The sequence below is a fragment of the Panthera leo genome, chromosome D4 (assembly GCF_018350215.1).
Source record: "Panthera leo isolate Ple1 chromosome D4, P.leo_Ple1_pat1.1, whole genome shotgun sequence".
Classification (NCBI taxonomy): domain Eukaryota; kingdom Metazoa; phylum Chordata; class Mammalia; order Carnivora; family Felidae; genus Panthera; species Panthera leo.
This window is the reverse complement of record NC_056691.1, coordinates 39,261,270-39,549,627: the sequence shown is the minus strand read 5'-3', so window position 1 is coordinate 39,549,627 and position 288,358 is coordinate 39,261,270. Positions and strand designations below refer to the sequence as shown.

General features: G+C 40.4%; 1 protein-coding gene, 1 long non-coding RNA gene and 1 other non-coding gene across 7 annotated transcripts; 1 reads left to right on the top strand and 2 right to left on the bottom strand.

Moving 5' to 3' along the window:
• Window positions 1–12,394: 12,394 nt before the first annotated feature.
• Window positions 12,395–18,914, bottom strand: LOC122204480. The gene is made up of 3 exons (XR_006195685.1): window positions 18,832–18,914; window positions 13,751–13,881; window positions 12,395–12,427 (listed from the first exon to the last, which is right to left on the bottom strand). It is a non-coding gene; the product is annotated as an uncharacterized LOC122204480 (long non-coding RNA).
• Window positions 18,915–50,665: 31,751 nt separating this feature from the next.
• NFIB (nuclear factor I B) lies at window positions 50,666–285,843 on the top strand. Of its 5 annotated transcripts, none has more exons than XM_042911994.1 (12): window positions 50,668–51,300; window positions 57,445–57,976; window positions 184,699–184,752; window positions 217,644–217,712; window positions 223,354–223,474; window positions 226,262–226,380; window positions 246,847–246,981; window positions 250,913–251,097; window positions 255,325–255,490; window positions 258,912–258,994; window positions 268,898–268,986; window positions 283,408–285,843. In XM_042911994.1, the coding sequence occupies exons 1-12, from the start codon at window positions 51,271–51,273 to the stop codon at window positions 283,535–283,537; spliced, it is 1,713 nt and encodes a 570-aa protein (XP_042767928.1). In that variant the 5' UTR covers window positions 50,668–51,270; the 3' UTR covers window positions 283,538–285,843. The 5 variants fall into 5 exon arrangements, with proteins under 5 accessions (XP_042767930.1, XP_042767928.1, XP_042767929.1 ...); XM_042911995.1 differs by having other exon boundaries at window positions 50,669–51,300; window positions 255,325–255,463; XM_042911996.1 differs by lacking the exon at window positions 268,898–268,986 and having other exon boundaries at window positions 50,666–51,300; window positions 283,408–283,508.
• Window positions 206,855–206,987, bottom strand: LOC122205736. The gene has a single exon (XR_006196237.1). It is a non-coding gene; the product is annotated as a small nucleolar RNA SNORA51 (small nucleolar RNA).
• Window positions 285,844–288,358: the final 2,515 nt, after the last annotated feature.

The following is a 288,358-nucleotide window of genomic DNA, read 5'->3' as shown; positions in this document are numbered from 1 at the left end:
GTGTATGTTTGTTGTGTGAATTCTTCCTTTTGAAAGTGTCTGGCCAAGAATAGAAAATTCAGCTCGTTGTAGAAGGCTGAAGTGTCCACTTCTGAACTCCTTTCAGTTGTCCTCATAATCACAGAAGACACAGCACCTAGGTAATGTTTCTAGCATTTTCCAACTTTCATGTTTGGTTCTCGGGGTGAACCCGTGGGCAGCTTCTCCCACAGGGCAAGGGACACTTTTCTTCCCAAGGTCATGTTTCTTCCCTAAATCAAGAGCAAGGCAGATAGACAAGCCGTGGTCTTGGCCAGCTGGATGGCAGGTGGCGCCACCTGGTGTGTGGGAGGCCAGTTACGCTGAGAGCCCCCCAGCATTCTCCATCAAAGTGCACTGGAATCTGTGAGTAAGACCACTGGATTGGAAAGCAGGAAATAAATAAAATCTAAAGCCACTCCATCCGGAATAATCACCTTGTTTTATAGATGTAAAAGTAAATGGGTGGTTTTGAAATGTATCTTTAAGCAACAAAATCCTTTGTCAAAGGACAACCTTAAATAATAAATTAGCAAGCACTTTTTGGTTCCTTGGCATGTTTAGGGCACAAAGCTAAGCACTGTAAGTGTATAGTATTACTTAATTTAACCGTCACTGCTCTTGGGGCACCTGGGTGGCTCAGTCGGTTAAACGTCCAGCTCTGGATCTCAGCTCAGGTCTTGATCTCAGGGCCCTCAGTTTCAGCCCCATGTCGGGCTCCACATGGGGCCTGAGGCTCACTTAAAAAGAAAGAAAAAACAAACCTTCTCGACTCTTCTTTTTTTAATTAATTAATTATTATTACTATTATTTATTTATTTTTTTTTTTTGAGAGAAAGAGAGAGACAGAGCATGAGAGCAGGGGAGGAGCAGAAAGAGAGGGAGATACAGAATCTGAAGCAGGCTCCAGGCCCTGAGCTCAGCACAGAGCCCCACACGGGGCTGGAACTCACAAACCAGGAGATTGTGACTTGAGCCAAAGGTGGACGCTTAACCAACTGAGCCCCAAAACTCCACTACTCTTCAATAAGCCCTGTCATCGTGTCTGTCTTAACAGGAGAGGAAAATAAGAGATCAACTGGCTCCATATAACATAATATATAACCCACCATAGGAAGCAGATCAGAGCAGCGCTCTTGTGGTGGAATTAGGATTGCAATACCATGAACCTTTAAAGGCCGGGCTGACTTCCTCTTCCACCAACGTCTTCTGTCTCCCTGAAGCAGCCCCAAGGCTTTGTGGAATAGAGTTTCAGTCTTTTGACTAGATAACCCCTAAAGTTTTTTCCCATCTAACACCCAGCGATCCTAATTCTGGAGATGTAAACTGTAGTAAGCCTCAAAATGAATTCTTGAAGACTGGATGTTGGCAAACCTTGCTCCTCTTTAATAGGCTGACTCAAAGCCACGTTTTGCATGTCTTTAAAGAATAGGTTTTTCCAAATTACTGCGCACCAATCAACGAAAAGGTGAAATCAAGGCATTTTGCAGATGGAAACATACTGATGCTCTAACATTAAATGTGTCGTTCCCATTAAGACAGCAGTGCGAAAGTCAAGACCAATTTATATTTCTCTAATAATTAGGTTACTAAGTATTTTATAGCTAGCACATTTGCTTATACATTCAGCGACAAATTATCCCCCCCAAAAATCAGCTAGATACAAGCATTAGGTGTTAGAATTTGAACCTCTCATGTTAACTAGATGTCTGGGTACTGGCTCACTCAAAGCCGGGGGTTCATCAAGGAAAGGGGGAGACTTTTGATGTCTTTGTTAGCTTTTCACAAAGGCAAAACACTCCGCAGACTGAACCTCTTAACTCCTAACTCACATCAGACATCCCTAAATTGCATGGTTTTTGTGTTGCTAAGGGCGGGGGGTGGGGGTGGGGAGGGGAACAGCCTCCTTCTTACAGTGTGGTTGAAGGCGTAAATCGGTATAAAATTATTGGAGGGCAATTTGGCAATAGCTATTAAAAATGAAATGCTCATAACCTTTGACCCCATAATAATTCACCTTCTGGGAATTCATCATAGAGAAACACCCCTACAACTGCTCAAAGATGTAAGTGTAAAATGATGTTTGCAAGAATATTTGTTACAGGGAAACCTGGAAAGAACCGAAATGTCGTTAACAGGCAATTGGTTAAGGATTGCATGGTCTGGCCATAGAGTACAAAACCATGGAGCCATCAAAAAAGAAGATTAAAAAGATCACTTTTTTACAGAGTGGCATGGAAGGATGTCTAAGACATAGTGCTAGGTGGAAAATAGCATGCTTCAAAGTTGAAGTATAATCCCATTTTTTGGTAAAATAATAAATGAAATTTTAATATATGCCTTCAAAAAAAATGTTAACGGGTTTTCTCAGCTGTGTGGGATTATGGAAGATTTTCACTTTCAAAGCTATGCATTATTATAATGTTTCAAGTTACTTATGTATGTGTGTATATATATTTATATAGATACGCCATTACTTTTGTGATCAGAAAAAATAAATGTTTCTGTAGCTTGGTCCCTTGAGAGCCCTGTTACCAAAGTATAGAAGCCTAGTCCAAATCCATTAACTTTACTGGAAAACATAACTTAGCTGAAATTGGAACAGGGATGCCGCGTAACCAAAGGGAGGCCACTCGTGGAAATTCTTTTGGCCTTTAGAGTCTACACGCTATTGTAATAATTAGCCCACAATGGCGTGTTCTTTTAATGAGGAGCTAAGGAGAATAAATTTAAAACGCAGCCAGTTTTTGAGCCAACGCTGTAGTTGAGAGGACAGCTGAGGACCGGAGACTCTAAGAGGTCTCCTCTTTAACCATGACTTGCCAGAAGGGGGGTGGGGGGGGGACATCATAAAACGTGAAGGGGAGTTTGTGTTTAATTTTTACACTTTTATCAAACTAAGATTTGGTGCAATTTACCTAGCTCAAGGGTAGATCCCTATCGCCTGGGATGGGGCCGGAGGGCTATAGTTTATACAATGAAGGGGACTTTTTATTAAAAAGAATGCAAAGTGACCAGGGTGCCTGAGTGGCGCAGTTGGTTAAGCCTCTGACTTCCGCTCAGGTCATGATCTCGAGGTTGGTGGGTTCCAGGCCCAAGTCCAGGTCTGCACTGGCATCGCAGAACCTGCTTGGGATTCTCTCTCTCTTTCTCTCTCTCTCTGCCCCTCCCCCACTTGCGCTCTCTCTCAAAAATAAATAAAGAAATACCTTTAAAAAGAATGCAAAATTACAAATACAAAATTAGGTACAGCCCTTTGGAAGGGCCCCTGAAAAAGAGAGGCCCTTAAGCTAAGCTTAATTAGTTTCTCAGAGATCTGCTCTGACTCAGAGTTCTTAAACCAAGATAACAGGGGAGAGTAACGGACACACTTCCTTTATTTAAGAATTAATCCTGCCAAAGAGGAGTTTCTGTGTCACACGTGAAAGCTAGAGGCAGCACGCAGAGCCCTGGGAGACTGGGCGATCTGTGCTTTTCGGGGGGGAGGGGGGTACTTGAGTTTCTGTGGATGTTCAAGCTCTGGAGAGGCCTTACTTGTTGACAATGGCAGACGCCCAGTCCTTGATGCTCATAAAACCATGGCAGTCAGAGTTGGAAAAGATGTATTAGGTCATCGATCTAGATTCAGGTCCAAGGCAGGATGGTTCACTATTGTAGTCATTCCAAGCCTTTGTCCAGGCGGCTTGGAAGCGTCTTGAGGGCTTCACTCTTAGAAGGCTGTTCCTCTCGTCTGGTTACTGGGCAAACGCTGAGGTGTTTGATGGAAAAAAAAAAAAAAAAAAAAGCATTTTAGAGTTGGAGCCACACAATTACTTAATTATATCCATTCACCTAGATTTCTATCAGTGTTTTCCACATGAAGAAAACAAGTTCGTGTAAAGAAACTCTTGTGTCTCTGGCATAAAGTTGCCATCAGGGAAAAAATCACTGATTTTTCCGGTGCCTTGTATTTCCATTTTGGTGGTGAGTTTCTTTTTGGCCTTAGGGATAAAAGCTAACTTGCTTGGGTTCTTCTCAGCCAGAATTATCAAGAAAAAGTAATATTTAAAAGCTGCTTTTGTTAATAGAAAGTGACTTCCTAAACTTTTATTTTGAGTCTGTTGTTGACCTTTCTTTGATAAACTGGATGTGCTCCCAATTTTTATTTTAGGTTTTATGGGGCTATAAAAATGGGGAATCTGAAAGCTAAGTTTTTATGTTGTTCACGTTTTCCTTGAAATCCGTATTGATAATGATGCTAATCTCCCAAAAGATTTTGGTGGCTACTTTTTCATAGCAAACAGGATTGTTCCAGACTGGAAGGAGAGTAGACTTGAATTATTGTTGCTTCATTAATGTCTGCTGTATGTCCTAGTGACATCTCTTATTCCCTATGCCTCACGTGTGTGTGCTTGTGTGTGTGTTTGCTTGCTTGTTCCTTATGTGTTTGTTTATGGATTTGTTTGTTTGTTGTTATTGTTGTTGTTACTTTTGCCTTGAAAATACTCAGGACAATTCTTTCTTTGATAAGCAAAGCTATAAGCAAATATAAAGTGTAAAAGAATAATATAATATTTGGATATTTGCATTTTTTTAATGTTTGCTTATTTTTGAGAGAGAGAAAGAGAGAGAGAGAGAGAGACAGAGTGAGCTGGGGAGGGGCAAAGAAAAAGAGGGAGACATAGAATGCAAAGTAGTCTCCAGGCTCCGAGCTGTCAGCACTGAGCCCAACATGGGGCTCCAACCCACAAACTGTGAGATCATGAACTGAGCTGAAGTCTGAAGTCTGAGCCACCCAGGTGTCCCTGGATATTTGCATTTGAAAGTTTATTCTATTTTAAGTCCAGACAAATGGGCATTAGTTTATTGATGTTTGTGACATCATTATTAGCAACGGGCTCTTTTAGCAATAAGCAACCTTCAGGAACCTCTTTTTTTTTTTTTAATAAGTCCCAAAGATGGGTTTCCAGTTTATCAACCATTAAGAAATTAACCGCAAATGCTATCTGAGTTAAACTTAGGTGAGTTTAATTAGATTTAAAAAGTTGGCTGGGAATTCATCCAACATGAAGAATGTGCTCATAAAAAAAAAAAAAGCTATTTGAAAGGTATGAGAAAAAAATAGAATTATGGGGGCAGAATTAATTTTAAATCTCCTGAACTAAAAAAAATAAAGGTAGACATTCTGGGTGTAAAAAGATTTTCCTTTTATTTTAAAAACATTCAATACAGTATGTCTATCTCTGGGATTTCCTGTGACACCCTCCGTTCAGAAATGTGCCTATCCATGCTAACAAATTACTAAGATAATGGAGAATAAAAATTCTGGAGAAGTACAAAATTAGCAAAGGCACAGTGTCATTGAAAATCACCAGAAGAATAATTCCCAACTTAAAATATTCAATTTGCCAAAAGTTTTGTTTTTTTTTTTTTATGATTTGTGAATGTACTTAAATGGAATCTCATAAAGAAGTTAGAATATTTTCATTGTACATTAAACAAATTCTCTTTAGGAAAAATAAGGAAATTATATGAATTTAGTACTGTCCAGAAAAATATGGGCTATGTCATGAAAAGTTAATACTGCTGGTGACCTCAGTAATGTGAGCTATCCTAAACTCCTTACTGGCAAATAAGTTGTAAGCTGTTAAATGTATGGATATGTGCCCTGAGTAGAACACTTTAAACATGGTTGGGCTCAGTAAGTGTTTGTGGAACAAACGAACACGATCGAATTCAGGTAGATCTCAGGTTGTTCACTGTTTGTTATATGTTTCCCTGATTGTTAGTTATGCCTGATTTCAGTAATAACTGATCAAACGATAGCAACCTTGTGTATTTACAACCCTGTCTGTGCAAAAGAACACTTTCAAATGTTCCCTAAAATTCACGTGTGTATATCGGTTAGGAACTTGGTTTAAAAAGAAAAGAAATTAATTCGTTCATGCAATAGAGAATTCCAGTAGTAGACTAGGTCCAGCTTCTCAAACAACATTGTTCTGGGATCTCTCTCTCTCTCTCTCTCTCTCCAGAGGTCTACTTGACAACTTTCTGTGCTGTTTTCATTCTTAGGCAAATATGGTGGCAAAAATAGCACCATTTGGCAACCCCTAGTAGAAGGAGATGGTTTCTTTCACGGAGCTGACCTCCCATTGTCCTAACTGGGGTAACATGCCCATCCCTGGTCGTACGATAGTACCCCAGTGGATGCCAGTAGGTTAGTTTTCTGTGGCTGCCATCACAAATTATCACAAACTGGGTGGCTTCAAAACAGAAATTTATTCTTGCATATTTCTGGAGGCTAACCATCCAAAGTCAAGGTGTCAGCAAGGCTGTGCTCCCTCTAGAGGCTCCAGGGGAGATTCTGTTTCATGCCTCTTCCAGATTCTAGCAGCTCCAGGCATCCCTTGGCTTATGGCTGCACTCCTTCAGTCAATCTCTCTGGTCTCATTGCCTCCTTCTATTATCTGTGTGTGTGTGTCGAACTCCCCTGCCTCTTCTTATAAGGACCCGTGTGATTGTATTTAGAGATCCTGGGATAATCCAGGATGCTCTCAGCTCAAGATGCTTATCTTAAACAGTTGCAAAGATCCCTTTCCCAAACAAAGTTATATTCACAACTACCCCGATTTGGACACAAACATCTTTTTGGGGCGGGGGGGGGGGGCACTATTTAAGCCGCTACAGCTGGCAGATGATTGACACTCTCCTTGACAGGAAAGAAGAAGCCCTGATATGCAGCATTTACATAGTTGTGATGTATAAACACTGCCCATGGCCAAGGCCAAGCTGCTGACAGGAAGTCACTGAACATGGGGTTGAAAAGAGACACACAGGGGTGCACTTAAATCATGAAGATCTGATAGATGTAAGTAACCTCAGGAGAACAGGTATAGTAGAATGTATTCAAATAATTAGGAGGCCATGAGTTTTGAGTGCCTAATAACTCCATTTTAAGTATAACGTATTTAATTATAAATTTATGTACTTAAAATTTTAATAGTGATCATATTTAACAACTGGCTCACAAAGTTCCTAAAAATTTACCAGTTGGTTCGAATAAGCTGGGATGAGCCAGCTCTGACACACCACTGGATGAAATGTGCTGATTGGTCAGGCCTGACTCATAGAGCCTAAGGCGTAGGGTCAGCAATATTCAAACCACATGAACTGAAAATGAGGTGGGTGGTTCCTTAAGAGGGTATTGGGGTGCTATTACTTAAAGGGAGGGAAAGGAATAGATAACAACAATGAAGCCACTTCAGTGCCGTTTAAACATATTTTAATGATTTCAAGCTAAGAAAAATCTTTTCAGCAAAGTTCAAAGCAGCTGCAGGCACAAGCATTGTGGGTATGCACAGATCTGCAAATCAGATCTCTGCCTAAGGGAAAATCGCCATTTCTCACATTGTCATCTTACTCAGCTCATAAAATCCGGTTTTCCGCCCGGATACCTGCGTCCCAAGGGAATCAGCTTCAGAAAAAGAGACATAAACCAATGGTCTTTTTAAAAGTATCATTTCTTTTAAACAATTTTAACAATTTTATTGAGATATAATTTGCACATGATGGAATTCATCCATTCAAAATGCAAAATTCAGTGTTTTTCTTTTTTCTTTTTAATGTTTATTTTTGAGAGAGAGAGAGAGAGCACGAGCAAAGGAGGGGCAGAAAGAGGGAGACTGAGAATCCGAAGCAGGCTCCAGGCTCTGAGCTGTCAGCTCAGAGCCCGACACGACGCTCAACCCACGAACTGTGAGATCATGACCTGAGTCGAAGTCAGACGCTTAACCGACTGAGCCACCCAGGCGCCCCAGAATTCAGTGTTTTTTGATACATCTTCGGAGTTGTTCATTCTCCACCACAATGAATTGTGGAACATTTTCATAGCCTCAAAAAGAAACCCTGTCCTATTGTGCTGTCATCTTTCAATGCCTGGACTCTGACCCCCAGCCCTCGGCAATCACTAATCTATTTTCCGTGTCTGTAGATTTGTCTACTCTAGGAATTTCACACAAATGAAATCATACAATATGTGTGCCTTTGTGACTGGCTTCTTCCACTTAGCATGTTTTAAGGTTCATCAGTGTAGCATGTAACAATACTCCATGTCTTTTTATTGCCAAATAGTATTCCATTGTGTGAATGTACCACATTTTTGTTTACCCATTCATTAGTTGATGGACATTCGGATTGTCTCCCCTTTTTGGCCATTGTGAATAATGCTGTTGTCAACATTTATTTAAAACTTGTTTTAAAACACAAGCTTTTATGTGGACATAGTTTCATTTCTCCGAATCGAATGGTCTTTTAGATTAAAATTTTTAGTGAGGTTTCTTATTTCCCACATGTTTAAGGGAACTGTCATTCAGGAATTAAATCAGAAACACCACACATAGAATTTCAATCATCTTAAATATTGGGCCACTCACCCAACCCCTTGAGAATCCAGGGTCTGGCTCAGCTCTGAGGGGGAGTCCTGTTCATACACTTCAGGGAGAAGGAGGGCACTGTATGTCAGGAGAAAGGAGGAGCTGGCTTGGGGTGCACTGTGTAGGTGTGTCTGAATTCCCCCTGGGGTACCTAAGTCTGGCCTGCCCCATTGTGGGACTCTCCTCCATATGCCAAGTATAAAGAATAATAAAAATAAAACCTTACTCTTTGGTCTGGAAATCAGAGTCATGAGGTTTGGGAAACTTGCCGGAAAGAGAGACATTTAGCTTCCCTAATAGACGCTAGTAGAGAGTTTCATTTTCTCCCTTCCATGATGGGAGGGTTCTTCAGAGGGTCCTGCAAACCTGCCATGGAAAAAAAAAAAAAAAAGCTCTACACTAATTTATGTAGCAACTTTCTTCCAAGAAAACCAGTGTCTCAAACAGTCTTTCACTGATTCCCCTTAGGGAGTTTGCACAAATGTGCATAAGAAATTACTTCTTTTAAAATTTACACTCACCCGTTCGCCAATACTGGGCAGAAATAGAACCAAAAAAGCAGACCTCCTGACCAAACATTCCACTATAATATTTTCAGTGAGCTTCTATAAATCAGTGCATATCCTTAAACACAGGATCTCCCCGTAATATCCCCATAATATCCCCATGACTCTAGCCCTGATGACTACATTCCTTTCATCAGGGGCACAGCTTGCCCCTTCCAAATTAGAATCAACTACTATGGCACGCACCATGAAATGGAAGTCTATTATTTACTTCCAATTAAGTGCTCGGGTCGGCCTTAAAACAGGCCAGGGTTCTCTCTTGCAGCTCGGCCCAACAGAGAACCCCTCAAGAATCCTGGGGCTGACTGGCTCCAAAGTGAGAATCCTGGTCACACACCGCAGGCAAGAAGCTGGAGTCTAGCCAGTCCTCTCTCACCACTGTTCCTCTCTCACCGCCGGGTCTCCATGCTGCCTTGACATTGGGCTGCACTGCCCCTCAGAGTCCTACTGTTCATACTGGGGAACAAACATACGCGGTTTCCAAAGCCCAACTCCAGTGCCTGGATGGATGACTCTGGAAAAGCTTCCGGCATCAGCCATACGCAGGGCCCAACCCAGCCCCCTCCCCCAAACCAAACATTTAGCTCCTTATGTTGGGCCTTTCCTCAAAGTATTCCTATTGTGAAGTTCTCACTGCCCATCCCTGGGGCGGGGGTGGGGGGGCTGCGGAATCTTAGGGCCACACTAGCTCATGCAGAATCCCAGGGAATCAAACCTGCAGAATATCTGTGCCTTTCCTCCCACCCCCAGAAAATCTCTGGGTCCCATAAATTCTTCCCCAGGGGTTCTCAGAGAAACGGGAGGACTTTTTTTGTGGTCATTTATTAAATTTTTAAAAATATTTATTTATTTTTGAGAGAGAGAGAGAGAGCACAATCGGGGGGAGGGGCAGAGAGCAGAGATCTTAGCACAGAGCCCGACGTGGGGCTCGAACTCACAAACCGTGAGATCATGACCTGAGCCAAAGTCAGATGCTTAACCCACTGAGCCACCCAGGCGCCCCTAATGTTTATTTATTTTAGAGAGAAAGAGAGCACATAAGCGGGGGAGGGGAAGGGCAGAGAGAGAGAGGGAGAGAGAGAATCCCACGAAGGCTCCACATTGTCGGCACAGAGCCCGACATGGGGCTCGATCCCACGAATCATGACTTGAGCCAACATCAAGGGTCAGACACTTAACCGAGTGAGCCACCCAGGTGCCCCAGAGACTGGAAGGATTCTCTGTATCCAACTGGCGACACAAAGTTCTTACCAGTGTCCCACGCTACACCCAGCCTCGGACCTATTTTGTTTTGGCCCTCATACTCTTAACCAGCACTGTATTTTAAGTTTGTGTTAGCTGTCAACAAGGACTAACTACGTGGTTTGTTGCGCCCCGTGCAACCCAAAAGTGCAGGCCCTTCTTCAAATTCACGAATTTCCACATGGCCATAGCAGAACATTCAGCCAGAGCACCCGGCCCTTCCTGGGCCAAGCGTGGGGTGCCATGTGACCGCACCGCTTGTGTGTTTGTGAAATGTACCCTGCTCCCAACGTTTCAAAAGCAAAAGATTCTTAACCTCTCTTAAACACTAAAAACATCGGTGACTCCGGGCTGCATCCCTGAATGGATCCACAAGATTGGCGGGCGCCAAGTTACGACCTAGAGTCATTTGCTAGGGCCACCGTGACAAAGTACCATAGACTGAGTGGCGTAGAAGACAGGAACTTATTTCCTCCCAAGTCTGGGGGCCAGAAGTCTGAGAACAAGGTGTCGGTAGAGTCCCTTTTTTCTAAGGCGCCGTCCCTTGGAGTGTCTTCGTGTGGTCTTCCCACAGTACCTGGCTGTTGTCCTAATCTCCTCTTCTTACGAGGACTTCCCCAGTCACACCGGTTAGAGTTGCCCTAACGGCCTCCTTTTCACTTAAGAGCATCTTTAAAGGCCTTATGTCCACATGCAGTCGTAGCCCGCAGTCCCGGCGGCTAGGCCTTCAACCTATGAACTTTGGAGGTCGACGCGGCCCACAATGCAGCTGTTCACTTCAGAGAAGCACCGTGCTCTGAGTCTCTGGCCCCCAATCCTTGCCATGGCTCATCTGGTTGTACTGCTTCTCTTCCTCCTGATCCCCTCTCCCGTACGGGGGAACCGGTCCTCTCATGTAGTGTATGGAGTAGTGACCCTGCAGGGTACAGGACAATGGCCTCTCGCACCCTCCACATCTGCAAGACTACCCAAGTGATCCTCCCCGAGGGCCTGCAATCCGTGGCTTAAAACCAAAAAGCAAAGGTAGCCACTAGGTAGAGGTAAGAGTTCAAGTGCGGTGTAGGAGGAAGAAGTCAGTCGCCGTGAGGTACAAATGACCGCTCATCGCAGTGATTCGACTTGCGGGTTTTAGGAGAGCGGACTCTGAGCCCCTACCGCAGTTTTCCTGGGGCTGATCCCGCTAAAATCACCTGCCCGTCCAAGGGATGGCCTTAAATTCCAGTGGAATCCCAACCAGACAGCCCCTTAGAGAGAACATACTCTCAAATCGGTCTTTGTACCTATTCGTAGAAATGTTAGCCAGATTATAGCTGAAAACTCTGCTAATTCTGGGGACGTTTTTGGTCTCATGCCTGGAACTGTTGAAGCATATATTCACACCTACCACATGTAACACTCAGTGGCATAATTTCCAGCACGACACTTTCCTACTTTAGTTTTAAAAGAACCAGAGCAGAGACTGAAGACCTCACTCTGTTGCTTTTTGCAGGAGGCTCCATAAAGGGTGAAGGGATGGCTTCCGTGCTGAAAAGAGGCATATTTTGCCGTTTTAAAAGAAAAGGGGACACAAACACCTTTGCTCAGAATCAGGGAGCTCATGCTGAAACATTTGTACCTGCATGCTCATAAGAAAAATAAAAATAATAAGGTCCAATTTTCGAGGTTCTCAGAGAATAATAGGGTGGCGATGAATAAATCCCAATATTGGATAGAGCTTGAGAAAAACTTTAAAAGCCATCTTAGTCTAACCCCTTTGGTTCTAAGCCGAGGAAAGGGAGGCTCTGAAATATTTAATGACTCGCCCCAGACCAACACTCTTCCTCAAATGCATGTCTTTTCTCTCAAGTCAGTGGACTTCCTACCCCACCAGGCTACTTTGAAACAGGTACTGTCCTGTTGACTTAACTTGCATGTAAAACAACAAAAATCCTCCTTCTCTGAAACAGTCTCGATTTAGACCCCAGATCTGAGAAAGCAAAGGCTATTTCAACTTCCACTCCCTTAGCAAACAGAAGAAAAGGCATCTGACTGACCCGTGGACTTTTCTGGCTGGACCCTGGTTTCCCCACCCTCAGGTTTCTGCGGCAGCGAGCGGTGCTGACTGCCAGTCTGACACCAGGGGGCGCAGCCTCCTTTGTCCTGACACAGGCATTGAAGGCAGGCTCTCTGAAGTCTGAAGTCTGGCTGGGCCTCAAAAAAAAAAAAAAAAAAAAAATCTGACTTTCCCTCCTTTCACGGTTTCTCTCTGGAACCAGCCCACTCCCCAACCCCCCTCATTCATCTTAAAACCGTTTATTTTCCTTCCTCCTGGACGCTCACACTCTCCCTCTGCACCATCTCAGATCTGTGCATGCTGCAGGGTCTTGTGCATGTTTCTAGAAGTGCTTTTCAGAGACACCAGCCCCTCCCCAGCTGCTCCTCTTCTGGAGGAGCCCATGGCCAGGGGCCGTCACTTGCTCTCACTTGGAACCCCCTCCCCGCTGCCCTCTGCCACCAATTCAGGATTTTCTAGCAATTCTTCCAGAATGAGGAACTCTCGAGGACAGGACTAGCTTTTCCTGAAAGAATTATCACACGCATCCTCTAAAATCCCTCTCCTTTCCACTCACAAAAATAGTTGCAAACAATGAAATGATCGGTTCTGGGAAGCTTATCCCAGCGTTCACCCTCTCTGCTCCCGAATGTCTAACATCAGCCTTTGGTGGGGGACATCTACCCAAAGGGACAGGCTGAATCATCCCTTCGGCCATGCTTCTTACCCACCCACTGTGCACCCCCAAGCCGGGAAGTGCCTCCTTCTGCCCTCACCAACTTGGCTCTCTGTGTTCTCCCGCAGAAGGAAATCTACTTCATATTCACCGCAGCCCCTGATCCCAAAGACTCAGTGTTCCCATGTTTCACGGAAAAATGAACAACCCCTCCACTTTAAGATGTACTTCTATACCTGCTCCTATATCCACAACACCCAAAGGCAAATCCCCATATCCCCCAAGCACACCCTTTTGCAAACAACCCTGAACATTCACCATCTTGAACTGAAGGGCCACAGGGTCCTAACCAGACCTTTGAAAAGCAGCGACTCTATTTACATAAAGAGATTTCAAGTTTACAGTCCACCCCCACCCCCGTCCTCACCCCCTCCCACCCCCTGTCACCCTGTCTCTCATTTGAGCCTCCCAACAACCCCCAGCAACAGGCAGGGAAATCTGAAGCTGAAGAAGCTTGTCCCAGCCCCAGACAGAGCTAGTACAGGCTGCAGCAGCACTGGGGTGACAGCAGCTAGGTGACAAGGACACAAGGAAAGCTGTTTGTCCATTTACACTGAGGCCTGGAAGGAATGCAGCCCTCACAAATGGCCATCAGGTTACCTGCACCGAGAGAGCTTATGGTCTCAGCTCCCGGGAAACTGTAGCATTAGCAGGTGCAGGTGGAGAGGAGAGGAAGGGGTGACATGAACTCTGACTTGAGCCTTCTTATCTGTGGCCTCGCTCCTTGTTTCTCCCCACTCCTCACCTTCCCTGAGGTAGACAGTCATGGTGGTGCTGGGTCTGAGACAGGCAGCCACAGCTGGTTATCCTGATTGGGACACTCCCCCTCCTCACTCGGAAGGTAATGGTGACATCTATTAGATATGGACAGAGCCACTAAAGGAATGAAAAATATCAGCATTATTCTGGAAGAAGGGGCAGAGGAAGAGACTTACTTTCAGTTTATGCCCTTTTGGATTATTTGAAATATTTTGATTTATGCATATGTTACTCTTATAATTTTTACAAATTTTTATTGGGGCTAATAATGCTCTTTAGGGTTACTGTAATGACAACCTATGTAAAGCGTCTGGCACAATAAGTGGTCTGGCACACAGTGGATGTTTCCTGAACAGTAGTGTCTTGTTAGCTACACCAGCCTCAAAACTGGGGCAAACGGACTTCAAATCAGGAAACCTGGGGTCTGGTGCAGACTCTGCTCTCAGTTCACCGTATGCCCTTGGTAAGCCCAGTCCCTTCTCTGTGCCTCAGTTTCCTTCTCTATGGAGTTACTAGGCACCGTCCAATTGAATTGGAAAACAGTGGGAAGAAGTCCAGCACCCAAAATGCCTGAGGCACTCTCTAAAATGCAGCCACAGTTGTGCAGAGGCCAGCCTCTCAAGCTTGAACTCATCGGGCACAAACCCTTCCCTTCCTAGGAGAAGCTGGCCTCTAGGGTAGACAGCTCAAGAGTTCTGAAGATCATTCAGAATTGAAGTTAGGAAACAAAAATTCATGAACACTACGTAAAGCCATCAACTTAGGTAGGAGCTAGGGAGGGAAGGTTTGGGCTATTCCTTGAGTGCAGTTGGCCCCATGATCATTTCCGAGGAGATGCCCTTGCTTGGCAGAGGGGTGCATTTCAAAAGAGAGGCCCCAGACCCAGCCAGAACCAGCCCCAGGCAGGTCCAGAGGCTGAGAGTTCTGTGTGGGGCGCGGGGCTAGCTGTGGTGAGACCAGACCCACCCCTGGCACCGCCAGAAGCACAGCCACACTGTGGATAAAGTCAAAAGGAACTTGCTGCCCAGGCGGACTGAACTGAAGCACCGCTGAAGCTCTCCCAGCGTTACCTTTATCTGAACAACAACAATGGAAAAGTGGAGAGACAGGGTCATAGGAAGTGCAGGCGCTCAGGCACTAAAACAGGGGAGACCCGTTCTGGGGCACCCCAGTCCCTGAGAATCAAAGAGAGATTTTGTTCCTGGAACACACAGCTGATTCATTTCCCATCCTGCTCCGAAATCGGAGGTTTTCCTTGTAAGTCTCTTTTGCCAGCGCTTGGCCTTTGGGGACCGGAGGCAGGTAGTCTGGTGGGTAGGAAGGTTGTGACTTTCTTTTCGCCCCGCGGTCTTCTTCCTATTTAAAGCAGCACCGCCTGTCAGTAGCAGCGAAGTGCCAATATTTGCAGGCAGGAAGGTTTTCTGACATTGGAAGGGGTGGAGGCGATCAGAGCAGATGGGAGGCCCTTTCCCAAGGCCATCAGGCAGGGCAGAAATCGGTTTCACCCGCACCTCAAGGAGGAATCACCAGCCTCCACTCTCAGGGTCAACACTCACAAGGTATCTGCGTTTATATATATACAAAAAAAAAAAAAAAAAATCCCCCGTCTCTCTGAATTATTTGACCACACCCGTTACGATGACATCTTCCCCCAAAGCCCGTGTTGTCACTGCCTAAAGGGGAGGCAGTGTTTTCAACCCTTGAGGGATCTGAAATAACGGTAGCCAAGGATGCCCACACCTGGAAGACCCCTCCCTTTTTTGTGTGTGAGGCCTAGCGATCTAAGAGGGGGATAAGGGAGGGGGAGGCGGCTTGTAGAGAAGCTTGGGCAGGTAGCAACAACTCCGCCTGATTTCCAGAGGCAAAACCAAATAAATAAAAATAGCTCCGGCCATCATCCTTTGACAAACCTACATTCTGAGAATTTCTGTAATTTTGGAGAGGCTCCCTCCCATTGTACATTACAAGTCACTTTCAAAGACAGTTCTGAATGCATGGCCACTTGTTAAAATGTCTCTGTGCTTGCTTTTCCGCGTGGTTCTTTTCTGCGCCCGTTTGTATCTCTAATAAGCAGCATTGTTTATTATCCTTGGGTCCGTGCCCCTGGGATTGAACTGAAATAAAACAGGAGCGCAGAAGCTGAGCGCTGGAAAATGCACCGGGTTTCCCAGGCCCCGGAGGGTCCGGGGCTGCGGCGCGGCGGCGCGGGGAGAGCCCACCCGCGCATACGCACTGGGCGAAGGACAAGTTTGCGAGAGTTTTTCCAGACTCGGAGAGGTCCTGGGCAACACGAAGCCCCAGACGAGTGGGCACAGGAAAGAGGCACACTGGGAAGGGAAATGCCACTTAAGACTGGGAATAGGGGTGTGACTTAGGGGCAGAACAGACTAATGCGGCAGGATCATAAAAGACTGCCGCGCGGGAAGCGTCCTGAGCCGTCTTTTAGCTCGAAGTCTCAACTCTCGTTCCTGTGCAATAAATTCTCATTAATAAATTCTCGCTCTTCGGCGCAGCCCGGCAGTTTTCGCTGTCAGAACGAGTATCCTAAGCAAGATGAGGCTTACCCCCCTCCTTCCCTGCAGTGGCCTCATATTTGTCCCCATTTCGTTTTAAGCCGAGTGCGTTGTGACCGTGGAAAATGTGAGCGCATGCCCCGAGAAATAAAGCGCCGCCGTACCCCCAATCACGGAGAAAGAGTTTCCGTACCCTCGGACCCCAAACGGGCCCGTCGGTAGGGCCTCTCCCAAGTCCCACTGCTCCCCAAATTGAGTGCAGTTCGCTATCAAAGAGCAGAAACCCGCATCGGAGACACAATGCGGAGTGGTTTCCGAGTCTGGGGAGGGGGGGATTTCCCGGTTTAGTCCAGCCTGTGCCTCCACATCCCCCCAGAAGTAATGTCGGCGCAGGCTGTGCGGGAGAGTTTGCCCTAAAGAACGTAATTAAACGCGCGCGCCAAACCCGGGCTGTGCGCTCCCCAAATGAGACTTCCAGCCCCAGGGCCCGGCCGGAACCGTCCTTCCCACCGGTTCCAGCGAGACAAGCCCCCTGTCCCCCAGGCTCCGAAAATTCCCCCAACGGGCTGCAAAGACTACTCAGATTGTCACCGCTAACTCTGCTTCCTCGTCGGGTTAGGCTGTTTTAAGATACAGAGATTCTGTGTGCTCGCAAGAGCAGAGTGATCTCCCTCAAGCAACTCGTGCAAGAGCTTTAAGCAGCCTCTGGATTGCCGCGCGTCCAAGCGGCGGCGGAGTTTTCCGAATTTTAAGTAGTAAAGTGAATTTCGGTGCAGGGAAAAGTGTGGGCTGTTGGAGTGCGGGGTGGGGGTGCGCGCCGAGGAAGCCGCCAGGAGGCTTTTTGTGTGTGTGTGTGTGTGTGTGTTGTTTTTTCTTTTTAAGTTAGACTTGCACCAAGCCGGCACGAACCGCACCGCTTCGTGGTTTCCGAATTTCGAGAATCGTGAGAGTTTGGGGGCATCCCTGCGGCCAAGGGCCCCGCACCGCGTTCTAGGGACTGCTTCCACTTTCCAAAGAGCCCCTGCAGCACGCTGGGTAGAGCCAGGAGCTGCTGACTTTGTCCGCTGCTCCCGGCTCTTCTGTCCTCTCCCCAGTCCTGCCAAACCCAGAACCATCCCGGCGCTGCGGGGATTGCGCGGGAGAAAAGAGGGCCGAAAGTCTAGATTGCGCATTCTCCCAACAGGTAGTTTCAGCCGGGGGTTGACCCGGTTTAAACATCCGAGGCTGGGTTGCCCGGGCCGCGCTAAGCTGGAGCCCTGAAGCAGACACCTAAGGAGTTTTGGAAGGGAAGTCGCGTTCCGGGAGTCACTTTAAATAACCTTGTTTTGTCTCCATTCTCCAGCTTCTCCCCGAATAGGGTGAGCTGCGCGGTCTGGAATGGAGTTCAATGGGCCCAAATAAGCCGCTTCAGGCTGTAAACTCACAACTGATTGGGTTTTTCCCCCTTTCCTCTCCTTTCCTTTCTTCTTTTCTTTTTTTCTTTTTTCTTTTTTCTTTTCTTTTCTTTCCTTTTCTTTTCTTCCCTTTTCTTTTTTCTTTTCTTTCTTTCTTTGTGTGTGTGTGGTCATTTTCGCCTCAATGGTTACTACAGAACCCAGCCAGGCTTTAGAGGGAAAGACATTTATTTGAGAATTGGGAGATACCCCTTCGAAATACACTAGGCTCCAGAGGAAAAGAGGAAAAGACTGCGTGACACTTAGATGATATCATTGAATTCTGCCTTTCCCTGGTGCGCAGTGAGGAAAAGCAGAAAGCCAGGCCGCGTGTGGAACGGGCGGCGGCGGCCTCGCGCTCCAGCGGGCGCGCCACGCTTCCTTCCCAGGGCGCAGGGAAAAGTTAGGTTGGGCCATTTTATCCTGCCCCCAGCAAGGGTCGCGGGCCGAACGTGGCCGAAGCCTGGTCTTGGCTGTGTGGCCCCCTCTCTTTCAGGGGCACTGGCCCAAACATCCCCGCCTGAGGCCGTGGGCGCACGTGGTGCGCGGAGAGCCGAAGCGCGACTCGAGACGGCGCGCGTCGCCCCAAAGATCCCTGGCGCGCGCGGCCCTCGCTGGGCGGGGGAAGATGGGGGACGGGGCCCCTGGGCGGGAGGATCTAATCCCGCCTTGGCAGACGAGCCTTTCCCGCTGTTGCTCCGAGCCGTCGCCCTGCAGTGCTTTCGGCACTGGCAGAGACCGCCGAACCCGCGGTCTTGTCTTGTCCATCTCTTAAGGAAACGTCCCGCAGTCAGCGCCTCGAAGCCTCTGCGGCCGGGGGCGGACCTGACCCAGGATGCTTGGATCTTTAACCACCCCAGGACCTGGCCTCCCAGGAGCACCCCGTCCGCTCCCCAGCGCCCACCCCAGCATTGCCCCCAGCATTGCTTCCTTGCCCTGCGCCTCCACCACTAACCGCGCTCCCGAAACTTTCCAAAGTTTTCTCGAGCTCCGCCACCGCAAGTTCGCCTCGGCTGGCGCTGGCTGGAGGAGAAAAAGAACCACCACCTCCCTTCTCCCCCTCCACCTATCCTTCTTCTCTCCTCTCCCTCCCATCCTCCCCCTCCCCCGTGAGTCCAAACCTTGCCGGCGGGAGCGCGCGGTGCTGGAGCCCCCGAAGGCACCGACTCTGCAGGGGACGGAGTTCGTTTCGCATCCCCCACTCTCTGCGCCTCGGCCGTTCCCGCCCCCTCCTCCCCCACCTCGCTTTCGGCGGGGACCAGCGGGCTTGTAGTTTAGTTTTGTTCAAATTTATTTATTTTTTTCTTTTCAGATTTTTTTTGTCTCTAGGATTCCACCCTGCTGGAGCCTTGAGCGTCCTCCCGCCTTGCAGTTCCCCGGCGTGGGGATCGGGGGACGCACTTTTCGCGCTGGGCGGGTTGGCTCCCGAGTGGGGGCCAGGGGCTCCCAGGCCGCGATTTCTCCGGCCGGGTTCCGTCTCCCTGGGAGACCCTGCGTCTCGGTGGGAGGCAAATTCGTGCCAAAGCTCGGGCTCCAGGCAAGCTTCCGGCGCCCCTTGCCCCCCACCCCGCGGAGCTTTGGATGCGGCCGGTTTGGGGGGTTGTTTTCATTCTTCTTTAGAAGACGGGAGCATGCGGTGGACGGGGGACCCGGCTGTAACTCCATCCTGAGGTCTTCCCACACGACACTGGGCATTAGAAGTAGAAAGGTTCACTCCCTCCAGGTTGCACTGTTCCATGTGCCCAGCCAGGAGACCACCACAGAATGTGCCCCAAGTTGGTTGGTTTGTGGCCTATTGTGTTTTTATTTTGTCTAGGATTAGCGGGGTTTGAAATTTTTGTGGCCAGCCTTACCACCCCGGGGCTTCAACTTTCAAACCAACAAGTCAACGGGAACGTTCCTGCGAAACTGGATCTCCTGGTGCGCCGCTGGGACACGTGCGGGGAATAGAAACGAAATCCCCCTCGGATGGCGCGGGGCGGACTCACGGGCCTGGGGTTGCAGGGCCCTTCCTGAACCCCGCTGGACTGGTTCTGGAATCGGACTTGACCCCGCCAGGGTCGTGGCCAGCACTTTGCTTTGATCCTTCCACGTGCCGGGTGTGCTCCTCAGATCGTTGGCCACCGAGGATGCCTGCCCCTAAGCGATGTCCGTGGGAGCTAACGGGTTGAGCGGGGCTGCGCCTGCGTGCCCAGATCCGAATCGAGTTCTACGCTCAAGGTTAGCAGGATTTCGGTTACCTCGTGCGACCTGGGACGTCAGACGTCCACCCAAATCGAAGCTGCCTACCAATGCCCCCTCCCCCAGGAGTCTCGGGAGACCCGCGCCCCACAACATTCTCCCTTTCCAAACCCTGGGCAAACACGTGTCCCACGTGCTGCCTCGCTCCCTCTGGCCGCACCTCCCACAGGCCTCTCTCGGACTGGGCCCGCCGGGAACCAAGGTCCCATCTCCTCGCCCCCCAGCATCCCCTCCTCCTTTCCCCTGGAAAGGCGGGACTTCCCTGGCCCCTTCAAATGGCACCTGAGCAGAAGCAAAAACTTCGCAATGACGAAGGGCCGGGACACCTATGGCAGCTTTGAAAAAAGGAGGGGGACGGTGGCCGAGAGGAGAGAAGTTATGGTGGGGGGGGGGGGGTGGCGGTGGATAAGTTGTAGGTGTAAGCAGCTTACTTTTTAACTCCTCACCCTGCCACCCCTAAACCCCAGCGGCTGACAGAATTGTGTACCTCTTAAGTACCAAACTCCCAGAGGGTGGGGCGGAGGTGACAGCCCGCTTTGCCCCCAGAGCCAACCTGCACCCTCCAACTGTGGCAGCCGCACTTTCCAGGGCAGAAGAGTCCACTGCGGATCTGTTTGCTTGTAATATAAAAGATCCTGCTCCCAAAGGAGCACCCACTTCCCTCTCGCACCTCCACCCCCTCTGAACCCTTCCTAGGGCCTCAAGCCCTCGGATTGTGTGTAATGATTTTTAATCTCCAGCATCCTAGATTTTAAAGCAAGCAAGGGAAAAGCGTAGTTAGGATGAAGAAAAAGGACTGGGCATTATTTTGGAGGGAGGCCTAGAGATGGATTCAAACTCAAACGTGGATGAATTTGGGAGTGCTTTGAAATTTCATTTCCTTCAGAAGCTGTCTGCTTTAGACCAAAGCTGATTTAAATTACTAGGAAGGACACGAAGCTAGGAGTCTCTGGGGAAACAAAAAAGTCAGAGGCTTGCGGGATACCCCTTTCCTCTACCCCTCCTCAAACAAATAAGCAGTGGCTCTCAGGTCAGCTGAGTGACTCTCTACCCTCCTACACCGGCATAGGGCAGCCTGAGTTCTGAGTTGTGTTAACAGTCCCTTCCTTCGGGAAGGCCAAGCCCCAAGGGGTGACCCAAAACAGGTTCCCCAAGCCCCCAGCCCAGTGTCTGTCCTCTGGGATGGAGCCTGGGAAGGGCCTACAGGAAACAGGTCTGGTTGTGAGGCCAGGGGGGCCTTCGGTGCCTGCCTGGTGAGCGTCAGAGGACTTGTGGCCCAGTCACCCCTATCCCTTCAAAGCCCTTCTTCTGGTGGTTATTTAAAGCCTTGAGTTTATATTTCTCATCTTGATGCCTAGGTTAAAAAAAGAGGGGCAGAACATGTACCAATGTTTGGAGCTATTTATGTATGGTTTCCATTTACTTTGGTTTGTAGGGGTTTCTTCTTTTTGTCCTTCCCTCCTTCTTCCCCTGGCAGTGTTGGCAACCCTGGAGGAGGACGCTTGGGGGGGGGGGGAGGGGAGGGTGAACTTGACCCGTTTATTCTTGTTAACCAGTCACAAAAACAGCAAAAATACTAACTCTCCATCCTTACTCTGATCTTTTAAAATAGTACAGATATATATATAGCCTGTTAGGTAGAAACTGGTTAGGACTGAGGCATCACTAATGCTACACTGGTAAACTAGCTAATCCTGTCCCTTTAAGAAAAATCCATAAAGCTCTTCCATCAGCCCAGTGTCTGGGAAAGGAGCAAACTAACTGCTTGGAACAAAAGAGACAAAGAGGCCAAACAACAAAACAAACAAACAACTCCCTCTCCCCCCCTCCAGACAATAGACTAGACGCAGCAAGTGCAGTGACTGCCTGGCCGGCTGCTGCTGTCCACCTGCCAAATCTCCCGCATTTGGCTGGAGACTTTCCCTCTCGCCCCACTCCCATCGCCCCCCCCACCCCCACCCCCAGCCCTGTCTGTCTTTCTCTGTGTGTGACTCTCTCCGTGTCCCTCTCTTGGGGTCTGGCTATGCGTGTGTGTTTTGTCCCTGTCTCTGCTCTGCTTCGGCTTTCACTTGATGTCGCTCTGTGTCTCAGACCTCCATTCTCTCTCTCTCTTTCTCTCCCTCTCTTTAAAGGCCCTCCGCATATTAGCATTCTCTGGCATTTATTTCTTTCTTTGCTAGGCCATTTCTGTGGCCTCTCCAAACTGCCTCCTCGGGACTTGTGTTACTCTGAGGTGTCCCGGCATCCTGTCTTGTATTTTGTTTGTAGCCCTCTTCCCAGGGAGGATCCCAAGGTCCATTTGCACTTCGGTTTTTTAACCGTTCCTCCTGTTCGGATCTTTGCTCTTTTTCTATAAGGCTTTTGGCACACCACCCCCCTCCTTGTCCCCAGCAGCCCTTTCTCTGCTTCTTGGCTGCTGCTTGAGACTCTCATGCATGCCTGCCCTCCCTTTCTCTCCCTCTCTCTTCCTCGCTCTCAGGCAGACATTATCACCCCCCTCACCCCCACCCCGTGCCCCCTAGTCCAGCCTTTTCCTTCCTCTTCCCTCCTCTCTACCAAACTTTAATAAAATACTGTAACCATTTTTGCCTGGAGATTGCTTTTCTCTGTGGAGTGAATATGAACCCTTGGAAAGTGGGGAGTGGAGAAAGAAAAGAATCAATAAATGGAGACTACAGACAGCAGAGGCTGAGCTTGGAGCAAGCCTGCTTGCCAACACCCCATCCCCTTTCACATGTTTTTGGTTTTTTTTTTTTTCTTCCTAATAAACCCTTTTGTGATAGCGTCTCTCCTCCTGAAGCATCTGTGTCTGCTCCAGGGAGACACGGGGAAAACCTGGCCATGGCTCTCCTCCCCTGGGCAGCAGGTGACCCACGGGAGGCAGGCTGCAGCCTCATCCGGCACATTCCCACCTCCAGCCCCTCCCCATCTCCCCAGGGGGAAAAAACCAAAAAGGTAGAGGCCCCTGGCAATGGGGGCGAGGTCTGCAATCCCTCCTTCAGAGGACTGTACAATGGCTGCTTGAAAAGAAGCTTCTCCAAGGATGGTTGTCTTCTCCGTGAAGGAGGAGACTTCAACTCTCGAGAAGTTGTGGGCAAAACAGGGCCGGACTGTTTATCTAAAGCAGACGAGAGAATTCCCACAGCTGCATGGTATGGGGTTGGCAAAATGGGGGCATCCCCCCCTACCCCACCCCCACCCCCCCAAAATAGTCTATGCCCAGTAATAAGCCAAAGAGCCAGGACAAATGATCTCCCTCGGCCCCACCCTCCTCTTCTCCTTTTTTCAATAAGATACAGGCAACGACAGATGAAAACGACATTAGTGGTAACTCTGGAGAGAGGAAAACCATTTAGAGTCTGAGAAGAGCATAAAAAACAGACATAGGAAATTTACTCTCATTGTTTGGTTGCTTGGTGATAGGGCAAGATTAAGAAGCACTTAAGGAATAAAACACACGTGTGCACATGCATAAACACAGGTGTACATGTATGTGTGTCTAGTTGGCGGAGACTAGTCGTTAAAAGGAAAAGGGAAGGATTTTGAAGTCACGTACACCTGGATGGGATACAACCTGGCCACTTATTAACTAAGCAACTATACCTACCCCACAGTGGTGTTCTAGAGATTACGTGGAATCACATATATGGAAAAGCCAAGCGATGTCTGGGCAAGCTGTCTGTGCTCAGTAAATGAGACCTTCTTTTCTCCCTCATTTCCTCCCTCCTTTCCTCCCTCATTTCTTTCTTCTTTCTTTCTTACTCTTTCTTTCTTTCTTTCTTTCTTTTTTCTTTCTTCCTTCCTTTCTTTCTTCCTTTCTTTCTTCCTTCCTTTCTTTCTTCCTTCCTTTCTTTCTTTCTTTCTTCTTTCCTTCCTTCCTTTCTTTCTTTCTTCCTTTCTTTCTCTTCCTTCCTTCCTTCCTTCCTTTCTTTCTCTTTCTTTCTTTCTTCCTTGCCTCCTTCCTTCCTTCCTTCCTTTCTTTCCTTCCTTCCTTCCTTCCTTCCTTCCTTCCTTCCTTCTTTCCTTCCTTCCCTCCTTCTCTCCTTCTCACTCCACTGGCTTCCTCCCTGGTTACCTTTCCAAGGTACAAGCAAAGAGGAAATCATCCAAATTGCCCCAATTTTCAGATCCCAAGGGAAACTTCCCTTCCCTCGGAGTCCCTCTGAGCAGTGCAGACAACACTACAACCCACTAATTCTGTGCCCAAGTAGCACCTGGGACCATTTGTTCTCAGATGGGATTATTTAGCTCCATTATTTGACCGCTTCCTCTTTCTTTTTGTCATGGGCAAGGGGAGAGAACCCTTACCCCAAACCCAACCACTGACATGTTTTTAGTTGAGAGCTTGTGCCCAGAGAGTTGCTGTTTGGGAGGACTTATTAAAAATCATGTCAGAGCCAAAATGTCTGAGGGAGAAGCAGAAAAGAGCATTTTCTAATGGAGTGTGGTCCTGACCCGTAACTTCTCAATTGGGAATGCTGTTTTCTTGGTATTTTGACCTTGTCAAAATGACTGATTTTTTTTTTTTTTTTTTCCTCCAGAGGAGTCACTCTCTACCTAAGCTGTTTCTTGAGCCGTGTTTTGGGACAACACTTCGGTGCATCTGGAAGCATTCACTGGTGGAGGCGCCCGTCCTGGCCCTCTACCAGTGACTGTTGCCGGGATCCCCGCTCTTTCTTTCTCTTTCCCAGAAGCCGAACCAGGTTGTCACAGCCGTGGGCAAGCCCGTGAGCCATGGCCGGGGCCCCAACTTGAGTTGAGGAGAGAATGAGCACATAAAAAAATGTTCCCACCTTAGACTTCCTTTTTCCTTGGGTCTTATTGTCTGTTCTACAGATATTCCATTTCCACATTTCACCAGCTTCCTGTACATTTTCCTGTTTTAGCCCAGCCTTAACGACCATCGAGAGGCACTGATATTGGAGCACTGGAGCACCAGGGAGGGTGGACGATCCCTGGGAACCCTGACACTTTCGGTCATCTCTTTGCTCCTCTCTCTTCTTCCCTGTTTTCATCACGAGGCCTCTGCTGCTTATGACAGGGACGTGGAAAACTGTTGTGTCTTTATCCCTCTTCGGGGATCCCACTTTCCGGGCAGCATCTTTCTGTGAACTACAAATAGAGTCCTCTTGTCCTTCCTGGAAGCACTGCTTTTCACTGCACATTTCAGCCCCCGTGTCCCAGGCACCTTTGGGCAGTGAACAACCTGCACAAGTGAACATGAGCACCGTGAATCCCCCAATTCTGATAGGTGTGAGTGTTGCTGGCAATTCGTCACGTAGAGATGTTCCCTTATAACGGAAGAGGCCACAGAGTGAGATGCCAGAAGACTAGCAGCCTCTGAGGTCTTCCAAAGTCGTCTTTTATTCTTCTTGGGCTCTTGTCCGGGCAGAAGCCTGAGATTACGTTTCCTTATTTTGTCTTTGACCTACATTCTTCATCCACCAAGGCTCCATTGCCATACCAGCGGCAGGAAGGCATTTGTTGCTGCATCGGGTATGACGGGTATTAATGTCTAAAGAGCAAACCCTTCAAAAGCTGGTAAGTCCTCTGTCCTTTGCTCGACTTTGCTTCCAGTGGGCCAGCTTTCACACTAAACCAGTAGCTCACTTTGGGACTGCCTGAGAGCTTTTAGGTAGGCAGTACGACCTACAAAGTTAAAGTCTGGAAAAATTGCCAGGTGTAGGTAACCACTACCGGATTACGCGATTCCAAATTACGTCATTCTGAGTCGGTAATGCAATTTGCATTCTTCACAAGGAAAACGTTCGAAGAGCAGTCAGTTTCCTGTTTAAGAGAAAGGTTTGTTCCCATTCGCTAAGGTACAGCAGGTCCATACTGACCCTCTTCTATAGAACAAGAAGCCTCCCAACTTAGGACTCTTTGGAGGAACACTTTATCCTCTGGGGTGGCTCTCAACTAGGGCTGCACATTAGAATCACCTGGGGAGCTTTAAAAAAAAAAATTACCAGTGCCTGGGTCTCTCCTCAATCCAATTAAATCTGAATTTCTAGGGATGTGGTGTGGGCATTGGTATTTTTTAAAAGCTCCCCTGGGTGATTCTAATGTTTAGCCAGGGTCGAGAACCACTCATTTATAGGTTGAGAGAACAGAGCATCATGGTGAATAATGCTCTTGCCTTGAACAAAATACGTAAAGAACTCCTTCCCGACGTGGTTTGCTGAAGCCAAATGGATGAAGTTGACGGCCACTGTGTTCCACTCCACAAGTTTAGGATTTAGTGGCCAAATGCTGATGCGCAGGTGTCTGAGCAGACCGTCTGTGAAGTGAGATCAACTTCGCTTCTACCCGGAGTGTGGGACTGGAAGTGAGAGCCCCAAGTTCCAATGTGGGTTCTATTACTAACGAGGGAAGTGATCTTGGAGAAGTCTTTGGGCCTTAGTCTGATCATCTTTACATGGAGGTGGCTGAAACGAAATCTCAGAAACCCATAAGCTGAGCCAGGCAATTACCAAATTCTTTGGGATGCTGGCTCACTTCACTCATGCATATACTACAGACAACCATCCTTCTGACGTTCCACCAAATCCTTTTCCAAAAACCCTAAGTATCAGAGTGTTAATTTTTAAATAATACTGGGCTCCCTTAATTCTCTCCCCTGGTCTCTTACAAATTAGCAGATGAAGGGAATGGAGGAGTGGTAATGTCTATGAGCGGTGGGTAATGACTAACAGAAGTTTATCCAGTTGGATAAATGTCTAGTGGATTGCTGCTGGGGTCAGTGTTAGTTCTGGTCTTAATTAACATCTTCATTAATAGTGTGGGAGAGGGAATAAACAATAGCTAATGATATTTGCAGATGGTAGTAAATTCAGAGGTGTTGCTACTACCAGTGAGAGCAGCAAGAGCCATGGGGATAGCAGAGATGTGAACAAGAAGTGATTATAATGATGTTTGTTCTGGAAAAGGCAGAATGAAATGTTTCGGGGAGGGAAATGACAGGGGAGACTGAGAAATGCTGAAAGAAACAACAGTCGTACCTTGGGTGTGCGTGTGGCAAACGAGGCAGCTGATGGCCTCACAACTCCTGTCGCGCATACTGAGATGCTGTCCTGAAGAGCAATAATAATCGTACCACCAACAATCGCAGTAATACCCAAAACTTACTCAGCACAGACAATACGCCAGACAGGTTCTACGTGATTTATTTGAAGGCAATTTTTATTCCTGAAATCATGGTAGAGTTCTCTTAGGCTCTATAAAGATTCTGACAACAGCCTTACCAGGCTCTTGGATTTCTAGGGGTCCAGAGACCCATGACTTCACGGACAAATGAGGGGTATGAAGAGCGATGGGCAAGTAAAATAGAGATATAATGCGAGCTCTTTTCCTATGCTCTAGAGTAGAATCTTTCTTTCCACCTTTGTTTATTTTCCTGTCCCCAACCCACACACTACCATCCTTTTCTCTCATTAGGCAATTGCTGGATTAACGTGGTTGGTAAGGGCAGACAGAAAAATCTTGCAAAATAGAAAAAGAAGGGAAGGAAGGAAGGAAGGAAGGAAGGAAGGAAGGAAGGAAGGGAACTGAAATTTATTGCACCCTATCACAAGTCATAAAGTGGCTGTAGTGCAAGGTGTTGAACTGTGTCCATTTCACAGGTTTTCTTGCCTGACCTTTACATATCTAATTCTTGCAATGACTCTCTCTCATAGTTCCATTAGTGAAAGAAAAGACCCAGAGAGGTTAGATCACTGGCTGTGAGCACACAGCCAATAGATTGAGTTGAGGTTCAAACTGCCGTAGGTTTACTCCTAAACTCGTGTCCTTTCCAACCATGAATACATATTTTCTTTTCTTTCATTTCAGCCCTGCCTGGTTAATGACAACATACAGCCACACATAGAGAGCCAGAAGGTAGAAATATTAAGAAGAGAATAAACACTGAGGAGCAGAGGGATAAAGGGAAAGTAGCCAGTATACACATCCACTGCCCAATTCAATGTGATTGAATTATTTATAATTATATTTTGAAATTAGGAAAAATGGAATTTGCAAACAAGAAAGGCTTCAAGACAATGGAACCCATAATAATGTGGATTTGACCTTGAGGGAATTTGGCAGAGAGCATTATTATCTGAGACAAAAGTAAACTGAGAAGAAAAACATTTGAATGCTATAAAAGCCAAGACTCTTCTTGGCAAATGTGAAGCCCAGGGCCAGATGGATGCCAAAGGTCTTCAAAATTATATCAAAGGAGCTTTAGGAAGTTGGAAACATGTGGCCTGGGCATGCGATTCCCCCCTCCCCCAACCTCACTCTGAAATGGGACTCCAAATGCCAACTCCCGGTTAGAATTAGGAACTGAAAATTTAAAAATGATGAGATATACATTTCAGAGTAGACACATAAAAGGTGTAGTTCAAAGAATAAATATAAAGCAAACACCAATGCAAACATGACCCAGGTCAAGAAACGCAACATTGCTAAGGCCTCAGAAGTCCCCTCCCCATCACCTTCCCCTCCAGAGAGGTAACCATCATCCTGATTTTTCCTGTGATCATTTCCTTGCTTTATTATTTTTTTTATATTTTAGTTTTAGCACTTATGCAGGTCTGTTTTTGAACTTTATATAAATAAAATCATACTGTATGTATTCTTTTAAGACCTGCTTCTTTCTTTCAACCATATGTTATATATAAATAAACTACGATATATTTAGCCATTCTACCTTTGCAGGGACTTTCGGTTGTTTCTAGTTTGGAGCATTCAAGAGCAATTTTGATGTGAACTTCCTGTGCATGTCACTTGATGCACATGTGTGGAGTTTCTCTAGGGAAGGGCTAGGGACCTAACACCCACGGGCCAGATAGAACTCACTGCTTGTTTGTGTATGACTTGGGACCTGAGGACGGTGTCAATGTTTCCAAATGAGAAAAAAACAAGAGGACAGATATCTTATGATATGTAAAAATAATATTAAATTCAAATTTCAGTGTCCATAAATAAAGGTTTATTGAAGCACAGCCAGGCTCAGTGTTTAAATATCATCGATGGCTGTTTTTGTGTAGCATGGAAAGAGTTGGGTAGAGGCATCAGAGACTACCTGTATGGCCCGCAAAGCCAAAAATATGAATGATTTTACATGCTGTGTGAATGTACAGTTTCACCCCCATGTCAAGTTGGCCCCACCTAAAACATTTAGTCCTTTATAGAAAAGGACCCTGATCTACAGCGTATTCCTAGAAGGGAAATTACAATGATCTTGGGTAAAATAAGATGCTAAATGCACAACAGCCAGTACAATACCTGGTAACTTATAGGAATTACTATAAACCTGAAGCTCCTTTCTCTCCCACCTTCCACCTGGTCTTCCCCAGCCCCAAGAGGTCTGCCGGGCTGTAGAGTCTTTTTCCAAAACAGTCAGATTGTCAGTTGGCTGTCGGTTACCATAATGGCTGATGACTTTTGGAGTAATACCACCACAACCCCACTCTCTTTGGGGTACATGCATTTTAATAAAAGATCTTTGAATAAAAATAAACTTTAAGCCCAAAGGAACGATGGACTTAAAATCTACAGATATCCAAGCTGGAAAAGTGTCTGAGTAGATTCAAGATTTCTTAGAGAAAACTTGTTAGAAAACAAACCAAGCACCGGAAGAGTTTGCCCAGAGAACAATACAACAGAAGAGTTCATTAAAAGACAATATTTAAAAGAACAAATTCAGAGAGCTAATACTACTTGATTCAAACATTATTATGTTATAGTAACTAAGATAGTGTGTTATTGGCCTCCAGATAGGCAAACCAATCAAAGAAATAGAATAGACCCATGCATATATGGACAAATGACTTTCCACAAAGGTATAAAGGCAATTCAGTGGAGAAAAAAAAAAGTCTTTTCAATAAATGGTATCAGAACAATTGGATATCCATATGAAAACAATGAATTTCAATCTATACCTTACACTTGATGTATGAAATTTATCTCAAAATGGATTATAGACCTCAATGGAAAGCATAAAATTAGGAAAATTCCAAAAGAAATAGGGGGACAACTCTTTGTGCTGTCGGATTAGGCAAAATGTCTTAGATATAAAACCAAAAGCACGATCCTTAATTTTGACTTAATTAAATTTAAAAATTCTACTCTTCAAAAGATGTGGTCAGGAGACTGAAAAGAAAAGTCACAGTCTGGGAGAAAATATTGTGAGTCGAATGTCTGAGAAAGGACTTGTTTCCACACTATACCAAAGCAAAGCAAAACAAAACAAAACAAAACAACAACAACAAAAAAAACCAACTATAAGAACAGTAAGAATGCAAACACCTCAGTTTTTAAAACGAACAAAAGATCTCAACATCTAGATGCTTTACCTAAGCAGATACAAGAATGTTAAACACACATGTAAAAAGATGCTTAACACCATAAGCCATGAAGGAAACAAGTATTAGGGAAACATTAAAATGATAATGGAACATACTACATAGCTATTAGAATGGCTAAAATTAAATGACTTGATCATATTAAGTTGGTGAGGATTTGGAGGAACTCGACTTCTCATACACTGCTGATGGAATTGTGAGATGATAGTCACTCTGGGTAACCGTTTGACAGCTCCTTAAGAAGTTAAACCTTAACGAGATACCTACCATATGCCCAGAAATGTCATTCTTAGGTATTTACCTGAGAGAATCGAAAGCTTATGTCTATGTCGAGTCCTGTATATGAAATGTTCACATCAGCTTTATTTGTAATAGCCCCAAATTGTAAACAGTCCAATTGCTCATCAGCAGGTGATGAATAAATTACGATATACCGCACGATGAAATACTACTCGGTAGTAAAAATAAATGAACTATTGATACAAGTAAGGACATGAATAAATGTCAAAATATGCTGAATGAAAGAAGCCAGACAAAAGAGAGTACCTGTTGTGTGATTCCATTTACATAAAATTCTAAACTATGCAAACCAAGTTTTAATGAGAGAAAGCAGATCTGTTGGGAGGGATTGCCAAGAGGCACAGAAAACCTCCCGGAGGCGACTGAATTATTTCTTATCTTGACTGTGGTGATAGTTTCATTAATGTACATGTATTTTAAAACTTATCAAATCATACACCTTAAATATGTACAGTGTATTGTGTGGCAATTATTCTTTTAAAAATGTGCTTTTAAAGCTCACAAAGACATTGCGACATCAAATGAGTGAAATTGCAAGCTACAAAGTGGGAGAGAAATCAGCACCAGACAGAACTGACAAAGGTCTCATGTCCCAAATATATAAAGAGCACCTACAAATCAATGAAGAAAAACAAAACACAACAAAACCAAAACCAGAAAAGCCCAACTAAAAATGGGCAAAATATCTGAACAAGCATTTCACAAGAGGCTATCCAAATGGCCAATAAACAGATGAAAAGCAGCTAACCTCATCAGTCAACTGGAATTGCAAATGAAAACCAAATTGAGATATCATTATACTCCAGAATAGAAAAAGACCAAACAGCGTTGATGAAAATGTAAAACAACTAGAACTCTCATATGCTCCCATACACACTCGTACAATCACTTTAGGAATCTATTTGTCATTATCTACTAAAAGTTCTCATAGGCTACTTAAACACCTGAAAATTCTACTCCTAGGTTTATGCCCAAGAGAATGCATACATATGGATGCTGGACCACACGTAGGAGACCGCTCATTTTTCCATTATTTGTATTGGCTTCAAAGTGGAAACAACCCAGTGACTGTCAAGTATAGAGTAGATAAGTTGTGTTGCGTTCACACAATAGAATCCATATTGCAATGTGGGAAAAAAGAACTTTGTCATCTGCGACTGCAAGAAGGAATATTGCATGAAATGTTGAACAAAGTACTTCAGACATAAAAAGGCAAATCATATGTTTCCCTTTATATAAAGTTCAAAACAAACAACATAACTTTGTATTGTTAGGAATCGGGGCAGTGCGTACCTTTGGGAAGGACGGTGGGGTAGCTTCTGAATTTCTGGAGTGCCAGTAATTTTCCATTTCTAAATGTGGATGGTGGTGACATGGGAAAATTGTTTAGCTATACACTTAAGATGTGCACTTTTCTACACGCATGCTATAGAGAAGTGTGTTCTTTTTGTTGCTATATAATGTTCCATTGTACGAATGGACAATAATTTTTTGATTTTTTTTTTTAAAGCACAGGAAGAGAGGTAGGGGTAGTCACTGGATCTCACCTTTGGTGGATCTAAAGAATCAGGCCAAGGCTTTGGAAGTACTTCCTTTCTCCTTAGTGACTAAGTTATGCTAAGGTTGCCCACATTTATGGCTTCCTGATAGGGAGATGTGGGGCCTAGAATGAGCCCTACAGGAAGGAGGAGAGATTTCACGGTTGGGCCAAGCTACTTTATTGGGGATGGGCATGCAGAGGAGAAGAGAAAGTTTGCATGAAGGTGGTTAAGAGCCAAGAGTCTGGAGCCACACTTCCTAGGTTCAAATCCTGCTGCTGACACTTGGGAGCTATTGACCTTGGGTAAGTTATTTAGTTCCCTGTACTCTAGTTTTCTCATCTGTAAAATGGAAACAATATTGTACCTGTACTTTAGGGCGCTGCAGAAGATAGAGTAGAAGAGCTCTAGATCAGTTGACCAAAGCTCTACAGAGTTCCTCAGAGGCTGCTCCCTTCCCCTATTTTCATTTTTTTAAAGTTTATTCATTTATTTTTGAGAGAGAGAGAGAGAGAGAGAGAGAGAGAACATGCACTCACACATACAAGCAGGGGGGGACCAAGGAGAGAGTGGGAGAGAGAAAATTCCAAGCAAGCCCTGTGGTTATCAGGAAGCCTGATGCAGAGCTTGAACCCACAAACCACAAGATCATGACCTGAGCTGAAACCAAGAGTTGGACGCTTAGCCAACTGAGCCACTGAGGCCGCCCCCCCCATCCCCTATTTTCAATAGATAGCTATCCCTGATTTACTGTATGTTGCAAAAAGCTTGGGCACTCCTCTTTTCCATCTTTTGATAAACACCTCTCTGCGAATTTTCTAGAATTCTCAAATCATCCTTCTGACCTCACAAAGAAGCCTGGCAGGCCTATGAATTCAGAACAACACTACACAAGGCTTCTATTTCTGTCAGCTATTCCAGTCTTTTCTTCTCCCTGTCTCTCTTTCCTCTATGCTAGACTGTTGTTTGTTTTGTTCACTGGGCACCTCCTGGACATAGCAGGCTTATTTGTTGCCTGAAGAGTTACAACATCTCAGTCAATAGATGAATAACACTGTTTGTGTCAATGGGTTCTGAGGTGTTCCCAGTTCTTATAATTTGAGTAGCATCATCCCATGCCTGTCACTAAAGCAGCCCTTTGGATACTGTTCTGGAGGACAGGAGCGGTATCCCATGTCCCACCTTGAGCCAGAACCTGCCATGGGGCAGGCAGTTCCTAAGGGGCCCTTGCTGAAGCTGCTCTCAGGTTTCCTACTGTTTTAGAGAGAGTCTGGGAGTAAGCTTGAGATAGAAACTGCCTCCCGCAAACTGCAAACTACACCCCATCCTCCTTCAAATCCATGTCCCTTAGCATCGGGAAACTAGGGACCTCCCTTCTGGTTTTTCATCTGTAATGGTAAATATACCTGCTCTATGCCAGGACCAGTGGCACTGAGAGGGGTCCTGAGGTCTGGTCATTGTCGCAGACCACATTAAGTCTTGCTTACCACCTCTCATCACATTTGAAGGACAAGGACAGAGACAAGTAACCTGATAATCCGATTCAGGAAATAGTTCTTGAGAAAGGCTGCATTTCAGACACATTCCGACATATTTTGACGTGAGGTTAATTTTTGATCCCCAAACAACACTGAAGCAAGTATTCTAGATTGGTATGCTCTTTTTGGAGGTAAGGCTACCGTGGCTAAGAATCGTTACGTGCCTTTCCCAGAATCACATAGCTCCCGGGTGATTAAGTCAGGATTTGTACCCCGAACCGTGGTGCCTCTAAATCCAAGTCTCTTCCCTTCCACTCCTCTATTCCATTCCTTCAGAAATGCTGGAGATTGCAAATAATCTTGTTACATTCTGTCATGCCTTGTTTGCGACCCAAACTGGTTTACCCAGCTTGATAAGGTCTTTAATCACCACAGGGTGCTGAATGAATCATAGCTATATCCAAAACTCAAATCCACATTCAAAGGAAGAAGATCTATCCCATCGATAATATTTCAAAGAATGTTGCCTGAAGTTCTAAAGGGAATTTCAAAAGAAGAGTAATAAAAACGCTTTAAGGAATACTCTCAAAGCTTTCCAAGGCAACTCCTATAAAGGGGCCACACTCACCTGGGTGATTACAACCTTGCACTATGTCTTTGCCGCAGGTACTGGTCAGCTTTGGCCATGGGCTTTGGAATTAGAAAGACCCGGATTAGGAGCACCGTGACCTTTCACGGCTACTTAACCTCTCTGAGCCTCAGGCTCCTCATCTTTAAAAGGGCTGAGACAATATATGACATACTGAGCACAGAGCAGAGCCATAGGTAGACCTACGTATGTAGTAATTATTGTCATTTGTTATGACACTCATTTTAACCTAAGGTTGGGGAAAACCATTGTCCTAGGGAGACCTTGCTGAATTAAGGTGCTGCTGTTGGTCACAGCAAAGGAGAAGATCCAACGTGTAGGGAGCCATTTAAAATACTGTAGAAGAAGACTGTATATCTGGACCACAAGGAAACCTAGCATACAGAGTCTGGCCCCCTAAATGGACAGTAGTGTGCCCACCCTGCTCGGTTAAGATGGTGCTTTGGCCAGAAGAAGGGTCAAATAAGATCACTTCTGTGAATGAGTCTTGAGCCTGATTGGATATGGGCCTCTCCTGTGCCTGCCAAGAAAGTAACTATAGACTCAACACGTACATAATGTATGAACTTCTCAATTATTTACCAGTTTGACTCTGTGACGTTGTACGTGGGAGACATGCATTGATGTCCATTTGAGAGAAGAACCTAGAGAGTGGATGTCTTGTCTGAAGAACAAAGCACTACAAGCAAGTGCCAAGTGCACAGGACACAAACAGCAATGACCACATGGCAGTCACTGTAATCCAATCCTATTTCTGAGTGAATTTCTAAGAACTGCCCTCATGGGCATAGACATCATGAATTCTTACATGGTATACCTTTTTATTATTTCCCACAAAGCCCACTCATTAAACCATAGCTAACAATGATTCATTTTTAAAAACTTTTGTAGGGGCGCCTGGGTGGCTCAGTCGGTTAAGCATCCGACTTCAGCTCAGGTCACGATCTTGCGGTCCGTGAGTTCGAGCCCCGCGTCGGGCTCTGGGCTGATGGCTCAGAGCCTGGAGCCTGCTTCCGATTCTGTGTCTCCCTCTCTCTCTCTGCCCCTCCCCCGTTCATGCTGTGTCTCTCTCTGTCTCAAAAATAAATAAACGTTAAAAAAAAATTTAAAAAAAACAAAAAACAAACTTTTGTAAAACTTGCCCAAACCTTAAATTCATTAAAAAAAAAAAAAAAAAGTTTTTAGTTATACCTCGTGTCCTGATTTAACATTCAGAAAATACAGTCTCTGTACAGATATGGGGTTTTTATATTTTCTAGAAGAGTGGTTATCTACTAGGGTATTGGTACAACATCACACCTTTGTGAGATACGTCTGATAGGCATATTATGAGGTATTTTACTTTTTAATCTTACGTTATCAATGAGAGCAGATCTGACGTTATCTCTATAAAGTGATCAGCTTCCCTCACTTGCATTCTGATATTTTCTTTTCAACGAGAAAAAGAACCCTGTGAGTACGGCCAAGATTTATGGGGGTTCAGGCTTGTGGACATCAAATGGTAATTGTGACCCAGAGCATAAAAGGTGGCGAGTGGCTAACCTGGGACATTTCTCTAAAGTCTATAAAGGCGCTTGTGGTCACAGTAGTTCCGGTGAGGTTATCTTGCTGATGCTCAGAACCCTGCTGGCCCACATGCTCTGAAATAAACATTAATAAAAGAGCACTTGTTTAGAGTTCAGGGGCCTCTTCTACAATGCCAGCGTGGCTGCTGATTAGCTTAGTAGCCTTAACCAAGCCCCTTTATCTCTCCGAACCTCATTTTGATTTTCTCATCTGTAAGAAGAGCATTCGGTTTAGATCAAGGCTTGTGAAGCCAGGGGTATAAGAGGCAAGCCGGTGAAGCTACAAGAGGAAAGAGGGCCGGTGGAATGAAACAAGGAACCCAGGAGACTGAGCCCCATCTTAAAGGGGGCAGTGACTCTGCCCCAACCTTTTAAATGAATCCCAGCGTTGAAAAGATCAGAGGGCAAACCACAGGATGCTGTCAGTTTTGTTTCTTTGTCTCTTGTCTAAAAATCCCCAAAGTCTCTCCTAGTTTTAGCATTTTACAAGTTTGCACCCTTTCGCTAATATCAATGATATCAATGGAAGGTTAAGTGGAAGAATTATAAAATTCTATCTACCTTAAAACCTTATGACTGTGCAAGTAGTGTAGAAGCACAGAGGCACATGCTGGGTTGGAATATGCGCAAATGAAACAGGTTTTTTAGGCGATGGGACTGTGGGGGGATGTCATTTGTATTTTGTTCCTTGTTCACTTAAAGTGTACTCTTTAAAAAATTAAAAAAAAAATAAAGTGTCTCTACTCTGTTCGCATCACCACCCAAAAAATTACAAAGATAATGGTCAAAGAAATATTGAGGGCAGCTCAGAATGGGGCCAGACATGAAGAGAAAAAGGGAGAGGCAGTGATATTAAGTATGTTCTTGAAACTTGTATTTCTACCCTGCCTGTGTATTTGATTGTTAACCATCGCTAAACAGTAAGTTGCTAAAAGAGGGTGGTGTTAATTGCACATAGGTAAACCCTACGTGCCTGAATTCTCCCACCTAACATAGTTCCTCCTTTCTTTCCCCTGTCGGTTATAAAAATACTTCCCATATCATGAAGAATAGTGATATCAAAAGTTTCCTGACTTTGTTAGTCTGGCTTCTGAATACATTATACAGGGGGAGGGGGGTTGTTTTGTTTTTAGTGGGTGGGTGGGGTGGGAAGGGCACCTGACTTATCGTCCCTAATTACATTTTTCTTTGGTTTCCATCAACACTGTTTTCATTCTACAAACCCACATCAACTACCTGTTATGTGAGCAAAAAACCAAAGATCGTTGTTTAGTGTGTTTGTCTGAAGCCTTTCAAGATATCCCACAGGAAGTTTACTCTTTTCTCAACAAATTTAGAAGAGAATATTACGACAAATGGATGGAAGGCCTTTGTATCATAAATGCAGACATCCTTAAAAATATATTCATCTTTGGATGGTAGCACCCAGCCCCGGGTCGAGACCCACACTAAGCACGTGGTGCACGTTTATAGAAGAATTCTTCCTCTAGCCCCTAGGCTGCATCTAGGCTTTCTCAGTCATGGAAGAAAGGCACAAAATGTGATCATTGATCTTTAGTAGGGGGCAACTTGAAATGATATCACGATGTTCTAGATATGCCAAGAAGAATCTTTGACACTGAGGACAAGTGGCCATGGGGTGTGGATGCAGGGGACTTGAAATTCGTTTTCTTGTTGAAAATGGCCCACTGAGCAAAAGACAGGATGGTCCTTTGCCAGGACTATATTGAAGGATCAGTAGACTGTCTAGCGCTTTCTTGCATCCTGTTGCCTCACTGATTTCTGGATTGCCAGATGCTTCTGTTTTTTGAAAATGGTTAAAAAAAAATACCTTAGCGATTCTGTTGTTTCAGAAACCTTACATATGGCACAAAATATCCCGAACATTTTTTGCGAAAACACTTGTGTTTCCTTTGCTCAATTTAATCATCATTACAGCCTAAATTCATTCAAGTTTATTGTTTTCTTTTTATGGGCATTTTGATGGTTGAAACTAAAGTTGTATAAAAGTGTGGGTAAGCAAGATATGAAGAATGTAATTGTCATGGCTTTTCTTTCCTAAAGTAAGTCTTCAAAACATAAGTGGGCTAGGAAAGGTTGACACTTTGAATTGAGAATTCAGAACAATTGAGATAAAAATGGTTTTTTTTCAAAGGTGGGAGTCATCCTTGATTTACCACCATTGAATCAGAGAGCAAATTTTTCACCCTGAGTCATATCTAGAGGCTTTTTTTTTTTTTTTTTTTTTTTTTGCCTTGGTAAACCACCTTAACCCGCTCTTGAAAACCCCTGGTTCATGTAGAGAATGAGTCTAAGTCTGTCTCTGTTTAGCCTGTGAAATTTAACAAGACCATAGCCTGGGGTTGGGGAGGCTGTGAGCCATACCACCATCTCAGGTTTTGATGACACCACAAACCACTTGAGATTTATTATGTTAGCAGATGTCATCAGATATATGTGTGCACAGGTGCAGCATGCAGTTAGTGGAAGAAGGAACACTGTGTGTATATATTTATTTTTGTACCCATACTCTCAATGGTTAGAAAATGACCTGTGCGTCTCTCCTGGGCGGTGTGGAGTTTTGACTCTATTGCAAGGGCTTATCTGGAAATCTCTTGAAGTCTTTTCCACAGATATAATTCCTTAGGATGAGCAAGTACGTCTTGTGGGAAAGATGCCGTGTTTATTTCTTATGATCAATATCTAACAAAGAGGCACGCTGGATTATAGCTGAAGACCGCTAATACCAATGGAAAATAGAAATAGTTACCAAAGGTTGTGGTTTATACTTGGGTTTTCCTCTCACACAGCAATGTACTAGATATGCATTCTCCTTCCCTCAGTAAAAGTTGTACAAAGACAGCTCCCATCTATAGAACCGCAACAAAATGCCAAAACTTGGCACTTTATAAATGTCCTATTTTAAGACTCTCTAAATATTTTTAAATAATTAAGAAATATTTTAAACTACGTCCTAGACGCAATATGCAATATGAATGTTTACACAGGTTTATACCTTATGCAGTTTTTAAATTCTAAAAATATTATCCAATTGTTTTCAAAGGTAGTGTGTTTTATTTAGTATTGTGTCTTAAATATTCCACTGTCTTTATTATATAAAATAAATTTGCGCAGAGGCTAGCATAATAATAGACTAACTACAATAATCTAATAAATAAGTGTGTGTCTTTAAAAATAAGAAAACAGAAATAAAAGCACACTTCTTACGTATTTGAGAAATAGAGAAGTAAGATAAAATAAACACCTTTGGGGTAATGACTGGAAATTACTGGTTTAGATAGGGTAGAAGAATTACTTCAATTATGACATAAAGCATTGTAATAATGCATGCTTTTAGAAATAATTATATAGTGATTATTCTCAAAGATAAACACATGCAGATGTTGTAGTACATTAAAAAAAATTCTTAATTTGAAGAACACATACAGAAACTGAATTACCAGTTAATTGGCTTTAAGAAGAACCAGAAAATCTAAAGTGTCAGTGTGCTTGCGAATCTTCTAGTAAGTTCTAAGGAATGGATTGTGCCTGCAACCGAAGGCACAAAAAAATTAGCTTCTCTACTGGAACCACTTCAGTTAGGAGCGTCAAAAGGCCAAAATGCCTATGTAACTTTGGACAGTCCTTATTTTTAAAACGTGCGTAGTTATAATTTCCAAAAAAAATGAATATAAAAAGATATTCAACCTCAATGACATTCTAGGCAAGGTTTTTAACCAAGATAATTTTAATTTTACAAAAGCACTCCCTAACTTCTCTAGATCTGTTTGTAATGCAAAATATGAAAACTGGAAATTCAACCAATATTGCAGGTTAGAAGACCATTATCATTAGCCAAATAAGAAACTCAGGAGCAACAAACTGTTGAGGTGATTACAAATTAGTGAGTCCGATTTCTCTTAAGACATGATTGAAAATCAGTATCCTTATTTCATAAGCACTGGATATCATTTAATTATGATATGTGTACATATTTGACAAACAGGGGTAATGAGTAGAGGAGTAAATACTGTAAACTTCACAGGTCAGAAGAAACAAATGACACGCAAATAAAAAAAGATAATCTATGAAAGACTGAACATGACATACAATGGTACACTCTATTACTAAATATAAATAATACGCTTAGGCAAAAAGCCTCTGACAGGTGACACTAACTTCAGATTCATTCAAATCATCACTAGAAGCATGTGGAATCCTTCTCTTTCCCCTTTTCTAGTCCTTTCTCCATTTCTTATCTTCGCATATTTCCTAAACAAAATTGGATTCTTCCTGCAATGTAATTTCTTCCTTGCGTGAAATAGATGATGGGAAGGATTGGTTAACTCTGCTATGGACTTCAAATAATTGCAAAAGACTTTCTAAGGCACACTTACAGAAGTTTTAGAATTTGGTAACACTGCCCATTTAAACACTCCCTTTGCACTCTCAATGATTTTTTAAAGTTTAGCTGCACTGAATTTTCATACTTCATATTTGGCTACTTAGTGCTAAACGTGACTTACTTAACCATGAAACTACTATTAGGAAATGCTAGAATGCAAACAGATCTGTTTGTTACACACTTGAATTGACTGCCTGAGTAGACTGAGTTATAGCTACACTAGCCGAGTGGTTAAAATTACCTATCTTGGAAAAAGATGTTAACAATTAATTTTCCTTGGGAAGTTATAGCTGAGTGTAGAGATACATACATGCACATGTGTATGTGTACATACGTGTATCCCCAACCTCAACTCCCTTCCCAAAGCTGTTTAGATACATACTGTGTTAGTTTTTTTCAGAGGAGAAATTGGGAACCATTAAACCAATAACCTATTTTTATATTTGGCATTTCCTGAAGTCCAAATGGGTCAAAATAGTTTCTAGTTTTCCACTTACTATCATTGAAAATAGCCAAACATTTATATAGTGTGTCTGTATATCCACATGCAGATATTAAAAAAAAAAAATCTGTTTTTTTTTTTAACGAGGTCAAAATATCTTTCTTGTTTCATACTGTGTATTGTAGAAACTAAGAACCTGCACAATGTTGTTTAAGTTCTCTTGGACTTTGAGGGTAAACACAACTGGGATTAAAATACTGCCATGCTCACATTTAGTGGAAAGATAAGAACAATTCATCGGGAGCTATTCCGGTCCCACTGGTAATCACATAATTGAACAGGGATTTTAGAGGATATTTGAAGCTATTGTCTGTTGTGCAATTACATAATTAGTCAAAATCTCTGTAATAAAATCTTTTCTAAACACACGTGGGTTAGTACCATGTAAATTTAGGGCTAATGTTATATTTTTACTTCTAATACTTCGATTTTAAATCAGGATTACATAATAATTTAATCTCACCGTTAAGCATTATTTTACCACACCACAGATGCCTAAAATGAAAATAACCGGATTACTTAAAAACTAAACAGAAACACTACGTACCTTTAACCTTAAAAATACTGATCAAAACCACTTTGTTTATGAACATGAACTGTCTACCGAACCTCACCAAGAGCGTTTACTCCCAGGGACCCAAGGGTTGTGTATTTCTTTGGTGCTGATTATTTCTCCCACCCACCCCTAGATTATTGACATTCACATGGATGCATATAAATAGAAGTCAAGAGTGCTCTCCTTCTGGTGGTTTTGCTGTAACGATAACGCTTGACCGGGAGGAACATTTCAGAACTCCTCTCACACGGAAACAAACGCGGCCTTGCGAAGTTGACCGAGCAACGTGGCGGGAAATAGGGGAGTAACACCGATTCCGTAATCATCACTGTTATTTGGTGGAGACTCTCGCGCGGCAGCTCGGCCCCGCTCTCCCCTCCCGCAAGCCGGCGGGGAGGCCCCGTGACCCCGGGAGCACAAAGGCGCGCGGAGCGGCGCGGCCCCGCAGACAGGCGGCGCCGCCCTCCTCGCCCGCCCTCCCCGCGCTCCTGCCCCTCCCGGGCCGCACAAAGAGCAGAGCCGCCACTCGCGAAGGGCGCCCGCGCCGCGCAGGCCGCCACACCCACTCGGGCCCGCTCCCGCCTCCGCCGCCGCGGGCGCCCTGATGAATATGCATCGCCGCGCGCCCGCCCCCGGCTCCTCCTTTCGGCCTCCTTCCCGCCGCCAGGCGGAAGCGAAGAGCCGCGCTTCCCGCGCGCCGGGGCGGCCGGGGCGGGGCGGGGCCGGGCGGCCAGAGAGCCGGAGAAAGAAAAAGGCTGGGAGGCGGCGGCGGCGGCGGGACGAGCGCGGCCCGGGCGCGGAAAGGGTGCGCGGGTGGGTGGCGGTTCCGGGGCAGCTCCGCCGCTGGCCAGGCCAATCCAAGGGCGGGGAAGGGGCGAGCGCGCGACCCCGCGGCCGCGCCCGCTGCCCCTGCGGAGCGCGCCCGAAGCCGGGGAGGGGAGGTTGCCCCCACCTCTAGAGCAGCCCTGCTAAAACAACAATAAAACCCACCAAACACACACACACACACACACACACACACACACACACACACACACACCCACACACCACTCTCTCTCTCTCTCTCTCTCTCTCTCTCTCTCTCTCTCTGGACGGCGTTCAAGTCAACCACGAGAAACAGTCTTCCGCAAGTGAGAGGAAGGAAAACTGGATATCCAGACTGAGGGGGCTGCTTGCTTTTAGACTTGACTTTTACCGCCTTTTCTTCTCAGGCCAAGAATTGGGGCATTGCAGAAACAATAATTTAAAAAAATAAAAGACTACTCCAGGATTGCCTTTTTTTTTTTTTTTTTTAAGCAAATACAAAAAGCGACACCCAAACAACCCTTGAGAAAATCCACAAATTTGTACCTGAGACACGTGAAGTCAGCGGCCCAGGGTTCTGTTGCAGACTCAAGATCCATTTTATTTAATGCAAAACAGTGCAATGGTATGTGGCTTTGAAATGATGGGTTTTATTTGCTCGTCTTGTTCGTCCCTTGCACCCCCTTCCACTCCAGACACAATTTGTTTTTCCTGTATGTGCATTGTGAAGTGACTGTTTTATCTAAATGTCATTTCTGCTTTACAGGTTGAGCCCAGACCAAAGCAATTGTGTGTGTGTGTGTGTGTATGTGTGTGTAATGATACATATAGTATATATGTATATAGTACATATATAGTGTATAGTACATATAGTGTATAGTACATTTGTATATCATATATATACTATATGTATCATTACACATACATGTATATAATATATATTATAGCTTTAGTAACTTTAGTATATGTGTCACACTTTGATGGTGGGAATCCCTGGATAACATTGTCAGCCCAAATAGTGTAAAATGTAGCCTTTTCCCTGCTTCATTTCTTATTTCCTCCTCTTTCTCCTCCTCCTCCTAATGCTGGAAAAATTACTGTAAGTGATACTTTAGTTGTACCCCGTAGCCCATTCTTTTCGTAGTCCTTTTCCTTCGCTTTAAGGTGAATATGCAGAGCTTTGTAACATATTCTCATTTGAAAGTGCATTTTTAAAAAATAAGTGAGGGTAGTAGTATTTATTTAGCTCTGATTGGTGTGTTGTTTTTAAAATCAATATTTGTTCCCAAGCTTAGTATCCCCCACCTGGTCCCTGAAGTGGCAGGATCGAATTGTTAGCCCTCCTTCTTCACCTCCCTCCCCGTTTAAAAAAGATTATGATGGATTTCTTCCCGCTCCTAGTACTTTTTTTTTTAAGCCCCGCTGTTTTTGCTCTAGGATTTTTTACCCCTTTGCCTAAGTGTGTGTGTGTGTGTGTGTGTGTGTGTGTGTGTGTGTGTGTGTGTGTGAGTGTGTGCGCGCGCCTCCCTTTTCCCTTGTGCTCTCTTCGCCAGTACGTCTGGGACACATTTTAATGCACAATATCCCATCCATTAAGTTGTGGTTGAATGCGGAGTGTGTGAGGACTTGGCAGCTTTCAGGTTGAAGGGGGCGGGGAAGCCAGTTTCGACTTTGACACAAGATGCCGAAGTGGTGTGATTGGAATTATTATTAGGGCTGTGAACATGGCCATCTTCTCCTCCGGTTAGAAGAACTGCCATTGAACTTGAGACGGGACAGACAAGATCTCCAAGTCCCGCCCCTCCCTTCCTTCCCCCCCCCCCCCCACCTCCAGTACAGTAGCTGGCAGGGAAAAGGCGCCAAAATACACAAGATTAACTCTAACTTTCTTTGAATGAATCTTATAGCACCATCTTTTGTAATTTTAATTTTCCAACAGGCGGGAAAAAGTTAACATTTGAACCCAGACTTGAACAGACATTTAAATCAGCTCTAAAATGGAATAAATCCAGCAAACCATACACGCACGCTTGTGTGGTTAGAAAAAGAATGCACGTGTAAATAAGCAGAGTGCATGTGTGTATCTGACTGGGGAGTTCAAGATTTAATCAAAATCAGAATTAGTGTGACTTTTCAGTACCTTTACTCTATGGGGGAGAGAACTGTGAGGCTAAGAAGCTGACCTTTAAGCAGCCTAAGTAAAAACTGCAAAGAGTTGTGAAACACAAAACGTTGTGGTTTCCAGTTTTACATTTGAGGTTTGATGTTTTCATTTAATGATATGAGAGATGGAGAAAGCTCCAGCGCTGAAAAGTCCCTATTAAATCATATGTGCGCAAAGGTCAAGCACTCCAACTCACTGATACAATATACTGCAGATTCTTGCCTAACTGATGGGGAGCACAGGAAAAAGTGCTTGGGCAATAAAAGTATTAGAAGGGTAATTATCGTCGTGGTTGGGACTGCATTCTTGTGCACTGGGAAAAGGTTTTTACTGGCCCCGATGAATTTTAAAGCTGAGTATTGTTGAAAGCTGTTTTAATAGGAAATTGATTAGCTGAGTGTTTCATACAATAAATGGTGACAGTTTCATTGTTTGATGTCCAAAATAAATTCCTTTTATTCTTGAGCAGACGTAGACATCTATTTAACTTTAATATGATCAGACTGAGCAGCAGCATAATTATGAGTGAATATGATGTCATGAGCATCTGTAACTTTGTTTTTAGAGTTTGTGACATCACACAATTTGACAATATTATTGCTTTGAAATTTGTTAACATGCTGTGTTGTTAAAATATTTCAGAGATAAGGTTTACTGGACATATATTTTGTGTAGGCCAAATTGTTTTGTCTTTTTGTAATTACACAATTGTTTGTCAAATTTTAATTTGAAAGTTAAAATGCACACAGTTCTGTTGTTATGCATTATTTTGATTTTGAAACAGGATGGGGGTTTCAAAGGACGAATTAGAGAAAGGGGTGCAGAAAGTTTGAGTTTGTTTGAATACACCTTCTATACTTCTTAATACAGACTATAAAGACTACTTGGCTATTTTGGATAAAGCTTTTTAAACCTCTCCTTAAAACTGATCTGTTTCTATGTCAAAAAAGTGTATGTAGACCCATCTACATATTTTTTTTGTTGTTGTAGACAACAAAAAAAGTCTATACATAGAAATAAAATGATAGTATAGTTTTACTTTAAAAGTCAGCTATTTTGAAAAAGGACAATAACTGTAGCCCTCTCAGTATCACAGAGGAGACGCTCTGTGTTGAGAGCGTACGTAACTTTTGAAGTGTTGTGAGTGAAGCAAAGCAATCATTGACGTGATTTGCGAGGTTTAAAATAAACCACGCAAAAGTTACAGGCACCTGCTGACTTTGTAATCCGGGAGCAAATGTCTTCAGAAGTTGGGAACCTCTGTTGATGAACTGGCCCCATCTCTGTAGAGAAGTGGAAACCGGCTAACCTTAATAGAGGAATCTGGCCCAGTCGCTGCTCAGATTCAGTCGTAGCTTGTAAATGTGCCCGAAATGTAAGCACACTTAGTGGGATGGTATTTTTTTTTTTTTTTTAACAGTCGAGTACAGGCATTTCAGCAGCGACATTATTAACAGCGTCATTTTTCTCATTTAGTTTTGTCCTCAGGGGACACCAAACAGCTCCCAGAGGAGGGAAGAAAAGTCCATGGTTATTTATTCGTTTCAGTGCAAGGCAAAGCGGCAAAGGGGGTGGGGGAGCTGACCAGTTGTGAATTTTCTAGGAGGGAAAAATTGCTACCCTAATTTGACAGTAGTAGTTTCAGGGCTGAGAGAGCTGGGCATGATTTTGCAATCCCCATCAAGTGCAGGCAATCTCAGTACTTGTTGGTTGTTTATAGATGCGTTTTTGCGTGGATTTTTGGTGTTCCTGCTTGTGGACATAAAATTGTGTTTTCCGGGCTACACATGTATGATTTTTGTGGTTCATTTGGAAGCAGGAAAGGTCCCTGGGCATGGTGTGGTGGATACTTGCAGTTCTGCAGGCCTGTTTCCTGGGGTCAGGAGGTCATCTGTCTCTTTTGTATTTAGTTTTAAAATATTGATATTGGCGATGCAGCCAGGGTGTGTGGTTGCTGAGCCTCCCCTCAAATCACATGCAAGAGCTAAAAAAAAAAAAAAAAAGTCATCGGGTGTATTGAAAATGACAGCTTTGTTAAGCTCCAAGAAACCTTTCCCTAAACTGCCCAGGATTTGCAACCTGTCACTGAGTTTCTTTAGAAGGGAGGAGGTTAAAAGAAAATCAATATTGATAGATACTTGAGATGTCAAGTCCTCTGTGGAGGTCAGTGAAAGGCTCCAACTGGGTAATTTGTTTAATTTTTCAAATATACAGCTAGGTTTTGAAAATTTCAGTCTCCTGAAGTACTGACATACCTTCTTGAAATCAACAAACTATCTGTCAGAAAAGAAACTACCCCCCTCCCCCCCCCCCCCCAGAAGATGGCAGGGAATAAATGATCTGGGGAGGAGATCTTTAGTAATTCTGAAATATCAAATAGTCCTGTTGATGCAGGAGGCTTTCACTTCTTTCTAGTTCTTCAAACCAGATTTTGGGGTGAATGCAATTGGCCTGTCATTTACCTTTCAGTGTGGGAGAGAGAGAAGAAAGAGAGTTTAGGGAGAGGTAAGTACCAAAGTCTAAGAAGTGTTTGGCCCATTTTGATAGTATCAGAAACTTCTCAGGAGACTTTAAAGCCCCTCTCAATACCATGGCACAGACTGGCTGGGAAAAGGGAAAGTGAATAAAATGCATGTATCTTTCTCACTTCCTCCCTCTACTCTTCTACCTGAGATTTAAAAGATTGGTACTTCTAAAATCAAAGATAGTGGATGAGTGTGCTGAGAGAAGCCAGATGTCCCATACACCCAGATCTACCAGTCTCTTTTTCTAAAAGGCTCCCTTAAAGTTCACCCAGGGAAGGTGTGCGGTGACTTCGACACAAGCTGGACAAGAAGCAGTGTTTCAGGGAGTGTCAGCCATCCTGCCCAGGGCTCAAAGGCCTGGGAGCACAGTCAAAGCCACATACACTGAGCACCCAGTAAGCCCTTCCAGGATGTCTCTGTTGCTCATTCTTTCTTTTCTTTTGGTTTACCCCACCCCACCATTACTCCTTTCTCAATTTCCTTTTACTTGGAAACAAATCAGAACCCAAAACTACCAAGCATCCTCCACACTCATCAGACTGTACCCAACCACAAGCGCCCTACAAACATGGAGCACCTGAAAGAGATTTGAACCCCTAAGTGATAGGCCTGGGAGCCCCCAGACATCCTCACTTCTCTGGGGTCTTACCTGGGTCTGTCGCTGCTTCTTCACCCCCTGGTGCTGCTGCGGATTTGTGGGCTCTTCTGTGTAACAGTTGTCAATTTTTCATTTTTCTCTTTAAAGCTTGTGAGAAACTTTTGGATGCAACCTAGTTTTGGTGGCAAAGGGAAATGATTTCTGTTGGTAAGGGAAACTAATAGGGGAGGAGGAGGACGATGTCTGCAGACACTTGCCCAGGGCTCAGCACTGGGCCTCTTTTGCCAGGGGACAGCGGCTGGTTCTGGGATCTCTGGCTGAAAGGAGCGCTCTCTGGGTGCCAGGATTTCACTGGGGGTGGTGTGGGGTGGAGGGAGGGAAGAAGGGAGGGAGGGAGAGAAAGAGAGAGAGATGGGCTCTGGATTTTTAAAGAGACCCCGAAATAATGGCTTCTGTAAGAGTCCAGGCTTTCAAAGAGGTGTGTTCAAGGACATGAGTGCATTCGTGCCAGGGGGAATGTCTTTTATGGTAAATTAACTCCGGTTAAATTGAATATTTGTTCAAAGAGAAACTCCAGTAGTTAAAGCTGGTATTATCAGTAGCGCTTCCCCGCCCCCTCCCCGCAGACTGGTGCTATGAGGGCGAGAAAAGGGATGCAGCGTAATGTGCAATACAAAGTGATGCTTTGGGGGGTTTTATTTTAATCTAAGATGAGATTGCCTAAAAATTTCTGAGAGAGAAATGAGTATTTATATGGATTAACCCCGTCTGTCACCTCATTCCTTTCATCTTTAAAGACTGTCAACTTTATCTTGGCTTTTCAAAAGGAAGAAATGACCCACACAAAGGAAATTAACGTTGTCAGAACGCTGAGTAGAGGATTTGCCTCGGGGTGGGGGGGTGGGGGTGGGGGAGCTGGGAGGCTGCTCCCAGTGGTGTGTGCCCTCAAGGGTTAACTCGGGGGAGTTCTCGAAATTTCCCCGACTTTACCTGTCTTCCCAGATCCACTGCTCCCCCTCTCCGCGGCCTCCTCAAATCCCCCCCCCCCCCCCAGCGCTTTTCTTCTTTGGGCTCTCGGTTTGCGGGGGCTGCAGCTGGTAGAGGTAGACTTGGCAAGCTCGCCTCATTAAGAGAGCTCTTTGAAAACGGACTGTGTTTGAGCATTTCCCTAATGAGGACAGGACGGGGTTAAAAAGTGACCATTTCATGGTTGACTTGAACCTGCCTACTTTTCTTGATGTGTCGTTGTGAAATGCTTGATGTGGATAACTCCCACTTGGTGAAGGAAAAAGTCACTGGTTCCTTCAGGTCCTCTGGGGGGACAGAAGGGGGGGGGGCGGTGGGCAGAAGCGAGAGAGAGCGAGAGAAAGGAGAAAGTTGAGGAAGAAAACCGAGAGGCGACGAAGAGGGGGAGAGGAAAGGAGAATCAGAGGGGAGCCCCCCAAGACCTCCACAGCACAGTTGGGAGTAGGGGCGGCCCCGCCCTGGGGCGGTCGAGTCCCCTTCTTGGCCCCAACCGCCCCTGGCAGCCCCCAGCTAGGCAGACGCGGAGTCCCTGGCACTCACTTTTCCTCTCTCCATTGTCTGGATAGCCTTTGCTTCCACCTCTTCTCCACCCAACCCTTGCCGAAAGCCGGAATTTGGGGGGCGGGGAGTGTGTGTGTGTGTGTGTGTGTGTGTGTGTGTGTGTGTGCGCGCGCGTGCAGAGAGGGTGCAAGGCAAATCGCTTTCCTCCAAATACCCGAAATCAAGTTCATTCACTCGCGACCCGCGGCTCGCGGCCGGGGTGGGGGCGGGGCCCTCCCCGCGGGAGCGAGGCCGGCGCGACCGCCTCTGCAGGGCCGTAGCGGCACACGCACCCAGCTCGCGCGCGCGCCCGCCCGCCCCGCAGCTTCGGGCGCGCCACCGCCCCGCCCTGCCTGCACCCCGGCGGGGAGGGAGACGCTTTCCGCCGGCGCCCCGGGCCCCGGGGGGTGGGGATTGGGAGAGAGCCAGCGGGGCTGCAGGAGGAGGAGAGCCGAGCGGGCCGCGGGAGGAGGAGGAGACGGAGGAGAAGGAGGAGGGAGCAGGAGGCGGCGGCGGCAGCTCGGCCCGATCCTCCCGCTCCGAGCGAGGCCACGTGCACGGGGCACCCCCGGGAGGGCGGCGAAGCGCGGCGCGCTGTTCCTGCGGAGCGGCCCCGGGGCGCGGGCCCGCGCAGGGGAGACCCCACAGGACCCCGCCCCCCGCCCCCAGTCCGCGCCGGCGCTCCCCAACTACTTGAGCCGAAGTTCGCTCGGGCCCCCGCCTCCTCGGCCTGCCCCTCCTCCCTTCAGCCGGAGGCTTTGGCGGACCGCGCCCGCCCCGGGTGCGAGAGTCGGCGCCCCAGCCTGGGCCCCGGGGCGGCCTGGGTGTGAGGGAATTTTCCATTCGTTCCTTTCTCGGGCCCAGACCGGCTCAGTGCTTCTCCCACTCGGATGTTCCCGCGGCTTAAAGAGTCCGCAGCGGGCACAGAAATACCTCTCCCAGGGCGGGTTTTCGGGGGTGTGGATGTGTATGTGGTGGTGTGGGGAGAGTGCGGGACTTGCCCAAAGGGCGGAAAGAAGATCTAGTTTGGAGGAAAAAAAAAAAAAAAAGTCATGGTTCAGTTGCACGGATATGAGACCTTTAACAAATGAGGGAGAGAGAGAGAGGAGAAGAGAAAGAGAGAAGCAAGAGGAGGAGGAGGAAGGTGGGGGGCGGGGGGTGTGGAGAGGCTGGTGCAAAAGGAATGCGCGTTTGCAGGAGGAGGAGTAAAGCGATGATTGTGTAATTAAATAATAAAACAATCCTTAAGTCTGATTTGGAGAGAGCTCGAGCGGGGTCCAGAGGGTGGAACCGGTGAAATTTTCAACTTCCAAGTTTTGCAACGAAAGAAAGCGAGAGAGGGAGGGGAAAAAAAAAGAGCCCAGAGCAGAAAAGAGAGGAGTTTGGAGCCGAGCGGGAGAGCGGGATTTATCGTTTGGGATTTTTCAGGAGCTCGTTCCGATCCCCCTGGGCTCTGGGCAGCGGCGGCAGCAGCAGCAGCCTCCTCGCTCGGCCGGGTCAGACGCGGGGCGAGGCGGGCGGTCGGGCGGCCGGGCGTGGAGGAGCCGGCGCGGGCGGCGGCGGCTGCAGCCGGGGACCGCGCCGCGAGCCTCTTCCGCCCGGGAGACCTGCGCCCGAGCCCCCTCCCTCACCCCAGCCTCTCCCTTCTCCCTCACCCACCCCGCCCCCACCCAGCCCTCTCCCGCGCGCGCCCCGCCACCCGCGCGCACTCGCTCACGCTCCCCCTCGCGCACACACATGGTCGGCTCGCGGCAAAGTTTCGCCTGCGATCGCCACTCCGGAATCCTGCCGCAGTGCTCGGGGCTGTAACCTTGAACTTTCCCAGCGCGGTGACACATTCTCTTCGCTCTCCCTCCCGCGCTCTCTCCTGCGCCCCCCTCCCCGCCTTTTTTAAAAAAGCATTTCACCACCAACCACCACCCCAATCCAACCCACACCGAACCTTCGCGCACCCCCTAGCCCCCAACAACAACAACAACTGCAAAACAGAAAATAAATCCCCAAACCCAGGCGAAAAGCAGCCAACACCGGCGGCGGCGGCGGCGGCCTCGGCGAGCAGGGCCAGCGCGCTCGGACTGCAAGAGGGTTAAAAGTGTAGATTGGATTTCACCCCGGGAAATCTAGCACGCCGAGTGAACTTGAATCTTTGGCTATTTAAGGAGGACTGGGTTTGTTGTGAAGTTGCGGTGATCCAGCGCAGAGCCCCGTCCTGATTGATCGCATCGCGGGGCTCAGATGACTGTAAAATGAATAGATGAAATTCTTGCTTCTCGAAGATTTTCTTGGGCATCTCCGGGAAAGTGCGTTTTAAGGCGAAGTCATGATGTATTCTCCCATCTGTCTCACTCAGGTACATGTCTCGGTCGCTCTCTCGAGCTTTCTCTCTAGTCCGAAATGCCTTTGTTTTGTTTTGTTGCTCTCGTCTGCCGACAATTAACGGCTTTAGTAAACCTCGGTACGCCCCTGCCCCTCGCAGAAGTGGCCCGGAGTTGCGGCGGGATTTGCGGGGCGGCGTGGGAGCCGGCGCGCGGCCGGCCGCTCGCCCGAGGCCATCCCGCGCGCCCAGCCCCGCGCCCCGGGCTCGGGAGCCGGAGCCCGCGCGCTGCCAGGGCAGCTGGGCCGGGCGAGGCCGCCGGGGGTGGGCAGGGCCCGGGCCCGGGAGCGCTAGCCCCTGCGCGGCCCCCCGAGTGCCTGCTGCTACGCGGCGCCCCTGCCCAGGGTGCCCGTCGCCCCGGTCGGTCGCTGGAGCGCTGAGACTGATTCGGGCTTTAGAGGAGCTTTAGGGGGGACTGAGCCCTTATAAACAAGCAGTGAACTTGGGCGAGGGGACTCCAGCACGAGTCCTTGTGGGCGCCTCTGGACTCCGCTGCAGGCAGTGGGCGGGCGACCGAGCGAGTCGGAGGTTGTGGTCCGGGGACCCATTCCTTTGCTTAATTTGGGGATCTGAAACTCTGGTCCATCGTGATCCGCACTTTGAGGTTTCCCGTGACCACACCACAAAGGCAGTCTTTACGTTGACACGAGTTAGTTGGTCGTGGTGAAAGTTAAGGACTTTAGAACATGTTCATTTTGTGGAGACCTGTTCCTTTGACGATATTTGGGCGTAGCTCAGAAGGCAGAAAGTAATGCTGGAAAAGTAAGGTCATTTACATTTTTTTCACTTTGAAAATTGCCCTCCTAAGTCCTTAGGAACAACGTTATGACATAAAATACTGGCTTTACACATTTTTGAGAACACGATTTATATAATTTTAAACCAGACGGTCAAATGGAAAAGCAGAGAGACCGAACAGACTTACCTGGGGGCAGTTTTCATCGCCGCCCAGCCAACTAACCGCTGGCGAACTCACTAAATACCTTAGCCCAGAGTTGTTATTTGAAGCAGTATTTTAAACCTCCGAAGGTGTCGGACAGTTGACTTCAGCTTTTTGGAGGCAGTGTCACCATTGGTAATTGATAACCATTTTCTTTGACATTGGCAAAAAAAAAAAAAAAAAAAAAAAAAAACCACAACAAAAAAACTAAACAGTTAAAGAAGTGTCGCCAGGTCTTAGGTGGGTTACACTTATTTTAAAAAATCCAATATCACGGTGATGCATTTTTATAATGGACAAATGATTAAGATTTCAATTGTATGACAATTAGAAGCCATTGTGATTGGAAAGGACTAAGGCATTCATAAATTGTGAATGAAGATGAAAACAATGATAAGGCTTATTCAGTGATTGGATACAGTCCTGTAGCTTTTTGGCTGACACATTTTTTATTGTTTATATTTTGTTTGGCATCTGAGTATGATTAACTTAGATATGGCTATTTTCAGCAAGTAACGTGCACTTTAATTTCACAAAACTGGAAAAATGAGTTGCTGAGCTATTTGTATTTTAAAGCTATGAATAAAAGCTAATAAATATGATGATGAAACTGTTTCAGGTATAGCGAATTGCCTTCAGTTGTAAAAGTTACCTTTCATATTACCCATCAGCAGGATTTTTTTTTCTCCTAGTAAACCATGTTCATTTGATATTATTTTTACATTATTGAAGCATAGCTCCATTGAAACAAATTGAGGTAAGCTTTTTCGCTTACAAAGTACCACATCCCTTATTCTCACCTGTAAAAGATTGCTTTTCTATATAAATTTAGATTTCTAGCATCAGTTGCTCAGAAACATTGCTAGCGATTACATTGCATTTTTGATTTCCTCTAAATATCATTGTAAAGTCACTAGCTTTAACTTAATTCCTGTACATTGGAGATAACATTGCAGCTTCGTGACATATGGAATATTAGGAGCATATATAGCATAATCATTCAGCTCTCACATTAGTATTCAAGAACACATACTTACCAACGCTAATTCATGATGACTAATATTCTCTACTGTTTTAGTAATGTAAATCTAGGTTGACGTATTAAAACTGTTTTTGGGATTGAAGGCCTATACTACAGAAGGGATTGTAGCTTTCACATTCTCACTTAATTAATATCTCTGTGACTTTATAGGTAATGTGGGGTGTTACAAAAGTAAGAGCACATTAACAGTGCAACTTTTATATCAGACCAGTAGTTTAGTTTTGTATGATAGGAATCTAATGGCTAGAGCAAAATGTTTTTTAGGATGTATAAATACAGAATAGAGAAACATTCTTAACTGGTTGAAAACTTTACAAAGTGTCTCAGTTGTTGCAATAAAGTGTCTAGGTTTTAGAAAGAATTTTAATTCAAAAGGAGCTACAGTTAAAGTTGCTATTTAGCAACGTGTGATGTAAAAGTGTCAGTAGATTGATATAAATCAGTATTTCTACCTCAGTTAAATCAGACATAAAAGGAAAATTAAGAACCATCATGTATGATTTAATATTTTGCTTTTTCTAAAAATAATGTAAACCCTTAATAAAACTTTCACCTGCCATGATTGCATTGACTTTTAAAATTTCATTGTCGGTCAAGTTCTTCAGGTACATAGCTTTAATGGTTTATTATTATATAGCAATGCTCCAAGAAGATCTAGTATTTATTCTTCCACCTCTATATTGATCTAATTTTCCATCCGTTTCATGGAAACCATTGTTTCTGTGAAGAAGAATAAATATTTCTGGTGGAATTAAGATTGTTTACTTTTATATTTGAAATTTGTAACTTGGTTATTTTATCAATTTAGATCAATTAAAAGAAGTTTTAGAAGAGAAATGTCAGTGAATTTTGATAAAAATTCTGAAAGGGCAGGGTGGCATATTACCTTAGTATAGAGCCATTCGATCTTAAACCACTCAGATGCTCAGCTGAAGAAAAAACTTTCATAATTGTTTAGTAAAGTGTTATTGTGATAAACTATTCATTAGGGCATTTGAATGCCTTAATCACTTCTTTTTTTTTTTTTTTTTTTTCTTTTTTGGATGAAGACAGTTACTATGTTCCATATTCACGTCACTCAAAATGACTAAAAATATATTGCAACTCATTGTTAGAAAACAGTCACACTTGAGAGATGACATTTTAGGTATGTTAATACAGAAATATATGTGACTTATAACAAACCTCTACTTACCATTTTTTTTTGGTTTTTTTGGAGGTTATGTCTCCATGTTAAGTGTTTCACTTGAAAGGAGTCCACAGAATGCTAAAGGCCCTGAAAGATGTTTATAAGGCAAGTTTGTGGAGGGAGGAAGTTTACTATTTCTAGTTATCAATAAGAAAAAAAGTGTGTTTTAAAAACATTACTTGGCAACATTGGCAACAAACTCAAGACAAACTTAAAAAAACCAGCATTGTTTTGCGTGCATTTGCTAAGAAAGTCCAAATTCAGTCCTCAGATGTGCATTTTGATTGTGTAAAATAATTTATTAACATTTTGAGATTTGTGACATGACAGATGATTTGAAACTCAAACAGATTTAGTAAAAACTATGTTTGATGTCTCTATAAGAAAATGAAATGTCACTGAACATAGTACTTAAGGATGTAAGCACTTAAGAGTTACCCCACCGCTTAATAATATCTGTTAAAATAATACAGCTTTTTAAAAAGTGGGGCAAGGGTAAAACACCGGGACAGAGCTCCCTCCCAGCCCCATGTACCCTTTACATTCTCAACTCTTTGGCTGATGAGTACATATGTATGTTTTTTAATCATATCCATAAATCATAGTAGAAGTCAGATTATAGGAAGTGAGTTCCCAAAGCATGTTTAAGTCCACATTTCCTTGAACAGGGCTTCCTTTGCATTATGTCTAAGGGGGATAAGCAAAGTTTTTGTAGTTACAGTGAAGACTGAAAGCATGGCCTCAGAAAGTATATGGAGATAGGGAGGTCTTATCATGGGCTGTGGTTGCTGTTAGCAGGACTGTTCCCACACAAAGAACAGATTGTGGTTTAACTCTTTCCATGGCCTAGTTTAATGTGCTCGCATAGTAACCGAATTGTTCAAATCTCTGCTGGAAACTACTGATCAGTTTAATGATTTCCTCCATGGCATTTGGTTATGCCTCACGCTGTGATGTAATCATCTGCCTTCTGTATTGTTATAGAATTTTGATTTATACTCATTCTGCCGTAGGAACGCTTTACAGCAATATGTTACAGCCCTTGATAACTGCATTATTGATTGGATGGGACATACATACACCTTTTCCGTATGGGAAGTGCAGGCTGTGAACATACCGCGGTCTTTAGCATTGGAAACCTGAATTTCATCTTCAAAATGGATTCAAAACTATATGGGATTTTTGGGGGGACACCTTCTTTGTTAGGGTGGCATCAGTGGCACTTTCTTCATCTTTAACCCTCCTGCAATTCATCCGTCTGCTGGTTAGATAGAGAATTTATTTCACATAGTTCAGGGTGACTAGCACCAGCACATACTACGTTGGGATATGATAGGGTAGAGAAAGTTATTTTCTGGTTGGGGTGACATACAGTCAGTGTGACCAGAAAAGTGGCCGCAGCGGAAGTTCTTATTTGCTTCAGATCTTGGTTTATTGCATTCATGCAGAATGTGTGCACAGGGGGTTAGCTCTTTCTCTGAGCAGTAAATAGGCCTAAGCTTATGAGACAGGTTTTACCTATGGCAGGAAGTAATGAAACGCTAACTGCTTTGGGAAGTCACTTGAAATATCTGTAGGTGAAGATTATCTGCCATTCCTCACTGCCTCCCTCCCTTAAAAAAGGCTTAGATGGAACAGGCAGGAAAAATGCAGAACCCTAAGGTAGACCACTTAATTCAAAAGGCAGGATACTGTACAGTCGATACACGTGCAGCTTCCCAAGCCACGCATACACGCACCCACAGTCCTGCCGGAGAATTCACATGCGTAGCAAATGCATTGTATTGATTCCACAAAAGCAGTAAGTGACCAGCGGTGCACTCCCGGTGTCACCCTGCCACCGCATGCAGAGACACAAAGCATGTAAAGTTGGTGCCAAGTTGCCATTTTTCATTGTTCACCTCAGATGGATTTTTAAGGGGTTTAGAATAATTGCCATACTCCTGTGATCGGTTAACAAATTAACCGACTCTGTGGGGCTTCGGATTCTGTAGGAAAGCTGCCGGAAGAACCTTCATATAATTTTTGTTTGCAACTTTAGAAACTTTTGCTGAAAAGCGAAAGAGCGTGTCTCTGTGTCTATGAGAGAATAGAGTGAGAATGCGTGTGTGTGTGTGTGTGTGTGTGTGTGTGTGTGTGTGTGTTGGAGGTTAGTGTTGGTGGTGGAGGGGAGAGAACGCACTGCTCAAAGTATGGAAACCTTCTGTTCAGGACACTGATACGACAAGCTGTGTCCTTTGCCCACTTTCCCTCACTGTATACCGGTTTCTCTAGTTACCACTCTTGGAATGGTGCTGTTTCAGTGTTGGAATGTTGGACGTTTGATAAGAAAATGGATCAAGTTTAATGGCGCATGCTCTTTGAGCCACCAGCAGCCTCTTGCTGAGAGCATGCTCCAAAAGCGGGAACTGTGTGGCATTACACTGAGCATCTATATGCTTTGTGTTTCTGTGCCACAGAGAAGAGAAATGAACTGTGGCATCGCTCCTGCCTTCTGAACAGCTCTGCTCCGATTAAAAAAAAAAAAAAAATCTCACTGTGTTCTTTGTAAAATGGTACTGCTTAGCGTTAGTTGGTCAATCAAATATTTAGATATTAAATTAGGTGCCAAGCACCTTGGTTTACTTACGTTTTAAAGAATGTAGGATGCATGGTGGGAATGAGGGGGATGGGCCAGAGTGGAAATACAAATATAAATCTTATTTTCTTTTTAGGAGGCAGAATCAACCTGTAAGTTTTGGTGGAAAAGGGGTTGCTTGTCATACTTTATTTTCTTCTTGTCTTGCTATTTTGATAATTTTAAATAAGAAAAAAATGTTATTTTTATGCCTAACTTTTTGTAGTGCTTGGGAATGGATTGTAGTTTTTTTTTTTTTTTTTGAGCCTTTGCAATGAAACTGACTGTGTATGTATTCTCCCCTGACCCCCCCCCACCCCCATCTTCCACAGGATGAATTTCACCCATTCATCGAGGCACTACTCCCACACGTCCGTGCAATCGCCTACACTTGGTTCAACCTGCAGGCTCGGAAACGCAAGTACTTTAAAAAGCATGAGAAGCGAATGTCAAAGGATGAAGAAAGAGCAGTCAAAGATGAGCTTCTCAGTGAAAAGCCTGAAATCAAACAGAAGTGGGCATCCAGGCTCCTGGCCAAACTGCGCAAAGACATCCGCCAGGAGTACCGAGAGGACTTTGTGCTCACCGTGACTGGCAAGAAGCACCCGTGCTGTGTCTTATCCAATCCCGACCAGAAGGGTAAGATCAGGAGAATCGACTGCCTGCGACAGGCAGACAAAGTCTGGCGTCTGGATCTAGTCATGGTGATCCTGTTCAAAGGCATCCCCTTGGAAAGTACCGATGGAGAGCGGCTCATGAAATCCCCACATTGCACAAACCCAGCACTTTGTGTCCAGCCACATCATATCACAGTATCAGTTAAGGAGCTTGATTTGTTTTTGGCATACTACGTGCAGGAGCAAGGTAGGAGCAGATCGTTCTTTCTTGTAGCTCGGCAAACACTGCTCACAAACCCCATATGCGGAGTATCTGGCTTGGGTTAGATGGTCCTCGAGGCCCCTAGACCTCCTTCACCCACTCTGGCTACTCCCATGCCCACGGCCACGTGCAAGCCGTGGAAATAGACATGGAGCTTTCGTACCTGGATAGGCGTGGATGTCTTACAAAAGACCACAAAGAGATGCATTTTCAAATGTCTTTGAAAGCATATACCTTTTCAAAGACGCAGACTAGTCTGCAAAAGATAGTTAATTACGATTCACTTTTTGTCCTCGGCAACATTCCTTGCATGCAGTCATCTTTTCTCAGTTGGAAAATGTAAATTTATTTATGAAGAGTCAAACCTGCTTTTTAAAAATCTCAGTATAGCCTCCTAACTAGCGTGGTAGACGAACTTTATTTACGAATCTAGTCCTATTGCACCGAAAATAGAATTAACATTTCCTATTACAAAATGCCCAAGGTAGCATTTGTCTATCAGAAAGTGTATCTTACGTAGAGCTAGATTTATTTAATTTAAATATTTCTATCAACACCTACTTCTGATTGTGTAATAATAGTCGCTGTCGATGGAATGGATTGTAGTTCTTGTTTAAATAATTTACATTATAATATTTCCCCAGCGTGACTTGGGAAGACTTAGTATCATTAGTTTACTTGAATGTGAATTTATCAAACTTACCGAGGAGGAAAGGTGTAGCCCTCCTGACAGAACAAAAACAGAAAGTGGACTGGTTACACTGGTTTAAAATAAATCTCAAAAAGAATGTGGAAACCACATACCATACCTATTAAAAAAATACTTGGTAAAGAGGGTGGTGTAAATGTTGCCCGGATGAGTCAAAAATAGGTGAGATTTTTGCTGAACGTATTTTTGAGTTCATGAAATGTGTCTTTATTATTTTTTATTTTTCTTAGTATGCCTTTCCTTAAATAGTGAGAGTTGCTCTTCTTCAAATACATGTGTCAAGATACAGATTTCCACGTATTAGCAACAGTCCGTAGTAAAACATCATTTTAAAAAGCAGCATACCAAAAGTGGACTGAGGTTGGATTTGTCACAGATGGTGGGTCATTTCCTACCTCGGCCTGGTGGGAGGGAGGCGGATAGCGGTGGCTGACGGGTATCTGATGTTCGTCATACAAATGTGGGATTCAAGAAATCGGTCTGAACTTTATTACTGTCCAAGAAAATAAAATATCAGGGTTATAGTCGTTTGGCTCAGAAATCTAGATACTTATCATGTGCTTTTTGTCTTTATAATTCCTTGATACAGTTTTAGAGATAATGCTTAAACGTCATTGAAGAATGTCTAGTTTGATTTTAAATAATATGCTGGACAACACATATTTGGAACGTTTGCTATTTTTCTCTTGGAAACACCGCATTTACCATTTCCGTGCATTTAAGGATTAAAGTCCAAGCACTGATGGTTTAGGGAAAACTCTGTTTTCACCCTGTGTGTCCTAAAATCCAAGGCCATTAACACACGACACTTAATTTGACTGACAGCTGTCTAGGAGGTGACCTCGGAAGGTGGGCTACGTATGTGCGTTGGACTGTAGAGTGTGTTGTACGTGAATTGTGAAAGTCAAGGCTGGAAGTAAAGTTTTAAAAAGTGGGTCATGCAACTTTGTAGTGCAGGGAGGGAAGATTCACTGCTGCTCATACTCTGACTTGCTGGAAGGCTAGTCCTGGAGGTGTGCACGTATGTACATTCCCTCCCGGGGCAGGCAGCCAACTCTCTTGGTTGATGAACTGACAATAAAGAACACATCCTTTGGATTTGTGAAGATAGATTGAAGAAAGAAAACCGCAGAAATGCCTTCTGCTTTGCACCATGGGTCCTAATAATCACGAAGTTTTAAAAACAACTCTCGGAGACCATGTTTTCAGATAAGACACTGATTTTGTTGTTGTTCTAAGTATCTAACATAGAAAGCTTTCGTTATTTTACCCCGTACGTCTATTCTGTATCCTCTCCTATCTGCCAGCGCAGCATCTCTTCTTAACATCTGTTGGCTCTTTCTTTGAAAAAGTCACATCAGGATGCTTTTGCGTTTTCCTTTTTTTCCAAATTTGCATCTTTTTATTTTCTTGGTTTATTTTTTGGTCAAATGTAGGTTAATTGTGTTGGGTCGCAGTACAATTGATTGAAGAAGGCATTTACAAAGATAAGTCTGCAGTCAATCAAAGTGCTGCGTATCTCCCATCATGACTCTTTATTCCTCCTTTAAGTACATGAAAACCCACTTAAGTCTGTTTTATAAATCAGGCAAAGAAGTATGAAGAAAGACATGAAAGAAAAATAGGAAAAGAAAACTGTAATGTTTACAGTAGAATGAGCAATGAAATTACCTTTCTCTCCCCCCCCCCCCTTTTTTCTCTGTCTCCCCACTTCTAAGCGACTGGGAGGAAAACACGAGAAAGAACAGAGAGAATGCCAAAGATGGTTGCCACTGGCACCAGGATTGGCATCAGACCCTCTTTGTTTAGCTCAGGATGCCTGTGATTTGTTAGTTGGCATCCGCATTGCAGTGTGGAGTGATGTTACAATATATTGACAATTTCCAGATCTAGAAATGTCAATAGTCCTCTTGGTTATTTATACAAGATCACAAGCTGCATCTCTTTTGGAGGATGAAATAAAGACCAACATATAATAAAGTTCCATTGTTGGCCAACTTCCTATGCTTTTCTTTTTCCCTCTTTCTCTTTTGGTTCAACCCACACTTCTTTTTTTTCCCCCCCTCATGCCCAGCAGCCTCATGTTTTTTGAAATGTGGAAAGTTCCTAGAGCTTTGACACAAGCCATAGTACTACATCTGCATCTGATATGGTTTTGGGAAAACTTGATGCATTTTGAAATCATTTTTGATGTGTAGTGCATTAGACCTTCGCATCACATGGCCACAAGGCAGTATTTTCTTTAAGGCTAAATCTCTTTGTTATTCAGCCTGTTCTACGCATATAGCCCGGTTGACCGCAATTTAGTCCATTTGTTCTATTTCTCTACATTAGTAAAGGGTCGTGTTCGATCCAGTCGTTTGTAAAATTGTATAAGCCCCTCACTTTACCTAAAATGTACACATCATGGGGGAGTAACTGCGTTTAAATCCATAAAATCATTTGACGCTATTGATTCAGAGAGCTGCGCTTCGGCTGTTTCGTTGCTACAAGAACCGCCATTTTGTTTGTGAAGTGCCAGGCGAGGGGGAAAAAAAAGGCAGACACTGTGCTTGATGCCAATAATGGTTGCCAGTGGCACCGAGGTTGGCATCAGACCCTCTTTGTCTAGTTGCTGAATGCCTTTGATTCGTTGGTTGGCATCCGCATTGCAGTGGGCACACTGGAAAGTTTTTGACAATCCCTGAATGAAAGCTGCTTGCTTGTTTGCTGCAGCAAACCTTAGCTAATATAAAACCCTTCCTTTTTATTTTTTAGGTGTTTTTTTTTTTTTTTAAAGCCTGGGAGAGATTAAAGGGAAAAATAGCTCTAAAGTGGCCTCCATTTTCCCAAAGATGTTAAAGATGTCCAGTGATTCTGGGGCAGGTGGTAACTATTCCCCATCTTGTCTTTGTGATTGCATCCGTGAAAGCAAAACAAAACAAAACAAAAACCAGGCAAGCCTTGCACAGGACACCTTACTGGGACAGAAGTGGGCTGTACGATGCGGGGTGTGCAGTGAGGGTGTGGAGGGCCAGCTGAATGGAGTGATATATAATGCATTCATTATGACTGAGTATTGCTTTCAGTCACATCACTGCTTATTTCTTATGCAAGTTTTAGTTCCTTCAGTTTCTGCCCTTCCAAATTTTGTAGTAACATGTTGAGAGGATCTAACTTTTCTTTCTAGTTAGCAGTGTGTAACAGTGTAAATGTTAAAAAAAAAAATAAGCAAATCTTAATGAGGAAACCTATGTGCTAAGGTCTGATACAAATCGTTCATGGCTGAATTTCCCAATTCTGCCTCAAAAGGTTGCCAGATTCTCAGTGCACAATTCTGCACACCAGGAAAAGCAACCAAAGGGCTGAAATAATTTTGGTTGAAGTTTCCTAGATAGTTAGCATTACTGCCACTTTCCCGTTAACCACCGTTATCTCGTTAATTAATAAGAAGGATTAGCAGTTCTACCCAAAGGGCTGCAGGGAAGGAAGTCTGGCCTATGGGAGGCCTTGGGTCCAGGCTGTGTCCCGGATGAAGGGGGAACAGGCTGGGTTGGGTGGGGGAACTGGGCTTTCTCTGAGGCAGGAAGAGGTCAGAACATACTAAGAAGTTTAGAGATCTCAAGAGATAGTAACTGTTGTCCTGAGTTTAACAGGTTAGAGTTTAAACTAAGTCAGCCTAACTGATTTTTGGACTCTCCTTTGCACTCTTATTAAACCTGTTTCGGATACTGAAGAGAGGCCAGGAACTTCATGGCTCTCATCAAAGCGGGGTTTCCTTTAGCCTCGTGGAGCCCTTAAAATCATGGTCCGTTGCAGGATGGCAACTTTTGTTGTGTTATTGTTAAGTGTTGTGATCATTAAAGTACGTTTGGAAGTTGTGAAAAATGTGACTTGTTTACATCATTATTATTGTTTTTGAAATAGAATCCTTCCCGGTTGTCACATATCATTAGCGAGGAAGCAAATGCGAAGAATTATTTTCCTCCCTCAGTTACTGACTTTTAGAATCCTTTTGGGTAACAATTATTTCTTTATGAAAAGCTTAAGTAGATAATGGTTTGCAAGTTGACAGCGTGTTTTAACATTTTAATAAATTTCACTTCATTTGCAGGTATTTCCCATTATGGGGAAAACTAAGCTTTTATACTGTGTTACGAGTAGGCTGCTCTCTAGGATGATTTGGCGTGCTTGCATTGCGAAGTGCTCAGAGAGCGTAAAGTTGGTGTGCATGTTTGACTTAGGGGAACACTGCTAAGTTTTCCCATCTAGCATCCTGTCCTTGACTGAACTCATGAACTGCAGTGCACATTTGTTTGCATTCTGGCTCACACACAATTCACCAGATAAAGAATGGCTCTTACTGGCATGCCTAGCTCCTAGGCTTAATGAGACCTTTGTGGGAACATATATTGTAAGATAAGATACTTAGCAATTTTCTCACTGATAAGAAGAAAACACAGTCTAAGGGGCCAGAAGTTCACCCTCCATGCCATGATGTCCCCGCCATAAGAGAGCTCTGCTAGACAATTCAAGAGTTAAACTCAGAGGCCCCAGTTGCCAGCTGGGAAAGCTTGGCATCTGTGTTCTGATATGGCAAACTAAGCTCTTGCATTGCTGTTAATATGATTTCACTTTTCAAAGGGAAAGGGGAGGGGGAGAGAGAGACAGTGAGAGAGAGAGAGAGAGAGAGAGAGGGGAGAGGCTCGTTTGTTACATCCATTATGATTTTCAAATATTAAAAAAAAAATAACAGTGACCCACTTTCTGGAGGCAGCGAAGGTAGGGAAAATATCCTACCGACAGCATTAGACATCCCACACACCTTCTGCCCTCCCCGCCCTCCCCCATATGCACAGCAGTACACATTTTATAATAAAAAATATTCATCTAGATTATGGGTTTGGATCTGCAAATTCAGTGCACTATGCCTCTTGAGTGGTAAAATGACTCTGTATGTAAAAGAACCGAAATGCTGTTCATTATTCAGGAATAACGGTAATTTGGGGGGAGATGTGACTCCTTCCCAAGGGTGACTCCTCGACAGATTCAGTGTGTGCCTTGGAGCTTGGGCGGGAGCCATTTAGGGAGGACACCTATGGCCACTGCTTTAAGTTCTTTAAAGTTGCTGTTTTCTAGCGTGGTGTGGGGGAGTGTTTCCACACGTCGAGGTAACATAGATTGGGTAGGATTTCTTATTTACTAAGTTGTTTTTCCTTAAAGTTGGAACTTGGGAGGGAATTGCCAAAAGGAAATTAAAGTTTTAATCCTTCCATTAACTTTTTCCTTTCACATGTGGCATTTCAGTCTGAAACGCTCCAAGATATCTGACTTAGTAAAGCCTTTCTCCTCATAAACGTCCACTGTGCCTGACTGGACTGAAACACTGGATCAGTGGGGTTAAAAAACCTCTGTCACGACACTCTTTTACCCTTGCCATCTCTGCCGACCTGTTAGGATTTCAGCACCTGAAGAGGGAGGGGCCCAGCGCACGGCTGAGTCAGAATTCTCTGGAATTCGTAAAAGTGGAGATAAGTAAGTTTTCCTTTCTGTCATCCCAGTGGCTTGTATGATAACTGACTTTACAGTGAAGGGAATAATTACCGCTTTGTTGGAAGCTTAGGGCTGCAGAGAGTGGAGATAGCGGAGGAAAACCTTATTGAAATGGGAGATTGTTCAATATCAGAAATCGTGGGCAGAGGCAAGGGTGATGCCCAGCTTCTCGGTAGGGATTTCTGCTTGGGGAAGGATAGCATTTTCTATGTGCCGTGGCGGAGCAAGTGACCAGCCACACGTAATGTTCTAAGCAAAGTTTCCAGCTTTTTCCCCCTCCATCCTTGTGGGGGAGGAATAATTTTAGAAGCCTCAAGGACTGGTGGTTATGTGATGGGAAACTGGGGTTCTTAACAGCAGCGTGCCTCAGCGCCAAGCACAGCAAGAGGGGAACTTCCTCTGAATCATGCATGCTTTCCTGTGGCCACACGGTACGTCGTCCCGTTGTAGAGAGCGTTCTTGGGCCCTTGAACTCTAATTATGTGATGTGGTTAATTTAACTGAATTCGGTTGTGAGGATTTGGCATCGAGCATAAATCATCAGACGGCGAGGACCTTGTGAAGTCCGTGTAGTGAGGAGTGAGTCTGTGGGATTAGCTTGTGTTAGACTGAACGGTACAGGATGTGAGGCTAATGGGACTTGAATGGTTGGGCTTTTGGTTGTTATATTATTCAGAAAATTGGAAGAAATGGCTAGCAATTAACCAATGAGGTGGAAAGACCTTGAGGCTGAATTGAAGGCCACACATCGAAAAAAAAAAAAGTCCTCAAAATTTACATCAAGCAGTGTTCTAAGATAGGAATGCAAACTATTCCTGTGCATAAATATATTGTTTATAATAAAACACTTAGGAACACATATTCTCTCTTTTATGATGATAGTTTAAACAGGACAGCGTTGATGAATCACAGACAAATTAAAGAACTCTGAATAAGGACTATATAATTGAAAATATGGGGTGATGGATGAAGTAATTTTACTAGCTGAGAGTTGCCTGGAGGTTGTATATTTTCAGAATCCCATTTTAAGGCAGTTCGGAGCATGTAGTAAGTTCTGGATGAGGCACAAATCATTTGAAAATGGGATTTGTTTAAACAAGTGCAAAAAAGAAAGTAAGAATTGCCTTTGGAAAAAAAAAGTCTTTATTCTAAGTCTGTGCAGTTTAAAATTTGGGGTTGGATTTAACTCCGTTTCTCAAAATAGAAAATCTAATACATAGGATTCAGTTGAATTTTAAGATACACATATCTCCCACGAAACTACACAAAAGCCTTTAATAGGAATCAGTTAATACGAAGTGACACTAATTTATATTCTGATGCTGAATGAGGCTGAAGATTTCTTTAAAAACTTGGGTTTTCCAAAGCACACTTTGAAAAAAAAATGCGTGGAAAAAATGTGTCGCTGTTAACAGGGAATGGCAGAGCTCAGGACAAAAATCTAATCATGAGCACAGATGTTAAGAAAGTTATTTGAAATAGGGTGCATTCTGTAATTCACGTGAGGAGGGGATTACATTTATGCCTATGTTAATAACACGAGTATGTCAATACCCAGTCTATACCCCTCTATTAGTGAAATCTAAAGTGTGAAAAATGTTCCTGCTTAGGACAACTTGTATTTTATTATTCTGACATCTGCAGTTTCTGGATGGATTACCTTAAATTTGCTATGCTATGTTAAAAGCCTTGTTTTATGAGGTCGGTCTCAGCTTCTGGCCTTGGTGTCAGGAACCCTGCTACGTGATGCAACTTGCCTTGTTAGGTTTAATTGACCAAAGCTGATGTGTTAAAACAATTCATTTGTGCTGTAACTTATGCCCTGGCTAAGTTGCTACCTGAATCCTTTGACCTTGACTTGTCTGGGTCACGAAATGGCTGCAAGCTGTTTGACCTTTCTATTGTGCAGTAATGTCACTGTTTCCTCTTATTCTTTTATGGTAATAGCTGACAAAAAGCCCCAGCCCTGACTTTACACCCCAGTGGATTCGAGGCGTCCCTCTGCAGTAGCCATGTCTTCTGTTTGACATGGTCTGGCTGTAGAAGTGACTTTCTTTTGTTTGCTGACAGTGATGGGGACAAATTTGCAGCCCTCCTTGCTGCAAGAGTTGGGGGATAGTATTCTGGCATTTGGAGGGATTTGAATTCCTTCTGCTTAGATTTTCAGTTTCCGTGTTTTATGATGATGCACATCACAGTTTCCTTTCCCCCACTCTTCTGGGGTCGACTTTTCAGCTTTTTATATTTATGATTTCCTTAATAATCGCTTTTCAACATTTTCAGCTGTTACAATAAAAATATTTTATTGTCATTGCATAGGGTAAAAGTGATAGATTTATTTATGCTTTTGGGTACCAATATATAAGTCCTAAAACAACTGACTTCTAAACTTCCCCATGTAAATCTTTGTCCAGCATTGGAAAAAGCCTCCTACTAACCATGCAGGACAAGCCACAATTTTCCGGAAATCAGAGTGATGTTGTAACTTTACGTATTCCATCTTATAACTCAGAGTGTATGGTTTTAGGGGAAGCCTATTCTTTGTGACTTAAATAGCTTAAGTTCCAATACATGGTAGCGAACCATTAGTCGATGGGAAGTTTTTATTTCTGTGGGGACTTTTGCCAGCATGTGAAATTGAATATTTATTTTAATGAACATAAAAATTGTCTTTGTATTCTTCACGAAGATCCGTAGGCAAAAATGGAGTTTTACCTCTGTTCTCTTCTGAAGCAGTGAAATAATTTTATTTTTAAAATATTGGAAATGCCTTCTAAAATGCTAAAACACAGATATTTTTATCCTACCAAATTTTTCTTTGCCAAATATGACACTGTAGTTCATGATTTTTCCTATATTTGCCAGATTAAATATTTAAAATCCAAGCTGTTACATTTTATTTTTAAATTATTAGAGGAAAAAAGGAAGTTTAAGTTAGAATGTGCATTTCCTTACTTGCACGCCGCATGCTGTTTATACATGTGTGTGGATACGCTGACAGATGAGAGACAATGTGGTACAGACACTAGAACCTTGGGAAAAAGCACTAGATTTTTCTATTCCCATTTAAAAAAATAACTGAAATGGCAGGTGAGAGGATGTTACTTTTTCTTTTCTTTTCTTTTCTTTTTTGTTAGGTGACTGTTGTTTGAAACTATTTTTCCCCCAGGAATGTTCACAAGATCAAGGAATTTAAATGCTTCTCAGCATTAATTGTGTTGATAATCCAGCATCCCAGGGGTTCGAGGAAGAAGGGTGAACGAAATACACTGAATCTGATTTTACTCAGTAGCGTTAGTTTTTCTCTGTTCTGTAAAACCCAGTCTAGACTCAAAGACATGTCTCTTGGCTTTCTTTTCACTCGTTGGCTTCCTCAGTGGTAGAGCCACCATAGAGTTGGGTTTGGATATGGCTAGTGGGTTAATGGGTCGGATGCAGTGGGACAGTGGCTGGAAAACATTGACCAGCTCTTGAGGATTATGAATGTTTATGACTTCTTCCTGAAGTCAGTCTCAGTTCCTCCAGCGAAAGAACTTACAATGGATCTCAACTGTTGAGTTACAGAGGTTAAGTTCCTGGACCATGGGTAGTTGGTGGATGCTGGGGTGTGTGTGTGTGTGGGGGGGGGGTGTGGGTGTGGGTGTGGGTGTGTATGTGTGTACCCAAGTGCGTGTTACAGAAGTGAAAGAGGAAAAGTGAAGGTGGAAAAAAAGAGAGAAGTAGGGCTTAGATCTTGTAGGAACTACTTAAGAGGGATAGCTCATTCATAGCTTGAAGAGCAACTAACTGCAATTTAAAATATTCTGTCATCCTTTGAATTTTGGGTTGCTTTTGGAGTTGAGTACATCTCCCTTCTTCCTGCCATTTTAGGTTTTTTCCAGCACCAAAAGTACATGCATGACTCTGACAATTAGGGGTCTAGTCTTGATTCTACCCTGTATCAGCTTTGTGACCTTGGTCAAGCCACGTAAGCTCCAGGTGCTTTGGTTTTCCGTTTTGTAAGATGGGGATTAAAATGTCTGCTTCACAGGACTGTTTTGGGATTAAATGAAATAATTCATGAAAGAAAAGCAGTAATGTTAGTAATAGCCATTATCGCTCTATGTAAAGGAACATCACATAACATGGACGTCCAGAGAAGCTACCATAATGTTGAAGAGAAGGAGTGATTGGGTGTTGAAGCAAAAGCTCATCAATTAGTTTGTACACATCAGGTGATAAGACATTCCCAAGAGAAAATGAAAGGCCTGATCAGTGATGTGAATAGATACTTGTTAGTAAGACCTCTAAATGTAGGAATACGAAGTTAGCTAGTTGTATATAGTTTTAAAATCTACTTAAACTAGGATAACTGTACAGCTTTAGCAGTCCTTCATATCACATTTACCAGAGAAGTAGTTTTGTGATCAATCTAGTGGTGTGTCAAAGGAAGGAGTAAAATAATTCTATTAGCACCTCTCTGAATACATAACTCAACTTTGGTATCAGATGAAGGGTGTCCTAGCAAGACTTGTAATTCATTGCATTCCAGTAAAAGCATAAGACTTTTATTTACCAAAAATTTAAATTGCCAGCATTTGGGAGAACTACACTTGTGTTTTAAATTTGGTTGGACAGAAGTGATGATGTGGCCAGCTCGGCTGGATTGTTCTTGAAGAAGACCATGCCGCTGGTTTTTAGACGCTAAGTCTGTAAGTGTCTTATTTAAAAGTCACCCCTGGTTGGGTCAACACTCAAAATGTTTAATTAGTTGCATGAATTGTTTTGACTTCATTACCACTTAGCTTTTCTCCTTTAAGTCAGTCTTCCCCATTTATCCTTTTTATGGTTTTAAGAAAATTAATTAAGTGATCTCCAGGGGAAAAAAAAAAAACTTGCTATTTCTTACTTAAAGTGATTTCAGTTTTATTGAGAACAACTGGAAGCCACATGGGAAAGGGTTAGAACATTTACTTCTTCTCAAGCTAGATTTGGGATGAGTGTTTGACTTTATGGCTCTAGTTGGCTGGATCCCGTGGTCAGCTTTTGTGGGCAGATCTACGGGGACCTGGTCATAACACTTGACGTCCGTGGCCGGGGGGGGGTGGCTCCCCTCGCTCTCTCTGCCCAACAGGTTTGGAAAGTGGACAGATTCACCCACACCCACGATCTCTACCGGAGAATGTCACGTTGGTGCCGTTCCAAAAAAAGTCATATTCTCATATGAAGCATTTTATAATAATAATAATAATACCTGGGGGTTCTGGCCAGGAATGACAGGAAAAGCTATGTCACTGTTTGTTCATCTGTTAAAGGATAACTGGGATGTGCAGCAGGCCGAATCAGAACATTGATTAGTTTGTTTCGATTCTGGCACATAACTGTGAATAATCTGTGTCACGCGTTTTCTCTTTGAGGACATACCTGGTGTTCAGTTGCTATTCTTCTGTTTGTGGGATACGCAAAAATTAAAAAGTGCGTATTTTAGTCCATGAAGCAAATTTTATCCAAAATTGTTTAACATACGTAAAACGGATTGCTGTTGATGGCAGAAGGCTTTGGTATTTTATCTTTCCAATACATTGGAAAAGCTTTGTTTACACTTATGATTTAAAGATGAGGTTGACCTAAAATAGGAGTGCATATATGGTTCATGGTTCTTAAATACTGGTTGCCTTTCATAGCCTCCTGGAGATGCTAACATGTTTCTTTAAATTTCCTGACGGTAAAGTATTAATATTTTTGGATAAGACTTAGAGTTATCATGTAACAATATCTGTTCTATTTACAGTCTCCAAATAAGGGAAAAGCTGCTTATAGTAATATGAGGATCACTGGTCTTATAATAATTAAATAGACTTGTTATACTACATTAATCCCTTTTGGAACATTTGGAATGACTTCTTAGTACTAACAAACATAGCATTAGGGCCTAAAATTAATCTGCTTTTTGTATCCAACATTTTATAATATAAAACATGTGTATAGAGAAACATATTTTGGGTTTAAGATGAGTTCATAGGAGGACAAAATGAAATTATATTGCAGTATGATTCCTGGTACTGATAAAATATGGAATTCATTTAGAATCAGCCTAGGTAGACAAATTGTTTTTGGTAAGGTTTGGTTTTCTGGTGAGCACCATGTTTGGGCTCTCGGAATTACTTTCCCCCTGAGATCCAGGTTTTGTAAATGCCCACCGGATATATGCGATATGAAATGGGAACATTTCAATCCAGTATCCGGGAGGCTGTGTTAACACCTTGTGAGCTAGTGTTTCTTGGTGCGGCTATGTATTAATCCCAGAGAAAATGAACAGGACTCAGTTTTAAAGTCTGGGCCAGTCTTATTCTACGTTTCGTAGAAATGGTTTGAGTTAATGACGGACTCTGAACTCACACAGCATTATTGCAGATTTGTTGAAGGGACTTCTGAAATAGGGTGACATTTATATCTTCTGCTGTAGAAGCCCCACAAGGCATAATTTCCTCCTCAGTGTGGGCTATTTTTATTGTGGAGTTTTTCACACCCAGGATGTGAATTCCACCTGGGGTGTTCCAGTTCCAGGGAAAATACTTCGTGCAAGATGAAGTATTAGTTCCCATCTAGGACAGATTGCATGCGTCTGTGCAGAGTGGGTTGGATGCGCTGAGATTATCCAGTGGTTTGCAGCCATTTTAGACCGTGTGCCTGGGACCAGCTAACACATTGTCAGGGAAAAACATGATGTAGCAACAATATTAGATCATGCAAATGAGACTACTGAATAGTAATAGTTATGGGCAATATTTTGGAAAACACTGATTAGTGACAGTTTTATTACAGCAAATGTATGTATCAAGTCCCCAGATTTCATTGTAATGCACTGAAAACAGATGTCAAAGTGTCCCAAACAGAATTTCATGGTTAATCTACATATTGCATGGAAAGTACAAACAAACCATTTAGAATTCTGTTATTTAATCCTTTTAGAAGGAATGAAAATATACAATTTAGATTTACTCCATTCTTTCTTTTAATTTCAGTTTTTGTTTTCTAGGGGCTGATGATAAGTTATTTTTTTTGTTGTTGTTATTTGCTGTTTTCTTAAGATGCGTATGGGAGAAGACATATCTTCACATAGACATGGTTTTACTTCGTGTACTTTGAACTGTAAGTTTCTGAACATAAGGTCTTTGCATTAAAAAAAAAAAAAAAAGGAAAAATTAGGCTCTAAATTATTTAGTGACCTGGCAATGGAATTACTTCCTTCCAGTCCTTTGTTTACTGATGTAGAGTTTCTTCTCTGCCACATAGTGATTGAAGAAGCTTGCTGGAGACGAGGAGAGGAAAATTGGTAGTCCAAGTACCCAGGAGACCTTGAGCCTCTCAGGGTCTCTGTCAAGTGAGGATATTGGCCAGAAGACTTCTACTATCCCTCTTAGCTCTGGCATCTTAGGAATTTAGCTCCTGGTTACCTTGGCAGAGGGACTATCCCCTTCATGTTAAGCAATATTTAATAAAGTTTAGCATAGTGTTGTTAAAGTTGAGGTTTTAATACATTTTATTTATTAAAAAGAAGTAGAAAATGTGTAACTTGCCTGTTGAGTAACACTTTCACGTTGCTCAATTCAAAGTCCAATAGTCAAATTGGTTCAAGCTAGATTAAAAAGCTTGCTTTTTTCAAAAAAGAGAGCTGCGAGAATCTCTAGGGACCTTCTCACTTCGCGGCTGTAGGTACTGAGTCTAAGACAGGCCCAAAGCCACTTTGGGTGTTTGTGTTAGTTTTACTGCTACAAGGACATAAATAAGCATAAATAATGAAAAGTATTATTTTGTGAACATAGCAGCAGTTTTTTTTTTTTTTTTTTTTTAAAGGAACATAGAGGGAAATTGTGATTACAAGTCTTAGTATTTTTATTTGTAGCATTTGTACAAGTCTTAGTATTTGTAACATTGAGATCAGCTGATTCAGGAGGCCGGTGTTTTCTTTCGTACCTTTTTGTAGGATATATTCTAATGAAGTCATTTTGCAGCCATGGTCTTCATGAGAATGGCTGCCTTTCTTTTTTTCAGTGCATGGAAAATCCTGCTTAAGTTATGGTCCACTAATAGGGATTTGATACTGGTTGGAAAACAGAGAGGATCCGTTAAAAATGTATTGCCAGATTTCTAGTAATATCGTAGGTCATGTTTGAGACTGGTTGTTAAGAAAAACTAGTTTTTGGAAGTTAAATATTGGAAGGAGAAGTGGGAGCGGGTTATGAGGAGTTGTTTTAAGCTCTGCTTCCTGGATGTCTACAATTTTCAGATTAGCTTAATAATTGCTATACCTCCATTTTCCTTTGTGTGGTATATGTCTCTCATCGTAGTTTTAAAAAAGTGTTTTTTTTCCCCCAAGTTTAAAACAAACATCCATATACCTCCTTTTATTGAAGACCTGTTTCTAAGGATTTTTTCTTAGTTTAGTTTTTAGAAACCAAAACATGTTAAATTTGCAAGGTGGGGTGCCAGGGTGACTCATTTGGTTAAGCGCCTGACTCTTGGTTTCTGCTCAGGTCATGATCTCACAGTTTGTGGGGTTGAGCCCCACTTTGGGCTTTGTGCTGATAGCATGGAGCCTGCTTGGGGTTCTCTCTCTCCTTTCTTCCCCTCCCCTGCTCTCTCTCTCTCTTAAAAATAAATAAACGTTAAGAAAATAATTTCAGAAGGGGAATTCAATTTCAAAAGGCAACTTTCAATGATTCTTTTTGCTAAGGTAAGAATTCTTTTATAGCATAAAAGATTTATCTATAAATGAAATTGCTTTAGGAGTGTCCTGTAATGGGCTTATGTATATCAGGTTACCCCTGAATACAGCGGAGATTAATAAATAAAAGCAGAGACATTAGTAGTATTAGAAAAAATTTAATATCATCTACTTTCGGTAGCCAGTTTCTAGTTTGATGCTTTATGGGGAAAGCTTGAAAGCATGTTTTAAAGGCACAGTTATAGTTGGAAAAATAGGTGAATAAAAGGTACTGTGTAAGAGCATGACCCCAAATCAATGGAAATTTTACAGGAGCACACTTTGAAATACATAATATGTATTTGTTCAGTGAATGAATATAGATTATTTAAATTGAAGGTAGAACATTATGGGCAAATAAAATGAGTGTTACTAAAGTAATTCAAAGGAAGTTCCTCAATCTGGGGAAATCTTTTTATCGAGGCTTGGTTTCTTTTGTGTCTCCACTGGTGATTGGCCCCTGTGTAAGTACTGTCTTCCCCACCTCCTCTGTCCTTTAAATGTCAAGACGGGTTAAGATAACAACAGAGGACATATAGCGTCCCTATTAGCAATAGAGCATATTCTAGAACCAAGTTGCGGGTTTCAGTGTTTGTTTTACTACCGTTCACTACATGACTGGGCAAATTAGTTATGTTCTCTGAGATTCAACTTCCTGAGCCTCTGGGGTGGGCACTTACTTTATTTGGCAATTGCGAGGGTGAACCAGGAAGGTGCTCGTGACGTGCTTAACACCATGCCTGTCATATCGCGGCTACTCTGTAAGAGGCTCGCAGTGACTGCTGCGGTTTAATCAGCAGCCAGTACGGTGCCTACACATAGTAGGTCCTGAGTACTTCTTTATTCAGTCACTGAATGCTCACCGCCTCTGCTGAGGCTTCTGGAAGACTTGATCTCCCTTCTGTGGAGCAGAGCCTTAAGTTAGGCACCATGCTGTGCCACAAGCGGGAAGAAAAAATATTCATGTGGCAAAAATTGAAATATCGTACCTGCTCTGTGATGTCTCCTAAAGACTCCTAAACTGACCCCTAAAGAAGTGAACAGTATAGAACCACAGCAGAGCATTATGTTCAGCTCAGTATTTGCCGGTGATTTAAGGAAATACCATTACTAGGAGCGTAAAGACACAGTAGGTTCCAATGTAAATGTCTTCTTAGAATCCAGGATACTCTCCCACTACGCATTTTTCAGAAGGCCTTTCATTTGGGTTATAAGGAAATCCCAGACATAAACATAATCAGAAACAAACGGCAACATACCCATAACTGTTGCCTAGCAGGGAATACTGAAGGCAAGATCGTGTTTATGTAGTAAACCAACACTTTAAAATCCTAAACCTTTTGTTGGGCTTGAATGGTGATATGTAGTTTTTCCTCCTTTATGTTTCCAATAGTGCTGAGTTACTGTCCCACAAAAAGTTCGGAAGGAGTATCTCTGTATTTTCTGTAAGATTTTCCTGGGAAGAGTAACTTTGATTGTTTTGTCATGTTCGTTAAAAACATTACATAATTGAAAAAGTCATTTCATTGACAATATATTTTCAGTGCCTAAATATTTTTTGTGTTGGCAATTTTTTTTCGGTAGCCTCTGGATAATGATCTTTATCTTGTTATTGTTCATTTTATCTGTCATTAAGTTTTTCCAAAGTGTGTGTATATACACATATATATGGCATATTATTTATTTTTATTTTGGTAGGTCATTAATATGATTCCACATGCATCATATAGTCAGGGAAGTAGACCTATGTGAATTTATCAAGATTTATCTTTCAAAGGAAATACAAAACACTTGGTAGAACAGAAGGTGGAAAATGGTTGAGAAATGCCTATTGAGTAGAAGCTCCGGGCTGAGCACGTCCAGTATTTTTTAAGGAGTTAGGAAAAAAATACTGAAAATATAGATGGCCTCTCCCAAGTAATTTACAAGTAGAAAGGAAAGGATAATGGTCACTTACAGTGTTTCTGGGAAAGGAAAATGCCAGATCTTGCAATAAGCATATACCTAACTGACAGTCTAACCAGCTACTGTATACAGTTAGATTTGCTGAGCTCTCTGGGAGAAGAGCCTGTGGGACTATAAAGGAAAGGTTACAGAGAGGAGGTGATTCTTTTTTTCAACGTTTTTTTTTTTTTTTTAATTTTATTTTTGGGACAGAGAGAGACAGAGCATGAACGGGGGAGGGGCAGAGAGAGAGGGAGACACAGAATCGGAAACAGGCTCCAGGCTCCGAGCCATCAGCCCAGAGCCTGACGCGGGGCTCGAACTCACGGACCGCGAGATCGTGACCTGGCTGAAGTCGGACGCTTAACCGACTGCGCCACCCAGGCACCCCGAGAGGAGGTGATTCTTAAGCAGGGTTTTCTTAGGGGTTATGTAACAAAAATAAAACAAAATGAAACAGATAACCGAGAATCTTCCTCTTCCATAAATGAACTCTATTTGGCAATGATTGAGATGATCTACTGTACTGAGATTGATATATTTTGGGGCTTGGGGGACTGCAACTTTGGTGTTTTGTTTAAAAAATTATTAATAAAAGAAAAATCTAATAGAGAGCTTTAGCCGCGATGCGGAGAGTCTTATTACTGAATGGCTTTGATTGGTTAACCTCTCTGTTTCTTTATTTTAGCTTGGGTAGTAAACTGAATTCTACTGTTGAAATGATTTTTATGTATAGCTTAGCGCTTAGATTTCAATGTAATCCTATATACACTGTTTAAAATGTTTTATGTAATATATTTTAAAGTTAATTTTAGTGTTTTTATAGTTTGTAATTATAATCTCGAAAGGAAAATGGTAATATATGCCATCTATATCTCATAATTCATTTTTGATATTTTAGAATTGAGAAGATAATTCTATAGGCAGTTACAAATCTGGAAAGAAGAATATTCTGCAAAAAATATTTTATTTAAAATTATTCTGAAGTAATAATTATTATTGTTATTATTTTAAAAATCAAGTGTGGGTCCCCAGCTCGGTAGAAAAAAATAATTGTTTCATTGGGATAATACATGTTTTAGGTTGAGCTAAGGCATCTGTTCGGATGCAAATTTATACTTTTGTTACAAAAGCAATGGGCTGATACAGTGACACATCCAACAATAAAATAACCCCCAGCTTTATATATTGAATTTTCCTAATATATTTTACTCTCTATAGATGATACCTATTCCAGAGGAGAGTGTTTCCTCATAGAGAAAAAAGTAAGAGGGAAACTATGGTAATTCTTTGACTATGCTATATTTAGCTCTTTTAAAGTAGCTTGCAAACTTTAAAGGTTATCAGGCTTACCTCCTAAAGATAGAATTGAATCCAGTGTGTGAGATTCAGTTTCTCTGTGCTTTGCCCCACCCCCTCGGACAAATACAAAGTGAATGTAAGTTCTTAGAGGGCGGCCGTCAGGTTTTCTCTTTTTTCATACTTCTCCTGATTCTCCATAAGGGGATCCACAATGTTGATTGTTTAGTTGAATGCTGATTATGATGCACAGATGTAACAAGATTATGACCAACGATATGTAAGAAGTGACGTGTCTCACCGTGCCATTTTATGATGGCATTTCAGAGCCATTCTATCTACACATAAGTTGCTTGGTCATTCAACGAACATTCACTGAGTGCTTACGATGTATCAGGCACCGTGTACCAGGTACTGGAATTCCGATATAGAGAAGACAGGCATTTTACCACCTTTCCAGTAACGATTTAAGAATTATCTGAGATGTTTTTGTTCTTTTTTCTTCACTGAAAAGCACTGCTGTGGGATGCTTAATAAATACTTCGTGCAAAGAGTCATGGCAGCGACTGTATAAACACCATCTGAAGGAAATGATGTACGAAAACTTGTGACAGTTTCTGGGGAAATAGCGAGACCGTGAGAACGCGTTATTCTGATGAACGAATATTTTTCTTCATCTATTTTGGTAGGGTATATATGGTAATAACAGGCATGCTCTATGACATCTTGTAGCGCGTAGCTGTTCTTGCAGGAAACTGGAAATGTGTCAGGATGCCTTTCTGAACTCTGGCCTAGCTCCTGACTGGAGCCATCGCCCTGGGCTCTGAGCGGCATTAACACCATGCCATTCAGAAGTGAGAAAATGGAGAACTAGAGGGAAGCCTGAAGGAGTAGTGAGTGCACGTTGGGCTTTGTGATGACGATTGCAGTTAATGGAACAGACAGAAGAACAGAACGTGGCATTGGGGGTACACACCCAATAATCTCTCCAACTCTTCAGATGTCAGCACATCTATTGCCGGTTTTGCAATTAACATGTCAGTCTGAGCAGGGACTATCCCTGGAGGAAGTTAACCAGGAACGCAGGGAGTTGGAACTTGCTGGAGGGAGCCATGAAAACAGTATCAAGTTTGAATCACGAGTCCTGGGTCTGAAACCCAGTTTTTATAATGTTTAGCTGTATGACTTTCAGCAAGTGTTTTATTTATTTCTGTTTTTATTTTCGAGAGAGAGGGCAAGCAGGGGATAGGGGCAGAGGGAGATAGAGGGAGAGAGGGAGAGGAAGAGGGAGAGAGAGAGAGAGAGAGAGAGAGAGAGAGAGACAGAGAGAGAATTTTAAGCAGACTCCATGCTCAGCGTGGAGCCCGCCTGAGGGCTCGAGCCCATGACCCTTGGATCATGACCTGAGCTGAAATCAAGACTTGGATGCTTAACCAGCTAAGCCACCCAGGCACCCCTCAGAAAGTGTTTTAAAGTCTCCATGGCTCTATGTCTTCTGTTGAAAATGGAGATAATACCAATCTTAAGAGGTTTTTGTAGGGCTATTAAAATGAGTTCAGGACTTGGAAAAGGCCTCGTATAGTGACAATCGATAATGCCTTGTCAGGTGCTCAATCAATTTGAATAAAGGTGGGTAGGATTTTCTAGGCTGGGGTGATTTTTCACAACGCTTTTTATTATATAGTTGTCCAGCCAACATTCAGTGAACACTTACTGTGTATGAGGCATTGCTTTGGGAGTTTTAGCTACGTGACCTGCTCAATCCTCAATAACCATGTGAGGTAGATACTTTACTGTCCGTTGACAAATGAAAACTGTGCATTCAAGCTAGGTAAGTGACAGAGCCCAAATCTGAACTCCTGGAGTTTGCCTCTGGAGTTCTTTCTTAACCCTAATTCTGGTCAGTGAAGTGACTCTCTTCACTTGAGAGTAGATGAAATAACAGAAAATACCATATAGTGAGGTATAATCTCTGCATCCTAAAAAGATAAGCTCACTTTAACTTACATATTTTAAAAAGGAGTGACCGATCATGTGTTATCTGGGACTTGTAAGTTGCTTCTTTTAATTTTGGTTTATTAATTCTGATACACAGAGTAAAGTGATAGTGATTTCTAAGCTAATCTTTTCCCTGAAACGAAGCAGTCTTTCTCATTTGTCATTTCCCCTATTCTAGTGTGCTTTTGTATGAGACCCTGAAATTGGATGTGTTTATTGTGTAGCACACAAAGGATACATAGGGAAAATAAAACAGTCTTAAAGGGAGGATTAGAAAGTCAAGAGCCATACATAGTAATCCAGATCTTCAAGAATAGACATCTTGGTCCTTATGATTGCTCTATGATAAAACCCTCCCTATGCCACTCATATCATCCCAAATGAATGGTTTTTCTTAGAGGTCTTGGGAATTTCTTCTTTCTTATTTTTTAGAAAAGTTGGGATATTTTTCTCTGATTTATTCACATCTGCCTGCACCTGAGTAAATGTACTCCGGGGTCCTTCTGTGATGACATGAACAAAGGACATGCATTTTGACTTCCCTAATGATTTCTTTGTTGAATTTTTTTCAGAGCCAAGGCTCTGAGTTTTGGGCGCTTGCCCTGTGGATTATTTAGATGAGAGGTTCTGAGATTTTGTAAATCATTTGTAAGGTGTGCAGGACAGAAACTCTCCTTCTCCTGTAGTGTTTCATTCACTTTTTTGGTTCAGTGGGTTGATTGCCTTCTTAGATAAGACCGTGAATATTGGTGAGAAAGACGCTGATGGAAAGAACCAGCAGTGACTCCCCTTTCTCTTCAGAAAGACAGAAATCCCTCTTATTATTAGTGCTTTATTATTATGGCAGTGATAACTGACAGTCATAGTGGCACTAATAAAAATAACTACAGTATGTTGAGAAGGTCCTATGTGCCACCCGAATTATTTAATGCAATCATTGTAGATACCCAAAGAGGTAGGTATTATTATCAACATTTAATAGGTAAAGAAATCGAGGTGAAATGTGTTAAATGAATCTCCAGTCGGACGGCTAGTGGCAGAGCTAAAGGTTTATATCCATGGCCGCCCCCTTCCCATCTCATATTTCCAACTTCACTACGATCTCTATTTAAACACTTGTTCTCCAGTCTTCTTCAAGTAAAATAATGTCCTTTTAGGGGTATTTTCTTTATTTTCAAGGGATACAAGTTGCCTTTTATAATAAATGTGTGCTGCGGGAGATTGAAAGAGCTGTCACCGAATCTCAGTGGGGTCCTACCCGGAAGAGGAAATAACCATATGGTTTCTTTTTTCCGTCCGCTGTAAATATTTCCTCTTTCTGCCGGCCTGGATGTGCGTTGGTTTGTTCCACGGGCACTGCTCTTCTGACCCTCAGCGAGCAGCAAGTGAGAGAACTTTCTCTGGTGTTCCTGGGTGCCGGAACAAAACAATGAGACATATTGACTTGGTTTATTTGCCCCCGAACACGAATATAGATACTTTTCTCTTCTTCTTCCTTCCGTTTCCTTTCAGGGGTGCCTTATGAAAAGAACAGTGAAGGCCCAGGCTGAACTGACTTGAGTTTGTGCAGGCCTGAACACTCTTGCCCCGAATGAGGAGTTCATTGTCCTCGAAGACATTATGTTAAAGCCCTTAACTGTGAACTTTCAGTCAAGATGCTCGACTTGCCAGTTGGTTACACAGAAACTATTCTGTCCAGGCCAGAATGTAGCAGTTTAAACAGGGGAACTTTGAGCCCCAAGATAAAGTGGGTACAGACACTAGTGTGCTGTTACCATTCTACCACAGTTTTAATTTGTAGACTATTTTCTCAGTTTAATCTAAAAGTCTTCAACCTGTGCCCAGGGAGTGGTGGGTATGACATAAAGAAATGAGCGTTGTGTGAGAAAATCTTTAAGAAGAGCCAGTGTGGCTCATTTTCCAAGACCCCCTGGTTACGAATTACTGTGATGTTTAGGTACGTCAGTTAGGTTTCTTTGAGAATGTGTGCCAGACTTTAATCTCGGGATTTGATATTTATGCGGCTCTTTCTTTAATCTTTTACCCATGTCAAGATTCCCTTAGCCAACTCGAAGACGGCAGTGACAATAACAGCACGTAGTGTTCATTAAGCACTTACTATATGCCAGGCACTGCATTAGGTGTCTTGGATAGCATGTCACATTCAGTCTCTCGAGTACCTGACGTGGAAGCCATCATCGTCTCCATCTTCTTGTTAGAAGTCAAAGTCCTCAGGCAGAGAGCGCTTCGGTCATGTCCCAGGTCTACACGTGTCTCAGCGGGTGAGAGCAGAGACAACGGCTTGCCCCTGAGTATTCAGGCTCTGGAGCCCTGCACCTGGCTGCCTGGCTCCATTAGTCCCTTGGTTTGGGGTAAGTCAACCCCCCTTCAGGAACCTGTTTCCTGATGTATTAAAAGAGCAAATTCTCTTACCTACTGAATCAGATTATTAAGAAGACCAGAATAAGAAAAGCATGTGAGAAAAACTGTTAAGAAATACTTTTAAGAAATATGTAAATAATTGAGATTATTTTAATGACGTCAACACATTCTAAAGATCATGTTTCTATGGATAATCTCCTCAAAACCCACATCACTTACCAGTTGGACCTCTGCAAAGTGGGCCACCACATGTCGCATGACAGTGTTGTGATTTTCACATTTATATTGTTGCTGATGGCACAGATAATTTTGTACGTGAGAGAAAAGCTATTGAAAAGAATATTGCATTTCATTCCAGAGCAGAGTGCTTAAATAATATTTATTGACTATTTATTGCCCTCTCGATGCCCTTTGGTACCACTTTGTGGGGAGGGAGACGACTGACAATTATAAAAAGAAAAGAAATGGATATAATAGTTCTGTCTGCAGCCAATAAAGTGAGGCCAATAGTTGGATAATTATTGCAGAAATGTTGTCAGCGTAAGTAGATTGTTTAAGCATTTAAGAATAACCCTCCAAATACTGTAACCTAAACCCAGTTGTACAGTAGCAGAAGTTTTAATACTGAATCCAATCTCCTCAATTCTTCTTTTCCCCAGAGTAGATACAGCTGCAAAATAGAATATTTTTAGAATGAGCACTTACTACAAAACGTTTCTTCTAAAATTTACATTTGGCTTTTTAAAATATAATACTAAGATTTTTTTAATAGTACAGTTATCTGACCCATACGATACATGGCTTGTATCCCTTTGAGTATTTAGGAATATATAATCATGATTGTTTTTATGTTCACTAAATTCATTTCCCTAAAAAGACAGGTGTGGACTGTTTGCATGCATGCATGTACATCTGAACGTGTGAAACGCAGCTTAGGGATTACAACAGTTTAGTCAAGGTCATAAGTGACCTGACGTGCCCTTGAGCATGCTGTTTATAATTGCTGTGGTTAGTTTTCCTTTTCACTGTTTTTACCTATAATGTCAAAACACAATTATATGGAGTTGGTATGTTCACTAATAGCACTTTATCTCTGCATGGTTTATAGACAGAGTCGAAAGCCAACAACTATAATTACATCCATGTTTCTAACTTAGCAGTGAGCTAGAAAAGTGTGGTTGAAGTATGCCGTGGGTAGAGTGCAGCCAGTAGGAATTACAGGGTAAAGTCATTGCTTTGCATTCTTTTGGTTTTACAATAATTGTTACTTTAATTTTGTTTTCTGGATTTTACCACTGTCTGTTGTGTTTATATGACCACATAAAGAGTGGTTGAGTTACGTGTCTCTCCACTCTATTTTTCTTCTGCTCGCCTTCCTCTATAAATGTACTGCTTCTTTCACTTTTCTTCTGACTCAGCAGACAGTACATTACAGTTAATAGTTTTCTGAAGCGGCCTGATATTCATGCTCTATGGAACCCATAAGACTTATACTATTTGCATTATATGTTTAATTGGATAATTACGGGAACCATGTTGAACTGTTAACAACTGTCAAGCCTTTGATTAATCTTTTGAATGTTCATTGGCGTGGTTCGAGTTAGCAACCACAGTACAGAATTGTTGTTGTTTTGTTTTTGTTCCTGTTCTCGTGATTATTGGAGAGGGTGAAAATGATTTCTCTAGAACGATACATACGATCTCTCGTTTGGGTTCACTTGACCTATTGTGGCAAAGAAATACAGAGCGATTTGCGGATCACCATAATTTGTTTTGCATATGAGATGTTGCAGTTTAATAAATCTCAAGAAAAATATAAGAAAGCCTTCTTATATTTTAAAGGAAATAGTATAAGGAAAGTATATTTTCAATGATCTCGGTGATATAAAATAGAATCTTTTGAAATACTTTTGATTTGAGCCCACGTTTGGAAGAGGTAACGGAAAGGGAACTACCATATACCTGAAGAATATTTGGTATTGAACCAGGGAACTAGGAATGAATTACGTAGAAAATTGTTCTTTTTCTGCTTATGTTTAGTTCATACGGGTCTTACAGGACATGAAATGAACACCGGAAGTAAGATTGCAGACAATTCTATTTAAACGTAAATAACTCTCGGGCACCCTCACGATTTCATGTCTGTTTTGCTTTAAGTGCACGTCGGTATGCTTGTGGAACAATAACATGCTTTTCCTTTGGTAATTGGTATATATTTATCATATTTGACCTGACGAGTACAATTTTGGGTTTTCGTGTGCTTGCATTTTGGTATTGGATAGGGAAAACAGGTCAGGTGCATAGTGGAAAAGTTAGAATGAATAAATGAATATTTGCAAACAAATCTTCAAGAGCTTATATGAATGTGATAAAGACAGGGACGTGATACTATATTTGAGTGGTCTTCGTATTTTCCCTATAGATGCTGCCGCTCAATTTTATACGGATGGTTGATGAGAAATATCAGACTTCTTTCTACATCATAAATTCAAGAGTAGGACTTTGATAATACTATGTCTTTGAGATCCAGGCTTTTAAATACTTAAGTAATATTTAAATATTATTTCTTGGTTACACAAGTGACACTTGGTTTCTTCTTGTAAAAGCTAAAATAAAGCTAAAATTCCTCCTGGCCGGTTTCTGCTCCTCCTCTGAGGAAACCCCTACCTCTGATGCGCCTGCCCCAAGCTGGCTTCTGCATCCCCCCCTTTCTTAACACTGTCTGGTGGAGAAATGGCATTCTCCGCCAACCGGTTGGCCATGGGAGGTGACTAGGCAGTGAGGTGCCTCATGCCTTGAAGGCCTGTCGTGAAGTGAGATCCGGGCACGGGAGCGCTGATGTCGTGGGAAACGCTGCCTCACATCTAGTTTTAAAATAAATACAGTGGGGGTGCAAGCGTAGGGAAGATTGAAGTATTGAAATCAGTTGAAATCGGTAGGTCTGACCGAGGAGGCGGCCTCTGAGAAATGACGTGAAGGAGGCGGGTGACCAGCGGCATCTGTTAAGCACCAGTGCGCGCGCATGCGCGTGCGCATGGCTGCATAGTCAGCCCGTCTAGACGTCAGCTCCGTGAGGCAAGCTCTGTCATCGTCTCCTTTTCACGTGTGAGAGAACCAAGGAACAGAAAGGTTAAATAACCTGCCCAAGGCCACAAAACTGGCGAGTGGTGGAATCAGAGTTTGGACATAGGCAGTTTTGTTCAACTCTGGTTTCAGGTCAGCTCTTAAACGGGCTTAGTGAAGCTGATCCAGGATGGGAATAACCTCTTTAGCAGACTTTGTACTAAACTTACGGATACAGGACTCAGATTAATTTGTCTTCCTGGGCAATAGAATATTGGATTCTACCTGTCATTTCCGAAGCGTGTTGTTTTGAAGTACCATTTTAGATCACGTTAATAGGGTCGGAATGGGTACTTCAGCTGCTAGCAAAGCAGTCCTACTTACGTCGACAGTGTATTTTGGTGCTTTAATCAAAGGCACAAAAGATGTGGGGGAAGGAGGATTGTTTCCGATGAGGAATATGCAAAAGGAATCTGCACGCCGTTCTCACCTCTTGAGTTTGCATTATTTTTATAAGGCCATTGTTTACAGTTGGGAGCTTTATGGTAATTGTACCTTCCATTGAGGTTCAAGATGGCTCTTCAGCCAGCTCATAATAGGATAATGAACTGGAGAGGAAGAGTATGAAAGGAGTGTGTAGAAGGAGCAAATTCACATTGCAGTCCATTGCAGTCCATGGCCCATAAATATTCATCTAAGAAAATGTCTTAGGTACATTGAGTTGTAGATGAGCAACTTACGTCAAACCGCATTTACATTTTGTTCACCAAGGAAGTTATTTCAATCCCTACTGCCTCACACACTCTTTCCTTGAAGTGTCCTTGAAGCCCTTTGACCTGCCTTCTCTATGGAGGCAGTCCGATCACTGTTAGCCTTAACATCCCTTTATTTGGGTTTTCAATAAGCTTCCAAATCTTGGCAATCGAGTCTTAGGTAAAATGGTTGTGTGAAAGGCAACAGTGAAGGTGATACAATTTTGAGAATATATTTATTAATATTGAAAATAGGAATCACAGTTTTCAGGCCTGATATGCTTTTTTTCATCATGGGGATCAGCAGATTCTTCTGTTATCCTAGAAGTAAGGGCCGTGAGGGGCAGACCTGGCTTCCATTTTTGGTTCCATTATAAGTCACTGAGACTTAGTTTCAGTTTCACCATCTGTAAAATGGTGCTAGTATTAAAAAAAAAAAAATCTTTATTTACTTATTTTGAGAGAAAGAAAGAGAGTGAGCAAGGGAGGGGTGGAAAGAGAGGAGAGAGAGAGAATCCCAAGCAGGCTTTGTGCGGTGCTGTGGGGCTCAAACTCACCAACTGTGAGATCATGACCTGAGCTGAAGTCAAGAGTCAGATGCCTAACCGACCGAACCACCCAGGTGCCCCCAAACGCTGCCAGTGTTAACACTTACTCTAGAGGATTAATTCCAATAATGTGTGTGAAAGAACTTTGTAACTGTGAACTGCTCCCCTCTCTCTCTGTCTCTCTCACGTATACCTGTGTGTGTATGTGTAAATATATAGAAATGTTGATCATGGTTTTTCTCTATCCTACTTTTGCACTCAAGTGAAAAATTCCTGAGAACATGAAATGTGACTTATTCTTAACACTTTGCTTAATACATAATAATGATAATATTTTTGTATTGAGCCTACTTTGGATTTTTAGCTCATCGTAGATGTTTTACTGAAAATCTCCTCAAGTTGGTTAATCCATGTTTTGTTTTGCTTTGTTTTGTTTTTTTTCCCTTATTGTATCTACAGTTTTAAGCAGACCAGACTTCCACTGCTGGAAAATACAAGGGAGAGATGACATGGTTCGCCTCATGCCCTGACCAGAAATAGTTTCTCTCAGTGCTCGTTTGTTACTTTCTTTAGAGAAAGTCACCACTTATGAAGCGCGCTGGGGTTAAAGGTCTAAATTCCCTACTACACAGAACAAACATGACACTTCGGTAATGCTCCTGTGAGGGTCCTGCCCCAGTCCCTAGCTCTCCTTTGTTGTTCCTGTTTTGCTCACGTTTCAGGTTGTACTCAGTCAGAAGTTCCCATCGTTTCTCTCCTTGGCCACTGAGACAGCCAGAGGGGACACACCGGTCCTCCTTCCCTAGAGTGTTTCAGACCACATGTGTTCATTTTTCACATATGTTTCAGACCATTGGACTGTCCAGTTTCAGAGACCCAAAAGAAGACTTCGATTGAACATATGTATCTTGTTAGCAGTGTTATGACAAATCACAGCAGCTGTATAAACTAGTCTTTCTGTAGTTTCACACAGGGGACTCCATTAACAATGGACCGCTCTGTCAGCATTTAATCCTTTTTACCTTTTGGTTCCTGTGAACTCTTCTACTGGACATCAGGATTATCCTTACCCACAAACAGAAGAACATGTCCAATGCTACGTGTCCGTTGAACTCCCCTTGGTGCCGTCTAACGTGATCTGGAGAAGGGCCGGCAATGATCACGATTACTTTTTTGGTCCTAATTAGAAAGATATACCGGTCGTGAGGATGGCTGTGACAGAATTTGGGATTAACTTGGCTTTGGAATTGTTTCTGAATTTAGCACCAGAGTTCATGGTCCTAAGAAGCTGACCTCTGAAAAGTTTGCAGTGACTGTGGTATGGGCAGGGGCAACAAAGACATAGCTTCTCCCAGAAACAGTCCCAGCAGACAGACTCATCTGTCTGAGCACTTTGTCATGTACAAGTCAACTTTTGTGTGTGATAATTTCAAGACATGAGAAACACAGAAATCTCTTTACCTTTTACCTCTTTAGATAATTTCTATCTTTATTTTTTTGTCAGGAAAAAAGAGGGCACACTGGATGTTCCAGTACAGTGGGGAACTTGGAAAAAGCAGAGTTATAGCCTTAGAAAAACAATGAACAAAAGTTCAGGGTCCAGTTTAAATATACTTGACATTTGAACCCCTCGTTTGAAGCCCTTGCTTTAGGTCTGTCTTCAGAGGACATCTGAAATTCCTCTGGCTTCCAATCTATGGCCAATGAACAAGAATGGAAGACAAAGGGATATAAAGATAGAGCTCAAACAAGTTGTTGTTAATTCTCCTTTCACCTAAGAGGGCTAATGAAAAGCTTCAATTACTAAATTCAGACTAGACCATTGTCGCTACTTGCCAAACAGTACGTGCTTGTGCGTCTGTTTAATCCATATTTGAAAGCCACAAACAGAAGCACATAATTTGGCAAAACACCAAAAACATGCCTCGGCACACTTCTGGAGATTCTTCCAAATGACTTATTGATTCAAAAATTTTAGAGAGAGAGAATGTGTGTGCGTATATGTGTGTGTGTGTGTGCGCGTGCTCGCGTGCACACATGTGTGCACGCTCATATTGCCTGGAAACGCTTAAAATAAACTCTGCCGGCTAACCATGCATATTACACTTGCTTTAGGAGGGTTTGAGGACTTTCTTTTAAGATTCGGAATGGTGGAAAGCAAAAAATACAGCTGTTTATTGGGCAGTTACTTTCTCTTTTATTTTCAAGTGCAGACTCGTTACTTAAAAAATACTCCTCCCAATGCAACATATCTTCACAACAGTCTTTGCTTTAGGAAAGTTAAACTATCCTGTTTGTTTTTAAAATGTATTTTGAGGTTTTGATTTTTTTTTTCTCATTGGTGAGTCACAAAGAGAAACTCATTACAAGGAAGAATTCTTCATAGCACCGTAAAGAAATTTCCCAAGTTGATGAATTATTCTTTTCTAAGGTTTTTACAAAAGTATTTTTCCTTTGCCAGGTTTCTGCTTGATATCGAATATATGCATTTTAAAAAAAGATATAATTTGAATTCAATACAGAATACTTGAAGATATTTAGAAGGTAACTACGTGACATTATAATAACGAGACAGATGTGGACTAACAGTCCATAAGAAATCATTGGTGTGGTCCCCTTTCCCTTGCATGAGTATTATTTTTAAAAGTCAGTTGCTTGTACGTGTAGTATTTTGTTTAAACATCCCAGCTTCCGTATCAGATAGGTACTATTATTCCTCATTTAAAGATGAGGAAATCAGAGCTCCAAGAGAGTTTAAGTAAGCTGCTCAAGGTCATACAGCTAGGAAGTGGCAAAGGCAGGATTAATCCAAAGCCTGTCTGACTCCACAGATAATGCCCTGGTCACAGTACCTTCCAGCTTTCTCCAAGGGTGGTAAATATTACGAATCCACACCTTTCAGTCATTCGTCTCCCTTCCATCCCTTGAAATGCAAGCCATACTGCTCTGAAGGTAATTGCATGTAGGTTATGTTAATATATTCCCTTATTAAAGGGTTTAAATTATATGTTATATTTGTAAATTACTTAGCACTTACCAGTTACATCTTTTGTTTCCAGTATCGTATTTAGTATTTATCCTATTTGGGCAAGATAGATATTGTTCCCATTTTACAGCTGAGAACCATTAAGTAATTCACCCAAGAGCTGGGGGTTGGGGGTCTTCAGTATAGGATTCTTCCCCAACTGTTTTTTTCCATTGCATTTCAAATGCCCCAGATCCAAAGAAAAGCTATGCTTGGCTTCCATCTCATACTTAAAAATTGAATATGAGAAACCTAGAACTTTCTGGATTAATTAAAAAAAAGAAGGACCTGCACTATGTAACCATGTATGTCTCTGTGAGCATCTTCTCACAATACAGTGCAGGTTCATAATTGGTTGAGCTGTTGTACCTACGTTTGAGAGATGCTTCATTTTTCGTTTTGAGTGAGAAGTTCTTTTTTTTTTTTTCCTTCCTAGTTTCAAGGAAGTTTGTGGTATACTAGCAGGGATTTGAACATCAGCAACTTGTGCTCCTTTGGTTTCATTAGGCATAATAGGATTGCATAGATTAGGATGACGGAATTCACAGACATGTCAAAAACAAGAAAGAGGGTGGGGAAAGGAGGGCAAGAAGAAGTTAGTTCTCGCTGCTTTATTTATCTGTTTGTGCTGCTATTTGAAAACTGTCCCAGCAATGTAGTGACTTTTCCCTCCTACCACAGGCTTAGTTTTGCATCAGTTCCTTGATAGGTAATGTAGGATAGTGTCACATTTATGCCCCTTCGGATAAGTATGCACAAAGAAGAAATAAGATGGTAAGGACTTACCCTCCCCCGCCCCCCAGCTGCCCCCACTGTGTGTAGTAGGGTTTTCACTTGTATAGGCACGTGTTATTCTTCAAGGTGTCAATTCTGGTGAATGGAGTGACTCAGGAGGTAGTCATGAGAGTCTCCCTGGCCTGGCAGTGTTTCCTCACCATGGCTCCTTGTACTTTTCCCTCACTGTTTCCTCCAACTGCGCTAATATCCCTCTATTATTTCTCTTGCTATGACTTTGAGATTGACAGTTGCCAAAACCCCAAAACCGTTATGAATAATTCAAGTGTGCTCAGTGATTGGAGGAGGTAAATGTTGGCTGGTGAAGAAGAAGTTGACATGAGGAAACCAGAGAAGTCATGAACTCTGGATCTCGCAGTTAAATATGTGACACAGATGAAGAATTTGCAGAGTCTGATACAGGCAGAGAGGCAGTGTTGGCCCAGCCCATGTAGAACTCCCATCAGAATGATCAACAGCAAGGTCCACCTTGCAAACAGAGACCCATTGGATAGATTGAGGCATGGGCGAATTAAGAACTTCTAGTGATGGTTCATCCTCTGGATTTTGTCATGGATTTGTATCAGATTAATGGTCTGGGACAGTTAATTTGGCTCTCTCATGGAATCAATCGACTAAACACCAAACTCCCCTATTTATTTGTTGCCGAAATGATGTTTCTGAGAGTTAACTGCCTTACAGTTGGTTTGACTTTCTCAAGAAATCAGTTAATTTAGTTAAAAAGCGAATATAACTCCACCCCCTCTTGTCTGGTGCTTGAACAATGTTTCCAGAAGATTACTGTCCTTCAGCATGCTATCAGAATGGAGGAGGCCCCATTTTTTTTTTAAAAGATAATACTCCGTTTTTATTTTGTGAATTTTAGCCTATTTAGACTTAATTCTTGGGCCTCATATTGAATACTTGTTCTAGGGAAATGTGATCCCAGGAATGCTGGTGATTTGCTGTTTTAAAATGGTGCTATGCTTTAGGTTTCTGTTCAAATCTAAGATTTCAGAAGAGTCAGTAACTGCAAATAATCTAAAAGGGGAAGGGTAAAGAATGCTTCTAACTTCCCTTTGAAATGAATAGCTCTGCCAGAGCAGCAGCTATTAGAAAAACAAAAACGACCAAGAAAAGCTGCTCAGCTCAGCACACAGAGGTAAATTTACTTACATCAGACTGAAAAATGAGGGCTGGGCTTTGAAAAGACATCCCTTCAGACTAGAGGAAAGCTTGTAATTTTGGCATGGCTGCAGTCCTCCTAAGCCCCTGAGAAATTCTGAAAAACATTACAGAGGACTGTCCTTAATATTAATGGATGTCTTCCTCTGTGTGTGTGTGTGTGTGTGTGTGTGTGTGTGTGTGTGTGTAAGAAAACCACCGGAGGGAGAAGGGGGAGACAATGAGGGGGAAGGGATTACTTAGGATGAAGAACTACCGGTGAAAATGTCGAATTGTCTAATTTCTGGACAGTAATTTGTCTGTTCTTTTCTAGTCTCCGACCCACAGAGTATTTGTCAAGATGAGATTCGGAGGAACACTAACCATGTAGATACTTTAAGGTAGCCTTGCAATACCATGGCCCTCTTCACAAACTCTTCCTAAAATACTTTGTTCGTAGATAATATGGCTCACTGATAGAATCTCAGATCATGGCCTTATCTATTCTGTGACATCAGAGGTGAAAAAAAAGACTTGTTTCCCTGGGGCTAATTGTGGTGAGTGTCACATTATGTTGTACTATGGTGAACAATTTCAGGGGCACCAAAAGCACACGGCTCTGCCTCTTGGGAGGGGACTTTTCCTTTGCAGCTCAGCTTCAGGAAACGTGAACATTTGTGTTTTCAAGACCACATACCATTGGGAAGGAAGTAGGGGTGGAGATTCGTGCTGAGATTAAGTGGAAACGAGAATCTCTGTACTGCGTATGATCTGGGAACTGCTGCATTTTATGTAGCTCTCTTTCTGCTGTGCCTTTAGATTTTGAAAGTCAGGCCGACAATAATACTGCTACTTGCTCAAGATATTGTTCACAGAATAATGTGTTGACTTTTCAGGCTTGGACAGACAGACTTCTGTACAGCATGCCTGACTAGCATGGCTTTAACGTGTGTGCATGTGTGTGTGTGTGTGTGTGTGTGTCTCAGGAGACTCAGGCAGGAACATGCTGCCAGATAACCCACGGTTGTACTTGGGGATGTATAACTGTTACCTACCCGGGTAGAGGAATTTAATAATTGTGGGAACCGGCTGTTCAAAAACAACCTCAAAGTCGTTTTCAGAAGGGAGGCATTAACTCCTCAGAGCTGGGCTGTCACTCCACCTTGGGCACCGGTTCCCTCTACCTTAAAATTAGATGCAAGGACCTATTCCAGTTAGACATATGGAGACTTATGCGGATAATAAACAGAGAACCCGACTTTCTTCTCAGGACCGACGACGTGGAAAAAGACAGAAAATTCACCCATTTTAAAAGATTGCCTGGATTTGCTGTGGCGTTTAAAACTGGGAACATGTTTTCCCAGACGTGCAAAAGCTCTGCAGCATTGTTGGCTAGTTAATGAGTGATCTCCCTGGTCTGCTCTGGCTGTGCGTGTTTTCTTGACTTAGGACTGACACTCTCAATATAATCTTAATTCATTTTTGGTCTAGGTTGACTAAATTGTCTGATTTGGCAAAGTAGAGTGTCAGGATTGCCATGGTTATGTTTGCTCTGGATTTATATCTTAAGTTGAGGTTAAGTAACACATTTACATAAATCAACTCAGCCCTAGACTTCTGAAACAAAGTTGTTCTACTGAGAGACAAAGTAATTGTATTGCTTCTGAGATTTGCTTTCATTTTGTATGAAGGATTTGTGACATGTCCTGTGTTAAACATGAACTCTTCTGTGGGTCTTGCCTCCGTCAAACGGAATGAAGAAAACTGTATTTGCGAGAACCGGTGATTAGCTGTTGCCACAATGGGAAGACTTTTCTGGAGGTAGAATATAAAATATAGTAGGCTAATGTCATTTGGCAAAATAGCAATATGTTTTAAAAGGCAGATTTGTGTTTTCTGATTGGTAGCACAAGGACTCCAGAAAAATAAAGATTTTTCAACAATAAAGATATTGCAGCAATGTGCAGAAGGTTTACATTTATAGGTGCTGATATTTAACTAGGAGTGTTCTTGAAATAACAGTGATTTATTGTAATTCATGTGAATATCTTTTCAGAGATTTATTTTTCTTAAAATAACAGCAGGGAAAACTGTCACGGCTATATTGATTAGGTCATCATCTAGCCATTCATGTTCTTTTTTTTTTTTTTTAAGAATTAGTTTTATTAAGATTTACCTGCATTTATTCCTAAACACAACAACGAGAATATTTTGTCCCCCCAAGTTTGAGGATAAGCTATTGTAAAATATGCATTATAGTTGCAAATGCCAAAAATGTATGGAAAGAGTAAGAGATGGGCAGCTATTTTAAGTTTATTGAAAATACATAATGAAAACTTGCTACTTTCAATACTCTGAAATATTAGCAACACAGTATTGACTATGCAATATAATATCAAATGTCTGATGTTTAAATGTAGTATTTTTTTGGGCTACTGAACAGAATTTACCTTTTAATAATGCTAGTTTTAAATGCTAAATAACTTTATGACAAGTTTTTATTTTTCATCTTTAATGTATTTTCTTCCTAGACTGTTACTGGCATTGCTAAAGTATCCTTCTGTATGTTGGGGCGACAGCCCTCTATCCCGGGTCTTTGTGAGTATATTTAAGATGGGCCAAAGGACAGGGGGTCACATTCGTTACGAACAGCATTTTTTCCTCAGCAGGATGGCTTTGTATGGCGTTTTGGTTTGCTTAAAGAAATTATTACTGACTCCTTAAGTGTTTTCCGTGAGGTTCCATATTCCCTGACTTTATCTCATTTTGCTCCACTTAGCAATGGTGTGGCTGGCCAACCACTCATCCTTCTTCGTCAGTTCACTTGGAAACCTAGGATCCATATTTCCAGTCTCTGAAAGGTGGAAACGTGCGTTTTGTCCAGCTGAGTCTCTTGGTCTGATTTTTTTTTTTTTTCTGGTCCTAATACATGTTTATTCCTACATGTGACAAATCTGCAGTCGTGTTTTCTTTCTGAGTTATAATGACTCAGATGTCATAATTAATTTGATGAGCAGGTGGGGGTTATTAGCCTTGTGCTTCACTTGCTAATAGCTGCACAGTTTTTCTAAAGTACTCTTTCAACTAAGGAGGCATTTCTTCACATAGAATAAACAGTACAGCACAAAAGCCTCAGTTAGATAACTATCCGTGGGCTTGAAAAGCTGCCAAGCAGATGTTGTTATTGGAGCTGGCCCAGGCGAGATTGGGCAAAGGCAGATGCTCGTGGGGAGGGGAGGGGGGAGGAGATGTAAGAGAGCAGAGGTTGTGGGGCGAGGGGGAGGTTCCACACGGCTGTGATGCTTTCTTTGCAGGGGCTGGGCCAGATTTTTGGGGGTGGGAGTTGTCTTCTCATGAGCCACCTCCACGGTCAAGGCCTCTGGTTGGTCCCTTGAAATGTACATAAACGAGGATGGGGTGGGGTGGAGGGGACCCTCTCTAAATATCCACAAGGGAATGAATCTGAGTGTTCATCCAGCAGTCTGAGACTTCTGGTTTGCATTAGGGCGGCTGTGTGCAATTTCTGAAGGGCCTTCGGAGACTCTGCCTCATACCTACCCACATATGTAATGGACATGACGGCCTGACATTTACCAGAACTCATAGGTTCTGCTTTATTGCTATAAATTAGGTTGTGCAAATTTAAGACAAAATGCTGTTTTGTTTCCTGTCACCTTACTATATAATTTTTTTTTCTGAGCATTTTCTACCCTTTATTAAAATGTTGCAAAGTCACAGCATACGTTTAAAGATTACAGTCGATCTTGGAACATGTCAGGTTTGTATGAGGTAAACGTGTGGAAGGTTTATCTAAACTGATCTTGTTTCTGTCCTCTGCCTTTTTTTTCTTTGCTTTGCTTTTTTTTTTTTTTTTTTTTGTGATCTAAGGCTTTTTAGAACTCGTCTCTCACTCCCCTTCACTAGATTAAATTCTGTAATCTCATTTTTCTTTGAGCTGATCTCAAGCCAATGGTCTGGGGATTTTATAGCCAAGGGATAATTTTTGATAATGGGCTATTAAAACACTTGCAGCTCCTACCCTGTCTTTCAAATTAGTGTGTGCACAGATTGTCTTTCTGGGGAAAAAGTCTTTCCCTTGGCAATAAGCAACTGATTATGGGCCACAAGCAGCGTAAAAGCTTCCTGTAACGCTTATACGAAAAACATAGGTAAATAATAAATGGTACATAACAATGGTAACTAACTGTATAGCGGGAGCAGCAAGTGTGCCCAGGATTTTTTGTTTTATCCTTGGGAGAAAAAGTCTTGTTTTCCCTTATTCAGACAGATTTAATGTGTTCTGACAACAGGGTCATCTAACAGTTTCCTTAACGATGGAAGTACAGTGGCTTGAGACAGCTGTGCAAGGTCACGTAACTTTCATTGTTGTTTATAGTGTAGCTTATTAATAGGTTAAAATGAATAACTCGCTGGACAGAGGTCAGGTAGCACCTGTAAAAATAATGAATCTGCCCTTCCAAAATATGTAATGCAAAATTAATATACATAGCTTGCCACTTTGTTTTCTTATTCAGTTCAACTTCCTTTCTTTTCTGTAGTTGGGAGGCGTGATTAAAGTAAAAATGATGGGTTCTGAGAAGGCAAACAAATTTGTTTCCTAATACTCTGTTTTAGTGTGACTGAGGTTTTGTTAGCGTAATTAAAGCCAATATCCTCTGACTAGAGAAGATGTCTGATTTTATGTCTAAATGATCTCTCACAAGAAAAAACTTTGGACATACAGGCATATGTAACATAAAGTACCATAAAGCCACCAACTGTGAATCCGATGTGACGTGAATTGTGCCGAGGGTTGGCATGAATGCTTTTCTTCTTCATGTGTAAAATTAGGCTTCAGACGTATCATATGTGTGAAATGCATTGCTGCAACGTGTGCAGATGGTAAGAACACATATGTCTCAATACTGTTCTCCTAGCCTGTATGCTTTATCGCTCAATAGCCTGACAGATGCATATGGGCGAATTCATTCATTGCCGACTCTGCTGATTGGTAGTGCTTTTGGAAATGATGTTGTAATTTGGCAAACTGAATCTTGTTGGGGAGCAGTATGGAAAGTAATGAAGAAATGACACGATTATAGTTCTGAACCCCGTACTTGGAGTTATAAGGCTTCTTCAAATATAAGGTTTTTGGCATTCCATAATGTTAAAAAAGAGGGGGGGGGGAACCCCCTAGTGTCACATCTGATGCAGAATTTGAAAAATGCTTTTCTTTTTATCAGCAGAAGTGGATGGAAAAGCCCCTGAATCGTTTTAGATAGGCGCAGAATCAGATATGATGTCATATGTGATGTCAGGTTAAAAAATAACAGGTCAGCCTATGGACATAGTCTGTACAAATATTTTTAATGTAGCAGAGCACCTCGTAACATGAGTCGTTGTTAGGAAAAAATGAGCGTTTCTATGCTGGGACTTAAATAATTTTCCTATGATGGGAGAACTAGATGTGACAATTACTAATATAACACTGTTAGCTGGTAAAGTGGGCACCAGTGCAGCCTCTCTTCCCGTAAATGGTTGTGCTGTACCTGGGGTTTCAACTATATAAAACTGAAGTCCAGACCAACCACCATCAGTGCCTCTTTAGTTCTTCAAATTATGCGAATGTTTAATTCAGTGCACATATGTTTAGCACCTCCCGTATACCCAGCAGTGTGCTAAAGGTTGTAGAAATACAAAGACCAACCACCCCGATGATCCCTGTTCTCAGGAAGTTGATAATCTAATTTGGCAATGGAAACAGAAAGCGAACCACCTATATCATATAACATAGGTTCTAGCTGGTGCCACCCAGATCGCTAAAAACTGCGATTGGCATGCACGAGAGGGGGTTTAGTAATTCACGAGAAGTCAGTGAGGGCTCTTGTGACTCAAGAAGAGTGCTTGAAAAAAGAGTACGGTTTCCTCAGACAGGAATGTGAGGAATGGGGGTCCCGGAGGCTGGGGATAGCACAAGAAAAGGTGTCATTGGGAATGGGTAGGGCATGTGGGTGGTTGGGGGTCATAAGCAATCAGGGGGAGGGGAAGTGGACTCCAGCTAGTGTCAGGGTAGTGAGGAGAGTTGTAAGAGCCTAGGCTGATGTTCAGGTTGCAGAGGGTTTCAGTTGCCTCGATGAAGAGTTTCCAGTGGGTAGCTCTTCAAGTGTTTGAGCAGTTTTGATCAGATAGTCTTTGAGAAGACAACTCTGACAGCAAAATGGAGGATGGTGGGAGACGAAAGAAAATGGACTCAGAGGAGGAAGGAACTTTAAGCTGAGCTTTTAAGTTTTCATATGAAAACTTTGTCTCCTCCATATGTATGGGGTACAGCACATAAAGATTTAGAGCAAAAACCATGGAAGACATGCTTATTCATGTCGGCGTTTTAAAAAAAAAAAAATTAACTGAACACCTACTATATGCCAGTGACATTTCTAAGGGCTGTGGATACAGAGTCAACAAGACAGGCATGACCTCTGCCCTCTGGGAGCTTACCTTCTATCAGGAGGAATGATCAAATCAACAAATTAATAAGTAAGCGATTTCAGATTGGGGTACCTGCTGTGAGGAAGCAAATAGAATGACACGATACAAATGCGTAGGTTAAATTGGAGGTTGGGTATGGGATCTTTGTTAGTTAAATTTATCTGGGAAAGCCTTTCTGATGGAATGAAATATGAAAAAAAAATAGCCTAATATCCTCATATTTTTGGTACTAGTTTGTGACCTCTTTTATGAATACAGCCTTGGTTAAAAGTCCCTTTGAGGCATTTGTACTTACAGAGATATCCTCAGGGATAGTTAACCTTTCAGAATTGTCAACAAGGTACCTATAAGAAGCACTTCATTATATTTCTGTATAGCCTGCATTTGCAGAGTCATGATTTAAATTTTTTAAATGTTTATTTACTTATTTTGAGAGATTGCACAAGCAAGCATGGGAGGGGGGAGAGAAAGAGAGAGGGAGAGAGAGAGAGAGAGAGAGAGGGAGGGAGAGAGAGAATCCCAAGCAGGCTCTGCAGTGTCAGTGCAGAGCCCAATATGAGGCTTGATCTCCCGAACCATGAGATCATGGCCTGAGCCAAAATCAAGAGTCAGATGCTTAACCACTGAATGGACTGAGCCACCCACGTGCCCCTGTAGAATCACGACTTAATCTTAGGTGAGATTCACTGTAAATGAAATATTTAGGAAACATTTTGTGTGTAAAAGATCCATATACAGAAGACCTTTGCTCCTTTTACAGAAAAACTACTTTTTCCTATTATGTTTTTCCATGTCCCTTATTCAACTCCCAGTAATCTATTTTTTTGAGAAATCCCTCCTAGGCCACAGATTTGTTGGCAGTCTTCTTTTTATCTGATGACGAGAATTGTATAATCAATCTCATTTTCTCCTTTTCCCTGTGTGCTAGGAAGCTCAAAGCTCAACATTTGTGTTCATTTGTCTGTTTCTCTCTCATTGGATTCTATGACAGTGTCGTCTATTTTGTGTCTGCCTTCATCATTTGGACTTTATTATTCGCGGATTGTTATTATTAGCGGATTATTATCATTAGCGGATTGTTGCAGCTTTCAACTAAGTGAGGTGTGAAGTCATTATTTGTAATAGGAAATTAAAAAAAATAAGTCTTCAAATTTGATGGTTAGGGCCTGACTGAGAGTAGAAACAATGGTAATTGACAGATTCCGGAAGTACTAAGAGAGGGGGCCCTGCGGATGGATGGATATGAAGAGTAGAAAGAGGATGGGGGAAAAGAAGTGGGTGAATCCTGAGGCTGTGCGCAAAGACGGGCAGTACACAAGGAAGAGCCGATCTGAGGAAGGATGAAGACTTGGCTTTTAGATGAGCTGCTGGTCACATGCCCTGCTGAAATGATGAACGGCCAACTAAAAGAGTGCTGAGAGCACAGAGGAAGGTGACGATGAGGAATACAGATTCCAGTGTAACTGAGGACTTGGAAGTCAGTGGGGCTGTCAGGGGAGGGATTGTTTCTGAAGAAGGGCTGCAGATAATCCTTGAGGGATGTTTCCAGTGAGTGACTGGGGGGAGAGGAACCCACATCTTGCAGCCCTCAGGACCTTTGTACAGTGTCATCCAGCCAAGATCCCCATCCTTCATCCTCCAGCTGACGAGTTTTGGTTCTTCCTTCTGGGCCCATCTGCAACATTTTCCAGTGCAGTAAGTTGGTCCCCCCACCCACCTTGTCTGAGATGGTTGCCTCTCGTATGGACTCTTAGAGCACTTTGTACCTCCTTGCCATAGGGCTCACCACATACCGGGGTTGCTTATTTAGTTCTTCTCATGACATTGTAAACTCATTAACAAATATATCTCCAGCTCGGGGCTTGCCACGTAGCTCCTGCTCAGTACACATGTGTTAAGTGAATAAATAAACTGGAACGAGTGAGTCATCCCAAAAGTGACAGGAATGGTGTCTCAGAGATGTTAGGAGAAGACACATGAGTGTCTCAAGAGAGGGACACATAGTCAACACCATGGCGTTCATGATGTGTCTCCTGTCTTAGTCTGCTTGGGCTGCCAAAACCAAACTCTGCAGACTGAGTGGCTCAAACAACAGAAATTAATTTCTCACAGTTCTGGAGGCTGAGAGGTCCAAGATCAAGGTATCAGCAAAGAAGTTTCATTCTGAGGCCTCTTCTACTGGCTTATAGGCTGCCTTCTCACCTGTCCTCACTGTGGCAGAGAAAGAGCAAGAAATATCTCTAGTGTTTCTTCTTAGAAGAGCACTAATCCTATCAGATTAGGGCCCCACCCTTATCACCTCATTTAATCCTAATTAGCTCCATAAAGACCCTATCTCCAAATATGGGCTTCACCATGTGAATATCAGCGTGTGTTGTGTGTGTGTGTGGGGGGGGGGGGAGGCTGTTTCACAGACATTAAGTCCATAACATCTTTCTTTCTTTTTTTTTTTTTTTTTTTTAATTTATTTTTGGGACAGAGAGAGACAGAGCATGAACGGGGGAGGGGCAGAGAGAGAGAGGGAGACACAGAATCGGAAACAGGCTCCAGGCTCCGAGCCATCAGCCCAGAGAATGACTCGGGGCTCGAACTCACGGACCGCGAGATCGTGACCTGGCTGAAGTCAGACGCTTAACCGACTGCGCCACCCAGGCGCCCCCATAACATCTTTCTTGTAGCTGGATGCCATTTATTGTTTGTAGACAGACAGACGGACAAACGGGTGATTGATATTCTTGGTTGCAGGTATGATATATCATGTCCAATCCACCACCGGAAGTGTCTACCTTTGCTCTGGATCCTGATCCAAAGGGCGTTGCTGGGACGCAGATATACCTAGCCAAAACCAATCACTTTGATCCAGTAATCCTTAAGACTGATCTTCTGGACCTGCTTGTGTTGTCCACTAAATCTGCCTTTGTACTCACTTAACACGATTGATAACGACTGAAAGTGCTTAGGCTGCAGCTTGAAAAGGAATTTCATGAGGGGAAGGTGTCAGGCACAGGAATGCAGTAGGGAGGGAATTTATGGAACCTGATTTATTTTAAAATTAGATTAGATGATTATCTTCTTAGGTTGCTATAGGTGTGGCTTTGCCTTAGGCGGAGGGATAGCCCAGATTTCCTTTCAAGTTTCTTCTTGGCTCTAACATTCTCTGACTGGAATTTTCAAATTCATATTTTCCGGATTGTTTGAAATTATTCCCTTCTCTATCTCCCACAAATACAGTCTGTTGGAAATAAGACAGATCTGGGAAAGAGTATCTATATAATGTTGTAGGAGGAGATGTTGGATGATCAATGAAAATATTTCTCCTATAACGAACGGGATAATCCTCATATACATAAAAAGTCATCGCTGATTGTTTTTACTTTCCTGAAGAAAGCATAGCCATATTTTTTCTTTTCTTTTCTTTTCTTTTCTTTTCTTTTCTTTTCTTTTCTTTTCTTTTCTTTCTTTTCTTTTCTTTTTTCTTTTCTTTTCTTTTCTTTTTCTCTTCTTTCTCTTCTTTTCTTTCTTTTCTTTTCTTTTCTCTCTTCTCTTCTCTTCTCTTCTCTTCTCTTCTCTTCTCTTCTCCTTTCTTTTCTTGTCTTTCTTTTTCTTTTCTTTTCTTTTCTTTTCTTTTCTTTTCCTAAATCCTCTTAGATGCATAGACAGTAGGGGTTCCTCTGGTCTCTTTATTTTGATAATATTACTTAACCTCTTTCAGTCACTTTGTTTATTCCAACATAATAAAGAATAATGTTATTATGTTATAACATAATAATGTTATTTTATTTATTGGGCATACACTTTGAATTGTAAAAAAAAAAAAAAAAATGACCTAAGTATAGAAACAGCCTTCCCTGGCTGTAAGAGTGGTTGTTGATGGGACTGGCAGAAAAGGCAGGGGTGTGTAATGGGACTCCTCTCCTAGTAGCAGAGAGGGAGGAAAAAATCATTTGACTTTTTGAAATACAGCCCATATCTGGTGTTAGTGGGAATAGCTACTTGTGTTTCTTTTCCGGTCAGTTTTAAGTGGGCACCTCTATATCTCTATAATGTTCTCCGGGACATTTGTTCCCATGAGCTGGCAGTCTGGGGCTCGAGGCAAGGCTGTTGGAGTTTGTCTCCTTTCTAACTCTGTACATGAACATAAATCAAAACCAAACTCTACTCCCTTTACCATATTCGACAGCCACAAAGCATTGTTCCACCCAAGTGAGCAAAATCACTCCTTCTCACTTGAACTAAGAGATTTCTAGGATTGCCTCTTAGCCTCCAGCATATTTTGGGGGGCATAGACCTGACGCAGGAGCATAGTGTCAGGGGGTGCGCGGGGTGGGGAATGATTATCAAAGCCTGAGCACAGACCCTGGTATTTGGGTTTGTAGATTGCACCTTTTTCACTTTTATTGAACAGGCTACTCCGTTTACCTGGGGCTCCCCTTACCTCTTGTGTGTTCCAAGCTCTTCAGTCGTGAACGTGATAGTGTAGGTCCATAATTGTTCTTCACAACGAGTACGTAACACGAGTTCTTTGGGCTGCGGACATGAGAAAACTGGGCAGCAAACCTGTGCTGCCCGGTCACTTAAATCTGTTTGCGGTCGCCAGTGTTGAGTTCCACATGTAGTAGATACTGAACCAGGCTGTTAGGGAGGCTGCAGCCCCTTCGCCTTATTTTTTGGGGATGAGTTTATGTTTTCATATTTTGAACACGGTCTTGCTTGCATAGACAAACGCAGGTACAGAAAATGACTTAGAATGAGGGCACGTGCTTTATTCTTTCGGAGCAATGAAGGAGAATGCTGAAAGTGGACATTCTGGCAGAGTTTTTCTTCCCAGGGAAGCACTGGTGGCAACCATTTCTTCAGGAACATCCCTGAGCTTTGTGGCTTTTGCGAAACGAAGCCCCCTCGTGCCATTCAAGCCGCCGTTGGAACGCGCACCTTTGAATAATACATTAAAGAGAAAAAAAAAAAAAAACACCTTGTTTAACAGTTTATTTAGAGGCGGTGCAAGTAACGAAATCATGTTATAGGTTAAAACAAAAAGCCGCCCCATCCCGCCCTATCAGCCCTTTTCTTTTGGGGGAAGCGGGCCAGATGTTGAAACAATATCGCGGGCCCTGTGTGCGCCACGGTACTTGGAGACCTTGGGAAAGAAATCATGTCTGCACCCCTAGTGTGTCACCGTTGGAGACCCCTGACCCAGAAACCGTTTAAACAGATGTTTAGTTCAAGGGATTTCTGTCGACATGGAACTTTCTTTGCTTTTGGAAATGGCTGCCTCTAACATCGCAACTCTTTACTAGAAAAAAGGCCCAGAGAAACAACCACATCATCGCGTACAACTTTCTAGTTTTGTGCAGAACAAAACAAAGAAACAGCCCCTGCCTCCTTAGCCACTACTGTTCCCGTGGAGGAACATCTTGTTTCCCTCTCGGTTCTGTGTGTGGCGAGTGCAGACTCTGACTCCTACGTGCTCCAAAGAGGAGACAGACCCCCAGAAAACCCCCGGACATTAGGAACCAGCATCAGTCATGGCTTCCCTTCCTTGTCTCGTCTCCAGCCTGCAGATCCCATGCTGCTCCTTCTCCCAGGAAGGATTCCTCCCAACTTTGATCCTGGTGTGTGGAGTTCATTCTATAGCTTGGGTCAGTCGCAAACGAAGCATTGCTTCATAGCTCCCTTTATGAAGGTGTTTATTTCATATCTGAAATGTTTTCATGTGCATTCGCTCTGCTTTGACTTGCAGAAGGAGAAAGAAAGTAGTTTTACTGGAGGCAAAACAGCCACCTGTGAAAACTAATTGCGTAGGTAGAGGTTTGTTGGTATCTCTGGGAGGGATCCAGCAGGAAGAAAGTAAATGTTCTAAATCTACAAGGAAATCACCCGTGTGCCAAGCTGACCCTCTTCATCAAAGCCAGGATTGAAATATCCCATCAGATCGGTGGCCCGTGCTTAGGAGGCCGGGGTGGGGAAGGCAGCAGGAGGGAGGAGTCCCGTGAAAGAAAAACCGTGCTGTTCGTCTCAGCCGACTGTGGAGGTACGAGAAAGATGATAAATGTGATAGGTTCGACCAAACGTCCTCATTAAAGGCTGACATGTGATATGAATGGTCTTTAGTGACTTTCAAACAAAAGTTGGACGTGTGGCTGCTTTTGAGGTCCTTTTTTCCTCCACCCCCATCAAGTTTTCCTTTTTAAGTCTCAAATTCTGCGGTCTTGACCTTTTTTTTTCCCCCTTTTCCTTGATTCCACCGGTCTATTTTACCCAAGTGTTCCTCGCCATGAAAAGGCCAAGATGTCCTGTGATGGAGAGGCAGGAGTCAATGATGCAGGCTACCTTTTGTCACCACCCGTGTAGCTCTCTGAACCGGTTGCCCACAAGCTGAGAGAGAGCAGGCCCGCTGGGGCCATGCTGTGTCCCCACCAGTAAGCATGTTGCCTCTGTCTGAACCTGACGCGGAAGGCGGATCTGTGATTGGTCTTTCAGATGGGGGGATCTGATCCATGCCGCAAACCTCTCCGTTTTGCCAGTCACTCTGGGTAGAAATCAGTTGTAGTCTCAGTACTGGATGTACTTGACTAACACACCTACATGTTGCCTTAGTTGAGCAGCCGGAAAGGTTTCGGAGTGTGCGTCTGCATGCAAGCGAGTTTTCTAACTGGCTGTCTTCCATGGCTGTCTTCAAAACTCTGGAGAGAAGGGGAAAGCTCCCAGTATGTGAAGCAACATGAGATTTTAGGAGATTTGGGGAAAAGTTAGATGATCCTTCCAGGAGCCCAGTAAAAATGAATCTTTAGAAAGCGACGAAAGGGGTTTTAGCTCCATAAACTAAATGAGAACGCAGATTAAAAGGACACTTAACGTGGTTTTAAAAGGAAGCATTTTTTGTGTGGAAGACTTTGGACACATTTCTTGATGTCCACGGTGATCTGAGGCCAGTGCTCAGGCGGGTCTGTGGTGCATCATACGGTGCTGAACCACCCCAAGGAGCTGTGCATTAGGAGACCAGAGGGCTTTCTCGGAGGCCCCGTTGCATTACGTTTTCACTGTCTGGAAGGCAACTAGATCCCTATCTCCGAAGTCCACGAGGCCTCACTTATCTCAATACACTTGGGCTCCTCCTTACCTGTTCTCTTTACTGCAGTGTCTCATAGGTTCTCTCAGGACTGGTGGTTCTGCCATGCACCTGTTAATGAGAGCACTCCCTCCAGAACTTCCCACTTTACATTGCCTTCCGAGGCCGTTCTCCGGAAGCGAATCTCGGACCATTGTGACTCTATCTGGTTGCTATACTGGAGGCCCACTTCTTCCATTCAACCCCAGCTGACGAAAATATCTGGTTTTCCTCGGTACCATTCAGACAGAAGACCTTTCCAATAGTGTCCCTTGGTGTCCCTGGGCCCCAGAGCTTAAGCTGATGGGTCCCTGCTCGTGTGAGAAATTTCTTGTCCATCGTACATAATCCGAATCTTGCTCAAGCACCACCCACAGTCACTTCTTGTGTATTTCCAAGTTGCCTAGGCGCTTAGGCATTGTGGTGTATATATATGCACATACTATATATTATATATATGATATCTGTGATATTTATGAGAGATTTATCCAAGGATGATCATGAGCTTCTAAACTCACAGGTAGCCCTTAGGAATATAATTTCTTCCCCAGGTACCTGTATTTGGTCAAGAACCACCATTTCCATAGGCTTCCTCACATTCTCTTTACTTCTGTCACCGGCACAGGCAATTGGCTTTTCTTCCAGTGACCTTTTAATTTTTTTTTTTAAACAAAGAAACAATGTTATCGCTTGATAAGCTTTGTAACAATGAATAAAGAGAGAACAATAAAATCACTCTGAGACGTGGCTATGGAATCGTTAGCCAGGTTCAAGAAATATCAGAGTGATTCTCTCCAGCCTTGGGTGCTTGTGACTCGAATTTGTTTGCAGCAAAACTGCAATCTGATTATAGAACTCCCTCTCCACCTCTAGCGAATATTATTAATATTTCGTGGACCTGAGAACATGGTCTAGGGAAATGCTGGTGTCCCGTATGAGCTCCCAAATGAAGGCAAATCCCAGGAAGAAGGTGCAGTGAGAAGCGCCATCCACGACTCTTTGTTAGTCCTGGGGCTCAATGTCAGGTTGAGCAAGTGTGTGTGTTTGTGTGAATGCGTATGTGTACGTGTGCATTTACATCTATTATTTTTTATAATGTTTTCACGTGACCTGCTTTAAAATGGACTTGTAGCCATACTAACCCGACTTACGAAGCCATGGTATACACTTTTTTTTTAAAGGTATTTTGAAAACGGAGATGTAATAGGAAAGCAAAATATCCGGTGGCATTCTTTCTCATAGTAGCTTCCTGGTTCATCCCGAACATTCAGTAAAGTCTCCTTTGCAATGGTTTCTGTCATAAGATACCCAGCGTCAAAATGAAACATACTGCTGGGAGCAGTAGCAGAAAGAGAATTCACAAGGCATCATATGCCATGACACCTCAGCAGTCTTTATCCAAGAAGTATGGGCTAGTTTTATGCCACCTCCGTGTTCTGCGGCAGAAGAGAGACCTGGCTAGGAGAACAGATCTGGAAAGGCAGCCCAGGGCCACGTGCCCCAGATGTGCAGAAATGGTCTTAGATACGTAGACAACATCCTGTTCTCACCCACCAGCAAAACTCTTTGGCTGGAAGGGCTGAGTTATTCAGCATAATCCTGAAAGCATTGTTCCCTTACTAATAAGCATCCAAGGTTAAACAGCCTGTTGGCTAAATTGCATGTTGGAATCAATTGCCCTGCTAGATCAGAGCAGTTATAAAAGTCGTCGATCTGAATGGAAGTTCTCAGTAATGATAAGCAGTACCTTTGCTTCCATTGAATTTATATTCTAAAATGAGTCATCAAAGAGGTTCTTTTACAGCTTACCACATCCATAAAAGAACACTCAAGATGCTTGACAATAACAACGAGCTACCGACACTAAAAACATAAATGGGGGGGTGGGGGTGGGGTGGGGAAGAAAGCCCATGCTGTTCAGACAGTTTAGGAAATCGCATTATTTAAACAAAACCTAATTATGGGAGATAACTGATAAAATGCTCTTAAGAAACAAACAAAAACAAAAAAACTTGTCCCTTTTAAAAATCTTATCTTTCCCTAGCACGGCAACAAATAATTCTGCCTATGTGTATTAATAAATTCAAAGACAAAAGCACACCATAGAAAGTGGAATTGTCTCTTTATTCCACAAAGCGTTTTGAGGTTTTTATTTGTTCCTTCGGCACCAGACGAGGCACTGGGGTTGCTGGTTTTTGCCAGCCCCTGGGAATTCACGGTCCACATCCGGCTTGCCGCACAGCGACCTGCCTCCCGCAGACTTTTTCCGTAGCTGCGCAGTGGCTGGGGCAACTCGTGTTCACCACCTCCTGGGACGCACCTTATCTCATCTCCTAGTCCCAGGAACCTTGCTCTTATCCCCATTTTACCAGGCGAGGAGCCCGAGACTGTGTGTGGAACTGACTCGGCCAAGGCCGGACGACTAAGAGGGGTCCGAGTCAGGTTTAGAACCAGGGCCCTCAGTGCAAAACCAGGAGGCCCTACTGCCTCCTCTTGAAAAGTGTCCGAGTCCCTGTTTGGAGTTGGGCCCTTCTTCCAGGTGCTCGTGCTGCTGGGTCGCGTGAAGGCAGCTTGACCCTCTCCGCGGTGCTCAGTTCTGATGTGAGACCTGAGGTAGTGACAAAGCCAGGCAAAGACCATGCCGTGGGGGGCGCACTTCCTGGTGCTGTTGGGAAGGCGGTGGGTCCGGAGGCTAACCGCCTGAGCTGCCTCCTGGGGGGCGGGGGGGTTTGAAGTGGGCCTGTGGCGAAGTGTTGGCGCGGGTCACCCCCACTCAGGTCCCGCTCACCCTTCTCACCCAATTGGTCTTGTCACCTTGGGTCCAATTTCACGAGCTCATGGTGATTAAGTAACCATGATTCTCATGGTTGTGCAACCGGCTGCCAAACAGGCTAGAGTTTCTAAAATATTTTAATGGTATGAATATTCTCTTTCTTTTTGGAAGTTAGAGGCCTGGAGGCAGGGATAAGAATATTGTATTTCACAGCCCTTCCTTTCTTTCTCTCCCCCTGCTTCTATTAGTCTTTCCCCTTTTCCCAGTTTTTCTTCTATCTCGTTCTTTTTACATTGGTGGTGCGGACTACGTGGAAGAATTTTTTTTTTTTTAAAAGAGGGAAACTTAGTTAAAATTTTTAGGGAAATTAATTTCTTTCTTTAAATTTTTTTTTTTTTTTTTTTTTTTTTTTTTTGTTTAGCGTTTATTCATTTGTGAAAGGCAGAGAGAGACAGAGCACGAATGGGGCAGGGGCAGAGAGAGAGAGAGAGAGGGAGATGCAGAAACAGAAGCAGGTTCCCCGCTCTGAGCTGTCAGCACAGAGCCCGACACAGGGCTCGAACTCACCAACTGCGAGATCATGACCTGAGCCGCAGTCGGACGCTTAACGGACTGAGCCACCCAGGCGCCCCATGGGAAGTGAATTTATTTCTAAAACGCAGATGGGTATGCAGTTAATAAATTGTTTTCCTGGCCACATTTTCCCCTCTGTAACTGCGTTTGGATATGAGCTGAAAAATGAAAGCTGAGTTATTAAGGCAAAAAAAAAATCAGTAAGACCTTTATCACCTTGAAATTCACCCTCTCGAGTTCGATGGATACTTCTGTTGGTCTGAGGTCTCTGGAAAAAGTAGGTCAACATGTATGTTTTTGGTAAGAGAGAAGCTGCATAGAATGTTGCATTTTATCCACACAACAGCCGCATGGTAGGAGGAACCATTATTAGCCTCATTGAATGAAGGAGGGAGAAGTGAGGGGCCTTTTCACCACCGCACAGCCAGTCGGCGGTGGATTTAGATGAGGCGCTTTGATTCCGGAATCTGGACTTCACTGTTAGATTAGCATAACTGGGGGCCAGGGGAATAACACGCCCCTGGAATCTGGAGCTAAACCTGAATAGGATACAGTTGAACTAGAAATTTTGGAAATGCATTCAGGTTATCACTTGATCATTTCGCATATATGGGTAGCATCCTTATTGTCAGTTAAATGCTCTATAAACACACCAAGGCCTGTCAATCAACTAAATTGTTTAAAGGTCGTTTTTGATGACCTTGTACAACTTTCTCCACACTCCAGCTGTTTCATCAATAACAATGAATCATAATTTATAAAAAAAATCTTAAAAAAATTTTTTTTTCACGTTTATTTATTTTTTGAGAGACAGAGCATGAGCTGGGGAGGGGACAGAGAGAGAGGGGGAGTCCCAGATTCCGAAGCAGGCTCCAGGCTCCGAGCCGTCAGCACAGAGCCGGATGCGGGGCTCAAACCCACGAACCCTAAGATCGTGACCTGAGCCGAAGTCGGCCGCCTGACCAACTGAGCCACCCAGGTGCCCCTAAAAAATCTTTTTAAAGGATGTTAGGAGGGTTAATCTGTTACTACCTATAAAATACTTTATATCAATTGAGGTGCATGTCCGCAGTAGTTATGTTAGATCTGATTCTCACCACACTTACCGGGCCATCAGTACACCCTGCACTTTTACGTCTTGCTTGGTTAATATGAAGGTTATCGTCCTCCCGAGTCACTAACTGTATACCCATTTTTTTGTGACTAATAAAGCAAAGCCAGTTTCTCAAAGTCGTTGATAAGTTTACAGTTGGGATTGAGTCCCCGTGTGGTTTTATACTCAAGATATGCCATTAATGTGTTAGAAGCAGAATGTTCAACACATTCAGAAAGATTCCCTTGAAGTTGCAGAACAAAAAGTACCCAAGAGTTGACTCCTGATGGTTCAGCCAAGTTCATTTCATTTCGGAATTTGGAAGCAGGGTTCGTACTTTCATATGCTAATGTGTTGAGGCTTATAGCTTAAATGTTTTTGTCTGAAGTTCGCTGAAGAGGGGTAAAAGATCATGGTTATCACTTAGCCCTCTGGCCCCTGACTGTTAACACACATATACACACGTGTACACATGGACCTGCTTCTATACCTACCCCCACGGAATCCCAAGCAAGCAACACAAAGCAGAATAAATCTTCTTCCAGCAAAGGGATGCATGGTTCTGTTCTTGGCGAGATTAATAAGCATGTGATAATTCACTTATGTATTTCTGATACCTATGTGTTCTTATAAACAACACTGGCGTTACAGTAGATGAGCTTTTGCATCCGTGGAAGGCCTTTGAGCAGCTATTAGAGAACCAATGCACTGGAGGACTGTAAAATAAATTAGCCTCATCAGTTCACTTCAAATCAGCAAACAATTATTGAGTGCGAGTCCCCGAAGACGCACGTCTCCATGCTTATATGCTTATGTCTGGTGGAGGAGATAAGATCAGTAAGTAATGCAAAGCCGCGTCAGGTCAGTCTCTGAGACAAGTATAAATGTGGAGCCATTGAGAAGCAGTGGAGGGGTTCACATCTGGTCGTGGGGGAGGAAAGAGTGTCTTTGGAGAAGTGGTAGTTTTGGTTGACCTCAAGCAATGGCTTTTGAGAAGTGTGTGGGAGGCATGGAGACCGGAGGAACAACATGGGCAAAAGTGAAAAGGTAGGAAATTGCAGGATAAGTGATGCAGTGTGGCTGGAATACATAACTCATGGGTGGGAGGAGGGCACGGGGCAGCAGGGGGCCAAATGGGGAAAACAGATTGAGGCTCCCTCTTGGACAGCCTTGAATGTTGGATTGAGAGATTTGTACTTCTTGTACTAATTCCTAGAAGATATCTGGAGGCAGCCCCTGGGATCTTATTCTCAGCTGAATTTAAGACAACTCGACTTAACACATTTTATTAGGTTTTTTCTTTTCCTTTTTCTTTTTGGTCAAAAGCATCCAAATCTCCCTGGCTTTTTTGTTTCTGGGATTTTGGGGGGCTGTATTGTGTAAGTCAGAGAAAACCACGCACCTACAGGCTGTGCGCTTTCTGTACATTCCCAGCCTTCCTTGAAACAATCATCTTGAGAACTGTCAAATTATCCAGCTATAATCTAATTGGTGGTGACTGCTTAGTCCCTTAGCACCAAAGAACTTGTATCTAGCAAGCTTCTTTCTTTCAAACATTTGTTAGTTCATTAAAGATGTTATGTTAGAGGTAAGATATGATGATGCATCTGAGAAGGAAATAAAAGACCAGGACAAAAGACAAGTTGAATAGTCAAAGATGAGCTACAAGCATCAGGGAAAGCTAACTATAGCACCTGATTTTGATTGAATAACTGGTGATAGCATTGGCTTTGAAGTTGTTGCCAATCTGCTTAAACTTTCTTCATGGACAGAATGAATGAAAATTATGAAGCATTGATGTAAAAATAATTTTTTTTGCCTGCCTTCTTTCCTTCTTAAGAATCTTCTTTCCTTTCCCTTCCTATCTCCCTCCTGTCCATCCGTCCATTCCCCACACACCCCCCGCCCCCCCACCCCACCCCTTCTGAATCTTTTTCTCCCTGTTTCTCTGGTCTTTTCGTATTGCACAGTTTCCTCGACAGATTGACTTCTGCTTGTAAAAGGTTATCTGAATTTAATACAGACGATTGTCATAAGTGCAAACTTTTGCTGCAAGAAGATGGAAAGGCCATTTTCCCCCTTCAGCAAAACTGTAGCAGAGAAGGATGTCCGAAGCTACATCAGTAAACCTTAAGACACCTTGTTGTCATAATCTTGTTCTCAGTGACTTTGCTCCGATGTTTCCCCAAGGTCCTGTTTAGTAAGACTGTACCAGTAGTGAAGAGTAGAGAATTCATTCACTCCTTCATTCATCAAGTATGTACTGTCTTTTATGCTAATAGCACAGTTAATTGAACTATTACATTTCTTTATGTTTCTTTTGCATGTTGTGAGCGAGTCAATTTCTGTTTTCTTTTAAAAGAGGTAAATGCCTAAAAATCATGGTAGTACTTGTACTGCTGTGTATTTTGTCTCAGGAGTTAAGACTTTAGTACCTGATTTACTGATGGAACAAAGAAGAGATAAAACCAACTATAAATATCACGATATAATAGAAGATCTATGTATAATGCTTTTAAATTTAAAAATATTTTCAGATTTAATCTCTTTAAAAATGAGTTTTTATGATGAATTTATCGTAGGTGGGTTTCGTAGTGCCCCCCAAAAGTAATAATAAAGAGGAAAATTAGAAGTATTTCAAGGTCCTTAAGACATTGGGAAATGTGTTACAGGCTGAGCGTGGAGTTCACTGGCTACCCCAACCCTTTTGCTGTTCCTGACACATATTTCTTCCTAGAGGAAGAAGACTAAAAGTGGATCTCATTTTTAATTCTCTGCTTTGTGTTTCGGGGAGCAAAACGGTTTCTCCCACTGAGAGATAAGGGTAACCAAAGGTTGAAAACTGGCTACCCCTTGAATGCACCTGCCCTTGTAAATCCTGTAGCAACTGAAAAGTCTCCAGGTAGACGTAGAAATTAATTAATGTCTTGCTACAGTGCAAAGAATGTGGGCACATGTGGATAAAGCTGACTAAATCCCACAGAATTTGTGCAGCTTGCCTCTTAACCCTCCAGTAATGCAATAGAAGTGAAAGCCAAGGCCCATGTTCGGTTGTTTGCCTATCCAGCTGGTTCTTTATGAAAGTTGGGCCTGTTTGTTTTGTGCTCTGAGCGTGTCTCATCCACTGTGCCTGAGTAATTCCTGGTCATGGAGTGGACCAGAGAATGCGGGGCTCCGTACAGGATTTGGGTCATTGGAACTGCCCAGCTGGGATTAGCTGCCCTCCTAGAGGAGGCCCTGGAGGCCCCTGGGCCTGGGTGAGAAGGAGCAGTGCCTCAGTTGTGTATGTGACCTCTAACAGAAGTGCTGGGTAGCTCTCGGATACCATTCGCAGTAACCTGAATGACTGGTTATTCTGGTCAGGAGAAAATAGCACTGACATCATGTGATTCTGGCAAAGTAAACCACATTGGAACTTGGCCTTTGAATACCCAAGGGGCTGGCAGCAATCTCAGGGGTTGGCGGGGAGCCCCATTGAGTTCACTAGGAATCAGTTGACTGCTGAGCTGGACAAGCTGCCCTAGTTTTCCTGACAAGCTCGGTCTAAAAGAATGATGGGCAGTCTGCCATTAGGATTTTTGAGCAGAGTTGCTAAAGGTTAACTCTTTAGCTACTGTACAGATTCTCGTGTCCCTCCTCATGTCTTGGTAGGCAATTAGATAAAACTTTGGAGCGAAAGTTCCAATTCCTCATTCACTTATTGCACACAGAATTCCTCCCTGACACAACAGACACCCATAAGCAGGGAAGAGCCCCGTAAAGCCCTTTGTATGTGTGTTTCAAAGGAATGCCAGTAGGTGAGTTGTCCTTGAAACGTCTAGGTTTTTGTTTTTATTTTTTAAACAAAACGCTATAACTTTTAATGAGGCAAATGTCAGACATTGCATCCCAACCCTTCCTTGGGAATAGATACCACCTTAGAGAAACCTTTGAAAAAACTACGAGCATTTAATAATGATTTGTTATGATAGATGTATCCATGCTTATTCTTTCCAGAAAACTTGATAATCCAGAGTATTCTAGAAGAAAGGAGGTATAGTCATAGCCCAGAGAAACCAATTCTTTTGGATAAACCTGACTTCTCAATGTGCTTCTCTGCTTATCTTTTACTAGAAAAGGTAATGCCTTGGTAACTTTTATTGCTCCTCTCACGTAGTTAAAATAAAATACAATTGGTAGAGTTAAACATGTTGGTCAAAAAATTCTGTATGCTGTACTCCTGGCGGTAAATTTGTCAAGTTTAGTCTTGTTTTATACTGCAGTTCTTCTGAAGGCACCGTGTGCTTTCTAGAGGTAGCTATGGCCATCTCGATTGGACAGCCACCTTCTGTGACGGGGCTTCCATACTCCTGTATACAGCCACACTGAGGCAGTGACGATGCCACTGTGGCAGTCCCAGTGATGTCTTGGGACTCTTTGTCCACAGTTGGGCATCTTAATGGCAAAAGCTGAAGTTCCGGACTCCCTTCTTCCTACTGAGTCACGGCTCGACTTCTGACTCTCCTTTGCTCTTTTCTTCCGAAAAGCCATGTTTGAGGAATGGTACAGTTTCTCTCTCATGTTCAAGAGGCCTGTGACATTAGCAATCTGGGCACATGGTTGTCCTGCGGAGAATCGATATAAAGGGAACCGAAAGACAGCACATGCACAGGTAATTTTTGATAGACTGTTCCTGTTCCCCACACCCCTGTCTTCCTCCCCCCAGCACTATACTGCTTGATAGGCCATAGCCTCCAAAGAACCCTGCTCATGGCACAGCTAAGTGTCCAGAGTGATACCCCTTCGGGTGCGTAAAGGGAAATTTTCATGAGTTTTTAACTTGACCTGTCCCCCTGAGACTTACCAAGAGAAGATGAGGGGCGCCTGGGTGGCTCAGCCAGTTGAGCATCCGACTCTTGATTTCGGCTCAGGTCATGATCTGCCAGTCTGTGAGATCGAGCCCCATGTTGGGCTCCGTGTTGGCCGTGTGGAGCCTGCTTGGGATTCTCTCTCAACCTCTCTCTCTGCTCCTCCCCCACTCGTGCGTGCACTCTCTCTCTCTCTCAAAATAAATAAATAGTCTTTTAAAAAAGAGAAGATGAAGGCAACTCCAGGGGTTTGAATAAGGGTTTATAAGTAAGTGAAACTTTTTAACGTGTTTATTCCTACTGGGTATGGTTTAGGGGAAGGGCCAATGAAAAAATCACAAGGTTTTTGCATTCCCAGTGATATTTCTGCATGGTTCAAGCATTTGTCCCTCTGTCCCCTCTTGGTGAGGACAGTGTCACCAAGGTCCCCAGGCCCCATTTTTCCTAAGTAAGGGCTGGGGGTGGGGAGTGAAAGAGCAGGGCAGGGATTGTGGAGCCACCCAATCCCTTCTCCCTTTTCCCTTGTGCCTCCAACCTCCTCCCTCCTCACGGCTCCCTTCACGCTCTTCCCCCCTGCCCTCTCTTTTCCTTGTCCTTTCAACAATTTTTAAAAAAAAAAATTTTTTAACGTTCATTTATTTTTGAGACAGAGAGAGACAGAGCATGAAGGAGGAGGGGCAGAGAGAGAGGGAGACACAGAATCGGAAGCAGGCTCCAGGCTCTGAGCCATCAGCCCAGAGCCCGACGTGGGGCTCGAACTCACGGACCGCGAGATCGTGACCTGAGCTGAAGTCGGACGCTTAACCGACTGAGCCACCCAGGCGCCCCTTTTTAAATTTTTTAAAAAATGACTTCCTGAACATCTTCTCTCGCCAGGCAGTGCACAACGACGTGCACTCGGGGAGTTTATAATCTAGTGGGGTGCCAAAGTGTCTCAAACCCAATGATCACAAATATAAATGCGAAATGAACGATCATGTTAACCAGTTTGATGAGAAGGCAGGTGATGCTATCAGGACACAAAGCAAGAGGATCTTATGATATACCTAGGTAATGACATTTCTTGGTCGTCAGAACAGCAGGAAGTTAGACCTGAGGTTGGATCTCAGCTCCACAACTTAGTATTTAAACTTGAGTGATGGACTTAGGCTCTTTGAGCCTTAATTTCCTTATCAGTTAAATGAGGATAATAATATCTACTCCCCAGGGTTTATATGTGATTGGAAATACTAAATTTGAAACATTTAGTTGACACAGTAAGAATTTAACAAAGTTATCTCTTACTATTATTAATGCTATAACTCAGTGAGCTAAATTAGAGGTATCCTATTGGTTTTTTTTTTTTCTTTTTCTTTTTCCTGTTGTATTAAGATGCCACTGACAACCTAGTTTCATGCGTATCGATCGTTTCCGCAAACCAGCCTACTAAAATGCCATAAATGATACCGTGTCTCAAGCAACATCAACACTACCATGGACACCCAGTAGTTTTTAATCCGCTAATTAAACTCCAATTTTGAGGGGTATGGTAACCCATGGACCTTTCCTGAAAAATGCTGCCTGGAGCTTTGTCCGACTTTCCTAACTTTTCTTTCTGTTTACTTTCAGGGGTCCTTTTGGTCACTGAAAGGTGTCAAATTCTTGCCGCCATTCGGGTTGTATATTAACTGCAGGTGTCAGAGACTGAAGCCATACAGACAGAAGTGGGGGAGGGGGCGGTTATTGGCTGATATAATTAAAAAGTCCGGTTCATCCTCAGGCATCACTTGGTTCAAAGGCTCTGATGATGTACTCAGGAATGGCTCTCTGACTCCCCTCCTGTGCCCTTGCCTTTGTTACCTTCCTTTTTCTCCAGCAGGCTCTCCCTTGGCCTTGGCCAAGGCGAGCAGCAGGTTTACAGTCCCTCCCCCCCCCCCCCCCCCCCCCCCCCCCCCCCCGCCGAGCAACCCTGGTGTGGAGGAAGCAGAAGGTCCGGGGCTGGCTCTCCCCCGACCTCCCGGGGCCAGTCACTGAATTGGTGCTGGCTTCCCGTCTGTCTGCACGCCGGAGTCACCTGCCTGCTTCCTGGATCAAGGGGACGAGGGCAAAACCCCCAAACTACATGATCTCAGAAAGTGGGGAAGAGTGGCTCCCCAGAAAAGAAACATGAACACGTTATTACGACGAAGAAGCGCTAAGCGTGGGGCAGGCAGCATTCGAATAGGCAGACGTGCACTATACAGAAGAAATGAAAACTCCTCCCGTTCCTGCTTTTAGTTTAGGCAGGAGCGAAATTGGTGAGGTACCCTCCTGCTGACGGTGGAGGCTTGACCGGACGCCAGGCGGTGGTCTGTGTGCTTCGGTACGTTGTTTCTGATAACGCGCCACAGCCCTTTAAGGTAAGTTCTAAAGTTCTCCTTTGACAGAATAGCAAAGTGCCACTTAGGTGGCACGACTGGCACGCTTTCCTGTGGGAAGCACGGAGGAGGCTTCTTTTCCAGGACAGGGGTTGGAAAGCCAGGACTTTGGAGCCCCGTTGCAGGTATGGTCACACCGACTCTCCCCGGGTCATCGGGTGACGCGTGGAAAGCGTCGCCATCTTGGTTTTGTCTGTCTGTAAACTGGTGATGATGCTGTCATCCTGTTGGGAGATGAACTGGCCTGTCTCAGAAGTGATATGCCCCGAGCATCCGTCGCGCCACAGGTTTTAGAAACCAGTGCCCCGGCTTCCTTGTGGACGGCTCAAGCTCCATTGCACTGGGACCTGTGTCCTAGCGCCTGCCACCATAACAGAATACCCGGAGACTGAGTGGCTTGCACAACAGACATCTGTTTTCTCACAGTTTTGGAGGCTGGGTGTCGGAGGTCAGAGTGCCAGTGTGGTCGTGTTCTGAGGAGAGTTCTCTGCCTTGCCTTGCAGACAGCTGCCTTCTCCCTGTGTTCTCCTGTGTCAGTGTGAAAGCTAGCCCTTTGGAGTCTCTTCTTACAAGAGCACTAATCCTCTCCTTTCACGGCCTTTCATGGCCCCACCCTTACGACCTCCTCAAGCCTCCAGTACCTCCACGAGGGCCCTGTCTCCAAACACAGCCAGGCTGTGGGGGTAGGGCTATAACATGACGTGGGGGGAGGGAGGGGTGAGCGGAACACAGTTCAGTCCACGGCAGTAAGGTGTTCGTGGTTTTGGGAGAACCACGCACCTGCATTGCTATTCTACTCTAGCCCATCCGGTCTGGCAATGGCACCAGATAAGGGGGCTTGCTAGAAGGTATTTTCGTTTTGCGGAAGGTGATGTTAATGACTCACTGAAGCTCCCAATCCCAATTACAGCCCGGCACACGTTTTAGAAGATGATATGAGAAACATGTAGGCATTGGCTCTACAAATCCAGATGTGAGAGGTGTGGAAATAGAGGTATTATCAAAGGGTCTGAAAGTTCAGAGGAAGCACTAATCAAGAGTCAGTTGGAGAGGACTTCAGAAAAAGGAAATTAAAGTGGATATCACAGGGGCGCTTGGGTGGCTCAGTCGGTTAAGCGTCCGACTTCGGCTCAGGTCATGATCTCGCGGTTCGTGAGTTTGGGCCCCGCGTCGGGCTCTGTGCTGACAGCTCAGAACCTGGAGCCTGTTTCAGATTCTGTGTCTCTCTCTCTCTCTCTGACCTTCCCCTGTTCATGCTCTGTCTCTGTCTGTCTCAAAAATAAATAAACGTTTAAAAAAAAACTAAAAAAAAAAAAAAGTGGATATCACAGAATAAATGGGGTTTCACATGGAGGAGGGCAGGGAGGCATCCTGGTGGCCGAGAGACAGTCCTATGTGAAGGTGTACCTGAGGCAAAAGGACTATGGAGAGCCAGGGAAGCTACCTGCCAGCTAATTGCATCAGAATTTGAAGTCCCTCAAGTGCCTTGCCCATCCAGGGTATTTGGACTTTATTTGAGAGGCAGTGGAAAGTCCTTGAATGTCTTATGGAAAAGGGAGAATATCAGAGTTTGGTCTGGGTTTTGGGTGGGCAAAATTTTAAAAATATACAGGTTGACTCGGTGGGTAGGGAGCCCAGAGTTGGAGGCCTAGCACACGCTGTTCCTGCTATCTAGAATGCCTTTCCCTCCCTTCGTGCACTTCCCAAACCACTCTCATGCCCCAAGCACTGTTCTAGAGCAGTGCCCACAGCCAAGTGGTTCCTGACCTGTCCAGACAGAATAGTCACTGTCTCCTCTGTCCTACTTTGATAATTTATGCGTGCCTGTTATGGTTTGTACAACTTTATAGTATAATTGTGTTTATATAACTCTCCCACTACTTGACATGAAAACCTCGAAAGAAGGGGTTGTATGTTTGTTTGTTTGTTTTTTCTAGTTTGTTTTGTTCTGTCTTATTTTGCATTCACGGCATACAATGTTTGGTGCCTTTGTAGGTGCTCCGTTCTTTCTTGTTCAACACAACCAACTTGAACTAAGCCCACCATGAAAGGCCGGAGAGAAGTGAGAACGAGAAAGAGGTTGCACTGGTAGGATAGAAAGGGGAGGGCATGTTGTGGATGCAGGAAGAAGGAGCTGGGGATGATTCTGAGGTTCCTAACTTGGTCATCTGCATAAAGGTTAATTCACAGAGACCAGGATTGTGAAAGAACCTTGAGTTTGGAGGAGAGAGGATGCTTTTGGATTTCCGTTTTGATTGCTTGGGGACATTCAGAGGGGGGTGATGTCTAGCAGGCAAGGGGCAATTACAGGACTGAATTTAGCTTTGCTGTTCTCTCAAACCTTTGAAGCCAAAGCGATTGTGATTGCAGAGACAGAGAGAGGACCAAGGGTGTATCCTTGGGGAATTGCTGACTTTTAAGGAAGTGGCGGAAGAATTGGAATTAGGAAAGGAGAATGGAAGTGAGAAATCAGAGAAGTGGGAAGAGAATCCGGACAGCTCGATGAAGAGATGAGAAACGAGGCATGTGCTAGGTCAGGGTCCGGCCAGTGTTTTATCATAAAAATACTTCAATAATAACAAGACCAGTGGCATCAAGAAAAAAAAAATAAGAGTATTTACCATGGCCCAGGCATTTTGCTCAACGGTTTCCCCTCATATCTCATTTAATTTAGACGCCTAAGCCTGTCATCCTTGAACGGCCCTTTGCAAATTCAAACTCAGGGGTCAGGTCATTGTCCGAGGCCACACAGCTCTTACGCGTTGAGACTGGCCACGCTTTGTGAACTTTCAAATGTGGCGAAGAATACTCAGCAATTATTTTATTTTATGTTTTAGTGGGGGGAGGTCTGTGGAGATTACGGAAATTAAAGTTAACTCCGAAACGTACTGTCGTCATCCCCGTAAACCCAAGTGAAATAGAATTCTCTCTCCCTTAACATGGGGGAGAGAATAGGGGGGAGAGCTATATTCCCGTCCACCTCCTCTCGTTCAGATCAGCTAATTCAAAATATATTAGCGACTGCAATGTATCTGACCGCACTAGGGTGGGGGGGGTGTGTGTTTTAACTTTATTTTCTGTTGTAAGGTCATTTGAAAGCCATTCGTATCCACCGTCTCCTCTACATCCCGACTTTTGGTATAACAAAGGGAATTATTTAAATTGGAAGGAGAAATCTGAATACTCTTAGCGATCATTTTGGGTAGTGCCTCCATGTAGAATTGTAGGCTTACTAGATACACACAATAGCAGTTGCTGAAAATATTTGCTCATAATCGCTGCACCCTTATGGATGTGTTTTCATATATAATTCAGGAAAGAAAAATTATTGCGTATGATAGATTAGTATTACCACATAAAAGTACTGATTTGTGCGTCCTATTTTAGTGCTTTGCTAATTCTCAAGAGATAACTGTACAGTAATTTCTAAGCAACCAGACAGTTTAATTCTGCTGCTCGTGTCATCTTAAAGCATTGGTGCGTGTTTGCAGCCGTGGCTGCTTCTTCATCTGGCCCCTGGTGCAGGAAACCTTGGAGCAGCAAGGACTCTGGCCTGGGCTTCACCCAGACATTTTATTCCCACCCCAGTCTCACCGCCTCGTCACTTGGGGTTTCCTGGCCTTGAAGGGGGTGGATATCTCCACCCGTTAGGCCACCTCAGGTGAGGCGGAGATTTCTCAGAAAGAACGGTTGCAAAGAAAATGCTCAGGATAACGGAAGACAACGGGATGCCACGTAGAGAAATAGGTGAACACAGGTTCGTTTTGTTTTGGATCCTCGTGAGGCGCATTGAGCCATAGAGTAATCTTCTGGCTGGACTGGAAGGCTCGCTGCCTTCAGTTTATCTTCCCTCAAAGACACAAACAGAAACACAAACACAAAAACCTGCCCTTTTTTTTAGATTCCAGGAGGGCTTTGGAATTGGGGGAGAGAAGGAGGGCAGGACAAGCTGTGATCGCTGCTTTCTCCCACCTGGTGGTTTCTCTTACTGAGTTACATTTGCTTTGGAATCACAGGCCAGATTCTCCACTTTCAAACACCTTATAATGTAGAATATGATCTTTTCAGAAAAGGTAACGTAAATTGCCTTTACTTTCTCTCGCAAACTATTGCTTATCTCTTTCTCCGCTCTGTACGTGAGAAGCTAAAAAGCCTCTCGGGATTTCCATCAAGTGATTGGTTTCCTCGGTTTTTGTATCAATGAAGAGGGAAAGGATGACATATAAGTCTTTAGTTTTTATTTTTATTTTTACTTTTTTTTGAGATTCAGGTTTTCAACTGTAGCCTTCGTGACTAAATTACTCGCAAACTCGATTAAACCAGAGCACTCTTTACGCAACTATTGGATTTCTTTCAAGGTGCTGTCTCCTTACCAACACACTGTGCAAATAAGTACAGTTTAATATAGATATATCTTGATGTGGTTAGATTTGGTAAACCCTCTTATCTTCCAAACATGCATCATTTATTTAAAATGCATAGGCATATGTTCAGAACAAAGTTATTTTCAGTGCATATATATTCATTAGTCCGTGTGTGAAAGTACATTTCAAATAACAACCATTTCAATATTTGTTTTTCTTTCAAAACTTTCTTCTCTCTCCTTCGTGGTTTAATTGAACTCCAGGCTGAACTCTTTCAAGCATTCCCATGGAGCCGGGGTACATTTGAACATTTTTGACTGATATAAAATTGCTTTGTTGATCGTATACCCATGCACGATAAGATATGCATAAGAAGAAATCTGGTACAGAAGTATAAATAATACTTATCTTTAAGCCAGCATCTGTCATCCGCTTCAACAGACAGTGCTTGCTTGCTTCCTAGCACAAAAAGGGCTGAAAGATTAATGGAGCAGCTTTGTTTGTGCTCCGTGATGCCTAATCAATTTTTATTAAATTCTAAATTAAAACTTGGCTTTCACTCCAGTGACATCTCTGATGTATAGAACGAGGGGAGAGATCACGATGCCCTGAAAGGGTTGAGCATCGCTGATCTGAATCCCCGGTCTGTTTCTTCCTACAGGACTTCTCTTAATGATTGTTGTTAGGTCTGACCCAATCCTTGTAGGCTCGCGCAGGAAAAGATAAATACACCCCAAACTGCAGATGCTTCAGACTCCTGAAGTGGGTGTTTGTAGTTTGACTTTAATATTCTCATGCATGTTCCCATATCTGGGAAGAGAGTGTGCAGGTCATGGGCTCATTCTGCATTCAGAGTGATCTGGTAAATGAAGATTCACTTAGTTATGACTGTTGGCAGTCTCAAAAGTTTTTGGTAATCGAGGCTTAACGTATCAAAGATCTGATGGAGACCTGGGCGTTTTCCAACTAGTATACCTTGTAAGTTCTACATTTGGAATTCTCTGGCTTTCTCTTATAAATTCTTCTTTGTTGAATACCAACCAGTGGTAGGAGACCCACACAGAAAGGCCAGTTTGTAAGTGACCATCTTCTTATCTTTGTAACCCGATGTGTATAAGGAACATAGATTCATAAGTCAAATGGGAAGATTACTTTTCAGGTAAAAGGTTTTAAAATGCTACCTGTGATAGGTTTTCTTGGATTCTGTATCTATAAGGAAAAGGAGAATACGATTTAATTTAAAATATAGTTCTCCGTTGAATACTGATATTTCTGTTTTTGAATTTGCTTTTTCTTACATCTGGTACACACCAGACTAACCTGTATATATTATTCCTTTGGAAACATATGCCTGTGGGCCCCGATCCAAAAGTAGCTTATGTATCTACATTTCAAAGTATCAGATTTCTTGAAGGGGGGGGCAACTATGAGATTTGTTGTTAATTATTGTTTATTTTCTAGGAAATATGGCACGCTGTAAACTTAAGACCAGAATATCTGTGTTTTTGAATTAGGTAATACACTACTTAGGAGAAAAGTGAATTAAAGAAAAATTTGGAAGCCAGTTCTTACATTCCCAAAGAAAAGTGATAGTTCTTGAAGCTGGCCCTCTCCTATCACTCATCTTTTCATTGCCACATGTATACTTTTATCTTACATGTTGCCGTTTCTTTAGGTATAAATGCAAAGTGTCCAAGATGCCCATATTGACGTATTCTGTTTATCCACTTGTTACCTGAGTCTTGACTTTTCCCATTTTGGTAATGCCTGGTACGCTCCTGTATTCGAACCTAGGGAAGCAGTCTTTTGTGTTCCGGAATTCTTCGACAGCCCAGCCCAGAAAATGGCTAAATGGCAGGTTATTGCCCCTCATTTGCCTGGGATGTATTTGGTGCCTGTGGACCCTCTTTCTCAGCTGCTACTGCTTCAGGAAAACCTTTGGAAATTCCCGGGGAGTAGAGGGGAATGTTCGGATTACTGAAACGAAGAGAGCTGTGCTCAACTTGGTACACAAATGAGCTTTGAGCGTGCAGTGTAGTGGGGTCCCGGCTTCCTAACCCCGGAACTCTGCGTCACAACCGTCCCTTGCCATTGCTGCTTCATTGTGATACTTGGAGCCCGTGAGCTGCGGGGTTTGTCTGCTCTCTGCGTTTCTGCGGAGTAATTTTGAGAAGATGCATTGAGGCGTGGGAGGGATTGCCAAATGAGGTGGTGATGATGGCTAAGGAGACTTGGACTTCGGGAGCGCTTTCTGGCAGAAGTACAGCTCAGACAGTATCGCGTTTTTGACCATGGCACTTTAGACACTGCCAAGTGTTTGTGACGAGAGAGGGCTGTTGCTATACTTCGCTTTTAACTTGACTTTTGCATACAGTACGTCGTCCTTGTTTTATAAACTGTGTCGCATACTTTTTGTACCTCTATAAACAAGTGACGCTGTTGAGTCTTTGGATAAAGTTTGGAGCAGTCTTGTGTTGCTTCCTCTCTGCCGTGTGCTCCAAGTTGAGAGCTGAATAGTGAGATCTTTTTTCACACCATTTATAATGCGATGCACATTTTGAAGGCAATTTAAATTCTTTTGGCTCCCCAGCCATATGCTTCAAAATGGAAGCATTATGCATGTATGGATGGGGGAATAGGTAGGAAATTGGAGCATAAAGATATATGACCGGGTACATAGTGGAGCTCTATTATCCTTATGGAGAGAGGGAGAGAGGGAGAAGGAGAGGAAGAGAGAGAGCTGGTTGGGGGGGAGGGGTGGGTTCACTCTCTAGGAATTTTTCCAAACTTTAGGCCCAATTTTGCCGAAGAAAATAATATTGCAGAAGAAGTTTAAAACGTTTCCACAGGCTATACGGGAACCTTTATGTATGCAATTTATATCTCTAATGAGATTTTGGAACTGTACCAGTGTATTATTTGAGCAATTGGCAATATAGTCAAGAGGAATGAACTTTAAGGTATAATTTTTAATGGAAGAACAAAAACTAATATAAGTTAAAATTATATTCCTATTTTATTATTACATTTTCATTCTTTTTTTAATGATTTCATTCCTCTCCACTCTTGCCTTTGCCTCTCAATTTTTCTCAGTTTCTTTCTATGTTGGAAGAGTGAAGTGTAATATTCTCCTTAACACATAACTCTTTCACTCTGTCTCTCTGGAGGATATTTTTACTGTTTTCATCATCCATTCTGCCTGAGTAGAAAACACCAGATTTCTCCAATATTCTGAAAATAAGTTATACTTTGCTTTGATAGAAATATCCTGTTTCTGAACTTTTCTCATTATAATCGTGTAGATTTCCTGTGGTTATGCCACACCGATCACATGGGTATCATTATACATTAATTTGGCCGATGCTTGGGTTGATATGTTTACACAGATTTAAGTTAGAACAGGGGCCCCATTCTCATTTAAAGCTTACTTCCTTATCTTTTTCTCCCCCTTTTCCATCACAGATAATAAATGACTTCTAATATTAGATCAGATCCAGTAGGTACTTCCTTCTGTAACTTTCATCAGAAACGCAAGTGCTGTGTCAGTCTAGGTGGTGCTGTCCTTTTTCCTGAAGGAGACCAGTCGTAGCTTGAAGTATACCTCTGACGCATTTACATTTAGAGTGATACTCTTAGAACATATACACGTGCCCTTTTCTCCTGTGGCTCAGTGATCACTGTGTGTGCAGAGATGGTGAGAGCTTCTTGCAAAAAGACACCCGAATTTATGTACTCTTTTCTTTGTGGCCATTCTTTGAAAAACCAGGCTTCAAAGTTCACTTACTCTTCTAACATTTTGAAAATAAAACGCTGCAGATCTTTTTGGTTAGATTGTGGAGAATCATTTCGTTCCTTACAACAACGTTGTTAATTTTAGCTTCTTCAATCCCGAGGGATACAATATTGTCTGCTTTTGTAGAATACAGATTTCTTAGTGTGAACTACACTGCGTAGCACAATAGCTTTTGAATAATTATCATATGTTGCACTTTCACCATTAACTGACTTTATGTTGTTTTGGAGAGGCAAGGGAAAGCTGAGAAGTAAGAAACAAAGACTGAGGGAAAGAAAAAAAAAACAAGCAGGCGCTGAATTTCATTCATTCATTCATTCATTCATTTATTTTTCGAGGAGAAGGGTGGAAAAGCCCACAGATCTGTATCTCAGTAGGGTGAAACCGTGTTACTGTTTATCTGTACCTTTTTCCCCCTGTGGCAAGAGACGTGAAGAATAGACACTCACTCCCAAAGATACCAAGTTCCAAAGCACTGACTCATGAGTCCACAATGAAATACTAGGATGCAGCCATTTCCTACCTTTGTTTAGCAATGAACTGATTGGACCAGGCGGAAGTAAGCCCTCAGCTGCAGTGCTTTACAGAAGGAAATGCTTTTGGTCTCTCTTAGGTACTCGGTGCTGTTTAGCAACTTCTTTGTATTTGGCTGAATCAACCAATGTGAAAATGGTTCTTAGAGTATGTAAAATACAGCTCCTGAGCCTGTTTGTGTTTGTGTTTGTGCCCACGGAGTCCTTAGCTGATCGCATAAGGCATGCACTCCTTTGGATGCAGGCATTTTAAATATGAACTGATGGACTGAATTGATCACACCGCTTCCCTGTCTCTAGATTGGGCTCCTGTATGCTTGCAGCCTGCATGTGTAATGGTGACTGTCATGTCTCTCCTTGTTTCCCTCTCCCACCGGCTTACACTCCACCTGCTGTCTCAGTGCTGGGCATTGACCTTCTTGCCATTCCTCCAGCACAGCTGGGTCTCTGGCACTTGGCTGTACTTGTTCTTGCTACTGGGAGCCCTTTTCTCCCAGGTTGTCACAGGGCTTGCTCCCTCACTTCTTACAGAGGTCTGCCCAAAAGACATGTGCTCAAGAGGTCTCCTACCACTCTGTCTCTTGCTGCCCAACTCTCTTTCTTCTTTACTGCACTATACATTTGCCCCGTAGCTCCCTGACTCCGGATGTATTTTATATTTACTTGTTTCTTCGCTGACTTTTTCTCACCGCCCCTAGATTGTGAGCCTCATGTGGGTTGGGACTTTGATCATATTGCACTCTTTTCCCGGGGCTTAGACCATAATAGATCTGTCTATCTTTCTATCTATCTATCTATCTATCTATCTATCTATCATCTATCTATCTATCTATCTGTCTATCTATCACCTATCTATCTATCATCATCATCTGTCTGTCACTCTGCAGAACCTATTAGATTGACAATAAATGTCTGTTAAGTAAACAAACAATGTATACCTCCCAGAGATGGTGCTGACCTCTTCTGTTGGGCCATTTGGCATTATTTAATTTCTGGATGCCTTGGCTTTCCCGTTTGATGAGTGGTGACAACCTTTTGTACACCTCACAGACATCATGGCAAGTCTAATAATGGAGAGCGAACTTTAATCATGAGGAATAAAAGATCACTAGTTTGCTTTTATGGAAAGGAACCCAGAAATAATGAAAAGGGCAGGTGCTTGATGGGTAGTGGTATACCGTAGATGTTCAGGGTTCTCTGTGTGTGTGTTGTCTTTCAGAACTTTGTCGGTGAGGATGCTTGTCATGGGCCTCTGAAGATGGATGAGTGGAGAGCCAAGACTGGCTAAAGCTTGAAGGATAATTTTGGGGTCATAGTAAAGCAAGAGAATAAGATAAATGAAAGGAACTGGCTCCGTAGAGAGCGTTTGAAATCCCAGGTTTTTGTCATTTAATCACCTACAGTTCTTGGACATGTTCGATGTCAGTCAAGTAGCCTCCAGGATTTTCAGAAGTGTGATTTTACCTTGAATGTATCAGGGCCGAAAACAATTGTTTATGTTTATGTAGTTCATAATTTTGCAGTTTAGTTTGTGTGGGTTAGTGGCCCTACTGTTCAACTGGATGGCAAATCTGTGCTAGGAGGATACCATATGCACAAGTATTTTCTTAAATAATGTTGGCGTTTGCCACTGGTGTTAGGGGAAGAAGGAAAAAAAAAAAAAGAGAGTAATTCTGGAAGCCCTCCAGTAAGGGGTTAGGAAAGAACTTAGGGACAAATGCTCCTACTTGGAACACAACACCAAATAGTGGTTTTTTTGTGTTGTTTTTTTTTTTTTTTCAAGAGAAGCCAAAATTAAACACAGTAGAGTTTACTGTTTGCTAATCAGCATGTGTTTACTTTCTCTTCCAAAACTGAAGTTGCCAACCAATACATATCCTACCCAGTGCTATGAATCTGTCCAAATAAACATGGGAAGTAGTAAAACAATGACACCACATGAAAAATATATCCTCATTCATTAAATAGAATCCAAAAAATTCTCTGGAATTTAATTCTAGCGATGAAACGGGGACTGTTTGGTCAACTGAGAAAGGATGATACCTTGCTGCCTCAGTGGGTCTGGCATGGAAGAATGGGTTTTTAAGTGGCCATACAACTCTATGTGCATTGGCTGAAACCTATGGAGATAGAAATAGATTCCTCCATATCAGCCCCTCACCCACATTCCCTGTGGACAAGGGCATTTGGGGTATAACATCGTTTTGTGATAATTACAAGCATAAGCAGCTTGTAGAATCCAAATAATCAATTTTAATTTCTGTCTCCGTCACTAAGGATCACTGACAAGGAAGTTCTCAAGATGAAATTAGGGCGTACTTCCTCTGGAGATTGCACACTGGAGCAAACAGAAGTTGTAAAGAGAAGCTTTTACTCTGTGGTCGGTCCATCTGGGAAAATAAATTCAAAAGCAGGAGCTCTAATCAACGTTATGGAGAGCCCTGAATTCATAAGGATGCCAGTATGCTTCAGCTAGTGAGTGTTTTCATGTAAAATTGGGATCTGTAATGCAGGTACCTGTCTTTGTCAGGAGGCTTTGTCGTATGAATGCAAGACGGAGGTACAGTGATTATCACGTTATTGTTGTCATGGTGTAAATTTGCCTTTAAGAGATATGCAGTGTACTCTTTAGACAGGAGTCAACTCCTTCAGAGCCAGCTCTTGTCCTTCTATCAAAACCTGCTCTTAGGAAATAACGTACTATTAGTCATTTACACTTTCACGTGAGTTTAAATAAATGCATTGAGTTTTCAGTGGTAATTACACTGAAAACCCTTTGAGTACCGTAGAGTTAGGTAGTTAGTTGGAGGTCAAGCCTTGGGGAGACATAGTGCAGTCCAATAGGAACAGGAATTCTTTCTGGTGGAAGTCTTACTGCTGAGGTGATCCCTTCTTTCTCCTGGTACAAATAAAGCCAGCTCCTTGACCTTTCCTATTAGGCAGGTCCCAGGGATGCTTCTGGATGAGCAGCAAAACAAAAACTCGTTGTTTCTTTGAAGGAGACTTAGCACCTAATTGTAATTCAGCGTTACATTAAGATTAGAGTAGTTCTTTCTACAGCGGTACGACAGTGCTTCTTTTTTTTTTTAGTAAGAAATTAATTATCTGAACAAATTTACTTCTTGGGTTTAGTTAGGTAAATGGCATATAACCAAATAATAGTTTTCAATAAAACCAACATCGTAGCACATGAAAACCCATAGGGATCTTTTAGGACGAGATAGCGTACATCAGAGTCGTCAACCAAAAGCTGTATAAACATGGGCTGTTGGCCTTGTTATCTAATCTCATCATTTACAGATAAGAAACCTGAGGCCTTCAGCAGGAAAGGTCTCCCATAGCCTCCCAGAGCTGGTGAGGAGCAAGGATGAAGTCTAGAAGTATTGAATTCCTGAATACAGACCACATCCGACTCTGTCAAGGGGCCGCTGACATTTTAAATGATGTTCCTTGAACACAGGATTGTTCTTTAAAAAGTTTTCCAAGCCTGAATTTAAAGGAAAAAGTTAGAAAATTAACGATGATTTTTTGAAAAACCAGCATTAGCAGCTGCTTTCAACATTCAGCTCATACCTTCATATATTAGTCAAGCAGTAGGTCTAAGAAGTTGTTTGTTCTCTGTAACTTGTTCATCTGACAACCTTATATAAGGATACACATACACATTTACATATCTATACGCTTCCTGGTGTTAGAGAATGAGGATAGTGGGAGTTTCTGTGTATCCTTTAAATTAAGGAAGAGAGTAGAAAGATTTGAATAGTCGTGGAGTTCATTCAACCAGTCCCTTAACAGATAGTGGATATGAATAGTGGGGATGCAAAATGAGAGGGACCGCCACACTCCTTGGCTTTCTGCAAATTAATATCCCTAAAGTAGTTGTAGGGTATGGACAGGGAGACCATCAACCAAGTTTGATCAAAGTAAGGGAAAAGTTATAATGTCGACGTATAGACTCTGTGGGAACAAAAGGGAGAGAGATCCATACGCCAGATCAGTGAAGGCTTCCAGAATGAATCAGGGGAAAGAATGAAAGTTCATCTGGGAAGTGGGGACAGCGTGTATGAAGGCTCAGAGAGAGCCCAGGAATGAAAAGAAGGTTGGTAGAGGGAAACTTCAATGAGCAAATCTGCAAACAGGTTGTTCTTCCTCAGAAGCATCAGTCTGATGGTCTTTTTTCCGAGTTCCCATTGGAAGCTCTTAAACCGTACGTAAAGGTTTTTACTGGCCGTAGTGTTTGTTGTTTACATTGTTTTTCAATCACCTAACATACTCTGTAATGTCCGCCTTGAGTACAGTTATCATTGCCATCAACAGATGTATATTTATTAAGTACCTACCCGTTGTGAAGCCCTGAATGCTAGGAATGCCACATCTGAGCCATGATCATAGTAAAAGATTCAAAGCCTAAAAGATTAGGTTGTTCTGGATCTGTTCAAAGTGACCAAGTGTGCATCCTTGAAGTGATCTCTCTGTCTCTCTCTCTCTCCTTTTTTGGTTCCTTACAATTCTTTGATCTGGTGATATTACCTCATTATTTCTATTCTAAAGCCCTTGATCAGTTGTTTTCAAATGTATTTTGAAACATTTAAGATGTAAAAACGATAACTCTCTTAACAGACATATGCATCACCCAATTTAAGAAATAACCTTGTGTTTAAATTTATTTGAATGAAATGAAAAACAATGAAATAAAAATTCCAATGGATTAATAAATAACATTACTAAAAAGATGAGGAAAGTAACCGAGTCAAGGAGTCAAGGGACTCCAGGCCCCAGTCCTGGGTTTTCCAGGAGTCACAGAAGTTTTCCATGCATCCCTCCTTTGAACATGTAACATAATAATAAAACATTGCCCTTGACTCTTGCTTTGGTAATTATAATCCATACATGTTTTATATATGTACGATGGTATATAAATGACAGAGTTTTCCTTTTGAGTAGTGGAATTGGTGCTGGATTTTTAACTGAAATATTGCATCTCATAGTCCTGGTTAATTTATTCTGTCTTGCACACATGCTCACTTTGCGATGTATGCAGTTTACAAAAAGCCAAATATTTAATATTTAATATTTAAATATTCTTCAAAATATTAAAGAATAACAGCCAGACAGCTGAATGCCGAACCTCAACTGTACTAAACCTCTTTATGGTAGATTGTTAAGTGCTTTTCGTGAAAATTTTTGAGATCGCCTTCTGAGAAGTTCCTTCACATCTGGAAATTTCAGCTTCCAGTTACCCATGGAGGGATATAAACGGTTTAATTGTCATTTGCACTGGGAAGGGGAGTATTTTAAGCTACATTTGTGTGGATTTCACATTTGCAACATGATTTACTGTCTTTAGGGCTCATCCACGTGTCTGTAAAGGGTCTTTTGAAGAACAGTAGTAATACAGTTAGCTCAGGAAATGCCGCAGGTTAAGCTTCCTGTCATTTGCCTTGACTTTCTCAAAAAGTGGAGACCTTCTGCTCTGTCCCGTTGAGAGCAAGTGCAGCATGTGCGAATGGAAGGAAGGAACCAGAGGCGGGCCCTCCCTCCTGACCCGTCCCTGCTGTGTGTGTCGGTTTGCTGCATGAGACCTGGCACGATTGGTCTGTGCATCAGGGAACCCTGCAAGTAGGCGGTGGGCACTCCTGATTCCCGTGATGATAGACCCCTATGGTTGCAAAAGATGGTACAGAGGCAAAAAGAAAAAAAAATGATAGAAAGATTTAAATAAAACAACATGAATAATAGTTCAACTCATACTAGGAACTTGTCAAAACTTAGGATTCTGTGAGAGACATAGAAGACTCAGGATTCAGCTCCCTACATTTCTAATTTAAAATTCTCTAAGGTAATGTCCATCATAGATAATTTAACACTGAGGCTTGACCACTAGTGCTCTAAGACTTTAGATGGACCTCTAGACTTCACTGTTCACACCTGCCAGCCTTGTCTTCCAGTCTTTTCTTTTTTAATTGAGGTAGAGTCGACATACAATGTTCCATTAGTTTCAGGTGCACAACATAGGGATTTGGACAACCCCTATACGTTACGCTGTGCTCACCATGATAAGCTCAGTTACTGCTACCGGGTATTTACCTCCACTGCGAGAAGAAAACACTAATTCAAAAAGAGATACGCGCCCCTATGTTTATTATAGCGTTTTTTACAATAGCGAAGTTAGGGAAGCAATCTTCCTTGTCTTCATGATTTCCACGATGTGGAGTAAAGCCGGTGGCTTTTATTTATTCACTTCTTGCCTTGAGCAAACGAGGGGTGTGCCAGCAGCGGGGTGGCGTGTCTTCTTCCCTGGTGGCAAATGATTCAGAAAGTGTGTAGGACCACTGTGCGTTCGGTGTGTTTTGCAGTGGGGGGGACCAGGCACGCACAGAGTTAAGCCCAGGGCTGCTCTGTGTTAAGCGAACATTCCCAGTGAGGCGGAGTGGTAATCCCTAAGCAGATGCCGTACGGGGTCTTGTTATTGTCCAGAAGTGGCTCTTGTATGAGAAAACGCAGCCATGCAGAAATGGCACAAATACTGTTGACTCACCCACCATGGCTGGTGGGTGTTTTTTGTTTTTCGACACCCATGAGCCCATTCTGTCTTCACCTAGCTGTAGAGTGTGGTACTCCCTTCTCTCCACCTTTACCTCATTAGAAATAAAAAAAAAGTAAAAAATAAAACAACAACAACAGCAACAACAACAACGAACGAGAATCAAATTGTAATGTTCCCTCCTGATAAGAGGTTCTGATTTACCTTGAGACCTCTCAAGTTTGTTGTTGTTGGCCAAGGCCTTGTTTCTTTCTCAAGTCTCTCAGCCACATCGTGGCCTTTCAGAACCTTTAAGTCCTGTAATACTATATTTTGTGAAGAAGGGGGAAAAAAATGAGATTTTTTTTTCCTCCTTGCTTTTGTTAACCCGTTCTTGTTTCAGACTCCAACAAAAAGGGTTTTTGTTAACTGGAGCTTAAAATCGGCCAGCTTGCAAAGTATTCTCCCTTTTTATGCAAGGAGGATTAGCTTGGCATGTTATGCAGTTCTCTTGTGTGAGCCATTCACGTGTCCTGTCATAAGGTGTATAATTACTGCACTTCACCATCAGCAATCATTCTTAAGTTAAAACCTGTTTTAAACCTCTCATTAATATAAATCACACCGGGAAGGTAGAAAATACACCTTCAAAAAGAACCAAGTGTTAGGGAGTTAATCTGTTCTTTTCATAATAGACCCAGAGTAAATAATTTTTACTTAGCGCCTTTCTCTCTGTGCAATCAAAATAGTTTGTGATAAAAGATCTGGTACCAGCGATTGCATAAAATGTGCAGTGTTTTATTCACACAGGACTGGGCTTCCTGCTCGGTGCCAGCCTCGTTTTCTCTCTGTCACCCTTGAACAGTGAAGTGTGTAATCCTCCGCTCTTCTGAAGTCAGCCCCCTGACAAAATTCCCTCTCTCTTCCTCTCTCTGTGTCTCTCTGTCTCTCTCTCTGCCTGTTTCTCTCTCGCACGCATACACACACACGTGCACCTGCGTGCACGCACACACACACACACGCACACACTCATATACGTATATTCAAAAGCAAACTGTTTTCACGTCTCAGCCTTTCTTTCAGTGAACTATCCCAGCATGCTGAGCTAGCTAGCAATCTGAACTTGGAAACAGTGTCTCCAAGAATGGGTTTTCTCGCAGGGAAGACCGTAGGCGAAGGACTCAAATGTCCGTGGTATAGTTCGTCATTAGTGGCTCATTTCAGTATAGGTGCGGCAGCCCTAAAGGCATTAGCCCCCGTCACCCACCTTGCTAACGTGCAGAGGCCACGTCCACTCTCCCTCTTGTCCTGACACTACCAGAATCCACCTGCCACTGGCTGGCAGCTGTTGTGGATGGTTGTGGGCAGTTCAACCCAAGACGGACTTCTCGCTGCAGAGTTAGGCAGTGTCAGAAAAATGTCTCAAATCCTTACCCAGCCTGAAAAGCCCAGCATGATCCAGTCTTTCCCCGCCTCTCCAGACTCATTTCTCACTTTTCTCCCTTGAGTTTCTGGCTCATCATCTTCAGAATCTCCTTTCTCTTCATATGTGCCAACGAATCCTACTTTTTTTTTTTTTTTTTAACCAAAGGGCCTTCACTTGTACGGATTCTGTTTCACCCAGCTAAATTTTACTCTCTTTTAGGTCTAAGCTTAAGCCAGTCTTCCTTCTTTCCTCCACATATATTGTTTTAACTCAGTGTCTATGATGTGCCAGAAATCATTCTAGATGATTTCTTGAGATTCTAGATGAAATCTTGAGATTCAGGGTTGATTCACACTGACGGCATCCCTGCTTTCATGCAGATTACATTCTAGGAGAGATTTTCCACAAACAAGTCTTTCTTGACATTCCGTTTCATGTTTGATCCCTTTATGCTGCATTTCCACAGCACTCTATGGTTCTTCATAGCATTTCTCCACCCTGGTCAACAAATGTATTTAATGCTTCTTATGAAACATTAATCAAACTTGGGCAAGTTCTGTCTTCCCTGATGAAGTCTAAACTCTATGAGACATGGTCAGAATTCATCTCTCTGTCCTATGTCCATCCCAGAGGCACTCACTCAATCGATGCTGAATGAATGAAGAAATGGCTTTCTTCCTGTCTCCCAACATCTTTCAATTGTACTCTGCCTGAATTTTTAAAAAAATATTTATTTAAGTAATCTCTACACCCAACATGGGGTTTGAACTCGTGACTCTAAACTTCAGAGTCATACATTCCTTGGAGCGCCTGGGTGGCTCAGTAGGTTAAGTGCCCAGTTTAGGCTCAGGTCATGATCTCATGGTTCTTGAGTTTGAGCCCTGTGTCGGGCTCTATGCTGACATCTCAGAGCCTGGAGCCTGTTTCAGATTCTGGGTCTCCCTGTCTGTCTGCCCCTCCCCTGCTCACTTTCTGTCTCTGTCTCAAAAATAAATAAACATTAAAACAATTTTTAAAAAAAGCGTTGCACATTCCTCCAACTGAGCCCGCTGTGTGCCCCTCCCTGAATTCTTTTATGTCACTCTGTCATACTGTCTTAAACATTACACTAATTAGAAATTTATTCAGATCAACAGGCTTTCTCTCAAAAAAAGTCAGTTACTGAAAGTGATTATTTTATTATTTTTTAAAAATGTTTACTTTTGAGAGAGAGAGCGTGCGCGCGTGTGAATGGGGAAGGGCAGAGAGGGAGAGGGACAAAGGATCCAAATTGGGCTCTGTGCTGACAGCAGAGTGCTTGATGTGGGGCTTGAACTCACGAACCTGAGATCATGACCTGAGCCAAAGTCGGACGCTTAACTGATTGAGCCACCCAGGCACCCCTGAAAGTGATTAAATTCGTATCATCTGTTTTTCTTTTGGCACCTGGAAGATCTGAGTAGCTGCAGGAAGGGGGATAGAGGTTGGGTTGAGAGGTGCTATTTTTAGAGCCCAGAACAGTGAGAAGTGTAAGGTGTTTGGTCCAGGGAGAGCCTTGCACAAGATGATGGAATTGAGGAGATGGGTCCCAAAGAGATAGGAGAGGGATGGCAACACTGGTGGGAGAGGGTTTTGAGATTAGGTATCGTTTACTTCGGGAATTATAGAGAGAAAGGCAAGAACCCCTTTTCTTTTTTGTCCTTTGGGAACAAAGGACGGGCACTGAGATTAGTTAAGAATCTTTTATGTGCCAGGGACTTTGCATGTATTTTTTTTTTTCAGACCTTATTTTATCTCCAGTTTATATTTAGGAATCAGGTGTCTTTAATTCCAGAATTAGAGCATGTAAAGCTGACACTCTGTAGCGTCTTGGTACTCAATTAATGTCTGCTGAATGAATGAATTTACTGTATAAATGCTCGATCTCCATTTTGTCTTAACTCTTCAAGCCAGCTTCCCTAGACTAGGAATTATATTGGTACTATTGCTGGATAGTCGAGTTGTATTCGGGGTTGAATCGTACTTTGTGGACGGGTGTGAAAACCTAACCATCTTGCATGATGTTTCAATAGGAGAATTCAATGTGGGTTCCAGACTGTTGACTCATGTGTCATCTTTAGAGCTCTGTTCCTCAGTAAGTTGGGATTACCTGTATGTGAATGCAGAGATTATATGAAATTTATCGTGTGTATTCTATTTTCTTGTGATATTTAGGGCACTTCTTTTGTGATTCTGAGTTGAAGTGGCTCTTTCTGTTTCTTTTTGTTTGTTAGCGTAAAACTCCCCAGAGCCTTTTTACAAGTAGATGGTACATATAATAACAATAGTGATAAAAGTTAACAGTAAAAAGATTTAAAGAAGTGAGAGAATTTCTAAGATTCTAAAAACGTAAGATCTTTTGATATGTCCCCATGTCATATGGCATCACCAGGAATGTGATAGTGGGCTAATTGGAGTTGGATTGAATTGAAAGAGAAACCACATTAGCGATGAACGCTAATAAGAGTAACAAAAGCCACAAAAAGAGATCCCAGATGGGTTGAGAGAACCGAACCAGAAGACCCTTTCTTTTTTTTTTTTCTCAAATTTTTTTTAATGTTTATTTATTTTTGAGAGAGAGAGAGACAGAGCATGAGCAGGGGAGGAGCAGAGAGAGAGGGAGACGCAGAATCCGAAGCAGGCACCAGGCTCTGAGCTGTCAGCCCAGAGCCCGACACGGGGCTCGAACCCACAAACCTTGAGATTGTGACCTGAGCCGAAGTCGGACGCTTAACAGGCTGAGCCACCCAGGCGCCCCAAGACCCTTTCTTATATAATGGTAAAGCGTGGCCAGAGAGGAAGTTTTTTTTTACAAGGATATTTGCAAAACTAACTTTACGCTAATTTACAAGGAATTTGAATTTGTATGTAGTTAATATATCTCAAATATATTAAATGCACAATGAAATGTGTTTGCCATTTAGACCATTGACATTACGTGAGTGGTGGCAGTGAGTGGCCTCCTTGTATGTGGGTTCAAGTAGAAGCAGAACGTTATCTGGTTGAGACATGGGGATTACTATTAAGAAACATAAGGTTCATTCAAAAGTTCAATGTCTTTGGTGAGTGTGTTTCTCTTCCTAGAGAATTATTATTTTTTTTAATGTTTATTTATTTTTGACAGAGAAAGAGAGGGTGAGCACATGAGAGGGGGAGGGGCTGAGAGAGAGGGGGACACAGAATCTGAAGCAGGCTCTAGGCTCGGAGCTGTCAGCACAGAGCCCGACGTGGGGCTCGAACCCACGAACCATGAGATCATGACCGGAGCTGATGTCAGACGCTGAACCGACTGAGCCACCCAGGCGCCCCACCTATGTAATTATTTTTAGTCATCCTCAACGCGGGATCTTTATGGTTACTTCTACCGTTACTATACATGTAAAATAAGATGTATACAAATACAAAGTTGGACTAGAAAGCTGGTCAAAGGAAGAGTAAATGAACTATTCAAAATGAGTCAAAAATGAAAATTCAAACCTTTAAAAAGTATTATGGTAAAGTATATTTGTAGGAAGAAATGTAAAATGAAATTAATAGACACGGATTACTTGAAAATACTGAGAGGTGCTGCACGTCAGGGATGGAGCACAGTTCCAGAGATAGAGGCTCCTCTGTGCAGCTCGCCGGCAGCTTTCACCGGAGCAAGTTTATTTAACCTCTTGAGGCCTCTCTTTCTTCATCTCGAAGATGGGCTGATAATAAGAGTATTCACCTGGACAGGCTGTATTTGGGAATTAAAGCCAACTTTCGTGATGCTTCTTGTAAAATGCGGGCCTCTCCTTGACATCTACACATAGGGGTTATTATCAATCATTATACGGCATTGGGGAAAACAGGTATTTTTTAAATGATTGCAAAGAAGTCACGGTCATTAGCTTTCATGATGGTATTCATATTACTTAGGCCCCGGGGAAAATATCCAATTCATGAAAATCCAAGGCAGACCTTTTATTTTTTAAGACAGGTTATAATACACGTCAAGTCTGAAGAGACACATTCGAGAACAACGTTCTCTAATTCTTCATTCAGTTAAAAAAGTATTGCCAATTACTTGTTCACTCAACAAACAATTCCTAAGCACCTACTACTATTTCATACCACGTACTAACCTCTAGGAATAAAAAGCACAGGCAAGGATATCACAGTCTAAAAATAAAGTTTCACCCGTGAACTGGTGATCCATTTAGACACCGGTAAGTGGCAGAAACTTTTGAACTGATAAATAAGCTTTTAAAACTGTAGGTGTTTTCTGGGCACATTTAGGAAGGATTTCTCACACACACACACACACACACACACATCTTGAATTTATGATAAACTGGAAAACACTTGAAATCTGAACCAGAAAGTCATTTTTAGTTCATGGCAAAGACAGAATTATCCAAATAACTCTAATTGTTCACTTCCAGGGTTTCTTGGGCAGTATTAGTCTAATGTTTATTTTCAAGTGCAATTAGCAATTATCTAGAATAATTTTGTAAATATACTTATATTAATGAAGGTCTCATTAAGTTTTTTAAAAAAGAATCATAGGCATATATATTGATGGCTTTTCTTGATGGTGGTTTTACTGAGTAGATTTTGATCAAAAATATTCTTCAAATATTGCTTATTAGCTTATTAAAAGGGATGATTCATCTCTCAATGAATTCATATCTTCAGCTTTTGTTACAAAGCCAAATTGCCATCATTAAATGATTTTAGAAAAAAAATCATAGGCTCTTTAAAATGTATGGCCCATACCTGCTTAATTAATTATCTTGTTAGTGCTATATTGAACAATGAGGGGCAATGTAGGATTATAATAATTCAATCTTCTGAACTAGGGTTAAAAATTTGCCTGATCAGTGTTCCAAGTCATATTTTTGTCAACTTTACTGAAATCAGACCCATTCAAAAGAAAATGGCACATTTTTATCATAATGACCAAATGTTATATAATCAACAGGAAAGAAAAAATTCATTAGAAACAAATATTTTGGCCTGGACCCTTAAATATTTTGTTTTGTGTTTCTGAATACATTTTGACCTTTATCATGGAGAACTCCACAAATTTGAGAGTACATTTTGATACTTGGGTAAAGCTAGCTCTGCTCCAAAGCACAGGCAGGAAAACTTATTATTTTTTATATCATGCTTTAATGTCCTATTCAGTGATGGTCTTTTTCTGTTGTTTTCATAAGACAAATTAAAAAAATATACTTAAAACCATTGAATCACAAAACTCCAGACACAATCCATCACTCATTCCATCTCAAGTTCAATCACTGCTTGCTTTTTTTTTTTAAGTTTTTATTTGTTTTGAGAGAGAGAGAGAGAGAGAGAGAGAGAAAGCAAGCTCAAGTTGGGGAGGCACGGAGACGGAGTAAGGTCAAGAGAATCCCACACAGGCTCCACACCAATGCAGGGCTCGAACTCATGAACTGAACCACAAGATCATGACCTGAGCTGAAGTCAGATGCTTAACCAACTGAGCCACCCAGCCACCCCTCAATCATTGCTTTCAAATGCATCATATAAGATGCCCTGTTCTTGAGGAAGAATATAGTGTAAAGATGAGCCCAACACCAAATACTTACTGGCCCCTTACGAACAGCGTTTATATTTTCTTAATTTTATATAGTGTTTCTTAGGATTTGGATCCTCGCATATCCAAATCCAATGCATTCCAAAAAAGGTACAGTCCATGCTTTAAAAAATACTTTCAAAATAAAATTTATAAAATTGCAGAGATAACATCTTCAAAGGAAAAAAGAATGTATATCTACATTAGTGGTAAATAAATATAATAAAGAAAATATAATATAAATATAAAATGATATGATGTTTTATAACTATAAACATAGTAAAGGAAACATAATTCTGGAAGAGAACAAGACAGGCCAGGTCAATAAACTGGGATCATATATACCTTGGTTTTTGTTCAGAACACTTTTAATTCGAATTATTTTCTTTGATTCTTAACTGTTTATTTTTAGTGGTATTTTAATCACTGTGTTCCGTGATTAGGGAAGTAGGGTCTCCAGACAGAGCTATGATGGAGTAGCTAGAATATAAGTGGGATTGCATTGTGGTATCAGTGAACCAAAGTCTCAGCAAATGCTGCTGTAGTTTTTGTTTGTTTTTTTTTTTTTTTTGCAGCGCAAAAAAAAAGTGTTTTCCACGTGGTGTTTGTTTGAACGTGGCTTTCTGGGTAGGCCAGAAATATCTCAGAAGCTGTTCATTGTTCAGGGAAATACAATAAGGGGTGAGCTTGGAAGAAGTACTTTGAGGAGGGACTTTTTGTTTCTTTTGTTGTATTTTATTTTGAGCTTATTTCTTGCAATATTGATGTAGATTATTTGGGGGACGGGCAGGTAGAAGCTTGTTTGCCCGAGAGCCAAAAATCCTAGAAGGTACACGGAATACCCCTTGTGGCTTATTGGTCCACTGGAGTGTAGTCAAGGGGTTGACAGGATGCAGGGTGGCTGGGAAGGAAGCCACGGCCAGAAGCCGAGGTGGGTTCCTGCTACTATACTTCTCACACTTCTCTGCCAGGCACGGGCACTTCTGTGTCCTTACTAGACGTACGTGTAGAAGAATTGAATGACAGCTGATAGGAAGATTTTTCTAGTTTGCATTTCTCTGCAATTAGATTGGCCTCTCCTTTCTTCAACCCATCTTTCCCTTCTTCTTCTTCTTCTTCTTTTTTTTACATTTATTTATTTTTGATAGACAGAGACAGAGCACAAGTGGGGGAGGGACAGAGAGAGAAGGAGACACAGAATCCGAAGCTGGCTCCAGGCTCCGAGCTGTCAGCACAGAGCCTGACGTGGGGCTTGAACTCAAACCGTGAGATCATGACCTGAGCCGAAGTCAGACACTTAACCGACTGAGCCACCCAGGTGCCCCTTCTTCTTTTTTAAACGCTGTGGGAAGGGTGCCTGGGTGGCTCAGTCATTTAAGTGTCTGACTCTTGATTTTGGCTTAGGTCACGATTTCATGGTAGTTCATGAGTTTGAGCCCACCATCGGGCTCTGCGCTGGCAGTGTGGAGCCTGCTTGGGATTCTCTCTGTCCTCTCTCTCTGCCCCTCCCCTGCTTGTGCTCTCTTTCCCCCTCAAAAGAAATAGATTAACTTAAAAAAAAAAAAAACATTGAAGGAAAACATGATTTTTCAAAGCTTTCCCTCTGCACTTCTCCCTTCTGTTGCATTGTACAATAGGGAACGAAGTTAAAGTATGAAAGAAGCCAATGTAATTATTGAGTAGTTCATGGCTACCACATTTTCATAGATAAATGGCCTATAAGAAATTCTGGAATGCAAAATTTTAATAGTGTTCCCATCTATTTTCTAATGGGAAATGTTGGGGGGAATTAGACGTCCTAAAATTGTTGCAAATAGGTTGCAATCCAGAACAACAATGCAACATGGAAAGTTATTATCATGGGTTGGAACTAGAATTTTATACAGTCACTTATCAATAAGTGGGGGACTTGGTCAGGGCAGATCAGCTCAGTAATCTGCTCTGCCTCTCACCGGGCCCCGGAGTGCAGCCTGGCTTCTGTCATGATAAGATTTTTGTCATCAAGTGCCCGCTGTATGGTCTGGGCAGAGTACCTCACCTCTTGATGCTTCTGTTCAGCTGTGTAACTCACAAGAGTGAGGGCGCAGCAGAAAGGCACAGTGGATTAATTCTGAGTCCAAACAGTAGGAAAGGTTCTAGGAAAGAAGTGGCATTTAGTGTGGTCTGCATGGAATGAGGGTGTCTAAACTCACTTGGTACAGAGGACAGACTTGCAGGGCAAAGGCACAGTGGCACAGCTCCCCAGGGGAGGCGTATCAATTAGTGTCAGGGGAGCTGAGCCTGGAATTTGGGAAATAACTCCGGAGGATCCCGGATGCCATATGGAGTGACTTTATTCACTACGTGTATGTTTCTTATGCCTTGTAACAGATTAACAGTTTAAAGCAACACCTGTGTATTAGCATGCAGTTGTGTTGGTCAGAAGTCCAGCACATTCTCTGGCTTCATTCTCTGGGCTATTATAAGACTGAAGTCAAAGGTGTCGCCTGGGGTGAGTTCTCATTTGGTAGCTCTGGGTGAAAATTTCTTTTCAAGCTCATTCTTTTTTTTTTTTTAATTTTTATTTTTAATGTTTATTTATTTTTGAGAGAGAGAGAGAGAGAGAGAGAGAGAGAGGACACGAGCGAGTGAGCAGGGGAGGGGAAGAGAGAGAGGGAGACATAGAATCCGAAGCAGGCTCCGGGCTCCGAGCTGTCAGCACAGAGCCTGACTCGGGGCTTGAACTCACAAACCGCGAAATCATGACCTGAGCCAAGGTCGGACGCTTAACCGACTGTACCACCCAGGGGCCCCATCTTTTCAAGCTCATTCTTGTTGTTGGCAGACTATAGCTCCTTGTGGGTATAAGACTGAGGTCTCCATTTCTTTGCTGGCTGTCAGTAGCTGCCCCCATTCCTTACCATGTAGCTTCTATCGTCAAGCCAGTAATGGAACATCAATTCCTTCTTGTGCTTTGAGCCTCTCTGACTTATCTTCTGAAACCAGGCAGGGAAAATTCTCTGCTTTTAAAGAGCTCATGTGATTAGATCAGTCTTACCTGATTATTTTCTGGCTTAAGGTCAATTTTGCCATCTAATCTAACCTAATCTAATCTAATCTACCCACGGGATTAAAATCCATCATATTCACTGTCCTGGGGACTTCACAGAGCCCATCGTCCAAAGGGCAGGAAATTTTAGAGTCCGTCTTACAACTCTGCCTTCCACAGTAGGTAATGGGGAGCTACTGCAGGTGTCTGAGCAAGAGAGTTCCGGGATCTCTTTTTATCTAAAGCAGCGTTTTAGAAAATTACCATTAGTAGAATACATAAAGTGTTTTGAAAAAATAAAAGCCTGGAAGCAGTTGACAAGGGAAGAAATCTATGCAATATCAAAGGTCTTGGGTACTGATTGCATACCATATAGTATTGACTTAGTACAGTTTAGTTTAAGAAGGCCTTTGGGACATTGGAGCTAGAGGTCCAAAGACCCAAAGGAGGACTTGACTGCTTGCTAACTCCTAGTCCAAGCCAAGATTTTATCAATCTGTGTTTTATCGAGGGAAGGGTAATGAGTGGTGTTTTATCAATCTGTGTTTTATCGAGGGAAGGGTATCGAGGGAAGGGTAATAAGTCAATCTCTTGGTGTCTTCTCTTCTTCATCAAGATAGCTTTGATCTGTTTGATGTACTGGCATGTCAGTTTTAAATTGAACATATTCTTTCATTTTTGTTGTTTAATCTAAAAGTACGTTTGAGGACTGCTGGGCCTTTCGAACGCGGTCATTTTAGAAAGGAGAAAAGGGTGGCCCGGGGAGGGGCAATGACATCGCTGCTAGAGTTTCTTCGTTTTGCCAGGTGTGAGGTTTAGTCTGAGCATCAACAGCTCGCTGGTAAAGAAGGGGCGGACAGCGTGCAGGGCATCAGAAAGGACAGCTCACCAAATTCTGTCACGGACTCCAGAGAGACTGGGATTAGTTTGGCTTGGGTTATGGCCGAAAGCGGGTCTTCGCGTGGCTGTTAAAGGAAGTAATGGAAAGCAAACGAGAATTGCCTGAGTGAAGGTCTGCACGGTGCAAAGTGGGGGGTAGGAGAAGCTCAAGAAGCAGTGTGGTATAGCGGCTCTGAAGTTCGGGGATCTTAGGTAGGTGAGCTATGTGCCACTGGGGAAGTTACTTTGTCTTACGAGCGTCATTTTTTCCTACTGTAAAATAGGACTAATAATTATGCTCATAAAAATACATGATAACAGTTTCCTAGGTCAAAACCCATTGAGTATCTGAGATCTCCTGTTTCAACTGAATCTACTCATACCTTACAGTGCTGTTGTGGGCCCTGGATGAGGCCATGCATAATTAGCAGAGTACCTAGCCCGTAACGGTACTGAATGTATAATAACTATTCTAAATATTGCTCAGTATGTGATCTCATTCAACTCTTTAGGGCAAGAGAAGTCTTTCGCTTTGAGATACGGGACAGTAGACAGGTTACAGGCGAGAGGAGTTGGGATTTCAAGGGAAATGTCAGACTATCAACTGGAAGCTAGGGTCAGGCGGGCACAGAGACTCCTGACGTGTCTCCATTTGGCTTGACCTGGGGACACCAGGTGTAATTGGCTGCTGATTGTGGTCCTAGAGGAGCTCACAGACTTGGGTGGGAGTCGATGAGCTGGTAGACACGATAAAACCTAGTTTGGAGCGGAAAACTCTTCCTGGGAGGGAGAGAGGGGAACAGGAAAGGAATCAGGGGTAGGATACAAGTTTGGGGGGTGTGGGTGGGGGAGCAGAGAGGCTAGATCTCGCTGGATGAGGAGCAGAAACTCTGGGCGGTGGAAACTCATCCGGATAGGACTGATATTTCGTGATGTAAAGAGCAAGAAGTGGGTAAAGTTACACTTTGATGAAGGTTTTTTTTTTTTTTTTCCCCCAGAAGGGAAATGAAGATTCCTTAGGGAAGAGCAGAGAGCTGGGGGAGAGGCAGTGTGGGGAAGGGTGTCTGTTCCTGTGGAGGACGTGATGAGGACACAGAGGTGGGAGAGCTGTTGACTTTGACCCACAGGCAAGGACGCAGGGGGTCCAGCATCTAGAGAGACACCTCCAGGGAGGAAAGGAGGGCCCCTTGTGCAGAGCCATCCTGCCTCTTAATGCTCACCTTGAGATCTTGAAGAATGCCACGTCTTCCCCCTAGTGCGGGACATGGAAACAGAATGAAAGCATCTCTCTCTGGGCTTGTGAACCACAACAAGGGCCTTAAGGCAGCTTCAGAGAGGTGCGTTTACTTTGCAGTGGCTCTGCATCACCATTAATACCAATAGTAATTAATGAGATGAAAATTTAGAACAGGTGTCCGGCAGTCCTCGGTGGAGAGAATTCAGGTGATCTTGTTCCCCGACTTTGCCTTCTCTCCACCCGGAAAGGAAGCGAATGAGCCCATTAGACCACAGTCTGTTGAGAGGAAATTTCTTGACTCCAGGTGACGAAGGCACGGTATGCTGAGATTACTGTTTCCCCGGGACCAAGGCTGGCTGCTTTGATGCCCTCCCAAGACTCGAGATGGAGGCTTTGGCGTAGCTCCCTTCCCTCACAGCGAGGTTATTCCAGTTCTCGGGCATGGGACCTTTGCCTTCAGAGTCACAGGGCGGCTTCTCATGTAATGAATCAAGATATTGGCTTTCAGGAGAATGCTTGATGTATTGCTCTATTTACCACTGCTTTAATTCCGCCGTATAAACAAGAATATGCCATTTTCTCGTCATCTGAAGAACTCCGAATTTCCTAAATCTCATCAAGTGTAGTGTTATTTACTCAAGCTTTTATCTGAATTCTGCCCTGGAGTGCTTGTAGGCAGTTACATTTATCTCTGTAACATTACTCACCATTTAGTAAAAGAAACAAAACAAAACAAACCCCGGCGAAAATACCTCCTCCATAAAACACATATAAAACAGGAGTAACATGTGAATGAACAAAATCCTGGCTTGAGTCAGTTCTCTTGCAACAAATGTAGAGTTGTTTGTAATTTTGAGTAAATGAGTCTGCAAACCAAAATAGTCAGTAGGTTTAATTTTAGGTTTACAGTTTTGACATTGTAACCCTAAATTACATCTTATTTGGAAAAAATCCCTTCGACAGGGACTTTTTTTTTTAACCTAGCACCACATAATGACTCTATATTAAACTTTTCTGAAAATAATGGAGGTCTATCTGTCTATCTATCCACTAACCTAAATTAATAGATAATAAGTAGCAGTGTTTGTTGTCAAGATAATACATAATATTATTTGTTTGATCTTAGATTTGCTCTTCTTGTCGAAAATTGGGCAGTCTTAAAGACACCGAATTTTAAAAGAATAACAACAAAAAACTTCAAATATGGCAGAGAGAGGGCATAGTCAGAGGATGTACCAAACTCCATAGGATGCAACATTTTAGGGGAGAAAAAGGGCTAAAGCAATCAAAATCTCTACCAAATTGGGTCACCTACGCGACTTTCATTAGCCACCTTTTTTTTTTTTAATTTAAACAAAAATTTTTTTTTAATGCTTATTTTTGACAGAGAGAGAGAGAGAGAGAGAGAGAGAGACAGAGCATGAGCAGGGGAGGGGCAGAAAGAGAGGGAGACACAGAATCCGAAGCAGGCTCCAGGCTCTGAGCCATCAGCACAGAGCCTGACGCAGGGCTCGAACTCACAGACTTCGAGATCATGACCTGAGCTAAGTCGGACGCTCAACTGACTCAGCCACCCAGGTGCCCCTCATTAGCCACCTTTTAATGAAGAACTGGCACTTAAGAAACGTTCTTGTAGCTGGAGAATGAGGCAGTCATTTAATGGTGTCCAGTTAAAGCTAGCAGGAGGCTGAGAGAGGAGTGTTTCCTGGTTCCTTAGAGGCCAGGAAGTGTTTCTTTAAAACTCCTTCTATGTGGTGCCTCCAAGAGCAACAGAAACAAACAGGTACTTAATAAATGTCTTTTGATGATGGTCATGGCCGGATGGAGGACAGATCAATAACTGAAATTACCTGGATGTACAAAACTAAAAGCTAGTAGATACCTAGGCATCAGCTATGATCAAGGCCAAGGCACTTAAATAAATGCATTTCCACCTTGAGCTCATGTGAAAAAAGGGACAGCGCATTTCAGATGCCAAACCCCTGACCAAATCTGGGCAGTCGTAATAGCCTCTTTAGGCCTTTGGTAAAATCCCCAATAAACTAAATACCAAAATCAAATATAAAAAATGAAGGGAGCTCTTTGAACTGGCTGAGTGACATGTGTAGTCAGTGGTCTTTGAGGAGGCGAGGAGCCCAGGCTGGAGTTCTGTAACAGCCCATTCCTGCTGCCCAGAACCTTCGAAGTCTCCCATTAACAAATGAGAAGTCTTTTTCCAGCGCCTTATTAAAGCTACACTGGCTTGGACAGAATGCCACTGGGTGGAATCTGAGTTTTATCAGGTGCCACTTGAGGAGAGACACTTATGGGAGTTCAAGAAAGCACTGGAAACAGAAACAGCCTTTGGGGGTTATTGTTAGGAGTCCGACTGAAAGGATCATGGAAACAAAACAGCTTTAAAGTTTTAAAAAAATTATCAATTGATTTTATATTTGGCCTCAATATGGTTATGGTGATAGTGTTTGTCCCTATTTCCTGGACAACTGGCCTTTTCCTTCAGTATTTTTCCTTTGGGAAAATCTAAGCCTTTCAAATGCTGCCTTGTAGCTCACACCCCATTATTCTTATTCTCCTGTTAGGCTCAGCAACCTTGCCTTCTCCTTGAAAGTGCCCTTAGCTCTACACAGTAAGGCGGGACTCTCAGCAAACCCAGAAGACGGAGAGCCTACTGGCAAACTATCAGGACCCGGCGATTACGTTTTTGTATGCTGTTAATCCCCGTATTTATTTTATTTTCTTACCTTAACTTTCTCTTCACTCAGATGGACCCTCCTGTTTGTTTTATCTCCATGGTCTGTGTATTTTTGTAACTGTTCCCAAATGTTTTGGGAAATGAAATGGAGTGTAAACAAATAGATAAATATGGATATGGTGAAGTCCTATCTTCAATGACGTAATCAGCGCTATCAGCGTTTAGAGCAGGGTTTGATGAGTCTTCCAAAATAATAGACTGTTTGCTTGGTTTGTATCTTTTTTCTATCTCCTAGAATTATTAAATAATTAATTTATATCTTATCTTTTGGTTGTCCATGCTCACTCCAGAAATAATTTGTAAGACAATCTAATTTAGATTCTATCTGCTTTAAATAGGAATTAGTGTGGGTTGAATATAATGTATGTGAAAGATGCAACCTGGGAAAAAGTTATTGCCCGGAAGGTTTGGGAATTAATACTATTCTTCCTTTGAGCATCATAAGGCAATTGATCACAATGGTCAACCTAATACAAAGAATATGACTTTGGGGCATAACATACTTATGAATTTGAATATTAAATCATATCTTCCACTTTATTAAGTTCTGCCCAATAGCACTTTCCAAACATTACTCATAATTTACTTCTGCTGTTATGGCAATATTTCAGAAGATGGATGAGGATGGCTGTTCTAGTTTTCAACGTAAAACGCCGTGTCCTGTAGATTGTCCCGGGTATTCCTCATGAAATAAATGAGTTTCGGTTGTTGGTCTGTTTGATGGAGATTTTACTGGAAGAGTATGCTTATTTTCCTTTCTTGAGCATGACTCTGAAAGCAATTTTGGCAAATACAGCATAGTCCTTATTGTCACATGAAGATGATGGAATTGCGGTGACTGTCAGATAGTCCTGACCTGGGCATTGTGACCAGGGTGACGTGAGCCCTTTTGAAAATATAGCATCTTTTTTTCTGGGGCTCACCCCCTTCTCAGCTTTCTGCACACACACACACAGACACACACACACACACACACACACACACACCCTTCATTCTTACCAGTGGATACCGATGAACCACGGTAGGATTCACTTGAATCCTGCTTCGGGCATTTCTCATACCTGAATTTCTCAGTTTCTGCCCCATCATCACAGGGACTGTTGTGGTCAGCAGAGTGACTTGATAAACTATTATCTGCCACCGTGTTAGTGTGGATTTTCCTTGTGGGATAAGCCTGGCCTGCTTGTCAATTTTTATTTTAAATTTTTTTGTGAATCATTTTTACTTTAAAATGATTGTAGGCATTTTATTTTTCATTTAAGTTCATTTTAGAAAAATCCCAAAAAAATCTTGACCAGTGGCAATCAGTTTCTCAGCTAGCTGTTGCCACCCTGTGTTTTGTAAATAAGACAGTCTGTGTTATTTCTTAATGTTAAACATTATTTCTGACTAAATTTGAATTCTGCTGTGTCCAATAGAATCAAAATGTACCAGTTTTATTGTGATTACTAAGAGTGATGACAGTACCTACTATTTATTACACACTTGCTATGAACAAGGCACTGTGCTGGGAATTTACACAAAGTCTCTCAATTAATTCTCACTACAGTCCTGCTTCAAGAGATTACTATTTGCTTTTTAAAAGATGATAAGAGGAAGTCTGAGATCATGGGCTATTTATCCAAGTTATGGCAAATGAGTGGACAAGTAGGTTGAGAATTCTTTATTAAATTCGGCTTTGAGAAGAACAATGTTTGCTTTTTATAATAATTATTGGAGTACTTCAGAAATACTAACAGAGCAAGTTAGACTATTCTCAATACATCATTCAGAGAAAATCACTGTTAACAATGGTGCATCTTTATCTGACTGCTTGAGAGTAAGCCTTTTAGTTTATCCGGTAATGTTTAGAGTAATAGTTTCTAACACTTTTTCTTAAGACTTTTTGATGATGTACTTGTAACTTTCTTTACAATTGAATCAGGAGACATTTTAGATTTAGAGTAAGTGAGAATTCTCAGGGCAATGTAGCTTTACAGTTTGCTTTTTGACATTTTTTTACCCCCAAATACTCAAATCCTTCTTATTTATTAACTTTTATCAATTATTTATTGTTAAAATAGTCTTCATACAGGATGTGTGAGTATTTAATGTTGTCACTTCTGTGTTTCATTTAACACTATTAAATGTATAACTAGAGATTATATTTTCAAACTCCTTAAGTATGTGCTTTTTTCCCCCTGTTATATGAGGTCCATGAGAAATCTATGTGAAAATTGGTGTCTTTGGAGATCAAGTAAAGACTGCTTTAGCCATTGTTTTTCTATTTCTTGCTCTATTAAGCACCCAATTAATGAGCTTGACATAAATTATTTTTTACCCAGCTATTTACTTTGAAAAGTGAAAAGTAATACATTTATAGAAAATATTAAATACTACATACAAGTAAAAATGGGAAGTAGATGTCTTCTTTTCTCCTGTTTCTCTCCTGGCCCTATTCCCAATCCTAAATTTCTTCTGTTTCCAGATTTTCTTAATGGAATATGAGCATAGGTATGTATATGTGTATGTATATATTTTAAGTAGTGGGTGTTTTTAAGTTTAGATTAAATAAGATGACTGTCTTCGCAGTACATATCTCCCTCCTGTGCTCCCTGCTTTGGGGAACAAGCAGCTGTCAGCAGAACATTCATATTCAGTAAAATAAGAATAAGTTTTAAACGGGAAAGAAGAATCAAGACCAAGGTCATAGAAGTAGGGGATAAAAATATGGAAGAGGATACAACTTTGGATTATAAAATTCAGCGCTGTTGCCTGCTAGATTAACAAGCATCATATAAACAAAAATATTTGCAGTTAATATAAAAAAGAAAATAAAATCAGTAATATATTGTTTTTTTTTTTTTCATCTGGAAGAAGGAAGTATGAACAGGTTCTTAGTGGAAAGCTCTTAGTGTGGATTGCTAAATTTTTTTTTATAGACTATTAAAATTTTTTTAACATTTATTTATTGTTGACAAAGAGATGCAGAGAGTGTGGGGGAGAGGCAGAGAGAGAGAGAGGGAGACACAGAATCCAAAGCAGGCTCCAGGCTCTGAGCTGTTAGCACAGAGCCCGACACGGGGTTCGAACTCATGAACTATGAGAACATGACCTGAGCCAAAGTCAGATACTTAACCAACTGAGCCACCAAGGCACCTCTGGATTGCTCAAATTTTAACGGACACTGCTATTTAAGGTGCTGGGGTGATGCCTAGTGAAGTAAGGCAGGTCACGGTGGTAGACAGTAATGTCTACCGGTGTGCCTGCCAAAGGTGAAGTGTATCCAGCTCCGTAAGCCATGCAGCTTCTTTCTCAAAAAGTAAGAATTTCAGGACAGAGTCTTAAGCCACGTGGGGTGTATTCAGCCAAATGCACGCACCCTCTTTGGGTTTTCCTGATCCTTGCTACTTCTTTTTTTTTCTTTTTTTCTTTTTTAATTTATTTTTTATTTTTGAGAGAGAGACCGCAAGCAGGGGGAGGGGCCGAGAGGGAGGGAGCCAGAGAATCGGAAGCAGGCTCTGTGCTGTCACAGCAGAGCCCCATGTGGAGCTCATACTCGAACCATGAAATCATGACCGAGCTGAAGTCGGATGCCTAACCGACTGAGCCACCCATGTGCCCCTAATGCTTGAGACTTCTTAAGGGGGGGGGGGGTTGATGGTGGGCTAGTGTGTGGCTGACTTGGGGCAGGACGAATGGGGAATAACGTGGAAGGCATAGAGGAGGGTTCTGCTCTCCCCCGAGAGCGGATGCCTAGACAGAAGGCAGCATCTGGGAATTAAAGGGAAGGGTGTGAGGCAAGGGGAATGCTTCTCCCTAGGGTGTTGCCGGATGGGAGTGGGGGTGCATTTACAGACCACTTCCAGGGTGTGGAGAATAGAGACCAGTAGGCTCATGGTTGCAGTTCCTTAAGGTGTGAGGGCAGAGGGAACACAGGTCTTTACCAGACATCACAAAGGGCCACGAAACTCAGCATGCCATGTCAGGAGAGGCTTCCTGCAGGAGGTGGCCCTGACAGGGATCCTGAGGGATGAGTCCAGGTGGAGAGTCAGATGACCAGGTACTGCCCTCCACGAGGCACGCAGGACTTTATGCTCAGGGCAGTGGGGGAACAACTGAAGGTTTCAGGAGAGTAGCATGGCCAGATTCACATTTTTGGAAGTGTTTTCCTTGTTTGTGTAAAGCAGTCGTTCTCAGAGTGTGATCCCGGACCAGCAGCCCTGGCCCCATCCATTAGCTTCTTAGCAGTGCAGATTCATGGGCCCTATGCTGACCTATTAAATCGGATCTCTGAGGATGGGCCAGACCCTGAGTCAGAACAAGCTCTGCGGGTAATTCTTTCCCATGTGAAAGCTTGAGACCCACTGCTGTGGAGAATAGATGATAGAGGGGGCTTAGGAAGTCTTTATCAGGAATCCCTTATTTGACTACTGACGAACTGGAGGGCCCCGAGTGAGTAAGGAACTTATCAAAGATTAACTTTGTGGTGGATGATAATTAAGTCACAAATCCTGACTGGGCCTAGTCTTTCTGTCCTGCAAGCTTCTCAGGCAGCGAGGGGATTGTCACAGAATTTTGAAAAGGAAGATGCGATGGAATGTTATACTACCTTTTGAAAACAGCACCTACAAAAGTTCAAGTGGAAACAGACAAGTAATATAATGTATGAAATGACTGAAGTATGATTTTTGGTTGTATCATATTTCATGTATGATGCATATTACGTTTGTGAGTCTCTGAGCCTGGAATGGGGAAGAAGGAAGTGATTTATCTCAGCTTAAGCTAATTATTCTCTAAGCAGTGAATTTACTAGCTCTGACCTTGGGCAAACATTTAATCTCTCTGAACCTCAACTTCCTTCTCTATGAAATGGGGTTAATAACACCTACCTCACATGGTTGTTAGGATAAGGTAGTTCATGTGAAAGTGTTTCGCAAGTTGTAAAACATTATAAATGTGAGTGATGTAATTTTTATCACATTTTAGACATAAGTCCATCCACCTAGCAAACATTTATTTATTAAACACAGATTATGGACTCTACTCTAAGCATAGGCTTTTTAGAAATGTGTTTTTGTTCAGAGGAATTCTAAAACTTTTGAGATGGTTTCTTAAATTGTTCACATTACTACTCAGGAGGAAACCCGTTCAGACTTAATATGCAAAATTTGTATTTGAAATACCCCATCCTGTATTTTGGGTTGAATCTTACCTTAGGTAGCTAGTTCCCTTCGGATTCTCTCTTAATCCTTATTTCAGTAGAGATAATTAACCGAGACACTGTGAGGTACATTCTACTTTAATATTTTTAATTTTTTCCTTTAAGAGATGATTCAATTTAGTAATTAAATAGGTATATAAGTATTGATAGAGCCTTCCAGAATAGCAACAAAAGTATCTGAGTGATTTCTAAGTAAAATTAAGTCAACGAGTAGTTTATTTGACTCCTCAAACCTTAAAATGAATTGGAATAGTTTTGCTTTCCTCAGTTAAAAATAACTATCTGGTTATTAGTAGGAGTCTTTTGGTTTGCTCATTTAAGCAGGTCGGGAAGTTCCTCATAGACATAGGCTGGGTTCTCTCAGGGATTTTGTTAACTTGTGTCTCTACGGTGTGAGAACGGTTCATTTTAACTGACTTTTAAAAACGCTTCTAGAGTTAACACTTTTTTAATAAATGGAAGTTTATCTGCATTAACACTAAGGCAGTATTCCATCTAATACCAGCTAAATTGAAGTTACTAATAAAGCCCAGTGGTGCATTTGTTTGATGTGGATATTCTGGTGGAGAGATAATGATTTAAATGTTTTAATCTTCTAAATGTCAATTCTCGATGCTAAAGATCTTTCTAAAGTGTACGCTTCCTTTCTTTTAAGTATAATATCATTGTCGGAACATAATCCTATGGTACCATATGGTTCCACTCGGATTTCGTTGTTCCAGGAGAGGGCTGACCTGAGGGTGCTCCCCACCTGCGGAGGCATGGGAGGGGGAAAGAACATCGGGACAACTATTTGGGGTGGTTCAGTATCTCTGCGGTAAATGAACAGATCTCTGGCTCTCATCCTCATTATCGAGCCGTTTTACCTTGCTTTGCTCTTGCCTCTGGACTCTGTCTTTTGTACTCAAATTACAGTCTGTTGGGTCATTGCTTTGAATAGCTGTTCTAGTATTTTTTTATAAAGTTTTTTTTTTTAAGGTTTATTTATTTTTGAGAGAGAGAGAGAGATCATGTGCACCGTGTGTGCAGGTGATCTGGGGAGGAGCAGAGAGAGAGAGGGAGACAGAGAATCCAAGCAGGCTCCGCGCTGTCAGCCCAGAGCCTTATGGGGAGCTTGAATCCAGGAACCGTGAGATCGTGACCTGAGCAGAAATCAAGAGTTGGATGCTTCATCGACTGAGTCACCCAGGTGCCAATGTTCTAGTATTTATTTTTTATTTTTTTTAATGTTTATTTTATTTTTGAGACAGAGACAGAGCATGAGCAGGGGAGGGGCAGAGAGAGAGGGAGACATGGAATCCAAAGCAGGCTCCAGGCTCTGAGCTGTCAGCACAGAGCCTGACATGGGGCTCAAACTCACGGAGATCATGGCCCGAGCTGAAGTCAGATGCTTAACCGACTGAGCCACCCAGGCGCCCCGTCTAGTATTTTTAAAAGGTAGACTAGGGGCGCCTGAGTGGCTCAGTCGGTTAAGCATCCGACTTCGGCTCGGGTCATGATGTCACGGTTTGTGAATTTGAGCCCCGAGTCCGGCTCTGGGCTGACGGCTTAGAGCCTGGAACCCGCTTCAGATTCTGTGTGTCCCTCTGTCTGCCCCTCTGCTGCTTGCATTCTGTCTCTCGCATTGTCTCAAAAATAAATAAACATTAAAAAAAATTTTTTAAAAAAAGGTAGACTATAGGATGGTCAAATCTTCTATGTGTATCACTTTTTCTAGTAGTGTCATTTTAAGGTCATTAAGACTATTTTCTTTTCTTTTCTTTCTTTCTTAACTACTGTAGACCCACTTTATATATATATCCCCTATATATCCTCTCTGTTTCTGTACATTTCCATGCTGTTTCATAATATTGCTGTAGGACATGTAATGTATTTCTTTTAAGAAACATCCCTGATCCATTCATATCTGAATTCATGTTGTTTTTGAATATGGTTCTTGTAATTGAATTCCAATTCCAGATCAAAAAAAAGAGGGCAGGTTATGTTACCATTAAACACACACAATATGTATTTTTAAATTCAGTGTCATGGAACATCAAGGTAACAGCAATTTGTTTTCAAATGAAAGATTGCAAAATGAACTATTGGGACTTCATCAAGATAAAACCCTACTCCACAATGAAGGAAACAGTCAACAAAACTAAATGGCAGCCTACAGAGTGGGCGAAGATATTTGCAAATGACATGGCTGATAAAAGGTTAGCGTCCAGAATCTATAAAGAACTTATCAAACTCACCACTTCAAAACCAGATAATCCAGTTAAGAAATGGGCAGAAGACATGACTAGACATTTTTCCAAATAAGACCTCCAGATGGCTAAGAGACACATGTAAAGATAAAAGAAAGATTCCACTTTTATCTCAGGTCTTTTCCAGGTTGCGATGATACCTAACAGGGTAGAAATATAGGTATATAATTAACAGTCTAAATCTCTAGAGACTAATTGTTGAATATCTGGCTTCTAGTCTAAACAGACAATATAATCATTTACACACAGGTCCACAATTTCAATACAATTTCAACTTGTTAACTAGGCTTTCTTTTAGTTTCACTTAGTCAGGGGTGAGTTACATAATAAATTCCCAGACAATTTGCCGTATGTAAGAGATACAGCTATTTTGACTCATATTAAAACTGATTCTAATAAATGAAATTCGAAATGGGAAGTTTTTTTGTTTTTGTTTTTTTTTTAGGACTCATTCGAGAACATTTACATTTGAGAGTTAAAAATATTCTTTCTGGTTTTTTTCCTAGTAAAAATTGAAACAAAACAAAATTAAAATAATGAATGATCTTTTCTACTATACTTATTGTAATTACCTCCTCTGCTTGAAATTTTATTTTTTGGCCTCATATGAAGTGACAGATCATTACAGCCAATTTGTGGTTTTAACAATCAGAAGTAACTGACTAATGATGCTATTCATATTTGGTTGGGGATTAAAGGAGAGTCAGTGTGTGAATGTGTGTGCGTGCGCACCCATGCACGTGTGTTTATATTTTAGTGTGTTTTCTTCATAACCGAAAAGTCAAAAACAATTTGCAAAGCTATTCTGAAGTTCTGAATTTTCAAGCCCAAGGGTTTTAATCTCTTTTTTAAATCCTTTGCTCAATCGTTTAAAAATTTCAAGTTATTTTTTGAACAAAGCGTTTAAAACAACCCCACCGCCACCAACCAGGAACTTTTGTCTTTAAAGTAGAGCAGATGGACGGGTAGAGATCTTAACCATAAGAAACGTGTTTTAAGTGCCTTCTACATTTACTACTTTTCTTGTACAACTTGGATGCCTCTCTATATATTTAGTTTCATTCAAGTTTTCCGTTTTTTTTTTTTTTCATTCTGAAAAGGAAGCAAAATACTGAATCTTTTTTCCAAAGGAAAATGTTTGTAGTGTCATGAAAAATGAGAACAGATGGCCCTGCGAAGCGCTGGGGAGAAATGCTGTACTCCAATTCAAATTGTGAGGCAGAGTCAGAGACGGGCTATGAAGCTACCAATTGTTGCCGTTATTTCTACGTCTTAATCCAAGCGCGTAAAACAAGAAGCTGCAAGGTAGCATTTTGCCTTAACGTTAACTGAAAGACGTTTCCCTCGTTTACAGCCCAGACTTCGCTAAGCCAGGGCCCAAGTAGCCAGGTTTTAGTAGGAAAAAGACTACTCCGACAAAAGCCGTCCTGGTCACTTTACAATGCATTCTGTAGTTGTGGGTTTCACAGTGGGCAAGTTTACCCAGATGCAGTGTGACAGCCTATTAGCAAAATAAACAGGTCTTCTGAACTTGGAGTCCTCTGCTCTTTTCCCTCCACTTTTAACTAGATTAGCTTTGCAGTGCATCAGGGCTGGGGTTGTGGTAGGGTGCATTAACTTCTGCTCACACTGTTCTGATTGAGCAGCAAAGCATCCATTACCAATACCATATCCAAAGTGACGTTTCCATACAGGCTGCCTGCTGTTTCATTCATAACCACAAAACAGACTGAAATGACTTTACTTCTTTTTACAACTTGCAAAGAGTTAATGGACTGTGCTGGCCCCCTGCCAAAACCTTTAAGAAACTTTATTAATGTGTTATGAGGCTGGGACACCATAGTGTGGGATTTTATTGGTTATTCATCTTAATGAATAAAAATATGTATGCACAATTAAAGCCACGTTCTCTAGCAATTGCCTTCCAATAAATGTTGAGTCTTTGTCAGAGCTCATAATTGCATTTGCTGATCAATTTTGATCCTTTTCTGTCCAAAACCTAACGTTATCAGCAGTGCAATAACACGGGCTTTGTTTAAAGAAATACCAGCTTAGCATTTGAAATGAGTAATTATTTAATGATGAAAAGAAAATTCTTAAGCAAGTGGTAAAAGTGACTATGGTTTAAAAAAAAAAGTCTCTGTGTGAAAAACCTATTCATAATCTGCATCATTTTCTCATTATATACATATATATATATGTGTGTGGGTATATATATATATATATATATATATATATATATATATACAGTGTGTGTGGGTATATATATATATATATATATATATATATATACACACCTGACCTATGATGTATTGATTCTTCATTAGACAGAGACAAAGTAATTTTGTTGTAAATCACGTAAGGGATTGATATTAGATAAGAAGCATTAAATTTTTTCCCCCATGTGCTCTGTTCTAGCATTACAGTTACTAGATGGCATTTCCTTTTTATTTTCATACAATTTTATTGCCGTTTTACCTCTGATGTTTTCCCCCACCTCCTCCGGGGTAGAATGTTGCAAGGAGGGAATGAGGGTAGAAATTGTATTCTAGTGAAACTGAATTAAAGACATAGACCGAAGAATGGCTGGGTCTAGATAAATTTAATGCTGTAGTACTTGAGAAAAGATGAATATTTTTGCATCTTTTGAGATATCTATTTGCTTCCCCCAATAGAATATTATACACCTCTAAAAGATTATTGAAAGGTCCTTTTCAATTTGTGAAAATAACTCCAAACACCTAAAGGTGAAGAAAACTTCCAGGGCATTTTTTGGCAAAATGATTTTCACATTATGGTCACTGGAGTGGTGAAATGTTATATCACTTTATCAGACATACTTGTGAACAGTTATTAAAACAATACCTTCAGTAAGTAAAAATACAAAGAGAAGGAGTACCTTATTCTTTTAAAGCAGTACATTTTTATGAATTTGAATAAGAGTATCTTGATTCATGCTTAACATTTCTAAAGTCATCGGTCATGGTTTTGCCTTTAGTAGAAATGCAGATAATTCAATTGTCTTGAATTAACAGATTCAGAAATAAATGTAATTTTTTTTCTTTCTTCGACAATTTAACCTGTTGTTGAAATGGAAACCCAAATGGCCACCGAATTGAACACCTAGCAACGTATTCTCTTACCAGTGAACCAGAACTCGACTTGAATTTTAAACATGGCGTACCTTGAAGTCATTAAAATAAGGTTACAAACATGAGAATACAATTTGGAAGATGATTCAAAATGACTTGGGGCGGGGGTGGGGAATGAAGCTATTTTGGAAATGGGAAAGCTCTCAACTTAGATTTTGAACATCGTAGGCAGCTGGCCATTTTTTCAAGTTGGGTCCTCGTGCTGATGAGGCTTGTGGCTTCGTGAATTTGATAGTTCTATGCTCTTTGTTGTAACTAACCACCCCGTCTGAAGCAAAGGCATATTTCGATCTTGTGTCTTTCCTGGAGTCTCACTCAGCTGAGTAGGAGGAAGTGGTGAAAGCAGTGTTGGTGGATCTGTCTTTCAGGTGGTGATGGAAGCTGGCTTTTCTGTGCCTCCACGTTGTGTCGGTAGAAAAAAACATTCAGACCCTAAACCCTCGTTAAGTACGGCTAAGACTGTAGTAACATTCATGGGAAAAAATGGCACATGGGAAGAAATCAGACTGTCATTTGTGAGATGTGGCTTAGAAGGGAATTACTTGATCCTGTGGTGAAGTCTCAGGACTTTGGTGGGAGATTAGGAGGTTTGTGGGGAATGAAGAGGGTAGTGGCTTTGGAAAGGGTGTCTGTTGTTCACATGTTATCACGGCGCTGAGCTTCTCGGGCTGCACTGGCCCTTTGCCTTTCAACTGAGCGCACTTAGTCCTCAATTTGTGGCCTGCCATGGGCAAAAAGGGTTTTCTGGTTTCATCCTTCTCCCAGTTTGTGCACATTACCAAACCACAACTTAAACTCCCCACAATTAGCAGCCTCCACTCAAGGGAGGCTTCCGCTGAGAAAAATTGGGAAGCTATGTGTCAAAAATTAGGAAAGTTGCCCTAGGAACCTTATAATTGTGGAGGAATAACCTCTATCTGGTCTGCATTTCTGTTTCTACTGGGGATACCTCTCATTGGAGAGAACAGCAAATACAGGTAGGACTCTGGAGTCAGATTTGCTTGAGTTTGATTTCCAGGTGTTTTCATTTATTAGCAGAATAGCCTTGGACAAGTTTTCTCCTCTGAAAATTATAATAATAATATCTAACTCTTAGTGTGGTTTTGAGGAAGAAATCTATGTATCATATTGAGAATACCTTCGGACACGTAAACAAATGTCCAGTGACGGTGCGCCTTACTATCATTCTTAGTGCCATTTCACCCACAAGATATTTGCTCATGAAGAGAAGGATATGGTAAGACTTAAGCATATACAACGTATCAGGCACCAGTGCTTTATGTAACCGACTGCATTTATTCTTACTAGGATTTTGTCAAGTGTCAGAATCAATTGTATAGGTATCGCAGTTTCGTGCTCTCGGCAAGCGTATGACCTCTAGAAATTTGTATTTGAGGTGGGGATACAGAATATACTCACTTTGGGAATATGTACCCAAAATGACCAACATCAACAAGAAACCACAAAATCTGAAAGTGTTTTTCAGTTTTTTCTTATAAAGCAATGTCTTCATCCTATAGTTCTCTTTCTTTTTTTTTTTTTAATTTTTTTTTTTTTTTTTTTACGTTTTATTTATTTTTGAGACAGGGAGAGACAGAGCATGAACGGGGGAGGGTCAGAGAGAGGGAGACACAGAATCTGAAACAGGCTCCAGGCTCTGAGCTGTCAGCACAGAGCCCGAGGCGGGGCTCGAATTCACGGACCGCCAGATTGTGACCTGAGCCGAAGTCGGCCGCTTAACCAACTGAGCCACCCAGGTGTCCCATATAGTTCTCTTTCTAATAGCACAGTCTCTTTGTCTATAGTAGATGATCAGTCAACATTTATTGAACTCCTCTGTTTGTGGGACAGATTGTCATTTTAGAATTTGGGAACCCTCGAGGAAGAAAAGTTGACAAGTTACCAGTATCAAATCATAAAATCTTATGAAAGCAAAAAAAAAAAAAAAAAAAAAAAATCAAGTCTTAAAAGGATTAGTAAGTTAACAGAGAACTGGCGATATTTTCTGATCACAAACTTTGGTTCACTAGTGAGTCAAGAGTGGCTTGCTCTTTTACAACGATGTGACTTTGACCCTCCTGATAACTAATTAAACAAACACTAAAAGTCCCTAAATGTCTGTTGTGCAGAATTATAATAACGATGAGAAATTTTTTCGGCCTTTACTAAAAAGGTCCAAGAAGTATCTGTGTATATACACACGTCCTATGGTTACATACTTAAAGCTAGAAAGAAGCCGGGCATTTAGCGAACAAGTCTGTGAGTGTAATGAGTGCCCCTGGGCTGTGTCAGCATGGTGGAATTTATTCTTCACCTCTGAATTGTCTCTCGGCAGAGGCAATGTTGGATTCAGTTGAAGCTTAGAATTACGGAACGGTTCTCACTGCCAATAATGATTACAGGATAGTATAGCAGGACTAATGTGTCTTTCAGCCTGAGCTTGAACTTGTGGAATACCTAAAAGAGAAAAATCCTGTGACCTCATTATGCAATATTTGGCAGCTGTGGACACAGCTTTTTAGTTGGGACTTTATTATTATTATTTTTTTTAGGTTTATTTATTTAGAGAGAGAGAGAGAGAGAGAAGAGCGAGTGGGGGAAGGGGCAGAGAGGGAGAGAGGGACAGAGAGAAACCCAAGCAGGCTCCGAGCTGATGACACAGGGCTCCAACCCCTGAACCAAACGGTGTGATCATGACCTGAGAGGAAATCAAGAGTCAGATGCTCAACGGACTGAGCCACCCAGGTGACCCTAGCTGGGACTTTAAAAGAGGGGGGAAAAAAAAAAAGACAAAGGCAATGCACATCTTGTGGGATCTGGATGTACTTCTGAAGCATTTACTTTTATCTTTCAAGTCTCTTGTATATGCCACACACCCTGAGCAAACAGGTTAATCTGTAGTTTCACACAGTGTCTCCTGCCTTGTCCCCTCTCCTTTTGGTCAGCCCTCGGAACTTGCAGAGACTGTGAATTTGGTCTAAATTTCCACAGTTACGTGGGTTTTGTGCTAAGGGTGTTTGCCATAGGAGGGTAGAAAAAGTTTTTGTTTTTAAATACGTCATTTGTGTCGGAGATGCGTAGCCTCTTCAAGAAAGAGGAGGAACCAAATTTAAAGCGTTTTGTTTTCATTTTGTATACACATAGGCTTTGATCAAGACTATAAATCCATGTCAAAATTATGCCATCGCAAATGGGAAAATGTTGGCTTTGCTCGTGCTTTTTTGAAGGAGGTTTCCGTATGGTGGGGAAGTTTTTCCTTTTCCTCTTCTCCCACAAAAGTGACTGAGTTTCCTTTCATTAGCAGAAAGCATGGCGGGCATATGTGTAACTGAAAAGTTGAGGTGAATGAAACTGCGGAAGAGACCCCTCGTCACCACTTTCTCACTTGGACGATTCCAAAATTGCTTTGTGGTTAGTTTTTCAAGCAGCTTAAAAAAAGAGAGAGAGAGAGAGACGAAAAGTGGTAGTACCAGCTCGTATTTATGCGGGAAGGCCGCTCTCTGGCCTCCCTCGAGACAGCCTGGAGACCCCTCCCGGGCCGCAGGGCTGCCCTGGGCCCCGGCGAGGCGGCCGGCCGGCGACATTTCAGGAGGCCGCTTGGCAGCCATTTTAGATCCTGCCCGCGCGGAGAGCTCCTGGCTGCCAAAAACTGCAGCCGCTCCGTGCCAAGACACTCTTGGCAGTGGAGATAAACTTTGTAGAGATACACAGTCCAGAAATATCTTATAATTACAAAGCACAGGGGGCAGAATGTTTTTACAATACAGCTGTGCTAATGTAAACATTTAATTTGGCAGCCTTCTCCACCCACTTTTCAATTAACCGGGTTTATGCAGATACTTTAGGTCTGTAATAAACTTTATTGCTACCTCTCTTAGAGTACAGTTTATGAAACCCAGATTTGAGGGGCTTTTTTGGGGGGGTTTCCACCCATCTAGGAAAGCACAATGTGAATGTGATGTTGCCGTGAAGGGGGTGGGGGGCGGCTATAGCTCTGGGTCTCAAAAATGCCACAGGCCTGGCTTAACCGAGACAATTGCTTTGTGGGGGGGGGAAATGTGGGGGCTGTGTCCTTTGGCTTCTAAAGCATGCACGAGGATATTAATAGAAAGAGGTAAAATCACTTATACAGCTACAAAAAGACACTTATGTTGGTGATCATTAAAAAAGATAAATGTCCCCTGCAACGCAGGAGACTGTTTCAGAGATAAATTCCCGATAACAGTTCTTACAGTTATAATTATAATAATTGTGTGATCGCCGTGATAATTATTCTTATAGAGTGAAAGAAAGTATTTTCTATCTAGAGTAGCATTCAACTGTTCAGCTCACAAAGCTAGTCAGTGGATCCTTTTTAGCTAACCTAAAAAATGGTGGAGGTCATAGACTTTGAAAGCTAAATTTGGGTTTAATTGACATTGTGAAAAGGAATTTTTTCCATAAGGTGTATGACATCACATTTCATGATAGCTGTTTCCACGCGCATTGCCCACACGGCTTTCAGATAAATGAGGGAAACCATATAAATGCCATACGTATGGATAGTTTGGGGTTTTTTAGAGACAAGAAAAAGATTTTCGATGCATGTTTTCCCATGTTTCCGTTTAGAAATTTTGCCTTGGTTATGTTTTTTAAAAAATTAACCACTTCTAGAAAGCCATTCTTATGTTTTCCTTCAGGACTCCTTTTGAGTCCCTCATTTACTCTGGCTCTGTCAGCATTCAATCTATGGGGTGTGACCACAAAGTAATTTTTAATCTGAAGTTGTATTCGACCGTTCAGCTCCCACAGCTAGTCAATAGGTCCCTTTTGGCTGTCCTGAGGGATGGCAGAGGTCAAGGGGACTTTAGAGCTATGGTCTCAGTACTTCATACTCTTGTTATTTTGTGCTGCGATAGCTTTTTTTGCTGTCATACTGCCTTTAAGCGTTCTCCTTATCACCGCTAAACAATGCATTTGCTGTGGCTTTCGTTCTCTCAGATGTTTTACTCATTAAAAACAAAAACCAAACACAAAACATTTGACTGTCTCACTACTAAATCTGTGGTGTGTATGTGTCTATGTGTGTGTAACATGTCAATTTTATTTTCAAGATGTAATAATTGTGGGTACTGCTTGCCGGCACATTTTAACCAGAGCCCCCTTTTTACTGGTTAGCAAGTGAATGAAAGTCAGGGTAGGGCAAATTATACTGTAAGCTACGTGAAGACCGGAATAAGTCATGTTTTGTTCACCATTGTAGACTGAGTTCCAGGGACTGAGTTCCAGTGGGCTCTTGTAGGTACTCAATCCTGTTTTCTTTTTTAAATAAACAGACAAATGGCTAAATCATGTAAGTACAAGGTAGAATCGGGCTATTGAGTGTTAACTTTGTAAACTGGTAACTCATCATGAAGCTTTCTTTTAAAATTGTTTTGTCTTTCTTTGGGAAATGCATGCTCTCCTCATTTTCTTCATGGATGGAATATCCAATATGACGTTCTGTCTGCAGCTTAAATGAATTCCCAAAATTATTCAGGGTACAGTGTGATATAAGGAGGTCACAGTCTTATGTAGGGAAGCAGAGTAAAAGAAACCAACCGGCATGCAATGTTAAAGTTCTGTATTTGGAGGTATAAATGGGTGCTGTGGACCCGAGAGGTGGCCTTCTTGGGTGGGAGAAAGAAATTCAAGTGCCTTGAAGGTGAATTAGGAGTTTGTCTAGCATCAAAGAAGGAATATTCTAGGAGAAGAAACCATATGGGCAAAAGCATAGAGACCTGTAATTACACAGCATATTCTAGGAATTTTAAGCAGTGTGCTAGAGCTTAGGTGTTGGGCAGTTGGGTGTAGATGTAAGAAGGGGTAAAACATAATTGTTTGATGGAGATAGTGAGAGGCGAGACTAGACCGGGGCCAGATGACCCAGAGGCTTGAATTTTGTCCTAAGGAAGTTGTAGACTCTTCTGAGCAATAGGGAGCCATCAGTGTTTCCAGAAGGGAAGTGATGTGATTCGTGGAGGCAGTGCAGAGGACAGAGTCTGGCTTCACTGTGAAGAATGACTCCTAATGACCTGAGGAGGCTGAGGCCATAGTCAGATGAGACATGAAAGCTCCATTAGGGAGTGTGCAGCCGTTCAGGTGGAGATGAGGGAATGGAGTTGAATGGTAGAGTCTTTGCCAGCAACTGACTGTGAGACTTTAGGGAGACGAGGTTCCCAGATGCTTAGGAAACTGAGGGGATTTGGGTGCCATTGATTGGAATGTGGACAGGAAGAGGCTGAGCTTCTGTAGGGGTTGGGCACTAGCAATCTCAAGAGGGAGTTTGCAGTTAAAAAGACAGGTTAGGGCTATAAATAGAGATTTGGAGTCCGAAGCAAATGGGTGATTGTTCTTTTTTTTTTTTTTTTAAGTTTATTTATTTACTTTGAGAGAGAGAGAGAGAGGAAGAGGGCACATGTATGAGGCAGGGAGGGGCAGAGAGAGAAAGGGAGAGAATCCCAAGCAGGCTCCGCACCATCAGCGCAGGGCCTGACGCATCATCTGAGCCAAAATCAAGAGGCGGACGCTCAACCGACCGAGCCACCCAGACGTCCCCCTGCAAATGGGTAATAGTAAACATGGAGCTGGTTGGGTTCATTTGGGCAGGTAATGAAGATACGAAGGAAGGTCACTCGGGTGGACTGTCTTGGGGGTCCTCAGTAGGTAAGGTGCTGACAGATGAAAAGAAGCTTGTCGTGGAGATTGGAAAGAAAGACCAGAAAGAGAGGCCTAGAACCAGGAAGAGGTGGTGGCCTAAAGGATAAGAGAAGGAAAATTTTTTTAAAGTCAGGGATAATTAGTGTCAAGAGTCAATTCAGTGGGAGTCCGGGAAGATCAAGACATGCTGTGTTAGATAGAAATAGTAATTTTGGAGTTAGAACACATCTAGACTTCTTTACTTGGAGGGATGGTTTTGGACAGAAGGATTATCATGTATCCGTTTTAAATGGTGATCAGAGAGCTTTGAGTTTTGGACTTGTGTTTGATTCCCCAGCATAACTTTACCAGAATAGATTCAGTCATACTGAGGTCCTGGGCTCCTCAAAGGATGAATATTCTATACAGACCGTTAGAAACTTCTGGCAGAAAACAATAGATTGCATTTAGTTGTAATCTCTTCAGCCTCCTAATTCTGAGGAGGAAATTTGCATCTTTTTCTCCATCTAATTTCACCACTGGCTACTATAGTCAAAGGAGAACCACTTAGAAGTTTCAGTGTGAGTTTGGAGAAGGCATGAACAATTCCACAGAAAATAAAAGGAAATGTGGCCAACCAGCGCGCACACCCCTTTAATGGCTCTTACCAAGCCTTCAGACATGCCCCTGGGGGGAGAATTATGGTCCCCCTCCCTGGATTCACCCTGTTAGCAGCAGCAGTAAGGAGCGATTTATTTGCACAGTCCCCTCTGCTGCCTTTCTCCCTGTGTGACTCCCCAGTTTAGCAGTAAAAGACTCAGAAAGTGGTGATATTATGCCAGTGCACACAGATTCTATTAGAAAATATGATTGAGCCAACCAGCTTGTAAGTAAAAACAATAGCCGACCGTAAACGGGGTGCAGCTCTGTATCCTCCCGGGCTCTGTTAAAGGGTTTTAAAACACTTTCTAATGCCTGGAGCCTGCAAATGTGCTGAAACTCATACTCAATATGCAATGTTCACTTCGAAGTTTCCCCCGAACGAAAGTAAATGAGCAAGTGGGATACTTTTTAGTTAAAATCCAAAACACAGACGCACGTGGCCCTCTCAGAAAGCCGTGTCTGTGGGCATAATGGACTTGAGTGAATCTTCATTTTCTCTCCTCAGCCCTTGCCATCCTGAGAGGCTGCTTCACCCCTTTCTCAAGGAGGCACGAACAGGAGCAAATGACGTTTTCTGAAAGTAACGTTGGATCTTGTTTAAGTAGATTAGGGTCTGGCAAACGAGTTAACTTTATCAGGCATTTAAAGTCGAAGGACGTACGCTGTGGCCGACTGTGACGTGCCAATTAGCTGGGCTTTCCCCACTCTTTCTGGTTTGGCAGGGAGGAGGTTGTTCACCCTGCCACACTGCTGCCTGCCAAGGACACATGGCCAGCTCCCGGCTTCCTGTCTTCCTCTTTGTGTCCTGGCCTAGCCTTCCAGGGAACTGCCAAGACACCGTTGCCAAAAATCTTCCTTCGGAAAGGTCAAGTAACCTCACGTCACCTGTGCCAACATTTGTGTTTTCTTTTTAATCCTTCTGCGTTCAACTTGGAGACGAGCGTACAAGCGAACGTGCAGAGTGGAACCCCGGGTCGCTTTGGATCACTTGGAGAAAGCCGTAGAACCCAAAGAATCCCTTGGCCGGTCAGGGGAGGATGTTTCTAGTAGAGTTCTATTTAAAGCCCCGTGAAGTGTGATAGAGTTCAACACGGTTCAGTGTGGATTTGGATTTAGTTTGCTTTTTAGGATTCACTATACACATGTGATTTTTGGCTGAAGCCAACTCCTGGGCATCACATGGCGGGGAGAGAGAAAGAAAAGTAGAGTCTGGTCTTGGCTTAAGGACTGCATTTTTGTTTGTTTGTTATTTTAAGACTCTATAGTCACATATGACTTTGTGCTTTCCAGTTGGGTGTCTGTAGCGACACATCCTTGTAAGCTGTCTAAGGAAATGCAGAGACACCCCCTGGGGTGTCTGTTTACGGTGCCACTCTCTGGGCCCAGTACTGCTGTATGGCACAGCCATTAAGTGTGGGTGGAAGAATCTAAATTTTTACCAGGCGTCTTGAAGGATTCTGATGCTCACTAGATTTTGCGGACTGAATGTGTCACTGGGCGTGCGATGAAAATAAGGCAAGTGGCATTTATTGTGACCATACAGCGGATGGTCCCACGTGTCTCCTCTATTCGAAATCTTTTTGGGGACCTAGAGCTTAATTGGAATCGTCAGACTGTATGCACGTGAACAGCCACAACAACAAGCCCTTTTCAGAAGGTTGCAATTAAAAGATACTCGTAGTATAAGAAACTTCACCTAAATAATTATCCCTTCTCTGAAAAATCTTCCTTCAGAAAGGTCAAGTAACCTCACGTCACCTGTGCCAATATTTGTGTTTTCTTTTTAATCCTTCTGCGTTCAACTTGGAGACAAGCGTACAAGTGAACGTGCAGAGTGGAACCCCGGGTCGCTTTGGATCACTTGGATAAAGCAGTAGAACCCAAAGAATCCCTTGGCCGGTCAGAGGAGGATGTTTCTAGTAGAATTCTATTTGAAGCCCTGTAAAATCTCTAATTGTAAGGTTTTTCATAAGATTTTTCACTTTTCATCAGGCTTTTCCATGGCATATAGAGCCCCAGAAGTTGTGTACTAAGCAAGTCTGGAGGGCTCCTTCCCTGTAGCCCCCAACTGTGAATGTTGCTTCTTGGAGGTGTGCAGTGTGACAGGACCCGGTGATACCTCTCACTGAAGGAAAGTTCCGTGTCTCCAATACTTCATAATGCAAAGCAGCTTTCTTCTCTACCTGGACAAGAGGCCACGTGAGGAATATGGAGCTCTTAAAGTGCCTAACACTGAGCCCCTGCTAATGCTCAAGGCTGCTGGCTTTGAACAGAGAGGAGACTGTTATGTTCTGCCTATAGACTCATAGCCCTTTTGGGGAGAGAGAATGACCTCTTCCTTCAAGGTCCTTCTAGCAAGACTAAGAATCAAATTGACACGACACAGATTATCAGGAGAAAATCAAATTTAATAGCACACCTATGGGAATGAATGGATACAGAGATGGAAATTCCAAAGGCAGTTGGGCAACCTGGTGTTTGTAAGAGCTAAGGAGTGGGGTGGGGGGTCTGAAGATACAAAAGGGAGAAGGAAAATTCCCAGAAAGGTGAAAAGAGATGTTTGGAAAACGGGGTGGTCCTATTATGAAGATATGTTTCTTAGGTGATGAAGAATCTGTTAATAGCTTTCTTCCTGATACAAGCAGACAGTTGAGGGAGGGGTGAAGAGCTTTTCCTGAATCTGTTGAGCTTTGATTGTTTTTAACTCAAAATAATCTTCATGGCAACGGGGCCCATCTGGGGTGGCCTGCCTTTGGCCCCCACGGCCCCAATATTCCCTTTTGGCTTTTCATGTAAAATTGTCCATAGTGTTTACTTCCTAAGCTCTGTTTCCTTTTCCTATGTGTCTTTTGTATCTTGTGATACGTTATTTTTGCTGATAAGAATGGTGTAGGCTTGAACCTTTTTTTGTCTTTGGTTTCGTAGCATGCATAAGGATGGGCCCAGGTTACCTTCGTAATTTTGCCATTTTTTCCTAAATTATTTCCAAAATTTGCTGGAAAGTGCAGCCTCAGGACACCTCTGCCTTTCTGACACAACTAACAAACACTACACTAATTTGGAACACATGTTCTGTCTTTACCTATAGCCTTGGGTTCCAAAGTTGCAACTTCAGCATCTTTCATTGAAAAGAAACAGTGTATGTATATATATATATACACACACACACACATAAATATATGTATATACACATATATATGTGTGTATATATACATACATATATATGTGTATATATATATATATTTTTTTTTTTTTCCTTAAACTCCCCCTTTGCCTCCCCTTGAACCATCGTCTTTTATAACAGTAATAAGGAAATGTGGTTATGGGTATAATTGCCATGAGGCAATTGTACCCTTGAGAACTGGCAGAATTTTCTTTTCTGTAGTCTGAAGACTGGGCTCCGTCAAGAAGCTTCATTTGCAAATAACTCAATTAGAATAATAACAACAATGTCTTTATTTTTATGGCAACTTTCCCTATAGAGATCAAAGCACGTTAGAAACATCCTATCAGATCCTTTGTTCTAATACCCTGGTGGACTGGAATAAAAAAGTTTTATTATAGCTCGTTTGAGATAGGCGATTGAGGCAGGGAGAGGTTAAGTGACATCCCAGAGGTCACAGAGAAACTCAGTAGGGGAACTGCAACGAAAAATCAAGGTTTCCTGTTACTCTGCAAGTTATCAAGCCACATTCTTTCCTGGCCATTGTAAAGGATGAGAATAAAGCACAATAATGTAGGTGAAAGTGCTTTGAAAATTGTAAAGGTATTGCTGCTATCTTTATCACTTGGCACAAACGGAAGGTAAGAAAGAGCCTTATTGTCAATGTTTAGTTATTCTAATACATATGACATGGATTTGCAAGTTCAGGTTGATTGGGCCTGAACGATCAGTCTCCTGGATCATTAATGAAGGACTCATGAAAAATCACATTTATAACTCTAAACAAAATGACACGTTTAAGCATCTTAGGGCTGTTAGCAATTCTTAAGTGTAAAGAATTCTATGAGGTTGAAAACAAACTTTGAACAGATTGAGAAGCCAAAGATCATCGTTGCTCTGGTTCCATAAACTGCCAAACATGAAACTTCACCAAGTAGTCTGATTTTCTTTTTTGTTTCTTTATTTTTTTCTTTTTCTTTCTTTCTTTCTTTCTTTCTTTCTTTCTTTCTTTCTTTCTCTCTCTCTTTCTTTCTTTCTTTCTTTCATTCTTTCTTTCTTTCAAGGTTTTTACTTTTGACTCTATAGTTCTCGGGGTGGGTGTGATGAATGAAGGCTCTATTTTTTTTTAACGGGAATAAGAGAACTGGGAGTAAAATTGCTACTAATCTTCCAATCTGATTTCAGGAAGCCTGGGAGGACACATTCTCTGGGGAGGAGACACAATTAACTTGATGCTCTTAATTACTGTTGTTTGCTTGGTGGTTAAAGGTGGCGCATTTTGGTGGAGGGCTGTTGGCTCCCCAAGTGTCGGGTGTGCTAGTGTTGGGGGGGCGCAGGAATGGCAGCGTTCTCACCCTTGAAGAGGAACCCCCTTCCACTAACTAGCAGCTGAAAACTCAGAAATGTCCCCAATTTTATCAGACTTTGCCTTCTTACAGGAAAAATGAGAATTTAGACAGAATACAAGTACGTGGGGTTTTAAAGCTCTCTCTCTGATTTTCAAAGTTCTAGAGTGAGTTCATATTCCTTGCCTGTAACTCAAATAAATGAAGCGATCTCCCACTTCTCATCCATCCTCCCTGTCACTCCCCTGGGAAGAGTAATGGCCTTGAGAATTCATCTCACCATCGGTGCACCTCTTGTTGTGTCTTAATGCTTAATGAATGTTAAGCTGAGAACGAATCCAGGTAAACAGGTGAACAGAAAGTAAAAGTTCAACCAACATGAACCCGTGTGTAAATTAATACAGAAAGGAAACGTCCATCTTTTAGGAGCACTTTTAACATGGTGAATGGACTGAAGAGATACGTGTTGTTCCCTACCAATCGATTGAATTATATCAGCTAATTCCAGTTTTGATCATTGCTGGACGACATTAATAGAGAGCATTCAGTTATTGCTTTATTATGGTTAATGTAGTTTTTAAAGGAAGATTTAAAAACAATTTTCTCAAGCCCCCCTTCCTTTTTCTTTCAAATGGCCTCCCTGGATTCCAGGGCTCTCTTTTCTCCCCCTTTGTGCTGTCTATTGTATTTTGGTGTTCACAGCGTGACATACACATCCATAATGCCACAAAAGATTCCAGCCCAGTGAAAAGAAAACGGAGCGGTGTCGTCATTTTAAAAACACACGGGTCACGTTGAATGAGATCCTAATATGAGGAGGAAGCTTTGGCTGGAATCTAGATGGGGTACCCTAACTTTTGTACTCAAGTTGTGTGTGGAACCCTGACTTCATTGTACTCACAAATATTGACATTGGGTAAACAAACCTAAATGAAGAGAATGATGCAGCAGCCTGGTGAAAGTCTTCCCACTGGTAGTTTATATTTTCAAGCAAAAAATGGGAATTATCATTTTGGTGGGGACCTTATTTCTCTGTATCATATCCTTTCAAAATTAACTAGATTTTAATCCCATCTTCCCTTCCTTAAAGTATTCATATCCTAGATATAGATTATATATCCTTGAGTTCCTTAGATGCAGATTTTTTTGCTAAAAAAAAATCTAATATTTTGTCAACAAGATGTAGAATGACAAGCATAATTTTCTCGTAAAGAACTTTTGCTCTTCTCCTTTTTTTTTTTTAGTTTATTTTTTGAGAGAGAGAGAGAGAGAGAGAGCGGGGTGGAGGGGGGCAGAGAGAGAGAGGGAGAGAGAGATTCCCAAGTGCAGAGCCTGATGCAGGGCTCAAACTCACGAACTGTGAGATCATGACCTGAGCCAAAATCAAGAGTTGGACGCTGAACCGACTGAGCCACCCCAAAGAGCCCCAAAGAGCTTTTCCTCTTAATTTCATTTCTTAAACCAAAATCAAGAGTTGGACGCTGAACCGACTGAGCCACCCCAAAGAGCCCCAAAGAGCTTTTCCTCTTAATTTCATTTCTTAAACCGTGTCACAGGCAGAAGGGCCGTGACCCTCTGGCAGGTGACAGAGCTGTGTAAGTTGGCAAGGGACACAGTAACATCCAGCCTTGCCGTCTTTATTAGCTGACTTCGCTTCTGCCTGTGTCAGTCACACCCAAAGTCCTTCACCTCTTCCAGCAGTTGAATGGTCCTATGAAGTAAATTAATGGTTGCAGTCAGTTCTTGGGCAGAAAGACACCGTAATTCGTACTTTCTGTACCTGCCTTGGCACTCTCAGGCCAACATGCCAAGGCTTAAGTGGGCCAAGGAGAATATAATTTCCTTCTGGGCCAGGCATAGCACACGATGAGGAGGTCCAGGGATGTCACACTCCAAGATTTAACCTTTTGGGGCAGGGATGGGTGAAGAAAGCTGGGTTGAGGTAGTACAACCCACCTCCAATATTAAAAGCATTTGCTTATAAACTATTTCCATGGCATTTTGTAGCATTTAATCTGCTGTGCCATTTGCAAGCGGATGGAGGTTTTGTGTTTGTTGGCTTCCAACCAAATCTTCCAAATACATTGTTTGAAGGTGGAGATTAGTGATCGTTTGCTCTATCAGCTTGTTTTTAGAAGGGTGCCTCTTTAAACCAATTCCTGGGCCGGTTATATCTGTCATAATTTCAGTTATCTATTTAGTATGATGCAAACAATTCAATTGTATTTGTTTTATCTTGGCTTTAACTTAGTTATGTATTCCTATGTGATGGTTTGTAAATCACAGAAACTACACATAAAGTACATTGAAAGAACTGGTGGTATTTTCTTATGTCCTTTTTTGGGCTGTAACATAATTACAGTTTAAGTTTAGAATAACGTGTGCACAGGGGCGTCTGGGTGGGTCAGTCAATTGTGTCCAACTCTTGATCTCAGCTCGGGTCTTGATCTCGGGGTTGCTAGTTTGAGCCCCTGCATTGGGCTCCACATTGGATGTGAAGCCTACTTGAAAAAAATTGAATAATATGTGCACAGCAAAAAACAGGTGAAAATTTAGAATCACTTTGTATCTGGCATTATGCTTCCTGCCCATCACTCCCATTGCCAGAGACACTCAAGGGCCGTTTCTATCTTGTGGTGTCAGCATTATTACTATGGTTTTTAATGCCTGAGCAGCATGTCTTCCATCATATTCTGGAGGTTATCTTTTGGTTTAATCCATTGCACTATCATTTTCTCCTTGGACATAAAAGGCAAGGGAGGGAAAATGCCAAAAGTGGAAATTCTGGCCAGACTTGATTCATGATCACTTTATGCCTGTGTAGACTATGCCCCATGTTCTTTTTTCAATTAATATTTATTAAATTAAATTTACATAGACATAGATTTCAGGCTCAGGTATAAACATTTTAATGAACAGTGGTTTTTAGTTGGTATTACAAACTAAGACAATCATGTTTAGAAGACGTGAAAGTAAGAGCACCTGGGTGGCACAGTCGGTTAAGCATCCAACTCTTGGTTTTGGCTCAGGCCATGATCTCACAATTCACGGGATGGAGCCCCATGTTGGGCTCTGTGCTGACAGAGGAGAGCCTGTTTGGGATTCTTTCTCTCCCTCTCTCTGCCCGTCTTCCACACAACATGCACACCCCTGCGCTTTCTCCTTCGCTCTCTCAAAATGAAGAAATAAACATTTTTAAGACAAGACATGAAAATAAAACTTGGAGGCCTGGGTGGGAGAGTTCAAAATGATTGAAGAAAACACAGTGCAATGCTGATAGCTTTACCACCAGAGTCATCTGTTAAAGTTCATCAGAAAAAAAAAATGACATTGAATAGATGCCATATGTTTTCCTTGATGACACTTCTGTCTAATGGGGCTGTTATCTAAGACACGGTAAAACATCAAGTATGTTCAGTATTATTTGCATTTGTGATTATAAAGTTTGGTACTGGGAGTTCATATGCTTCCTTATGCATATGAACATCAATATTTTTATGCTGTCTCCAATTGTGGAGTATTCTAGTAAAGCATCGTAAATTATACGGTTCTGATAGAAGAAAATACTTTTGACTGTTCTTATTTAATGAATTTGCCTATGTGAAAATGCTGGATGTCAAGTGAGGTCTTGCGAATGATTTCCTAGAGAAAACAGTAATGTTGAAATTATTTTTCTTTTCAAGTATGTATGAGTCTTATGTTGATATATATTGGTGTATATTTAAGACAAGTTTTTGATTATCCCTACATGATATTGTTAGCTATTCAGACAACTGATAGGCAATTCAAAGTTGTTTGTGTCATGAGATGTAAATAAATGTATAATGTCCTATGAAAATAATCAGACTCAATTGGTCCAGCCAAGGAGCAGACATTCACGTTTGTAGAAAAATCATTTACACAAGAAAAAAACCCAGGTATCATATATATCGTTGGATGGAGAGACTCACTATGAGATGGTAAAAAGAAGAGACAGCAAACCTGGGTGGGTGGTGACATGTGTTTAGAGCTTGGTGTCGAAAATCTAAGTAATTTGTCTGTTTGTTTTTTTTTTTAACTTGATTATCTTTATATTTCAGTATCCTACATTGCAAAAGACTTTGAGATATAGGAGTTCATACTTGGTACTAAATGGTGGCAGTGCCTTCTCACCTTTTTTATGAGAATCATAACAACTACTTGAAATCTGTTAATACTCTAGATAGTATTATATTTAGTCTGCCTAATACTGTTAATTCTATTACCTGACATTTATTTTAGAGTGATGACTATGTGAAATTTCAACAAGCCCATATATCTGTCAAGGTCCAGAGAAATAGAATTCCTACCAGAGAGTCCAATAGAAAGATTTTTATGAGGGCAGAGCCAGGGGGCAGTTACAATATTGCTAGAACAGGTGAGACGCCACATGGGCAGTGAGGCAACCCAGACGTTAGCATAAGCAGGAGCTCACTACCTCAACCAGGGTGAGGGGTAAAAGCAGAAGGTGGTGGTACCAGAGTCCTTGAGCCACAGCTGTCCTAGGGGGGGAGTGGGGACCACAGACAGAGAGACCCATCCAGTGGAAACCAGAACAACAAAGGATTCCTAGCCACCACTTGGAGACACCTGTCAAGGCAGGGGGAAGAAATACTTTCCCTCTCCTTTCTTTTTGCCCTCCGATTTCCCAAACTCCCACCAGTGCTTCCCATTGGTTGAACCTAGGCCAAATCCAGTTGTTAGCAGAGCTGGGAAATGTAGTTTGAAGGAACAGAGGGAGGGATGGCTCTGAGCACAAGTTACCAGTACCCAGCAATTCTGGTTTTTGAGGTGGCGTGGAGAGATGGCATTGAGGTAAGGTTCAAAGCATTCATTTTATGGGAGAGATTGTGTTTGCATGACATTCTCCAAAGGCTCATCCTCCTAGTTTTTCTTACTGGCATTGAGTTACCAATTTATTTTTTTATCCTACTAGGAAATTTAGTTTATGATTTTTCACGATGGCATATTGTTAGATACCTTTGAAAATTTCCCATGAATAATTTTTTTTTTTTTTTTGGTTAATTTTCAAATGTTAACATACTTTAAATGTCAGGAAGAATTTATCTGCTCTGATTAGAACAAATCTTTAAAACCAAAAACAACAGGTGACAGGCTCAATCATTCTGTTGGCAGTTAGCTCTGTCAAGGAATTAGAGATGACCTTGCCTCCCCTTTTCCATGTTTTGGAGGTACTGAGAGAGTTCGACTGTCCTTGTAATCAAGCACGGTCTCCAGCTTGGAAACAATGCTTGTGGTTTCTTGGTTCTTTTGTGATTTCTTTGGAGGCTCGCTATGCAGCATAGTTTGTTTTTTTGATTGGAATGCAATGCCAGTTTTGAAATCGCATCATAATAATCAATTTGGAAAATTGAACATTAGCCATGGGTAATGTGTGTGCAGTAAAAATAATCTTTGTGAGCATAGGAGATGAGCTTGCAGTAAAAAACTTGAAGTTGGTCTGCGTTAAAGTTTTGTCACATCTGGAAGGCATTTGATGTATAAAATTACATAGGTTTGATACCATTCAGGGTTAAGACATATGGATGGAACATTATGCAGAAACTGGTTCTTTTTCATACTCTTTAGACTTAGCTTGGAGATTTTTTAATCATAAGGAGTCCATTTGAATCTCTATTAAAGATAAACGGAGCAAAATGACAAAATGGAAGGAATTTTGAGCACACGGTACATGGCTTTGCACCCCTGTAGTCTCTGTTCCCTTTCGTAAAATGGATACAGCAAGCGACATATGTCTCATCATTTTTTTTCTCATTTCCCGAATAACCATAGTAATGAACAGTGGATTCCATGGTAGGCGTCTATTATAGCAGGGTCTTTATTATTCTTGGTTAAAATTACCTGTATTTTTCACTTTCCTTTTACAATGGCATTTGAAAGAATAATGCCACGTAGGATTATAACAAATCTTCATATCTGTCTTGGGTTCTAAACTTCTCAGAGTTCTTTGAAACGTACTATTCCGCTTATTCGAATAATCTTGACCTTCCCTTAGAAAAAAGATAGAATCACGTTAGCTGGGGTTTTTCGGTTTGTTTGTATTTTTGTCAGTGAAATTGAGTTACACTCCTCTCAGGCACAATTTTAATTTGCAGGGGGAAGTTACTCTCTCCTCATTCGTTTCCTCATTGTATCCTTTTTCGAAAATGTTCATTCGCATGATGTATTGTTCAAGTAGTCTTATTCCTGGTAAATTAGCTTTTGTCCTGAAAACATGGGGACAGAACTTCTTTGAACCACTTATCAAGGAACTGTTAGGACATTTAATGCCAATCTCAGCCACATCAGCAAGCTTCCTGTTTCATCAAGTGACTTCTCTGACTTTTTTCCTTCCAATTTTATGATAAAGCTATTTTATAAACAAAAGCAGTACTGAATGTCTGACAAACAAATCTGCCTTATTATGGTAGGAAGTAAGTATATTATTTTTGTCTTACTCTATTGTCCTGCTAATGATTGTGCACCATTGGATTCAACACATACATTTATTTGTATATGAATATGGCATCATGTACTTAAAGAGCCATGATTTAATAATAAAGCAAAGGCTACTCATTCATCATAAATAACCAATACGGTATGTAAAAAGCTCCTTCAGTGTCTTTACTCTAAGCTTATATAATGATTTAAACATAAACATTTTAACGATTTGGTAAAGTATCTTTTCACCTGGCATAATGGAGAAATGTGTGCAAGGAAAAATTTCCTTTTTAGGAGCTCCCGCTTAGGATCAAATGAGCACCTTTCAAACAAGAATAATGACTTTTGGGTCATTGATTGAACCAATTGCTAAGTTTGTATTTGTGGAGCGGTTCTTTGAAAGTAGAATATGTTGGGACGCCCGGGTGGCTCAGCCGGTTAGGCGTCCGACTTCGCTTGGGTCATGATCTCGCGGTTCATGGGTTCGAGCCCCACGTCGGGCTCTGCGTTGACAGCATGGAGCCTGCTTGGGATTCTCTCTCCCTCTCTCTCCCTGCCCTGTCCCTATGTACGTTCCCTATCTCTCTCAAAAATAAATAAACATTAAAAAAATAAAAAATAAACAAAAGAATATGTGTAGACAGTCATCAGGCAAGTAATAGTTATGATTGGCATTACTGGCGATTAATTATAATTTGAGGAAGATGAAAAACATCTTAAGTTATAGCAGCCATCAAGGTCTTGTCCACTGTAAAATAATGGTTGTTTATTCAACAGATGTTGGTTGAGCATCTACTAACATACCAGGAATTATACTAAGCAGTGAATAAGATGTGCATGTATCTTGACCCCATGAATTTGATAACAGAACAGAAGGGTTGGACACTATTCTATTCCTTTAAAATTTCCTGTGATGTGAGTGTTTTTAAAGGGAAGTATAGAGTGAAAACAGAGGGGACCAATTAGGTGGGATGTTTTGGGGAGGAGTGAAAGTAAGAAATTAAACCTTAAAGTGTATTTAAAAAAATACGTTAGCCTTGCTCCACAAACACTTGTACATATTTTCACTGTTGCATGAAGTTATTTTTCCCCCCTCTTATTTCTGATGTAAATGACTAAGCCTAAAAAACTCTCTCCTTTTTTGTGCCCAGTTTTAAATGATTGGGCAGCGTGAAAACTGACTCAGGCGTGAGTGGTTTGCTCAGGGTCAGAGCACAAGTGGTTGGCAGTTACTGAATGGGACCCAGGATTTCTGACTCTCCAGACAGTTTTGAAAAAACACTTCCTGATCCCCAAAAAGAAAAATCGCCAATGAAATATCAGAAAGTCTTGTATCTGGTTTTAATCTAGATGTACTATATTATATTAAGTTTTGGAGAAATACATGAAATGACATAGCACAAAAGGGCCATGTGTCCACAGCACTATGGCATATGTAGGATTTAGACTAATCCATGAAGACCCCAGGACAAAATAAAACAGATAAGTAAGTCACTGTGTCAAGCAGTATAACAAGTGCTATTCAGGGCTTTGGAGGTATGAGAGCATTTATTTTTCTCTGCTTTCCTTTTAAGAGAAAAATCTAAGACTAATATGATCATAAACATTGCATTTGGTTTATATTGAAATTCTGCATTGATTTTTCAATTTGCCTCCATAATTATGTTCTTGAGTCTGATGACATTCTGGTTTTTATTTTCAGGTTCATATTTCACCAACATTCTCTTTGCACTACATACCTTACTATAAAATGCAGGTTTCTTGGTTTCCAAGAAAGAAAAAAAAAAAAAGTGTATTACATAGAATAGCTGAAATCTACAATGTCTCCCAGATGGGAAAGACAGAACATACATCTCATCTTTTCCTACTGGATCTGGCTGGGCTTTGGAAAGTACTTCATCGTTTTCATGTGGCAAAGCGTATTGGCCAATTGTTCCTTAAAGTACGCAGTGGCGAGTTCATCTAATATTATGAGATATGGGCAGCATTTATGAAAGATTATAAATCTTACAACTCTCTTCAGAAACTTAAAATACAGCTGGAGATGTTTTGCTTCCAACAAACATGCAATCTTCACAAAATTGGAAAAGAAATGTTTTGCATAAATAATATCTTGGTTTATTTCTCTCTAGTGCAAGAACTATTTTTTTTTTTTTTTTAGTCAAAATCATGCCATAAAACCCCTCCCTCCACTACACTAACACCCTTGCTCTGTATTTATATTTTCCTGGTGCATTAAAAAAATTTTTTTTTAGGTATGCCAGATTGCTTTGCCTTGTTTTTAAAGATAGAAAACTGGATTTGCTCCCAGGGACTCTTTCCCTAACTAGGCCAGTTTAAAAACTAAACAAGGATTGAGTCAGTTAATTAATTTAAATGAGATTACAAATCAAAAACATATTACGCAATCTTGATTTAATTACCACATTTTATTTACTTAATTGAAAACACACTGTAGAAACTTAGCAATCCTGACAATGATCAGTATGGTATCTTTGCATTCTATAGGCTGAAGGCTTCGAGGGCAAGAAGTGTAGACGATCCTGGTTGTGACCTTTGGTTCACTCAATCCCTGGATCAGTAAAGAGTCATTGAACTTAATCTTAGGCCAGAAAGGTCAGATACGATTATCCCTGCTTTCATTTGTGAGGTTTTGGTGCTAGTTAATGAAGCAGTGCAAACCTCTGGTCAGAGATATTGGCAGGTTTAACACTTTTTGTGCAGGGGTATTTGTATCCAAACTGGTCAATAGTCTCCTCCTGTGAACAGGTTTAACTTGCTCGCATCTGGTCATGTGATTTTTTTTTTTTTTTTTTTCTAACATTTCAGTGGCCTCTGTCTTTCGGCTAATTCCTTGTGGACAAATTTTGGTCCTGAGCCCAAATAAATCCTTAGTTTAATCCTTGAGATATGGTTCTTTAAACCTAATCACCCTGCTAAGCAAAAATGTGGCTCTTAAAAAGAAAGTTTAAAAATGGAGCTAGTGGAATGTGTAGGAATAAGGAATAGAGGATATATTACATATCTACTATCTTGTTTTGTATTTTCTTTGGTTAAGTTAATTTATCTGTAAGGACGTTCAGCATAGCAACCTCTTAAAACGATGAGCTTTGTTATATTGAACACATAGTTAAAAATCTGTGTTAACCAATAGAAAGGAAGGTCTGAAAGTATGGGCCTTTCGATGGGACATAATATAGATTACAAAGCATGATTTAAGAATATATAGAAAGCCATGTTTCCTGAATATTATTTTGATTCTGCCGAACGTATTCAGAGAGGTTTGATTTCTCTTCCCACTCAGGACTGGGTTTAGACCAGGGGGTACAGATTCAGCAAGAGCATATCAAGGACTCCATTAACAAAATCCCAGAATTCATGCTTTCCGTGGGTTAACCAAGTTTTGCAGTGAAGTGGATGCCATAAAATGGAATGTCCTATTGAGAAGAGAAGAGAGGCAGAAGCAGAAAGACAAGGGAGAGCAGGAGAGACAGAAAATGGGCAGGCATTTCCCTACACATTTACATGCTTATGAACTACAAGGAAAGCACTTAGTTTTCCTGTTTCTTTGTGTGTGTGTGTGTGTGTGTGTGTGTGTGTGTGTGTGTGTGTGTTATTCTAATAGACATTTAATAGAGGAAAAAGAAAATTTTATTAAACTATAGTTTTGTGTGTGTGTGTGTGTGTGTGTGTGTGTGTGTCATTCTAATAGACATTTAATAGAGGAAAAAGAAAATTTTATCAAATTATAGTTTTGTGTCACCCCAATCGATAAAACAGTCCTCCATTTAAACTGAAGCTGTATCGTGTTTTAACCGTGCTGGAGAAAAAGATGGTGAATTATGGCATCAGAATTGCAATTATATAAAGCAAAGTCACTGTAAATCCTGGGGAAACAGTCATTGCAGAAAGCAGAGTTGCAAGAGTGAGGCAGTGAGGCATAAGCCTTGAGGCAGAAGAAGCTAGAAGAGGGTGAAGGAGGTTTGCCCTACGAGAATAGTTTTCTCCTCCTCCTCTTTAAAAAGGTGCCTAGTTTTGTCTTATTTTCTTGTGTCCCTGTTATAAAATGCATGCATTTGTATCCCTCCCCTCAGGGTTTTGCTTGTTCCTTACATCTTGACTTTTCTCTTTCGTAAGTGATTTTTTTCTGGCATGCTGTGTATTTAATTTGTAAAAATATACTATTTTAGTGTGTTGGTAATTAATGTTTAGGAGAGAAAGAAGGGGACCATTCTAAGTCTTTTAAAAAAATCTCGTGGTATTCTTTAGTTGACAATGGGCTATTTCTTTACCTGCTTAAAGCAAAAAGAATATGACAAAGGGGCCTTTATCACATGATGACTAATTTTAGTTCTAGCAAGAGGCTATCTGTAGGTTAACAGGTTATGATGTGGGTTTCATTTACTCTTCTGATATCCCTTGATATAAAAGCCATATTGTTATAGAATCATAGAATTTTAGAGCTAGAAAGGACCTGACAAGTTACCTTGTTCCATCCATTCTTTGCACCAAAATGACTGTAAATTCAACTCCCGCCTCCCAAATTTGGTTTTCCTGTTGATAGTGCAGTCGTGGTGTCAGAGAGGAAAATGAATTCCTGAAATGCGTTTCATTTGGGAGTAGAAAGAGAGCTAATATATAAAGGTCATTAAAGGCTTCTGGGCTTGCTTCCTGGACCCTCACCAAACATTTCTTCCCTTTGTAGGGAAGCACCAAAAATTACTTTCTCACTCAAAATAGTGTCTCTTGCCTACCCCTCCCATTTCCAAATACTCCTTCAGAACTGAGCCTTAACATGGGGCCAGGAGACCTGGTCCCGGGGAATTGTATACCTAACCCTCCTCCGCCTTTTTTTTTTTTTTTTGCCACAAAGGTTATATCTATTTGACTTCTACTGTATGTTTCTGCCCTGAGGGATGTGCCTAGTCTTTCTTCTTTGCACACTTCATGGTTTACACGCCTGTTGTTTTTTGCTCATTTGGTTTACTCAGCCAAATGTCGGGCCCTACATCACTGTATCAAAGATTAGGGCTGTAGGGCTAAGTAGGTCAGCATCCGGGCCTTTATGTATTTTAGAATCTAAAAGGGATGTCCTCAATATGGAGGACTTGGGGGAGGAAAAAAAAGGGGGGGGTATGGAAGGTGAAGGCTTGGAGGCATCCAGTGTAAGTGACATATGGGGGGAGCAGAAGACCAAAAGAGGACCGAGGGGTTGGTAAGGACCAGAAGGTACCTGGAATGGCCTACTGAAACATTTGGAGAGTTTCCTGTGTGTATTTGGAGTACCTGTAAAGGTTTTAGTTGTGAAGTAGCTTAATCCGTTTGGGGTTTTAAAGAGATCACCTTGGTAGTAGAATAAGGTACTAGAAAGATATGAGATCCGATCTGTTCATCTTTGAAGACCCTGCCCCTGAGGTCCCTCCCCTCTGATATCTTCTATGACACACCCTCGCTCACCCTTCCTAGGAGGAACCAACTGTTTGCTGATCTTGATATATATTCATTAATAATACCTATCATGGTGTATTATATTTTATTTGCACATTGTTTCCTCTTTGGGAAGAGTCTGAGCTCTAGAAAGCGTACAATATATGTGCTTCTTGTTGGAACAGTATTTTAAAGGGCATTATTATACATTAAATGGAAATTTAATAAGCATGTATTGAGAACTTACTATGTCCCAGACATCAGCAGCTGGACTACCAAAGGTGTCGCATGAATCTTTCTGAATCACATCTAATTGATGCTTAAAGTAGTGACCTTCAAAAAATTTTCAGTTTTGATGATCTGCCCCCATCAGGTAATTGAGCTCATCGACCTCAGAAAGTTAATATTCAATAACAAACATGGAACAGGTTATTATTTGTTTATTATCTTATATATTTAACAAACCTTTTATTGGCCTTCCAATAGATTATTAGTAAAACTTGAGATTTAGAGTTGTCCAATCTTTTGAAAGCATCAATGAGTGTATAGATTTTAATTATGTCTAACTTAGAATAGCTAAGGGTTTTTTAAATTTATGAAAAAGATTTTGAATGTATTGGTAAATGGTGGGAAGGAGGAGGGCAGTTAGGGGTAAGGTAAAGTTCCCAGAAACATTTAATCTGCTGAAAGTTCCCTTGGCTGTGCATGATTTTAAGATTGTATAATACCCACTCAAGGGGTAGTATGTCTGAATGGGTGGCCCATGGAGAGAACATATGTTTCAAGAGTTGCCATGTAACTTTGGACAAATCATTTAGGTCACTTATATATCCCAGGATCTTCCTTAAAATTGGGCCATTAGGGAAACTGGCGCCTGTTTAGGTAAAGTTTAGATAGTAGAAGGACCATAAAAGGCTGACTGCTTTTTAAAAGGGAATGGAACAAAAGAATGGAAGAAAAGTTGGAAAAGGTCATTTGGAGATGTGAACCTTTTCTTGTTTCTGGGGGAGGAGGAATAGATTGAGTTTATAAAGTAATTTAGGGGATGCCTGTGTAGCTCAGTCACTTGGGAGTCCATCCGACTGTTGATTTCGGGCCGGGTCATGATCTCATTGTCCATGGGATCAAGCCCCGCATTGGGCTCTGCGCTGACAGTGTGGAGCCTGTTTGGGATTCTCTCTCCCTCTCTGCCTCTCCCCCCTCACAAATAATTAAATGAACTTAAAAAGAAAGTAGTGATCTAGAAATGGATTCATTAACTATTTTCTTCCAAGAAGAAGATATATGTTTATTTATACTTTTAAAACATAGAGAATGGGCTAAAAGAGATTTTTGTAAGTATGTAATACAAACTATTTCAGTTGTATGTTATGTCCGGTGAAGTCAGAAAGAGACAAAGAAACATAGAAGGTCTAGATTAAGATCAAGGAAGAGAAAATAAAATGTGGAGGGTATGATGGAGGACTGGTTTAGGTCTCCTGCCTGCAAGGTCCGTTCCCCTCTCTTGTTTTCCACTGCATCCAAATTGATCCTGGATTCAAGACCCAATGTGCTGGGCAACTTACAACCCCTATTCTTACCAGTCTTGCTCTCCAAAGACTTCAGTCTTCTGGAAGGTAGTCTTCATCAGGTGGCTGGTATTTACTGCCTTTTGAGTGTGACAGCTCCTGAGAGTTTTGTGATGGTAGTGCCTTCCTCTCTTGAGAAGAGAGGGGGGCTATAGCATTTACATGGGAATTCTCAGTGGGCACACACTCTTGTGGGATTGAGCCCCACATCAGGCTCTGTGCTGATGGTGTGGAGCCTGCTTGAGATTCTCTCTCTCGCTTTCTGTCTGTCTCCCCATCCCAGCTCATCCTCTCTTTCTCTCTCTCAAAATTAAAAAAAAAAAGGAATATTAATCATTTTTTTTAATGTGACCTCTGTGTTTACTATCTTTCATTTACTGATTGTATAGAATGTGCCTGGCCAGGGCTTGATGGTTTATATAATAAAAGCTTTGCAACAGCTCTATGAGGTAGATAGTACAACAGTTTTAAATATCAGGCCCACAGGGCTCCAAGAATGAAGTAATTTTGCACAAAAATGCCACTACTAGTGAGGAACAGAACTAGAATTCATAATAACATATTAAGAACACACACACACACACACACACACACACACACACACACACAGGACTTGATGATGGAGGTGGTTGAGTAAAACCTTTGGGTGTAGAGTAATGTGACCTGGGTGGTGAATTGGAAGGGTTTTAGATGTGGTCTGAATAATTCCTTCTCTGAAGCTAACCACAATAACAGTTCTTTTTGGTTTCTCTGCCAACTGTGACTTTCTGGTTATTTCCTTTTCCAGCAGTTGGAATTAAGTGACCAGTATAAGGTGCCGTGAGAGTTAAGAGTAGATTATAGCCTTAGAATTTACAGTCTGAAAAGTAAATGTTCACTGGCTCACTCCCTGAGGGGGCCCTCTTCTATGTTTTGGGATCCAGTATATGCTATTTTCCTTCATGAGAAGGCACAGACTTTGGAATATGAGGGAAAATCTTCCATTGTGTGCCAGTAAATGCCAGATCATTTTAGAAAGTGGAATTCTTATGAAAAGCAAGTGTGTGACTCAAATTTAGTGTCTTCTTCAGTTTTCCCTCAAATACTTGTGGTTTTTTTAGTAATAATATTATTTTCAAATGAAGTTGGTGTGCATTTGTTGGAAATGAGGGAAAGGGTAATTTGCAGCAGAAAAGAATAGGGTTTCCCAAGTGGGATGTTGTGGTAAAAGGGGTTGCCATTGTTCTAGCTGAATACTTTCTTGGGAGTAGAAGAGACCTTCATTCTTCAATTGACCTAAGTTTTAGTAGCCAGATGTTGGGAAAGAGTTTTGTGGTGCCATTTTGAAATTGATTTAAGGAAACATGCTAAGGCTCACAGAGAGTCGACAACTCCTGTTCCCTGAGGACAACCTCAACTGACCTCATGTTGTGTCATCAGGAAGGTGGCATTAGCCACCTTGAGGGATGCATGTTTAGACCTCCATAAACGTGAAGTCATTTTAGAAGGAAAAAGAAAATACGAAGAATCTCTGGTCAGTGGGTATGTTAATAATAAGTAGGAACTTCTCAAAATGTTAGAGTCACTTGAGAAATTAAACTGGAATGTACTATCCATATTGAAGGACATTTGTCAGAAGAACTCAAGGCAGAAATAGCTGAAGCCGTAGCAAAATAATGTCATTTATCATTTTTATGTAACTATCATACTCCATGCCTGGAAACTGGCCAATATTATACCATCTTTTATAGGAATGTAGAAAGAGAAAGATTGATCTTCTAAGTTATAAGTCACTGAGTCTTGCCTCCCTTCCAGAAAAAGCCATAGTATTCATGAGAGATTAGAGACAAGCATTGTAGAGAATACCCAACTCTGTGCCTGTCAGCAGGAGACACTAGCTGAAACTCAGACTGCAGGAGTAACCCTTACCAGTTTCTTTACTTCCATTTTGGGAAATCAGAAATGAATTGGAAGATAATGTGGGAATCCGTAAATATATTTGCTAAGATTTCATGAAAACTATCCTAGGGCAAAAAAAAAAAAAAAAAAAAAAAAAAGAGAGAGAGATGAAGGAAAATGGATGAAGAGGTAGACTTCTGATCTCAGCATTAAATCTGGTGAACAGGCATGAGGCAAAGCACAAAAATAAATCACCAAGTTTTATACGGTAAGAAGCTAACAGGATGCCCTTGCATTTAGTAAGAGAAGCAGCAATTGCTGTATGTTAATCGCTTACATGGAAGAGCAGAATAACCCTGCCGAAAAAAACCAAACAAAACAGTGTAAGATTTTTCTGCTTAAACGAGACTGGATTCCTATCTTGGCTTAGGTACCATGGCAGGATTTCAGGCAAGAGACTTATCTAGGGCCACCTATCAAATTTTGTTGGCATGCACTATCCAGTTCAAAACTGCCTTCTCTAGGCAGGCAAGCAAGGCGGCTGCATCTGAGCCTGTCATTCCTCTGGCATTTACCGAAAGCCCAGTGCATTCACAGCCACGAGCAGCACCCCCGCACCCTGAGGGAGACACAAAAGGAGTAGACAGAATCTCTGCTTCTGCCTTGGAGCATGCAATTTAGTTGGGGAGACAAAACTTAAACACTAGAACCAATAAAGGAAGATTACAAAGCAACCTGCAAGTAAGTGTATAATAACATGGGGCCAAATGACACAGATAAATGCAGAGGGGACACGGAGGAAAGAGGAGTGAGCAAAACACAACAGTGTTAGATTAGCTAGGAAGGGCGTGTTGCCTAACTGTAGTATTGCCTCCACGTTGCTTTCCCTACAGAAAGCATCAATGAAGAATAACGTGGGATAGGAAATTCAGATACACTACATTGATCTTTTTCTCCTTATCTGCAGAGTCTGTCTATCACAGATGGAAATTAAATTGATCCAACAATTTGCTCTCCACAAAGCTCTGTTAGTTTCTACCTAGTAATTTATGCTTTTCTTGGGTGTTTGCAAATCGATTGCTATTATGGGATGCAGGCAAATCTGGGCCTGGATCCAGTAGGTTGGGAGATTATGGGAGTGGATATGTGTGTATGCACATGAAATCCTGGAAAAACAGACTCTCGTTTCTATCTATTATACTCATGGAATAAAAACATTTTCAGGTTCTTAAAAGCATGTTTAATTACACTCAGGTTGCATTTTTAGGGAATGTATCTGCTTTATTTCATATTGCTACTGACAGGCCCAACCTTCAAACCACCTTCAGCGGCTTTGTGGCCAGACCTTTTGTTTCCAGAAAGCCTTGCTCCGTCCTGAGAAGATGATAGATCTCTACTCACCCCCCCCCCATTTGACATAGAAATATGTATGGACATTCATCTAGCTTGATAAATAAAATGTTACCGCCGAAAGGCTTGGGAAAGTATACTTTATTTCAACACTCAGCTTCATTGTTGGGCCTTAAATTTTTTCTTTAAAGTCCGTTTGAGGATTGTGAAATTCTTTCAAAACAAATTAAAAAGAAAACATTTTCTGTGATTTCTTTATAGATTCTGGACAATCAGGAAGTCCAAGCCACAATGATCCTGCCAAGAATCCTCCAGGTAAATATGTGTTCCAGGACGTTTGCAATCTAACATTGTTGGAGAACAAAGGTACCACTGTTTTGATAAACACCCCATCATTGGTCAGCTGCCTCTTTTGTTCTGGTAGGCAGGTATGATCAGGGTGCGAGGTGATTCTGTTTGGGCCCTTCACAGTGGCGGATACTTCTATGCGGGCGTCATCAGTCTTAACCGAATCACCGTTTTAATTTTTGTTGGTGTTTCTGGAAAAATGAACACGCACGGATTTTAGTGGTGCATTGTTCAGGTGCTAAACGTCATTGCTGCTTAAAAAGCCAAAAAACCCTCTTAGTCATCCTTTTAAAATGCACCAGAAAAAGTAAAAATTTCCATACTCTTATTATAGTTTATCAACCGTCATTACTTTAAAAGGAGGGGTGTGGTCGTGGTTGGGTATGTTTTCAGGGAAGGGTTTTTTTGCAAACGAGTTTTTCTTCCATAAGGTTTTTATTGGATTCCAAGAATCAGGGAATAATGAAAGTCGGACTTTTCCTTTAGTATAATACATGCCAAATACCCTCTTTATTTTCAGAAGTTGTTCCAGATCTGAAAATGGGCTTTTATAACTTGGCTCTCTTCATAGTTTTGTTGTTCCTAAATCTGAACATACAGAATTTGACATTGATTTGGGAGAGTTTTTTTATTTTTCCTCAGGACGTAAAACTTGTCAAAGCAGGGTTTCTAATATTTGTTACTGTAAGGATTTTGATTATATCTGTAACTTTGGTAAAAGAGTGCTCTAGGAATAACAAAAACAAAACAAAACAAACAAAACAATCCACACTCACCACACGTGCCCTCTACTTCCCAAAATAATCTGATCTGTTTTTTTTTTTCCATTGAAAATAAACCAAAACGTTTATGAAAGGTAATAATAAAAGTTTCCTCAGGGAGAGTTAGTGTCAGGTCCTTAATTATTTGATCTCCCTTGTCCTAATGCTTTGCTAATATGAGGTGGAAATACCTGAAGAACCCCCAACGTGTAAGAAAATATGTCAGGCCAGTCTTGTTTTAAAATGATGTTGAAAGATACAGGAAGTAAATACGCAAGGAAAAGTGTGAGGTCAAAACAATATATTTTTTTTATTTCTGAGTCTTGCCTGTACTTTGTTCTTTATTTTTATCTTAGAAAAACTATATTTTTTCCAACTACATCTTAACCTGTGTGGTATTATACAAAACCTTACTGTTGGACAGAAATGGCATATAATTCAAAGGTAAAAAGTCCTAATTAAATATAGGTTGAAAAATGTACCCTAAGTTGAATTTTCTCCACTTTTTAAAGTCAGAATCCTTCAAAATTCCTACAGATCAATAACAAAACAGGCAAAAATCACAACAGTTTTAAATGTAATTTCCAGTTAAATGTATTATTTTATTTTTTGTGTTGGTGGGAGATTAGAACCAAAAAGACAGACTATTTTGAATCTAATAAATTTTGTCAGACATTTTCTGAAGTTGAGAAAATTTCATTAGCTTATAATGTCTTTAACTTCCCTAAAATTTCTTCTTTTCAGCTGAGTAATATTTTCTCTGCATAGCATGATAACCCAAAGTGAATTGTGTCCAAATATTTTGTAAAACCTTCCTCACTCATTTTACAAAGAATGGGGTGGGGGAGGGTTAACAGAAGAAAAGTGGGTAAGTAATGTAAGTCAGTCAGACTAAACAAAGGATATGTTCTTTGCATTTGAAATTGATAAAGCTGTTATTGTTTGAAATTCATTTCTGAACATGTACAGAAAGAATTACCCTCACTTAAAAATGTTCTGTACTTAAGCTATGTTCTGTACTTAAGCTGAATAGTTGTTGAATTGTTATATAATGTCAGAATTTGATTTTTCAATATTTGTGAAGAAGCTCGGTTAAATTTTTCTTTTGCAACCTTCAGCGTAGCACATCTCTTAAATCATCTGTTTGCATATAATATGACAAACAGAAGTAATCAAGGTAGGACACCTCTAATTTTTTTCCCTGTTAAATTTTCTTTGGAAATCAAACCTTTTTGCGAACGATGTCTTAAAATTGGGATGTTGTAGATCATACTATGATTAGTTGGGTATTGTATATACTTAAATGGTACATCAATTACCGGTTTCTCAGGTAGAATATAATAAAACATATATGATACCCAAATAAAATAAAATAAAATTTGATTTTTCTTTAATGATTCAGAAACATCCCATCATTTTAACATACGTTGTGTATCATTGTATTATGCACCTGATCAAGGAGATTATTACAGAATCTGGTTTGAGGAAAGTAAGAGTTTGTTCTGGAATGCCTTGAAATAAATCAAGCCACTAGGAATATAGAATGGTTTCTAATCTGAAACGTGAAAAACCTGAACTTATTAAGGTTTTGTTTTCAGTCAATTAGGATAAACTATACATATTATTGAAAGCTCTTTTCATTAAGTATAAGCATGTTTGGTATTTTAGAGCCTAATTTATCTTTAGGAGGCTTTTTCTTTGGCTGAAATGTGAAATCTGCAAAGTTTCAGACGCAGCATCTCAAAAAGGCACAATGCATTCATGGGAAAATTCAGTCTACGACCGTAAACAATGAAACAATCACTTTGCTGCTTGTGTTGTTATAACAAAGAGAAGCTAGCTAAACTTTGGAAAAAGGTCTCTTTGAGGGCTAACACTTTTCCTACAACCGGTCGTTTTACTTGGGGGGTGTGTAAGCCATGCGGCGGCCACCATCTCCTTCTCAACAGCTTGGGAAGAGATGGCGAAAATTCAAGTCCTTTTGGAGGTGGAAGCTCTGTGAAATCTGTTCCCCACGGGAGACGTGAAGGTGGAATCCCAATCAGTCATGCATGTGTCTGCGCACAAATCGAACCCCCCTCTAGCTTGGCTTTTCTCCAGCATCAGACATGACTGTCTGACACGGAGACCACTTCCCTGCTGATTCAGAAGAACTTCTGAAGGGTGACCTTGAAGCTCTTCAAACTAGTCTGGATGTCTTCATATAGGCCTTTAATTTTTTAACTTGTGCTTCTTGTTGGGGTTTAGAACTTAGTGAGCAAACTGAGCATAAGCAAACAAAAGCAGCACATTTTTGAAAGGAGGGATATTTGGTATTTGTTATTTTTAAAAGCATATTTTCAGGGGCTTATTTTTATTACTTAAACATTAAATTTTTTTTAATGTTTATTTTTGAGAGAGAGAGAGAGACCGACAGAGTGTGAGTGGGGGAGGGGCAGAGAGACAGGGAGACACAGAATCTGCAGCAGGTTCCAGGCTCCCAGCTGTCAGCACAGAGCCCAACGCAGGGCTCGAACCCATGCACCATGAGATTGTGTCTTGAGCCAAGGACACTTAACCGACCGAGCCACTATTTTTTTTACTTTAAAAAGCCGTTAAGCAGTTTATTGCATTTCCTTATACTATCTGTGGTTTCGTATTTTGTTTTTATTCTTCGTTACATGGTGGGATGGGCACCATAATCTTTTCAGGGCTAAGGTGCTCTAAAATTCTGGTGGTGTCCAAGGATATGACATTGTTATTTTAGTCAAGAAGTACTAGACCACTTATTTATTTATTTATTTTTTTGTGATACACATTTTCTTTGTTTATGATGGGGTCGGAAGTAATATGTTTATATTTAGTTACTTCTTTTTGAACATTAAATTAATCCCTTCTAAGCCACGGAACTCTGCATCTTCTCTCAACTATAGCAAATAACTGTTTGGCCCAAAGGAGAGTAGACCACTAATTTAGGGACTTAGACGCTGTCCTAATTTTATTTGTGATAATTAAAATCTCCATTGTCACTTTCACGAAATATGTGATTGAATGGCTATCTTTTGAAATTAGCTTTGACTTAACCCTGTTGTTCTGTGTCTTAATATTCCCTGAGCTGCGATCTTTTAGACACCCCAATCTCAGTCACTTGCCTAATGCCCGAATAGTTAATAGCCAAGAAAAACAAGGCAATCTGGAAATTGGATTTTGCCTCTAAGTCAGCTAGTCGCTGACACCTCATTTTGGAATTTAGGAAGTCTGTAGTTATGTGGGGAGCTAGCTGTCTCTTGGCTGGAAATACAACAAAGAAATACTGGATCTTAGGGCCATTTTTGCAAATACTACGATGAAAACTTACGAAGCGCTCTAAGTATCATTAACCAGAGCCTTCTCAACTGGAATGACATGGCCTTGTCTTACTTTTCTTTTTTGAACATCTTATAGGGTGCTTGTGCTATTTTGTCTGTTGATTGTCTGCATGTACTCTGGCCAAACCTCTGGAAATCATTAGGATCATATATTGGGTGAATGTCAAATAAACTACTTTATATCCTCTCTGGAACAAGGATGGAACTAGATAAACAATGGAATACATTAAACAAGGAGTATCTATTAACTATAGCAATATTCTCATCTGACATTTAAGAAATTCTTTATTATGTATATAAATACAAATAAATATATAATATAATATAATATAAATTTAATTAATTTAAAATGTAGAAATAAATCTATATAATAAATATATTCCACATATCAGAGAGAGCATATGGTATCTTTTACTGTCTGATTTCTTTCACTTAGGACAATGCCCTTGAGATCCATGTTTTTGCAGTTGGCAAGATTACCTAGTTTTTTATGGTTGAATAATATTTCATATATATATTCCATATATATATATATATACACCACATATTCTTTATCCATTAATCCATAGATGGAAACTTAAGTTATTTTCACATTTTGGTTGTTGTAAGTAATGCTGCAGTGAACATGGGGATATATCTTTTTGAATTATTGTTTTCGTTTTTGAAAATAAAAACCCAGAAGTGGAATTGCTGATCATGTAGAGTTATATTTTTAGTTTTTTGAGGAGTGTCCATACTTTTTTTTTTTTTTTAATTTTTTTTCAACGTTTTTTTTTTTTTATTTATTTTTGGGACAGAGAGAGACAGAGCATGAACGGGGGAGGGGCAGAAAGAGAGGGAGACACAGAATCGGAAACAGGCTCCAGGCTCCGAGCCATCAGCCCAGAGCCTGACGCGGGGCTCGAACTCACGGACCGTGAGATCGTGACCTGGCTGAAGTCGGACGCTTAACCGACTGCGCCACCCAGGCGCCCCTCCATACTTTTTTCCATAGTGATTGCACCGATTTACATTCCCACTAACAGTGCAGTGGGCTCCCTTTTCTCCATAGTCTTGCCTACACTTGTTATTTCTAGTCTTTCGGGTAATATCCATTCTAACAGGTGTGAGGTAATGAATATCTCATTTATTGAGGTTTTGATTTGTATTGTCATGATTATTAATAATGTAGAGTGTAGAGTATTTATTCATGTACCTGTTGGCCATCTGTGGGTCTTTTTTGGAAAATGTCTATTTAGGTCCTCTGCTCATTTTTAAGTCAGAATTTTTTTTTTTTTTTTGCTCTTGAGTTGTGTGAATTCTTCATATGTTTTGGATATTAGCTGCTTATCACATATATGATTTGCAAATATTTCTCCCGATTAATAGGTTGCATTTTTTTTCTGTTAATGGTCTTTTTTCCTATACAGAAACTTTTTTGACTGATGTAATCCCTCTTGTCTATTTTTGCTTTTATTGGTTTTGCTTTTGGTGTCAGATTCAAAAAATCATTGCCAAGACTGATGTCAGAGAGCTTACTGCCTATGTTTTCTTCTAAAAGTTTTACAGTTTCAAGCATTACATTCAAGTCTTTATTTTGAGTTAGTTTTGTGTGTACAGAAGAAATAGTGGTCCAGTTTCATTCTTTTGCATGTGATGGTGCAATTGTCCCAACACTGTTTATTGAAAAGACTGTCCTTTCCCCATTGTGTATTCTTGGCTCCTTTGTCATAAATGAACTGGGTGTATATGTAGGAGTTTATTTCTAGGCTCTCTGCTCTGTTCCATTGATCAGTGCATGTGATTTTGTACCAATACCACACTTTTTTTTTTTTTAAGTTTATTTATTTTTGAGACAGAGAGAGGCAGAGCATGAACGGGGGGAGGGGCAGAGAGAGAGGGAGACACAGAATCGGAAGCAGGCTCCAGGCTCTGAGCCATCAGCCCAGAGCCTGACGCGGGGCTCGAACTCACGGACCGCGAGATCGTGACCTGAGCTGAAGTCAGATGCTTAACCGACTGAGCCACCCAGGTGCCCCTACTATAGCTTTAAATACAGTTTGAAGTCAAGGAGTGTGATGCCTCTAGCTTTGTTCTTTCTCACGATTGTTTTCGCTTTTTGGAATCTTTTATGGTTCCATACAACTCTTCGGACTGCTTGTTCTATTTCTGTGAAAATTGCCTTTGGAATTTTGATAGTGATTGCATTGAATCTGTAGATTCCTTTGGGTAGTATGAACATGTTAACAATATGAATTCTTCCAATCTGTGAGCATAGAATATTTTTCCATTTATTTTTACTTCATCTATGTCTTTCATTGATGTCTTTTAGTTTCCAATATACAGGTCTTTCACCTCCTTGGTTAAATATATTCCTAGGTATTTTAATTTTTTTGGATGCAATTGTAAATGGGATGTTTTCTTCATTTCTCTTTCTGATAGTTCACTATTAACATGTGGAAATGCAACAGACTTTGAGTATTTATGTTTTATCCTGCAACTTTACCAAATTTGTTTGTTCTAATAGTTTTTTTTTTTTTTTTAGGTTTATTTATTTATTTTTAGAGAGAGAGGCAGAGAGAGGGAGAGACAGAATCCCAAGTGGGGCTTGAACTCATGAACCGTGAGATCATGACCTGAGCCCAGATCATGAATTGGACACTTAACTGACTGAGCCACCCACGTGTCCCTGTCCTAACAGTTTTCTGATGGTCTTTAGGATTTTCAATATATAATATCAAGTTATCTGCAAATAGTGACAGTTTTATTTCTTTTTTTTTTTTTTTTTCCAATTTGGATACCTTTTATTTCTTTTACTTGCCTAATTGCTCTGGCGAGGACTTCCAGTGCTATGAGTACTATGTTAAATAAAAGTAGTAGAGTGGGCATCCTTGTCTAGCTCCTGATCTTAGAGGAAGAGCTTTCAATTTTTCACCATCAAGTATGATATTATCTGTGCACTTGTCATATATGGCCTTTATTATTTTGAGGTATTTTCCCTCTGTACCTATTTTGTTGAAAGTTTTTATCATAAACAGACATTGAATTTTGTCAAATGCTTTTTCTGCATCTGTTGAAGTGATTATATAATTTTTATCCTTCATTTTGTTAAAGTGGTGTATCACATTGATTTGCAGATGTTGAACCATCCCTGCATCGCTGGGATAAATCCCACTTGATCATGGTGATGATCTTTTTAATGTAGTGTTGAATTTGGTTTGCTAATATTTTGTTGAGGATTTTGCATCTATGTTCATAGAAATATTTCTTTTCTTCTGGCATCCTTTTCTGGTTTTGGTCTCAGGGTAAAGCTGGCCTCATAAAATGAGTTTGGAGGAGTTCCCTTGTCTTTTATTTGTTTGAGAAGGATTGTGTTAGTTTTTTTTTTTTTTTTTTTTTTTTTTGGGCGGGGGGACTGGCAGAATTCTTCTGTGAAGCTGTCTATATAGAAGTTTGTTTGTTGGGAGGTTTTTGATTACTTATTCTATCTCCTTACCAGTAATTGGTATGTTCAGATTTTCTGTTTCATCATGGTTCAGTCTTGGTAGGTTGTATGTTTCTAGGAATTTATCCATTGTTTCTAGGTTATTCAGTGTGTTAGCGTGTAATTTTTCGTAGTAGTCTCTTAAGATCCTTTCTATTTGCACCATCAGTTGCTTCATTTATTTCTGCTCTCATCTTTGTTATTTCCTTCCTTCTGCTAACTTTGGACTTTGTTCTTCTTTTTTTCTAGTTCTTAAGGTATAAAGTTAGCTTGTTCATTTGAGACATTTCTTGTTTCTTGAGGTGGGCATTTATCACTATGAACTTCCCTTACAGAACTGCTTTTGCTGCACCCCATAAATCTTGGTGTGTTTCATTTCCATTTCCATTTGCCTCAGCGTATTTTTTGATTTCTCTTTTCATTTCCTCTTTGATCCATTATAGTGTATATTAAGTGTATATAAGGATATGCTGATCTTGCGTTTAAGAAATTCTCTAAATAATAAAAATTTTGCAGTTGATCTCTCCCCAACTCCATTTTATAGGTACTGAGATTAAAGTCAACAGAGGGTTTTCTTGAAACTAATGAAAACCAACCAAATAATTATCGATAAAGCTAGCTCAGCATCTGTAGCTGTAGTTATCATCTGTTGGAATCAGTAGGGCCCATATCTGCTTGACTTCTCACTGATGTCTCCAGAACTTAGAATTTGGGACAAACGTTACTCTCTAATAGTTACAGAAGTAATATAACATTTTTCTTTTTGCATGCGAAGGCACATACATTTTTCATAGGCCCTGAAGGAGCTCATAAAGCATGTTTTGTCTTAGAATATGATGTTCAAAGTCAACGAAAAGAAAAATTACTCTGATTTTTTTAAAAAAAATCATAGCCTATTTACTCCTCAGTAAGTTCAGACCCACCCATTCTCATGTTCTCATTTATTGTATCCATAAGAATCAAGCATTTTTTTAATAGAGAAAAAGGCATGATTTCATGAAATTTAGAAGTAATTTTAAACTCTGGCATTAGACAATATACAACAGAATATAAACAGGCTTTCTATTCATGGAAGTATAAATAGAAATACAGTGGAAGGATGGTTAACTGTGGTAAGGCTTGACATCGTAGGTAAACCTTTAATGTAATTTTAGAATGAGGTCTTGTTACAAGTCAGTGCAAAAATAAAAAGACTTTTTTTGTAACAGATTTTGTTTCAGAGACGTTTTTCCTTTTTATCCTCTAATTTTTTTCAAGATATCACATTCAGTAAAGTTCTTAAATGTTCAAATTTAGAATAGAATTCAGATTATAGGAGTAGAAGATTAGGAATGCGTTTTCTTGGCAAATTCCTCTTTAAAAAAGTTTTAAAAATGTTTATTTATTTTTGAGAAAGAGAGAGACAGAGTGCGATGGCGGGGCGGGGGGGTGGGGTGGGGTGGGGAGGGGGGTCGCAGAGAGAGAGACACACACAGAACCCGAAGCAGGCTCCAGGCTCTGAGATGTCAGCACAGCTCGAACTCAATGAATGTGAGATCATGACCTGAGCTGAAGTCAGACACTTAACTGACTGAGCCACCCAGGCGTCCCTTGGCAAATTACTCTTAAAAAGCCAGAAGGGCACATCGCCCTCAGCTCCTTATTTTTATAGGCTGCATATGGGTGCTTGGGTACAACCCCTACTTTGCAAAAGTTGATCTGTTTAGAAGTAGCACCAGGCCCAGCCTCTACAATGGTTTTAGTCTGATCACCTAGTACTACTTTTGGGAGGAAAAGATAATTTAAGAATGTCTTATAAGGTCATGAAAGAAGGAGATATTTCCATGTCTCCCCAGTTACCTACCCTGTTGGGCAACAAATAAAATTAATTGAGTGCCCATGGGTTGCTGGATTCAGAATTAAATATTACATTCCAGTATACAGGGTGTGGGTTGAGTCGGCTTTAAATGGCTAAAGTCTGCCATTGGCCTTGGGGAAGTTGGAAATATACACCATGCTACACCAAGGACAATAAACATCTGTCTATAGGTGGATTTTTCTGTAATGGATGTTTAATGAGCATCTATTGTATGCATGGCTCTAGGCTAGATGCTGTGGAAGGTAAAATAGCGAATGGTTTTACCGTGGTTTTGCATTACAAATGGACCTTGCCCTCCCCACACTTTTGTTTTCATAAATACATAAAATTTTATAATTTTAATGCAGACTACTTGAGGAAGAGTCAGTGTGACAACTCCAGTGTCATGGGAGTTCAAAGTTGTGAAATACTGTTTCCAGCCATTGTAGGGAGCAAGGTGGAGTGGGAAGAACATGAACTTTGGAATTAAATTTGTCCCCCTGAATCGAGGCTCCATGTTTTACCATGATCATGAGGCCCATGAGGAGCATGAGCAAATCAGCCAACTTCTCTGGAATTCAGCGCAATTCTACCCCCGCCAGTTGTAAGCATCAGATGGGAGAGCCTACTTGGCAAGTAGCAGGTGTTTGGTACAAGCGAGGGCTTTTCCATCCTCCTTTCTCTTCTAGCTAGGTTCATCAAAAAGACTTCCTACAGGAAGTATCATGTGATGCGGATCCAAATAGAAATGTGTTGATTTGTTTTACATAGCATTCTTCTAAAAGCTTAAGATGACATAGACGAAGTTATAGCTCAAGATAGGATACATAAGAAGAGCATGTTAGAGATTATATAAAAGAGGCAAAGAAAGATATTTTCAAGTTTTATGTGGGGTAGAATTGTAGTTTTTAGGTAGTCACTTTTGTTCTAAGGCTTTTGACATCAAGGGAGATGTGGTGTGAAATTTTGTGACACAGTTTCTAGTAGTGATATGAGAAAGGATACAAATGTATCATTAGAGATTGCTTTTCCCTTGGCAACACTTTATATCTTAGTCCTTTGTATTCACATCCGGCAAATATTTTTCCCGCTTGCCTTTTTATAGTGGTCCTACTTTTGGAAGCCGCCAACTTTTCTGTCTCCATTGAAAATTTTCTGTGTCCCTTCTTTTTCCAGCTTTCCGCATATATCACCTTTATTCATTCCTGGCAACTTACTTCTTGTTTAAAAAAATGAGTCTTTTGCCCCTCGTTCAGACACTTGCTTCAAATTAGAGTCCCACATGTCCCTTCTTCCTCATGAAAAGGACTCTAAAATTCCTCCTTAACTTCTCCCACACCTGTGCTTCTGTCTCCACATAAAATGATGCTCATTTAAGCTCATAACTTTTTATGATCCTAGGCCAGTGGTTCTTTTCCGTTCTAGTCCAGCTCCAATGTTCTTGAGCTTTTATTTGATCCAGTTGACCATGTTCTACTTAAAACTCCCTTGCTTTTTTTAAAATTTTAGTTTATTATGATAAGAATACTTAATATGAGATTTGCCCTCTTAAGAACTTTTTAAGTGAATATAGTTACAGTGTTGCACAACAGATCTCTAGAGCTATTATTCATCTTGCTTGACTGAAACTTTAAGCCTGTTGATTAGCAACTCCCCATTTCCCCTTTACCCCAGCCCCTAACAACCACGAATTGACTCGGATTCCACCTATGTGAGATACCTCACATAGGTGGAATCGTGAAGCATTTGTTTGTCTGTGACTGGTTTATTTCACTCAGCATGTTATTGTCAAAGTTCATTCATGTTGTTGCATATTCCAAAATTTCTTTTCTTTTTAAAGGCTGAATAGTATCCCCTTGTATACATACACCATGCTTTCTTTGTACATTCATCTGTCAATGGACATTTAGGCTCTTTCCACATGTTGGCTATTGAGAATAGTGCCAATAGTGAACACGGGAAGGCAGATATCTCTTTAATATCTTGGTTTTAGTTCTTTTGGATAAATACCTAAGAGTGAGATTGCTGGATCATACGGTAGTATTACTTTTAGTTTTTTGAGGAACTGCCATACTTTTCTCCCATAGTGGCCGCACCATTTTGCATTCTCACCAACAGAGTGCAAGGACTTGGATTTGCCCACATTTTCCGAAACACTTGTTGCCGTTTGTTTACTTGACAATAGCCATCCTGATAGGTGTGACGTGATACCACGTTGTGATTTTTATTTGCATTTCCTGAGCCTTTTCTCCTATGCCAGCTGGCCATCCATTTGTGTATCTTCTCTGCAGAGACCCCACTCAAATCCTTAGCCCATTTTTAAGTCACGTTAGTAGTTGTTTTTGTTCTGCTTTGCTACTAAGTTGTAGGAATTTCTTTTCTAGCTCCTTCTCAGATACGTGGTTTGCAACTGTGTTCTCACATCCCATTGGTCACAGTAACACCCTGTTAAGTGTTTTCCTTTGCTGGGCAGAAGCTCTAGTTTGATATAATTTCACCTGCTTTCTGCTTTTGTTGCCTGTGCTTTTGAAAACAGGGCCTTTTCCTAGTAACCGGGGAACCATTATGTTTCCTTCCAGTTGCTTCTTCCCTTTACTTAACCAGACTTTTATCTTTAGTTCTCCATGTGTTTGCAGACCCGCGCCCCCCCCCCTCCCCCACCCCCACCCCCCCCCCCGCCGTGACTTCAAGGTCACTTACCTTTTGTTATTCTCAGATATGCACCTTTGGAACAGATCTCTCTCCTGATGTTTCATGTGCCCGACTACTTTTTGGACACAGTTCCCTATACGTCCCATGGGCAGCTCAAAATTTAACATTCCCAAAATTTGATTCACTGTCTTCTCTACCAGATTTGAGTTTTCCTCTGTGTGAGATAGCTTGGAGCTATCTCTTGGTTAGATAGCCCATGAGTCTTGTCTGGGGAGCCCTGTTCTGACAGCACAGAGCCCGACGCGGGGCTTGATCCCAGGAACCGTGAGATCATGACCTTATAAAAGACAAAGATTACCACAGTTGAGTTGGAGTGAGTGTCGGGGATGGTTGGTGGTGTGTGGCAGGGAAGTTTTTATTCAACTCTGAAAGACTTGGACATACAGAGATTGGGAAGTGAGGGAGAGAGGATGTTTGCGCTTCAGTCAGAGAATAGCGTGAGCAAACACCCTAAGCAAAGGAAGAGTAGGGTTTGTAGGAGAAACCGTGGGCTATTGAATTTTTCAGGAGTGAAGAATGTAAGTGGAGGAATCAGAGATAATTTATACTTGTTTCTGTCTCAGGAGATCTTTTCCGTGTCCCCAAGCTGTCAGGATGCCTTTGCTCTGCCTTGTCACAGTATCTTCGTGCTTATTTCCATGATGGCCGTACAACTAGAATAATGACTCAAAAGGCTGATGGGGCAAGAGTTTTCAAACTGGAGGTTATACTTTGAAATCATGCTATTTATTTTTTTTATAGTAAATATTCATTTAGATTCACCCATCTATTTATTCTTCCTTATGCTCTTCATTTCTTCTTGTACAATTAACCTTCCATCTGGGATCATTTTCCTTTTCCTTGAAGAATTCCATTAAATATCTCTATAGTAGCAACAAATTTCTCTCGGTTTTTGCTTGTCTAAAAGCATTTTCAGGGGCGCCTGAGTGGCTCAGTTGGTTGAGTGTCCAACTTCGGCTGGGGTCATGATCTCGAAGTTGACGAGTTCAAGCCCTGTGTCGGGCTCTGTGCTGACAGCTCAGAGCCTGGAGCCTGCTTCCGATTATGTGTCTCCCACTCTCTCTGCTCCTCCCCCGCTCGTGTTGTCTCTCTCTCTCTCTCAAAAATAAATAAACGTTAAAAACAATTTAAAAACTCCTGATATCTCACTGCTTATTACCCACATTCTATGTCATGAGTTTAAATGCTATTCAGTATCAGACACCAGGTCCTTTTCTGTCCCTTTCTTTCATGCAATACATTGCTCTTCCTCTGCCAGCCCTTCTGCATCCATCCTACAAAATCTTGTTTATCCTGTATGTCCAAACTCTTCTATGTGTCTTATCAGATTCTCCCAGGCAGAGTGGGACACCTCTGTTTTATGTTATGTTTATATTTGCTTACACATCCCCCCACCAAGGAAACGGTTAAAATTTTCAAATGAATAATTTACTACTATAATCCAACATCCTTTTTTTTTTTTTGCTTGACACACTCAAGAAAGCATAAGATGTCAGTGCTTATACACTGCTAGTTTAGTTTCTTCTCTTTACTTACAAAAATGGGGCAAAGACGGTAAGTGATTTGCCCGTGGTTCCGATTAGTTACTGGCGGATGGAGGTTAAAACTCACTTTTTTTCGTGGGTCCAAAAGCTTAAGTCAGTATAATCCCACTGCATCATTAGTACTTTTTTCCTTGCTCTCCTCCCCTGCACCTGATGAATAAGACCATTTACTGTGGTGCGATGCCTTGTGAAAAAACGAACGTTGGCCTCGTCTACGCTTGGCTAAGTGTTCACGAGCGTGCACTTCCACACAGAGAAAGAAAGGAGAAATCTTTGTGCTGAGCCCCTTTAACAGGACCGAGTCTGGGCCTCCTGGCACTCACAGTGGGTGTGCACTTGAATCCCCGGGGGCGGTTGTTACAGCCGTAGCTGCTGGGATGTGGGGGCGGTGGGTGGGGGTGAGCAGAAGATAGAGGTGAATCGTGAGTGACCCTTGCCTGAGTGGGGGTGAATTTGGGGCACGATGTCAGCTGAGAGCCTCTGAGGCTGTGGCGTCAGGGCACTGACCAAGCAGGGGGTGTCCTCTGTGACAAGTTATTGCACCTGCTAGAGCTCCGGAGCCCCCGTCTTGTCTTCTGTTCCATCTTTCCTCCAGGGTCGCGTGCTGTGCACGTGTACAGGTCGGGAGCCCACTTGGTGCACAGTCACACGCGTGATTTTAACCCGGCGGATGCTGTCCTTTCGCAAAGCTCTGAGAGAAAGGACTAGCTGTGGGAGAAATGACAGCCAAACTTTTGTTTCTCCTAGCTTTATAACTGTACTGCAGGCTCCTGTGGTATCTGAAACGATACCCAGTAACATAGAGTCCACGTGAAATCTCAGTATATTGATGTGGGCGCCTAGTTCCAGAAAAGTTTTAAGAGGCCGTGCACCGAAACAGGTTGCAATTTGTTAAATTGTAAAAGACCACTTTGCCTTACAGAGCAAATTTTCCTTCTTTGTTAAATACCTGGATGCCCGACAGTGAGGGTGAGGGTCCCCTTGTGAAAGAGGTGTCGCTCTTAACTAGCCCGGGTTGGGCTGTGACCGTACCCATAGCCCTAGGCAGTTGTTTTTACTCATTACTCAAGTATCTAAGGTTCTTTTAAAAAGGACTGCCCGCATCTGAAGTTTCCTCTCCATTTAAATTCTTGTCCCTCTCCATATTTACAAGGTCTGTTTTTGCAGCATATGGCTACAATTTAATAATGCAAAGCATTCCCCTCCTCACAGCTGGAAAGCTGGGGTTGTTCTGTATCACAGATAGAGTGGACTTACTCCAGGCCAGTTAAAATCATTCAACTCCCAGAAGCTAAGCTTGCTGGATGTTTTGTCCTGCACAAAGGCACCCAGGGGATATCCACTTGCATATTAGAGCATCATGCTTGGAAAGAGGGATCGATTCTATGGTGATACGTTGCAAGCAGAATAAAATGCCAAGGAGAGAGACAGACATATATCTACCTAAGTTTTCATCTGTTCCTACCTTACAGAAGAATGCAATTTAAAGTTTTTAGGCAAAAATCCTACTCAAGTTTCATTTCTTTCTTTTTCTGTAACTGTAAAAGAATATCAAGGTGTTGCATAATTTAAGCCAAGCACTCTAATTGCGTGGCAGTTAGAGTCCTGTTGGCTTTTGCATCATGTCATTGACGATAGAAGAATTTAAGGAAAAAATCAGGTTTTGGTTTTCAACGTTGTTATAAATCTTTTTGGGTCTTTTGACTTGTATGCTGCTCTTCAGGGACCATGCACTCTTTCATTTTATTTTTCATAATGGAACTAGGAACATACTCCTGTTCGCACTGAAATATTCCTAATTCTTGAACCCAATAAAGATATTTCCCTCCCCCCACCATCCCCGTTCTATCCCTTGAGCATATTCATGTCCCCAGGGCGTTCAGGAGGAAGAACTGAGAAAGACCACTTGACTTGCAGATTTGATCTTACCACCATTAAAATCATTACATGCACTTGTTAATGACAGGGGCATGCTGGGTTCCCCACCCCCCCCCCCCCATATATCGTATGGTTTTATTTATGTGAAATGTCTAGAATAGGCAAATCCATAAAGACAGAAATTAGATTAGTGGTTGCAAGGGGCCTGGAGTTGTGGGAAACAGGTACACATCACTAATGAGTGTGGAGTTGCTTTTTAAGGTGATGAAAATGTTCTGGAATTAGATGGCGGTGATGGTTGTACCCCTCTCTGAATATACCAAAAACCACTGGATTTTTACGCTTTTAACATCATATGTGAATTATATCTCAATAAGATGTAGTTTTTTGTTTGTTTGTTTGTTTAAAGTGTTTATGAGCCATTGGGAGAAAAGGGTTTGGAACTCACGGCGAGGATAGATATTTGGGGGCTCTTAACCCAGAGTCAGAGACCTCGGAGGATCAGGGAGGAGGCTCCAGGGAGCCCTGACACAGGTATAGATGTTATACGGGTGCATTGCTCTGGGCTGCATTATATCTTGGTGAGGTTCCTAATTCTGATAAAGTTCAGAGGCCACTGGCAGGTGTGGAGGACAAGTGACATGATGTCTTGTAAGATACTGGCTCCATTGTTTATTCTGTGGCACTTTGTTTTTAATGTGGGGATTTTTACTTTCAAAATTTGGTATTTTGGATTGTAGTCATTTCCTGAATTGACTACTTTCTAAGCAGAACAATGCTTTCTAAGTAAGTAAGCAAGGAATAGAAAAGGTGATTGTCTTCCTCAGGGCATAATAAAGCATTCGGCTGTTTTATACTTAATATGTCCTCGTTGGTATCCAGAAATAACCCACATAAATTACACTACTTTGCATAGTGTTGACAGGTGAAGAAAGGACTATCTATGAGTTTTTTGAGAGAACATGTAGAAAGATGAGCAAAGAGATTAGGAAAGGCCGTTGGTGGGGTTACTCTTAGCAGATGAGGAAGGCAAATATTTTAAAAAGAAGATAGTTGCTCCTGAATCTTAATGCATTATGATTCTCTTAAATATATTTACACTCTGTCCTTTTAACTAGAGCACTAGTTATTAGGAACTAGAGTTACTAGATTATTGTAGTAATTTTCCTACAAGAGATTACTATTGTAATCTATTACAATAGTTACTAGATTATTGTAATTCTCTCTGTAGCTCGTATTTCTTGCCTTGGGTCTTAATCCCTGTGAAAATCCACTGCAGGCCCACGGTGATTTCCATAATGTGCAAATCTAATTATTTTATTCTCTTCCTTGTAAGTTTCCAAAATTTCCCCTCTAGGCTAAGCCTGATCTTTAGCATGGCATCTAATACAGCCCTTCATGATATGGTTCCTACTTTTCCTCTCACTGCACACGAGGACCTTGCATTTAGCCTTCGCCTTAACCATGTGCCTCTCCATCGTGTCTCTGCCCATGTTGTTTTTCTGCCTAGAATGGTTGTTCCTGACACCTCATCAGTGACACTTCTCCAGGGCCTCTCTCTAGTACAGTTTGCAGTAAGAGCACTTACTGCATTTTTGCCACTATTTACTTCTCTGTTTCCCTTAGAGGATTCTGCACACCTTCAGGTGAGGATTATAATCTTCCATTTGTAAATTTAACATCTAAGACAAATACCTGGCCAGAGACCATATTTGGCAATGTTTGAAATTTATGAAATGGAGGCTTAGACCAGTAATAGGCTAAACAAACTGTAACCTGTTTGTGCAGTAATGGGACCGTACCCTTCCTTGGTACTTGACCTAAGCCAGGGAAAGCATGATGTTTCATGGAAATGGTTACAGCGGGCCTTTTCTGCCTTGTGGGTACACTACACCTTGGACATGACTATTTGGGGAACGTTATGAACTCATAACTTTGCGTAGCATAGCCTGATGAATTTTGTAGGGACGTATCAGACTGAGAAATGTAATGTTAGAATACAGTGACTGATTCAGAATACCAGTCTCAGACAGATCAAAGTTTTCTTCTTTCAATCTGATGAAGTGTGAAGAAGGCTTTTTTTCTGTTCTTATGTTTGTGTTTAGTGAATGTACATTAATGTTGTTAGAGTTTACATGATCATGAATGAAGGAACAGGTAAGATGTCTTTCTAGAAGTTGCATAAAACAAATACATGACTGATTAAACGGAATGTTTCGGATTCATCTGTGATTCTTTTTATGATGTGCAAATCTTACTACTTTGTAAAAATTCGGAGACCACTGTCTATAGATCACTTGCTCAAGAAGGTCGTTTTTCTCTTTATTGAGGTGTAACTGATATACAATATATTCTGTATATAGTGTATAGGCTATAGTGTGTATACCTAAACACAGACACACACACACACACACAGACACACACACACACACACACACACACACACACACACAAATATAAAGGGGAAAAAAGGGAAAAAATATATATGTATCACCAATATGTATCACCATAACCAAGATGATGAGCATTTCTGTCAATCTCAGAAGTTCCCTCTGACCACTTTAAAATCCATTCCTTTCTCTACCCCCATCCTCAGATGACCTCTGATCTGCTTTCTGTCTAGTTTACGTTTCTAGAATTTTATATAAGTGATATTCTGCAGCATGTATCCTTTTGTGTCTAGCTTCTTTAATCTAGCATGAAAACCATGGTTTACCCATGTGATTACATTTATCAATAGTTTATTGGTTTTTATTGCTGAGTAGTATGCCGTCATATGGATATACCACTTATGGTGTGAGGTGAACGTTGATATCCTTTTTAAAAAATATATATGGATATCTAGTTAATCCACACCATTTGTTTAAAGACATTTTTTATTTCTCCATTGAGTTACATAGCTACTTCTCAAATAGCAACAATCACATACTTATGTGTCCATTTATGGTTCATCTCATTGGACCTCATCCGGTCCTGATCTGGTCTATATGTCTTCTCTTTTCCCAACATCAAAGTTTTTTCTTATTTTCTCTATGTTTGTGATGTCTTTATAATAAGTTTTTTTAAAGTTATTTTCTTTTAGATCCTGTGTATTTTCATATAAGTAGGATCAGCTTGTCAAATTCTCAAAAAAAATTCAAAAAACAAAACAAGACAAAAAACCCTACTAGAATTTTGATTGAGAATGGTGAGATTTAAAGCTAGGCCTTCCTGGCACACAGCAAAATGACTGTCATTGGCGATCTAATATAAAGTCCACATGACCTGCTTAACCTTGATCCAGTTTCTCCTAGTTCTCCACTAAAATTTCCATTAGGATATGTAAACACTGAACTTTTTTTTTTAAGCACACTAAAACTGAGACGAAAGGATAACTTTTATTTAGCTAGAAGCTTAGAGACTTATCTCATAATTACGTGAACTGTAGAGTTAGACTGGATTTAAAATTGGTGGTTTTCCTCTCTTACATCTCACAAAAGATAGCAGTGTTGGTTCCTTGAGAAATTGTGGACATTTAAGTTTGATTCTCCCCTACTGTCATCCCCTAGGTTCCGAGATTTTCCTATATTAACTTAAAAGGCTAGAAACCCAGAGAACAACAAGGTGAGGAAATGTGGCACGAAGAGGGAGTGAGGAGGAAGTGTGTGGGAACACATCTAGCAATCTGCTTCCATTTCCTGATGCAAATCCTTAAAAAAATTGTCTACTCTGGGCCAGAGTCTAACTCCTTCGTAACATAGAGAAGACCCTTTGAAACTCAGTCTCATCTGCCCTTCTAGAGCTGCACATTATAGAAGGTGAGAGGGTTCATGTCCTACCTGGTAGGATCTTACACAGCTCCGTGATGGCGTGAGAAGAAGCTCATGAGATGAAAACCAGCAATCGTTGGGAATTGGCAAGGAGCTGTGCTTACCAACTTTCACCACCACTGCCGTTACTTCAATACTGCCATTCGCAATAAACGTTTATGGAACCCTAAGCACTTTATATGCGCTTTCTTATTTAATCTTCAAATCGTTGAGTTCAGGATTATTTTTATAATTCCTATTGTACAAATGGGAATGGAAGGGTAGAGACTTTAAGTATTTATTCAAAATCATTAATAAAAAGGAAGCACATCTGGAAAATGAGCTGAGATAGAGTTCACAGTGCTTAGCACACAGTCTTGCTTATAATAAACACCCAACAAATGATAGCAGCTATTATATTATCAACATCATCGTTATTATTTATTTATATTTGTTTATGTTATATTTATATTATTTATTTATATTTATATTATAATTAAAAAGTATTTATATTATATTATGTTTATTTATATATTATAAATAAATATACATTTATATTTATAATATTTATATATTATAAATAAATATTATACATTTATATTTATAATATTTATATATCACAAATATTATACATTTATATTTATAATATTTATATATTATAAATATTATATATTTATATTTATAATACTTATTTATATTATTTATTTATATTAAATATATAATATTATATTACTTATAATATATTATTTATATTTATATTAAAATATATTATTTATATGTATTACATTTATATATTATATTATATTTATTTATATATTATAAATATATATTTATATTTTATATTTATTTATATTATTTATGTATATTAAGTGTATATTATATTATATTAAACTAATATATTATTTATAATATAATATTGTTTATATTTATATTAAAATATATTTCTATTTATTTATATATAATTATATTAAATTTATATATAATATATTATATATTTATATTATATTTATTTATATTAATTATTTTTATATTATTTATATTTATATTATATTATTTATTTATATTAAAATTAAATTTATATTACTCAAATTTTATAGCTAATAAGTGATAAGACAGGAATTCAGATCCAATCATGTCAATTCTGGAGCCCTCAATCTCACCCCATATGGAAATCTTTACTTACCATAACCAAGGGGAAGCCACTTTTCTGAGGCAAACCCTGATTTGCTATAGACTATGCTCTAGGTAAAAGAAAAACAGTCACAAGAGTATGCCCTTGGTGAGAACAGGGGGAAAGGTACATCATCAAGAAGAACGCATCTTTGAAAATGAAGCCTTGAAGAAAATCTTAGGGAAAACAGTTTGCAGAACAGCTTCAGGGAACTAAGTGCCGTGTTAGATAAGCAGCAATAGCAAGAAAACTGAAGTCGTTTTCATAAAAATAAAGTCTGCATTATAGGAAATAAGAAACAGAATTGATATTGTGGAAATAATCACTGATACAGAGGGCAAACTCGAAATATTTGCTCCAAAACCAGAAGAAAAGAACAGAGAAGTTAAAATAATGACTAAAAAAGAAAAAAAGTTTATGGTGGGAGAATAGAAAATTTAATATTAGTTTAGGTATTCTTGGTGAGAAATCAGAGCATTTAGGAGAGAAATAGAATCAAAGACAAGTTGGGACGCAGGGTGGCTCAGTCAGCTAAGCGTCCGACTTCGGCTCAGGTCATGATCTCAAGGTTCATGAGTTCGAGCCCTGCATTGGGCTCTGTGCTGACAGCTCAGAGCCTGCTTGGGATTCTCCCTCTCTCTCTCTGCCCCTTCCCTGCTCACGCTCTGTCTCTCTCTCTCTCTCAAAAATAAATAAACATTAGGAAAAAAAAGACAAGTTAAGAAAATTTTAATGAGCTAAAAATGATCTAAGCATTTAGATCAAAAGGACTAACTCTATATAGCAAACAATAATAGTATCTACATGCATCTTATTGAAATTTTTGTATTTTGTGGATGAAAAAGAGAATCTTGTAATCATCCTGGAGGAAAAATAAGTTACCTGTACTTTTTTTTTTTTTCTGTTGGTCAACATTAAATAACAGAAGACTGGGGGAAAACTTAGAATTATGATGAATTTTTTTTTTTTTTTTTCAGAGGGAGAGAGAGTGCATGTGGATGAGCAGGGGAGGGGCAGAGAGAGAGAGAGAGATAGAGAGAGAGAGAGAGAGAGAGAGAGAGAGAGAGAGAGAGAGAGAATCCCAAGCAGGCTCCACACTCAGCATGGAACCCATTGCGGGGCTCAATCCCACAACCATGGGGTCATGACCTAACCTGAAATCAAGACTCGGATACTCAACTGACTAAGCCATCCAGGTGCCTCATGATGAAACTGTTTTTATGTTTAAGGAGTTTTATATGTAGTCAAAGACAATAGAAATATATTCCTTATTATTTGTCACCTTTTGTTTTATAGAATCTTTCATTTTCTTTGTAAAAATTTTCCTTGCAAACCTATACCAACTAATGAAGTGATACACCAAAATAAAACATTTTAGGAACAGGAAATTCTCAGATATATCCCTATAGATATAAATATAGCTATAGATGTAGACTAATAATGAGAATAGTAATCAACTGAACAGAATTATACCTAAGTAATTATTATTCTGAATAAGATTACAGACATAAATACCAAAGTAAGAAAGCAAGTTTTTTTTTTTTTTTAATTTTTTTAAATTTTATTTTCCATGTCTCCCCATTCACAATACAGACCAGGCACAAAGCACCTGGGCTGGGGTGTATATGGGTGGATTTACTCTGCCTCCTCTTTCTATACAGGCAGTGTAAGAATGCAGCCTGTGGTAAGCACCAGGAGGCTCAAAAAGTAATTCTTAAAAATATGTATATAAAGAGAATTTAGTAACAATTATCTGAGTTCCAAATTCCAGATCGTGATTTTTTTTTTTTTAACATTTTTTTTTTTTCAACGTTTTTTTTATTTATTTTTTTGGGACAGAGAGAGACAGAGCATGAACGGGGGAGGGTCAGAGAGAGAGGGAGACACAGAATCTGAAATGGGCTCCAGGCTCTGAGCAGTCAGCACAGAGCCTGACGCGGGGCTCGAACTCACGGACCGCGAGATCGTGACCTGGCTGAAGTCGGACGCTTAACCGACTGCGCCACCCAGGCGCCCCAGATCGTGATTTTTTTTTAACGGTAAAATAGTGGTATGTTAGTGGTAAAATACAAATAAAATTAGATTTACCATGTTCATCGTTTATAAACGTACAGTTTAGTAGTGTTAAATTCATCTGTATTGTCACACAGCCAATCTCCAGAACTTTCTCACCTTGCAAAACGGAAACTTTGTATTCTCCACCCCCCCTTCCCTCATCCTTTGAAATCTACCATTCTACTTTGTTTCTATGAGTTTAACTTCTCTAGATACCTGCCTCACCTAAGGGAAATCATAGAGTTGTGTGTTTTGTGTTGTTTTGTTTTACTGACTTATTTTTATTTATTTATTTTTTAACGTTTATTTATTTTTGAGACAGAGAGAGACAGAGCATGAACGGGGGAGGGGCAGAGAGAGAGGGAGACACAGAATCCGAAATAGGCTCCAGGCTCTGAGCCATCAGCCCAGAGCCCGACATGGGGCTCGAACTCACAGACCGCGAGATCGTGACCCGAGCCGAAGTCGGACGCTTAACCGACGGAGCCACCCAGGCACCCCTGTTTTCCTGATTTATTCACAGATTACATATTTAAGGGCTTGAGGGTGCTGAGTCTGAATGGCAGATTCGTTTTCTTTTAGGACAGCTTGTTATGTTTTGCTAAACAGTCAATTAATTGCTCTTATCTCTATTTTTACTTAGATCTGTCATTAGGAAAGCCTGCTTTTCTTTTCTTGTTGCTGCCAAGTGCCTTTTCAGCATCAATTGATAAGGTCGTGTGTTTTTCCTTTTTTTCGTTATCATATTGATAGATTTTGTAAGAGTGAATCTCACTCATACATGAAATAAAACCCTAATGAGAATGGTGTCCTGTTTTTTTGGAAAACATTGCTATATTCAATTTGAATATATGAATTTGAATATATCCCGTTTTCTTTAGGACCTTTGAAGTTGCATTTATATGCGTGGTTGGTTTTTGGTTGATTTGTTTGCTTGCTTTGGCTTGACAAGGGAGGTTGCACATTTAGTTATTTAAGTTTTGCTGGTCTGATAAAGGCTCATGAGAGAGCTTTCTTCATAAGGAACCTTGTCACCATTTGCTAAAGGCTGGGAGAGAATAAATATCCTTGGAATTTCAAGGCTACAGAAAAGATAAAATCCAGCTCGACACTGTTCCATACCTGGTGCCATTTTAAAGGTGGTTTTTAAATCACCTTTTGATTCTCTTCTAGGCTTTTCCAATTTTAAAGTGCATATGAATCACCTGTGCTGCAGACACTGATTCTGAGGGTCTGGGGTTGACCCTGAACTTCTGTGTGCCTACCAAGCTCCCCAGTTACGCCAGAGCTGTTGGTTGTGGGACCACATTTTGAATAGCAAGATGCTAACCCAGTGGTTCGCAGACTTCGCTGCCCATTTGAATCACCAGGGGAACTTTTAGAACATCCTTATGTCTAGGACACATCCATACCAATTAAATCAGAATTGCTGGGAGCCAAGCCTAAGTTGTTTTTCAAGAACCCCAGGTGGTTCCAATGATCAGCAAATTTTGGGAACCACTGCAGGAGGGGTAATTGGTCTATTCAGGTTTCCACTTTGCTCAATTTTGGTTACTTTTATTTTAGTAAGTAATTGCCCATTTAAGTTTTCAAAGCTGTGGTCAGTAAGTTTCATGTGTTATTCTCTTATAATTTTTTGTTAATGTATTTGGTTTCCATGGTTATGTTTCCCTTCTATTCTTTTTTTTTTTTTTTAATTTTTTAACCTTTATTTATTTTTTTTTGAGACAAAGAGCATGAACAGGGGAGGGTCAGAGAGAGGGAGGCACAGAATCCGAAACAGGCTCCAGGCTCTGAGCTGTCGGCACAGAGCACTCAGGCTCGAACTCACAAACCGTGAGATCATGACCTGAGCTGAAGTCGGTCGCACAACCGACTGAGCCACCCAGGTGCCCCATCCCTTCTATTCTTATATATTTTTACTTTTACTTTTTTCCCTTAATGAGGCTTGCAAATGATTTTTCTGTTTTGCTGGTCTTCTCAGAAAATCATCTTCCCTTGTTATTCTTTTATTTTAAATATTTCTCTTTTTGTAATTTATTAATTTCAGCTTTTATCTTTAATTCCCTTTTTAACTTTTCCTGGATTGTTTTGTTATTCTTTTGATCTTATGGCAAAGTGATTTTTCCTTTTGTCCTTTTCATTGCTTTCTATAGTTTATCATTTTTTCTTTTGGCATTCTGTTTGATCCATAGCTTATATTCTTAATTTTTAGGTACTTCAGAAAATTTGGTCACTTTTTATTTTTTTCCCTTTAATCTATTTACTAAAGACAAAACAGTATAACAGTTTTCTCCTTGGTCAATGACATGATCAACTCTTATAAAATGTCTGTGGGCATAGGAACAAAGTACAGTTTGTATTTTGAATGATTTGAAGTTAGCCATTGTCTAATAGTGGTGTTCAATTCTAAAAGAATCACCACTTACATCTCTAAAAGAGATGTACTCAAACTTCTCACTATAATTGTGTTTTTTTATCAAGTTTCTTGTGTTTTAATAGTTTTTGCATTACGCATTTCCCCACAATATTGTTTGGAGCATGCACGGTGTATGTTTAACTTTCTGTATTATGTATGCCTGGTATCCATTCATAATGTTAATTGACACTGCTTATTTTTGGTTTGAATTTGCCTGACTCCCCTCGCATCCCATTTGACTTTCGACTTTCTGTCCTTGTTATCATTTTGTCTTCAATGTGCTCCTTAAAAATAGATGAATTTTATTTGCTTCCGTTGCTCTAATGCTCTTTATGGGATAATTCTATCTACTTACCTTTGTGGTAAGGGTCGATATGCTTGATTGTACTCCTTCTGTTTTTCTTTGTATTATTTAGGTTTTTCATCTTATGTCCTTAGTTTTGTTGTCTTCCCGTGTTTTGGTTTTCCCTTTGTTAATTTGGGGAGTTCCACCTTCCTTTTCCCTGCTCTTAAAATGAAATACCTTTCTTTATTATAATTGGAAAACAACGACAGTTTTCATATTGACTCCAAGATACTCTGATTACCATCTGGATTTTAGAGAAGACAAACATCGGGTGTAGAAAAGTTGCTTAACTTGCCTTAGCTTTACATAGTAAGTGGTGGCGCTGATCTTTTAGTATAGTTTAACATAATGTAACATTAATTACAGTCTATTTTATGATAATATTATCGTAAAAGAATTTTAATTTAATGTAATTTACTCTGTATAAAAATACACAGAGTCTGCTTAGGAAACCATGAAATATGTGTGCTGATAAACTTTAAAATATGAAAGAATTGATGATTTTCTTGGAAGGTATATAATAATATTGCCTCAAGACCAGAAAACAAGAGTAAAGCAAATTCATGAAAGACTCAAAGTTTTATCTTCTTTGAACCAGATTATGAGAAGATATTTTACCAGTGAGTTTTTCCAAACTTTCATGAACTTTTCATGTTTTCTTTTTTGTGTGAAAATGACTGTCATCCAGACCATTTTATGAAGCATGCATATAACCTTGGTGTGAAAAGTTCACAAATAAAACAACCCCCCCCCCCCAACAAAAGTATACCAGCTACATACTGGTATATGAGAATCTGGAAGAAACTGTTAGCAAAACAATTTAGCAATAAATTAAAAGAGCTACCTTCCGTGGATAAGCAAAGACAGTTTAATCTAAGAACTCAGTAATATATAACACTTTAAGGAAAAAAAAGGGGATAATCTCTACTAATGCCAAAACAACATCTAATAATATTCAGTAACCATTCTGATCAGTACACTTTTAAAAACTCTGTGAAAACTAGGAATAAGTGAATGTATAAAATGATGAGAAACAAAATCACTTATTAATAGCCAGCGTTACCGTTAACTGTGAAATTCCAGCATTAATCTCATTAATATTAGGAATAAAATATTCCCGCTAGCACAATTCCTATTTTACATATTTTTAATGTTTGTTCCAAGAGAGAATGCATAATGTCTGCACAATTCCAACTTTATTATAATTAAATAAATGAAGCTTATTACATTATCATAAAGATATCTTTTCTCTATCAACTTGTAACAATTAAAACAAGTCCCCATTAGTATGAGTAATACGTAATTCTGGGCAGTAGGGTGGTGACACAGACAGGCTCATTCTGCCCAAGGGAGTATAAGTTGGCAAAAGTCTTCATGGAAGGCAGCTTGACAGTTTTTAACCAAGAGCTTGAAAAGAGTTTATGTCCTTTGACCCAATAATTCCACTTCTGGGAACTCCGGCCTAAGGAAATCATGAGAATCACTGACAAAGATTTGTGTGCGACTACGTTAATGGCGGTTCTGTTTATAATATTAAAAAAAATGGGAAATAACCTAAAATGCCAAAAAAAAAAAAAAAAAAAAGGAGAATGGTCAAATAAAGTACAGCCAGACAGTGTAATAATGTACAGGCATTAAAATCACGCTCTTGAAAACCTGTTTAATCTAAAGGGAAAGATACAATGTTAATTAGAGAAAAAGCAGGATACAAATTTATTAACTTTTGATCTCAGTTTTTGAAAACACATTTGTCTATGTTATATATATGCAGGAATAAGTTTAGTGGACTGGAAGAAGGAAATACTAAAAAACAAATAACATAAGTACTACATTAACATAGTATCATCCGAGTGTGTTAGAGTCAGAAATTGCTGTCTCTCTGTTGAATCACTTAAATCACCAACAGGGACATTTCATATTGAAGGATAAAATTAATTCTAAATTAGTACTGGAATGCGAACCTCGGCCATAGACCGAGGTTCAGTCTCTGTGCAGAGAATCATTATCTTTGCAATGATTAGTATGTCTATTTCCAAATCACAGTTTCCATTCTTAACCATGGACAGTTCAGACCAGTCGAGAAACTGCAGATAAAGCCATGCCTTACAACACCACTACCAGAAGGTCCCAGTAGGTTAGTTGTGGTATCGGAAGTCATATGAAGATTGGCGAAGAGCTAGTGTAAAATAATCTTATCTTCTCCCCTTCCACATCCATAAACAAAAGCACTGAGTCCTCTTTTACACTCTGTTGAAGGGAGTGAACAATGGGAATTAGAAGCCTGGAAAATGCCCGGGAGATACCTCAGGGCCCTGTTCTTTCTCCAAACAATGCAAGAAAACTAACTGGAGAAGAGCCATGTAAAAAGTGGAACCTAAGGGGTGCCTGGGTGGCTCAGTCGGGTAATCATCTGACTTAGGCGCAGGTCACGATCTCCTGGTTCGTGAGTTCGAGCCCCGCATCGAGCTCTCTGCTCTCAGTATGGAGCCCGCTTCAGATCGTTTTCCTCTTCTCTCTGCCTCTCACTCTTAAAAATAAACATTTAAAAAAAGAAAAAAAAGTGAAACCTGAGCATTGCAGTGGGCTTCAGAGGTGCTCTTATTCAATTTCCTACTCTAAGTGGGAATTCTTAAATCTAATGGGGGGGTTTTACAGGCTTTGGGAGCCCCCCTACCTCTATAGACACAAGTTTCATCATCTGTAAAATGGTAGCATTTACATGACAACTGGTAGGTTTGTAATTATGAACATTATGTGAATTGATGCTTTTTAAGATCTTAGAGCAGTAGCTTGACATGTGTTGGTTGTTACTACCTTTGCAAAGTTTCACATTCCTTTCTAGGACTTTTCTTATTGGATGACAAATCTGTTTATTGAGCCAAAACACAGTTCCTGGAAATACGCAGAATAAGTCTTATCCAACATCTACATTAACAGTCCTTCTAATACTTGAAGACAGCTTTCATGAATTTAATAACTGCTTTCTGTGGTTTTTTCTTTTTTAATTTCAAGAATAGAACACAGTAGACTATAAAAATGAGCGTTATCAGTTTTCCTTTGGATTTTCTATGTAAATGTTGTTTAACATTCAAATGGAGCTGATTATAATTTGAGATATTAACAGTTAGATATGCCATTGTGTCCCTTTGTGATTGTTTGTAAAGGAGGTTAAACACTATATTAACTTCTGAGTAGTGATTTATTGTTGCTTTTGTTAGAGAAAAATAAAAAAAGAAGTAAAATAATATAATTTGATATTGCCTTTGAGAATTTTCAGTTTGCAGAGGTCTTTATTTCCTACTCAATTTTATTTTTTAAAAAGCATTACATGTAGTGTAAATACAGCATCACATAAATGCCGAGTTGTTCTTTGCTTCTTGGCTTAAGCTGTTGTGTAATATTGCTCTGTAACCATTAAGCAGCTGCTGTGCCTCAGAGATGCTCATATTTCCTTTAGTAGATGAAGGGAATCTACTATATGAATGTCTCCAAATTGCTTTAAAATCGTTGGCCTTTGTGTCAGCTATTTACATTCACAGTGGTCCATGTAACACATGAAAACCATGTTTCTGGAAGACCCCAGCAGCCTGGAGGTTACAGATGGGGCTGTGTTAATAGTAATAACCTGCATTTTGCTGAGTCTCATCCTCTGTACTATCACAGGGCTCCTGACACTCTGCGTGACTCCCCCGGTTACTTTGCCAGAAGTATTGTTTCTTATATGCTTCCTTGTATGCTATTAGCTATCCAGGAACTATGTCATCCACTGCTCCTTTTCTTTACCCTTCTCATCTTGGGTAAGTCTGTCCATTGTAAGGCTGTGTGTGCTGTGTGCAAAGAGGAGTGAAGGAGACAGCCGCCTCCTTCAGGTGCTTCTCCGAGGCTACCCCATTGCCTGATCCATCCCAGCCCCCACTCCCCTAAGGTCATGTTGGTAAGCAGTACCGCTCATCCTGGGGAGCCCTCCTTTCAATGAAGTCTCCCTATGCCCCATGCAGGAGTGGAGCCCAGTGGGACCTATGTGTGGTGCAGTATGTTCTGACATATTTTCATTGCCTTTCATAGTTTCAGCAGAATAACTCTTTCAGATTTCCTTGTAGATTCAAATTCCTTGGAACATGAATTGGAGGTGAGGAATGGAGAAACACCATGCTACATTCTGAATTGCCTGCCCTTTCCTATGAGACGGTCATTGTATTCGTGCGTGTGTGTGTGTGTGTGTGTGTGTGTGTGTGTGACTGCCTTACTGTCTTCTTGCTGGTAGGATTGGCTTGAGGGGCCTCCTCCCTCCCTTTTGATTTGGTTCTTGATGTCCACACACCATTTCATCTTCATGGGCATGACCAAAAAGCAAGTGAAGCCTTGGCTACTCACTGGGGTCATAAGGAAGTAAACTGCACATGAGATTTACATATGGAAGTGTTACTACATGACATGTGATATAATTTATATAAATATATTGAGATGTTCACTTTTCACTTGTTCATCAGTTTATTTTACAAATATTTTTGAACTCTGACTCTTTAGGTAAATGCTAAAATTATACATTGGTATATAACAAAGTCAAAGATCTAATCTGATGGTAATCATTGTTCTTTCCCATTCTACCCCAAAGCCCGAACGAACTCCTCAGCACAAGTTCCAGCGAATAGCAAGAATCAGCACACTTATCCTTCGATCTTTAGCCATCTGTGCCTACCTTGTTATATAATTACTAAGATGTTCATTTGCGACCCTGTTCCAAAAGGTTAAACTTTAACCTTTTGTTCCATAAGCATTTACCTAGCCGTTACTGTATATATGTAGGCACTGAGTTAGTTGTTAAGGGAGATGCAGAGATGAACAAAACCCAGTCGCTCTCCCAGATAAGGGAGCTGATAATCCAGTAAGGACCACAAGACTTGAAAACACATGTCTTGGAAACTCCAATGTGAGAAGTGATGTAAAGTAAGCACAAACTAGGTGCTATGTGAATTCAGCAGAAAAAGATTATTTCTGGCTGGCGCAAGGATGGGGAGAGGAGGGTGGAGGAACAGGTTCGGGAGCAGATGGCAGTTGAGGTGGACACTGAAGGATGAGAGCAGAGCCTACAGACAGACAGCCTTCTTCTGATCAGAGGGAGGGAACCACGTGAGAAAGATAGGAGGGCATTTACAGAGCACCTTTGGGTGCGGACAGACACGCTTGTCTGATTGGTTAAGTACATGAACCGCCATCATGATACATAAGCTCTCCGTATTTAATCTATTTGCCAAATATAAAATTTTACACGGGGGGTCCCGGGTGACTCAGTCTGTTACGCATCAGACTCTTGATTTTGTCTCAGGCTGTGGTCTCATGGTAGTGAGATCGAGCCCCATGTCTGGCTCTGCACTGGCAGTGTGGAGCCTGCCTAGGATCCTCTCTCCCTCTCCCTCTCCCTCTGTCCCTCCCCTGCTCATGCTCTCTCTCTCTCAAAATAAATAAATGAACTTAAAAATTTTTTGCATGTACCTTATATAGAATACAGTATAATTTGTTATACTTTACAAAGACTGTTTGTTGTTTTATACGATGATAACCTAGCATGGTTCAGAAAATTGAAAATGTGTTTTCCGGAAACCACACGAAGGAGGTCGATGTGTTTTTTTGTTTTCATGGCTTATGCACGTGTACAGTGTAGGCTACCTCAACATTTCTCAATAATCACTGAAATGAGTTCAACCAGGTGAACAATTAAGTTGCTCAAGCAGTAAGAGTTTCTTAAAATACAGATGCATAAAATGGGGACGTTTGGTTATTACCCTCTTCAAAATGTATGTATGTATTTTTTCAGAGTAACGAGTTAATATGACACCTGAGTTTTGTCCCCGGCTGAGATCTCATAATTCCTTCTCATTCTTTCTTTTGTTCTGTTTCTAAGGAAGGTGGACGGTGGGTATAATACCGTGTTCAGACATGCATGGCTCCTCGGTTCACAACAGTGAAACATACATGCCCATTGAATGATCTTTGGTCTCTTCATGCTATGTACAGTTCAAAAGTGGTGTGGTAGCTTTTGTTCTGGTAAAATTTCTAAATCAAGATTTACAAATAAGTTGAGACTGTCTGGAACCCAGTGTGTGTAACTCAACACACAGGTGATTGTTGACCCAGCTGGCCAATCCTAACTTACTGGGAGGGAGCATTTAATCAGTGCCTTCGGTCACTTACCATTCATAGCAATTTTATGATCTCTGATTTATAAATGAGGAATAGGAGACAGCAAGAGTCTAATAACGTGACCACGATTCCACACTGGTAACATGTGGTTGGGAGTCAAATCCCAGCTCCCTGACCTGAGTGCTCCCTGTTGCTAAACCACCTATGACTCACATTCCTGCCCTGATTCCAGGCTCTTGGTCAGCCCTAGAACTCTATGTAAAATCTGATCCAGTTGCCCGTTCTTGGAATCTAGAGTTTGCTTTCCTGGAAGCATTTGAATTCTGAGGGTTTTCAGACTTTTCTTATTCTCTTCCTGGGGAGCAGAGAGTAACCATAACCCTCCTTCCGGTATTCTCTCCCTCTTCACCCTCAGTACATCTCCTTCACATAAATGAGAAGCCAGGGACATGACTGGTATTTGTGGGCCAAAACTTGACCACATACCACCCAGGACTGAACTTACTCAGGCTCGTGGACGGTGGGCCACAGTCACTGTGGACCCTGTACTTGGATGTCCCAGAAGGGTCATGTGCCATTCCTGGAGGCCTGGATTTAGGACCATTTCCTTAAATAATAATAATAATAATAATAATAATAACAATAACAATAATAATATAATAATAATAAAAATATAATAATAATAATAATAATAATAATAATAATAATAATAAATTAATAAATAAAAAGTACCCGGATCTTGAAATGAAGGGAGTTCCAGGAAGTAGTAGCAAGAGTGAGAGAGCAGTGAAATCATGTGAGGTTTATCAAAGGTGCATGGAAATAGGTCTATGCAAAGTATTTGCAGTATGTACAAGTTCTACTTTTGTGTGATTCATGACCCTGGAACAAGGGTGGGGGAGTGCTGGTAACAGCAGCTCACTCTTCTTTAATCAGGGAAGGATTTGTGAAAGAACAGTGGTTTCGAGAGACCTTTGAAGTAATTCCAGCAAGGTTCTAATTGTGGTTGTGGTTTTCCTTTTTCTTTCTTTCTTTTTTTCAATGGGTAGACTTTAGTCTCCCAGGTGCTACTGAGCTGAGTGCATCAGTAGGAACCCCTGAACCTTCATTCTCTGTGCATGGGCCATGGCAAATAAAACCGTAGCCATTGCCCTGTATATTTAGAAAGCTGAGGAAAAATTTTCCTGGGAAATTATTTGGCATCTAAACGTTTCACTTTTGTTTAAACAGACCCAGATTTTATTCAAAGAGTTTTGCTTTTACTGGTCTTTGTTACAAGCATACTTGGGTTTCGTTCTAACCTTTGGTTTCAAAACACTTGAACAAATTCTAGTGTTTAATCATTTATTTGCTTCCTGCTTACGCTGATCGTTTTCCTCTTGATACTTGTTTGCAGGTTACCTGGAGGATAGTTTTGTAAAATCTGGAGTCTTCAATGTATCAGAACTTGTGAGGGTATCCAGAAGTAAGTAAATTGTTTTCTTATTATTTAATTATATGGTATGATTTAACATATTTTATATCTTGAAACTTAAATGCACTATTAAGAAAATGTGAGTGTTAAATCTCCATCTTGCTGATAAAATCATCAGTGAATCTATTTTGTCTGATTTTCCAAAATATTTGCATTTAAATCCTCAAATTTTGGAGTACAAAAGTTATTTGGGGGTTGCTCTGATTGCTGTGTTATTGGTATCCATTTAATTCACTGCTCGCTCTGTGACCATAGATGGTCATTCATATCAAAGGAAGCGTGATTAATTCAATGTGCTCCATTTTGTTATGATAACCCACATAAGTTTCCTGTCGATAAGTGCTTTTTTCATTTTACTAACATTTTGGTGGAGACTTGGAGATGTACAGGATATACACGCTAACATGCAGCGTGGAGAGGGATGCAGAAATTAATTTTGCAGATTGTCGTTTGGATATAGATAGAAAGCATTGTTATCCGAAACAATGTGCAATTGTTTTCACTGGCCACCTCACCTGAGACAGCATTCTTGACAGGCCGGATGAGATTTTTCTCCGGGAAGTTCACCTGGCCAGCTAGTTACCTAGACCAAAGAGTAGTTTACTGACTCAACTTTTTTACTTATTGCTGATGGGTACAGAGGTAGCTCTTAAGGCACGGCTGATTGTTAAAGGAGGGGACTCATTTCTTCTTGCCCTCTTCTCCGATTTAGCTTATTTGTGTAACTTGGAAGGCTGTTCACCTGACATTTTGTTAGAGAGCGTCACAGTTGGGAATGATATCACTCAGATGATGTGGTGGCATTCTGTTCTCGTTTCATTTGTGTTTGCTATTTGGGTCAAATTCCGAGGTCATGGACAAGAATTAGGGTGATCCAAAAAGAACGGAGCTAATCATGGAGGGGAAGTTTAGGTGGTCTTTTAGAGTTATGGTCAGTAAAGTGATCCCCAAGCTAGGAGGTCTTTTGGACCGTAGTTTCTTCAAGAGTTCCAGTTTCTAGAGTGGCCAGTGCAAACAGCATGTATCCCAGGGCGTCATATACGTGAACACTTAAGACCTTAAATAACTTATCCTTTCTGACATATTCTCCAGTAGATGAACATATGCGCCCAAAGACTTCTTTCATGGGTCTGTATACTTAGGGCAGTGTAGACCGAAATCTAATATCCTATATCCCAGCAACTCCAGGGTTCGTTCACTAGACAAGAGGATTCTGATGGTCTGCTTCATTGACCAAGGCAATGAGCCTTGCGTGTTTTTCCCTGATCGATAATGGGGTATGGAAGGCCTCTGACATTTGAAAGTTTTCTGTATTTATTTTTAATTTGGAAAGGAACGTGCCTGACTTACTACCACTCTCGGGCATCATGTAAGGAAGGGGGAATTTGAAAGTGTGTGTGTGGGGGGGTGTTTTCCCTATACTGTTCTTTAGCAGAGAGGCTATACTGCTACATTAGGAGACATTATACCATTATTTGTTTAAATTTGTCCTCTTCCAAGTTTCATGATATATTTTCCTCCTTCTTGTGAGGACAGACCAACCATCTGTTAGAACATATTATTAATTCCTCATTCTAGGTAACATTATGCTAGATGCTACAGAAGGGCAACCACATAGAACCTTTAAATTCCCAGAGTGATATTTTGAAAAAATCTGAATTTGAAACATAAGAGAAGGTGAGAAACATACCTCTCTGTAACAGTTGAAAAGTGAGGTAAACTTAATATACTTCATTCTTTTTACGCTTATACTGTCATCTCTTAGAGGTTTTTAAGGTATCTGTTAGGACACACATTACTGATTTGTAATTCGTGTATTAATTATCTGTATTTTCATTCATTAGTTAATTTATTCAGCAAACATTTATTTTCTACTCGGTATGTAAATAGGTGTCTGTGAAATGCTTGAGAAGTTATTCTCCTAAGTGTTTTAATATATCCACATCATAACCTTATTTACACAATTGAACTTCATTGTTTATGAAATAAGGGTTTGCTAAGTAAGCAGAAACTTCAGCACAACCCTTCTGCTGTAGATCACCAGTTCTGACTTCCCGAGGGTTTACGGTATGTTAATGGCTTCTGTCCTCCAGGGTTTTACTATCATGTGACCCACTAATGTGCGTGTTGACTTTCCTAATGGAGCTGCTCAGTTGTAGGATAGTGATCTTTCTGTTGCACGATATTATCTCCATCTTAAAAGTTGATTTAGGATCAGCTTTTGGAGTGAGAAGAACAACGAGAGAGATGAGGGGTTGGCCTCCAACCCTTAGAATCTGAGGCTCTTCGGCGCTCCTTTTCTAAGAGGATATTGGCAGGCCTCTTAAACATGATTTGCAGCTTTCAAATTGCTTGCAGTTTTCCGGGAGAGGCGCTAACACTGGTCTTTGCGTCTGATGGAAGTTCTTTCCGAGGCTTTTAAACAGGAGTATCAACTTGGGACTTCCCATGCTCATATACTCTCTTTGTTATTACATACATTTGGTGAGAGCTGCTTCAGATTTTGGCCATGTTTGTTATTAATCTACTCGTCTTCTTGCACTCTCCCGTTTAATGTCAGGGTGCACACTAAATTTTTACAATGCTCATGTAGAAATCGTTTTTATTGATGTCTTGATCCTCTCTAACAATCCTTCTGCAACAAAATTTAGAAAAATAAAATTTCCAAAGATTTTTTTTTATTACTATGTTGCTATGAATTTCATCTAGTATGTTTATGGCCAAGCAATCTGTGTTGACTGTTAAGTCAGATGTATGAAATGGAAACTACAGATCTTCGCTCAAATATTGCATAGCTTAATACATTTCAAATACTTTACAAAAGATATAACCTGTAAGTTTCCTGTTAGTAATTCAGTTCTTTGAATTGTATCCAGTACTTGTAGAAGGCTGGACAGATTACTGACTTTCACTGAGTCCCTCAAATGCCTCCTCTGAGCACATACCCTGGTTTCCACTGTCACATAGAACATGATTCTAATAATAAACTTTAAAGCATGTGGTTACTGTGGGATTTTTTACCTTGCGTTTTTTTAACCTCCGGTGTACCTCAGGCCACAACAAACAGTTACATTTCAGCTGCCCAAAGAATTCAAGCCATTAGGCACAGTTACACATTGAATACAAACATTTTCAGTGTAAAATGAGGTTAAAGTGCATTATATAAAGAGTGATTTAGCAGAAGGTATAAACTCCAGAAGTTTGGAGCTGAGATTATCCTGTATATATTGATTTTATTTTTATTATGGGAAGAGAGATGTTCATTGTATATTATTTGATTCATTCTCTGCAATAACACATGTGCCTCCTACTCATACTTTCTTAAAAATATTTTAAGGTTAATCTTGGCCTACCTGATATTGAAATAGAACTCATGGGGCGCCTGGGTGGATCAGTCAGTTGAGTGTCCAACTCTCGGTTTCGGCGCAGGTCATGATCTCACGGTTCATGGGATCGAGGCCCGCTTCGGGCTCCGTGCTGGGAGTGTGGAGCCTGCTTGGGATTTTCTCTCTCTCTCTCTCTCTCTCTCTCTCTCTCTCTGCCCCTCCCCCATTTGTGCACGTGTGTGCTCGCTTTCTCTCTCTCTCTTGCTCAAAATAAGTAGACACTTAAAAAAATACAATTCAGCTAACAGAGAACATATTTAGTGAACACATTAAAATTCTGGGTAAGAAAAATTCCTCGAAAATCTGCATTCCTTTTGGAGTCATATATTCAACTTGAATCAGTTAGGAGAGAGGAAGATTAAGTAGACTGTGTGTTCTTCGAGTGAATCACAAGGGCTCTAGAGTTTTGTTGCCATAGTCGCAGGACACCTTTTCTCTCATTAGAGCTTTTGAAGGCCTGATAGAAATAGGGAAAGAAAGAAACTGTTCTTAAGCACTGTCCTTTGACACCAACCTGCCTGGTCTCACTTTGCATATTATCTCTGCCCCTGACTTTGCTGTTGTGATAACCCCCTGTTGAGAAGACCTCCCCTTAATACCTTACTCATTCTCCAAAGTCCAGTACAAGCTATGGTTTCTCCACAGAGTTCTTGGATCATTCAAGCGTGGATTGGATTCTTCTTCCCATGAAGTCCTATAGAATTTCTTGGTCATGTTTTTCATTGGGCATTTTCATTATAATCTGCATTACGCTGGTATTTCTGGTTTTTTCCTAAGTGTTTTGTTCACCCAGATTGTTGTCCAATCTGTTTTATTAAGGATGGGAACTATCTCAGACTGTCCTGAATCCCTTGCAGCACCTGCCTGTAATGGACACAAGTAACAAGTTGTTGAATGAACAGATTTGCAGCAAATAGGTTCATTTATACCTCTTCATCTGCTTTTGGTGTATTTTGAACTGTTCACTCTTTGCTAACTACTCCAGACTGCCAGGGAGGAGATGTGGGGAAGAAATCATGGAAAGAAGGGAACTCCCATTGTTGAATGCCTGTTATGCACTAGACAGGATGCTGGGCTTTGATCACTCTTTACCTCATTTCATCCTCAAAATAATCATAGGTGCTAGGTTACTATTCTTCTCATTTTACAGTTTGGGAAATTGGAGCATAGAGCTCAGAAGTGGCAGAGGGAGTTCAGAGTCAATGGCTACCTCCCGAGATTCTTCTCCTTCTAATACAACATGCTGCCTCCTGGATTTATTCAAGATGTCCAGAAACCAATTTTTAAAATTGGAACAGATGTCATCCATTGTATCAAAACCAATACTTATATATAAACATCTCAGTTCCAAATGTATCAGTGAACTCAAAAAGATTTCCTTTTTTTTTTTTCAGAGAAAGAGAGTGTGAGCATATGCATGGGGGAGGGGCAGACGGAGAGGGAGAGAGAATCCCAAGCAGGCTCTGCACTGTCAGCATAGAGCCCAATGTGGGGCTCGATCTCATGACCTGAGCCAAAATCAAAAGTTGGATGTTTAAACGATTAAGATTCCTTGATTTACAAAATAATACCTTAAAGTGTAAAACTCCACGAGTACATTTTAAGTGATTTTTATAAATTTGGGCATAAAAACTTAAAAAACAAAACATAAATATTGAGTAAAAGCCACACTTAACTATTCATACATGAAACCTCAATGTGTATTTTGGGAGGAAAAAACTTGGCTTTTATGTTCATATGTGTCAATGTTACTCATATACCTGCCCTAATACAAGAGTTAGTTATATCAAATAATGATTAATATGATTTCTAATGCATTCTAACATGAATGTTAATATTCTGATTTGATTTATTGAACAAATGATTTGGTTTTTGAGAACCAACTATATACAAAACACCTTGCTTGGTCTTGAGCAATAGGAAACATGTCGTTTCCTCTGACGCATCTACAGACTAGTGTGGTGACAACTGTTACAAAGGGGTGAGGGAAGAAGGCTGGGGACTGGGAAGAGGGGAAGTGGTAACCAATGATTATAGTCTGAGTGCCTCAAACTTGAACAGTGTCCAAGCTTGAACACTGGCATCAAGAGGAAGTCTTCAAGTTATACCTGGTGGATGGCTGAGGTTCGAGTCTCAGGGTAAAGAAAGTTTGCCCAGGGGCATGGCAAGTATTAGATTATTACATTCAAATAGAGATGGCAAGTGTAAATGTCATTCTTGATGTTTCTTTTTGTTTTATTCCTCAGCGCCCATAACCCAGGGAACTGGAGTCAACTTCCCAATTGGAGAAATCCCGAGCCAACCATACTATCATGACATGAACTCGGGGGTCAATCTTCAGAGGTCACTGTCTTCTCCACCAAGCAGGTAACTGAAGGAAGAACTGTGCTTATTCTCGGTCTATGTGCAGATTGGTAGACGGGTGTGCAGATAGGAAGGTAGATAGATATGCAGATGGGTAGGTAGGTAAAGATAGAGGGGAAAGAAAGCCAAGAAAGAGTTCAAGACTTTTTGCTGATTTTACATATATTTTTCATCTTAGATGATTAAATTTATTTTGATATTTGAAAATTAAATGTAATTGTTGTTCAAGGCATTTAAAAAAATCTTTTGGGTGGGACAAAGCAACTCTGAAGCTATATGAATGATTTTTCCAGAGCATTACATACACCAGTGATCAAATATAAGCACATACATGAATTCCAGAGCAAAACATTTCATTGTATGATATCCACTTTTTAAGAATAAGGGAATACGGGTGATTATTTTCCTAAGCTGTTCTAATGAAAGTTAGTTGCATTTGAATTAATTATGGGGCTATGCCCATTTATGTGTTTATTAACTGAGTTCAATTTTATATCACTTATGGTCAAACTGTATTTTCATATAGTTTGCATAGCAAGGCAATTTGGTTTATTATCACTAAAATTGTGACATAGTTGGGTCTTAAAAATGCTTTAGTTTTTCTACAATTGAGTGTGACTAGTACTTTCTTATTTGGTCTGATTCGGTCTTATTTGGTCTGATGGGTCAGCCATTTGGTTTTCGATATTATGCCATTCACAATAAAAACGGTTTCGAAAACATTTCTTCGTTATTTCCTTATGAAAATCTTTTCTGTCTCACTCTCAGTCTCTCTTGTGTATTCACTGCTGATTCACAGCTGAGAGAATTAGCTTTATGGAGAGCTTGAAAACATGTGCATCCTAACTTTGGATACCATAGAAATAAACTAAAGAACAATTATTAACTCTCACCGTGGTTTTGCATGGATAGAAATCGCCATCTTTACATCATGTTCATACTCTGGGAACCATGAGTCCAATATTAATCACAAGTACATTGGTGAATACACACAGAGGTACGTGTGCTTCTAGGATTTGGAAACAGTGCAGTGAAAACGGGACCGTCTTGGAAGTCAGAAGTCCTTACTTTGTATCAGGCTGCTTCCACTAACATGCCCTGGGAAATTCACGGAATTTCTCCAAATTTGTCTCCCCACTTGCAAGAAAAAGGAGGACCGATTTATGTATGGGAGTCTGCATAATGTGACATTATGTTTATTAGCACTGCATAGTTAATTCAGAAGATACGTTTTTTTAGTTTTTTACCTACAGAGATGTGAATAAGGGTTCTTTTTTTTCTTAATTGAAGGAAACACATCCATTTTCATAGTCCTTATGACTGTTTAACAGGGCATTGGTGGGAATATATGAAAACAGTATATCATGCCAAATGGGCTGTGCCATGAAATAGCTTTTTAAGCTCTACCCTAAATATTTACTTTACTATTTTTAAAAAAACTTTTAAAGCGTTCTTAGTTTGTTTTTTAATGTTTACTTACTTTTGAGAGAGACAGAGATAGAGTGTGAGCGGGAAAGAGGCAGGGAGAGAGGGAGACACAGAATCCGAAGCAGGCTTCCAGGTTCTGAGCTGTCAGCACAAAGCCCGATGTGGGACTCGAACTCACAAACCCTGAGATCACAGCCTGAGCTGAAGTCGGATGCTCAACTGACTGAGCCACCCCGGTGCCCATATATTTACTTTTCTTAATAATTGGGATGAACCATGTTTTCTTTATTAAAATATATCATTTTAGAAGTATATCATTTGGTTTGAATTTGGCAATGGCCTGTATTTCATGGTTGATCGTAAGAATAAAAGATCACATGGGGCACCTGGGTGGCTTAGTAGGTTAGGCGACTGACTCTTGATTTTGGCTCAGGTCACGATCTCACAGTTCATGAGTTCTAGCCCTGCATCATGCTCTTTGCTGACAGTGTGGAACCTGCTTGGGATTCTCTCTCTGCCCCTCCACTGGTCACATGCTCTTTCTCAAAATATATAAACTTAACAAAAAATAAAGGATCTCTAACCTACTTTTTAGAAAAATATAAAGAATATATAAAATAATTTATAATCAATAAAGTATAACAGAATTTTTAAATATTATTAATTATAGGATTGCTGATAATAATTACTATTCAATAAGTATCTTCTAAATGTCAGCCACTTAACTAAGAGATTTCCATTTAATAACTCATTTAAGCCTCTCAACCACTCCCCTTTGAACTAGGTTTTATTGTTTCCATTTTATAAATGATTAAATGAGTTTAGAAAGGTTAAGGAGCTTACTACTAAGAAGTAGTGAGTGGTCTAGTCAAGATTTGGTACGAGGCTGGTTCCACTCCAAAGTTCATGTTCCACTTTAGTCAATTGCCTTATCTTTGAATTAATATGAAAAGATTACATTGTTAATGGCAAGTGCTATGCTAATGAATATTATTAATATTGATAATAATGATGAGTCAGGTAAGTCTTAAGAGTTTGAGAATTAGTACACACATCACATCAAGAATTCACTTTTTAGTACTGAAATTTCTTTGGAAATCTACTTCAAGAGGTAAATATAATAAACATCCTACCTGTTAGGCAGGTACAGTTATAATATGGCGTAATAAATGATATATATAACAAGAAATACTTGCTATGCCTATAGAAGTCTTGAATACACTCTATTATTTCAGAAATGATTCTGAGAGACTATTACTTTGGTTTATGTAAACTTTCACAGTAAAAATCTTCTCAAATCATATAGTCACATGCTACACGCTGTCTTAGCCCACTAATGTAACTATTATCATATTTTAACAGCAAAAGACCCAAAACTATATCTATAGATGAAAATATGGAACCAAGTCCTACAGGAGACTTCTATCCCTCTCCGAATTCACCAGCTGCTGGAAGTCGTACATGGCATGAAAGAGATCAAGGTGAGCGATAAGGAGGTTCCTCTAGAGACTTTCGAGTACGATGCCAGCTGGCTTCAAAAGTTCCATTTAGTCAAAATTTCATAATTGAATCGATATGGATTATATTTTCTTCATAAAATGATGGCAGTGAAATTATTTTTAGATAATGTACTAGTCACATGTCATCAAAGTTACAAAAGTCCCTTATTTTCCATGTCTATTGGACTTTTTCTCCTGGACGGAATGATCTTTTAGAACCTCCAATTATGGATGTCTGTCTGCATTCGTGGGTTGGATTGCAGCAAGACTACAAGCTCTGATTCAATGAGATCAGATTGCTACTCTGTGTGGGGTATTTCAGGGAGTAGCCACACTTTGGGCGGTTTACAGGTGCCAGTTACTGACAATTCCCATTTCAAGGAAGCCATAATTCCATTTGGGAAGTGGGTGCAGCGTAAACAATGAATACAAGTGTAATGTAAGGAACTTTGTGTCTGAGTCAATCTAATTGTTCTTTCTAGATGAAACTATGACCCAGTTGTAGGGCAGCTTTGAAGAAAAGTAGAATTTTATAGACGTCATTTGGCTCTCTAAATGGAGACTTAGCTCTTTTTCATTCTTAAAGTCTATCGAATTAAATATATTTCATTAGACATCCTCATGCCTTTTGGCTACAATGAGAGGAAGAGTATTAAACATAGAAATTAAAAAATTAGCTAACTCCAGTGTCTTGTTGGTATGTGTGTGTGTAAATATGATTTACATCAGCAGCATAAAAAATAGTTGAAAATTTATCTTTTACATCAGATATTACATTTTATTAAAAGTGTAAAAGAAAAAAAAATCTCTTTACCAATGGCTTTTAGCCCATGACTTGAGTGTCTATATCTCAGGTTGGGGGACTGTGTACTGGGTTACCTCAGGAGACAAATGACTCTGAAGCATAGCAGTTAAAGTCAAAGTCAGCTCCTTATTCAGGAGCTGCTGAATATTATTTATGGACGTTTGCTATAAATAGACGTTGCTATATAGACGTTGCTTATTTGCTGCTCCCCATTTTCATACCACGCGCCATAGGGTTTAAAGAATAATGAAACAACTTCATGGAGGAATTGGACTTTGAGTCAGGTGGGTCTCCTTTAGCATGTTGAGATTGTTAACTGGTAAAGAAGGGGCAAGGCAGGCAGAGGGAAAGGTAGAGCCAAGCACTGCGCAAGAGTGAGTTTCAGAATGGCCACGTTGTACTGTGTGGCGGGACACTGCGTGGGTAAGGAAATAAGGAGAGGTGATGGGCTGTTTTAAAGAAGGATCTGAAAATCAGCTGGAGAGTTTTGGCTCTGAGATGACCTCCCCCTCTTCCAAACCTATTCTTCAGACAGCAGACAGGGTCTTTATAAAACTTAATACCATCATATTACTGCCCGGCTTAAATCCTTCAGCAACTTTCCAGTCCTCTTAGGAGAAAATCCAAATTCTCTTGTATGATGGACAAGCCCTGTTCCTTGTCTGGCCTCAGACCGCCACCCTGGCCTCAGCAGGAGCTGGCTGCTGTTTCTTCTTGCACTTTACTTGCTGCTTTGTAATACTGGGGAAGGCAAAACCTAAGAGCTTCATCTAAGCCATGCCCTCTGGAATTCTCCTCTTCGAACTCTCCATCTGGCACAGTTTTTGGCATCTTTCAAGTCCCAGCCTAAATTGAGGAAGTTCCATCTAAATTAGATCTTGCTATTTTTCTCTCCTGACACCCCATAGTGTCCTTTCATTGTTCTCGTAATAGATAGTTACGTGCTCATTTATGGGATTCATTGTGTAAATCTGTCTGCGCTGTGAGGGCAGGGACCTTATCTATTTTGGCTATTATGTAACCAGCACCTTGGTGCATAGTAGGGGCACAAAAGATATTTGTTGGATAAATGAAACACTGATAGAGCATAAGTCTCATTAGTGAAAGCAAGAAATAGTATTTCCGGGACTTTCACCAGATTTGCAGAAGTAAGAATAAAAAAACAAAACCCTCAACCCTTTATATATTATTGCTTGTTTAACTGGGCATTGTCAGTTTCTTCTAAACAAAGCCATATTTTCCCCTTCCGAAAATTATTCTGGAAAAGATTCTAATGGTAATAATAATAACACTGTGAATGTGTGGGAATGGATGTGTTGTTCAGAAGTGTAGGTGTTCTTTATTATAGAGAGTGTCACTTTTTAAAAATTGATTCCTCTTTCAGCCTATTGAATAAAGCCAATCTCAAATCATATTATAAAACATTTTTGAAAAGTAGAAGGGAAACTGTCATTCTTTCTCTTTGTAAAATCATTGCATTGTCTTGGTGATTTTCTTTTGTCAAGATGACTAGAATTACTGGAGAAGTCTGGAAGGGCATATTATATTAAGAGTAAGGAAGAATGATCCATTCTCAAGTGTACTTACAAAAAAAAAAAAAAAAAAACTCTTGTCACTTTAATTCTGAAGACCCAGAAGACTTTGTAATGTGCACAATAAGCCATTGTGGGAAGAAGACTTGAACTACAATAAAAAAAAAAAATGAGGGCAGTACAGTACTATCTTTTTAAATTTGCTAAGCCAGATGCAGTCCTTTTGTTCTTAGAAAATTGCTTTTTTAAAATTTGCAAAATAAAATGCCCCATGGTTGTTCTTGTCCGTCTTCCACTATTCTTCAGACACACTTGCCCATCATGAAGGGACTATTCTAAAGGGCGTACCGAGCACCACTCGATATGTGTAATGGCTTTAGTCCATGTCTTACACTTGTTTCTCCCACAAAGCCCTGCGCTGATTGGTAATCAATAACTACGTCTTGGTTGATTGAAATATGCTTGTGTTTATAATTGGCAGAAATGTTTAAAATTTACCATCAGTTATTTCCCAAGCACGCCTGATTCTGTTAGTGTTCACTTTGTATATTAAAAGCCTGCCAGAGCCCTTAGCAACACTAATTTTTGAAACATAAGAATTAAAGGTAACAAAATTAGGGACAATACGTGGCCTTCTACCTTCCCTTATAATCTGAACACCAACCTAAACGACCATTGAGATTTATTCCATGTAGGCAAAAATATAGGATATAAGATCACTAAAGTAATACTGTATACTCGGTGTATTTTAAGAAGAAATCAGGCAAATTTGCAGTGAAAAAAATCTAGGTTTATGTAATAATTAATATTTATGTGCTTCCTAATAATTTAATGAAAAAAGTATTTTTATTTTAGGGTATTATAAGCATAATTACTCATATTTGTATGTCTTTTCTTTTTTCACAATGCGGGAAAGTTACAGTGTCCTAGTCATAAAAGAATTGTAATTTTTAATTTTGCAGAATAGAGACATGAACATTTAAAAACTAAGCACTATGTAATAGTGTCAGACAGTTGGTAGGAATCTATATAATTTGCTTAAATTTCCCCTGATCTATAGTGAGGGAAACTAAACTAAATTTATCAGTATCTACATTATGTAATACTTATATTTTTACCTTGTGTTCTTTTACATGTTGGGAAGGGAAGGAAAAAAGAAAACTGGCCATTAACAAAGAGCCAGACAGCCGCTGTTACATTTCTCTCCTAGATTCTAAAGCATCCTTTCTTGCTAATCTCTTCTATGAATTTCCCAGCCTTAAACTTCCTGACTGTTCCAACGCACTTGAAAACTTGGGTTTTTTGTATATGATGTTCCATCATTTTCAGTTTTGGTGGTTAAATTAATAGAACCAGATTAGCTTATTGATGTGCATGCTGACAACTTCTTTTATTCCAATAGCTCACAAAAAATACCATATGAGATCTTGTGTGCCTTAATTTTTTTCCACCTGAGCCATTTCAGAGACTCAATTCCTACTTGATGTACTTTTCTTGAAATCATTAGAGTACTTTTTATAACTTCTAATAAAAGAGGAAAAAAAAAAGAAATAGGTCTTGTGTTTTCTTCTAATAAATTACTTTCATGGGGCTAAGTCTTGTCATATGATAATGCCTGGGAATTTTTTAATAACTTTTTTTGATGTTTATTTATTCATTTTTATGAGAGAGACAGAGCATGAGCGGGGGAGGGGCAGAGAGAGAGAGGGAGACACAGGATCCAAAGCAGGCTCCAGGCTCTGAGCTGTCAGCACAGAGCCCTATGCAGGGATTGAACTCGTGCACCACGAGATCATGACCCGAGTTGAAGTCGGGCGCTTAACGGACTGAGCCACCCAGGCTCCCCAATACCTAGGAATTGAACAGACTGACAAATGGTATGCTTGGATATTTGAAACAATGCTTTATCAGTCACATTCTGTCATTGTCATTCTAATACTTACAGATTCATCTAAGTCTGCATATAAGGCTCCTAAAACACTATTTAATAGACATTTATGACACAGCAAATATATTTGTTATATACAGCTGGGCTTTCTAAATGGAAAACTAAGCAGCTTCTCAGTCTGATGAGTATTTAAACAACTTAGTTTTATAAATTGTAAATTCCAAAAAACCTTTTCATGCAGTAAAATTTTACTAATTCCAACACATTTAGGATTTTAGGTAATTGGACTCAATTAACATTTATCAAATGCCTATTATTATTATTTGCCAGGAAGTTTTCTAGGCATTGGGCACATAAATATGAATAAATTAAATTTCCAGCCCTTGACCTGCTGAGCAGAAAAATAATATTTTGCTATTTATGAAGAAAGGTTCTTCACAGAGAATAAATCATGTAAACCAGACTATGAGGGGACTGTCTGTGCCTCAGAACTAGTTTACTTTTAAGCAGTATGGGACGTAAATCTTTACACAAAAATCAATGAATTGGTATGTTACCCGAAACTAGCACTACTTAGCAGTATATTGGGAGGTTATTAGAATTTTAAGGGTAGTTTAAAAATGTATACTGGACTCTCAAATAGGTAGTATTCAGGCATCATGTTCTGGTTGCTCTAAGTACTAGAAAATAACACTAACTTTAAAAATTTACAGTTCAATCACATAAATAAGTCTCTTCAGTTAGTCTTTTGAAGTTTTCATATATTTCCTAGCCCTAGAGATATTTTGTAATAATTTTTCAACTGTTTCATTGGTAGTATAGTTTTAAATCTTGTGCTAAATGTCAGGTTCCGCTTCGTAGGGTTGTACGAGAATGTAGTATTAAATATCCAATGAATTGAACCAAAAGTCTCCAGGGAACGCTGGGGCTGCAGAATAATAATGCCAACCTAACATCATGAGTTCAGTCAGTCATAGAAAATATAATGATAGAACCAGAATAAGAGAACAGTATTTCTTGGTCTGAGTTGAAGGAATGTTAATAGGCACACTAGATACAAGAGCATTCAACTGAGTTTGGAAAACTCCATTGTAACAAAAATGTAACCTTTTTTTTTCATTCATGAATCAATTTGTAGAATGTTTAATATACTGCCATGTGCTATCAATGTGGCTATCCTTGAGTGGATATTGACCGTGTTTAAGTTTGTGAGGTCAGAACATCTTTTTTTTTTCCCACTCAAGAATCTACAGAGAGGTTTAATCCTAGGTTCAAATTTTGGAAAACAGTGCTTTAACCTTAACTACAGTCCAACAAATGATACAATCTCAAGATTTCTGTAGAAGAAATAAAAGGAAATATTTCTATAGAAATATGGGAGCTGCATAAATGAGCAGCTTTTACAAACAGTTGAATAACTACTGTCTGGGGGTCATTAACATTAAAGAAGTCCTAGAAGAAGGCAAGGCAAATGCTTAGTAATCTTCCTGGAAGGATTTTTAAGCTCCCTTTGGGAACCAGATAGAACACCAACAATTCCTTACATTCTTAAGGTTTATATCACAAGGATTTAATATCAAGTGCTCAAATATCAAATTTTGAGCTGGACAAAATCTGACATATAAGTGCTTTTGATAAGTACATGTCAAGAAGTGGTTTGAATGTAATGTGCAAGCACAATTTTTAAGGTTTTTTGTTTGTTTGTTTGTTTAGCTGATTATTGAAAATATCGAAAGTGAATGATTTGCAGCTCTTGCCAAACTTTCTGTGAACCTCTCCATGTATCATGATGCCATTGGAGAGCAAACTCCACACTCCGGGGATTCCTTTGTCCTGCTATATTTCTTTCTCCTTCAGCTACACTGCTATAGTTGAAAAATCACAACGTGAGCATCTTTCGAACAGAAAGAAAAACAATAAATCGTAGGTGAAAGCTTTCATCAGCAGCTTCTAACCAGAGGAGTATTTTGGACGGGGCAAACCTGGGGACTTGTTAGAAAGACCAATACTACTTAATAGGGGAAAGTTATATTCAGTGCTCTGGAGACTTCATGACTTGAAAATATAGCATTTTTTTTCAGACAAACGACATTGGATAATTAGTTTGGAAAAATAACAGCTTGCGATTTAATGCTGGGTCTCTGGAATGATGGAGCACAGCTTAAAATAGGAAAGTGGAAAACCCATGAGAGATGGTGCGCTCAGTGCGATGGTACGCCTTGCAAAGTTTCTTGGAGTGATAAAAGGTTTTAATTCAAATCCTTTTACACATTGATGTCATGTTTAAGTTTATTTTAAAGTAGTTTAGAAAGCCAGTTCCTTTTGAGTTATTATACTATGAATATCATATACAGTAAGAGATTGATTTTTCAGGGACAGAACACGGATTATTAGAACCCTAAGCAAGATGTAGTTCAAGCGCCTTCTTTTTCAGCTAAGCAATCTGAGGATCAGTGAGGGGCTGTCTTATCCCAAGTGTCTGGATAATGAAGAGCAGAGCCTAGGTCTTCTTTTTTAAAGGCTGGTTTTTTTTTCCCCTCTGTCATCCCACAACCCATCTAGAGAATAAATATGTAAACTTAACCTATTTAGGGAGAAATGGAGAAATAGGAGAATTTGAAAGTATTCAACATTGTCTTGGCAGATGGACAGTTTTTCACGGAAGAGTCTGTTAAATCTTGTAGAACAAAATGGGGGAGTGGAGGTGAATTTATGAGTTTTCAGGGTTCTGGAAGAATTGTCAAAACAAAGTATTGAGATAGTAAAATGTATTTCTGATTTTTTTTTTTAAAAACCTATCTCTTAATATTAGTGTCATGATTAAAAGTTTTTGAACTAAAAAAAACAAACAAGATATGCATGCTTGTGATAGATAAATGTGGAGAAGAGACTTGGATTGAATGTTGAAACATGATGTTTTAAAAGCTTTTTTGTTTGGGAAAACATGAAAGTAGACAGCTTCATAAGGTGAACGTCCATGTACCCAGCTTTAAACTGTTAACCAACATTGCCAATCTTGTTGTTGCATTTACTAACTCTCTGTTTTTTGAAGTTTTCTTAAAATTAAAGCCCAGACATTGTCATTTTACTTATAAATACGTCTAAGTGTTTTTATTTTTATTTTTAACACAACCCCAATACTAGCATCGATTTAACAAACGTAATAATAATTGCTTAATACCACCTAATATGTATTCCATGTTTAAATTCCCCGGAATATTTCATAGGCTGTTTTGTTTAAATGGGGACCCAAAACGGTCCATTTAATGTGCTTGTATTTTCAGCCTCTTTTTAACCTATAATAGTTATATTGACTGTTTTTCTGTATTAACGATTTTTTTTCTAACTCCTTTTTCTATGTCATCTATTTGCTGAAGGAACCACAGAAACGTAATTTTGTGTTCAATAAATACATGTAAATGAGGAAAACCAGATCTTCCTGCCCTTTGTGGCTACTGTTTACTGAGCACTTACTACCTTCGAGGACTGGGCCAAGACTTTACATGTATTTTGCTTTTCAACGCTAGTAAAAGAAAAACCATTTTACAGATCATTTAAACTAATCACTACATTGATTAAGAAAGTTGACATCAATCACACAGATGATAAGTAGCAGAAGTAAAATGGGAACCCTTGTTCATTTTGCTGCAGAACCCATACTACATAACTACTGTCCAAACAAGTCATCGTGATGTGCTTTGCAAACTAGTTATAAAACCTCTATGACGTTTTTGTTTTGTTTTGTTTTTTTCCCCTAATACATGGAACTTAAACACAGATAAATGCACGTAATGTAAGAAGGGTGTGTAGACTGTAGGGTTTCATGAATACAGTCCTTGGACTGGTCATGTTAAGATCTCATTTATATTTAATACTAAGACGTTGTTAATAAATAATCCTAAAGTCTTGGGGCGCCTGGCTGGCTCAATTGGTAAAACACATGACTCACTCTTGGGGTCTTGAGTTCAAGCCCCACGTTGGGCCTAGAGCTTAGTTAAAAAAAAAATGTAATTAAAAGGGGCACCTGGGTGGCTCGGTCGGTTGAGCGTCCAACTTCGGCTCCGGTCATGATCTCACAGTTCGTGAGTTCGAGCCCCGCGTCGGGCTCTGTGCTGACAGCTCGGAGCCTGGAGCCTGCTTCACATTCTGTGTCTCCGGCTCTCTCTGCACCTCCTCCCACTCGCACTCGGTCTCTCAAAAATGAATAAATGTTAAAAAAAAATTTAAAAACCCATAATTAATAAAAAATAATCCTGAAGTCTAGAATGTCTTATATCCATATGTGCATATTTTAGTTCTGTTTCAATTTTTTGCCTTATGCTTAGAGCACTATCATGGTGATCAGGAAACCACGTACTGGTGTGGGCTTAGACAAATCCCTTAATTTCAGAAAGATTTAGAGTTTTCATCTGTAAAATAACAGGGTTGAATACTAAGGTCCCTTCTTGTCCAAAATTCTAGATTTTAAATTAATTGAACTCAAAGAATTTTTAGATCTGCACTACTTGAGTTTTTAAGCTTTCATTAACATGGATCTTTTTGAAAATTCAGAAAGTTTTCCGTTTCCTAAATTATTTTTTAGATGTTTATTTTAAATACTGTCTTTGAATAACACAATAATTGGGCTGTTTATGTGCTCGCAGGCACCATATGTTTTGCCTTATAGCTGAGGAATGTGCAGTTCTTACAAATACATGTCCTGTCCTGCACCATCCTGGTACAACAAATGATTGATAGAGATTGAGTTATTATAACAGAACCTTGTTATGGGATCAGTGTCTCCTACTTTGAAAATAAATGACTCAGCCAGACGGCAACATTTATTTTCTCTAAATGACTAGGGATGTAGCAATAGGAGACCATTATCCTGTGACAATATTCTGTTTCATTGACATTATCTCACAAATGTAATTGGTCCATTACTAAATAGAGGTTTTGTTACTGATCAATTTCACGTGATTTCTAAAACCATTAGGATAATAAATATGCCATCATAGTAATTTCATTGACAGAAGGTTCTTTTTTTCTTCATTTACATTTGTTAGAGGAAAAATATAGATTTAGGTTGAACTTAAACACTACAATTTATACCAGTTTTGGCTACTTTTCCATTAAGAGAAATAGAATATTGTGCAGAGTAATCATATTTGCATTGAGCGGCTGAACTAACGACCTTAACATTTTCGTGATTTTTTTCCTCTACCACACTAAACCACATCAAATCATAATTGTTCCTAAGCAATTAGTTTACTACCTCATTTTAATGATTTTATTTGAAATAAGTTCCAGATCATTTCTAGGACTTTCCTGTAAATCCACTAAAGTAACACATCAGTTAAATCAACCCTAACCATTACCAGCATGGATAATAACAGCATTAGTAACAACAGAAACCTTGAGATGTCTTGGAGCATAAATGTTTCTAAATGCATGGCTTTTCCCCAAATGTTCTCCTCTAAAATCTCATCTGTAATCTTGTTAAATTAGAACTCTTCCAGTATCTTTCTGACTTTTACAGCTAAGGTTACGGTATTGATTTTATTTTATAGTCCATGGCTCTCAGATGCTTAACACTAATAAGCCTCTATAGCCAAGAGGTTTTCCCCAGAGGCATGGTGAATAGCAGCTATTTACCTATGCCAATATTTAATAAGGGACTAAAATATACTCCAAATCCTGCATAATTGTGTGGTGTTTTTCCTCCTTGCAAGCAAGGTTTTCTGACATTACTCAAGACACTTTACCATTGTCTGTCTGTTAAAATGAAATTGCTTAATGGACAAAAGCATTTTGAAGTATTTTTTAAAAGTAGTTTTCATTTATTCAGCATTCATTTAGCACTCTTCTTCATTATTCAAAGGGTTGTTGTCGTTTTTTTTTGTTGTTTTTTTTTTTGTTTTTTTTTTAATGTCTCAGGAAGATGTTTGTGAGCTGCAAAGTGGTTTGAGCTTTAACTTTGTATTGGGTGTAGGTGTACCTGGAGACTTTTTTTTTTTTTTTTTTATAATAGAGATGTGATAGAGACTTGTAGTAACATGCTGCTTAACGTACTGGGATTGAAGTATACAATGGAGAGACTTAAACGATCACGAATGCTTTAAATTGCTGAAGAATACAGTAATATGCACAAGTGTAGTTAAGATTAAACAGCTCAATGATTAAAGTAAGAATTTTCATTTATTTCACATGAAGGCTACCATATTTTCTTTTTTAAAAAAAGAACTGATTTCATTTTTAAAAAAAGATTGAAAATTTTAATTGAAGATGATATCTTATCTCCTCTTAATGTAGCTTGCCGTTTTCCAGAGTTATTTTAGAGTGTGATAAATGTAAATATATATATGGAGATACTTTCTTAACATGGCAGCTAATTATTTTTTTGAATCATCTGGCATCATCATGAAACTACTGTAGTGGGATTAAGTCCATATGTCTTGTCATAACATTCCGAGCTTTTTGTTAACTTGTAGTGTGTGGGAAGGACTTATTCACATTTGCCACACAATCATAAAATTTTACATCTAGAAGAGTCTTTGGAAACAGATATTCAGATATTCTCTTCACTTGTACTCTCAAAAATACATTGTTTTGCCTTTAGCCAGCTAAATTGCAAATGTTACATTTAGGCATCTCATATTTTATATATTTTTTGTAACCTCCAGTACTGAAGACCCGTGAGGCATGTCCTTACGTTATAATACTCCGTGGAGCCACAGGCAGTATTCCACCCCCCCCCAAAATATATATTTTCCTTTTTTTTTTTATAGTAACAGTAAAAATTACTTGTGGGAGTTTTGGGAAAACAAACTGTCAAATATAAATAAGAAAATATAAATCACCTATAATCCTATCACATAGATTTTTATAATATAATGGCATTTTACCATGTCATTCAATTTCCGCTCTACAAAGGCTGCATAATATACCAGTTCCCCCTCGCTTATACTATAAATTTATAAATGTCTACTTTGCTTATGGAGGGGTAAGTAGTTTGCAAGCAAAAGCAATGAATGTAATAAATAAACGTAATGAAGATACAGCGAACATCACCGTATGGAGATATTTGTGCTTCAATCTGATTATTTTGTTCCAATCTAGTCATATTTGCTGTCCCCGAATCTAGCATACTGTCCATCTGGCATCATGTCACCAAGTAGATCGTCCGTGAAATTTTGTTAAAGGAATGAATACCTTCCTACTATAGAATTACTGAGTTAAACATTGTCCACCTTTAAGACTTTTGGTAAATATTGGTACAGAATCCAGGAAGGTCTTCCTACTAGCGGTTCCTGAGCGGTTGGTTTAACTCCACTGTCACATTCATAATATTGAAATGTAGCACATGGCTCCATCCGCCATTTTGAAATCTGTCATCTGAAATAGATTTAAAGAACGGTGTCTCCATGGCCTTAGGACGCCGCCCATGCAGGTCATTTGCATTTCATTTAAACCATTGGGTTTACTTTTTCCACAATAAAATGTGATGTCATATAGCTCCATTTTACTGTGGAAAAAAAATGGGGAAATGGAGACTGTACCTCAGGGATTATATAAAGCTTTCAAGTAAAGGTATAGCCCACTGTGCTCTGCCTCCCTTCTTCAGCCTTCAGGACACACTCCCTCAGGGCACCTCCCAGCCATCACTCCTTTATCTGTAGGTAAAACTTGTTAAGGCAAAATTCCCAGGGGTTCTCCACAGGGAAACAATAGAAATTAATACATCAGAGCTTTGGGCTGGAATCTCCTAGGCTTGATAATTGCAGTATTTTACATAATGTTTATACAGTTATAAATAACCTCTAAACTTTCCTCCCCTCTTCCTGATGTACCCCAAGGCAAAAACAGAGGAAGAGAATCCTTGGTCTCTATGAGCGTTCAGTTGGCAGAGTCCAGTTCCTTGCCTTCTTCTCGTCCTCTGGGCACGGGGCCCAAGCTGTTTGCTTCTCTCTGGACTGACTCTGGATTTATGGCCTGATATAAAAGTATCAGATTTCTAGCTCCTGACCTACAGTGTGGTCCCCACACACTGGATTTGGTAGCCTCTCATCTATTACAAACAGCATTTTTATTTTATGCAGGTAGCTCGTTCCTTTTTCATGGTGGCTTCCAGCTGCCACCCTAGCATTTTAATGGACAGCAGAAATTCCCCTGTTTGGCTGAAGTTCGTTTTCCACCCTCAGTGGCTTGTGTCGCTTGATAGAATTTCAGCAGAGTAATGGATGTGTTCACCACCTTTGCTTCATTCAACAGTGAATTTGGTCTCTGTCTCTGAGGAGATTTTCTATGTACAAAAATTTTATTCTTTGTAAATTTATAAAACTCTCGAAGAAAAAAAATCGATGAACGTCTAAAGCCTGTAGAAGATAAAGAAACCTAGAAAACTCTAAGAGGTATTACCTTGTAAGACTTGCCAATATAAGATAAGCTTAGCAAATCTTAGAGACTATATGAGCTAAGTGTTACCACATACGCACATTCCTTCTTTGGTCTCTGTCATGCTCATCCTAAAGGGTCAAGGTTAACAGAAGTCTCCCTCTTATTGTTTTTCATTGCTCCTGAGTTTTCTTCTGCAAAAGAAAAAAAAAAATCCTGTAACATCTGTTCGGCATCTTGATAATGTAAAAAATAAAGAAGGCATTTTTAACAACGATGATGGTTTTTTAAGCACTTCATAATAAAACATACCTTAACCTTAAATACTGGAAAACAACAGAAGCCAGCAAATGATGACTTGTAGGTAGACAGCTGGGTTAGACTTGTTTACAAGCATAGTATATAAATGAGGAAGACAATTTAGGAATATGGGCAAGGATTGGACTGTTAAAATATTTTGAGACAATTTGCTTCTTTGTTAACTAGATAGAAATGTTTTTCTAAATTATAGGAATGGCACAGTTAATATATTTTAATTTAGTGTTCTACCATGCTGAAATTAATAGCTTCCAGAAATTCAAGAATTCTTGTGTGCTCTTGCATAATTGATTTGAAATAGCCTAAACCGTATGTATTATTGTAGAGAAGAAGAACAGACTTTTATTTTTTTTTATTAAGAAAATGATGTGTTTTCTATATAGGTGATAGAAATTCGATTTGTAACCTTAATCTACTCAAGCATATTGGAAAAGCTAACATATTGCTCTACTATATGTGAAAAAGGAGCAGGTGTCCCAGACAGGCAGGTGTTAAGGTGGCTGTTTGAGCTTGCCCTAGATCACTAGTTGACTTCAGTGAAGTTCTACTAACAGGTGGCTAACTGATGGGAGTGCCATGTGACATTTATCCCGGGAGCGACTTGGATGACAGGCTGCTACAGACTGAGGAAGGGGTCTTTGCTTTGATGAAGAAATTGCCAAAACTCATGTCTCATTAGTGTTTCCTAAGGTTCTTTGGAAGTGAACAACAGTTTAATTAAGGGCTGACGTAAACACGTTTCTGCACACTTTCCCTGCAGCATTTTATCACATTAGAATTGATCAAAATTGTTGCCTTGGGCTGACTTGAACAGATATACATCTGGAGCGCCATTTGTGCAAGCTGCTGATGAGTCGAGTGCATACGCTGTGTTTCACAGCAACGCTCTTCCTTTGTAGATGAAATTACCTTGTTGGGAGATGAGTTGATCTAACTCTTTATTTGCTTAAACCTTTATCTCTTTGAAGTGATGCTGTAAAATGAATGACACATCAGGGCTTAGGATGTGTGTGTGCCCCAGTGCCAAAAAAAATTATATTATGGCTAGTAAAAATTGTGGGATGATTTGATTTTGCAAACTACTTATTTAAAGCTATGCTTCAATATAAATGAACCAGCTTATATATCAGTAGCCTATTTGAACTTTTTCTTATTAGTGATCTTTTATTATGTGTTTGACTTTGCAATTGGTTGCTAAAGCCATAGCTAATTGTCCAATTACAAATCCAAACTTGGGTATAGACACGGGAGAATAACACCATCAATGTGAATCTTCCTTTTTTTTTTTTTTTTTAATTAGCCTCAGTGATTTCTTTCATCAAGAAGAATTTTCTCTACAATCTAATATTATCCAAGTTGCAATTACTTAATGAGTTTTTGCATTTGTATTTGTAAGTATCTGTCCTCACTGCTGAACTGTAAGCATCACCAGGTCAGGGAGCAGTTGGTCTTATTTAACATCTTGAACTTGATGCTTTGCCCTAGTTTCTCACACTTCCTAAAACCCCAGTGACTGAATACGGGTTTTGTTGTTGTTTTGTTTGTTTTGCTTTCCTTTACTTCTCATCTGGTGGTATCTGCTCTGCAACTATGCCGTTTATGATATACCCAGGGTGGTTATTTCATTCATCTTGTGCTACTAGGTGTCAATCCGCCATCCAGCTTCTTTTTTATGCAAGAGACTCTAAAATAAACGGTCTGCTCTAACCTCTTCTACTGCCTTTCAGAGCTAGATTTTTGAAAATTCACTTCCCAAGCAGCATGTTCTTCCAGCCTCCATAATCTTTGTATCTTTAATAAAATCATCTTGTATAGGAGATAAACCGTTAGTCAACTCAAACACACACACACACACACACACACACACACACACACACACACTATAGATAGAACAAGTACAAAGTAATAATGATAATACACCCATCAAAAAATTAAAAATAAAGTAAAGGGGCGCCAAGGTGGCTCATTTGGTTAAGTGACCAACTCTTGATTTCAGCTCAGGTCGTGATCTCACACTTTGTGAAATTGAGCCCCACATTGGGCTCTGTGCTGACAGTGTGGAGATTACTTGGGATTCTCTCACTCCCTCTCTCTGTGCTCCTCCTCCACACCTATGTGCACGCTCCTTCTCTCTCTCAAAAATAAATAAGTAAAGAAATATTTAAAACATTTAAAAATGAAAACAAAATCCATCGGATAATAGCAGACACAAACACAAGATAATTAAGGAAATCTAGACCTCTGCAGTCCCAGGAGGGATTGCTTAAAGTGAAAATAAATTAACTTGGTTCAATGGATAAAGTACCTCTCTATAGCTGGAATAAGAAGGTAGAAAGACATCATTTTCTCCCCTGAGGGAATGTCCTCTGCAAGGAAAGACAGTAGAGTCACATCCTTCCTGGCTCCCTCCTCCTCCAGGAGACCATAAGTAAATGAATTTAGCTACAATTTAAGTAAAACGGAATGATAAGGAAAAGCTTATGTAAAAATGGGATACCATGGTAGATCTTAAAGTGAGGAAGATATATTTTGAAGGAGAGGATTTCAACTCTGTTTTTATAATGAGCTGGGAGGAAGAAGGCCCAGAAGGGGACTAGAGGAGAGATTTCTGATATAACCAGGTATGAGTGAAAGGGGTCTAGTGGAAGCTGCAAGAACAGAAAGAGAAAAAGATAATAGAGCTTTTGGAAAGTTTCTCCCTCCTGAGGTCAATTCACTTAAAAATTGTTACTTTCTGAATCAAATTTAAATGTCTTTGTCTCACTTCAAGCTGGCACTGGCTTTTGTTTCTTTCTCCTGGACCACCAACAACTCCTGCCTCCTTCCCACCAACAGAAACACCAGCTAATCCTTTTCTGATCGTGTTTCTTCTCTCCAACTTCTTTATTTCATGTATTATTCAACATATGCATTATTATGTATGTATTTTTATTCAACTTATTATATATTTATATATTGTTCAGCTTTATTATTATTCAACTTATTTTCAACCTAATCTTTTTTATCTATTATTCTTCCGGCTTGAGGGACAATAGATTATGAAAAGCATGACATTTGTTTTTCTCCACAGAAAGGTCACTTAAAACCATCTCTCCTATATATTCATTCCTCAAACATTTTTTTTTATTTCTATAGCCTGTAAGTGCATTAAAAATAGAAACGGTATCATTTTTCAGTTTGGCATGAGGTCTGCTAGACTGCAGACATCCAAAATAAAATTAAAATCAAAACAATACTAGTTTGATTCATTATTAAAATGTAATGGCTAGAAACTCTACCCTTACTTCTCCCAGATAATTGACATTTTATTTTTATTCTTTCTCCAGTCCAGTGCGTTTTTTTTCTTTGACTGGGGGAGGGGGGTCACTTTGTGGCCCCTGTACACTTAGCATAGTGCCTTGCACACGCTTGGTACCGCTATCTTTTTATTGATTAATGGGCTCAAAAATTATTTTCATCTAGTGGGAAGATAATGGCGGCGAAACCCACTTTCCAATACTATCATTCTTCATCTGTTTCTAAAGAAGTCGTTTCAGTGTAGACAGTGGACCTTCTTGTTCTTCTTTTTACTGTTATAAGTTAGCTTCATTGTTTGAGGAGAAGACAATTTGGGGTCCCTTTTACAACGTGAAGAGTGAATTTTATTTCGTTTCTGCTGTCTGGGCCTCTCTATTTCCTTTGAGTGTTCAGAACACGAAGATACCATTGTTACTCGATGCGTGCCTGCAGAGAACCGGAAAAATAAATGGACTTATACGAATTACCCAGTAAAGCCAAGGGTATGATTTTGACTAGGAAACTGCAAAGGCTTCATTTCTGAAAAATTACCTAGTTCACCCATCTTCTTGAACTTCTGTACCAACACCCTTGATTATGTGCTCTTTACAAAAAAAGTGGCTCAGGTGAATTTGGCTGTGTTTAATGAAAATTTGGAAACCGTGATAATAGTTGCAAAATAGCCTTGGTTGAGCTTCTCCAAAAATGACATTCATTCTGCTTCCCAAGCTCTAGTCACATTTTACTGTTTTTCTGTGATGTACAGTACATGCCTTATTATTTATACGTGGAGTCTTTAGAAACTGGTTACGCTGGTTAATTTTATTTAAGATCTACATTTAAGTACAGGTAAAGCATAAGGCTGTCAATAGATATCTTTTTCTAAGAGTTAATTTTTTTAAGTGTTTATTTTTATTTTGACAGAGAAAAAGAGAGAGAGAGAGAGAGAGCGCACACGCAAGGGAGCACAGCAGCAGGGTAGGGGCAGAGAGAGAGGGAGAGACAGAATCCCAAGCAGACTGCTCACTGTAAGGCCAAGGTAGGGTTTCATCTCACAGAACCTGAGACCAGGACCTGAGTCAAAAACCAAGTCAGACGCTTAACTGACTGAGCCACTCAGCTGCCCCTAAGAGTTAATTTTAAATTAAAAATTTGGAGGGGTATGTGGGTGGCTTAACTGGTTGAGTGTCCGACTCCTAATTTCAACTCAGGTCATGATCCCAGGGTTGTGAGATTGAGCCCCTAGTCAGGCTCCTCACTGAGCGTTGAACCTGCCTAAGAGGAGATTCTGTGTCTCTCCCTCTGCCCCTCTCCCTCTCTCGAACTCCCTTTCTCTTTCTCTCTCTCTCTAAAAAAAAAATTTAATGTTTGGAATAGAAACTTATTACACTATCTGCAAAGTGAGGGATGGAATATAGCTTCTTTCCACCCCTATAAAAGCCTATATGTCTATGATCAGCATCTAACAAGCCCAAATCTACATTTGTGCTATTACCTTTTAAAATCATATAGCTCCACGGACGCCTGGGTAGCTAAGTCAGTTAAGCATCCGACTCTTGGTTTCTGCTCAGGTCATGATCTCAAGGTTTTGTGAGTTCAAGCCTGCCTGGGATTCTCTCTCTCCCTCTCTGTCTGCCCCTCCCCCGCTCATGCTGCCTCGGTCTCTCGCAAAACAAACAAACTTAAAAAAATCATATAGCTCTTAAATGAAATTGAGTATTATTTTTGGCATTTTGAAGGTATCTTAGCTGAAATGAACTTTTTTTTTGGTCTGTTTTTTAAATGGTCTTAATTTTTTTTTTTCTCTTCTTTGTAACAGCGTTAATTGCTGTAGTTTCATTAGGGATATACTTCTTTCATTTTTTCTTTTTGAGAAAGATATAAGGAAATGGTTCACCAACTCATCAAAGTTCTGATAGGTTAATGACAGCAAGTTAGTCACAAATTATAGCTTATGGCTACAAATATACCTGTCATTTTTTTTTGACTGTGATGTCTACTATTTTAACAGTAGCATATCCATTCTTTAAGTGCCAGTGTGCTGAAACACGTATTTAATTTTATTTCATGCCTTTACCAGAGTTCATGTAATTTTTCAAATGGCAAATCCTAATGATAACTAGTTTCTTATATTAATAGCACCATATACATACATACACACACACACATATATATATACACACACACATACACACACACACACACACACACACACACACACACACACATATATATATATATATTTTTTTTTTAAATAGCACCATGAGGGGCGCCTGGGTGGCTCAGTCGGTTAAGCAACCCAACTCTTGATCTCAGCTCAGGTCATGATCCCACGGTTCGTGAGTTTGAGCCCTGAGTCAGACTCTGTGCTGACAAGTGTGGAGCCTGCTTAGGATTCTCTCCCTACTCTGTCTCTGCCCCTAAACTGCCCATACTCTCAAAATAAATACATAAACATTTTTTTAAAAAACAGCATGAAGCCTTTTTCTTGTTAAAAAAATAAAAACGGAAGTTATATCTATATAATATATAAACATATATTTATAACATAAATATAAAATATATAAATATATATATTTAATGCGATAAAGTTTAGGTTTTTTTAAAAATAAAAATTTATTTTTTACAGAAACTGAAATGTTTATAAGTGAAATTATTTGATGTCTGGAATTTGCTTTAAAGTAAAGCAGGGGCAGTGTGGATGGGGTAAAGGGGAAATAAGATTGGCTATGAACTGATAATTGTGGTAGTGCGACCTACTTTATACTGTTTATGCTGTTTTATAATTCCCTTTTATTTTCTTATTTTGTATTAAAAAATTTAATGTTTATTTATTTTTGAGAGAGAGAGAAAGAGAGAGGCAGAGAGAGAGGGAGACGCAGAATCCAAAGCAGGCTCCAGGCTCAGCGTGGGGCTCAAACTCTTGTACCGCGAGATCATGACCTGAGCTGAAGTTGTATGCTTAACTGACTGAGCCCCCCGGGCGTCCCTATAATTCCTTTTTAACTCGTGTGTATCTCCTCCCTAGTTTTTAGGTTTGCAGAAGCTGAAACCAAATCTAGTTCACCATTGTGTCTCCAGCAACTGCAACAGTGTCTGGCATCTATTAAGCCTACAATAAATATTTATGGAAGGAATGTGTTAATTAATCTATCTTCTTAAGTGGCCTCCATGATCGCTGTCTCCATTGTGGCTAATTCATCCTCCTTGTAGTTTCCAGAGGGGTGGCTTTGAACTGGAAAATGTGATCATATTTTGTTCATAGATAGCATTCTCCCATCAGGGTAAGCATTCAGAAATTTATACACAAGGTCCGTGGCCCTTCATTGTGTGAGGGAGCTCCTTGCTTCCTCCTCCATGTCTGTACTTCAAACCACTCCACAGACTACTTGTACGTCTGGTGTATTTTATGCCCCCCTTCTTCAGAACATTTTCTCTCTCTGGGAGTGTCCTCCCCATCCACATTTTAAACATGGCGCCACTGAGGCACCATCCTTAACCTGGGGAGGCCGAGATGATCGCTGTCCTCGTGCAGTGAGGCTGGAGAAGTAGCAGCAAACACAACCACAACGCCTCTGCTTTCAACACACTTCCTGCCTCTCAACTCTGGCAGCCATTTTCTTCTTATCATTTTCCTCTTCACTGACAGGGAGTATCTCTACAGCAGTTACTTTTTATTTTTCATGACATCCTCGACTTTACCTGGCAAATAGAGGAAGCCAATAAATATTTGCAGAATGAGCAAATGAAGGAATGTACTTTTTGTTAAACAAGTAATGAGTTTTCCATAAAAGATATTAAATCAATGATAGACTTACCAGCATTCCCAAAGGTTGTTTTTCACATTTGCACCAGGTTTTCCTCTGTTTTTTTCCACAGTGTAGTCAGCAGGTCAAAAGACAAACCCGTGAATCGTGTACATCTAAGAATGAAATGCTGAGGTAAAAAAGACCTTGATGTGAACCAAGGTGCCGAGGGAAACATGATACTTAGTTTTTCAAAAGTTCAAGATTCATCTAGTAGGAAGAATAATTCTGATGATAATTTTAATGAAGACTTGGGTTAACTTCAGTGGCGATTGCATCTGACAGATATTTCAAGTCTCCAATGAAACTGGGTCTTTGACCCTCAGTACATATTTTGTACAAGAGCCAAAGTACAAAAATAATAAAATGTGGGAAAAGAGGTCTTTTCTTATGTTAATGGGAATGTTATAGCTGAATAAAGAAGCTTGAGGTTTCCCTCTTCCTTTGCAGATATGTCTTCTCCGACTACTATGAAGAAGCCTGAAAAGCCACTGTTCAGCTCTACATCTCCGCAAGATTCTTCCCCAAGATTGAGCACTTTCCCCCAGCACCATCATCCCGGAATACCTGGAGTTGCACACAGTGGTGAGGAGTTTCAAGCATAGAGGAGAAGCCTCCCTCTTGTTTGCAGAGCTCACTCTCAGGGATGGGACAAGAGTTACAGTTCTAACTAGGGTGACCACATTTTCTCAACCAAAAGAGGGAGGGCCATGATCCTATCAAAAATTTTCTTTTTATCAGTATATGAGAAACGATTTTCAAATAATTTCAAATAATTACATAACATTTATGTATGTATTTTTAATTGCCTTTATTGGCAAGATGATAATCACAAAAAATTGGAAGATGTGGGATACATAGTTATCTTAACAATAGCTTTCGGATTGGCCCCCGTTCTATCTATTCGACCGAAGAAAGATGGGATTTCAAGTATGTTGCTGAGTTCAGAGTATTTCCAGAGGCATTAAGATCTACAGACACTATTTCCATAAATGTTATTTTCTATATAAAAATCAATATTTAGCTACTTATTTAGGAGTAAAATTAATCAGAAAAATAAAAGAGCTATTTTCCTGGGACATTTTTTTTTTTATGTGCACCAATATTTCCTATAGACTGGTACACTTGATATTATGTCTATTATCTTAATTTACATAGGAAAAAGAATACAATATTTCACCTTTGTACTTTAAAAAAAACTAAATCCCCTTTCAGAAATTAAAAATCAGATATAATTAATAAGCAATACTGTATACTTTCTACCTATCTATTATTATGGAGCCCTAGAAAGGAGTATACTGAATTTTTGGTGGGGAAGGTTTTGTGTATAAATGTGTTTATAGCAATACTCTTATTGCTTTTAATTTAGAGATAGGTGATTTCTTATCCTTCAAACAAATTGAGTCTGGTTTTTAAACCTTTATTCAAAGGTTACAGCTTCAGGCATAAAAACGTCCTTAGCTTTGCTCTGTAAGTGTGTGTTGATGTGTATTGTTGCTATACAGTACTTTACAGATGCATGGCCTTCCTTGTTATCACTAAGAGAATTATAAAATTAAGAAAAGAATATACAAATCAAATGTGATGAAAAAATTATATTTATATCATTTGTGCTGCTACGATAGGTGAAAAAAATCAGTAACTATTCATGGATCTGTAATGCTCCAATATTAGGAGCAAAATTAGTTTCGTCAAATTATCCATTTATTATGACACCTGACTAAAATAATCATATTTCTATCATTTGGAAAACATTAAATAGTACATTTTTATATACTGAACCATGAGAAACCTAGATAAGCTTTCCAGCTTGGTCCTTCTCCAGATATTTATTCAAGATGTAATGTGCTAAGGCCTATGGTAGGCACCTTGGTCATGAGAGTTTCTGTCTTTAAAGAGCTCATGGGACAGTAGGGAGACGAGGGGACCACATCAGGTGGGCATCAAATCTGAACAGGACTAGACATTTGCAAAAGGATTAGATACCTGGAAGCGATGTGTTCTTAACTCAAGTTTAAAGAGGGACTTCACTATGAGAAGGAAGAACCAGCCAAGAGGAAGGTTGTTTCAGACAGAGTGAACAGCAGGTATCAGTGTCACAGAAGTCATTGCAGTAAGAAACTGCCGTATATCCCAGAATCCAAAAGTATCTTAACGTGGCCTACCAGGAGAGAGTGGCCAGAGATGAGTCCCAAGAAGTGAGCCAGGACAGGTTCCTGCAGCACCCGAAGACAATATAAACCTGTGAAGTCGTTGGGCAATTATTCTGGAAGCAGTAGGGAGCCAGTGAAAGATGTGTAGCAGGGGAGTTACATGCTTAAAATGGTATTTAAAAAAATTCCTTCCTATGAGACCATTAAGGATGTATTGGAAGGAGCAAGACTGGGGGAAAGAGGACAATTGCGAAGGCTTTGCAATAATGTAGACTAGAAATACATCTCCATACATGTATGCCTGTATGAATTCTTTCATAATGAAGGGAAGTGTTTTCTGCCTTGTGTTTTGCTTTGCCTTTTCTAAAGGACGAGAATGACTTTTACTGACATCAAGTAGCCATTTTTACTTTCAGTTTGAAATGTGATTTTCTACCTAGCTTGTATCAAGCCGCTTACCAGTTAGGCGAGCACAAAACCAGGGAGCTCAGAGATTTGAGGCCTGATTTGAGAGGTGCCAGTCTCACTGAACAAAGAGCTCTTCCCAAACTACTGGTGCCGTATTGATCTCGAAGCTCACAGGACCCAAGATGGAGCTACATATATATCCTTCAGGGGCTTGTGTATAGACACAGGTGAAGACCATGGTTAGATTGAGCCGAGATTAAGAGCACGTCAACACCAGATAAAAAAGATGCCCAATTCAACTTAGGTGTTCGCATTTCCTTAAATTATACTTTCATATGTGCATGCTCCTTAGAGTGATATTTCAAAAAGGAGTTTCGTTTAAAGAAATATGTCATTGTTCTCTCAAATGCATCCCTTCGATGGAGGATGCACAGACTTCAGTGTGTGGAAAGATTACATGAGGCCCTTGTTTAAATCGTATTTTCTAGTGTCTTACCCCTGGAGGGCTTCATCCAGTAGGTCTGTGGTTAAGCCCAGGAATCTGCATTGTAAGAATAATACAGGGGATTCTCAGCTCTCCCTGGACATTCAGGGAACAAAATTGTGACCATAAAATTGAACTTATGACTCTTCTCCACACATTCTTAATTTCTTATATTTTCTGAAAAAAAAAAAAAAACTTTCTTTGGAGAAGATAAGTAATATCCCTTTAAAAGTACAGTATATGTGTATATATATATATATATATATATATATATATGTGTATATATATATATATATGTACATAATTACAAAGTTGGAGATAAGTCTTTCCAGATGATTTTCATTAATAGGTCATGGAAAGAATTTATTTTTCATATTGTTTGCTAAGTTGTCTCATAAAACACTAAACATTTATCATATGTAATTTCCTATGATTTGGATCAAAATATTAAATAGAAACAGACATTTAATCTTCACTTCTACATATACTCGTTGGTACTCTTAAATTGTACTCATGTGGTTATTTTCCTCAACGTTATAGAGATAATGATCATGCAATTATATTCTTTCCCCATTTTTCAAACTTAAGAATTATATTTTAAAATCTAAACAATAAATTGTGGTCATACTGATGTTGAAAAATTACAGTACAATTAAACATCGCCTACACTGCATATGTTTTATATATTATTTCCCTTTATAAAATATGCGATTTATTGATAAGTTAATGTGCCTATATGAAAGTTTAAATTCACATTTCTGTGGGTTATACTCTTGGTCTTATCTTAATAATGTCTTTTAAGCTACATGTAATAAAAAGTTAGAGTAGGAAGAAGAGTAGTTATAGAACAGAGCCCTTTTGGTTTTGAAAGGAACATTTTCATTAGGAGAAAGCATTACCAGACCCTGTGTTCAGATGTTCATAAGCATTTATACAATGATCAGGTACTTATTCAGGACATTATTGCTTACTAATTATTGGCTTCTCTTTTAACCAACCACCTGCCAGGATGTATAGGGAAGATCTTTATTTAGAATTGGAGTACACTTCTGTTTTGAATTCTGATAGTCTGTGGGTGCCCCTGCCCTTTAATTAATGCTGTGAGTTGATCTGGACTTAAGACCCAAAGACTTTCTGATCAAAGATCGTATTCTGGATGGGAAATAACTTTGCTTTAAGACATGTTTCATGAAGCACTGGCTTTGCCTATAAAACGGAAACTTCCTCGTCTCCTCGTTCATAGATCTAGAAAGCAAGATTGCTGGTCCCCTAGAGGGGGGTAGGGTCTGCGTGTTCTCGGTGCCGGTGTGGAGCGTAGAGCGAAAGACTCGCTGTCTCCGCAGGAGAGTTTGGGTAGATGGTGGGGGAAAAGGGAAGAGCTGGAGTGGCGCAGTCTCACAGGGTTCTCAGGGTCGGGTGGAGCGGTGGGCATCACAGCTGACGTCCGTCTCCCCTTTTCTATCTTCTACAGTCATCTCAACTCGAACTCCACCTCCACCCTCACCGTTGCCATTTCCAACACAAGCTATTCTTCCTCCAGCCCCATCGAGCTACTTTTCTCATCCAACAATCAGATATCCTCCCCACCTGAATCCTCAGGATACTCTGAAGAACTATGTACCTTCTTATGACCCATCCAGTCCGCAAACCAGCCAGGTAAAAATGAGAGAGAAAATAAGCGTAGAGCCTAAGGGAGATGGAACAGGTCTGACTCTAAGGCGTGAAGCTTACTCAGACACTATGTCTGGCAGAACATCAAGCTTTTGAAATCCATCTTCAGGAAGTGTCTTGGTGACTCAATAAGTTTTTATTTAAAGGTGGCTGAATGACAGGTAGGAAGTGTATTGCCCCAAAGGGGCACATTCATGAAGGTGTTTTTGGTTTGATGTTTTTGAATTTTCATTGACTGCAAAGAAAGTTGATGCAGAAAGTGAGTGCATTGACAAAAAAGCTCTGAGCTGGAGTTCACACCCTGGAATACCTGCTTTAACACAGAGACAAAGTGCTTATTTCAGGCAGGGGCGAGGTATGCGCTAAAATAAACACACACAAAAGAACTTACAGTTGTATTTATAGACCAACTATTAGGTATTAAAATAAGCTTTGGTAACGTAAACCTTTTTAGTGTTTGACGACTACTTGAATATTCTTTGCACAGACATGACTACATTTAATAATCAGGGACATTGCCAGAAGTGTCTTTTTTCTTTCTTTCTTTCTTTCTTTCTTTCTTTCTTTCTTTCTTTCTTTCTTCTTTCTTTCTCTTTCTTCTTTCTTTCTTTCTCTCTTTCTTTCTTTCTTTCTTTCTTTCTTTCTTTCTCTGTTTCTTTCTTCTTTCTTTCTCTCTCTTTCTTTCTTTCTTTCTTTCTAACATTGTGCAGTGGTTTTAGGGACTTTTATTGTGTAAGTGTAGTGACTCACGTGCCTTTCTCACTCCCTAAACATGTGGCTTCTTCTATGGAGAGGTCACTTCACCGGGATTTGATATAAGAGGATTTTTCATTATCAAATAGACAGTCTTTGTGCCAGAGTCGGCACAAATCATCATATCCAGAATCTGTACTGTAGTTTTGATCTTATGGTCTGGTATTTGGCATTGCTGCTTTCCCTCCAAGACTCCTGCCCACTCCTTATTATGCCTTTTAATGCGCTGAGAGATTGTCATAAACATTCTGTCATTAATGCTGTTCAGTTACTAAAATGCCAGTAAATAGTATGTGCATATTAATTTAGAATTAACAAAGAAAAGATCTGGAAGAATCATGTTGGTCGTGATTGTTAAAATGAAGGAAAATGGTCTTTTCTGAATGTTTTTTTTTTTGAATAACGACATAGCCAGCACCATTTTGGTTACTTAAAAAGTTACCTGTGCTTGTAGTTCTGTTGACTCATAATACTAAAGTAAACACACCGTTCTTGAGTTTTGAATTTGTAATTAAGCCATTTGTATTTTAGAAGAAAATGTCCAAATGGTATAGCACTTTTAATGACTATAATAATAATTACTAAGTAAAACAGTAGATCTTAATATATCAGTTTAGAAATAAAATTTGCTGTCAGATCGTGGATTCAAGAGTCTCAGTTCCATAGAGCATTTTGCTAGACTCAGCTGGGAACAGTGCACACAAGGTCTGATTTTAATTTGTGTAGAATTTCCATGAATAACAAAGTCTAATTAAGACATCCATTAAAAGTCCTTAACGTTAATTCAGTGTGGAAAATCTTAGAGTTCCATTGGATTTTTTTTTTTAACTGATGTCTTAATTAGGCACTGTTAGGGGAAAAATTATGCAAATTAAAATCAGGCCCTTAGTGTTCCGCATTTCTTTAATTATTCAGTGCTTGTTTTAGGTATATTTCCATTTCTTTATAAGTTAAGAGGGCATATTAGGTGATAATCTGCCTATATTGTTCTGTTTTTCTTCCTATTTTTAAGGTAAAGATCTAGCTTCTAAGAGAAGCATCTTACTTTCATCTCAATTTAAAAAAAGAAAAAATTTCCCTCTCAGGATTTTATGTAATAGGAGCAAGTAGGGTAATCCTTTCCTAATGCCGCTCAACTTCATCTTCAAATGAGATGTCTCTCTTTTCCTATCTGTGGTATGAAAGTTCATCTAACGGTCTTAAAAGAGACGCTTTATAGTAGTACAGCTTCATCTGTTTGAACCAGTGGAAGACCAAAAAGGAATAACCCTCCTATTCTGACTCTGAATTCCAGAAGAGTTGTCTGTATTGGCTTGGGACTTGTCACTTTTGTCGTTTTTAAATGAGTGAAACGTCTGTTGGTTCATGTCGATTCCATTCCAGTAGACAAAGCTTGCAGAATCGGCGAGGTAATAACACATCACGTGCAGCATTTTCTTGACATTATTGTCATTCTTCCATCCCGTGTTCTCAGGTAGGTCCCAGCAAACTGTTTGGGGTACACAGAATATGGAAACGCTCTTTACTACCGCATGTACCACGAGTGATAGAGAGAGACCTTTCTTCTTTCTTGAGGCAGATACTCAAAACAGTCTTTTGCAATGTGTTCAGATAACCAGAAGCTGACGGTCTGCTTTAAAAGAAAATGCCTTTTTCCCCTTGAAAGGAAAAATCTGTCTCTCTAGTAAATTACCGAATTCTTTTCATGGGCACCTCATACCTGCTTTGATTTTTAACTCCAACTCAAAAACCAGTTAAGGTGCATTTCAAAAGAGGATTCTTGATACTTACCTGTTTAGCCCTAAAAATGGGGCGGGGGGGGGGGCGGAATGAGGACTCATTCACCTGTAGTTCACTCTTCCTTTTGAAATATCCTGTGGCCCTGCGCTGATTTTGATTGTTAAGTCTGGCAACTGAGAGGCCTTGTCCTCCCCACAGCAATTTGGAGATTAATTACGTCGCTGGTGCACCGATTTGAGTGAGACAGTCATGCTACTCAATGGATTATTTTAAATAAAATTAGTTTAAAGATATAACTCCCTCATAAACTCTCTCGTAGGTTTCCGTGGGGGAGACGCTGGTCAATTTTCCTGACATAAAGTTAAATACTTAAAATTACTCATGATGAATAGTCAGGATATTCAAGAAGTCCATTATTCTTTACAGAATAAGTAATGTGGCCTCCGAGGAACCTAACCAAAGACTTAGCGCATGTGTCTCATTGACTGTGTTTAAGTGTTATTAGCTGTTCATCTTTTTATCTAAAGAAACGTCTTCTGGTGATTTCTGTGCAGGGAATTAAATAACTATTCCGTTCATTGCACTGTTTACCTTTAACACAGAGAGCCGAAATATTTGTGGAGAATACTCTCATGGCAAATTGTTATGTACATCATGCAGTGGAGAATTCCAACATGGGTGTAATCAAGGATAGCATGCTCTGTCTAGAAAAATACATTCCAGTATTTTTTTTTCAAACAGTGTACCCTTAGGATTTTGTCTCCTTACCATGGATACTGTTTTCTTACCCGAGGCTAACACTCAGATATTCCTGTCTTTTCTATCATTGCCCCGGGGGATTTTCTTAGCCGATTCCCACAAAAGTCAACAATAATGTTTTGCATAACTCTTCATGCCCAGCAAGGGAGGAGTAACTTAAGGTAACAAAGTACACTTGATTGACCTCTGCTTTCCTTCAGCACATTTTAATTGACTTTGGAAATCTTTTATTTGTAGTTGTGAGGTCAGACCTAGTCCATCCTTTTACATCGTGTGGATCTGAAGTTTTAAATGCTTGAAATATCATTCTATCTCCTTGTATGGGTCAATCGTCAAAAGTTAAGTGGAGATCCTAGAGCCTAAATTGCTTGGTGTGTGTGTCCAAGCGTACTTGTGTGTGACGGAGAGCTAGAGGTTTTGAATGCCGAAGATGGGCTTTGACTATAAATAATGGAAACTATTGAGTTGGATGTGTTTGATCTCCTAGATATCCTTGTCTTGCTTGGGTCAGTGATAGCATCCTTAGGTGAAAATCGCGTGCTGAAAGCCAAAACTGACTGACCGCGGAAAACGAACGGCAGAGAAGAAGAAGGCACGGTTCAAATTCTCACTAGCTCAGGAATTATTTACACTCTAGTCTTGGGCTAAGCGTGTAAGTCTCCGCCTGAGTCTTGCCCGTGCTACTGAATGAAAGGATCAGTTCCGCCTGGCTCTCAGGCGTGTTGTAAAGATGAATTAACCCGTACGAAGTGTTTTGAAGGTGAAACTTCCTTTTAAGTGCTGCTGCCTCTTTTTACTACTAACCATTGGTTGGTCTCTCTGACTCCGACTTGGGAAGGCGTGTGGTGGTTAACAGTAAGTGTACCGGGTCCGTGTGGCCAAGGGTGCTGAGTGGAAGTTGGTGGACAAGATGACTGCCTTTTGGATTGTTTCACCCGCCATTCTGTTTTTGTTTTGTAGCCTAACAGCAGTGGTCAAGTAGTAGGGAAAGTGCCTGGCCATTTCACACCTGTCTTGGCACCCTCTCCCCATCCCAGTGCAGTGCGACCTGTGACCCTGACCATGACAGATACTAAACCCATCACTACATCCACTGAAGGTGAGGCAGCTTCACCTACAGCAACCAGTAAGTATTTCTGTAGGAAATGAGAAATGTCCATCAAAGGCACCGTTGGATGTCTGATCCAAGGTGGGAGACACGGCAACTTTTCAGACCAGATGGAGATTTCTCATTTATGTGGAACTAGCAGGCATGTATGTGGCCTGGCTCTCACAAGCTCTCTCTTATCAAATTTCAGGCAGTCCATCCTATTTGAAAAGGGAGAAGCTCATTTGTTGAATAAACAGTTGTCAGAAAAATAATGTCATGCCTGCTCGTTCGAGGTATACATCGAAAATACACTGAATAACATAACTCAGTGTACAAGGTTTTTATGTCACCCAGAGAGATTAGATAATTGTTACTTATTGGAGCATTCCTATAGAAATCAATGCCCTTCACACGGCAGTCGGAATCAGGGCCTCTGTAAAATAATTGCCCGTTTACGTCGCTATAGGCTATGTCATTGCAAGAACAAAGCAAAACAAAACAAAACAAAACAAGACAAAAAACAGTTACACGATGTTGGATGCAGATAACATTTTAAAGTTGAGTATTAGGCACACATAAGCCAATTGCACTTTCGGCCATTTTTTGTTTTTTGGTTTTTTTTTTTTCATTTTTGTTTTTGTTTTTTGTTTTCGTTTTTGCCTATCATGGTCCATCAGGTACTGTGGTTTTGAACGTGGCCATAACATTTTAAATGTCAGAGATTTATCCAGTGAACTTACATCAAACCTACCAATAAACCAAATGATTCCTTTGCTTCTTCGTATCGAATACTCATAAATACACAAGAAATTATCGCGCAGTTTTTCAATTGGCTTCATTCAAACTGCGGGCTCCCTGGAACTGGAATTGGCACGTACAGATTGGTCAAGTGGAAGAGATAAAGCTCCAGTCAGGAGGAATTAGCAGACTCCTCATCAATTATGCATTAAATACCTGAAATTCAGAGGTCCCATTTTCTTTCCTAGGGCAAAAAAAAAAAAAATTGAAAAGCTCTGGAAATGTCTAAGTAAAATTACAGAATTACAGAGACACCCCTGGCTCTTCCTTTTCTCAGGCTTTGGAAAGATGTTTTCTTCTCGTTTTTTTTTCTTTCTTTCTTTTTTTTTTTTTTTTTTTTTTTTTTTGCGGCTTCTGAAAACCTAGAAAGGGACCCTACAAGAGAAATGGACAATACTTTGAGTGTACAGTGAATTCAGCATTTCTTTCTCAAAATTCATGAGGCCCCATAGCCTAATCTGTCCATGTAGGCTTGCAATTCCCATCCATAATCTTTATTGTTTGTAACTGGTTTGTTGGTAGAGGGTCCTACACTAGAGAACACTTCCCTGAATGCACAGATGGGTGAAATCCAGTCAAGGAGGACTAAGAATTCTTTTGCTCCAAAGGTTAGCTGTGTACATTACAGCCACTAAAATACGACATCCAGATTTTATTTTATTTTGTACTTATTTTATTTTTCTTATGAAATTTATTGTCAAATTGGTTTCCATACAACACCCAGTGCTTATCCCAACAGGTGCCCTCCTCGGTGCTCATCAACCCACTTGCCCCTCACAATCCAGATTTTAAAAGTGGATGTGTTGGCATCTTTGAGCAAACCAAGGTCAGCAATTTAAATAAAAGCAAATGAAAACCAGAAGATTTTTTTGAAAAGCATTTGAAAGACTATCACAGGATAAATGATCCAAACCGAGTTCTAGAAACTTCATTTACCTAATCTTATAGTGATATTAATAGAGGACCTTCAAGGGAAGATCAGACCCCAAGGATCACAGCTCACCATGGGAGTGCTATTAGCCTGCTTGCTAATGAATTGTTCTTATATTCACCTGTAGGTTGATCAAAAGGGATCTGATTTGACTCATGAAATTACAAAATATTCAGAAGGTATATCTTGGTTGTATAAAGATGGCTGTATCGGCTTATTTCCCACTCCCACATAAAAGAAATCTAGTGAGTTGTTTTTCTTTCCTATAAACAGACTTGTAGCTCCAGCTCCCGAGACAACACGGATCATGAGAAATTGGTCATTGAACTGATAAGTCAGTGAAATTAAAGAAAACACATAGATGAAGGAAACCTCCTTCTCATGGTTGAAAAGAAGGAATATCGCTTTCTGAGCCTCTCTGAGGCTCTTCTCCAGCTGTCCATGCTTTGCGTTGAATGCCAGAGGCCTGGTCATCAAGTAGGGCCACTGGCTGCTTATGGCTGCCCTTGTATGGGCCCTTTATTCAGGAGTAATTAAAGCTGAATTGTGAGCATCTTCACTGTTTTAAAAAGTTGACCTAAAAAAGCTTTAGTGGATCAAATTCTGCAACCCTTCAAATGGACATGGCAGAATTAATATATTTGGCTTAAAAGAAAAAAGCCTTTTTAAAATTAATGTCAATTTTTCATTAATCTGATGGTGTTCGGCCAAACATTTTAGCTTTCTTCAGACCTATAAATGTAACATAAATGGCGAAAATATAGTTCTTCTGTTTATTCCAGCATGAGGCAGTGGGGTTGCTTAGTGCTGGAAAGTCCTTTCCTTGTGAAAAGAAACAAAAATCTTTAGGAATAGGGAGCTGTTTTCTTTGGAAAATTCACTCTGTACCAAAAAGCACCTGTACCAAAAGTACTTGCAAGGTGAGATCAAAATAATTTAAGGAATATTCCCCACATGTACTTAACGCCTGGTGGCCAAGTATCTAAAAGATGTCACCACTCCCTCCCTGGGCCAATCACAAGAAATTGACTCTTTGCGCTTACGAAAAAGAAAGAATTTTTTTTTCCAAAACATTTCTCTGACACTTAAGGTCATTTTCACATTAACTGAAGTTCTGACCTGATTCACTCTCTGTGCTATCATAAATATAGGCTTCTCCTTCATGTTAGTAATATTAGATTTTCTCTTTAGCAAGACGTTGTTCATTCGGTATCATCAAGCCCATCTGCTTACATCCCATTATTACAAGCTTTCACTCTTTCCCGACAGACTTTCAGTCTGCTTTTACGTTTAGAATCGCAGACCCTCATCGATTATTCCATTGTTAGACAGCTAATATCTGGTGAAACAGTACAAGTAGGAAAGGGGCCCTGCTACAGAGCCAGCCCTTGGTACTCCCGTGGGACTATAACCAGAGCACGTCAGTGTGAGACACCCACTGCCAAAGGTCAGATGTGGTTTACTGGATAGATTTCTGGGGAGGGGGAAAAACTAACTGATTTGAGGTCAACTGCCCTTTCTTTTATGTATTACTTGGTGTTCACTCAGACAAAAGAACAGAAAAATAGCGACACATTTTATTTTATTTTATTTTATTTTATTTTATTTTATTTATTTGTTTTATTTTTTGGTTGCAAATCCCGCCTCTCTGGGTTTCTTTTACATGGACAGGGTGTTCATTCTGATAGTTCACAATTTTTATCTTTGTTTTTGTTCTTCCTTAATCAGCCTACACAGCCTCAGGCACATCTCAAGCCAATCGATATGTGGGACTAAGCCCAAGAGACCCATCCTTCCTACATCAGCAACAGGTGGGCAAGTTTCACCCAGGTGTGATGGTGTAGCCACGCTTTCGCATTGGTGCTCTCTCCATGCTGCCTCTCAGATCTGGACTCAGAACGGGGCTCCCGGGGGCTTCTGGGAAAGAAACTGATCATTTCATTTTCCAGAATATTTTCTCATTTATCCTTTGTTTCTTGCCTCTCTAAACAGGGTTTCTCAAATTGGCTCAAGACTTTTTCCACCTCTGTGGCCTAGATCGATAACATCCATGAGTAACCAGGGTCTCGGCCAGGGGATTTTTCTCAGTCTTATTGGCTGTTGAGAACTTACTAGCCTATAGCTTCCAAAGACAAAAATTGAAAACTGATTTAAAAGCCCATTAGAGTAGAAGCAGGACACAATTTGTGTTTTTGAGCTCTTTCATAGTTTCCAGATGTTTTTACTCCTCATTTTGGACTTTTAGTCCAAGAGGATGAGTTATGAAGCTAAAACCTCGGGTGACACATCATTCCTATTTTAATAGGCTTAAATTGGCTTACTGATTTCAGATGTGATAAAACACTTTTTTGTTGTTCTGCTTTCTTACATCATTTATGTTTCAAGTAGCATTTTAAATTTCACATCTCATTAATGCTGTAAATTTAATGCAAATGAAGTGTTTACCCAAACTGTGAAAATATACAGCCAGGATTAATGGTGGCTTCTAAACAAATTAGCCACAGTCAAAGGCATGGAACATACCAATACAGAAATCCCATGATTCTAGTTACAGGACGACAGAAATAACTCTAAACACTTTGGAATTTAGATATATTTTATGATGCATATGTTTGCTGCTCTCAAGTTCTGATAGCAGAGCAGTTTGAAATTAACAGTGTGCAAAATATTAAGTAGGGAAAAATAGGCTATCGTGAATAAGAAGGAGCTGGTGTAAGCTTACCTGCTCTTCGTTCATAGGTTGTAGGTGCATTTGTCTGTGTCGTTAGGTAGGTAGTAAGCCTCACCAGGGCCTCTTGCCTGCTTCCCTTTGTTCCGGACGTGCCCACCTAGCTTGTGCTCTCTCTTAGCTGTGCTTCATGCGAAATTCCCAAGTCCTGCCCAGTTGAGGACCAAGGTAGCAGACCACATATATCAAAGGTCACCACCTGCGGAGTTCAGAGAAAATCATAAAGATGATAGCTTAGTCAAGATACTTGACATCGCGCCAGATTTTTAAAAAGCAAAACCAAACAAAAGAGTGAGAACTAACTGAAAACATCTGTACACAGTTATGAAAATACCAAATAATAATTAGTGGTTTTGCCAGCCATTGGCTTTTCAACATAATTCTCTGGAATGTTGCTTTTTTTCACCTCTAAAATTGCTATAATATGAAATGTGTTATAATTACTATAATATGGTTCTATTTGACAAATGTGTATGTTCACTGTGTTTATTAAAAAAAAACATGTAGGATTTATAGGTTTAGAAACTTGTTCTTTTCAAAATCATTCCACATATTTTCAGAAATATCTTCATCATGGGATTTGCATTATTCTTTATGACACATCTCTACTTTCCAGTTAATTTTTAATTCATAGAAACATGCCTCCTTTAGCCCCAAACACATTTAGACTATATCCAATTCCACGTATTTAGAAGCAATCTTCCCATCCCGCTGTGCTAACCTGTGGCAGCTTTAATTTCTTTTATTTACCACAGATGACTAACTTTAGAGGCTCAGGTAATTATGATCACAAAAGTCCATCATGTAAAATTCACTTTGTCTTTCGCATATCCGAGGATGAATCGAGAACACTTGGCAGGCATCAGGAAGGTATGAGTCTTAATGTAGATGGAGATCTGGGCACATTTTAATTGAAAATACATATACGCGAGTTCCAGAACTACCAACTTTTGTTATTAAAGACCACCATTTCTTATTTAAGTGGGCAATGTCAAGTGAAGACCTCTTACAATAGAAATATGATTTGTTTGGTCAAATGCGGTTGATATTTATGGAACGTACGATGTGTATAGATCCTCGGAAGAAAAAAAAAAACTATAGAAGGGTCAGAGCTACAAATGAAATGTTCAATTCTATTTAGAATCTGCATTTACCATGCAGACGGATAATTTGTCCTGTAGATGATGAAAGAGTGCTACTTTTTGACATGAAGAAGCCCAATATGGCAAATTTATAATGAGCTACAGTTTTGAGGCATGCGGAAAATGAATGTATATGCATCTCATACTATCCACGAATATTACTAAAGTAAGGTTCCAGTTAAGAGATTATTACTTTTCTGCTTTTAAATTTTGAAAGAATCACTGAGATGAAGTTTTAGGCTTACTATCTAGGAACAGAGGGACAGAAATACTTTAAATGACTTCAGTAGAGTAAAGGTTATGCTTTCCTACAGCAGAAATGAGATTGATTTACTGTGTCCTTTCATTACTTTACAAAGATTTAAAAGAGACCACTCTTGTAGCAGCAGGTTCTAAATGCATTTGGTTTAAAGCACTCAATGATGAATGAAAAGGAAAATCAAGGGGTACATGAAATAAAGGTAATCAATCATTTTATATTAGCTAGGAGAAATTCAAAATTAGAAAGGCAATGGATTTAGTCTGAGAGAGTTCTTTTAAACATTCCCCATAGCCTTTAATATACATGACCCCTTAAGAATAAATATTGTCACCAGGTACATTCTTCAGTTTATTGGCGGCCTCTTTATAAAGATTTATCCTTTTAGGTTATGAAAAGTATTGATGTGCATTGTGCAATGCTATTTTTTTCTCACAAAAGAACTTTAATATAGCCTACATAAATTAGGGTTAACAATAAATTTAAGATTGTTGAATAATTTTGACTATCTTATAAATAATCTTTCCACAAAATGACAATAAAGGAGACCTTTCAATATAGTCATTTCAAACACACAGGGATACTGGCGTTCTTAAATTGAGATGGCAAATATTAAAATTAACCCAATATTCCACTTGTAAGAGTAATACATCCATATTGGCAAATCTGAATACTAGAAGCACAAAAGCATATACTTTTGTACCCATTAACTTGGTACACATACAGCTGTTGTTAGTAATGCTATACCTCAGTGCTCCTTAAAATGGTTATTACTGATTAATGTCAGTTGCTAACTGCCTTGAAATACTCGTGTTTTTTTTTCTGACACGAGAATTTCACCTATCATTGTAAATATGATATCTCATTTGAATCCAAAAAATAATCCGTAATCATGAAGACTATTTCAAAAAGATTCACGTAAACGAGTTGATCATTTGCCCTGACAAACAATCCTCTAATTATAATCATCAGCTCATGCCAGCTGATCAGGACTTGAATTTTTCCTTTATCTCCTAACATAATCCTGTGTGTCGCGTTGTTCAGGGTCTGGAACTAGACTGTCTCTGGGATGATTGGCTTCGTTCCTGCGTTCACTGTTGGCTTGGGGAGGTCTTAAAAGCAGACATCAACTGGAGCTTCATTTTTCTTTGACTTTTCTATGGGAAGGTGGTGTGGTGGCTTGAGGAACCCCTGGGTCCTGCTTTGGCAAACTGAACTCTTTGGTCTTTCCTGAGAAATGTCTTTTTATGATTTGGACCTTTTTCAGAAGTGTCCAGGATCTCCACGCTGACTTAACTTCACAGAAGCTTAGTAAAATGCAGTGTTTCTCTTCCTCGTGCTGCGAGCACACTGTGCACGTTCCCTGTGATAGGCAGTGAGGGGACCCACATGTCCCAAGTTTTGTAGCTGAGAGAATGGGAACTACATGGCAGAGCGTTGGACTTCCCAGAAATTATTTTATAATCCACGCTAACAATTTTAGTATGAGTGGCGAACAGGAGGCGGCTTGCTCGAATTAGCACCAGTACCTTATCTGGTCAACCTCATAATGAATCTGTTAAAATTGTAGGCCTTCTTTCTTTGCTGTTATTGGAAGTTGCGTGATAAAAGAGGGTCTAGTCAACTTGATTTTCACCATTGTATTTGAGTGCAAGGTTATAATAAAAATATGAACCTTCACTGTTACACATTAGTACAACATATAAAAAAAATCTCACTGCAAGTGGGAAATAAAAGTTTGTAGCTAAGAAGCTTCTTGTTCAGAAGTAAAAGATTACTAATCGAACCAGGTATTGAAAAGCATATGAACCTGGTACAGATTTGAGGTTTTTGATGCTATAAGTGGGAGGTCACTTTTGCCTTCCGAAAGGGAGACGACAACGTCACACAAGCTCTAGTTTATAAGATGTAAGACTTATTTTCATAGTCTCAAAATTATAATCTCCTGATTATATGTACACTACTTATCATTAGAGCTCATGAATGAATGGCCTGATCAGCTCAGGTCCCTGCATTATGTACACAACTGCATGGATTTTATCGGTGCCTGAGCTTCAGCATGTTACATCTCTTGCATGCTATCATTTCCATTTCAATCACTGGGCTACCTTATATCAAAATATTTTCAATGCTTTCCCTGGTATAATTTTCAAACTGGAATTTGGAAGTGCTTTTCATTACGCTGAAAATTTCCGTTGCACCAAATGGCCTTCCTAAGAAATTGCCTCTGTAGGATTTTTTTTTTTTTTGTAATTAAGATATTAATTGAAATTTCTTTGCAACGTTTGTCCTGGCAAATGGCAAAGCCAAAGCTAGGTACCTTAGGACCACTGGAAAGGTAGTCTTTTATTAGAGGCAAGCAATCGAAAGGACACTAGCAGACTATCAACAAACTTTTCAATAAAGTCAGGAAGCAGGCTATCAACAACTTGTGGCTGTTCTTATTGTGTCTGTTATCATAATTGACAGCTTGACGTAAAACCCTATCACATGACTTCTGGGTAGGTATGTAAATGGATAAGAGGTCACTCTTCACATATGCTAGCTGGAAAGGAAACACATTTAAAGGAAGTTTCAGTCAAAATAACGGCTATGCAAATGTTTAGCCTTTTGGCTAGTTCTTATGCTTTTAAAAAAAACCTCCCGTGGTCTGCTTTATCATGCCTTCATTTATTTATTCACTCACTTTCAGTATTTATCAAATTCTAGATAAACTAATTAATGTAAAAATAAAATTATGTTTACCGTAGCCTTACATCTCGATCAACAAGATCATAAGGGAAAAATTATCTTGTCCTCTGAAAATATTTACTTTAAAAGATCCAAGTTGAATCAAGGAAGTAGAGGAGATTCTGAAGGTTATAATTATCGCCATTTTAGCCTTAAATATTCTTGGTGGGGTGGGGGGCACATGAAGCATAGGGTAGGAAAAGAACAGTGGTAAGCAAATCAGTATCTTTGGTGAGAACCAGGGATTAGGAGTCCGGAGGTTTGGCTGTAGTGTTGACACAAACAGGGCATGTCTGATCTTGGACGAGTCCATAAACTTGACTGTCCTGTATCTTTATCTTGGAAAGGAAAATGAAGGGGTTGAACTTCACAATCTCTGAGTTCCCTTGAAACCTTACATTTTACAAGTTAAACTAGTCTCCATGTGAAAAAAAAAAAAGAAACCTCTTCATTTGCTAATACTTAGGATTTACGGTCAGTTACGTTTATGTAGTTCATGGGCTATGCACACCCATTTAATGTAATTCTACTGCGCTAGCTAAATTAAATATCAAGAAGCATGGGTTCCAGAAATTGACATTAGAAGTAACTTTAAGGTACCAGGATGATCTTGAATCTCTTTTTTTTTAAAAATGTGTTATATGTTTTACATATAACAATTTTATTCTGAACGTTCTGCTTGTTCATTTAGAGGCCATTTTATTTGCTCCATGGTGAGTAATTAATAAAAGCAATAAAATAAAACTCTACTAATCTGAGAGTTAGAGGACAGTTTGAACATTGGATTGTTTATCTTTTAAGCATCCCCTCAAAAGCACCTTTACCCCCAAAAGTCTGTTTCCTTGAGGCTATCTGTAGAAATTAAAACAAAAACAAAACAAAACAAAAAACCCTAAGAACGTAAAACACACCTTTCAAGATATTCCCTTGAGGGTCACTGTAAACTTAAAAAAAAAAAAAAAAGTGAGAAGGTAAATTTGCCTGTGTTGATTATTCTGTTTACAGTTTAATGGTTTATTGGTTCAACTGAGAGCTGTTGTCATCATGAGGGACTGTTAGTACATCGGCCTGTTTGCTGAGTCTAGCAAAATAGAACGTTTTGCTTACCTTCTTTCTTTTGTTCCCAAAGCTAATTGCTAAGCATTTAACAAAAGCCCCTGTTAATAACAATGGAGGGCCCTCATTTGAATAAACAAAATCTTAACTCTGAAATCACAAGCAATATTGATTCTTTATAGCTGTCAGCTACCTATGACTAATGTGGGTATAGCGCAGGAAAGGATAATGACCCAACTCTTAGGTGTTTTTTTCTTATGTAGATTTTTGAGGGAAACTGCTTGAACCCATCCTTGTAGGCAAGGAACAAGGTTCTCATTCCAGAGTCTTGAGAGAATGCCATTCTAAGAACATAGGCAGGAAAACTTGACCTTCACTTCTTCCTTACTTGTTACGTAGGTAACCCTTTACTCATAGCTTTCCTGGAGGACAATCTTACTTCCTTACTTCACCTTTTGCTTGCTTTTGGAATTCTGGGCATAATTGTTTTAATGTAAATTTTACCTCAGTTTTCTAGACAGTCTAATTTCATTGTGATAGATGCATAAAATTAAAGGATTAAAATTATTTATGGGAGTGTGCATTTCTATAAGGATATGCATATGCTCAGGTCTGTTAAAGACTATAATGTTACAAAAATAGGAATTGCTCTCCACCTCCATTCAAACACACAACTCTTACAGACTAAATATTTGAACTAATCTGTACCTAGTGTTTTCTATTTGATTACTATTGGAGGAAACAAGTAATTTCCTTTTTTTTTTTTTTTGACGAAAATACTTGGAAAAACCATTACAGTGTTATTGAACCCTATGTACTACTTGAAATTAAAGTCTTCAAATTTAATTTAAAGAGAACTGATAGCTACATTATATAACAGTGACTCTTTCACATGACAGAAACTGAGGAATCATCACCCCAACCTCAAATAACACTATCACCTGTTATTGTAAATTTATTTAGAACATAATGTAACGAGTTTTTGCTGTTGGGAATAGTGACTTATACTAAGAACATTTAACATGCCCCCAAAAGAAGCGTAATACACCTAGTGTTAACTTTTTATCCCCGAGATTCTATTCAAAATTTGCTGAGTCAGAACTATCTTCCTCAAACAAAGAGTCTTAGTAATTGATCTTATTAGGAATAAGAGTGAAGAGTGATTTCTAGTTTAATTATTCAGTTGTTTCCCCTGCCACACCATCACCTTTAAAATTAAAATTTCACTTCGTCAGGAAGTTCATTAATTCAAAGATGCTTTATGCAAAAGAAGGTTAATTAATAAATTAAAAAAACATAAAGAGTGAGGGTCTTGCTTAAGTGACCTGGTTTAAGTAATTTATAACACATAAGCATGTATAAACAGGTCTCCTCAGAAATTTTTGGAAATGTTGATAATGCTACCCCACAATCTAAAGAACTAATAAATAAATCTAATTTATATTTTTCGTTCTCAGTAACCGAGAGGAAATTAATTTAATACTAATTAATATCCTGACAATTTTTTTGGCATCTAAATTATTGCTAACTACTATGTCTAGTGATTGTTTTGTATGTATTTCATCATATTTTCTGTTTTGAAAAAAAATTAACCCTATTGAATTTATCTTACGTATGGATGAAAGTAAATAGCTATGGTCAGGTTTAACCCCTTTGGGACTACTCTTAGGAAAGAAAAGCCCCCAAATACATTGATTTTAAATGTTACAAATGTGGCCAAAGATAGCCCCCTTGACATTTGTTAGGGTGGTAAACAAACAAATAAACAAAACATTAGCAACACGAACAACAAAAAACTAAGCAGTTTACAACACATCCTTCCAAAGAGACACAGTGTTCCTGTCATTGCTTGTGAGACAAGTCAGTTAATCAGTGAGTAATATTTAGGTTCTCCTGGCGTCATAAAAGCATCTTTTTCTGAAGATTTCTGCAACCTAGGCTGGGAGCCCCACAGAAACTCACCTGAAGTTAGCAGAATTACCATGAGCTCTGCCTGAATATACTCCTCCATTCTTGAGAATGTTTAATTGACTAAAAACTAGGAATTTCACTGACTAGAGTAGAATCAATAAGTGGTCCCTAAGGTAATCTTAACACAAAGTCAAGGGTTTTTTTTTTTTAGCTGTTTTTAGATCTTTTTCATAGTACTGCTTTAAGAAAATGCATTTTGAAAGAGACAATAGGCTTACTGTTACTGTAAAAAAACAGATTGCCCCATCACACTGCATTTCTGATTAGATGATTCATGTTGAGCACTTAAAAAAAAATCTTGCCATAAAGTTTGTTATCTGTTTGGTTTTAAGACTAATCAAGCATACATTTTCCCTATTATGCAAGTATTATGGTCCATTTTAAGAATATTTTTCATTCTAATTTAATTTCTTTACCGGTTTATGGCTCCTTTATGAGTACATTGTGAGAAGAATCCGCACATCCTATCAATCTGTTTGCCTGGCCATCTATCTACCGACCTACCTGCCTACCTACCTACCTACTTATCTTAAGGGAATTTTTTCAGTTCTTTATAAAATTGCTTTCACCTAAAATATCAATATAATGAAAACATGTGTTTTGGAAATTTTAGATGGTATATTTGGAGACTCATAGACCTGTAGAAAAGGGTGCAAAACAATTATTCTAAAACTCCAGAATCACTATTACTCACAATGTGTAGAACCTCATTGGTCTAACAGGAACAGTAAAGGCTCTTAATAGCCATTTTTTTAAGCCATAGCATTATCAGAAAGGATTACAATAATTTATCAGGAGTTTAAAGGCACTTTGGCTGCAATCATCACCTTGTGGAAATCCTCACTGAAACACAGCAAACAAGGTGCAGTGGGTTGCTCTGAATAAGACATCTTTTCAATGCAAGATGCAGTTAATTCACAGCAAGGCTATCTAACGATACAAACCATGATTTTCTAGTGGGGTTTCCCCCCGGCCAAAGCCAGATAAGTTTACTTTCATAGGCATACAAATAAGCAATATATCTTTTCAATAAATCTGCTAGCACCGTAGGGCAGCTGTGAACCAAACAGAGCTGGATAGGGTTACTCGAACCCTCTTCCGAAGGGCAGAGCTGATGATTCCAAGATCTGGGAAGAATTTGTTTCAGCTTGTACTCAGTGCATTCCTGGCTCTATTCAGATGTGGTAAAGTATTTTAAATGCCATTACTCTGAGTTTAAAATCAAAGTAGAAATCCTCATCAACTCCTTCTAAACAGTGCCACTTTGACTGCAGCAAAATTAGGAAACATCTAGAAGGGAATACCTTGATGCTTCTAAACATAAGCTAGGGAGAATGTATAAGGTGGGACCTTTACTCCTCTAAACTGCATGTCTTCTGTGTTTTGCAAACTGCATGCTTAAAGTTATTGATTATTTTACTCAGTGCGGATTATTTGGTATGTTGCATAAAAAAAGCTTTTTTTTTTGTTTTCTTCCTAAAATATATCTCTCTATTGAATATTAACGTTTGCTTTTATTTCAGCTCAACTTGTACTCTAATAATGGCTAATTGTTATGTTCTAAGCACTCGTTTCTCTTGTATTCTTTAATTAATAGAGTGGCCTATTGCAGTAGAGTTTTCTAAAAAGAGTGTCTAGGAATTTTGCTTTGCAGAGTAAGGTTTTTCTTTTGCTTTTGTTTTTGTTTTTGTTTTTGTTTTCCTTTAAGCTGCCTCTTGGGAAAGTAAGGTTAATGCCATGTACAGTACTGGTTTGCATGTATTCATTTAAATACTAAAAACTGTAGAACTGCTCGATCCATATCTGACTGCTAGGTTTCAATTGACAGCTGAGGATTTGTGACTGGACCATGAATCAAAACGGCAGGCATTTATACCCCAGTACCAGTGAGGATACATTGGGAATTACTTGGCAAAGGTAACATTTTAATTATTTCCAACCCTACACTTACACCTAAAAGTTACATGAGCTATAGTGTTTGTTTTTAACCAGCTTTACAGAAAATATATGTTAAACATGTAGTTGTCTGGGCTATCCCACCGCTCTTTCCCTACTCTCCTCCTGTATTTCTTTTGTCAATGCAACTTCAAATTAATTTGGGACTATAACATCTGCTCACTGATCATTGGAATTTCCAACTGCTGTCAAATGTTTTCAACAATTTATAATTTGGGGAGGGGGCGGGGAGAAGATTTGACACCTAACATTTCAGGACCTAAAAAAAATGAAATCATAGTTTGAGGGAAGATTTCTCAGCTATTTGAGGTCTAATAAAGCATTGGGTTTTTCACATTATGGGTTCTTCTCATTTCAGCTCTTTCCTCTACTGCTAACTTTAAACCATTTTACTAGTCAGTTATCCCCCTGTTGGAGGGGAAAAGCTAGAAGAAAATTTCCAAATTAGTTGACTTAACTGTTATCAGCGGCGTTCGTTAATGTTGGAGTCAGACGATTGTTGAAATCAACAGCTAAAGAAGGAATTTGGTTTAAATGAAGTTTTTAACCTCTGTTCATTGATATGAACCATTGAGAACTGAATTTGTTTGGTTGGCTGAGGAAATGATCCTAAAACTAGTTTCATCTTCAAAATTAGTTTCGATACTATCTCGTGTATTGGTTTTGGAAGGTAGTGCTGAGTCAGCTTCTTATGTATTATGTTAATAAAGAACGAATTGTGTCAAATTGGCAAATTAAATAATTAAAATTCGTGGTATAATCATGTGTAATAAGAGATAAAAATTTCTAGAAGAGCGTGAGGGAGTCCCATAAGGAGTTCACCAAATGCAGAGCCAACGTAATTTTCCAACACTGCTATGAGTCTGATGCTGTATCGTAAAAGTACGTACTCAAAAATCAGCTGTAAGTGGACTGCCGAACTCCATTTCACGTGACAGAAGCTGCTGAAAAGGAGAATTTAAAAGAATGGAATTTACAGAACGTCCACTTTTCCTCTGGTGAAAACCGAGACAGCTAGTTGGATTCAGTTTTTAAAACTTCATGAGTTTTTATTAATGCATTTCCTAAAATGAATACGATATGACTTTTCCTCTTCTTAAAGATTGGTATACATCCACTTTAAAAGGTATTCATTTTTACATATTTTCATTTTTTTCCCCAAGAAGCTTATATAATCCCTCCATTTGGAAAAAAAAAATACAATATATACTTATAAAAAAGAAATTAAGCACAAGGAGAACATATTGTTTAAATAGTCTTAAAAAGAATATGAATTAAATCCCATGAAAATGTCCTATTTAAATAGTCTTAATTGGTTTTAAATTAAGTTAATCGGATTTGATAACACCATGTTTGGATTTAATTTTATTAAATAACTTTCTCATAGTCCGTGGTCTCCATGTCAGTGAGCATAAAAACCATGTCTGTGTACAAATGTTACCGTATTTATAAGAATTGCACGTCAGATGGAGTGTACTCATGTCTTTAAATGTGGCTATACCTGTGTGAACCTCTAAATCTATGATTACTGATTGACATTTACTTATCTAAAATAGGATAGTACCTTTATAAAGTACATGAAAGCCAAATAAAGGTATCCGTTATTGGTTATTTGACATATAACTGCACCGGGTTCCTAGTAATGTTTTGAATCAAAAATTGACATCCCAGAAAAGGAAAAGGTGAGTGGACAACGAATCACCCTATGTATCAGAGTGGATTAATACAATGACTAAACCCAGCTTAGGAGACCATTGTTCATGTTACAGAACCCCTTCTTGTTGAAAAATTGGTGTGGTAATCAGCTTCAAGTTATAAGAAGTCAGAAAGAAATTTAGAATTCATTTTGTTAAGATTTTTTTCTTCCCCCCCCTCAAAGATAGTATTTTTTTTTGGTTAATTGATATGATATATAGACTGGCTTTAATCCTTCAAAGAGCTTTAAAAAGGTAGCTTTCGGCTTGTTCCCTTTTTATCGTGATTCAGAAGGCCCATAATTGATAATGGCAGGCATCACGTTTGTACATTCAACAGGTGTTTATTGAATCTCTATGGTACGCTGTCCCAAAGGCTGTGTGACTGATTCAGGTGCTCACAGTTCTTAGAATCTAAGTATTATACAGTTTACAATAAATATACTCAAATAAGACAGCAATTTGCTTTGCTCTGTTATAGTTTCTTCTTTTTTTAAATAGGCTTAAGTAGAGTCCATATTTGATAATACAGATAAGCCATGTCTGTGGCACAACACGTTCTTAATTCATTCATGGTTTATAGTTTGTACTCTGTGGTCATTTATGAAAAAAATTTTTTAGAAAGGATATCAAAAAAGGAAATCAGAAACTTCTGCAATATTACTACTACTTTTAAGGGGATAACAGACATCTAAACTCATCGAGGCACTGCTACAACTTTAAAATGATCTGATTAAATAGAAAATATCTGAGGAATGTAGAGCAGTTCAACCAGAGAATTAAATAATTTGCCTTTGTCATAATGGCATAAAGAAAATATCAGGTTATTTTTGCTGTGGCTGTTGATTTTTGGTTTTAACACAAGGCGATCCCTGGAGACTCTATACTAGAAAAGGACAAAGCAAAGAAGGTGTTTTGGTTTTGCTTTGTGTTTGGCCTTTGCTTTGTTTTATTTTGTTGTGATTGTTGTTTGTCGCCATTACTCTCTTGGTCCCACCACTCCTCCACAGTGGCCTCCTTTTCTGCTTTACATGAATCCTCCCCTGGAGGTGTTTCCATGTCAAAGGCAGCTCCTTTTGCACGACTGAAAATGGCAGTGAGGCGAGAGCCCGAGAGCCCTGCACGTGTAATTCAAGCTGGAAGATTTCCCCTATCCTCCTCCCTCCTTGTCCTGCCCCCAACCCCATGTATAAACATTCCCTTAGGAACCAAAGCGACTCAATCGGAAAGTTTTCACAGACTTATTAGGTTGCTACCCTGAAGGTGTTTTGTTGTTTTGACCTTAGCATTTTGTGAAGTGTGTGTGTGTGTGTGTGTGTGTTGCTTGCACCTTGAAAATGTGATTTTTTTCTGTCTAACCCAAAGGTCAGGTACTGCAGTTAACCCAGAGTGAAGTTTGTTGGTGAAGGACTCATTTCTTGAGTCAGGAGGGGCTCAGCTCTTGGGAGGGTAACAGGTGAGGAGTTGCTTAAGCTGTTCATAAGAGTCCTGTCGTGTCTGTGCTTTGTCCTCCGATGTGGACAAATGACACTGTTGCATATGTGAGTTATGTGGGTATAAACAAATACAGCAGTTAACTCCCTAACTGGCTTGCTTTCTTGAGACTATAGCCAGAGCATGCCTTGTACTATCAAGTATGAAAGAGCAATGTAATTGAATGAAAAAGAAAGCTGAAGGACAATCCAAGAATAATATAAACAGAAGTTATTTTAAAACATTGGAGGGAGTGCTTTATGCAAAAGAGAAACTGGATTTATTGTTTCATTCCCTCTTCTTTCCCTTCACCCCTTTCAAGAGAAGCAAAGCCACAAGTGAGTGGCTGTATGTGTCTGATGGCTTATATAAACATAGAAGAAGCCTTCAGATGGCTAAAATAAACATGCGCGTGTTACTGAAGGATATGTTTACACAAACCATTTGCTCAGCCTCTGAAATAATGAATAAATGAAGATTTCACTGAAATAATTGGAAGGATTTTTGTGTCTCTGCTGATGCCATAATTGAATGGCACCAAAGAGACTTTTATCAGCTCTTTTCCATGTTACATGTGTTAGCAGCTCCTTTCTGTGAGTTGAATACTTCATTCTGTAGTTACTTTACACATGTTTTGGTAAGAAATTGTCGTTTATTACTGCAATTCTAGGGAGTTGCTTGATTTCCCAGGAGAAATTTGGCAGCCAGTAAAGATTATTTGGATCTGGTTGGTCAGGAGAGGGGCGGGGACAAAAAGAGGGGGTAGGAGCATTCACTTCATACATAGAATCCTAGAATCCTATTTGCATAACACTGTCCTCAACCATTTACCACTTCCCTTGCTTTGCCCATAAGATGGTCTTTGCAAAATATATGTCCTCAGTGATATAAGAACAAAAATAATCTTCAGTATTGGGTTGCAAACCATATGTTTGTGTGTAATGTATGTGTGTGTGTGTATGCACGTACACGTGTGGATCACACATGTGTGGATACACGCATTCATGTGCGTGTGTGTGCACACACACCTACACATGTGGCACATGTATGATGAGGAAACACAGCGAGTTTCCTGGTGTTTCCTGTCCGCAGGTAGTATTAAGAGTTAACTCTTATTTCAACATTACACTTAGACCATCCCTACAAATTCACTAGGTTAGCATTTCCTGCTTTCAGTTTGTTATCTTGACACATAACTACGACACAACAGCTGGGTTGTTCCTGGAGTTCCTGGGGGGAGCTTTATTCTCAGAGTGCTGAATTTCCTTTTCAGCTGTCAGCTCTAAAGTGTGTTCAAAATGTTCAACTTTTTACACACCATTCTGGGCCCCTAGCACCACTCTGGGACTATGATAGAAGTGCTGATCAGGTAGATGCATGGAAGGATCTTTGGTTCAAGGAGGAGGATTGCAAAAGCCAAAAATGCACATGCTCACCGTTTGGTACTGGAGCTGCTAGCTAGTGTTGTTCCTCGTATTTGAATATTCGTTTTAAAAGAATCACTCCATTCTCATCAAAAATTATTTGCACCTGTTATGGAATAAAAAATGTTACCGTCCTTAAACACTCCCTGGATCCAGTGTTCACACACACACACACACACACACACACACAGTATCAGTGATCTGGCTGTTGGAAAATACATTGGGGTTCGCAGTAGTTTTGCCTAACTTTCTCCGTTTATAAAGAAAGATTTGCACAACACAACATTTCCTTTTTATCTAGGAAACTCTTCAGAACACTTCCTAAGAAATTAATTGTATTCCAGCCAGACTTGCATGCTGCCATCCCACAGGAAATGGGTCAGCAATCCATTAAGATGCCATTAGATAATCTAATTTGGAACTTAATCTCTAAATTAACCATGCTCCATACTTGAAGCATACTTGAGAGAAAGAAAAAAGTTTACGTTTGAATCGATAGGGGAGCCGAAGCGTGAAGAAGGCTGTTTGTTTTTTCTGTAGCTGTGGTCACGTCTCAAGCCGTCTGGTAACCAGGAGAAACCAGACATGATGTAATTCCAGATTGAACTTGAACTTCAGGGACTTAGGAGAGGGGAACAATGGACCATAGGAATCAATAATGTCCATTTTCCACATGATTATGTTTGGAGCTTTAAGTTAACCTTTATGGGAGAAGCAGCGGGATCTGCAGTGTGACCAAAATGAGATGATCCAGAGACAAGATGTTAGAGGAAAGAAAACAACTTTTTCCGTGATATTTTCTGAGCAGCACTGCGGATTCCAGCAGGATTAGAAAAGTTCCCGCTCTGCAGTAAACCGGTGGCCTGTTCAGAGCACTCTTTGTTCGCTTAGGTAGGACAAACTTAATCTTATGTTTCCTGTCAGATGATTTTTGGCTGCACTACGGGAGAGGGCGGAGCGTGATTCAGAAAATTCCCAAACGTAAACCTTGCCGCTTAACCCTTTGCAACGAAAGAAGGACATTTGAACACCTCCTTTATTTGAAGATGTTTTAGGGAAAGTGCCAGATTTACATATGCATTACTTCCGTCAGGAGTCAGCTCCTCCCGCAGCCAACACCCCTTTTAGGAGCTGACCTTTTGGTTTTCGTGTTTGCGAGTGCTGTTAGTAGGTATATCGTGAATTTTTTTAGTCATATTTACTTAGATAACAAAGCATATGAATGAGTAAATATACTACTAAACATACGAGAAAAGAAAAGGCAAAAAAGCCTGTTTAAGTCCCAGAAATCGAAGACCGCAAATTTTGAAGATTTGGGAATTTGCAGAAAGTGACAGTGACTCCCTCCTTTCTTAATTTCTGTTTTACATGAAGGAAGATTGTCGTTGTTGTTGTTGTTGTTTTGTTTTTGCACGTGTGATTCTCTCTGCACATATATTAGCAGACATAATATAAAAAATGTGTTCAGTTCCTTAATCGGTTGTGGTTTTATGATTCAGAATTCGGATCCAAAGAAATTCTGTTATTTAGAGGTGAAATTACACAAGTCACACTGATTTTTGCTTCTACATGAAAATCCCTTGGGAAAGAACAGGCTTTTGCTCTTGTGTAAAACTTAACATTTCTTTTTAATTTAGTATGCCTTGGGTGATTTTCTCTAGTGAAAGGCACTATTTGGGAGCATTATTTTTGCAGAGAATTTTGTCTGCTGTTGGAGACTCACATATGCTAATCAGGGGAGCAGGCGCACTGGTAACAATAGCATTGAAAGGAACCCAGGGATAGAGAGGAATACAGACCAGAGAAAGGATGGAAATCCACATGTCGGGTTCTCTGCTGTGGTAAGGTCTGTGGGAGGAGCTCAAATAACCACTGGGAGCCTGATCATGCTAGATTTTTTAATTGGCTGAAACCTCCCACAGCCACATAAAACGTTACGGATGTGTGCATGCGTGTACTGTGATTTATTTACAATTAGCCACCTTTGTGGGAATTCTCTATCTCTCGTTTTCAGTTCTAAGACATGAAAAATCTCAAACGTAATTTTTTAAAAAAATCAACTTAATTCGGCCTATTTAGGGGACCTGTATTTTCCTTATGTCTGAAGTACACATTTTAAGGAAATAAGTTTTTACTATTTTTAAGGATATAGGTTGCCTTGTTGAAGGGTCTTCTAGGATTTTGTAAAAGCTTTTTGCTAAAAGAGTCTAGTAATTATAACGACCACATTTCATATTTAGCTGCAGTAAATGTGCCCTGCTTATTTAGTCGCCCTGTGCTCTTCATTAGATATACTATTTCACTGGCATAAGCCATTATTTTACTTAGAAAATGCTGATACCCACGCATGGCAAAGTCAGCATTCAATCCAGCGTGCTCCAATAACAAAACACATCTGAAACAATTGAATATAAATTAATGAGCTTTGATGGCCTACCGTTTTGATATGTTATTTCCAAAATCGTTGGTCCCCAAAGAGTAGCCATAAAGAAGGCTATTTACCTACTTAGTTAAGAAACAAATCCGTTTCTTTTTCATTACTATGAAGTGGTATTGCTTGCAGTTAGAATAATTCCATGAGCCACCTGCAGTTTATGATATTTGGTGTTTCCCAGAGAGCCCACAAGAGTACTTTGCAGTTCAGGTAAGAGCCGGCCAGGGAGCTTTCTGATACAGATTATTACAAATAGTAATAATCATTAGAAATCATCTTGCATGCAAATAGGATCATTCGGATAACAATAATGATCCTTAAAAACGGGAGAAATAAATCGAAGGAACCCAAGACCTGTGTAAAGCACTTTGTATATTTTACTTCTAGTTTAGCCTCATCTGAGGTGGAACTCGACAAGCGGATTAGACATCGAGCCACATCTGCACATACAGGAACAACGGCAAATATTGTATTCAGCTGAAAAGCATCTGGCATTGGATAAATCAAATACAGTGATTTCTGTTAAAATTTGGACTCAAGAGCCATCCTTCCCTGGGAGTTTCAGTGTTCTAAATGATACGGACCTTAATTCATAGAATCTCTTATATAATTTAGGGATAATATAAGTTCTTGCCCAGTTGATAAAAGTAAAGTTTGCTTCACAAAAGAGGGAAATGAGGTAAAGTGTAATGGGTAAGAATGCAGACCCCAGAATCACACTGCTGGAGTTCAAATCCTGGCTTCTGTAACTTAACAGCAGCATGACTCGGGCAAGGCACATAACTTCCTAGCTCCGGTGCCCTCATCAGTCAAATCAGAATTCAACTGGTACTTTTCTCATCGATTGATTGTGAGGATTGAAAATTCATAGAACAGTGCCTGGCAAAAAATGCACACCACGTAAGTGCTAGCAACTAGTGTATTTACTAAGTACCATTTTTTGGTCCTAATACCTTAATGAGTTTATAAATACATTCTTACTATGTAATAACATATAATAATTCTTATATGTATACATATAGGTTCTTAAAGCTTCTTAATGTATACCTATGTATACCTTATGTATACATATATATATATACATATATATGTATACCTTATGTATACATATAGGTTCTTAAAGGTTCTTAAATACTACCCATATATTCCTCCAACTGGTGTGACCTAGCATGTTTTCCTAAGACACCATCCATAGCATTTGTATCGTGTTGAAGTGAGCAGCCAATCCAAACGCATTCCTGCACAACTCGGGATAGCACGGCTTTTCTAACTTAAGGAATACTTCCTTAACCGGCCCGTGATTGGTCTTTCCAGGTAGATTTTAGCCGTTGCTAGGGGAAATTGTTGTGCATTTTGGGAGAGAGATCCCAGTAGAGATGTGTTACTTATCGTAGCGATGAAATTAGGAATGTTTAGCTACGGAAGTAAAAATCTTTTCTTTTTGGAGGTACCTAAAACAGGTGCAGAGGAATTAAAGGCAAATCCTCCTTTTAAATTAAGGTAGTTATTTTATTTACTTTCTGTGCTTTTTGCACCATTGCTCATTGTTATTTCTATCTATAAGGAATGTAGCTCCTAGGAAAGTTGAGATATTCCTGAATATATAAAATCCTTTGTGCTTCATTCTTGTATTTTTTATGCTTGTTGAAAAAGAAGCATACTCACTATCTTTGAAGTAAATATAGCAGTTTTAGGATTAAATCAGTGTGTGAACTCTGAATGGGCAATGTTATTATTCCCCTAAAAAGTATTAGTGTGCTGGATATTTTCACATTTTATAACATGCTTGCCAAATGCGTTACCCAACTCACTATCAGACAAACACAGGCTAGTAATAAATGAAGTTTGCCATTCTGATAGCTCTTATTTCAAGCCATAGTTGAAGTGAAGCCTTTGACTTTGTTTGGTTCCTTACTCAACTTATTACTCCATATATGTTTACTTGGCACTCCATGGTTCTTGGGTGGTTACTGAGGTAAAAGCCAAGGACCCAATTCTTTTTGGCCGAGAAGACACAGTTTGCATAATTTTAGACAGCACAACCATCCAATGTTGATTTGCCCAGAGCAGTTTTCTCTCTTTCTTTCATTAAATGGCATAGAGTCTATTTACTACTTGTACATACAAAGACCGACTCCTTTATCCAATTTATCCAGGGATATGAAATATACAAATAGTGTATCATTTTTAAAAGGAAGAAATGGGTATCTTCTTACCCCCATAATCCTCACCATAAGGTCGCTGTAATACAACTTCAACTGGATTTGTTTTCAGAGGATATATATTGAGTTTCAGAGTTGCTTGATCACCCAGACCAAGCACATATTCTGTGCACAAGTCCGCTGCACCATTTCTTAGGTTGTGATCCAGCTGTGTGGGGCACGGGAAATTCACTGTCTCCTGAAGCAAATGTTGTCTTGAGGAAACTCTGTTCAAAAGTTCTGTCTAATGTAGGGTCAATGTCTGGCCTCCCAGGGCAACAGTATAATATAGTGAAATGGCCATGGGAACCAGAACTGATTCACATCCGAGGTCTAGGTGAGTAACTCAGGGCAGGTTAAACCTCAATTTTCTCATCTGTGAAATGGGACAATGGCAATTTCAAGAGTTCACTGAAAAAATTAAGTGAGATAGTGGATGTAGAATACCCAGAATGGCATCTTACTCATAGTAGGGCCTCATCATGGTTGTCTTCTGAAAGTTTCTCCCTTTATGCTAATTCTTTCCACCTGAACTATACATTTCTTTCCAACTCAACTGTTGTATCTTCCCTGTCTCCCTTCAGCTGTTCCTCAGATGACATGATTTGGTGAGTTTCTTCATCAAAGAAATGTCACAGAGTTTGTTTCTCTTGAAGAGTGATGCCTAGAAGCAACACAGCGCTTCAGAAGTAGTCTGATCAGGATAAAATGGGCTGTCACCTTCCATTAATGCATCTCAAGGTCTAAATAACTTGTTTCTTTGCTTCTTCCCTTTTTGAGGCAGCCACGTCATGCATTTGGTGAGAATAATGTGAACATACTATCCATGACATCAGACATTTTTTAGAATTTTGATCTAACTTATATATACCTGTTTTGTGTATAATGAAATACCTCATTATATACATAGAGTAGAAGTCATTAGGGTGAATTTTCCTTTGTGTTAAGGTACAAAGTATCTTTTTTGCTTTTTTTGTGCCTGCTTTTTTACTTTTTTTCTTTTATTTTTTAAATTTAATTTTATTTTTTAATTTACATCCAGGTTAGTTAGCATAGCGCAACGATGACTTCAGGAGTAGATTCCTTAATGCCCCTTACCTGTTTAGCCCATCCCCCCTCCCATGACCCCTCCAGTAACCCTCTGTTTATTCTCCGTATTTAAGAGTCTCTTATGTTTTGTCCCCCTCCCTGTTTTTATATTATTTTTGCTTCCTTTCCCTTAGGTTCATCAGTTTTGTATCTTAAAGTCCTCATATGAGTGAAGTCATATGATATTTGCCTTTCTCTGACTAATTTCGCTTAGCATAATACCCTTTAGTTCCATCTACATAGTTGCAAATGGCAAGATTTCCTTCTTTTTGATTGCCGAGTAGTACTCCGTTGTGTGTGTGTGTGTGTGTGTATATACACACACACACACACACACACATACAAACACACCACATCTTCTTTATCCATTCATCAGTCGATGGACATTTGGTGTGCCTGGTTTTTTAAAGTACTTTATATTCTTTTCCATTTTTAATGGTATGGCCTTTATATATTTTCTAAAGATGTGTTTTCAGCTTTTAGTTACGCTTATCTTCTGTTTGCCTGAAGAAAAGGTGATTCGGCAATGGAAAATGGAATGAAAACAAAGTCTATGCGTGTTTGAAGATCTATTGGCTGAAGTAGCTTAATTTGACCTTGAATATTTTGAGGTCTTTCAATTATGTTCGCACATCTCTTAATACATAGAGGCACAGATTATTGGATTAGACATAAGATAATTCTCACTCCACTATGGATTAAAACTATTAAGCACTTTACATATAATGAGTTTATATATGGAGATACCTATGAGTATGTGTGTTTATTTTATCCATACTGGTGACCATTAGCATGGATTTATACAAGAGGGAGTTAGATATGTAAACAGCACTATTACATTTTACCTGAAAAACTATGCAATTTGAGGCATTCTCTTTTTGAGCTGAGATGATCCAGATTATCTTGTTTGATTAAGCTTTTTTTTTACATTGTTATCATAATCTTTGAATTTGTCTTAACAGACTTTTTTCCCAATAGGACTACCAAAAAGCTCTAAGAAATGTCTGTGCCTTGTAGTTTTGAACCTCACCTATAAATTGGCAATAGGAGACTTGTAAAACTCATATATGAGGTCTGCATAGTGTTAATGTTTGAGATTTATTTTCCCCCAAAGGTTCATAAACAGTATTGACAAATATATTGCACGCTGCAATTTTGACATGGTCATAATGTAGGATGGGAGGTTTGAAAGATTGAAGTAAACATCTAAATTGAATTTGTTAGATATTCTGCAGCTAGAGTCCTGTTAGTCACTAACATCAGTTTGTTTTTATTGAGCGTTTTCCAAAGAATAATCCGTGTCTGTTTTTAGAACCTCATAAGAAAGCTCTTGCAAAATAAACCCTGAATTCTTGTCCTTCCTGCCATTAGTGAGACCCAGTTCTCTATGTAAGGAGTCACATCTATTTTCAGTCATTAAAATATACTTTGTATTTCTAAAGAATGCAATCTCTCAATCTCTAAATGACTTTCTAGAGCCCATTTAACTTGGGACTCAATTTTGCGAAGTGATCTGCTTGTTGACATTGTCTTTTACTGTCAAGGATTTTATCGATTTCAGTTAAGTCTTTTTGTTTTTTATACACACTTCCCATGTTGGGTTCAAACTAATGGATATATGTTTTTGTAATTTATTTTATTTGCTAAGAAATAATTAGCATCAGCGATAGCCAGACTCTACAAGGATTAATAAGACAAAGTTATTTTCCTTATGGAGCTTACCTTTCAGTCAATAAGATTATCACAGATACAGGTAATTATGATATGAAGTAATAAATGCTATAATTTTACTGTGTAACAAAGTGCAGTGAAAGTACAGTTGAGGGGAAAATAGCTTTCATGATGTATCATATAACATTCTCTCCCAATCAATCTTGCAAAACACAGAAATGGAAGATGTGTGTGGGAAGAGAGAAATATGTGAAAATAATTAAGTCTCTTGGAAAAGGTTTCGATAACAAGTATTCTCATTCTTTCAAATTATGACTTTCCATCAGATCATGAGGACATATCTTTTTAGTTTGAATTATTCCTCCTTTGAATTCTTATTTGATGATTTCCCCAAGAGTTAATTTTTGTTAATACTAAACGTCTCTAATTTTAGGTTTAGAGATGCCTATTCTCTTTTTGTAGGGGGCCAAATCACAATGTATTCATGCAAGTATGTGATGATTACAAGCCACGCTTTTAAAAAATACATAGTTGGGTGTGATTTGGAACACTTGGGTGATTTGTGTATCCCAAAACTTTATTGATCATCTACCATGTGCTGGTATTATATCAAATGGAGAGCAGAAAGAGGAGAAGGACTTGGCTATGATAAAGCCCATCATCTAATTATAAAATCTCTTGGGCATAAAAGGTCATTGTGAGATGTTTTCTGTTGAAATATCAAATCCAAAATATGCACCTCCGCATGTACCAATAAGACACGTTGTGTATAGAGGTATCACCAGAGTGAAAGAAGTTATACGTATCAGGTTCTTTTTTTTAATCCAAGCATTTGTGTGTGTGTGCGCGCGTGTGTGACAAAATTGTTCCTTCAAGTTAACATCCCATAGAGGTTTTTGTTCCTTTGGTATTCGAATGTGAAAAAATGAGGGTTGAGAGCTGCAATAATCGTATCCATCTCGCCTCATGGTTTCAAAAGTAAAGGCTATTGAATTAAGTTTAGGGGAGCCTGGGTGGCTCAGTTAGTTGTGCGTCTGACTTCGGCTCAGGTCATGATCTCGCAGTTTGTGAGCTCGAGTCCCACGTTGGGCTCTGTGCTGACAGCTCGGAGCCTGGAGCCTGCTTCCGATTCTGTGTCTCCCTCTCTCCCTGCCCCTCCCTTGCTCGCATTCTGTCTCTTTCTCTCTCAAAAATAAAGAAACATTACAAAAATATTCAATTTAATTGAAAACCTCAAAACAAAGTCTCCAGGTCAGACCCTGACAAAACAGGGTATGCAACCCTCAGTTTGATGTTTTCTCGGTTATTTATGCAGCTGTGAATTAGCTGCCATTCATTCTGAGATGAGTGTTGAAACAAACGGTTGTCTGATTAGGTATACCCCCCCCCAAATGTACAGTGCGTGGTGTTGTTTTGTGATAAGTAGATCTCAGGTTTTATCTTCCTCTATATGATACTCGTTTGATGAAAGATTATGTCAGTGGTAATTCGAGAGCTCTTCTTCAAGCTTCTTTAACTAGCCCGAAATCCAACATAGACGAAATGAGAGCTGGTTGGAGGGGGACGAGGACCTCATCTGCTGGCTACCCCCAGCGCCCCTCCTGCCCACCCCTTCCAGCTCGTCAGACTCAGAGCCACTTGGATGTGGTAATCTTCCTTACTGATGGCGGGGACATTGAGCGCCCAGGCCTCTGGTGCCAGCATTTCAAATGACATATTACGTCCTGGCTTCCTTAAAAAACTAGATTTTTTCTTATTGTAAGGAAAAAGAAATACCTTTCATTGCAACTTTCAATGATGTTCAGTCGGTAAGCAGGTAAAAAACTGAAAATTGAATTGCTTGTGAACTGAAAGTAAAGCAGGATCAGAGCAAAGTTGGCAAACCCTGTGGGGTCACCACTGTGGATTTGCAGCTTTCCTTCTCTTTCTCTTTTTCTTTCTTTCTTTTTTTTTTTTTCATCGAAGTAGATCAGCTATTTTAGGAATATACTCCGAGTTCAAGAATCGTGTGTTAAGCCCGACTTGAGCTTGTTCTGCCTCACAATTAGTCTTACCGTTGGGTTGCACCTGGCTGGCTCAGTCGTTGGTGCGTGCGAGTCTTGATCTCGGGGTTGTGGGTTCGAGCCCCATGTTGGGTGTAGAGATTATGTAAAAAAATAGAATAAAATCTTAAAAGAAATCAGTGTAACCTTCCATGAAAGAAATAGACCATGCAGGGTATATACCTATAATATTTACAATTTGGCACACTTATCTCATATTAAACTGTAATATGGAAAAAAGTTATAGTAGTAATTTGATGCCTGTGGAATTTATATTTCTAATATTGCTGTAGATTTTAACGTTGTGTTTTCTCTTTTTCTCTTCCCTCCCTCCTGCTCCTCTCCTGTCAACAGTCCTGGTACCTGGGCTAGCTTGGTTCCTTTCCAAGTATCAAATAGGACACCCATCCTACCGGCAAATGTCCAAAATTACGGTTTGAACATAATCGGAGAACCTTTCCTTCAAGCAGAAACGAGCAACTGAGGGAAAATGAAATACACCAGTAGTTTAAAAAATCAAAAAAAAAAAAAAGGAAAAGAGGAAGACTGGACAAAACTTAAACACAACAAACAAAAAGGGAGAAAGGAAAGAAACTGAAGAAAGAAGATAATAGACCAGCAATTACGGCACTTACAATCACTAATTCCCTTAAGGTTGAAACTGTAATGACATAAAAAAAAAAAAGGGTCGATGATATTTCACTGATGGTAGATCACAGCCCCTGCAACGTAGCCTTTGTTACATGAAGTCCGCTGGGAAATAGATGTTCTGTCTCTATGACAATATATTTTAACTGACTTTCTAGATGCCTTAATATGTGCATGATAAGCTAGTTTTATTGGTTTAGTATTCTTGTTGTTTACGCATGGAATCACTGTTCCTGGTTGTCTCACCGACAAAGGCTAGGAGGCGACATCAGAGGTGCTGGGTGACGGAGCCATGAGCCAGCCATTTTATAAGCACTCTGATTTCTAAAAGTTAAAAAAATATATATATAAAATCTCTGTAGCCTTTAGTTATCAGTACAGATTTATTAAATTTTGGCCCTTAACCCAGCCTTTTCCAGTGTGTAACCCAGTTTGAAACCTGAAAAAAAAAAGAAAAAAAAAAAGAAAAAAGAAAGAAAAGAAAAAAAAAGAAAAAAAGAAAAAAGGAAAAAAAAAACAGTTTGAACACAAAGGCTCTATGGAAGAAATGCCTCGATGTAGGTGAAGTGTTATCTCTGCATGCAACAGTAAAAATTAATATAATATTTTCCCCACAAAACACTTAACAGAGGCAAGTGCAATTTATAAATTTATATCTAAAGGGGAATCATGATTATAAGTCCTTCAGCCCTTGGACTCTAAATTGAGGGGATTAAAAAGAATTTAAAATAATTTTGAACGAATTTATTTTCCCCTCAGTTGTTGAGGGCATTAAAAAGGCATTAAATCAAGACAAATCATGTGCTTGAGAAAAAAAAAATTAATGAAAACACAGCACTTATGTTGGTTTAGCTGCAGCCTCCTTGGAGGTAGAATTTATTTATTTAAAATTACTGGTTGCATCAAGAACCCATAGGGTGTACGTACAAAAGGTTCTATAAAATCTTCATTATAGAGACAAAGAGGCAGGCAAATCCATGCCACAAGGGTAAAGCTTACAGTTTACAAACTGGGAACGCCAGGGTGTAGGATATAAAAACGCACTCTTGAGAAAACAAATATAATCAGGGTGCTGAAAACTTGCATGGTGCTTTCAGACATTAGCCTTGTTCAACAAATTTCTTGTATTGACAGATCTGTAGTGTGCATGGGCAGACACATTTTGCCTCTATGTCTCTGAAAATTTTAATTAAAAATACTCTTTCCAGTAATCCTAATTTGCACGAAGATATAATGTCCACATTACGTGCCTTGCCTTGAAATCTAAAAACAAAAAAAAACAAAAAACACAAAAAAAAACACAAAAAAGTGACATCACTACACTTGTTTTGCTGCATTTATTATCATTTTAAATCTTTACCATTTTTATGACAAAATATTTTGTACTCCAGACGAAGAAAAATGTGTGACATCATGGATTTTTTAGACAGTTATACCTTTATCTCACATTTATAAAGCATATCATGGCTGTGTATAGTTGCCGCTTAAAAATTGTAATCGACCAGCAATATTTTCAGTATTTTGGTGTTTTTTCTATTAACCTTTCATGTTTTTCATCTTCCAATTAATATTGGGGGGGGAGGGGTTTCAAATTTATACGAATTATGCAATACCAAGTTTTGCCTATGTACGTAGTGCTTTTAGCTGTATTGGTTATTCTAGGTAAGTACGCAGATTGAAAAAAAAAAATAATGTATGCTTTTTTTTTTGTTTGTTTGTTTGTTTTAATTGACCAAAGTGGGTACTGCTATTTTTGCAGTGTGATGAGGTCCTTTGTGTACTGAGAGATGGACAGGGGATTTTTTTTAATATACATATATATATATTCTGGGGTGGGTGGGAGGATTTTTAACACTTTACAGTGTAGCTGTGAAGCAGTACACCCCGAGACGGGCCTGGGCTGCAAAGCAACTGTTCTGTCTACTGTGACAAACTTCAACTTACACAGATTCCCCCTTCTCTAACTTCCCACCTGGGGTGCAAGCTGAACTCATTTCTGGTTTTCCTAACAACAGAAATAGTGAGAACAAGCGAACACAACAAATTCCTCCTGGAGGCAGACTTGGCTTAAAACAAACTGTCTTACCTTCTTCTTCTTCTTCTTCTTCTTCTTCTTCTTCTTCTTCCTTTTTTTTTTTTTTTTTTTTTTTTTTTGGTGGTGGTGGTGGTCTTGCGTGGAAGTTCTGGATCCACAGCGGAGAGTGAGCCTGCCTCCTATGTGGCAAAACTATCTGCCGAAACATCCACGTAGTGGAGGTTTCACACTTTGGGAGTTGAACACACGAGTGTATTTTCTCCTACACAACACATCGTCCCGGCTGGAGGGGGTGTTCCTGTATTCTTTCTCCACTGCTCCTCTTCCCCATTTATTCGTCTCATTCATGATTTACCTGTGACTCACTACTTCGAAAGGACGGCAGTGCACTTGGATCTTTTTTTTTTTTTTTTTTTTTAATACATCCAGAAGATTGAACGGAGGGTAGCTGTATTAAATGTATTTGGACTTATAGATTAAAATCAAAGTTCAATTTTTAAGGAACAAAAAAAAAAAAAACCCCATAATAAATCTTGTTAAGTTGTCATTTTTACCTGCCCTTTTAAACAGAGAACCGGAGCAGAAGGGAAATGCAGAATTTTCAGAAATTAATGTTCCTGTGGATGAATTAAGCCCATTAGAGGCTGATGGGATTTTTTTAAGGGATGGGGCCTCAAATATATATTTGATTTCATTTCCCCTGAGGGCGAGTGGGTGAATGGAGGCTGGTTTTACTTTTGCTCTTACACCCCTCCCCCCAACCCCCAGTCCCATTGAGGGAATCCATTACTAAAAGGAAAATCTTTCAGAATTAGTGACACATGGTGGGCCGTCTTGAGGAGCCCCCTGACCCCCTTCCCCCAGGCCATGGCCTAATAAAATAAACTGTCCATTGTTCTCACAGCATATGATTTAATAATGAATACTTTAGAACAATGCTTATGGGCCTAGAATTGTATTTGATTAGCCCATTCAGTCTGATAGCCCAAATGCTGAATAGCACAGCAGGATCCTAGCCACGCAAGTTGGAAAGTTAAGTCCGATCATTTCTGCAGATACTTGCCCTGGTACAAAACGGCTTATCTCAGCCAGGCTCTTCAAGTATCTTTGACCTAGTAGGTGAACAAATCGACCTCACGGGACACGCAGTATTTCTGAAGGGCAGACTCGCTCTCTTTTTGGCCAGAGAATGAGCAGTTCTAGCTAAAGAAGTTACACACTGTGGGTATTCCTGCCTGCCTCTTGAGTACAAAGGCCTAGTTCAAGTGTTGCTTTTTTTTTTTTTTTAAATCCATTTTTTTTTCTCCTTTCCTTTTGTGAAAAAACTATTAAAAATACTACTATCTGTATAAAATCTCAAATCCATTTTTCGGCCTCCTCCTCATTTACCAGGAAGTATATTCTGACGAAGGGCCCCGCGTTTGCAGGTCTTGCACACCCCCCCCCTTACCCAGAACTGCAGAGCTTCAGGACGGTGAAGGTCACCCAAGGGCATCAGTAGGGGCTGGCGTCTGCTGCCCCCCCCCCCTCCCCCGGGGTTTGTTCCACGGGGCGCTGTTGGGCTTTTTTGTTGTGTGGCTTTGCTGCCCCACCACAGCGCCTCTGAAGTGTTTCCTCTGGAGTGACATGAACGTTGGAGGCTTGTCTAAGGGAAAAACAGTAAATAAAAGGCAGTGAAGGAGACTGTACATAAAGACATGGCAAAAATCTTAATTATAGCAATATAGTTATGGGGTGATGTTCGGGTGGGCAGCTCCATTAAAAAAAAAATATGTGAATGAGTCTGTGAAGCTGCAAAGTAGCAAGAAGAACGAAAGATCTTCTTAACGAACCGCCTACCTTGTAGACAGTAATTTGTACACTGTATAGTTTTGTTAAGAATTTTTTTTTTAAATTAAAATTCCCATGTTTGTAAAGCTAACTTTTTAACAATTATAATGGAACTATATGTTGTTTCCATTTTTAAAGTAAACAAGAATATTCCTTGTGTAGAGACTGGACTTGAGTTAAAACTCTCCAGTCTCTTAAGTTATGTATTAAAAAAAAAAAAATCTGTCCATGTTAGGAGTTATTTCGCAGATTCCTGGGCTTGAAAAGCACAGGATACTAATCCTTTAAAAAAAAAAAAGTGTAAATGGAGAAAAGTTATATTTTATGAAGGTTATTTTGTTGTATTTAGTATTGGAAAAGTTGGTTTTCGGAGCATTTCAGAATGTCGGAAGCACCACTGTCTTTTTCTTAGTCTATACGGCCTTTAGCAAAAGTTTTTGTGATTGTTACGCGATGGTATTTAAGGTTAAGTTTCACAGAGCATTCGGGATAGGCAGAAAACGAAAACAGTGCTGTGTCTCACATAAACGTGTCCTCAGGGAGCAGAATCTTGGATTTGTGACTGGTAGCTTCATAAGGACTCAACAAAAAGAGATTGCACAGAGACATCTTCAGCGGTGTGAAATCGGGACGTGTTCGTTACCTAGATTCAAAATCTACGTACTGTGTTGAAATGATGAAGGCTGCAGAAAGTGATCTCATATTCAGTGTACGGTATTCATTTTTAACGAAACAACTCTGCAATATTGCTGGCAGATAGGCCCCAAGCATGACATTCAATAGGGTTTACAT

Excerpts from the sequence above, each read along its gene's own strand:
- NFIB (XM_042911994.1), top strand. The coding sequence starts at position 51,271 with ATGATGTATTCTCCCATCTGTCTCACTCAG. Across the intron at positions 184,753-217,643 it reads TCCTGCCAAGAATCCTCCAG|GTTACCTGGAGGATAGTTTT; the intron begins GTAAATATGTGT and ends ACTTGTTTGCAG. Across the intron at positions 217,713-223,353 it reads ACTTGTGAGGGTATCCAGAA|CGCCCATAACCCAGGGAACT; the intron begins GTAAGTAAATTG and ends TTTATTCCTCAG.